Source organism: Mesoplodon bidens (genome assembly GCF_964165515.1).
Source record: "Mesoplodon bidens genome assembly, chromosome: 12".
Taxonomy (NCBI): domain Eukaryota; kingdom Metazoa; phylum Chordata; class Mammalia; order Artiodactyla; family Ziphiidae; genus Mesoplodon; species Mesoplodon bidens.
The window spans coordinates 86292795-86553613 of NC_138168.1; the positions used below are offsets into that span (position 1 = coordinate 86292795).

Here is a 260819-nt window from a genome sequence, read left to right on the forward strand (position 1 = left end):
TGCACACGGCATGGACCTCAGCTGGGGAAGGGCAGAAATCCAGAACTGTCCAGCAACCACTCCCAAGGGGGCCTCAACTAGGGAGATTTAAGTAAACTTCCTAAAGATGTTGGACTATTTATTGTCCATAACATCCGTAGCAGTGATGCCACAGACGTCTCAGGTTGGGGGGTGGGGGGAACCTAGGCTTCCCGTCTCTGCCTGGAAAGAGTCAAGACACAGGAAACCTCATCCAGTGGCAGCTAATTTTAGGGACAAGCACACGAACCGCGTGAGTGGCTGCTGCCGCGTCCTGGAGCTGCTCAGATGGGAATAGGCAATAGCTGAGGGCTGGAGGGAGGGCTTGGGGGCTGGAGGGGGACACCGTGTTGCTGGGGACCCAGGGGCTGCAGTATAGGAGCAAGACAGTAACTGCTGAAGCCCCTCTGTGTCCTGTCCTGGGACAGTTTAGGGCCTTATCCTAATTGGTTACTGTTGTGAGCTGAATTGTGTTGCCCCAAATTCAGGTGTCGAAGCCCTAGCCCCCAGCACTTCAGGATGTGACTGTATTTGGAGACAAGTTCTTTAAAGAGGTGAATAAGTTAGAATGAGGTCCTTGGGGGGGGCCCTAATCCAAGATGACTGGTGTTCTTATAAGAAGAGGAGATTAGGACACAGACGCACACAGAGGGACGTGAGGACACAGAGAGAAGACGGCCATCTACACGCCAAGGAGAGAGGTCTCAGGAGGAACCGACCCTGCCGGCACCTTGACCTCAGACCTCCAGCCTCCAGGACTGTGAGAAATAAATTTCTGTTGTTCCAGCCCCCAGTCTGTAGTATTTTGTTATGGCTGCCCTAGCAAATGAATATACCTGTAAGTAGGGGAGGAGGATGAAAGAGGGCAAGACATCATAATCCACAGAAAAACCAGCTGCCCATTAGGGAGCGTCCTACCCTTGCTTCAGGAAGTAGAGTCAGAGCACCTGCGGGTAGGAGGTAGGGCTAAGAGCACCTCGGCGGGGGGGGGGGGTAGGGGTGCCATGCCATAAGCCATCGTGCACCTTGGCTTATCTGCTGCCACTGGGGAGTCAAGTGGAAGGGCCACAAGCAGCCCCTTGCTGGTCCATTTCTGGAGGCAGAGGCTGGAGATAGAGTCCCAGCTCCTCTCTTGGGGGACCCCTGGGACCCCAGGTTTTCTGATAATCCAACGTCTCACCACTGTGCCCTGAAGGCTCCTCCCCAGCCCCCAGCCCGCATTGCTCAGTACAATCATTGACTGAAGTTACAGGGGGAAAAAAGAGACTGCAGTCTGCCCAAGACAGAAAGATCAGGCGCCTATTTGCAGAGCAATTTTTCCACTGACAGTGACTAGATAGGTGGTAACAGGCTGGGAGGAAGAAGGACCATGTGGACCAGAGAGGTGGGGGCAGGTGCCCCATTACAGCGGGGGAGGGGAGGGCCACCTGGGCAGGACTCAGCCCCGAGCCGTCCCTCTCGGCTTGCTGTCCCCGAGCTCAGCTGTCATCCATGGCACAGCAAGGTGCTCGTCCATCTGTGCCTGGGACACTGCCCTGCTCTGCCAGCCCCTTGCCGAGTGGACAGCCTTCGGCTCTGCAATCCTCCAGAGCAGAGGGGGACACCTGACATCTTTGGACTGATAAAAGCACGCAGGGAAAACCCTGATCCCAGCTTGGGGGGGACAAATAGAGCCTCTCTGTAGCTGGTCAGGTGATACACGGACTACATATTTGCTATTACAAAGCCATCCACCAAAAATGCCCAGTGGGTAATATGCCTGAGTTTCCTACCCTCTCCCTCTTTCTCTTTTCAGGAAAGGCTCTTGAGCCTAGAATGTTCCTGTTCTAGAACTTTCTAGAACTTTCACCTCAGGTTACTCCCTTTACAATTCCAGGGTATCAGAACAGTTTCAGGGATTGGAACGCAACTCAGATTAATGATAAAATTAACCTAGGTTGCACTTGGCTTGACCTGTATCGATAGGTCTCTGCCCACCACCCCGACCTCTCCCCGGGGGTTCCAGGGATTCTCTGAGGGGTGGAAGTGCACATCCCAAGGGTCACTCATTTTTCCCTTGTGCACGGAGGCCTCTGCTTTCTCCATCACCCACTGCTTTCCTCTCATCTCTTAGGGACCACTTCTGTGCCACCCACCTCGGGGCTGGGGGGGGCGTCTAAAAGCCAACCTCTCTGACTCAGGGATGGTGACAAGAGGAGACCTAACACATCCTTGTCAGCAGAGCACAGGAAGAAGTTTCAAAGGAAAATGTTGAAAATCCCTAATCTCATTTTGGCCAATAGCACAACCTCCTCCTCCAGCACATTCTGCTAAGAGCGTCCCCCCCATCTTGTTTCCCTGGCTCACCCTTGCATGGTGATCGGTCTGCGGAAATGAGGAAGGAGCAAACACTGAAAGCACAAGGTCAAGGTCTTGGAGAACCACACACCTAGCGGTCAAGTCGGAAGGAATGGGAGTTGACTGTACTTTCCTCTTTACCCAGAACAGTGATTAAAGTTGGGACAAATTAAGGTTGATTTTAGTTATTTTGCCTAATTTACACTGTTGTAGGCTGGACATTTTCATTTTTGTCTGATAGAATTTTTATAACCAGCATAGGGCCGCTGGGTAGGTCTAAAGGAGCCACGGTTGCCAGAAATATTTAACTATTGTTTTCTCGGCTGTGGACGCTGAGCGTCCTTCATTAGGGCAATGTATGGAGATTGATTTACCAATAATGAGCCTGTCGTACGTGTTATTTTCAGGCAACTGGAGCAAAGCTAGTTGGATGCACTTTCACCTTTGTTACTTGCCACCTAAATCACCTAGCAAGTACACAGTAGGCCACGATAGGGCACTCTGGTTTTTTGTTTGTTTGTTTTTGCGGTACGCGGGCCTCTCACTGTTGTGGCCCCTCCCGCTGTGGAGCACAGGCTCCGGACGTGCAGGCTCAGCGGCCATGGCTCACGGGCCCAGCCGCTCTGCGGCATGTGGGATCTTCCCAGACCGGGGCACGAACCCGCGTCCCCTGCATTGGCAGGCGGACTCTCAACCACTGCGCCACCAGGGAAGCCCGGGCACTCTGGTTTTAAAAAGAGTAGCAAGTCCCTCTAAAACACGTCAGGAGTGATGACCGAGGACCCTCTCATACCCTAAACAAACGGAAGTCAACAGCATGATATCGTGATATATTCAGAAGGGTTTGCTAGGTGCTAGTTGTGATGAACGGAGACAGATTAGTTCAGCAAACTCTCACCCGAGGGCTTAGGAGTTTCACTCTCAGTTACGTGAAGCCGGATATTTGTCAAACCATCTAGCAGTGTTCAGCCCCTGGTGTTCTCAGGAAGTGTACATGTAGTTCCTTCCCCAAATGACGTGCTGTCCAGCTGGGGAAATTAGACTAATACTCAAGAAACAATTAATAAACAACCAATACTTAAAACTGTGGTCCCAGCTTTACACATAATTGATTTATTCAACTAACTCTTTTGCTCAGCAAGTACCAAATGAGACAGGCATGACCTCTGCCTTGAGGAGCTAAGTGTTTGGGGGAAGACAGACACATACACAAGTACTTCTAATAAAATAATTTAGTACATGCTGTCACAGAAGTTAGAGAACTCTTCTGCATGGGTCCAGAGTCACAGCTATTTAGGTTAGCTACTTGTGGTAGTCCCAATATTTAAGTTTCTGTCATTTGAAGGTGACTGATTTTTTCAGTCTCCTCGAGGAAATTGTAGGTAGAAAAACATTGTTCGCCAAACTCCACAGTCATTGGCAGAAAAAAGACAATGAATAAAAGTTTAATGTGCCCAAATTTGACCTTTGACTAAATTCATAATTTCGAACATTCTTCTTTTAAACCATGTGGGGCATTTGCAAAGACAGATCAAAGATGTGTCTTCAGGCTCCCTAGCAGGGACAGAAAACCCCCCAATTACACTCTTTATTGTGTTCTATTGACATAAACAAAGTGGCTGCTGCTCAGAAGAAACTCAGCTATTCCTGACGCAGGAATCTCCAACGGGAGACTCTGGAGGTACGGCGGGAAGGGTGCTGGCCAGTTCCTACACGAACACAGTTTTGATCCTTTTATGTCTCTTTTCTTATAGAGCCTCTAAATGCTGGCTGATGAATATCTCCAAAGGGTAATTTAGAAATTGCAGTTTTATGAGGGGCGGAGACAATGCTGGCCAAGAATGCAGGGCCGAACCCAGGGTAATATTTAGAACATCCAGAGTAATGGACAGATTCCATGTCCCAAGGCAATGCTCCAAAAATACTCTTTCTCACAAGTGGATTTTTTCATGGTGTTTGGACAAGAGAGATCACATGATTACAATCTAGGTAAGGAATCTAGAGGGCAAAGTGTCTGTATTGCCGATTTGGTGCTGACTCAGAGCAGTAGACGGTCCATCTGTTACCGTTAAGGAAACTGCCCAGGGCTGGGTCTACACGGGTCACCACCGCACCAAGAGTGTCCCCACTGCCCCTCAGTGCTGAGAGCCAACTTGATTGAGGACCGTTCGCCCCACTGTGGGTCACTTTACATTCTCCCTGCAAAGGTGCTGGGCAGGAAGAGTCTTCCTGGAACATTCCAAACACCGAGGGCAGGTCCGGGGAGGCTCAGGGCTGGGGACCTAGCCTCCCACAGCCGGGTCCGATCTGGGTTCAGGCTCCTCCCAAGGTCCACCCAGGAGGGCTGCTTCCACAGATTCCTGTGGGGCTGCCTCCCCCCATGCAGCACCTGCTCTGGGCTCCACTCCACGGTGTTCTCACGGGCCCTGCCACGCTGGCCTGTCTAGTTGGAGGAAAACAAAGGGCAGGGAGTAGAAAATGCATTTCTCTTTAAGATTTGATGTTTTAGAAATGCGCCCTGAAAGTGAAGATCCTTACTTGGGAGAGACCCAACCGATGCCGGGCCAGGGTAGGCGAGGAGAAGCAGGGCGAAGAGTCCCCGAGGCTGATGGGATTCACATCAGAGCTCTGTTCTCAGGGTTTTATCTTGGACTTCTATCTGGCCAGTGAGATCTGAAGTCCCTTTTGCAGGACTGGAGGACAGAGGGCGGGGCCAGCCCTGCCCTGAGACCCTGTCAATCAAATGGATGGGATAAAGCTTCACTCTCCACTCCAGTCAAGCTCGCTAGTCCAAATTTCTAGCAGGCGTGAAGCTGTTCTGAGGCCAAATGGTGACCCAGGACAACTGCTGCTGAGTGACTTGCCCGCCATTTGGAGGACCTGCCGTCTCCAGCCCTGACTCTGAGTTCTGTCCTTTTCCTACGGGCATGAGCGCCCGCAACTGCCCCGCCGTTGCCCTTCTCTCAGTCTGACCGCCCTACCCCCTTGCTGTGCTAACTCTCCGTTTTTCTAACACTAAGGGGAGCGCTGGGCTTTGGGGAAGCACTCGATGGCTGTCTCGTCATAACCAAGGACTCAATATCTAGGGTGAAGTAGAGGTCCTTCCAGATGAGGAGAACATTCGAGGATGTGACTGGAATTCACTGGGTGTCCCTGGGGTTAACGCTGAGCAAAGCATACGTGGCCTTGAGAGGGTTTAAAACTTAAGAGTAAACTCTTGATGGAAGAAAGGAATTCTCCCACGTGGGGGTCAACTTATGGGCTCCACCACCTAATGGGTTTACTACTCATGGGTTCTTGCACTCATAGATCCACTCTGCGGCCTCCTCGGTTACCAAGCTTCCTCCTCCCTTGGTCCCATAAGGTCCTTCCCCAGGCCTTCTCCACCATGTTTCCCTGTTGTTTGATGGGAGAAAGAGAGATCTTGTTTCTGTAGGGAACTTGTGGAGGCGGAAGATGGAACCTCTTTCCACCCTGGACGTTGGGGACTCTTCATTTTCCGGGGCTCCGTGGGCTCCGTTACCCCTTCTCTCTACACCTCCCTCAGCCCCGACTTTCCCTACTTCTCAAGAGGAGGATGTTTACTCACAAAGACAAGCCAGGCACAGAAATAGCCAACCTATTTGTGGCTTAAATGCAAGCAGTTTTATTTTTACAGAGTTGCCGTATTTTCTCTAACTATAAATCATTAGCTACCACAGTGAGATTCCGGCTCCATCTGCAAGACTTCCTGCTTTCCTTAGTGGTGCCAATTACTCACAAAACAATCGGTGCCTTCCACTGCCCACTCGATCTGGGGGCAGAGAGCGCCGTCTCTTCCGGGCTCCCCCCGCGCGGCCACCCCCCACCCCGGGTCCTCTCCTCCTGCCTGGACTCCACCCGACCTCTCCAGGCACCATTTCCTGCTGCCTTGCTCCAGCAGGTGTACCTGCTGACGGTTACCAGTTTCCAAATGGGGCGACTTGTTGTTCTCTGCAGGATGGACAGACTCCCCTGTTCTGTTAGGAGCTGGGAGAAGCAGATCGGTGAGACCCTCTCTTCTGTTGACTTAAATCATGACGTTGGAGGCTTCCTTCCCGTTGGTCCCTCAGCTCGGGGTTTCATAGCCCCCGAAGGGACAGGGTGAAACGTTCATGAGATCTGGACGGTCCCTGAGCTTCTGAGAAGCAGCCAGTGTGGAGCCCAGGAGCAGGGCCCTCCACTCCCCTTCCCTCACTCCTCCTTCCCTTGTGGTCTCTTCCTTCCTGCCTGTGACCTTGGCACTTTCTCAGCCAGCCTGTTCCTTCTCTCCCGATCTGTATTTGCTTCCCCGTGTCTGATCCCCTCTCCTCTGGCTGCTCCTTCCTCTGGGCCTGGCCATTTGCCTTAGGCTGTCCTGGATTTCCCCTGCAGTTTCTGATGATCCTCTGGGAAATGTAAAGGTCTTCAGGAGGCCGACCTTGCCTCCCTTGGAACATCAAATCCAGGTAATGAAAACGCACTGAGTTCACCCAATTTTTGATTTGCTGCTCAGCACCTGCCTACCTAGTAAATGCCCTGACCTCACCCTGTTTTGCCTGTGGCTTGAAGGTCTTCGGGGACGTGCCCTGGTCACCCCTCTCCTCTTCCCAACATAGGACAGAGCCCCAGGTCAGTTTTCCCACAAGACCAGTCTGGCTCGCCTTCCGTCTTCCTGCTTATGAAGATAGTCCAAGGAAAGCTTCATCTGTGGGTTCCTAAGTCTGCTTTCCCACAGAACCTGAAATTGCATCCTTGCCCTCTTTTGACTTAGTCCCGGGAGTCCATGACTACTTTGACACAATAACCATGAAGGAATACTTTTGAAAAAAGAAGAAATAAATGCTGCCATGAAGCGGGGGTGGGGGGTCTTCACCACAGGGCTTGGCTATTCAGACCATCCAGAAGCCTCCGGCTTGGCCTTTGCGCCTTCACCTCGGGTCTGTTGACAAAGGGAATGGGGGTGGGGGGGTGGCGGCAGGGAAGTAACTTGACTGCCTGGGTGCGAATCTGCACCTAACAGAAACAGCTGCTCCCAGGAATTGTCTTTGAACCAGGCTGAGAAGCCAGCTGGGCACTGATGCTCGTCCACTACTGGGACATAGCTTCTGGGTTCGCTCTCCCTCCTCCACTGCATCACACGTACACTCTCATGTGGGCCTGAGGCTCCCTGAAAATGGGTTGTAGGAAGGGAACGGATATTTAACTATTTAAGAAAATGTCCCTCACTGTGCAGGTGTCTACCTATGCCTCATTTAACCATTGCAACTTTTTTTTTTTTTAAGATTCTTTTGATGTGGACCATTTTTAAAGTCTTTATTGAATTTGCTACAATATTGCTTCTCTTTTTTTTTTTTTTTTTTTTTTTGTGGTATGCGGGCCTCTCACTGTTGTGGCCTCTCCCGCTGCGGAGCACAGGCTCTGGACGCACCCGCTCAGCGGCCATGGCTCACGGGCCCAGCCGCTCCACGGCACGCGGGATCCTCCCAGACCGGGGCACGAACCCGCGTCCCCCCGCATCGGCAGGTGGACCCCCAACCACTGCGCCACCAGGGAAGCCCTGCTTCTCTTTTATGTTTTGTTTATTTGGCCGCGAGGCATGTGGGACCTTAGCTGTGTGTGGGATCTTATCTCCCCGACCAGGGATCGAACCTGCACCCCCTGCATTGGAAGGCAAAGTCTTAGCCACTGGACCGCCAGGGAAGTCCCTAACCATTGCAACTTTGGGTGGTCATGATTAGCTCCACTTTACAGGGGACAAAACTGAGTCTTCCAGAGCTTGGCAGACATCACTTGGTTAGTTACAGGCTGAGTCAGGAATTCGAGCTGGGTCTGTCTTTCTGCTGCACACGCGATTCGGCCCTTCCATGCAGCGTGTCTCTGGGCCATCTGGCTCCTCAGCCCTGGCCGACACTGGTGGTTCAAGGGGGTCAACCACCTCACGTGGTCACCAGCTTCTTCCCATTGCGGATCAGCGTGAAGATTTTCACTTGAGTGTGTCACCAAACGATGCCGTTTGAAGCACAGCTTCTGCTGATAAGCGTGGGACCATCTGCTTGGCACTTCTCAATATTTGCAGCAGTGGGAGAGCAGCTCTGATTTCCTCAGAGAAGGGAGGCTGCGGCCATCCTGGGAGGACACGCTGGGACCGGAGACCCTGCAGGCTGGTAGGGCAGCAGTGCCCCAGGATGAGAAGGACCAGCCTTCCAGCTGCCACCTGCGACTCTCCCTGAGCAAGTGGACCTAGTGCGTCTGCACCCCAGTTTCTAATGGTGCAGCTACCCTTGACAACCAGAGTAAGATTTTCCCTCTTCAAAAAGCTATTGCCCGGGCCACTCTTTCTGTGCTGGTTGTTTTCATAGTGTGTTAGATGTTTGGTGTTTGTTGGCAAAAACCTCTGACTCCTCCTGCCTTCGTTTTGGAAAATTTGCTTCTTTGCTGCGTTAGCTGTCCCCAGACGTCGTTTTTCAACTTCAGGGTTGAAACTTCTGTGTTAACTTTTTCTTTTTGACCCATGACAGGGGACAAGAATCTTAGGATCCATTCACAAATCTGATGGTGGACTTGGAGGTGCTCAAGGTTGTTTAATGGGATGTGATAAACGATAAAGGTGTTGGGGTGTGAAGGGATTGTTAGTGCGTTTGATTCCTCTGGGGAAATCTCTTGGCTGGAGGCTGGATTGATGTTCCTCTGCCTTTCCTCGGGGGCACCAGCATTAGTGTTGGTTTCTGTGGCTTCTAAAGACAGGTGTATGGCCCACGGGTGGCAAGGTTCTGTTGAAAAGAATCTCCTGCTCTTTGATGTATCTTGGCAATATTTCCCAGGCAGGGTGGGGAGGGGAAACTGGGGAGAGAACGTGCAGGATTTTGTCCGATCGCTATGTAGGCAGCAGTGAGAGGGTGGACACAAGCCTGCCTCTAGCTGCCTCAGCCTTGGCACCGTGACACGTGAGGCCAGAAATTCTTAGCTGTGGGAAGCTCTTCTGTGCACTGTGGCATGTCTAGCAGCATCACTGGCCTCGGCCCACTAGATGCCAGTAGCCTCCTCCTCTCAGTGGGACCATCAAGATGCCAATGTCCCCCAGGAGAGAAAGTTACCCCCAGACCCCCCACTTCTGAGATGAGTGGTCTAAGTTGACTGTGCTGTACACGTGGAAAGGGAGCAAGGAGTTCCTGCTTCTCTGTGCAGATGGCTCAAGGGTTAGGAAGCTGGGAATGAGGTGTTTAATATCAGGACAGATGTTCCTGCCGGCACATTCCCATCAGATCCCGTACCTGCCGTGGAAATTCCATCTCACAGATGGGTTTCTGTTTGTCCAGGTTACTGCACACACACAGAGGGGAGGATTTGCCTTTTCCTCTAGAGGTGCACACCTGGAAGGTCTAGCCTAGGGTCAGGTCTCCTTTTTGTTGCCTAGGAACATACAAGGTTGCAGATGGCCTACCCTGGACACTCATTTGGTTGGCTTTTCTCGCCTTTCCTTTCCTTTCCTTACCTTTCTCCCTCCCTCCCTCTCTCCCTCCTTCCTTCCTTCTTTCCTTCCTTCCTTTTAAGACTGACGTGGTAGACTGAGAATTCAGGATCATGGGAGCACTGTGGGCAACTGAATGAGAATGTGGAAGAGGATGCCTGCTTCTTAGATCTTTAGAGAAAACTTCAGCAAGCGTATACGTAGAGCATTTAAAACTCTGCCTTATACCTCGTTAAAGCTGAAACTCCCCACAACTCTGCCTTCTTTCATTCTTCTTGCTTTTATATCACCTTCGCTGCTCACCTGTTCCTCTCACTTTCGTTGAGAAGTAAATGCAGGTAGCAATTTCGAGTAGACCTGCCAGCCCACATCCTTAAACTTCTATGGAAACCACCATTCTTGTTCTCCCTGCTTGTTGATTTATGATCTCAGTTTGGCATTTCCATGAGACTCGTATTGGCAAAATGCTTTTCAGTCTCTAGCTTTTTTTACAGCCCAGGCTTCCAGAAATACAGTAAACTATGTGCCAACTATGTGAAGGACCTGGGGTTCAGAGGGGCTAAGCTGCTTTGTGTAGGACTCACATCTACGGTCAGTTTGAGTGAAAGCGTGGCTCAGAGGCAAAGCAGGCTAAGTACAGGCAGAATAGACAGTCACCCCTGCAATGTAGTTTGAACAATGTCCAACCTCTTTTTTCAAACATCTCTTTTGCATTCAGATGCCTTACTGCCTACAATTCTTTGGATGTTTGCGGGGAGGGAGGTGGGTGTTAAGTACACCCTCTCTCATAGCCTGGGGCTTGTATGAGGTGGTGGAGTCTGAGCAGCCCAGCTGGGGTGAGAGAGGTAGCAGTGACTTGGCAGGACAAGGAGGTCATCTGCACGGCGGGGGAGGGGACCTGGAGCCAAGTTCAGAGCTTCTGCTGGGTGAGGAGTATGTCCCAGGGCAGGAGAGAGCAGCATGAGGTGAAAGACCCAACAAAATGGGGAGGGCATCTGGGTGGGGGTGGAGGATGGGCAGTGGTGGACAGAGGACATTGTGTCCCTATTCGTGGATTGATCAAACAGGTAAATGCCTTGAGGATAATGGGAGTCAGGTTTCTTACCATCAGAGATGGGAATTACAGATACGGAGAGGAAGAAAACTAAACTGGACTCAGTGATGCTGGATCAAAGTTGGAGCTATTAGTATGAAGTCATTGGTAATCAATACATATGTAGAAAGTTATGGAAATATGGATGTCAGTGCATACATGTATGCCTGTACATATATGTTTATATACGTATACTCCTTAGCTCTGTCCCCTGAGAGGGCCTGGGAGCAGTGACACCTCAATAGCAACAGGTACACCCCACATCCAGATCTTGGCTTCTATATACTCATCTCTACTCAAAGGAACCAGGGCTCCTTGGAGAAATGCTGATTCTAGGGCCTGGGGCAGGGAACATACAAGATGAGTAGTGCCTGGTAAAACATCCAGTTTTTTGGCTTGGCAGACTAAAAATACCAGAGGAAGTATGGAACAGCGGCAAAGGTCTGATTTCTGTTTTGGATCAGCTGAGGTTGGTGTGCTGTTACGAGAGGCCCAGTTAGAGGTATCCAGGGCTATTAGTTATAGGGTCTGATATTCCGGAGAGATGTCTGACTTAGAACTGTAGATTTGGATTTCATTAGTATGTGGTAACAGTTGAAATAAGGGGATTGGATGAAGCCACCCAGGGAGGGGGAGAAGGGAGGAGGACCAGGAATGGAGCCTGGTGGCCCAAAGGGAAGGTGAGAACAGATCCAGGAAAGGAGACAGGGAAGAAATTACAAAGTGACAAGAGAGCCAGAAGGGAGAAAGCGCGTCTAGGCAATGGTGTCGTCTCTGAGACCACAGCGAGGAGATGGAGTAGAATCTCATAGCACACTTTGTATTGTGTGTGGGCAGGGGTGCGAGAATGAGATTACATCTTACCCCCTTTTGGGGGACTTGTCTAAAAGCATGATGCTGCTGTCTGGACCGTCTCACTTTTATTGTTTTCTAATAGAGGTGTTTCTTAATAGTGGTGATGACTGCTATCACCAAAGTGGTCACTCCACTTTGCAGAAGAAAGTCGTATGAGAAGAAACTGAAAACAACTCATCCCTGTCTGTTTTTATTGTTGTTCAGTGTTTGGCATTGGGTAGATGAGATGGTGCTTTAATAAATAAAAATCCATCTTCTAATAAATAATGGCATTCTTTAATAAACAAAGAGTCCTGTCCTTGAGGCTTTTAATAAAAATCTTTACTAACAGTCAAATTGATTGTGGTAATCACTTCTGGTGACATTAAGGCCATTGTTAAATGTCCCCAAAATTCTACTAGCCACATACGTGGGTGAGTGAACTTCACACATAGATGAACTGTTGACAAGAGACTGGAGTGGGGAGGAGAAATAGTGCCCACTTGGACCTGGGCAATCTAGGCTCTGGTTCTGGCTTGGCTGCTAACTAAATATGTAATCTCAAGCTAGTTATGAGCTAGCTTCCTCACATGTAAAATAAAGAGTGGTTTGCAGTATCTACATGATTCCTTCAACTTCTAAACCTCGATTATCGACAGAGGACAGGCAGACTTGTAAGAGTCAGGAAGTGTTTTTATGAAAACTCCAAGCTGTATCCTCTTACATCTTCTATCAAATACCCCAGTTTCTGGGGAAAAGAATTTCCAACATATTTGACGAAGTATTATACTTACGAAGAATTCTTGCAACTCAGTAAAAGAAATGAAAAAAATAACATGAAAAAATAATGTCGAAGAAGAAATTCAAATGACTGTTATCATGAAAAATATTCTAACTCATGAGAGATCAAATAAATGCAAATTAAATCAAAATAACTTTTTAATCACCTATCAAAGTTGGGAATTTTTTAAAATGGAGATGTTATGGGGACAAAAAAGTATATATGCTGTGAAAAAAAAGCATTCTCATACCGTGATGTCAGTATAATTGATACAATTTTTAGAAGACAACTTGTTAAAATGTTTTAAAATCTTGAAAAATATTTATACCCTTTGATCCAGCAATTCCACTTTTAGAAATATGTCCTAGGGAGATGATGAAAGATGTGCACAAAATCTGCATCCAAGAGAGTTCATTACAGTGTTTTGTTATTTTGAAAAAATAATGGTGAAACATCAGAAGCAACTGGTATGTCCAAAGTTAGAGGATTATTAAAAGTAAATTATGGTACATCCAAATAGCAATGATTAAAGTCATGTTTTTTAAAGTAAAGGCTGACAGAGAAAATGCTTACAGTATGATATTGAGCGAAAAAAAAAGCAGGCAACCAAAACAGATGATAAAATGCAATCTCAGTTTTGAAAGAGAGTGTGTGTGAGACGGAGAAAAAAAGACTAAAAAGAAACATCCCAAAATGTTAGATCAGGTTAATTTTGAGTAGTGGTTTTATGTGATTTATTTTTCCTATTGAATTTTTCAAATTTTCTTCAATGAACACAAATATTGTTTTATAATTAGAAAAAAGGCAATGATAAAAGTTAAATCCCTCATTTTGTGTTAAGATTAAACAGACTATAGGACTTCCCTGGTGGTGCAGTGGTTAGGAATCCTCCTGCCAATGCAGGGGACCCGGGTTCGAGCCCTGGTCCGGGAAGATCCTACACGCCGCGGAGCAACTAAGCCCGTGTGCCACAGCTACTGAGCCCGCATGCCACAACTACTGAAACCCGTGTGCCTAGAGCCTGTGCTCCGCAACGGGAGAGGCCACAACAGTGAGAGGCCCGCATACCGCAAAAAAACCCAACCAAACAAACAAACAAACAAAAACCAGAGCGGCTATAAAAGGTAAGGTCTTAAAAAGAGGATTCGGCCCCAGGGCAGAGTGGGAAGAGCTCGGAGTAAGAATCCTCAAATTAGTTGAGGATGTGTGTATCTCACAGTCTCTCTGGGCTCACTGAAATCTTTCCTTTGTACGCACCTCAGCTATCTGAGGCCAGTATCCAGTGCTTTCTCATCCGGAGTCTCCTCAGGGTGCATCATTTTGGGTCTGGCTGCTTGGTGGGGGGGGCGGGGAGCACCCTGCCTCCATCCTGAGTTCCCTCAGGGCTCACCATCAGGGTGGCTGTAATGTGATGACTTGATGGCTGCCACATGCTTTGTTTACTGATAAGGCAGGCGATATTTTTCATTCATACTTCACAGCCTCCCAAGCTGACTGAAGGATCCAAAGCTAACACAGAGGGAAGACGCCTTGAACCCTGAAGTCCCAGGCAATGGCATTCTCACGCTCCACCTTTCTGTTGTCTCCCTAGGACTTGTAGGGAATGAGAGGGAAGAGAGGCTGGGAAGATGCTTCTCTGATGCTGCCAATAGGGCGTCCCAGAATGATGCCATTTCCTACATAGTGGGGTTTCTACTGCTGTGTTGCTGTGTTACCAACCACGTCAGGGACGCAGAGTGCTGTTAGGATACTCTCCTTCCATCCGGGACAGTCACGGTTGGATAAACATGCATCACTGCAAAGATGATTGCTGCCTAGAAAGAGAGCTGCACAAAGAAGACGCTGTGTGTGCCTGGACTAGCCCACGGAACCAGAACTGGGTTGACAGACCTGGTTGACAGGGAGACAGGTTACCCACAGCAGTTAATCCTGCAGTGCAATTGCTTCCCCTCTCTTCACTGCTTTCTGAGCTAGCCGGTCTTTTCAGCTAGCAGCACTCACCGTTCTACTCTCCTTACCCTCCCCGACCTCAAACATCTTAGTCATCCGCCAATGGAGATGAATAGTATGCAAAATGACCCAGGAGCCTGGAGGAAGAAAGGGTCTGGGGGTGGTGAGCAGGTAGGACCAGCTGCGTTCAAGGCACTGCTTGCCATCTGCTATTTCACCTGAGAGACTGAAATTCAGTTTGGTCTGGTAAGACTGGGAATGTAACTTTTAGCAATGTGTTCATTTAAATAAAACCACGCTATAACAAATCAATTTGGAGGGTTATTGTTAGTTTTTTAAAAATATTTATTTATTTATTTGGTTGTGCTGGGTCTTAGTTGCGGCAGGCAGGCTCGTTAGTTGAGGCATGTGAACTCTTAGTTGAGGCACGTGGGATCTAGTTCCCTGACCAGGGCTTAAACCCGGACCCCCTGCATTGGGAGTGTGAGGTCTTAACCCCTGCACCACCAGGGAAGTCCCCAGGGTTATTGTTAGTTTTTAATGAGAATTAGTTTTAATGGGATTTTTATTTGCTTTCCAACCACATCATGATCAAGACACATGTGATGGCCTGGGCTCAAGATGGAGGTTTTCTTTCATGGGTAACCAGGGTGCATTCTCAGGGCCATGGTGATGGCCTTTATCTCTTGGAATAATTCAGTATGTATTTATTGAATGGCTGTGTCAAGTCCTAGAGATTCAGACGTGAATAATAAAGTTTTGCCTTGGAAGAGTTTGCAGTTTAATGCAAAGATATAATTTTAACTCTATAAGGAGGAATGTCATGGCTATAGAGGTGATTAATGAGTAACACCAGAGTGGTGGAGGGAGTATTAGAAAAGGAAGGAATGGCAATGTGAGGGTCTGGCAAGGATAGACTGGAGCAGGGAGCAAGAACAGGAAACGAGGAGACCGATCCCAGGAGTCCAGGCCAGAGACATGGGAATACAAGAGGAACATGTGATCTTAGGTGACTTCTGCCTTTGAAATTTATTTTTTTATTTATATTTTAAAAAATATTTGTTGGAGGGCTTCCCTGGTGGCGCAGTGGTTGAGAGTCCGCCTGCCGATGCAGGGGACGCGGGTTCGTGCCCCGGTCCGGGAAGATCCCACATGCCGCGGAGCGGCTGGGCCCGTGAGCCATGGCCGCTGAGCCTGCACGTCCGGAGCCTGTGCTCCGCAACGGGAGAGGCCACAGCAGTGAGAGACCCGCGTACCCCCCCCAAAAAAAATAATAAAATAAAATTTGTTGGAGTATAGTTGATTTACAATGTTGTGTTAGTTTCAGGTGTACAGCAAAGTGAATCAGCTATGCATATACATACTACATTTGAAATTTATAATCAAGCCAATGCACAGTAATGAATAATGTTCTAAAGATCTCATGTGTCTGTTATTCTTTGTTTTGTGAAGTCCTGCTTATTAAAAGATGTAGGCCCTTGGGCGCAGAGAACACACAGGCTAGTACATCTGTAATCCCCCCTGACGCGTGTCCTCCTGGTGCTTCATTCTCCACACAAAACGAAACGAATTCTTTGTTCTCCCAGCCTCTGACCTTCCCGTTCCTGGTCTCAGTCAACAGGAGTTGTCTACACGGCCTCCTCAGACAGGAAGCTCCGTCCGCTGATTCCTCCATTTCTCTTCCCCTTCATGGTCCCTGGGGCCTCACCGGTCTTCTCTGAAATGTCTCTGGAATCCGTTCTTTCCTTCAGTCATTATCCTAGTTCTAATTTCTCACTGGGACTATTTCAACAACCCCCTACTGGTTTCTTTGATCCATCCACTATTCCCTTCTATTCAGCCTGTAGACTATGACCAGGGTAACCTTTCTAAAGCACAGTTCAGGTCACATCCCAGCCCTGCACTGAAACTTTAATGGCTCCCTAGTACAAAAGGTAGTATTTTTCTTTTTTTTTTAAATTAATTTTTATTGGTGTATAGTTGATTTACAGTGTTGTCTTAGTTTCTGCTGTACAGCAAAGTGAATCAGTTATATATATATATATATATATATATCTCCACTCTTTTTCAGATTCTATTCCCATATAGGTCATTGCAGAGTATTAAGTAGAGTTCCCTGTGCTATACAGTAAGGTAGTGTTTTTCAAACCATGGCCCAGGACCCATCTGCATCAGAATGCCCTGGGTTATGAAAGTTCAGATTCCAGTGTCCCACCCCAGGCTTCCTGAAACAGTGGGGCCCTGGAATTTGCATTTTTAATAAGCAACCCCATATAATTTTTAAGCACTAATGTTGGATAAGCATAACCTATAAAATAAGCCTGATACTTAAAGAAGCATCATAGCCAGGCCTTCATGCTTCAGTCCAATTGTTTATTTCTTGTTAAGTCATACCTCCACCTTGGGTCCACCAGTCTCCTCAAACTCCACAACCAACATTCTGTGCCTTCCTGCCTTCATGCCTTTGTCCATCTGTTCTTTTTCCTTAAAATGCCTTTCTTTTCCTTCCTCAGCTAACGAACTCCTACTGACCCTTCAAGGCCCAGCCCTGTGAAGCCCGCCTTGAAACGCTGAGACAAGGCTTCCTGGTGCGTGTTTGCTCTGATGTGGTCAGTCTCCTTTATCCCATTTCCCATATTGAATTAGATTTAGTTCTGTCTGCCTCCCCTGTAAAACTGTGCAGATGACTGTGTCTTATTTATTTCTGTATCCTTAACTCCTAGTGCAATGACTGAAACCTACATGTTGGTTAAACAACAGAAACAAGATGATCTCTCTTTAGAAAGAGAATTTGGTTACTTAAGTTTGACCGTAATAGAAAAATACAATTTGATCTTATGTGTTGAAACACCTTTCCTAACTGATTTTCTTTTTATATTTAATATGAGTGCATTTTATTTATTTATTTTTTAACATCTTTATTAGAGTATAATTGCTTTACGTTGTGTTAGTTTCTGCTGCATAAGAAAGTGAATCAGTGATATGTATACATATATCCCCATATCCCCTCCTTCCTGTGTCTCCCTCCCACCCTCCCTATCCCACCCCTCTAGGTGGTCACAAAGCACCAACCTGATCTCCCTTTGCTATGCGGCTGCTTCCCACTAGCTACCTCTTTTACATTTGGTAGTGTATATAAGTCCATGCCACTCTCTCACTTCGTCCCAGCTTACCCTTCCCCCTCCCCGTGTACTCAAATCTATTCTCTACATCTGCGTCTTTATTCTTGTCCTGCCCCTAGGTTCACCAGAACCTTCTCTCTCTTTTTTTTTTTTTAGGTTCCATATATATGTGTTAGCATACGGTATTTGTTTTTCTCTTTCTGACTTACTTCACTCTGTATGACAGACTCTAGGTCCATCCACCTCACTACAAATAACTCAATTTCATTTCTTTTTATGGCTGAGTAATATTCCATTGTATATATGTGCCCCATCTTCTTTATCCATTCATCTGTCGATGGACACTTAGGTTGCTTCCATTTCCTGACTATTGTAAATAGTGCTGCAACGAATATTGTGGTACCTGTCTTTTTTTTTTTTTTTTTTTTTTTTGCGGTACGCGGGCCTCTCACTGCTGTGGCCTCTCCCGTTGCGGAGCACAGTCTCTGGACGTGCAGGCTCAGCAGCCATGGCTCACGGGCCCAGCCGCTCCACGGCATGTGGGATCCTCCCGGACCGGGGCACGAACCCGTGTCCCCTGCATCGGCAGGCGGACTCTCGACCACTGTGCCACCAGGGAAGCCCCCGTCTGTTTTTAAATTATGGTTTTCTCAGGGTATATGCCCAGTAGTGAGATTGCTGGGTCATATGGTAGTTCTATGTTTAGTTTTTTAAGGAACCTCCATACTGTTCTCCATAGTGGCTGTATCAATTTACATTCCCACCAACAGTGCAAGAGAGTTCCCTTTTCTCCACATCCTCTCCAGCATTTATTGTTTGTAGATTCTTTGATGATGGCCATTCTGACCAGTGTGAGGTGATACCTCATTGTAGTTTTGATTTGCATTTCTTTAATGATTAGTGATGTTGAGCATTCTTTCATGTGTTTGTTGGCAGTCTGTATATCTTCTTTGAAGAAATGTCTATTTAGGTCTTCTGCCCATTTTTGGATTGGCTTGGTTTTTTTTGATATTGAGCTGCATGAGCTGCTTGTATATTTTGGAGATTAATCCTTTGTCAGTTGCTTCATTTGCAAATATTTCCTCACATTCTAAGGGTTGTCTTTTCGTCTTGTTTATAGTTTCCTTTGCTGTGCAAAAGCTTTTGTTTCATTAGGTCCCAATTGTTTATTTTTGTTTTTATTTCCATTTCTCTAGGAGGTGGGTTAAAAAGGATCTTGCTGTAATTTATGTCATAGAGTGTTCTGCCTATGTTTTCCTCTAAGAGTTTTATAGTGTCTGGCCTTACATTTAGGTCTTTAATCCATTTTTAGTTTATTTTTGTGTATGGTGTTAGGAAGAGTTCTAATTTCATTCTTTTACATGTAGCTGTCCAGTTTTCTCAGCACCACTTGTTGAAGAGGCTGTCTTTTCTCCATTGTATACTCTTGCCTCCTTTATCAAAGATAAGGTGACCATATGTACATGGGTTTATCTCTGGGCTTTCTATCCTGTTCCATTGATCTATATTTCTGTTTTTGTGCGAGTACCATACTGTCTTGATTACTGTAGCTTTGTAGTCTAGTCTGAAGTCCAGGAGCCTGATTCCTTCAGCTCCGTTTTTCTTTCTCAAGATTGCTTTGGCTATTCGGGGTCTTTTGTGTTTCCATACAAATTGTGAAATTTTTTGTTCTAGTTCTGTGAAAAATGCCATTGGTAGTTTGATAGGGATTGCATTGCATCTGTAGATTGCTTTGGGTAGTATAATCATTTTCACAATGTTGATTCTTCCAATCCAAGAACATGGTATATCTCTCCATCTGTTTGTATTGTCTTTGATTTCTTTCATCAGTGTCTTATAGTATTCTGCATACAGGTCTTTTGTCTCCTTAGGTAGGTTTATTCCTAGGTATATTATTATTTTTCTTGCAGTGGTAAATGGGAGTGTTTCCTTAATTTCTCTTTCAGATTTTTTGTCATTAGTGTATAAGAATGCAAGAGATTTCTGTGTATTAATTCCTGACTGATTTTTTTGAGGAGTACACGAGAGCTCTCTTGCATATAATGAGAAACTAAAAGCTGAATGATGCTGTGGTCCGTGAGAGATTCCAGACTGTGAACTGAGTCAGAAAGATGTTCTTGTCCCTTTTCTTAAAAATTCTTATTAGGTCCTGATTTTACATTTCTTGTCTTTGATTTAGGTTTGTTATTAAAAGATGAAAACATTTGACTCCCTCATGTAAGCGATTTGGGTTTTGTGATGGCCCTAGATCTGTGCCATCAAATATGGTAGCCGCTGGCCATGTGTGGCCAGTGCACATGTGAAGTGTTGCTGGTCTGAAGCATGATGCTCTATGAGAGTAAAATGCACACTGCATTTTGAAGACTTACTGTGAAAAAAAGAAGTTAAAGTAGCTCAGTAATATTTTTATATTGATTACACATTGAAATGATATTTTGAACACATTGAATTAAATAAAATATGCTATTAAAATTCATTTCACATATTTCTTTTTACGTTTTTGTGTGTGGCTCCCAGAAAACCTTAAATTACACACATGGCAGGGCTTCCCTGGTGGCGCAGTGGTTGAGAGTCCGCCTGCCAATGCAGGGGACACGGGTTCGTGCCCCGGTCCGGGAAGATCCCACATGCCACGGAGCGGCTGGACCCGTGAGCCATGGCTGCTAATCCTGCACGTCCAGAGCCTGTGCTCCACAACTGGAGAGGCCACAACAGTGAGAGGCCCGCATACCACAAAAAAACAAAACAAAACAAAAAAAACATTTTGATTAGTTGTTAATAAAAAAAAAATTACACACGTGGCTCACATTACATTTCTGTTGGACAATATTGATCTAGACCCTTCATATCCTCTACCATTTTTGTGTTTCAGGTTCTTCTGTTTGCTTCTTCTCTCCCCCTGAAACACCATCACCACCACCACCAACAAAACACCCAGCTCTAAAGTGCATACCATCCAACTATATTATTTACCACCCTCCTTGCTGTGACTGTCTACAGACCTCTGGGCCACACTTCCAAATTCCTTAAGGATTTAACACCTGGCTCACAGCCAGTTTTTTCTAATGATATTCCTGTATTCTAGCCTATTTCCCAGTGATTTCAATGTCCATGTAGACAATTCTTCCAACACCGTGGCTCCAGGTCCTGTTCTCACCTCAAAGGATCTTGTCCTCCACTCTCCCTCAGCCATTCATTCCCATGACCATGCACTACATTTATCAATACCAGTAACCCCCAAACCACACCACTGCGATCTCAGCTTCAAGCATCCGACTGTTCAACCGCCGCCTCCTATTTTCCAGTTCTCTACGTTTAGTACTCGGACTTCAGCAGTTAGTTCTCTGACACTGCTGGGATCTACAGTCGAGGGCTCCTGTTTCCTGTTCACCCTCTGTCACCTCTCTCCTGGCCTCACTTTTCTCCTAACTCTATTGAATTCCGTAGTCTATGTGCTGTAGTGTGTCCCCCCCTTTCTATGTGCTATAACATGTCCCCCACTTTCCATTGCACCAGGCTGGTAGAACCCCAATCCTGGTTAAATCCATCTCTCCTCTTTCTGCACGCTCACACCTGGACAGCTGAGCCAGCTGGAGAAAAGCACACGTCATGCCAATCATCTCTCTTTAAATTCATGAGCACTAATCCAGTCAAGCTCTAAGGTTTGCCTGGAAATCTTGCTCTTTGTATATTTACCCAGTCCTTTCCCTCTTTCACCTAATTACTTCACTTCTTGCCCTCTCTCCTTAAACCCTTAACATCTCCTCACTCTTAGCGGATGACCTTGCTCCTGACTTTGCTGAAAAAAGAGATACTGCACATTCAGAAGAGAACTTCTTTCAACTTGTAACACTCCCTCTTCACTGGACCCACCTGGCTGCATCTTAAACCACACACTCTGCCTTCCCTCCTGTTCCCATGAATAAATTATGCTCCTAGCTTCTCAGTTTCTTTTGCTTCCTTCTCTTCATTCCCCCAAGCTCTAAACCTTGAAACGCTCCAAGGCACAGTCCTTGGACCTCTTCTCCTTTTTAATGACCCGTATTTCATAGGTTATCTCATCTAGCCTCATGACTTAACGTTTCACCTCGTTTTTGTGTGTGTGTGTCTGTGCATGATGATCTTTATTTATTTGTAACATTTTTATTGGAGTATAGTTGCTTTACAGTGTTGTGTTAGTTTCTGCTGTACAGCAAAGTGAATCAGCTATACGTATATGTATATCCCCTCTTTTTTGGATTTCCTTCCCATTTAGGTCACCACAGAGCATCGAGTTCCCTGTGCTATGCAGTAGGTTCTCATTAGTTATCTATTTTATACATAGTAGTGTATATATGTCAATTCCAATCTCCCAGTTCATCCCACCCCCCTCCCCCCTTGGTACCCATACGTTTGTTCTCTACATCTGTGTCTCTGTTTCTCCTTTGCAAATAAGGTCACCTGTACCATTTTTCTAGATTCCACATATAAGCGATATTATACGATATTTGTTTCTCTTTTTCTGACTTACTTCACTCTGTAAGACTGTTTCTAGGTCCATGCACATCTCTGCAAATGGCACCGTTTCGTTCCTTTCTATGGCTGAGGAACATTTCACCTGTTTACACACAGCCTACATCTGCTCCCACACCCCAGCTCCCAACATGCTTTGAGACAGCTCCGTTTGTCTGTTGCATGAGCTTCCCAAGTTCCATATGGCCCCCCCAAAACTGCCCTCCCTGCACATTGCCCATTCAGCAAGTGGCTACAAACTCTTCTCTTTTCCTTCAATAACTCATATCTCACCTGTTAGCAATTCAAATTGCATCCAGAATCCAACCATGTCTCACTGTCTCCAAAACCACGCTCTGGTCTGCGCTGTGGTCTGTGCTTTACTTTTCTCTATGGTGCTTATTACGATCTGACATCTATTTGTTTGTTGTTGTTGTTATTAGTTATTGGTTATTGACTGCCTCCCCACTGGAATATAAACTCCAAGAGGTTGAAGCTTTACCTGTTTCATTCACGGCTGTAGCCCAGTGTCTGAAACGGTGCCTGGCCTGAAGTTGGCACTGAAAAATATTTGGTGGTTGAACTTGGGGATTATGGCTATCTTACCTACAAACTTCAAATAAAGCCTGGTCTGTACAGCAGCTCTTTGGTCAGCCATGCCATGGAATTGTGAATTCCGGTCCTTGTGTTTGGCTCCTAAGGATACTGGGGTCTATATCTTATCTAATTATGAAACAAAAGGAGAATCCGCTCCAGTAAAAATAATTTCCTGGATGTCATCAGAACAGCTGAGGGAAGGGATAGTGGGGAGAGGGGTCTCAGGACCGTGGAGCCAGGGACCTCTGTGGGCTCCTGGATCAAACACCGGAGAGGGAACTAGCCTTTTCACCAGCCCACCTGCTCACACAATATCACGTCTATGAACTATTCTGCCTCAGGTGAGCTCGTTCAGAAAAGGCATCTACCTACAAATTAACTTTCTAGAGGTTAATTATTTTGCACATATAGGACCCTGTTTTGGAAGGACCAAAAGCAAAGAACAATGTTTTACCACCACCAAAAAAAAAAAAAAAAAAAGCCAAAGATGTCATGAGTTGGAACAAAGGAGATGACCTCTGTGGGCACCTCCCTTTTCCATTCCCCAGTGGTGGAAGTGGCTTATGTCTATTTGTTATATAACAGGAAGAGGGTGGGAGCCGTGCATATGTTTATTTAGCAATTCCTAAAGTGTGAGGGAAAGTTGCTGATAATCTTTGCTTTGCAGTCTCAAATATTTAGCATTTTTATTGGTTTTGGGTTAGTGCTTTGTTTAGTATCTGTCAATAGTGTTTTGCCGCATGGTCTGGCCTATGGAGCACGAGGATATGAATACACCTTGTTGAAATGCACCATCTGTTCCCCAGGGATGGTTTGCAGGGCATACCTGGTCTGAGTAGGTGCACAGCTTCGTCACAGATACTGAGACCACATAAAACACATACCTTCTAATTGTTTACACTTCTGAAAATATTGGTACCCGATTGAACATACTTTTCCCATATTGAATATTGGTACCCTACTGAACCACATAAAACACATACCTTCTAATTGTTCACACTTTTTGAAAATATTGGTACCCTCTCAATCACCCATCATTTATGGCACTTTATGCATTAAAAAGTGACAACAACAGCATTGCCCAAAGATGTATTTTGTCATTGCATTTTAATGTGATGAACCTGGTCTCTCAGGCCAGGAGATGAAGGCACAGAAGATGAGATGGTTTTCAAAACACCATTCAGAAAGCTCGGGCCAGACCAGATATGGACACCAGGAATTTGATCCTCTTGCTTTGGCAGATCCCCTTTGGCGCTGAACCACAAGCAAGTAGTAATACAGAATCAAAGGCTATTGGGGGGGATCAAAAAAGATTATTAAATCTGTTCCCTCTCAGGGAAATGTCTAATTTTATCTTCGTTGGAAAGAGAATTGTATAGTCTAGTAAACACTTTTTGTATAACTTGAAGGTTATAATCCGTAGCTGAAGTCTCCCTTTTACTGCAATTCGTCAACCTTGATTTTTTCTTAAACTTATTTACAGAAAAATACCTGAAGAGCCCAGGCTGAGGTCCCCTCATGGATGAGGCAAACGGGACATCATTTGTTGCTGAGGAGTCCTCGAACGCCTCAACCAGCAGGAACACCTCCGTAGCAGAGCCGCGTCAGGAAATTCCCATTGTGCACTGGGTGATCATGAGCATTTCCCCACTGGGCTTTGTTGAGAATGGAATTCTCCTCTGGTTCCTCTGCTTCCGGATGAGAAGAAATCCCTTCACCGTCTACATCACCCACTTGTCTGTTGCGGACATCTCATTACTCTTTTGCATCTTTATTCTGTCTGTCGACTATGCTTTAGATTACGAGCTCTCTTCCGGCTATTACTACACAATTGTCACATTGTCGGTGACATTTCTCTTTGGCTACAACACGGGTCTGTATCTGCTGACAGCCATCAGTGTGGAGAGGTGCCTGTCCGTCCTGTACCCCATCTGGTACCGCTGCCATCGCCCCAAGCACCAGTCAGCATTCGTCTGTGCCCTCCTGTGGGCACTTTCCTGCTTAGTGACCACCATGGAATACGTTATGTGCATTGATAGTGAAGGACAGACTCACTCCCGAAGTGACTGCAGGGCGGTGATCATCTTCATAGCCATTCTGAGCTTCCTGGTCTTCACGCCACTAATGGCGGTGTCCAGCACCATCTTGGTAGTGAAGATTCGGAAGAATGCGTGGGCTTCCCATTCCTCGAAGCTGTATCTTGTCATCACGGTCACCATCATCATATTCTTCATCTTCGCCATGCCCATGAGGCTCCTCTACCTGCTCTATTATGAGTACTGGTCGACGTTCAGGAACTTGCACCACATTTCTCTTCTCTTCTCTACAATCAATAGCAGCGCCAACCCTTTTATTTACTTCTTCGTGGGCAGCAGCAGGAAGAAGCGGTTCAAGGAGTCCTTAAAAGTGGTCCTGACCAGGGCTTTCAAAGATGAGATGCAACCCAAGCGCCCGGAAGACCACACCACCACCACTGAAACTGAGACTGTCGTCTGACAGGTGGAGGAAATTGTGGACAAAAACAGTGGGACGCAGATGAGCCATAGTTTGTGCTTGGGATGCAACTGAATATCTCCTAAATACGGTATAGAAGGACACCTTACCCCATATGCATGAGATGCTAATTAATGCTGAGACTGTACTCTTGCGCTGTACCTTCTGGAAATGCCTAAATACATGTTGGAACTCTATCCTTTCTGTAGCTTTCAAAAATCCCCTTCTGTTCCCTTCAGCTCTCCTGGCAGCATTTTCCCATCAACTATAAAAACTACTCCAGCAGGAACATTTACATATGTTTACAGGAAAGGGTACAAGTATTTGATGGACCTTGAGAAGGTGAAGCCATAGAGCGGGAAGAACATGGGTTTTGGAGTCAGGCTGACTCTGTCCTTTGCTGCTGGTGTGACCTCAGGTTTAACCCCCAGGGACCTCATTTCCTCAGTATAAAATGGTAACAGTAATAGTCCATACCTCCCGGGCTTGTGGTGAGGATGAACCGAGAACATGAGGTATGCAAAGCACATGGCACACCTCAACGTTAAGAAACCTCAGTCTTTCTGATGCCTTTAAGTGGAAGAAGAAATACACATTTCTGTTCTGTAAAGCACAGACACACACAAACACAGACATGCATACACACACACACGTGTACGCACAACTCTATGGTGTACAAACATTGTTACCTGTTTTTATTTTTATTTTATTTTATTTTTTGCGGTACGCGGGCCTCTCACTGTTGTGGCCTCTCCCGTTGCGGAGCACAGGCTCCGGACGCGCAGGCTCAGCGGCCATGGCTCACGGGCCCAGCTGCTCCGCGGCATGTGGGATCTTCCCGGACCGGGGCACGAACCCGTGTCCCCTGCATCGGCAGGCAGACTCTCAACCACTGCGCCACCAGGGAAGCCCTTGTTACCTGTTTTTAAATGTTGAATGTTCTTTCTGTTTGCTACTTGAGAACTTTTCATGGGACAACACTTCTATAGAAAACATCTGCAGATGTTATAACCCCCCAGCCGTCGTGTGTTAGAGCATCATTTCCTGCTGTGTGGGAGAACGTTTAGCTACCAGTAGAGGAATTTCTCACGGCTTCCCTTCCCTCTGTGGGAAGGCTTGATGCAAAGAAAGTCTGTTTTGAAATCTTTTGCTGGATATAAATGTTTATGAATGAAACTTACTTCATGAGTTCATGAGGGTGATTGTGCTTTTGGAACCTCACCACTCCCCCTGCCCCGCCCCGCCCCCATGAAGTGGGTGATGTGTTTATAGCCACAAAGTTCCCGCCTGCAGGCAGGTACAGGGTCCTGAGCATATTCTTCTGTCACTCCTGGAAGGAGACTCCGCAGCAGGGGCTGAGGAGAGTGTGGCCATATCTCGGAGGGAACCCGGACATTTCTCCCAAGACAGATCTTTGCAGGCTTTCATTGGCATCTCAGTGCCCTGCTGCCTGCCCGCTGTGACTTGCGTCCGTACCTCCAGGCACGCTGCCCCAGGTTGTAGCTGGGAAGCCCATCGTGGTTTATGGACCACGTTGCTGTGTTTGGTTCCCTGCGGCCTCTTCTGGACGTCCCATGACGTCCCCTGGCCACGCTTCATGTGACTCTGGGGGAGTAAAGTGTTCACACCCATAAATCAGCTCATTAATATTTATATAACTGTGGGTCTCCAAAGGTTCAGAGAAGCCGTAATGAAATGGTTCCCTGTTCCCACCTGTTTCTGCTCCATCCTCTTCCTTTGCAGGAAACGGTCGCCTGTAACCATGGGGCCAGCCTCGCTGGGAGCGATGCGCAAGGCTTTCCCACCCAGCCAAACTTGGAGGCAGGAGGCTTTTCGGTGGGTGATGACATCTGATTCAGAAACAAAGCAGCTTGCTTTCAGGAGCCCAGATGGGTGTGGAGCAGTGACATTTAGGATGATCTTATTTTTGATTGAAAACAGAGCATCTTCGCTGGGAAAGAACAGAATGTGGAGATCAGAGTCAGTCTCCTTTGTTCTCCATCGTCTGCCCTGAGGCCGCGCTGCCTCTGGGTTAGTGAAAAAGGGATCAACCTCATCTCATCTCAAAGGGATCTTGGTCTCAAAGAGGAACTTAAATACTCTTAGAAACCAGGAAATGTCTACACCGCTGAGACCACTTGTCTCTGGCCATGGCATCTGCCCTGTCTGTGAGCCCCCTGTGTGTCATCTCTCGCCCCGTCTGGGAGACCTCTGGTGGCCCTGGTCCAGTCACTCTCACTGTGTCCCCCTCATTCTCTGTCTCACCCAGGCTGTTGAGCGGGCAGAGAACCCTCCCCATGGTCTGATTAGGGCTCCAGCCGAGGTGCGGTCCTAGCAGGCTGGCCTCTTGTCAGGGCCCCGTGAACTCTTCCTCCATAACCTGGGCAGCTCTTCCAAACCCCCTCTCTCTCTGAAATCTCTCTGTCTGGAACCTTTCCCCTCACTGTCACTCTCTCTTCACTACCTTCAGACATAGGTGACTGGAAAAAAAAAGAGTCAAGCCGTTAGGCAATGACTCTCAGGTCCCCCTCCATCTAGGAGGACCCCAATCCTCACCATTCCTTTCCTCTTCGTCTCCACTATGAAGATTTTTCTTCTCTTCCAAATTTTCCTGTCCGCCAGCCTCCCAGACAATAATCCAACGCTTATATTAGCGACCAAAGTGGTTTTCTTTTCCTTTGGCTGAACAGCGTGACATATGGGGTCTTAGCTCCCCAATCAGGGATTGAACCCACGTCCCCTGCAGTGGAAGCATAGAGTCCAAACCACTGGACCGCCAGGGAAGTCCCAAAGTGGGGTTTTTTTAAAAGTGAAAAACCAAGTCTTTGAAGTGGTCCAGAAGGTTCTCCGTGACCTGCCCCCATGTGACTCTCCGGGGCTCGTGCGGCTCACTTCTCCCGCCCCTCCTACCCTCCTAGAGATCCTTTGGAAATGCCAAGTGCACTCCTATTCCTGGGCTTTCCTCTTCAATGTTCCTTCTGCCTGGGATGCTTCCCCACAGGTCTCTGCTCCCCATCTCCCCTCAGGATCTGGTCAGATGTCACCTCAGCAGGGGGCTCTCTGCCACCGGACAGCAGCCCCTGCCCCCTCGCTTCTCCTCCCTGGTTCTCCTCCGCACTCATGATCATCACTGTGTCACACGTCGATTGGCTCATCTGTGCCTCTAGAAGGTCAGCTCCCTTGTCTGTGTCTCTAGAAGGTCAGCTCCCTTGTCTGTGCCTCTAGAAGGTCAGCTCCCTTGTCTGTGCTTCTAGAAGGTCAGCTCCCTTGTCTGTGCACCTAGAGGGTCAGCTCCCTTGTCTGTGCCTCTAGAAGGTCAGCTCCCTTGTCTGTGCACCTAGAGGGTCAGCTCCCTTGTCTGTGCACCTAGAGGGTCAGCTTCCTTGTCTGAACCTAGAAGGTCAGGTCCCTTGTCTGTGCCTCTAGAAGGTCAGCTCCCTTGTCTGTGCACCTAGAGGGTCAGCTTCCTTGTCTGTGCACCTAGAAGGTCAGGTCCCTTGTTTGTGCACCTAGAGGGTCAGCTCCCTTGTCTGTGCACCTAGAAGGTCAGCTCCCTTGTCTGTGCACCTAGAAGGTCAGCTTCCTTGTCTGTGCCTCTAGAAGGTCAGCTCCCTTCTCTGTGCACCTAAAAGGTCAGGTCCCTGGAAGCACAGCTGGAATCCACTGCTCCCCTCTCTGGGCTCATTTTCTCCCACAAACACGCGGGCTCCATCGCTTGCATCTTCACACAAACCAATAGTTCAAACAGGGAAGCCGTTCTCCACACTCCTGTTCAGCTCCTCCGCCATCTCTCCTTCCCTTCACAGACAACCTTCTGGAAAGGCCCTTGCACGCTCATGCTCTGTCTTTTCTCCTTACCAGCCCCCTCCACCCCCTGCAGGCTGACTCCAGACCTTCCCACCACATTGTAACTGGCCCAGCGAGGAACATGAGTGCCTTCCACGTTGCTCAGCTGATGGCTTCTCTTCTACTCATACCGTTTGAGGCATCTGACACACTGACCATCCTCTTCCTGAGAATGTCTCTTTTCTCGGATTCTAGTTAATCACTCTCCCTTCCAGCTCTCATTTGAATCCAATCCTTCCTATTCGGAGTCATCTCATCTCTGTCATTGCTCTTTCTCTGCTCCTCCTTTATTTAGTTATTTTTTATTGGAGTCTAGTTGATGTACAATGTTGTGTTAGTTTTTGCTGTACAGTTATACACACATACATATATGTATTCTTTTTCATATTCTTTTCCATTATGGTTTATTATAGGACATTGAATATCGTTCCCTGTGCTGTACAGTAGGGCCTTGCTGTCTTTCCTGCTCCTCCCTTAAATGTGTCTGTGTTTCCCGGGATTCAGTACCTGGGCCTGTGCCCTTCCCCCTCTGCACCGTCTCCCTGGGTCCTGATCCACAGTCGCTCACACAGTCATGACCCTCAACTCTGCACTGACTGACAACACTCTGCACTGGGCTCTGGTCCTGTACGTTCAGCCACCTAGAGGACACTTGAACTTGATGCCCTGCAACACCTCAACTGCAGCCTGATCAGTCCCCACCATTCCTCCTGCATTCCTCTCTCAGGGTGACACCCTAGTCACCCTGTCACCCAAGCGATGCTATTCCCTTTGCTGAGATGGCCCTCCCCCACTATTTTTATTTATTTATATATTTTAAATTTTTTGTTATTTTATTTATTTTTATTATTATTATTATTATTATTTTGCACTACACGGGCCTCTCACTGTTGTGGCCTCTCCCGTTGCGGAGCACAGGCTCCAGACTTGCAGGCTCAGTGGCCATGGCTCACGGGCCCAGCCGCTCCGCGGCATGTGGGATCTTCCCAGACCGGGGCACGAACCCGCGTCCCCTGCATCGGCAGGCAGACTCAACCACTGCGCCACCAGGGAAGCCCTCCCTCACTCTTTAATCTGGCAAACTCCACTTATTCATCCACATCCAGCTCCCGTATCAGCCACTTAGCTGCGCCTGCCTGGAACCTGGCTTCCTGGGTGACCATAGCACACCTTCTCTTTCCCGGTCCTTCTTCCTGCATCTTCTTCCTGCCCTCACTCTCAGCTGATGCCTTGCTTCCCTTTACCAAGAATAGAAGCTTTCCACATCTGACCAACATCCCATCTTCCGATCCAGCTGCACCTCTCTGCACACAGCTTTCTCCTCGTCTCCCTCTGGGCCCCCTCCCTTGTTGCCTCCGCCCAGGGACATTTCTCCAGCAATTCTGTCCTCGTTGTCCTGTATCATCAACTTCAGTCCAGGCCAAGAGAAGACAGATGTTCCGGAAGCAGGAAGGGGGCGAGTCGGTGCAGCATCAGCCTGGACTAGCTGGTCCCCAGCCCTGCGTGACGGTTGTTTCTCTGCAGATAACACTCGTGCACTGAGTTAGCAAGCAGAGGGCCCAGTGGTCCCCTGTCCTCTTCCTCTGCCCTGTGCCTGGTGGAGATGGACTCGGGACAGAGCTGTATGGGGAGCACCCGGCAGATGCCTCATGAGATTCCTACAATTGCACTACTAGTGCAATAATTCCCCTGAGATTAAATTTGGACTTTTCACTCAATCCTTTGTAAAATTACAAATCATCTGTGGAAGGGACAACATACCAAGTCGTATATAATTCTTTCTGTGCTTTTTCTCACGGAGAGGAGTATTACAAGACTAGCCACCCTGGGTGTTAAGGCTGCTGAATCAGGAAGTGGAGAGTTGGGGGCAGGGGTACAGGAAGCAGGAGGAGGAGCCATAAGGTACCTGGTCTCCTGATAACACATACAGGGAGCTTCTTTTCTTTTTATTTCACATTTGACTCCCTAACATTACAGAATCGTGTTGAGAGTGAAAATCCTCAAAACAGGAAAACACTAATAACCAAATGTGTCATTTATAAAACTGGTTCCCACCAAGCCTCCCTCTCTGCTTAGAATGCGGCTCTCTCTCCCACTGCCTCATCAACATTTTTGTGAATCAGTCTCACGACAGTTGACAGTCAATGCAAACACCATGCAAACTGACTGCAAAGTTAAATTGGCAATCCTGAAAGATATCTGGGGTTCTGTGCAGCTGGTAAGAGAAGTAGGGGTAATAACACTGCAAACTATTGTCAAGAGAGCAGGGGGCAGAGTTAGACCTGATGGCAGTTGAATCAGAGGAAAATAAATAAGGATAGTGATGAGATGAGAGCTTCCCCAAAGAAGGGTTTTAATGTGAAACATTTAAGGAAGGGTCTTGGGAAAACTGATGAAGCCCTCGGGTATTTTTGCAAAAATTAGCCATTTCTCAACACTCAGCAAAAGTAACCATGAAGTAAAGGACATCATATCATGGTATCGTGTCATTAGCTCTTTTCTGCAGCTGACAACAAGAAGATATTGTCATTTCTCAAGGTTCTGTGGGATCATTGAGCTCAGCTGGGTGCTTCTCATTTGGGGTCTCTTGTAGCTGCCATCAGATGTTGGCTGAGGCCACAGGGGTCTGAAGGCTGGACTGGGAAGGAATCCAAGATGGCACACTCACATGGTTGATGGGTGGGCCGCTGTGGGCTCAACTGGAGAGGCCATCCAGAGCTCCCACACGTGGCCTCTTGATGTGGCTAGAGTTTCTTACAACATGGCAACTGTGTTCTGAGGGAAAAAGCTCCTGAGAATGAGCTTTTCCAAAAGGCCCCAAATCAACATGTGGTTGATATTACAGATATTCTCCCTGTTTTATTGAGATATAATTGACCTAAAACATTGTATTAGTTTTAGATATACAACATTACAATAAGTTTTGATAAAAAGCAAAATAAAAATTTTTTTCATAATTTTAATTTTACTTTTCAAAATAACTCGGCTTTTTCTTTTTTTCAGGATTTTCTGTGAGATTTTGGTCTTCATTTTAACAAGTTTCCTTTTTAAGAAACTTTTTAAAGAATGTTTTTAAAACTAGTCATTCATGGATAAGGGGATCCTCTTCACTAATTATTATTTTAAAATGTATACATATGCATGTAACACAAAGGTTTAAATTGTCAAAGCAGATTCAATGTGAATTATAGATTTTACCCAACAGAAAACTAATGATTCAAGTAATATAGGCAACGGCAGGCACCAATGAAGCATTCTGTCCTGGAGGAGCCCAAAACTGAGATGCAGTTCTCCAAACGTCCCCTTTTCCTACACCAGAACATATTTTAGTTTCCAACTGACTGATGAGTTTTGAGTGATGAAGACAGACATATGGTTCTCGAAGGAAGACATTTAGGTTTGGGCCCCCCTCGGCTATATACTCTGTTACTTACACAGATAGAAAATGTGTATGTGACCACTTCCCCTTCTCTGCCCCATAAACCTGTATATTCCAAATTAAAAAAAAAATTTATTTTATATTGGAGTATAGGTGAATAATAATATTGTGTTAGTTTCAGGTGTACAGCAAAGTGATTCATATTATATATATATATACATGTATCTATTCTTTTTCAAATTATTTTCCCATTTAGTTTATTACAGAATATCAAGCAGAGTTCCCTGTGCTATACAGTAGGTCCTTATTGGTCTATACATTCCAAATTTATTCACAATAATCAGTCTTGACAGATCAGGTATATCCTGCTGAAAATAGGACCATTTCCCTGAGTACAACATGTTTACAAGGCAGTCTGACTGAGGTTAGATTCTCTTCAAGGAGCCCCAGTTGAGGTGATTCGTTCCCCAGGGCACTCCCTGTAAGGAAGAGAGTTCCAAGCAAACACTCCCCTTCTAATCTCTTAGCCAACACCTGACTAAATGCTTGAGGCAGAGACCTTGTCTTACAAGTAGGGGAGCAGCGAGAGGACACTGCACTTGTGGTGAGGAGATGAGGGCTAAAGCCTGACTATTTCCTAACTGTGCAAGAGTCAACACATTAACCTCTCTGACTCCGTTATCTATACTCAATGACTTAGTTGGAATTCCCCCCAAAGCAGAGCCTGAGGCAAGGATTTTGTGCCTATAATCTAAATATGTAGAAGCTCATCCCAGGGAGCAGGAGAGGGAGTGAGGAATTCACATGGAAGCAAGGAGGTCAAAATAGGGTGACTCAGTGAGCACAGGGGTCCAGGACAGTGGGGTAACTCACCTCAGAACTGCCCTCCTTGGGGGTTCAGGTGGTGCCGAGCCACCACCTCCTGTCTCTCATAGGCGAGGGTCACTTTCAGAGTGACAACATCCAGCTCTTCTGGGCCTGCCCTGTGCCAGGTGTAGTGTGGCCTGAGGTGAGCACACTGCTTGTAGGTGACCTCAGGTGGCCCCGTAGCTGCCTGACAGCATCTGCTCTAATGGGATAAAAATAACCTGCCTCACAAAGTAATTGTGCCAAGTAAGTGAGATAATGTGTGTGAAACTCTGTGTAAACTGGGGAGCAGCCACCAAAAGTTACCTGTTCCTTGAAGACATCACGCTAAGTGATGGACCAATCACGGAAGCACAAATACCATACAATCCCGCATATGAGAGGCGCCTAGAGGAATCAAATTCCCAAAGACAGAAAGTGGAGGGGTGGGTGCCAGGGGCTGGGGGAGGGGGGACAGGGAGCTATTGTTTAATGGGGACAGAGCTTTAGTCTAGGAAGACGAAAAAGTTCTGGTGACGGTGGGGATGAGTGCACGACAATGTGAATATATTTCATGCCACTAAAATGTACACTTAAAAATCATTAACGTGGTAAATTTCACGTGATGTATATTTTAGCGAAATAAAAACAATCCGTGCTCACACTTTCAAGGCAGTAGGTGTGATTCTCAGCTCGCTCGATGGTATCTGGCCCTGTGATGAGAACCAAGCCCATGGTGCTGATGGCAAAGAAGGAAGACAGACTTCCTCTGTCACCCTGGGGGGCGTGGCCCTGGCACTGTCTCCAGGGACAGCGCAGAGACAGGAGGCTAATTAACAGTACAGCTCAGAATCAGTTTTTTTTGTTTTGTTTTTTTGTTTTTTGCAGTACGTGGGCCTCTCACTGCTGTGGCCTCTCCCGTTGTGGAGCACAGGCTCCGGACGCGCAGGCTCAGCGGCCACGGCTCACGGGCCCAGCCGCTCCGCGGCATGTGGGATCTTCCCGGACTGGGGCACGAACCCATGTCCCCTGCATCGGCAGGCGGACTCTCAACCACTGCGCCACCAGGGAAGCCCCAGAATCAGTTTTTTGAAACGAGTGGCGTCTCCTCTAAAGCAGCCCCACTCAGCCTCAGTGAAGCCCCTGCAGAGGCCACAGAAGGAGCTTTTAGGGCTTCGTGGGCCTTGCTGTCTGTGTTGCGATGACTCAACTCTGCCATTTCTTGTATGAAAGCAGCTGGAAACAATAGTAAATGAATGAGTACAGTGGTGTGCCAATAAAAGTTTCTTTACAGATACTAAAAATTAAATCTCATGTAATTATATGTGTCATAAAAATTATTTTTTCCTTTAACCATTAAAAAATGTCAAAAATTACTCTTAGTTTGTAGGAAAGCAAGTGGTGGCCAGCTCTGGCGTCAGCTGTACTTTGCCACCCTGGCCTAGAGTGTTCTGGGCATCTCTCTTCTGGAATGGCCTTCAGTGTGGCCGCGGCACTTTCATTTGGACTCCTGACCTCCTTGGTGGCAAATCTTCATTGCTTCCTGGAGACTGGACTTTTCCAAAGGACCAGCAGACATCCTGACCCAAACCTGATGGATGAGACTGGTGTAAAGCTGAGAAATTTCATTTTTGGAAAATCATAAGGTGATACTAGAAAACGAAGGAGAAATTTTCTATGGTGGAAATATTCTTGGTTGTAAATAGAATTCCAATGCTATGCTCAGAGACCATTTTACGCAGTCATGCCAAACTACATTCTCTGGATTCAGAGGGACTTACTGGAGTTTTTCAGAAACCAGGAATGAAATATTTGTGCGTAAGAATTCTTGTTGGGGTTTTAGAAGGACAAAGATCTCGCATATGCCTCTTGGGTACAGCATGAATAAACTCTAATTGCTAACAAATTAAAAAACCAGAACATTTCTAATATTGGGTTGATTAGCACTTGTAAGGTTTGTACCATCACCATCTTAATCTAGGAACATAAGCCTTGTCCCGAGTTGTGGGATAAATATTACAGGATATTATTTATGCAAAGGTCACGATCACACTGATTTGTTGATGTATGCTTTTGATCAAAGTGTACCCTTTAGAATGATTTGCTCTTAGTCAAACACAGAAAGCTAAAAATATTCCTTAAAGCACAAACAAAATTACAGCACAATGAACCATCATTAAAAATCCTTCAGCCTGGGCTTCCTTGGTGGCACAGTGGTTAAGAATCTGCCTGCCAGTGCAGGGGACACGAGTTCAAGCCCTGGTCCAAGAAGATCCCGCATGCTGCGGAGCAACTAAGCCCGTGCGCCACAACTACTGAGCCTGTGCTCTAGAGCCCACATGCCACAACTACTGAAGCCCGCGCACTTAGAGCCCGTGCTGTGCAACAAGAGAAGCCACCGCAATGAGAAGCCTGCGCACCGCAACCAAGAGTAGCCCCCACTCTCTGCAACTAGAGAAAGCCCGCGCACAGCAACGAAGACCCAATGCAGCCAAAAATAAATTAATTAATTTAAAAAAATCCTTCAGCCTCATTACTAGTTGAGTGTGCACGAATGTTTATGGGAAATCGAAGTGGGCTCCCGTGTCGTCCTACCTTCCTTCTTCCAAGGAGAGAGGAAATCGATGGGGCCGGAGGGACCAAGGGGCCCTTTCCCCCTGCATCTGAGTCAGGGACTCACTAACCCAGTGAGGGCACGACAGCTCAGATTGTGTGTTTGGAGGGCTTAGCACTCAACTCTTGCCTTTTATCTCTATAGACCAGAACAAGGGTGTTTTCAGTGTCAGGTTTGAAGGACCTTCCATTAGACACATGAAGTAGGAAGATCAACGTTAGTTTCACATGGATGGAGGGTGTCCAACAGGTGGGTGGCCCAGCTCAGTCCTCCCCATCCAGCCGTGTTCTCTGGGCCCGTCCATGGGGAAGGGGTGCAGCGCCCTCTCCCCAGGGACCTGCAGGTGTTAATCATCACTCTTATATCATTCTTGCTCACTTTGGCTTTTCCTTACACACCTTATTCCCCACTTTCTATCATTTTCCTTGCTCGTCTTAAAGTCTGATGAACTGAGATGAGAGAAGATGATGCCAGTGAGGGCCCAGCATCGTTGAGGTTACAGACGTCGAGAGAACCCCTGGGTCCCCGGGCCCTCCCGGCACAGATGACGGCGCCGAGGAGAACAGAATGAAATGATAACGCTGTGCAAGTGGCCTGGAAGATGGGGTGAACCTGTGCCCTCTCTCTCGGGTTAGAGAGAGGCCCCTGAATGACTGGGGGTGCTCATCAAAGCTGGTCTGAGTTCAGTGAGGGAGCGTCGGGAGGTCGAGGCAGGACACCTTTGTCTTAGGAGTTGAGCGGTATCTGTTGGATGACAGACCAACTCTGCAAGGTAGGGTTTCTCAGGAGGTGTCCCCAGAGAGGTCCCAGCTCCCGCCTCGGTCCACAGCCTGGGATGAGACCAGGGGACTCCTCAGAGAAAGAGTCCTCCCTCCAGGCCCAAGTGGCTCCTGGAAGGGTTCCTGGTCCACAGGGAGACCACACCAAGAGGAAGTGCTGAGATAATTTATAGTCATTGGACAGAAGAGTTTCACGTCTGTTGAATCTAATAATTAAGACATTGGACTTGTATTTTGCATGACTTTGTTTTTCACTTCATTTTTCAAGTCGTTTATTTTTGTTATATTTTGCAAAAGAAAGAGTCTGCAATGGATTGTTAATAAAAACAAAAGGATAATGTCCGTGGCCACGGATTGTTGGCAGACACTGCTCCGAGGCTCTGTGGACTTAGATCATCCCTACTTCCTCTCCTTTCTCCTCCGGGGGAGTTGTTCTTAACTGTAAAGTCATGCTTTTGTGTCCTGTTGTGCTGTGCCATGTTATGCTGGGTACAGGAAAGCAGGCATCAGCAACCTGAAGAACGGAAAGTTCTTGGGTTTCTGTCGAGGAGGCTGAGTGGCGGCCTCAGGGTTGGCTGCCCTGATGAGTTGGCCAGGCTGCTGCCGTTGACACTGGCCACATCCATCACCTGGACACCCCCGCGGAGGCCGGGCTTTGCTGCTTGGCGCCTCTGCCCGCCACACAGTTACACTCTCATCACGTGTGGGCAGAGTCCTGGGCGAGTTTACACACTCAGGACCTGGCCACCACGGGGCAGGTGGAGGGAGTACCTGCCCTCGTGACACCTGGGCCTCTACAGTTCACAGATGCTCCACATCAGGGGACCCTCCGAAACAGCAAATGCCTGCTCCACGCCTTTCCTGCCCACACATGTCCCTCCCCCATTTCTTAGTGCTCCCACCTCCCTCTCCAGCTCAAAGCATCTCCAGTTATTGCATCAGCTCCGACTCTAGGATGTCTTGGAGATGACTTTTCTCTTCTTTTTTCTTGCCCTGGAATCCTTTTCTGGGTTTAGAGAGAAGCAACGAAATAGGAAACCCTAAGAAGAAAATCATGGGGTAGCGAATATTCATCATTTTGGTAATTAGCCTCTGAAAAGTTATTTTTCATTCAATTTACATTCTGTCAAGCTTCAATCTGCACACCTAAATGGTGTGTCCTATGGTACAGCTTTAGCACGACCTACATGTGAGGGAGTGGATGATAGTAAAAAATTATATAATGACCAGCTGTGAGAGCTTTTTTTCGATTCCATGATTTTTCATAAGAAACTAAGGGACAAACTTCCTTATCATTTCAAGAATCTTGGGCAGCTTTAAGTTTGGGTATGTGTGGGACTTGTGTTTTAAACAAAAGGGGGTCAGTTGATTTTGTACAGTGAATTTTTCACATCTTTTAGAGCAATATTATTTTTTAAAAATTCATTTTATTGAAGTATAGTTGATTTACAATGATGTGTTAATTTCTGCTGTACAGCAAAGTGATTCAGTTATACATATATATTCTTTTCCACTACAGTTTATTGCAGGATATTGAATGTAGTTCTCTGTGCTATATGTGTTGTTTACCCATTCTACGTATAATAGTTTGCATCTGCTAATCCCAGACTCCCAATCCAACCCTCCCCATCCCCCATCCCTTAGCAACCACAGGTCTGCTCTCTATGTCTGTGAGTCTGCTTTTTTTTTGGAGATAAGTTCATTTGTGCCATATTTTAGATTCCACATATAAGTGATATTATATGGTATTTGTCTTTCTCTTTCTGACTTACTTCACATGGTATGATCATCTCTAGGTCCATCAATATTGCTGCAAATGGCATTATTTCATTTTTTTATGGCTGAGTAGTATTGCATTGTATGTATGTACCACATCTTCTTTATCCATTCATCTGTTGATGGACATTTAGGTTGTTTCCATGTCTTGGCTATTGTGAACAGTGCTGCTATGAACATAGGGGTGCATGTGTCTTTTTGAATTATAGTTTTATCCAGATGTATGCCCAAGAGTGGGATTTAGAGCAATATTCTTTTCTGGAGTGCACATGAGTTCACAAGTAAGACCAATTGGCCATTGTTATGAGACTTCATTTGCATAAAGAATGATACCTACCTTGTGAGAAGTAGAAACTAATACTACCAACTCACATCGCTATCTACTGTTTGCCAGGCACTTTTCTTAGGGCTCCAGTTGTGTATCTCACTTAATACAACCTTATAAAGACATACTATTATTATCTCTACTTTTCAGACCAACGTCCTCACACTAGTTAACGGTAGATGAAGAATCCAAGCTATGATGGTCTGACTCCGGAACTTCTGCTCTTCGTCTTGCTCCTATATTAGAATCTTTCCCATGTTGACCAAAGATCACTTCCACTGTGGATTCTGAAAAGGAAGCTGAGAAATCTATGTCATGTAGATGACATGAGGAATCACTGGGGAAAGATGAAGATGTTCCTTCAAGCTTAATATCTTTCACAGAGACGAACGGTGCAGAGTTTAGCTGTTAGGAAAACAAAGTCTTGATGTCCTGGCTCCTCCGTCGTTCCTCCCCCAGCCCAGCTGCTGCGGTTTGCTGATATAACTGTTAAACTCTACAGAAAAAACAGAACTGGGGCTGCTCCAAGATTCTCATCTCAGGTTTTAAAGGAAAGTTCTGCAGGACACCGGGCTGCCATTGCCCACCAAGCAGACCAGAATAACCCAGGGGATGGAGAATTAGGGCCGCCTCTAGGGAGTGTCTGCAAATTCCTGCTTCATGAGTCATTTTTACCTTTGGTGTTTCCTCCTGGGAACGGATCCTGTGGACCTGTGCCTTGTAGACATTCCAGTGCAGAACCTGGCAAGTTGAAGGGTACAGAATGAGAATGTAAGACAGACGGGGCTGGAAACACGATGGGCTCGAAAGCACCTTGAGAAGAATTGGAAAGAAATTAGTCAATACAACATAAGGCTAAAGACGTGACGAAACACTTGATAAATGAACTAAGAAGGCTGAAATTGGTTTGAGAAAGATAAGGATAAGCAGTACACAAACGTATGAATAAAGCATGAATTGTGTCATGATTAGCAGGAATCCATACCTTCTTTCATCAAGGAGCTTAAATGTTTTAAAATAAATTTTAAACTCTTTATGTACCGTATTCCCCTCCCCATTTTTGGAGCCCCTTCCTTTTCCAGAATGATCCAGGACAGTAGATCAATGACCCACCCTTTTAGCCTCAAGCCTCCAGAGAGGCCTCATCTCTGACAGCTTTCGTCTCTCTCAACTAACTGTCAAGTGAATGAATGAAAAATGCTTTCATATGAAAAACTAATAATGAATAAATGAATTTCCTCTTTCCCCTTCTGTGTGCCAGGCTCAGATTCTGCTTTGGGAAATTCCTTCAAGGCAGCCGTGATGTCCGTGTTTCATCTACTCACACCTACATCAACGGCTGCCCTACATTTTCTCATTATCACTGTCTTTCAATTAACATTTTGTCACACATACTGCATAACATATCCTTTTTGTGTGTGTGCTTTACAAAAATGGTATCATATTCTATGTAGTTTTCTGAAAAATTCTTTTTCCACCTGACGTTATGTTGAGGAGTTCACCTGTGCTGTTGTGTGTGGTTTAGTTCTCTTACTTTGACTGCTGAAATACCACAGTTTATTTATTCTCCTGTCAGTGAACTGTTTCCAGGTTTTTTTTTTGTTTTTAAGCTGGAAATGGTTCTGTTTGGGAGCTTTTCTATACATGTCTCTTTGTACACTTGTGCAAGAATTCCTCTTGGGCACATACCTGGAAGTAACATTTCTGGGTCAGATATATGATACCATAGCAGAGTGTTTTCTGAAGTGCAGCAGGTCAGATGGTGTGAACCAGTTCACACTCCCCCACAGTACACAAGTCCAGCTGACCCACTCAGTGGGTGCAGAGGGTCCGGCTGATCCTCTGTACATGTCTCAGTGTTTGCCAGTCTGGAGGGTATAAAACAGTATACTGCTGTGGACTTAATTTGCACTTACCAGAGTCCAAAAGAGTTGAGCATCTTTTTATGGTTATTAGCCACTTATGCTGGACTGAAGTGAATAGTGTCCCCTCTGCCCCCAAAATTCATGTCCACTCCAAAAAAAAAAGAAAAAAGAAATTAATTATAAATAAATACATAAATAAATACGAAAGAAAAACAGACAAACAGACCAAAAAATTCATGTCTACCTGGAACCTCAGAATGTTACCTTACTTGGAAATAGAGTCTTTGTATATGGAATTAATTAATTTATGATGGCGTCATTCTGGATGAGGGTAAGCCTTGAATCCAATGACACGTGCGCTAATAAGAGTGCCCTGTTAAGACAGACTCAGAGGGAGGGCAGCCATGTGAAAACAGAAGAGGAAATTGGAGTTGCATCTACAAGCCAAGGAATGCCAAAAATGGCCAGCAACCACCAGATGGAGACAAAGAAAGATTCCTCTCTCGAGCCTTCAGAGGGAGCATGCCCCTGCCGGCACCGTGCATCTTTTCCACTGGTCAAATTTTTAAAAATCTCTCTGGCAAGACCATACTGCCTTAATTGCTATAGCTTTAGTAATTAAGTCTTGATATCCGGTAGGGAAATTTCCTCACCGATTTATTTTTTTAGGAGTAATGTAGCAAATGCTGCCAATGTATCCCTCGGATTCCTTTACAAGGTCCATTTCACTACTAGAGTTTCCCAGGAACACTTCCTAATAAATTACTTTCCTATGTACCCCTGTCTCAGGGTCTCCTGGAGAACGATTTAAAAATTTTGATATTCCACATACATTTTAGAGTATCTTTTCAGGTTACATAAAAATCCTGTTGCGATTTTGTTTGGAACTGTGTAGAGTATATAGATCAGTTTAGGTGGAGAATTATGCCCTTATGTTACGAAATATTTTTTACATGTGTATATAAAATATTTTTCTATTTATAAGTCTTTAGTAACTTTCAACAAATGTTTCATAATTTTCTGAGTAATGATCTTGCTCATATTTTATCAGATTTATTTCTATAGTTTTTACTGCTGTTGTAAATGGTGAGGGTTTTGTTTTAATTTCACTTCCTAACTGTTGCTACTCTATAGAAAGGCGATAGACTTTTACTCTTGGTCCTAATGTTTGGTATGCCTGGTAATTTTTGGTTGAATTCTGGACGTTGTATATGAGAACTATATGTCAGGATCTCTTTGTCAGTCGAGTGAAGCCCACAGACTCCTTCTTAGAAGAATATTTTTAAATGCAGAAAATAAAATGCATGAGATTACAAAGAAACCAGTGATACTGAATTGTAGCCCAAATGATCTGGGGGGTCCATAGATCCTAGTTGAAGAACAGTGTAGAAGTTCTGGGTGATGTTACCTTCCACCAGAGAAGGTTCACGGCAAACTGTGGTGAAGTGGAGAGAGTGGAGTTTGAGGATCTCAATCCAGTCATGAGCTGAGCTGATCTGAGACTGACCTGCAGTTTTGGAAGGCTTTGTCTGTTTCTGGTTTGCACTCCCCTGCTAGGGCGCCACCCCTCCAGGAGTTCCAAATAGGAGCTTATTTTAGTGTTTGATACCTCCCAACAAAGAGAAAATCTCAACCACCCAGTGTTTTAGGGAGTAATATATTTAGCAGAAGCAGGTATATTTCTGCAGATAATAGCCTCTGACAGAGTGTAGATATCAAGACTTGATCACAGCGTTCTGACATTTAAGAACTCAGGGGTTGGGGCTTCCCTGGTGGCACACTGGTTGAGAGTCCGCCTGCCGATGCAGGGGACACACGGGTTCGTGCCCCGGTCCGGGAAGATCCCACATGCCGCGGAGCGGCTGGGCCCGTGAGCCATGGCCACTGAGCCTGCGCGTCCGGAGCCTGTGCTCCGCAACGGGAGAGGCCACGGCGGTGGGAGGCCCGCGTACCGCAAAAAAAAAAAAAAAAAAAAAAAAAAAGAACTCAGGAGTTTGGAGTTTGTTGGCTTTTAAAGATAGGCAGAGCTTAATAAGCCAAATAAATTATCATTTAGTTTTCTGCTTAAAATGCTATAAATAGCATTTTACAAGTTCTGTCTGTCATCTCTTTTTATGAGGAACATTAACTATTCCTCTAGCATAATATTTATGTGAAGGACAGGACATTTCTAAATATATTTATTAATTACCCAATAATAAGACAAATGGAAGGTTAGAGGTCACTTGTCTTCCATCTTTTCTTTCAGTGATCCAAAAAATTGTTTAAGATATTCTTTTTTTCTTTTTTTTTTTTTCGGTATGCGGGCCTCTCACTGTTGTGGCCTCTCCCATTGCAGAGCACAGGCTCCGGACGCGCAGGCTCAGCGGCCATGGCTCACGGGCCCAGCCACTCCTCAGCATGTGGGATCTTCCCGGACCGGGGCATGAACCCGTGTCCCCTGCATCAGCAGGCGGACTCTCAACCACTGCGCCACCAGGGAAGCCCTAAGATATTCTTAATGTACAGTTCTGAACTTATAGTTAATTTACATTGGGTTTTGGCAACAGAAAGGGTTATATAATTAGGCAAACTCCTTCTACCAAATAGAGATCTGAGTTTTAAAAAAATCTCACTATTTAAATTTAGAAAATATTGACTCTGGTTACAAAGGAAAATTTTTCAAGATTTATTTTTTTAGAGTCATTTTAGCTTCACAACAAAATTGACAGGAAGATACAGAGATTTCTTATAAGCCCCGCCCCCACATATGCATAGCCTCCTCCATTATCAACAACCTCCACCAGAGGGTATATTGGGTACCACTGATGGACCTGCATTGACACATTGTAGTCATAGTCCATGGTTTACATTACAGTTCAGTTCTTATGTTGTACATGCTATGGATTTGAATGAAAGCATCATGGTATGCATCCATCATTATAGTATCATACAGAGTAGTTTCACTGCCTTAAACATCCTCTGTGCTCTGCTTATTTATCTCTCCCCCAAACGTCTGGCAACCACTGATTTCTTTTTTTACTGTCTTTATAGTTTTGCCTTTTCCAGAATGTTATATAGTTGAAATCATACAATATATAGCCTATTCAGATTGGCTTCTTACACTTAGTAGTTTGTATTTAAGGTTTCTCCATATCTTTTCATGGCTTGAAAGCTCATTTTTTTTAGCTCAGAATAATATTCTATTGTCTGTATGTACCATAGTTTATTTATCCATTCACCTATTAAACGATACCTTGTTGCTTCCAAGTTTTGACAATTATGAATAAAACCACTGTAAACACACATGTGCAGCTTTTTGTGTGGACATAAATTTTCAACTCTTTTGGGTAAATACCAAGGAGCATGGTTGCTGGATCATATGTTTAGTATGATCAGTTTTGTAAGAAACTGCCAAACTGTCTTCCAAAGTGAGTGTAACTTTTTGCATTCCCATCAACAATGAATGAGAGTTCCTGTAGCTCCACATCCTCACTAGTATTTGGTGTTGTCGGATTTCTGGATTCTGGCAATTCTAATAGATGTGTAGTGGTATTCCACTGTTGTTTTCATTTGTATTTCCCTGATGACATATGACGTGGAGCATCATTTCATATGCTTATATACCATCTGCGTATCTTTTTTGGTGAAGTATCTGTTAAGGTCTTTGGCTATTTTCACATCAGGTTGTTTGTTTTCTTATTGTTGAGTTTTAAATGTTCTTTGTATATTTTAAATAACAGTTCTTGATCATATGTGTCTTTTGCAAATATTTCTTACCTAGTCAGTGCCCTGTCTTCTCATTCTCTTGACATTGTCTTTTACATAGCAGAAGTTTTTAATTTTAATGAAGTTCAGTTTCTCAGTTTATCAAGTATTTTTTCATGGATTGTGCAAGAAGAACTTTTCCCTTTTGATTTTTTACATATTTTTTTCTTGTTAATAAAGATACAACAATAAATATAGTATATATAATACTCTCCATATCACATTATTTCAATGACTTGAGGTCAGCTGGAAGAAAAATACAGTCCTCCATAGTATGTGGCTTTAAAATTGTTATTATAATCCTCCACCTTATCTGTTTAAATCAGTTCAACATTTATTGAGCATCTTCTACATGCCATACACTATGCTAAGCCTCAGTAATGTGGTCCTCCTCAAAGAGTCTATATGTTACACCATGCCTGAGTGTCAGCAGTACAGGATTGCTCCATAGGCTAAGTGTACCAACAAGTCAGGGATCAAAAACAAAGCAAAACAAAATATTTTTTGAATGCAATATTTATTTTCCATGAATTTATTTAGCCTTTTGCATTCAGAAAAATCTAGAAATTATTTTTAATTTCAGCACACATGTAAGTTTGGAGTTTTATAGTTTAGTGTTCTTATTTTGAAGTTCCTTGAGGGCAGGTGGTGGCCATCATACCCTTTTCAGTGCTGGGGAGCACTAAAGGTCTCAGTGTAGTTTGAGTTTAAATTCTGACTTTGCAAACTCAGTTGAGAGAAACTTAGAATATAGAGGCAGGATACTTCATTCACCCTGCCTGCTTCTCCTCCCCAGCACACCCTCTAGAATTCTTTGGGCTAGGGGCAAGAAATTCAAGGAGGGTGGGGAAAAATTTGATGCAGAGAATGTGGGGATTTCAAAGTTACCTCTCACCTCCCAAGAGTTTGAAGCGGGGGCAGGAAGGGTCATACAAACGTTCTTCCATGAGACGCGACTCCTGTGGTCAGTCTAAGTTTCAAGGCTGATCAAGGAAGAGACAGGACCACGAGGTGGCAGTGTTGCACAATAAGAATTATTGGGTTGCCTCTGGGGAAGTCCCTCTCAGCAGGCGACCCTCCAGGGACAGTGGGCACTGGGCCACCACCAAACTGGGGAAAAGGGTGGGAAACTCCCAGGGTGTCCAGGTGATGTCACTCAGCAGCAGGGTGGATTGGAGAGCTCCCAAGGGCAGCAGGGATCTAGGGTGGTTAATTTTATGTATCAACTTGACTGGACCATGGGGTGCTCAGGTTTTTGGTTAAACCTGATTCTGGGTGTTTCTGGATGAGACTGACATTTGAATTGATAGACTGAGTGAAGCAAATTGCCCTCTGCAACATGGGTGGGCCTCATTCAATGCACTGGAGACCCGAATAGAACAAAAAAGCCTTAGTAAGCGAGACTGTGCTCCCTCTGCCTGCCTGTGCCAGGCTGGGACCTTGCCTTTGGACTTGGACTTGTACTTGAGCTGGAATCTACACCATCAGCTCTCCTGGATATCCAGTTGCCAACTGCAAATCTAAGGAAGTCTCAGACTCCAGAACCACATGAGCCAATTCCTTATAACAAATCATTTATATGTATATATATGTGTATGTGTATCTCTATATCTATATCTATATATCTTTTTAGCTATCCATCACTCCTATCAATTCTGTTTCTCTAAAGAATCTAATAAGGGGTCTTTTAGAGCTACAGGGTTTGTCTTATCCATGGCTAGTGGATGTGTTAAGTGAAGTTTCATGTGGTATGTAAAGTAGGCAGTCTCCAAATAGCTAAAAATACATTTATTTGGACTATATGTGAAACAACTGAATGTGTGAGAAATTGAGTTTGGGTGCCAGTGGGCTCTGAGCTAACAGTCCTAGCCTGCTGTGAAGAAGAAAATGACATGGGGACCATTTTAGGCCAGTGTACAGGAGCCCTCTCTGGCCCATTTATATAATAACTCTGGAGGGAAAAGAGGAGGGTCCTTAATTAGTGAAAGTCTTGATAGCTAATTGCGCTTTCCCTAATTCTGGTGTCCTCTCTGTTATGGGATGGCAGTGAGCTGAGGGGATCTTATATTTCATGTGAACTCTCTATCACCCTTGTTTGTCCACTTCACACCAGCCTGGAGAGGGGAGTGAGGACTCAGGTAACCATAGCAACAGTAACAAGAATAGCTGCATCCTCTCAGCCACTATCTATGGCTTTACTTTTCCCTGGCAGAGTTCCAGGCAGTTCTACGTACTTCAGTGCGTCTACTGCAGTCACTGTGTTTGCTTAATAGTGTTAATTTTGTTTTAATAATTTAAAGATATTAAATGCTTATTATAGAGGATCTGGGAAGTAGAAATACATTGAGAATTAAAAGGGACCCATACTAGAGATAACTACTAACATTTTTATATACTTCCTCGTAGTATTTTTTTTTTTTTTTTTTTTTTGTGGTATGCGGGCCTCTCACCGTTGTGGCCTCTCCCGTTGCGGAGCACAGGCTCCGGACGCGCAGGCTCAGCGGCCATGGATCACGGGCCCAGCCACTCCTCAGCATGTGGGATCCTCCCGGACCGGGGCACGAACCCGTGTCCCCTGCATCAGCAGGCAGACTCTCAATCACTGCGCCACCAGGGAAGCCGTCCTCTTAGTATTTTTAAAGGCATATTTGTAAATATTGAACATCATTAATGTTTTGTGTTCAGCTTTTTGCACTTTACATTAAATCATATGCTTTTCCTGTGTCATTAAGTATGCTTTAGAAGGATAATTTTAATGTCAGCATAAAATTACACTCCACAGTTTTAGCATAGTTTGTCCAGTTGTTGGATGTTCAGTTTGGGTCCCCGTTTGCCCATTGATAACCCATGGCCAGTCACTGAAGGGCCCTGGATGCACCCGCTGCTGTTGCTCCAGATGAGGTCGGGAAGGGCTCTCTGCCCTGTCAGTGTTAATGCTTCTAGGCATCAAAGAAGATGAAAGCACTTTCTCAGTCTCTCTCTGCATCTCTGATCTTACAACATTTCTTTAATGTCATCCTATTAAGTGGGTCCAAGCCCTCTTCTGAGAAAGGCTGAAGCTGCCAAAGCCAATAAACCAAACTGCCTGGAAAAGGAGAGAAGGGCTGGCTGACTGGAAGCTTCCTGGGTGATAAATGAGGCATTATCCCAAAAAGAACACTACACAAATGTGGTGTTTTCACATTGAATTCATGTTAAAACCCATAAGAGCCACTTCGTACCCATTAAGATGGCTGTTATTAAAAAAATGGAAACTAGCCAGCGTTGGCAAGGATGTGGAGAATCAGAGCCCTTATGTACTGTTGGTAAGAATGCAAGTGGTGCAGCAGCTATGGAAAACAGCATGATGGGTCCTCAGAAAGTTAACGCAGAACTACCATATCATCCAGCAGTCCCTCTCCTAGGTATGTGCCCAAATGGAATTTGGGCATAATTGAAAGCAGGGACTTGAACAGGTATCGGTCTACTCTGTTCATAGCAGCCTTATGCACAGGAGCCAAAAAGTGGAAACAATCAAAATGCTTACCAAGAGATGAACAGAAAAACCAAATGTGGTATATCCATACAATTGAATATTATTTAGCCTTGAAAAAGAGTGAAATTCAGATACACACTACAACATGGATGAAACCAGAAGACAACATGCTAAATGAAATAAGCCAGACAGAAAAGGATTCCACTTATGTGAGGTACTAGGGTAATGAGATTCATGGGACAGAAAGTAAAGTGGTAGTTGCTTGGGGCTGGGGAGCAGGGCCAATGAGGGATCATTGTTTACTGGATATAGTTTCAGTTTTACAAGACAAAAAAGTTCTGGAGATGGTTGGTGGCAGTGATTGTACAAGACTGTAAATGTACTTAATACCACTGAATTGTACACTTAAACATGATTAAAATGGTAAATTTTTTGTTATGTATATTTTCCACAAAGAATAAACATGCACACGACGGTTGCAGAGCCACAGGGGTAGAGCCTGACGCTAAAACCTAGTAGAAGAGTGAAAGACTATTTTTTTAACCTTTAAATTTTATTAATTTTTTTATATTTAGGAGTTTACAAACTTCTTGATGTTTTCCTTAATTATTCCATTCTTTAAAAAAACTTTTTAGTTTATATTGGAGTATAGTTGATGTACAATGTTGTGTTAGTTTCTGGTGTACAGCAAAGTGATTTAGTTATACATATACATATATATATTCTTTTTCAGATTCTTTTCTCATATAGGTTATTACAGAGTATTGAGTAGAGTTCCCTGTGCTCTACAGTAGGTCCTTTTTGGTTATCTATTTCATATATAGTAGTGTGTATATGTTACTCCCAACCTCCTAATTTATCCCCCCCGCCCCTTTCCCCTTTGGTAACCCTAAATTTGTGTTCTAAGTCTGTGAGTCTGTTTTGTCAATAAATTCATTTGTATAATTTTTTGGATTCCACATATAAGTGATATCATATGATATTTCTCTGTCTGACTTACTTCGCTTAGTATGATCATCTCTAGGTCCATCCATATTACTGCAAATGGCATTATTTCATTCTTTTTTATGGCTGAGCAATATTCAACTGTATATATGTGCCACATCTTCTTTATCCATTCATCTGTCGATGGGCATTTAGGTTGTTTCCATGTCTTGGCTGTGGTTGCACAGCAGCAGAGGTGGAGCCCTACGCTAGAACCTAGTAGAAGAGTGAAAGACCTAAAAAAAAAAAAAAGAGTTCAGGTTGATTGCCAGGTCCACCAGGCAAGGAATGGTATGTCTACCTTGCTGATATTATACTCTCTGCAAATAGAACAGGGGGTGCTCAAGGTTTGTTGAATGGATGCACCTAAGCTGGAAAGGCTCTCAGGGGGCCCTCTGGGCCGGTCATCAAGTTACTGCCTCTCAACAAGCAGCCTCTGCACTCAGCTGTGTGATGCTGGGGCTGGGGCTCTGCAAACAAAGTGCTGCTTGGTAGTGGCTCCTCCAAGTTACTGCCAACTGGGGGCCCAAGAGGGAGGTTGAAGGGGGGGGCGCTCCTTCTTGCTTGCTTCCTATGGGCTCCGTGTCTGCTTGTGTGCTGAGAAGCCAGAGCTGGTGTACTGAATTAAGAATATGCAGATTTTGACCTGTTAAGTGGGGGTGGCAGACAAGACATCCACTCGGGGACGGCAGGGAGCTCCCTCAGCATCCGAGCTCCCACTCTGAGGACGTGAAAACCCTGGGGTCACTTTGATTGAAGGTGCAGTTTCAATAGACCCACACAGAGGAAGTAGAGTCACAAGATTTATTATTACTTACAGATCCCAGAAACGAACGGGGCACAGAGAGCCGAGGGGCGGGCAGTCCCCCATCCCAGGTCACCTGGGAGTAGGAGACAGAGAGCAGGGCAGCGAACAGCCAGTACTTATTAGATGGTTGGGGCGAAGGTCACAGACTTTTCCCAGGCTTCACTCTAAGTGGTTATTGTAAAAGATGTCCCAGGAAAACTAAAACAGGAACTGTGGCGGGTGTCCTAAACTCAAGTCTCCAGACCCTGGGTGTGAGAAGTTATCAGACTATAAAATGCCTAAGCAGCAACTCAGAAAAACAGAGTTGTTTTCCATAAAAGTTGTTTTTCTCAGAAGTTGTTTTTCTCATCACAGCTTGTGATCCTGTGATCCTCAACTCTGCCGGTATCACTGAGCCCACTTCAGAGACCCCAGCATCAGCTGCCAGTAGCCCCTCCTCAGACGCCGGGATTCCAGGGCCACGCCCCACCAAGAGTCGCAGGCTTAGTAATACCAACCCCGTCTCTTTGTTCTCCAGCCCCGGAGTATGTCTCCAGCAGTTCCTTTAGTGTATCCTTAAAGATACCTTAAAGGTACTATAGGAACCTCCATACTGTTCTCCATAGTGGTTGTATCAATTTACATTCCCACCAACAAGGGAGATGCAAGAGGGAAGAGATATGGGAACATATGTATATGTATAACTGATTCACTTTGTTGTAAAGCAGAAACTAACACACCACTGTAAAGCAATTATACTCCAATAAAGATGTTAAAAAAAACAAAGTTATTATAGGGTTTCCTCTTGCCCTTTCAGTTACCTAATTAACAACTTTATATGTAAGTGACAGTCTTTTATATTAAATTCTTTCTGCTCCAATAAATGAGGTGGGCCCTGTCTCCTGCCCAGGAGCTGACTGGGGAGCCTTGCAGGAGGAAGGGTGTACAAGGGTTCCCTGGGGCATGGGGAATTGGACCTGGTGGGGAAAGCCCAGCCATCCTCATTATCTTTAACCTTCATGTGGCTACTCTCACCCTTAGGTGCTTCCTGCAGCTTCTGTCAGGTCCAGCCGCAGGGCCAGTACAGGAAGTTGTACAACTGGCCGTCCCTCCCTCAGGACCAAACTCAAATACCTACAGGGACCGGGCAGCGGATAGAAAAGACAGGTGGCCGGGAGTACAGCAGGGAGCACTGGCAAGGAGCTGAAAGGTCAGCGTAAGGGGGGCAGACACTGTCAGTCCATCACTGCCAGGAGAGAGGCAGGCTCCGCGGCGCCTGATCTTCTCATGTTTTAAAAGCCACAAATGTGGGGCTTCCCTGGTAGTGCAGTGGTTGAGAGTCCGCCTGCTGATGCAGGGGACGTGGGTCCGTGCCCCGGTCCGGGAAGATCCCACATGCCACGGAGCGGCTGGGCCCGTGAGCTATGGCCGCAGGGCCTGCACTTCAGGAGCCTGTGCTCCGTAACGGGGGAGGCCACAGAGGTGAGAGGCCCGCGTATTGCAAACAAAACAAACAAAACAAACAAACAAAAAAGCCACAAATGTGGATTTTCATGTGACGTAACCCCATTTTATTTTTTGTTTATGTATTTTTATAAATTTATTTATTTTATTTTTGACTGTTGGGTCTTCGCTGCTGTGCGCGGGCTTTCTCTAGTTGCGGCGAGCGGGGGCTACTTTTTGTTATGGTGCGCGGGCTTCTCATTGCGGTGGCCTCTCTTGTTGCGGACCACAGGCTGTAGGCGTGCGGGCTTCAGTAGTTGTGGCACACAAGCTCAGTAGTTGTGGCTTGTGGGCTCAGTAGTTCTGGTGCATAGGCTTAGTTGCTCCGCGCCATGTGGGATCTTCCCGGACCAGAGCTCAAACCCCTGCCCCCTGCATTGGCTGGTGGATTCTACCACTGTGCCACCAGGGAAGCCCCATAACTCCATTTTAAAACCTTGGTAACTAATTTTTTAAAAGTCATATGTGAACCAAACATTGAATGACTGTGGGCTATTGATCTGCCAGGTTGTGACATCTGCCCTGGAAAGTCAACCCCCGGAATGCCTTCATCCTGCATGGTCCCAGCAGGCCTGGGATGTGTTTGCCACAGTCTTTCTCTGAGAGCTTTAATGTCGAGTTCTGTGAGTTTCCGCATGTGCCTTTACTTCTTTTCCCAGGAGGCCGACTGACCTGGGAAGAGTCCCAGCTGCATCCCTAACATGCCAGGCTTCTGCTAGCAGATATGCAGATCGGGACCCCACAGGACCCTGGCTCCTTTTGGTGTTTCTGACTTTAAATGGATAAAATGCGAGACCCAGTTTTAACCTGGCCAAAGCTACCTTGCTGGGCTTGGGGAAATCAGAACAGCATCTTCTTGAAGCGAGTGTGGCAGCTTCAGGAAGTGGGGTGACCTTTCACCTGATTAGTACCTAAAGAAGTATTTACTTAAAAACCAAAGAAGACACAAGATTGCCTATTCTTGTCTGCAGGGTTTTGAAGAGAAGATGAGACAAAGATATTTGGGGTTTGGGGGGGCTACCTGACATGCAGTGTTTCCCTGTAAATATGCCAAGTCACTCTGCTCAGGATGGCGCGAGGGGTGAGGCCGCAGGTGGGGTGGAGCGGGGAGGCGGGCGCAGGTGGAACCAGAGGAAGAGGAACAGGGGTGTGATAGTGAGGTGCACGGAGGCCAGTCGCCCCCATCTTTTGCTCTGATGTCGCTCAATTTCCCAGTGACCTGTTCACTGGCGCCCCAAGTCCACACACACTTGTCCTTTGTTATCAGACAGCAACTGTTTCCAAGTTTTTTGCTTCTACACAAAAACTCACAAGCAGTCCCTAATTTTTCTCATGATAAAGGAGAACATGAGGTGGTCTCTATGGATGAAAGAGTCAGCACGGGCGTTAACCTGGTACCAGTGATAACTGGGTACCCCACCTTCCCCAGACGCACTGGAGAATACGGACGGCACACTCACCGATGACTGTGAACTGTGGTCCAAGCTCGTGTAAACGTCCCTCAGCCTCGGGGATTTGATGGTACTTCGACCACAGGGCTCATTGTCGTCCCAGCAGTTCACCGATGAGGTGCGGGTCCCCGCAAGCTGAGGGGATGACTTCTAATGCACCTGGGGTCTCTTTTTATTTTGCACAAAATAAAGATAATAAGCAACATGGGGTATGAGGGCCACACAGCAGAGCTTGGTGTTAAAGGGACACTGAGAGCAAAGTAAGGGTGCCCTGCGCCTCCCAGAGGCTCTATCGCCGCGGCCTCAGCTCGGAGCTCACTCACGAGCCCCAGCGAGGCCAAGTTCACCGCCTGCCACACTTGGAGGAGAGCGGTCCTCAGCGCAGGGCTGTACCGGGTCCTCGGTCTGGCACCCAGTCGTGAATGCCGCTCTCCCTGTTTCTGCGCAGGCGGCTGGCCGGGGAGATCTGGCTCTCCAGCCTGAAAGTTGGACAAAAGGCTGTGTAAGGTCGTGAGCTTGGTGACGGCCCCGCACGACTTCCCTCCCTTCTGAAGACTCAGTGTCCAACCACTCAAAGTATTGTTCAGTCTGAACTGCCCCCGGGGGACCAGTCCCTCCGCAGGCACAGAGTTAATCACAGCAGTGGACTCTAACATTTAAACTTTTTTTTTTTTTGCAGTGAGCATTTTTTTTTTTCAAGGGCTTCAAATGCTTGGCTTTTTAAAAATTTATTTATTTATTTATTTATTTATTTATGGCTGTGTTGGGTCTTCATTTCTGTGTGAGCTTTTCTCTAGTTGTGGCGAGCGGGGGCCACTCTTCATCGCAGTGCGCGGGCCTCTCACTATCGTGGCCTCTCTTGTTGCAGAGCGCAGGCTCCAGACGCGCAGGCTCAGTAGTTGTGGCTCACGGGCCTAGTTGCTCCGCGGCATGTGGGATCTTCCCAGACCAGGGCTCGAACCCGTGTCCCCTGCATTAGCAGGCAGATTCTCAACCACTGTGCCACCAGGGAAGCCCTGCAGTGAGCATTTTTTCAAACAATAAGCAGATAAAAATCGAGCTGTTCGCTTGGACGCGGGGCAGACCTGAGACCTGCTTGCCCACCTGCCCCTTGACGGCAGTTCCAGCCCTGCGGTTGGCCCGAGTCCTCTGTGACCCCTGGTTCTCTCGGGTCGCACGTCCAACGTGGCAGCAAATCCTCTTCCCTCTACCTCCAAGATGTATCCAGGGTTCTCCTCCTTCTCACGTCCCCGTTCTGCCACCAGCTCCAAGCCACTTTCATCTCTGACTTGGATCAGTGCAGGGGACTTAAGTGGTCTCTCTGCGTCTTCGCTTGTCTTCTTGCAGGAGCCCAAGTGCCCTTTTCAGGTAACAGCCACATCATGTCATTTTTCTGCTCAAAGTCTGCAGTGGCTCCCATCCTGCTCAGCGTAAAACCGAAGACCCCACAGCAGCTTACAGGACCCGACCTCCCCCAGCCCTGTTAGTTCTCTGGCTCACCTCCTACCCCTCTGCCTCTCATTCTGCTCCAGGCACACTGACCTCCTAGGTATTAACCCCAGCACACCAGGCAGGCTTCCACCTCAGGGCCTTTGCACCTGCTCTGCCCTGGCCATGAATGCTCTGCACGGCTCTCTGACTCCTTTCACTGCTCTGGAGCACAGGTCACTGCTGCCCTCTAGGTGAGGCCTTCCCAGGCCACCACGTGCAGAATATAACCTTTTCCCTCTGTGAACCCATCCCCCTCCCTGCTTTGTTTCCTCCACATCACCATGAACATAGGTATCTATTTTGTCTCTTTCCCACCCCTCCCCCAGCATAGACTCCACGAGGACAAGGATTTGTGTGTTTCCTTCTGAAGCATCTCCTCACAGAGCAAGGGTTGAAAAAACACCAGGTCGGAGGGCCGTGTATGGCCCATTTCTGTACTATATGACCATATCAGACTATGAACACGATTGCTTATTTCAAACAACTGACCTATTCAGGTAAAAATAAATCATCATGCCCCACGGTGTGAGAGTAACACTCATCCCAATATTCCCCTCATGTCAGAAAACCACTGGCGGGCTTCCCTGGTGGCTCAGTGGTTAAGAATCCTCCTGCCAATGCAGGGGACACGGGTTGGAGCCCTGGTCCGGGAAGATCCCACATGTCGCCAAGCAACTAAGCCCGCGTGCCACAACTACTGAGCTCGTGTGCCACAACTACTGAAGCCAGCGAGCCTAAATCCTGTGCTCCGCAACAAGAGAAGCCACCTCAATGAGAAGCCCGCACACCGCAATGAAGAGTAGCCCCCGCTCACTGCAACTAGAGAAAGCCCGTGTGCAGCAACGAAGACCCAACGCAGCCAAAAATAAATAAATAAAATAAATAAATTTATTTAAAAAAAAAGAAAAGAAAACTACTGGCTCCCCCTCTCTTGGAGGTGTTTATGTCCTTCTACACCAAGTTGAGAACATGACACCTATTCCTTTAAAAAAAATGCTTTCTTACAGTAAATTTCAAATATAGACAAACATTGAGAAAACACTGGTTTCCCATGAACTCATGGCTCAGCTTCAACAGTTGTCAACATTCTGCAGCCTGTTTTCCTTTACCCCACCCTGTTTGGTGGTGGTGTTTGTAGTGATTGCTGCTGACGTATTTTAAAGCAAATCCAGATAGTGTGTCTCCCATAAATAATTCCAGATGTATCTTTGGAGGTTATTCTTGATCTAAGAAGGGCTCCTATCTGTCTGAGAAGGTCATGTCCTTCAATCGAAGGAATATCTTTGCAGAGAGGCACATGGGCCTGGAGGAGAAAGGGAGACCCAGGCCAGCCAGGCTGGAAGCCAGTCGGTAGTCCACGGTGCAATGGTGGCTCCTCCAGCCGGTGTCCCAGGCAGCTAAGTCTGGGGTTCAAGGACCCCAGGCCCCCCATCATCTGGGAAGAGGTAGCTGCCCTACTTGCTAAGGCAGATCACACAGATCTTCTCTTGCCTCTTCTGGCCGCATGTCATCAGACACAACCCAAACTCAACACACCCACGGCATCTCAGCGGCTAATTGGTTAGAAATGACAAAGAGTCTGCATGGCCAGCCCATGAGGACTCATCCTGGTCAACATCTCCAGGTGGGACAACACTGAAAGCTACTACTACTGTATCATCAGATGTGGTTTTCCGAGCATCACTACAAGGAATAGAGTTTTCCATTTGTGAAATGTATTGGACAGCAATCAGAAATGCACCAGCTCTTTATCAGATTGAAAATTATGGGGGGAAAAAGAGATTGTCATGAACTTGAAAGACCTTTTTGACAAAATGAAAAAAACGTTAGCCTGACTTGGAGGGTGTACATTACGGCTCTATGACACGTCCCACAGCTTGGCCTGATGCTAAAGACTCTGGTTCCACAGATGCTGGAGAGGGGATGCTCAGCCCCCCTCAGCTCCTTCTCCCCAAGGGCTCGTTGGAACATTTACAAAATCTGTGTCGAAGCACATCAGAACCCAGGTGTGATCTCCTTCTGGAGCCATGTCTCTTTCCTCCTGGGGCTTACCTGAAAGGAAACTCACCACCAGGGTGTCAGATCTGTTGATGACTGGCTGGCATCATTGCTACATTAGCATGGCCAGGCGCGTTATGTCTGATCATTCTATATTGGTTTCAGTGGGCCACCAAGAAGCCTTTGCCAAATGACCAGCAGTGGCAGTCTTCCTACTTCCTCACTTTTGGGCCCTGGGCCAGGTGGGCCATCCCCAGGCTGCAGAGAAAGCCACAGGTCTCAGTGGATACCAAAGGGGCAGGTGACCCAGTGGAGGCTGTAATGTGGAGGGGTCCAGAGAGGGTGAAAAGCTAGGGATCTTGGAGTGAGACAGAGGAATCCCAGACCCACAGAGGGTTGAAGGAGAGGGTGGTGGAGAAGGGGAGGACATAAGGGTGAGGAGGATGGGCCCCTGGGCTGCTTGGCCCCTTCTGGAGGGGTATTGCATGTATCTAAGAGGTGAGAGAACGTGGTAATGAGGGAGCTGATGGTGGGGCCCCTTTGCCTGGGTCTGTGTTCTGGCTGTGGCAGTGCCCTAGCTGGTTGCTCCAAACCTCACCCTCCCTGTGACCCAGTTTCCTTATCTGTACAACGGGGATGAGTATAACAGTATTCATCTCACCTGTGGTTGTGAGAGTAAACGCCATTCTACGAACAGCACTTAGAATGTGGGGTGCAGTAAGCTGCAGAGTGTCAATCATGATGACTTCCTAGCCCTCGGGCCTCAGCTGTGGCTGAGATGTGGTTATGGATGCGGAATCGGCTCCGACTGGCTGGGTATTTACTAAACACCTTGGGCACGGCTCTCACCCATGCCAGCTCACGTGCTCCCCATGGAGAGGTTGTCGGGCAAGAGACATTACCTTTATTCTATACGGGAGAAGCTGAGGCTCAGAGAGGGTGCCTTGCTCTGAGTCACACAGCAGGATGTGGCTTCACGCTTACCTCCTCTCCTCCCCTGCCCCCAGGCCTTGGGGGAACTGTGGCCATCCCTAAGAGCATGCCTACCGAAATAAAAGTAGGAAGCAATGCAGGAGGCAAGCGCCAGAAGCTATTTTCCGAGGGCCTGACCAGGAACATGCTGCTCATAAGGGCTCCGGTCCACGATGCAGCAGCTCTGGGGACACCAGGGCCACTGCGGGGCAGTGAGCAGCTGTGTTCCGGTCTCAGGAAGCCTCTTTCACATCTACTGCTGCCTTTGGAAGCTCCCGGTGCTCTTGCATCTCAGGTGGGCTTGATGGAAATCACGTGGTGAAGGAAGGAAGCCCGCAGGGGACCTCAGCCACCGAGCCCACAGGATGCTCAGCACCAAACTGGCCCTGCAGCTACTCGTTCAGTTATGTAGACTGGAGGGCATTTGACTCTGTGAGCTCAAAGCTTTCTTCCAGTGAGAGAGCCTACATTTCCATCTCTTTCTATGAAAAGACCCCCAAGAGTTTTGCGTGTAAGGAGAGAGAGAGAGAAATAGAAGCCAAAGCTTAGTTCTCTCTTCTCTCTTTCTTTAACAGGTTCATGTTTGCTCTTCCACTGTTCTTGATTGTGGGAGTAATTCAAAGTCCCAAGCATGCAAAAACCAGTTGGAAATGTTTTAAAAGTGCAGCCAAATAGGCATTTCTCTTCCAAATAACAAGTCTGATTCCACTGTTGGATTTTTTCAACTTTTCACGAATTATTTAACTTTGATTTTAATGCTTTCTCACTGAATAAATATGCCTAAATAGGTTAAAGGAACAGAGAAATAAGATCATCCAAAAACATGAGTCATACAATGTGCTCTAGTGATAAGAGTCCTGGACTGCGGATGAGAAAACGTGGTTTTGCTTCTGACCCTGTCATGGGGTGTGGACTCTGGAAGCCATTTACCTCTTGGGGCCTATTTCTTCCTCCGTCAAATTAAGTGGGTTGGACTCTCAGGGGGGCAATTGTTATTTTGGGGATATTCACTTCCTGTTTCCTTTTTCTTCTGGTCATGGGACCCTGGCTTTCCTTTGGAGCATCACCCTTCTTCCACTGTCATGTTTTCCAGATGGGGCTCCAACAGAAGCCTGGATTTGGGGATCCCTTCTGTGGTAGGAAGGAATCAGAAAGGATGCTTCTCATAGCATGAAGGGACCTCCTAGGAATGAAATTTTTATGTTAAAGTGAAAATGGCTAAGGCACAAAAGTATATCTCATCCCCTGTATCAGTCAGCAATGCTGCATAACAAACTGCCACAAATTTAGCAACTTAAAACAACATACATTCATCATCACAGAGTTTCTGTGGGTGAGGAGTCTGGGCATGGCTTAGCTGGGTCCTTAGCCTGGGCTGTGGTCAAGGTGTCGGCCGGGACTGAGTAAGACTTGTTCCCACACTCCTTCAGGTGGTTGGCAGAATTCATTTGCTTCTTGTCACAGGGCTAAGCCTTTGGCTTCTTGCTGGAAGCTGCTCTCTGAAAATAGAGGCACCCATGACTCTCTGTCTCCTGGGCTGCTCACTGTGGCCCTTGACTTCACAGCAACTTCTTCAAGGCCAGTGATGAAGTGTCCAGCATGTTTGTTAGCAAGATGGATCTTATCAATATGTGGTAAACTGATCAAGGAGCGACATCCCATCACCTCTGCCATGTTCTCTTGGTTACAAGCAAGTCACAGGTCTTGCCCACACTCAGGGGGAAGGGATCACACAAAGGTATGAACCCCAGGAGGTGGGCTTCCTTGGGGGTCACCTAAGGGCCGCTCACACATTCTTACACAGGGCTCACACAGGGAAGGATTGACTTGACCTGTGAATGAGTATCTAACACCTTCCCTGTTCTGTTGGTAAGTACCTAAAAGTCTCAGATTGATGCTGCCCTTGTACATACTATGCAGTGGTCAGTATGAACCTGAACTCCTCCTTGTGACTTTTTTTTTTTTTTAAGTAATAACTGTGTTGAGGTCCAAGATAGACCTGCCTTTCATGGAATTCCACTCAATAGTGTGTATTGTCAGGGTCAGATTCCAGGCACTCTATTTTCATTTAGACACTTGTGTTTACTCGATAGGCTTCCTCCCAGGCAAAGCCGTAACCAGGAGACAGGTTGGTGTTAGTGGGTGATAGACCCTGTGTTTTTGTCTTTATCCATTTGTGGGATTATCCCATTAGTGGGATACTCTTCAGTATCAGCCTTGTCAACCCTGCTTCCCAGCACAGAGAATGGATGTTTTTAAGTCCTCCATCTTTATTACATAAGAACAGTGGTGACCATGACAACAGCCTGAAGTTCTCATGTTTAAATTCCATGCTTTCATACCTTCTGTGAGCACTGAACATCTCCAGACTCTCCTTTGAGGAGGCTTTCAATATCTGTTCTACTTATCTCTGATTAAACCAGGAAAAATGACACAATCAGCACTGGGGAGAGGGAGTAACAGATGGACGGGTGTCTTCATCCAGAAGGGTGGGGGAGAAACAAAAACACACCCAGGTTTCTGCTTCCTGGAGCATCTAAGGACCATCTTACAGCTTGAAGAAATAAATACCCAATCAGAGAGGAGTATCTGGAAGATGGAAGGTTAATGGTCAATTTTCAGTTGGGAAGATGAAAAGAAAGAGGATGGTTACTTTTTAGAACTGTAGTGTTATTTTTCAGCAATTTTAGTAAATCTTCCCTTTCCCTAACTTCCCTTTCAAATGGCTATGTTGACTTTTTAAAAACAATGTTTTAATTTTAAAATAGTTTTATACTTACAGACAGTTTGTGAAGATAGTATGGAGAGATTCCAGAGACACTACTTCCCTTTTGGCTCAAAGCTTTGCAGCGTGCAGTCGTGAAGCTGACACAGAGAGTCAGTACCGTGCCCGGAGGGTGTGGGGAGACGAAAGACAGCCTCTTTTTTCTATTTCCTTTTTAGTACATAACAGGCTCACAATTTTCAAAGCAGAGGGATTGGGAGTGATGTTGGAAGAGGGACAGGGAAGGAAAGGAGATAGGGCCATGGATTCTATAACATTCTCAAATTGTGTTTTAATGGCTAATTTCAGTCTCCTACCATCTGCACATCTCTAGAGAAACTGCTAGCAAGTGTCCAGTTGGGTGACCCCGTGCTGGGAACACCAGCAGGGCTCGTTCCTGAAGGAGGATGCTCCTCCCTGCCTGGGGGAGGGGCTGCACCAGGTCACTGGGTTTGCTCTTAGTTTGGCTCAGGTGCTGGTTTAGGGAGCAAGGAGCAAATGATGGGGCAATTTTCTGCAGTTTCCCACACTGATATTCTCCACAGAAGCCCAGAATATTCTCTGCTGCAACCTGTGTGGCAACTGCTCTAAGACCATTTAAGCAAAAGGTGGACCCTGCTGCCCTCTGGGAGGAGAACACAGGCTTTTCATTGTCCTGGGAAAGAAAGAGGAAACTGCAGACTCTCCTGCATGGAATGGACCTCAGGGACATTTTTAAAGCATTTTCTCATCCCACCTTAAATTCTACTACTGTAATCAAAACAGTGTGGCATTGATAGAAAGATAGATGAATAGATCAATGGAACAGAATAGAGAGACCAGGTGAATGGATAAACAAACGGTGGTATAATAGAATATTACTCAGCCAGAAAAAGGAATGAACCATTGATACATGTAACAGTGTGGATGAATCCCAAAATAATTATTTTGAGTGAAAACATCCAGTCTAAAGGAGTCCATATTATACGAATCCATTTATGTAAAGTCGAGAAAATGCAAACTAATCTGGGGTGCCAGAAAGCAGATCAGCGGTTGCTTGAGGGGAGCAGTAAGGGAGGGAGGGTTTACAGAGAAGAGACACAAGGAAGCTTTTGGAGGGGGGTGGATATTTTCACCATCCCGACTGTGCTGACGGTTTCACAGGCGTGTACATATATCAGAACTTACCAAGTTGTCTGCTTCAAATGGACAGTTTATTGTCTGTCAATGTACAAATTATTGCATGCCAATGATACCTCAATAAAGCTATTGAAGTTTTCAAAATTCCTCTACTGAACAACTGCCAAGAGCTTTTCAGCAGAGTTCCCTTTATCAGAATCAGAGATAAGCCAGTGCCAAAAGCTGCAAACCAGGAATCACTCATACGGAATGAGAAGAGAATTTTCTGTGTTCAGTCAGAACGATGGAGTGAGGGGATGGAGAAGAACCAGCTGGTTGGCGTGTCCAAGAGCCTTCCCTTCATCCTTCACCTGGAAGACAGCTGCTTCGGATGTGCTGACCTCTAATAGCAAGGCTTCCTGGCACGGTGCAAATGCCCTGCAATTTTCCGCTGGACAGATCTGAACTTGAATCCTGGCTCCACTGGCTCGCACTGGTCTCAGCCTTGTAAACTTGCTCTCTTAGATCCTGGCTCAGTCAACGTGGAGAGGTCATCAGCCCCTCGAGGGCTGTGGGGAGGATTAAGGTATTGATGATGAAGAGTGCCTGGCTTGAGCAGGTATTCAGCATGGGCTTGAATTCTTCCCTTCCCTTATTCTACTGGACATGAATCTCAGTCTACCAAGCCAGATGTGCAAGAAATTGGATAATTGGAAATTTTCTTTACTTTTCTGATAACTGAATTTTTTTTCTTTAGCTATTTTCTAATTGAAGTATAGTTAATTTACAATGTATGTTAGCTTCAGGCGTACAGCCACGTGATTCAGTGATACATATATATCTATTCTTTTTCAGATTCTTTTCCCTTATAGGTTATTACAAGACATTGAATATAATTCCCTGTGCTGTACAGTAGGTCCTTGTTGTTTATTTTATACACAGTAGTGTATACATGTTAATTCCAAACTCCTAACTTATCTCTCCACCCCCGGCCCGCCATCCCTTCTGGTAACCGTAAGTTTGCTTCCTATGTCTGTGAGTCTGTTTCTGTTTTATAAATACTTTTTTTTTAAATTAATTCTTTTTTTTTAAATTGGAGTTTGACACTGAATTTAATTTCTGTGTGGAGCCATCAATCCACTGGAGAGTAGAAATCAACTTGGTCAGTGCCTTTCCCCAGACTAACTTCCAAATTTTGGAGGGTTAAGTGGGGGCCGTGGTGGAGGTGGAGGTCTCATCAGATGTCTTGACTGGCCTTTGAGGGACAACTGGTGCGGCTCATGGTTGAGTCATAGCTCGTGCGACCTCAGCCCCCTGCAGGCTCTGTTCCTTTGCTTCCTCATGCCCCATTCAGGGAAGCAATTGGCACAGAAGTTAGAGGCATGGGCCTAGAGACTGCTTGGATGTAAAGATCTGCCCCACCATTTCCTAGCAAGGCAAAAACTTCATTTTCACATCCCCAAACAATAGGGATTAAAATCATTTAACTCATAGGGTGGTTGTGAAAATCAAATGAGTCAGAACTAAAACAGTGCCCAGAACTTGGCGAGTCTTTGATAAATGACATTTATTTTGTCGTGCTGGAGTGTGAAGGGCCCTGTCTGCCCTTCTGCCTGGGCTCTTGGCCCCTCTAGGCTCTAACAGGAAAGGTGGCACTTTGCCCTTTTGGTCTTATCTTCCCCCAGATGATCTGGGGGTTCTCTGGGATGGAGAGGTCAGAGCCCAGGTTTCCAGCATAATCGACTCACTTAAGGCTCTTCTCTCCAGAGAGGCCCTATCTGGGAATCTTTATCCAGTTTGGGGGAGAAAGGGGAAGACCAGAGCACCTTGTTGCATTCTTCCCCAAAATACATTCAAAACGTACCTACAACCAGGCTCTCAGAACTCAAAGCCAAGTACTGACTCTTTTGCTTCTGCATTCTGTGTGATGCAGGACACCAATGATGAGCCATGTGGGTGGGCACCCTGTGACTGAATGTGGACACAGGGACATGCAGGGGCACCCTGTGTTAGCATCTCCAAAGGTTATCCTTTGCCTGGCTCGCTGGGGTCTGAGAGGAGGTGCATGGTACAGAGGGAAAATTGCCAGCAGAAGCCCCCTGGTGCCCTGACCCCACAGGTACTGCAGCCGAGATGACTGCATTAGACTTCTCCATGCAGAGACCAGACCTGCCGGGTCAGAACCTCCCACAGCATGGGCTCAGGAGAGCGGCGTTACCTGTGACCTGATGCCCTTTGCAAAGGTCAGGGCTCAACAGAAAGGAGTGAGGATGACCCAGGAGTAGAATGAACTCCAACTCCACTTTCTTCTGGGGACACATGATGTGTTCTAAGGTAGCTTAACGGGGAGGCTAATAATGTTTTGGATGAGAACTCAAGTTGAAAAATACAAATTGAAGAGCAATGTCATCCTGCCACCTGGTGGTAATAACATTCTGTGAATTCGTTTCTGTGGCCAGTAACCTAACGGCTGGCAGGGAGCACTAACTTTTCCTGAAAAGGATGACTGTTTAATCCTACACAGTGTCTTATTAACTACCACTATGCTTTCTATGAAAGATAGGTTATTTAAGTGTAAAATATATCATTAAGATCAGTCTTTGTCGTAAGGTAGATAGCTAGTGGGAAGCAGCCACATACCACAGGGAGATCAGCTCGGTGCTTTGTGACCACCTGGAGGGGTGGGATAGGGAGGGTGGGAGGGAGGGAGATGCAAGACGGAATGGATAGGGGAACAGATGTATATGTATAACTGATTCACTTTGTTATAAAGCAGAAACTAATAAAAAAAAAAGATCAGTCTTTGAGGTGTATGATCCTTAAAATATTCATTCAACAAACATCGATCTTCCTATATGCAAGGCTCTGGGGGAAAATATACAGTCTCTGTCCTCAACGAGGTCAAAATATACCAGAGAATAACAATATTTTATGTAAATTTCTATATTACAAGGCAAACCCCCAAAATGTATGTGTCATGTGAGGATCTCTGGATAAATGAGGAAGGAAGTTGATGACATGGGAAACTGGGGGAGGTCTAATGAGGGAGGTGACATTCTGAGTCCAGGGAGTCACCAAATACAGGAGGGACATAAGAGGATCTGTGAGGTAGAAAGGTCACTGGATTAGTGGCGAGCAGTGACCTGCAAACTTTTTTGATCATGTACCACTAAAAATCAAACAAACAAAAAAAGTGAGCATGTATTCCATTAAAAGTATTTTATTTATAAAAGAGAAAAGCTTATGGATTTATGGATATAACATGTAAATTATAAGGCATATATTAAGAGGAAAAGACTAAAATAATAGAGTAGCCCTTGCACTTCTTTCTTCCTACTGGACTGTTAGACCTAGCTACTTTGGATGTTGCTGGTGTGGACCAGTATGGGCAGGAAGATGGAGAGAAAAGAATCAGAGAGACTCTTGGAGGCATTAAGACAGTGCAGGCAAAAGCTATTACGGACCTAAGTAAGGTGGAGACAGAATGTGAGAAAAGGGACGGACTTTGAGAGAGAGAACTAGAGGATCGCCAAGAGTTAGGGAGAAAGAACTGTTAAAGATACTTCTGAGTTTTTTGGTTTATTTTGTTTTGAAAGTATATGCCTTTGAGAAGATGTTGAATCCTTTGCTGAAAGAGGATGCAGAAGAAAAGGCAGATTTCGGGAGAAGATAATGAGCTTGTACGTGTCGAGTTCTAAGTAGCAGCGAAATCTGTTTGACTTCCATAGGGATCTGGAAACTTCTTTCCTGGAGTCCAGAGTGGTGTAGTGTCTCCTGATTCAGAGGTGATGGCTAGCTGTAGGAGGGTACGGAGTTGCCCAGGGAAAGATTACAGAGTGAGGAGAAAATAAGCCAAGGACAGACTCCCAAGGACACAGAGTCCCAGGGGCAGTTACGGTGCAGGTTCCCCAGGAATAGACTCTGCGATGGAGGATTGTGAGCTTGTGAGAGGCTCAGGACCATCACCTGTAAGGAGTGAGGAAGCAGAGCTGAGTGGAGGAGACGTCGAGATGTGATGTGGTTTCAGCAGGTCTCAGCCGATGCCACAGGAGCTCTGAGTCTGGGATGGCCCTTCACGAGGTATGCGGAGGTGTGGCTGGCAGGTTCCTACCGGCTCGTGGAGGGTGACTGTGTGCATCTCCCTGCAGCTCCTCATTCAGTGATGAGCTTGATCTGGAAATCGGCCACAGTGGGTGGGAGTATTTACACCATGGAAATCGCCCAACTTTACAAACCAGGGCTTTTCTTCCCAGAGAACTGGTTGCTAAATATATACCAGGATACACAGCGATGTCTCTAATGAGGTAAGGGGATGGAATCTTCTTAACTTTGCATTAACTAGTCGTTGGCTGGGGGCTGCCCCTGGAGAGGGGATGTCACTCAGGTGGGGCATCTCCCTTCAGTTGAGGACCACACCCGGAAAAGAACACAGCTGTGAGCCTTCAGCAGTAAACATCCCCTGCATCTGGGGAAACTAGTGTCCTAGAATGTGAAGGGGGAAAGTGGGCAGGGCACCATCATCCACTACAGCCCACTTTTTGCACAACTGCTTCATATATTAAGTTCACCTCATCTGGAAACAGCTACTCCAGGATTCTGGTCAGTCTCTTTCCCTGGGAAACGTACAGGAGGAAGATTGGTCTGCTCAAGGTCACATGCTATTCATCGTCCCCCCCTCCTTTTCCATCCATTCTAGATTCCCCTGCCACTCAGCCAGTACCTCTGCTGGTCTAGGCAGCCTTCCTGGTAGGATGACCCAAGTATTCATCTCCAGGGGTTGAAAATCCTGGTCATCATGCCCTTCTCAGGCTGTGGCTGTCACATGATGACTATTTACCATCAGAATTGAGCAGGGAAACATCAAGACCACCAGTGTGTAAATGTGTTCTTCGACACCCCCATGTGGAAGGACAGACTCTCCTGATGACCAGGGCCAATTCCCCCCCGCTGGCATGAAGAATCCTTTTTTTTTTTGCCAGCTTATCTCTTGGCACATGGAGATCTGGTGGCCACTGTGGCCCCAAGGGAAGCATTCCTTCTCTGGAAACCAGGGCCTCTCACCCTCCCCCCCACCCCAGATCCAGGATCCTTCTAGAGATTCATCCGTCCAACTTTTACCAAGTATGTTCCACGTGCAATGTTCTTCAGAATGAGTCCGGTTTCCTGTCTGGGAGGAGTTGAACCATTATTAGCCTGTGGTTTGGACTCAGAACAGGGATACAGCTGTGCTCCCTTTTAAGTGTCCCCTGAGCGCTCCCTGTGGGGAGTGCAGGCTCCTCTCTAAGGAACAAGAAGAGGCACAAGAAGAAACGTGATTCCTCCTGCCCAGACAAGCCTGGTAGGGAGTAGCTGGGGCAGTCCTAGAACAAACACTGCGTGCTTGTCAACATTTGGGATTTTATCCTGTATGTTGTATGATACTTCCTTTTCCATTAGCATGTAAAGCATGTTCTCTTAAGCAAAGTGTATCACAAATAATATGGCATTTTCATCATGGACCTTTCCTGTTCATCAAACACCTCCACTCTGTTTTAGAGTTTCTTGCCCTGATTTTTAGATAATTCAAGGTGTCTCTGTCTCAGGGTTGTGGAATTCCTGAAGTGAAATTAATTTTCATTTACCTAAAATACCAAACCACACAATTATTAAGGGTGGAGAAGAGTAGAGAGGGAAGAGAAAGATTATTTGAACAAACAAGAGAGGGATGTCCTCATTCCCCAAATATAGGGAATGATAATAATAGGCTAGGTCTTACTCTTTAATTGCTCAGGCAGTGTTATTTTTGCCTCTCCCACTAGGTTGTTGATTCTTTGATGCTTCTGGCTTTCCATGCTGTTTACCACAGCTGAGGAAAAGTCAAGGGCTGGTAACAGCAAACCGGGGGATTGAATCATTTAATTCTTGCCAGAGAAAAGTTCACTGAGCCCTTCCTGGACTGAACTGATTTTCAACTTTATAATGAATAGGCCACAACAGATTCTTCTACTATATGGTCCAAGCCTTCACGTTAGGCAATTTTTGCCAAACGCCTCACCTAAAGCTTCCTCCTGGCATTTATCCCTCTTACTCAGTCTTCTTAGGAAAAGCAGAAAATACTCACTCAAAGTATATTACTTTTCTGCTCATTTATTTGTCAACTATTTTACTGAATTCTTCTTATGTGCACAGCATTGCATTGGTCACTTAGAGGCCACAGTGTTGAATGTGTTCCTGGTTTGAAAAGGTGATGAATAAACCCACGTACATACGGTCACCTTATGTTTGGTAAAGGAGGCAAGAGTATACAATGGAGAAAAGACAGCCTCTTCACTTAGTGGTGCTGGGGAAACTGGACAGCTACATGTAGAAGAATGAAATTAGAACACTCCCTAACACCATAAAAAACATAAACTCAAAATGGATTAAAGACCTACATGTAATGCCAGACACTATAAAACTCTTAGAGGAAAACATAGGCAGAACATTCTATGACATAAACCACAGCAAGATCCTTTTTGACCCACCTCCTAGAGTGATGGAAATAAAAACAAAAATAAACAAATGGGACCTAATGAAACTTAAAAGCTTTTGCACAGCAAAGGAAACCATAAACAAGACGAAAAGACAACCCTCAGAATGGGAGAAAATATTTGCAAACGAAGCAACCGACCAAGGATTAATCTCCAAAATTTATAAGCAGCTCATGCAGCTCAATATCAAAAAAACAAACAACCCAACCCAGAAATGGTCAGAAGACCTAAACAGACATTTCTCCAAAGAAGATATACAGATTGCCAACAAACACATGAAAGGATGCTCAACATCACTAATCATTAGAGAAACGCAGATCAAAACTACAATGAGGTATCACCTCACACTGGTCAGAATGGCCATCATCAAAAAGTCTACAAACAATAAATGCTGGAGAGGGTGTGGAGGAAAGGGAACCCTCCTGCCCTGTTGGTGGGAATGTAAATTGATACAGCCACTATGGAGAACAGTATGGAAGTTCCTTAAAAAACTAAAAATAGAACTACCATATGACCCAGCAATCCCACTACTGGGCATATACCTGAGTAAACCATAATTCAAAAAGAGTCATGTATCACAGTGTTCATTGCAGCACTATTTACAATACCCAGGACATGGAAGCAACCTAAGTGTCCATCAACAGATGAATGGATAAAGAAGATGTGGCACATATATACAATGGAATATTACTCAGCCATAAAAAGAAACGAAATTGAGTTATTTGTAGTGAGGTGGATGGACCTAGAGTCTGTCATACAGAGTGAAGTAAGTCAGAAAGAGAAAAACAAATACTGTATGCTAACACATATACATGGAATCTAAAAAAAGGTCGTGTAGAACCTAGGTGCAGGACGGGAATAAAGGCTCAGACCTACTAGAGAATGGACTTGAGGACACGGGGAGGGGGAAGGGTAAACTGGGACAAAGTGAGAGAGTGGCATGGACATATATACACTACCAAATGTAAAACCTATAGCTAGTGGGAAGCAGTTCCATAGCACAGGGAGATCAGCTCGGTGCTTTGTGGCCACCTAGAGGGGTGGGATAGGGAGGGTGGGAGCGAGGGAGACACAAGAGGGAAGAGATATGGGGACATATGTATATGTATAGCTGATTCACTTTGTTATAAAGCAGAAACTAACACACCATTGTAAAGCAATTATACTCCAATAAAGACATTAAAAAAAAAAAAGAAACAAAATTGAGTTACTTGTGAGGTGGATGGACCGAGAGTGTGTCATACAGGGTGAAGTAAGTCAGAAAGAGAAAAACAAATACCATATGCTAACACATATATATGGAATATAAAAGAAAAAAAGGTTCTGAAGAACCTAGGAGCAGGACAGGAATAAAGATGCAGGCGTAGAGAATGGACTTGAGGACACAGGGAGGGGGAAGGGTAAGCTGGAACGAAGTACGAGAGTGGCATGGACATATATACACTACCAAATGTAAAATCAGTAGCTAGTGGGAAGCAGCTTCATAGCACAGGGAGATCAGCTCGGTGCTTTGTGACCACCTAGAGGGGTGGGATAGGGAGGGTGAGAGGGAGGGAGACACAAGAGGGAAGAGATATGGGGACATATGTATATGTATAACTGATTCACTTTGTTATACAGCAGAAACTAACACACCATTGTAAAGCAATTATACTCCAATAAAGATGTTTAAAAAAAATAAAGAAAGAACAGATATGGCAAAAAAAAAAAAAAAGGTGATTTATCCGGAATATGTGTGTTGGAAAACCTCTCTAACTCCATTCCATAGCCTGCCTGGTCTTTTAAAAAATTATTATTTAAACAGGTTTGTTGAGATATAATTCACATACCATACAATTTTGCCTATTTAAAGTCTATAATTCATGAACCTATTTGTAGGACAGGAATAGAGACATAGACATAGACAACAGACATGTGCACATAGAGGGGGAAGGGGAGAGTGGGACGAATTGGGAGATTAGGTTTGACATAAATACACTACCATGTGTAGAATAGATAGCTAGTGGGAACCTGCTGTATAGCATAGGGAGATCAGCTCAGTGCTCTGTGATGACCTAAATGGGTGGGGTGGGAGGGGGGGGAGGTCCAAGAGAGAGGAGATATAGGTGTACATATAGCTGATTCACTTCATTGTACAGCAGAAGCTAACACAACCTTGTATAGCAAGTTTACTCCAGTAAAAATGAAAATAAAATAATTCAAAAAATGTAAAGTATATAATTGAATGGTATTTAAGTACATTCACAGATATGTGCAGTCATCACCACAGTCAATTTTAGAACATTTTCATCACCTCAAAAAGAAACCCCATACTCTCTAGCTACTTGTCCCCCTGCCATCCCTCTCCCCATCCCTAAGCTACCCCTCATCTACTTTCTCTATAGATTTCCCTTTCCTGGACATTTCATATAAATGGAATTACATAATTTGTGCTATTTTGTGTCCTTGTCAACTCTTGTTATCTCACCTTTTTGATTTTAGCCATCCCAGTGAATGTGAAGTGGTATCTTGTAGTTTTGATTTGCATTTCCCTAATAACTAATGTCATTGAGCATCTTTTCATGTGCTTATTGGCCATTTGTATATCTTTCTTGGAGAAATGCCTATTTCATTCCTTTGTCTATTTTAAAATTAGGTTATTTGTCTTTTTATAATTGAGTTGTAAGAAGGTGCCTGGTCTTTAAGGAGGTGGGGGTGGCGGGTTAATATTTGAAGCAGCATATCCCAGTCTGGGGACACATGGTCCTTAGGAGTTTCATATATGTATTATAATTTTGAAAAACATTTCCAAAAAGTATACATATACCAGTCACGAGTTCTCACAGAATAATTACACTCTCAGATTTCTTTCCTTGAGTCAAGAATTACAACAACCCAGAATGGTCACACGAGTTATGTCAGGCTTGTCAGGAGTTGATGACACAGAGTTCTCTGGAAGGAGATTGACACGTTGGACAGAGCTCCAACACATTGTACAGAGCCATGTCTCAGGCAGCCACAGTTCCTGACACATCCAGCATGCACTCAGCCTCAGATAAGAATGAATATAAAGTGACACACCAAATCTTAGCAGTGTTTAAGATCATTTCTTCATTCAGCAAACAGTAGACATTTTGTTGGTGGTGAAACTAAAAGAATAATTTGTAAGGAAATAATTGACTTCATTTATCTCTTCTGTAGATACGAAATTTCTTCTTTAAAAAGACACCACTTGTATTACCATTATTTTTCAGCATTCTTCTGGCTAAAGATAATCCACTCCATTTTCTCACACCTTGTTATCATTTATCATGCTCTCTCCAGGGTCTTCATTAGCAAATCAGCAATGTGTATGGAGTATGACGTTATAATTTGGATACATTGTTCTATTTAGAACCTCACCAATGGGGGAGCTGAAGGCTGGGTATGCTGTATTCCTATTGATACACTCCAGCATCCCCTGACCTGGTTGATAACACTCTAGCATCCCCTCTTCCTACTGATGATACAATCTGGCATCCCTCTTATACTAGAACCCCCTCCCTCCTCCAAATCATAGGCAACACTTTCTTTTCTAATATGGAAGAATTTTTTTAAAAAATTTATTTATTTTAGGCTGCGTTGGGTCTTCATTGCTGCGTGTGGGGGCTTCTCACTGTGGTAGCCTCTCCCACTGCAGAGCACGGGCTTCAGCAGCTGTAGCTCAAGGGCTGTAGGGCACAGGCTCAGCAGCCGTGGCCCGCTTGCTTAGTTGCTCCGCGGCATGTGGGATCCTCCCGGACCAGGGCCCAAACCCCTGTCCCCTGCACTGGCAGGCGGACTCCCAACCCCTGCGCCACCAGGGAAGCCCCTCTAATATGGAAGAATTTTAAAGCTGCGGTAAGTGTTGTTGTCCTCTCTGGATCTTTTCTTCTAGCGTATTTGTGCCTTTCGCACTCTCGTCTCTTGACCACAGCCTTGGTTTTCTCTCCCGTGCTGTCACGGTGTGCTCCTTCTGTGAAACCTTCTCTAAAATCCGCTAAGCAGAGTTAGTCATTTCCGACCTTGAACTTCCAGTGCACTTTCCGGAGTCCTTAATGATGCTGGTTAATTTGTTTGCTTATTTATCCATTTGTTCAACAAATTTGGTAGGTGCCTACTATATGTAGGCGCAGTGCTAGGACTACAGGTTCCACTGCGGCAAAATCCCTACCCTCACCAAGCTGACAGTCTAGTAGGGGAACCTACCATAACTAAATAAGTGACAATAAAGTATGAAATGCTATGTATGGAGCAAAAAAGAAAAGAAAAGAGGCTGAGATAGAGAAGAAGGTATGGCGAGAACAACTGTTTGGCACGGTTGCAGCTGGCCTCTCTGAATTTGAGAAGGCGCCAGTTTCCTCTGCTGATGTGGGAAAGAGAGTTCCTGGAAGAACAAACTGTAGAAACATACGCCTGAGTCAGGAAAGAAGGAGCGATCACGCTGTTCACAAAGGGGGCCAGTGGGACAAAAGGTTAGTGCGGGGGAGAGGTGGAGCCAGAGGACGAGGAACAGGTTCATGGTCTTGGAGGCCAGAAGCCAGGGCTTGGAGTAATTTACAAGTGCAATGGGAAACGATACTCTTTTAGCAGGATATGGCTGTGACCTCATAACAGGCATAAATTTCTCTATCCACAAACTGAGGTGCGCAGAAATGTGACTTCTCTAAAATGGAATTCAGCTTAGCTGACAACCTGTCATTTCTTCTGAAGGAGGAGAACTTCCCCTTGCCATGATCCAGTTGCCTCTGGTTTACAACAGATCCTTTTGGGAAACTGCTTGGTTAATTGGTGATCCTCTCCAACCTCTCTCCCTTGTCCTTTCTCCCTGGGAGGTGTCGGGGTTCGGGGGAGGGTCCCCTACTGTTCTGGGGCGGGGAGGTGCTCGATGGTCCTTGGTCATCTTGTTCTCGCTACCTTCCAAGGAGGTACACTGTCCTGCAAGGCCACCCTCACCGGGCCATCTTAGTTGGTCTCTGTCCCAATCGGGAGAGCCCAGGACCCCTGGCCACTCTGGCCATTTCCTTGCTGCCTTGCCCCCTGTGAAGCTTCTCAAAGGCTCACCTGCCTGAGCACCTCAGCACTGCTGCCCAACCACTCAGGGGCCCCGTGGGCGCAGAAATTGTCTCGGGGGTTTGCAGCCTCTAGGATGAGTTCCTGGGGGCCAGGCAGCCTTCAATTTACCTGAGATTTCTACCACGCTTGCTGTACTCTCCCATTCCAGCAGTCAGCCCAGGAGATGGGATGCTGGACCCCTTCCCAGGGACCCCTCCCAGCATCTAAATTATGGGTGACTCACAATTGCCTTTTTCTCACTTGCAGGCTGAGCTTAGCCTTTTGGGTGGGAAATGGCTCTTGTGTTTCCACGTGCTTCCACTCTGAAGGCAGAGTTACCCGAGTCCTGGGAAGTGTAAGAGGGTCACGATATTCCACCTGGTTGGGGAGAGTAAAAACTGGTTCCACTTAGGCCCTTGGTCAAAAGTCAGATTTCCCTTCATCCCGCCAACCCCACTTTCAGGATGCTCACATCCACGAGCACCTCTGTCCTCCACATTAGGGGACTCGGGAGTGACCTGGGCCCTCGGACAATAGACTGGGAAGTCTTGAGGCACAGGCATGACTCAACCAGAACCAGCGGACTGGGGGGCAACAGGGTGCTGATCATCAACAAAGGTACCAGGGGCTGGTCTCTCCGACTCTTTCAGACTCAAGGCTGCCAGAGGCCCACATCCGGCGTTCTTGGAGGGACCCCGGCTTCCTCTCTGCTTCCTCAGCTCCTGTCATATTTTATCTCAGCTCTGGGAGCTTAAGCCAGCTCTGTAACTCTGCATCTGACTCTTCACATCCTCAGGGCCCCCAGGCAACGGCTCCTGAGCCCAAGAGATAAGTATTTGCAAACGTTGCTGTTCCTGGTCTGGGTCAAGTGGGTGACTCAGGCCCACCGGTAGGGAGGAGGGGCCATGTTACCAGAGGACAGCTTTCAGGTGGAGTGGGGTTGGATTGCTGAGAGAGAACTTCACCAGCAAGTGTGTTGAAATCTGATTCTAGAACATTCTAAACATCTAAAACTTCCCAGTGGCTGCCGCCTAGCAGCAGAAGATGGGGCTGCAGTAGGCTAGCACAGATGGTGGCTGGGCCTGGGGTGGCCCTAGGGATGGGGACACACAGAACTGTGGTTTGTCTTGTATTTTGTATTTGTAGACCTACTATATTGTGTGTGCCTCTAAGTAAGGGACCTTCTTTCAATATATGAAGGACACTTGGAGACTAGTTCTGCATATGAGTGGAATTTATGAATTCTATTTCAGTCTATTAACCTTTCTCAACCTTTCAGGGTCATCTTGATTACATTCTTGTTCTGGCAAAGACTAGCCATTCCATATAAATTTTGATTAATGGCAACAGCTAGCCAAAGAAAGCAGCTGTCTTTTGTAAACATACTCAAGATCTACTTTGTCTACTGAATAGTCATCTCCAGAGGGGCTATACTCAGGAAGGATCCTGTTTTGTAGGCGATTAGACAGTGTAATTAAAAGGGAATGTGCATTTGCTGTTTGTTCTTGAAAGGTGTCTAATTTCTCTTTTTAGCCTAAAGCCGGCAGGTTCCAAAGTTCGGGCAAATTAGAGCTCAATTAGCCTTGGTGGAGCCCATACAAGCGGTCTCTCTCATTGTCCAAAAAGGAAAGTTTTGCTGGCGGGATGCCCAGGTCAATGAGCGACACACCCCTGGTACTTGGGTGCCTCCCGCTGAGATTTCCTGTCCCTTTGGTGGCAAATCTGTCCCTGCTGTGTGAACAATCACACCATCTGCCTTGAGTCTGCAGGACAGGATAGCGTGAAGCAACAGTCCCTATGTATAATTAGCCCACCCCGCTGGCCTATTCTAACTTCTGTAACCACAATGCCTATAGCATACTCTTGGGAAACAGAAAATCATTATAAGAACTGCTCAGTGGAGCTATGTGACAAACTCTAGAGCAGAATTGCTTAAAGCAAAGCACAGCGTTCAAGGTGGAAAATCAAATGCAGAACAAAGGGACACTTAGAACAGCTGGTTTGCCGGGACCATTTTCTGGAGTAGCAGCCTGTAATGGTGTGCGTTTTTCTTAAGCTACAAGGAGGATTGATTTATTCCATGAGAACATCTGTAGGCTTGGAACTGGAGAGGGTGTTGCTTTTTTTGCAACTGTAATTGTAAACAAGAATGCTGGCAGGGCCTCTTTCAACAGACCAGAAATATGTATTCTAAAATCAAAGGGAATCTTCACCCCTGCTCCCGTGGCTTTATAACAGAGGCAATGAAGACTGTAAGGTGGCTGATGTAGGAATGTGGGTGAGGTGACGTCACACACTGCACTTGGAAACTAGTGCAAAAGCATCTAATTCTGGGGTTCCTGAGCCTTTCGCTCTCAGGATTCCTTGGCACTCTTAAAAATTATTGAGGAACTCAAAGTACTTTTTTTAAAATGTGGGTTATATCTACTGATATTTACCGTATTCAATATTAAAACCGAGAAAAATTTAAAACACAGGAATAGTGAAACCCTTAAGCCATTAGCTGAGCAATCTGACATCATCACACCTCAGGGAGCCTCTGGAAAATGCCACTGTACATGTGTGAAAGACTGAAAAAAGCAAAATACATCCTAGTATTATTATAAAAGTAGCTTTAACCTCATGGACACCTTAAAAAGGGCTCAGGTCCCTGGACCACACTTTGAGGACCGCTGATGTAGAGAAATGTAAATAATTCCTGGGTCCCTGATGAATACCACTGAAGAACTAAATTCTGGGGGCACTCCATTAGTACTGTTTAGTTTACAATCTACGGTCCAAAGAAAGAGTCACAGCACAGTGTGGAACAGAAGAGGGTTCTCATTTTATAGAAATTAAAAATACATCTCCAGAGCAGGTGTCCAGCAAGAGAGCAGCACAGCTGAATGTCAAGTTTCTTTCTATTAATTCTTAGTCTAACTTTTCATGTGCATTCAACACATGATTTTGTCACTGATATTTAAAAACCGTCACCACACCTATACTATTTATCAAGCAATGAATGTATACGGAGCACATGGAAGTTCTCTGTCAGGACAGTGGTGGGCACTTTCTAGCCACTAATTACTATTTGTATTTTGCAGATTCGGAAATTAAAGTGGAGAGAGGTTAAGTTAGTCATCCAGATGGCCCAGCTAGAAGGTAAGAGGAGAACAAGTTTTCAGACCCAGGATGCCTTTTGAAAGCCCAGATGCTTAACCACAAAACCATAGTACATCCCATAAACACCCTTGTGCCTTCAAGGGCCTATGGAAAAAGGCCCAGACATGTAGACCTATGTCACCAGTCAGTCTCTCTCACCAGGTCGATTCAACATCAAATAAGAGGATGTTATTACGTGCTTCTTGTTGTCGGGAAGAAAAACTTTTCCCTTCCTCCTTTCGAGGTTCTTTGATTAAATTGATCTAAAAATTAATATGTAAATTGACTGGTCTAATAACTAAATTGATAGAAGACAGATTAACAGGAGAAAATTTTAATTACGTACATATGGGAGCTCAATGACGTGAGACACAGGACAAGTTGGGCAGTTGGGGCTTATATGCCATCCTGAGCTAAGGAATGGGATGGGGTCTGGGGCTTCCAAGGGGAGGAGGGGGATTCACAGGCCAAGAGAAGAGCAGGTGTTTGGTAATTAGATGTTTGTCCTGCCACAGGTAGGTCCTTAGGATAAAAAATCATCTCTGATCATAGATCTCTTTTTGGCCAGGCCCCCAACTAAATTTTTTCAGGTAGTTAAGGGAAAAGTAAACGGTTTTCTTGAATCTGCTGGGTTTTGATTGCCTTCGGCTCAAAACAATCCACATTTTGGGGCGGCCTATTCTGCTCCCTTTCAGCGTTGTATTAGATCCTGTGGAGGACACAAAAAATATGTGGGCACAAAAAATCAATAAAATACAGCCCCTGCCTTTGAGTTTACCGAAATAAATGCCTCCACATGGGAAGCTAACTAATGACATGAGTGAGTCAGTACATGGCAAATGCCAAGGAAGAGGAGTGTCCTTGGCATTGAGAGTGGAGGCGCCACTGGGCTGGAGGCAACCACCACGCCATCATAGAGAAGGAGGGTTTGTGCTGGGCTGCAAGGCAAGATGGAAGGATTCCAGGAAGAAAGACTGGAATTGGGATCAGAAACTAGACTTCAGCTGAGCCCCAGTTCCATCATCACTCAGAGCCCGGTCCAGGCGTCCTGGGGGTGAGGGCAGCCGGGCAGCCATGTAGCCGTGATGTGTCCAGGGGCTGGCGCGGGTCTCACTACCTCTGGGCAGCTTGTTGTCCCCTTTCCTTGCTTGTGTGCAATGGGCACGTCCCGAGCCCTGCCACCCCAATGTGGCTTGTCCACTCTGGAGCTGACCCTCAGCCAGCAGCGCCCCAGAAACATGAGCTCTGCTCATACTTCTCATGGTTTCCCCACCGGCCTCTTCTCCCTGAGCCTCCTCTGAGATCTCACAGACCCGTATCCCACTCCAGGCCCCTCCGCTCCCTTGTTCTACAACCTTAGGCAGTCGCTTTATTCTCTTAGGAGCTGCCATTTGCTCATGTGTAAAATGAAGAAAATGATGCCTTACAGAGTTGTCGTGAAGGTGAATGATTGTCAACCCCGTACGTGTGTAACACTCGGTATACTGTAAGTTCTTGATCAATGAGAACAGCTATTTATTATCCATCTCTCATATACCGTACCAAGGACAGAGTTGCCAGCAATATAAGTTATGAAATGTTGTACTGGATTACTTCATTACTTCGTTTCAAATTTCAAATTGTCATGGAACTGGGTCATCATAGATAGATAAAAAAAGAAATAGAAAAAAAAATACTGCTAGTTGAGAGAACCGTCTCCAGGGGGAGTGGAGAGAGAGGGAGGGAAAATGAGACAGGGAGCATTTTAACTTTATAATGTTCTCAGCACTTTTTGATCTTCATAAATAACCACAAGTCCCCATTAATACCCTTTTGATACTAGAGAATATTACTTATGAGGGCTAGTCAGATCTAGTATGTAATTATTTACTCAGGGGCAGAAGTTGGATAGTGAAAGAAGATGATTTTTTTTTTTTTTTCGGTACGCGGGTCTCTCACTGCTGTGGCCTCTCCCGTTGGGAAGCACAGGCTCCGGATGCGCAGGCTCAGCGGCCATGGCTCACGGGCCCAGCCGCTCCACGGCATGTGGGATCCTCCCGGACCAGGGCACGAACCCGTGTCCCCTGCATCGGCAGGTGGACTCTCAACAACTGCGCCACCAGGGAAGCCCAAGAAGATGATTTTTGATGCTAGTCCCACATTCCTCAAACTTAACTTTCCCCATTGCTGTTTTCCAGAAAAGGAAGGAAGAAAGAAAGAAAGGAAGGAAGGAAGGAAGGAAGGAAGGAAGGAAGGAAGGAAGGAAGGAAGGAAGAATGAAAGAAAGAAAGAAAGGAAGGAAGGAAGGAAGGAAGGAAGAATGAAAGAAAGAAAGAAAGAAAGGAAGGAAGGAAGGAGGAAGGAAGAAAAAGAAACTGCTTTATAAGAACCTTGGCCCACTCTTGCAGATGCCACTACTTCATCACTTTGACAGGCTAGTAATCGCTGTTGGTTTCTTTCCACCAAGTCTTTCTTATGTTGGTTGGGTATCTCAAGCTAGGAGAAGTGAGAGTTTGCAATTAAAAAAAATTATTCAAGAGAGATGATGATTTTCATTTTTAATGAAATAAGGGTGTCAAAGGCATGTGTAGACAATCAATGTGACTGAGACCCAGTGATGATCTGTAGGAGGATTTGGATGATTATTTCAATCTTACCAATACCCATATTGACAGAGATTTATATTGAAAAATTTGCATGCCATGTCACACACACTGCGATCACATTTAGATCTCATAACTACTCTTTGAATGGGGTTTTCACTTAGGATGCCTTTAGCTGAAATAACAGATGACCCAATTTAGAGCTAATAAAGAGAAGTTGGACATTTTTTTTTTTTTTTTAGCTCACATGCAAAGAAGTGTAGAGAAAGGCTTCTCTCGGCCATCTGCATTGTCAAATATTCTCTAAGGCTGGTAGGATGGCTGATGGTGGTGATTAGACCTATAAGATTCCCTGTTCATGCCTTGGGGAGAGAGAGAGAGACTAATTTGTGCAGCAGCATTTTCTTAAGAGCAAGGATGCTGATTTCCCAGAAGCCTTCAATAACCCTCTCCTTGTGTATCACTGGCATGCAATGGCTTAGGCACAACCATTTTTGAACTAATACGGCCCAGGAGATAGACATCTTTGACTGGCTCAGACTAATCAGCTGGGATGTAATAGATATCAAGCAGTCAACCACAACATCCTCTGCATGTGTCCATTTTCTAGATAGGGGATGGCAGACTATATAACACTTGGACCAAATCTGGCTGATGGCCGGTCCTTGTAAATAAAGTTTTATTGAAATGTAGCCATGCTCATTTGCTTACGTAGATTTATAGCTGCTTTCATGCTACAATAGTAGAGCTGAATAGTTGTGACAGAGACCACAAAACCTAAAATATTTACCATCTGGTCTTAAGAGAGTGTTTTTGACCTTGGTTCTAGATGAAGAAAGTGTGGTTGAGGTTAAATGACCTCCAAAGTCAAAGAGGCAGAGACTGGATTATAACTCAGATGCCCAAGGCTCTCTCTGCTACCAGTTCCACTGGGAGAGTTTCTTGGGATAGGCTTGCATTTTTTGTGAGGTGTGACAATGCAGCCTTTTGTACACAGCATCACTGACATAGGCCTGCTGAAATAAATATGTCCATAATGACAAATTCAATTCTTAGGAACAACAAGTTCACACGCTACTATAAGTAGAGAAATAGGTTGGGGTATGAGAACACTGAATTCTATAATTCATCATGATAAGTTTGACACGCCATTAAAAAAACACAAACAACTGGGACAGGAATAAAATTTGTCATTAACCATTGGGAATAAAATTAAAGATTTTCAGAAAATAACTTCACATAGATGAAAGGTTGATTCATGTTACCTTGATGAATTTTATTCACAAAAAAATTAGTTTTAAAAATGAAGGAGGGCTTCCCTGGTGGCGCAGTGGTTGAGAGTCCGCCTGCCGATGCAGGGGACACGGGTTCGTGCCCCGGTCTGGGAAGATCCCACATGCCGTGGAGCGGCTGGGCCCGTGAGCCATGGCCGCTGAGCCTGCGCGTCCGGAGCCTGTGCTCCGTCCGCAGCGGGAGAGGCCACAGCAGTGAGAGGCCCGTGTACCGCAAAAAAAAAAAAAAAAAAAAAAAAGAAGGAGAGTGGAATCTAGAAAAATGGTACAGATGAACTGGTTTGCAAGGCAGAAATAGAGACACAGATGTAGAGAACAAACATATGGACACCAAGGGGAGAAAGGGGGATGGGATGAATTTGGAGATTGGGACTGACATATATACACTAATATGTATAAAACAGATAACTAATGAGAACCTGCTGTATAGCACAGGGAACTCCACTTCGCTGTACAGTAGAAATTAACACAACATTGTGAAACAACTATATCCCAATTAAAAAAATTTTTTTAAATGAAGGAGAAAACAGTGGAATGAATGAATACAGTATTCACAAAAAAGACTTGCCTCTGATATCTGCTTTTCCTTGATTATGCATTCACTAACCCTTCCACCTTTTCTTCTTCAGCCCCTCACCTTCCCTTCTGCCTTTCTGTAGCAGCCAGTCTCCAAGATGACTTTCAGTTACCCTCAGCTTTTGGCATTCATGCTTTTGTGTAGTTCCTCCCACATTATATAAGTGTTGGTCTACGTGGCCAATAGAATATGGGCAAACTGATGGTATGTAACTCTAAGGCTTTGCCTTATAAGGCATTGCAACTCCTATCTTGGTTTCCTGGATTGCTTGCTCTGAGGGAAATCCAGTCACCGTGCTGTGAGGATGCTCAAGCAGCCCTGTGGAGAGGCCCCATGGAGAGGAACTGAAGCCTTCCACCAACAGCAACACCAACTTGCTAGCCACATGAGTGAGCACAATGGAAGCAGATCCAGCCCATCAAAACTTCAGGTGATGGCAACCTTGGTTAACGTTCAACTGAAACCTTAAGAGAGACACTGAGCCAGAACTTCTCTGCCAACCCACAGAAAGTGGGAGATAATATTTAAATCATCAAGTTTGGGGATAATTTGTTAAGCGGCAATAGATAACATATACATTTCTTTCATATTAGGTCAAAAGACTCATGATAGAGTAGCAGGCAGGTCAGAATGAAGGGTTAGCAATGAAACAAAGGACAAAGAAGGAGACTAAGTAAGAAGTCAAATGACGTGAGGAGGAGGGAAGTAAAAGGGGGAATGTATGATAGCTACATGGCCCAGATTTTTCAGAGCAGTACAAGCTCACTATTCTGATAACAATAACAATAGTAGCTTTTATTGAGCACTTACTATGTGTGGTGGTATCTCTAAGTGTACTTTCTTTAAGGGACCACGGTTCTGATTTCTTGGATTAGAAAATATGCACCTTAGAATAAGGGAAGAGGAAAAGGGAGGGAACAGTAAGTATGCGGGAGAAAATCTGGACAGTAGGGAACTTTGAAAATAAGACTAAACAAAAATATATATATTTATATGGAATTTTTTTTTTTTTTTTTTTTTTTTTTTGCGGTACGCGGGCCTCTCACTGTTGTGGCCTCTCCCATTGCGGAGCACAGGCTCCGGACGCATAGGCCCAGCGGCCATGGCTCACAGGCCCAGCCGCTCTGTGGCATGTGGGATCTTCTCGGACCGGGGCATGAACCTGTGTCGCCTGCATCGGCAGGCGGACTCTCAACCACTGCGCCACCAGGGAAGCCCTATATGGAACTTTTAAAACTTGCTGAGGGGCTTCCCTGGTGGCACAGTGGTTAAGAATCCACCTGCCAGTGCAGGGGACACAGGTTCGAGCCCTGGTCCGGGAAGATCCCACATGCTGCGGAGCAACTAAGCCCATGGGCCACAACTACTGAGCCTGTGCTCTAGAGCCTGCGAGCCACAACTACTGAAGCCTGCACACCTAGAGCCTGTGCTCCGCAGCAAGAGAAGCCCCCGCAATGAGAAGCCCACGCACCACAAAGGAGAGTAGCCCCCGCTCGCCGCAACTAGAGAAAGCCCGCGTGCAGCAACGAAGACCCAACTCAGCCAAAACAAATAAATAAATAAAAAACAAAAACAAACAAACAAAAACTTGATGAGGTAAGGGGAAATGTTGAAAATATCTATGTGTGTATTATAGATATAGGACACTCTTCCTCTTTTCCCTATTTCATTTCGTTTTTCCATTCATTCAATAAATATCTAGGTACTGAGCAATCACTGTTCTGGCCCTGGGATCCAGCACGAGCAAACACAGTCACAGAGCTTGCATTTTAGGGGGACTTTCTCTTTCTCAGTGGATGGCATCACCAAATACCCAGTCATCCTACCAGAAACTTGGGAATCATCCTAATTCCTCTCTCTCTCTCTCTCTCTCTCTCTCTCTCTTCCAACCTCCACAGCTGGTCCCCGGCATGCTGATGAGTTTGCACTTCTTTCTGTTCTCTGTTCCCACTGCTGCTGCCTTCACGTGAACATTCATCATTCTACCCTGGTGGATCAGTTTCCTGGGGCTGCTCTAACCAGTGCCACAAACTAGGTGGCTTAGAGCAACTGAAATTTATCGTCTCATAGTTCTGGAGTCCGGAAGTCCGAGATCAAAGTATTGGCAGGGCCGTGCTCCGTCTGAAGGCTCTAGGGAAGGGACTGTTGCAGGCGTCTCTGCTAACTTCCGGTAGTTCCATGGCTCATGGTGGCATAACTCCAACCTTCACTTGGTGTTCTCCTGGCGTGTGTGTCCGCCTCTTCACATGATGTTCTTTTTATATGGACACCTGTCATATTGGATCATGGGCCCACCCTACTCCGGAATGACCTCATCTTAACTAATTGCATCTGCAAGAACTCTGCTTCCCAGTAAGGTCACATCTGGGTTACTGAGGATTGGGACTTTAGCATCTTTCTGAGGGGTACAATTCAACCCATAACACTGGGTTAAGTTACAGTCTTTTCAACCAGCCTCCCTGCCTCTAGTAAGTCCCCCTCACATGACCTCTACACCTGTCCTTCACAGGGTGGTCAGTGTGATCTGGCTAAAATAAAAATCTGATTATGTGGCTACTCAGCTAAAAATCCTCCCGAGTTTCCCTTCTCTTTATTATTATTATCATTATTTTTTTTGAAGTATAGTAGATTTACAATGTTGTGTTAATTCTGCTGTACAGCAGGGACTCAGTTATACATATGTATATATTCTTTTTCACATTCTTTTCCATTATGGCTTATTACAGGATATTGAATATAATTCCCTGTGCTCTATGATAGGACTTCATTGTTTATCCATTTTATATATAATAGTTTGCATCTGCTAACCCCAAACTCCCAATCCTCCCCTCTGCTACCCCTCTCCCCGTTGGGAACCACAAGTCTGTTCTCTACGTCTGTGAATCTGTTTCTGTTTCATAGATATGTTCATTTGTGTCATATTTTAGATTCCATATATAAGTGATATCATATGGTATTTGTCTTTCTCTTTCCGACTTACCTCTCTTTAGCAAAGCACAAAGTTCCTCAAAATCTGGCTTGAGCTTCCCTCACTAGCACCTCCCCTCCCCAATTCCCCACCCCATCCCCAATCCTTTACTCTGACTTGTGTTCTGGCTAAATCAGCTCAAATTGTCTCCTTCGGGAATCCCTCTTAGAGGAAATTCTCTCCCTTAGCTCCCTGTAAGTCATTGCCTACCTCCTTATGACACTAAGTAGTAAATCGTTGGTTTCTCATCTTTCTTCTTAAATCTCTGAGTCCCTTGAGGCAGGGACTGTGCCTTCCTTGCACTCCTAGTGCTGAGTACAGTATTAATTAAAAAATAAATACTCAATATGTGTTTGTTGAATTAACTTTACTGTCTTCTCATGGAATTATGCATTTTGTGGAGAGTGAGTAGAGAAGAGAAAGATGATGGTCCAATCGTCCTATTATAGTTTTTTTGTTGTTGTTTTTTTTGTGTTCACGGGCCTCTCACTGTTGTGGCCTCTCCCGTTGCGGAGCACAGGCTCCGGACGCACAGGCTCAGCAGCCATGGCTCACGGGCCCAGCCGGTCCGCGGCATGTGGGATTCTCCTGGAACGGGGCACGAACCCGTGTCCCCTGCATCGGCAGGCGGACTCTCAACCACTGCGCCACCAGGGAAGCCCTAAAGTGAGATTCTTGCTGGAGTTGCCACAATGCAGCTGCCACCATTCATTCTCACATGTGTGTCTCATAATGAGCTCCACACAGTTTTCAAGGGGAACTTCACAGGAACTTTCTCTTCCTCGGCTCCTATGAATCCCCTCAGTTTTCTTTCCATGTCTCTGCTTCTTTTCTGGCCTGTTCTCTCTTCTCCATAAACATGGTGCTCCCCAAAGGGGCACTTTGCATTTTCCAAACATGGCCACACCTTAATACCTGTCTCCTTCCACTTGCTCATTGAGAGCTGGGGTCCAGGGCTCCTCCCCCTGGATCTGGGCAGGGCCTAGTGACTGCCCTGACCAAGAGCGCACACCCAAACCAGTGTTCTGGGACTTTCAAGCTGAGTCCCCCTCTCTCCCCCTTCTCTCTCTCTCTCTCTCTCTCTCTCTCTCTCTCTCTCTCTCTCTCTCTGCTTGACTTGGAGCCCAGCCACCATGCTTGAAGGAGCTCAGGCCATGTGTCGAGGCCACATGCAAGGCATTCCAGCTGAGGTCTCAGCCGACAGCCAGCACCAACCATCAGACATTGGAGAGAATGAACCTTCAGATGATTCCAGCTCTGAGCCATCGAATCTTCCAGCTGAGGGCCAGAAGTCATGGAGCAGAAAGGAGACCTCCCTACTGGGCCCTGTCTGAATTCCTGACCCACAGAAACTTGTGAGAATTAATAACTGATGATTGTCACTTTAAGGTACTTTATCATATTCCAGTAGATCACGAATACACCAAGCATCCATCTTGTTCTCTCCCTGGGCTCTTTCATCCACTCTGCTGATGTCCAGTCACCCCTCCCATCGCCAATGCTCCTGTCTTTGCAACTATCTCCCCTGTAATTACTCCCAGCTCTGTTTAGTGTCCTATTACCAGTGACTGCAGGGCACCTTCCCCTGGGTATTCCTGACTAGTTATTGCACAGAAAGACACAGCATCTTTCTTTTCAAATCCATTTTTCTTCTTCTGTTCCCTTTTTCTGTTCTTGGTATCACTTTCCAATCTAGAAACCTTAATCTTCACTGCCGCCTTCAGTCTGTCCTGTCCAACCAGTTGCTAAGCGTTGCACTGTGTTGTCAGTTGGTATGTTTTGGGCTGCAAGGAATACAAAAGCCAGAAAAACATGGTGTAGCAGTCTGGATCCAATCAGAGGATAGAAACAGGGGATATTCAATATGGAAAATGATTAACTATGACAAAAGAGAAACTATAAGATATAAAGGAACTCTATGTGGTACCCTAGGGCTGGTACCAAGGGAGGACCAGCTTGGAAGGGGTTTAGATCTCATTGGAGAAGGTGTGGTTCAGCTCAATGAATAGCAGAGAAGTTCCCTAGTATAGCCAGGCTGGTCTGTAGTTGCATTAGGTCACTCTCTGGCATGCAGGTAGGGGGGCAGGCAGTCAGCAACCAGTGGTGTGGATGTCCTGGAAACAGCAGGAAACTCTCTTCTCTTGAGATTTCCCTCCAGAGCGTGTTCTACGCTCAGAAAGCTTAACATCATGCTCATTGTAAAGAGAACTACTTACAAGAATCCCTTTGTTCATAAAAGAGCATATATTGAAGGGTGCACTTGGAGCTGAGAGGCAATAAATTATTAACTAACACACATGGCTTAAGCAAATTTATTTATCATGTCATAAAGTGAATGATCAGATACTGGCCAGTTCTATGGTTTTGGTGAAGTGGTCAGCAACGTCACCAATGATCCTGATGTTTTCCATCTTTCTCCCACTGTGTTGGCCATATCTTCCCTTGGAGTTACAAGGGGCTGTAGCAGCTACAAGTGCCTTATACAGACAGTACTGCTTCCAGGAAAAAAAAAATAAGTGGGGTTGGGGGGAGAGGATTCCTTTGCATCACTTATTGGAGAGAAAAACATTTTGCAGAAAAATCTCAGGAGACTTCCCATCAATTTCCACGGTCAGGATTGGGGCATATGCTCTCTCTCCATTGTAAGAAAGGCTGTGTTGCAAGGGTCTCACATCTTTAGCTCTTTAGTGGGAGGTGGGCTTTGCCAGCAAACGAGGGCATGGGCAATGCCTGCGGGAAGGCAGCCAACTACATCCATCTCTATTCCCATGCCCCCTCTCTTCCCACCGCCGCTATTCCAGGTGGTCACTGGGCACCTAAGTGCCCTGCAGAGTCACAAGACCTGAGTTCTACTTTTGGCTGGGTGTTAACCAAGTGGGAACTAGGTGTTCCTGGGGAAGGGCAAAAGCCTTTCCACTGTCTCTTTTGTCACCTTAGTTCTGGTGCTTTTATTAAAGTGGCTTTCAGTCCATCCTGCAGCTAGATGGATTTTCCTGAAGAATAACTGTGAACTAACTCTCCCTCTCTCTCTCTCATGGTCCATATCTTTCAATGAGAAGGAAGTTTATGAGTTAAAATCTTGGACTTTCATACTAGATCATATCATTCACAATGAAGCTCTTACTAATTGCATGACCTCAGGGAAGGTATTTAATTTCTTTATACCTGAATTTCTCATGTTTTACGCGTGGATAGGATTACTATGCTCAGAGGATTCTATAAAGAGTAAACCATGAAATACAGGAATGGTTTTTGACACAGTGACTTTTTAATAGGTAGTATTTTATCAGCCATTATTGTTCCTCACTTTATATCCAATTAAATCTAAATTTCTTAGGTCCCCATTTAAGATCCTGTAGGAGCTCACCCCAATACAATTTTTCCAAACTTATATTAAAATTGACTATCTCCCCTACTAAATCATAAACTACTTGAGGGAAGGAGCACATTCCATAAGCCCAGGATTTAGTGCAATCTTTGGCCAGAGTTGTTTCTCTGTGTTCCCATGTGGTTTTCATTCAAGCATTCCTTGGCCGGCAGATACCTCACTCCTCCATCCTCATAAGGCCGTCTTCTCTGTGTGTGTCTCAGTGTCTCTACACCATTTCTTACAAGGGCACCAGTCATATTGGACTGAGCCCACCCTCCTGTAGCTAACAAAAATTACCCTGCAATGACCGTATTTTCAAATAAGGTCACATTCCAAGGTAGTGGGGATTAGGACTTCAACGTATCTTTTTAGGGGACATAATACAACCCATAACATGGGGTCTTGAGCTACATCTCCAAGTCTCTGTTTTCTCAAAGGTTTGCTGCAAAATTTAAATGAAATACAGGAGAGTTATGCCCTCTACCATTTGACTTTAGAGTATCTAATATGCAATTTACATTCAAGTTTTCCCAGTTATCCCCAAGTGTCCCTTACACCTTCCTTTTTAGGGATCTGGGCTCCAGTTAAGGGTCATGCATCACATTTTGTTGTCTTGCCTCTTTATTTTCCTTTAATTTAAGACAGTGGTGAGACAAGAGGGAAGGCGACAGGGCACAACCATTAAAATAATGACACAGCCGCTTGAGGATACAACAAGAACTGGTTAGAACCAATTATGTCCAAGATGGCAGAAGATCTGACTTCCAGTAGACCTTGAGCCTCATTATACACTCACTGTAATACACTAGCATATGCTAAAGGACACAGCCACAGGCGCCATGACAATTCCTAGGCTGACTGTAATAGGCCAAAAAGTGGGTGGTAGTCTAATTCCTGGAAATCCCCACCCCTTCCCCCAAAATAGTTGGATTAATCCTCCCACTTGTTAGCCTATGAAATTACCCAGCCCATAAAAACTAACCACCTCCACACCCCCGGGGCCACTCTCACCTTCTGAGACGACTGCATTCTGTCTACGGGATGTGTATCTCTCTAAATAAACTCGCTTTCACTTTACTATGGCTCCCTCTTGAATTCTTTCCTGAGTGGAGCCAAGGACCCTCACTTGGCAGCCCATCCCAGGAACTCTCCAGAGACCTGGGAATTCTCTCACTCACCTTTTGCAACAGTGGTTCTCATACCATCATGTGTATGAGAATCTCCTACAAAGCTTATTGAAACAATTTTCTGGGGCCCATCTCCAAAGATTTTGAGTCAACAGGTTGGAGTGAGGCCCATGAATTGGCATTTCTAACAAGCTGGCAGGTGATGCCAAAGCTGCTGGTCCAAGCACCACACTTTTGATAACTACTGATCTAGAACAAGGGTTGGCAAACTTTTTCTGTAGAGGCCAGTTGGTAAAATACTTTAGACTCTGTTGCAACCAGTCAATTCTGCCATTGTAGGCAAAAGCAGCCATAGGAATACATAAGTGGATGCTGCTACATTCCAGTACAACTTTATTTATAAAGCAGCTACCTGGTCAGATCTGACCTCAGTCTGTTGTTTACTCTTGCTTTTTTTTGGGGGGGGGGTGGAGGAGGGAAGGGGGGAAGTCTTTCAGAGCACTGCCATTTTGGAATTGTCCAGTTCAGTTTTCCTGTAGAATGTTTCACAATCTGGATTTGATAGTTTTATTTTTTATTAGATTTAGGTTAAACATCTTGGCAATAACACCACATAAGTGATATTGTGTACTACAGGGGGAAATTGTGAAAGACTTTGAAATGGACCAAAAAAATTATTGGGTAACTTCAGTGGAAAGCTAGATGCTGTCTAATGCAACTTTGTGCCTTAGCTGATTCTATGGGGTTTTGAGCCTTTCATTATCTTTGAGCTATTTTACAACTCTCTAAATTGTGGAATACTGATGGTAATGTCTAGGATTCTTGTCTTTAGAAATGCAAATTTTGTTCCTTTGACATCCATTGGACCTATGAGCATTGACTAATCTTCCATCTATTAGGCAATTTAACTTCAGCATTCCTGACTACACGTGTATGTGTTGGATTGTCTTTGGATTCTCTTTTGAACCAGTTGGAACGTGTTAGTGGTCTGACATTAATGAGTTAAGTATTATCTTTGACACATGTTCATTTTACACCTGCATCTGAGTCATGATTATACTCTCTTTTAAATATTATCCTTTAGCAGTATTTTTCATTGCATCATTTTAGGAAGCAGAAAATGTTAGTTTTACCAAATCTTGGTGATATGAACTTTAATTTCATGATAAAGGTGGTTCTACCAGACCTTTCCATTGTAAAGATATATTTTTCTTTATTAGGGAAATATCCTTTGCGACAAAGTGAATATTCCGGTTTGCAATTATTTTTCACCTGATGGTTTTAGTTTCCACTGAAGATCTTTGCCTGTATCAATTATAACTCTGGAGTTGCAAAATATGAACCCTTTCATGATGCCCACAGTTGGACATCTGAGCATGCCCTTTGAGCCATCACACCAACTTTCCTTTCTTGGGCCATATTCCTCTTTGGCAATATAGCTTCATGGCCAAGCCACACGCTCTGGGACTGTCTAGCTTGAGCTTAAACCCTGGCTTCTCCGCTTACTAGCCGTGTGACTTGCAAGCTTTTTAATCTCTCTGTGCCTCAGTTTCCTTATCTGTAAAATGGGTGCTATAAAGATACATCTCTTATAGGATTGTGTTAAGATTAACTGAGCTAAATCAAAGCACCAAAACCGTACTTGGCACATAATTACCTGCTCAATAAATGTAAGCTATACTTGTATGTGTTTGAATTCCTGCTTTGCCACATCAAAGTGGCTTTGGGTAAGTTACTTAACATCTTTGTGCCTTCCTTTCTCATTTATAACACAGTTCCTGGATTCACGCATGTTAAGTGCTAACACAGTGTCTGGTATGGAGTAAGCATTAAAAAGGATGAGCGGTTACCATCATGATTATTCTGTATAATAATCAGATTATTCTCTGTAAGGTAAACTTTTTGAGTTCATGTCTTTTCGGATTTACCTTCTTATTTTCATTGTGCCTAGCTCAGTCAGTCACATAGTATGGGTTTAATAAAATATTTGAATAGAGGGATTAATAAAGCTTTGCTGAGTGGCACTCGCTTTATAGTTACATTTTTGCCTCCTTTATATTTCAAGTTCCTATATTGGTGCCGCCCTCCCTTATTGTAGGAAGCCCACGCTTGGGAAATAACATTGTTACACAAGGTTGTGAGAAGCTCTTCTGGGCAATGGTTGGAAAGCCCCGTGTAGGGCTCCGCGATCTACCTCCGTAGGGCAAGAAAAGTGGGTTCCCATTCATCAAAGATCCGAAATAACAGGGCTGTGCGGTGGCATTTACGGCACCTTAAGTCTAAGCCTTATTTTCCCCTCCCTAACGGTAGAGGGTGGGAAACGGAGACTACAAGTTGGGAAGCACCCACATCGCGACCCAGAGTGCGCGCTGGGAGAAACTGAGGCGGTGGCCGGGTCCCCGCCGTGGCAACAGCCGAGACGCAGGCCTCGAGCCCACACCTGCGCCCGCGAGGCCACCGCGCCGCTTCCGGCCCAGCGCGTGCAACGCTCACGTGACCGGGCCTGGGCGGAGCCCGGCGGGCGGGGATCACCTGAACAAGCGAGTCATGTGAGCTGGGCGGGGGAGGGGGCGGTGCCGCCCGGCGGTCACGTGACCTGTTCCGGGGCCGCAGCTGAGCCCAGACAAGCCGCGCGCCTCTCGGGCTCCTGCTCTGCTCTAGCTCCTCGCGCTCCTCTCCGCCTCCGCCCCCGCCTCCGCCCTGGCGGCGCAGCCATGTCCCGAACGCGGCCCCCGGCAGCCGCGCGCCGCTAGCTCCGCTCCAGCCGCGCAGCCGGGGCCCGGTGCGATGGGGGCCGCTGCCGGCCGGAGCGCCCACCTGGGGCCCGCGCCCGCCGGCCGTCCGCCGCGCTCTCTGCTCCTGCTGCAGCTGCTGCTACTGGTCTGGGCCCCGGGGGCCGCGGGGACCCAGGGCGCCGAGTTCCCCGAGCTGTGCAGGTGGGTGGCCCGCCTGGGTGCAGGCTTCTGTCGCGGTGCCCCAGCGCACGGCGGGCGGGGTGGGGGGCAGGGGCGCTCGGGAGAGGGGCCGGGGTACCCGAGTCGCCTCTGGTCCGGGCTTGCTCAGCCCGTCCCCGAGGGAAAGTTGCCCGCGTGGTGGCGGAGGATAAGAGACTGGGGGTCATGGGCGCGGGCGGGGGGCGCGGGGGCTCCGGCGGCCCGGCGCTGGCTGGGGTCCGTCGTCGGACCACTTGTGGCTGTCACTAAGTCCAGGGCGGCTTTGTGTGCGAGCGGGCGGCCGCCGCCACCCGCCCGGGTGACACACTGCGGCCACCTCACGCCCAGCGCTTGCCCTCTCAGCGGTGTGCCTGCGAAAGTTGGAGGACGCAGGAACTACCGCTCTGCTTTGTTCCCACTCCACGTTTTCCTCAAAGTTCCACCAGCGGGGCTTTGGAGGGGGCCCTTAGTGTGGAAAGACTCACCCGCACCAATGGCCGTGGAGTTGGGGGGGTTTTGGTTTCATTTGCTGATTGCTTTCCTCCATGTGGGTTTTCCATTTTTTCTTTAAAGTAGCCTTTCTGCAGAAGGTGACTTTTTGGGGTTTTTTTTGGATCGGGGGAATGGAGGGTGGTCATCCAGTATTGGCTTTCAAGACTTCACCCTTCACTTCTCCGAGCCTAACTTCCTGTCTAGTTGTTCACATGATGTCATTGTCTCCGGGTGGATTATTCTAGTGGAGTCTTTTGCTCTGGGAACCATGATTGTATAATCGCACGTCCCAATGAGGGCTGTTAGTGTCCTGCCATGGCCGGGAGTCCTGGGGCTGGGGAACTGCCAATTCCGAGAATTTTCTAACCAACTTTCTCTGGACTGTTTAGGATGATGGAAAATACAACTTTTATTTATGTTTTAAACTTTGGTTTAAAAAAAAGGATGAAAAGTTCTGAAAGATTAGTGAACAGTCAACAGTTATCCCTGGTGTTAGCAAGTTACTTCGCAGAATGAAGTGAGGTTTAGCCCACTTTGAGCTGAATTTTGAGTTTGTGGTAGCGTTTATGGGGTTCATATTCTTCCCTGGCATCAGAGATGGTCCCATTACCCCTGAATTCAGAACTTGGAGAAATTATTACTCTGAGGAGAGTAAGGCTGAGCTCGCAATCGAAACGGAAAGGCCCGTATTCTTTCTTTTCCCTTTTTTGGAAAGGGGTAGCGGGGCGGGAGGGAGAGTTTACAGCACATAAGTTCGTGGGCCAGTTAGCCGCCATAAGATGGTTACTCACGGAAGCCCCCGTTACAGAGAAAAGGGCCCTAGCTGACACAAGGTCAAGCTGCAACTGACCTTTAAAGGAGGAAGTTTTGGAATAATGGCTGCTGTGACCAAACGCATCTGTGAGAAGTTAGCTCAGCTGGGCTAGTGGTGTTGAAGTCTTGGTGTTGTTAGCAAATTGGAATTGATTTCTTAATAGTTAAGGTTAAAGTTGGCCTCAAGGGCAGACCCCTACTCCGTGGCTGCGGCAGGGGCCCTCACTTTTGCTTTAGGGTGGTAGTCGTCCCAGCGCCTGGAACCTGGTTTATGAACCTCATCTCCAGGTGGACTTCGGCCTCTTGGTCCAGTAGGAAATGGCCGTTGTATCTTGAAATGCTTCGCCTCATGGTCACACATGGGCATAACTTAGGAAATGCTCCACGGTGTTCTGAGGGGATACGCATTTAGCATGTGCCCTCTGCGGTCATAGGAGAGCTTTCACGTTGGTTTAGGTCCTTTCTGCCAGCCTTCCTCAGGACCGCAGCCCCATGCAGGTCACAGCTGGGCTTGTGCACGTTTCTTTCCCGTTACTGCTCTGTGGTTTCACCTTGAGACTTCCCCAGAGCTGCGTTTAAAAATCTACACTTCAAACCCACTACCTGCAAAGTGAATTCTTTTTATTTGTTCCTGTTTCAAATGGATTTCTTGGCTTAAATACTTATTAAGACTTGTTTCTTTCTTTCTTTCTTTTTTTTTTTTTACCCTTGGGGAAGGGGTTTAAAAAAATTGGTTTTCTTGAATGAGGTAACACTGGCTAAAAAATCCCTTAGCTCTAGCACATATTTGAATGGGAACATGGGCTGAACATCTTTTTAAATGCAGTTTGAAAAATTCTACCAAGTAGCACCAAAGCCGGATGTTTTCAGCTGCCTTTTATTCCACCTCTGGGCGTCCACTTGTAAATAACTCCCCAGGTCTCACTGTGAGTGTGAAAAGCAGACTTCTGCTGTTACTGTTTGTGCAGCTTGTTGGTGGTAGCAATCCCCATAGACAACGGGTCACGTTCCAAATGTTTGTAAATTGGTAGCTTGTAATGAGAAACATGTTTTTCCGTGGAAGATTCTCCTGTTCCTGGTGGTTTGGTGCCTGGCGCGGTTTCCAGATCCCCTCAGGCGCAGGTTTGGGGTGCCCAGATGCCACCCAGCATCAGCTAGAGCCCTGGCAGGCAGTTCTCGTGTCACTGGAAAAGGGAGTTGGATTTTCGGGAAAACCCCTCTCCTCCCAAGCCCAGCTCTGTAGAACCTGAGAGGGTACTTTTCACCTGCAGTCCCTCAGGACCAACACGAGGGAGGTCTGGGCCTGCTTCAGGGTTGCCTGCAGGGCACCCGTGTGGCTCTCACACCTCCTGGGGTGAGGGTGGTGGGCAGGGGGCTGTCCCCTTGCAGTTAGTTAATGGCGGGGATGAAGGCAACAGCGAAGCAACTGACTCAGCAGCAGCTTTAATATCTTTGTTACTGTGGAGAGAGCTGGACAGTGAAAAGCGGGGACGACAAAGGCAAGTTTCCCAAAGTGTATCTGCTCTCTCGGCACTTTTAGTGCTTGTTCTTTGGAGAGCCTCAGTTGTGTGTTTTTTAAGCTTCACAAGGATTGACGCACCAGGTGAGTCCTATGCTGTGGAAAAAGTCGGTGATTCTTATCACTCACCTATTTTTTGGGACGTGGTGTGTAGTAGAAAGAAAGCACTTGAATCCAGAGGTCGGTGTGACTGCCCGTGGGACTGGCACGCATGGAGGGCCTGGGGCCCGAAGGAGTGCTGTGCTGGTGAGGGGTGTCCAAAGGTCGCTGGGGCAGGACCCACGAGAGCAAGAGGTGAGGGGGGCAGAGGGCAGCCATTCAGCGTCACGAAAGTGACCAGAAGGCCCTCCACTTGTCCGTAGCTTTACTCTTTACTGTGTGAGATACATTTTGTAAAAGGCCATCTTACGTATGTCATCGGTTAGTTTCCACCCTTTATTTTGGTGTTAAGAACGTTCTTAAGGAGTGCGGTTCTAACAGTTTGTACGAGTTATAAAGCAACGCTTTGGGCTGGCTTGATTTAGGTAGTTAAGTACCTTAAAATTTATTCAGAACAAGTTTTCCCCCAACTGTTTGGGTATAAATACTGGAAAGTTTTTGTTACATTGAGGACAAGAGAATAATGAAGCCAGCTGGGAGTTGAGGTTGGTTTAGTTGATGTTTCTAAGGAGATATTTTTTTTCCCTGTGATTTTTCTGAAGGAATAGTGCTTATATGCCTAATTTAGGCCACATGTTGAACCTGGACCACATCCATTTGTGTATGTTTCTTGCAACAATAAGTGTGTGTAGCCCAAGATTGTTAATTAGGGGTATGTTAGACCACATGCTTTAATTCTTAGAACAGCATCCTGACAGATTCCCAGGAAATGAATTCCTGATTGGGCTTCATGTCTTTTATCAGTGTTTCACGGAGGGATTTTTAAAAGATGGGGTCGAGTAAAATAATTTAGATGTCTCATCTTTATTTTGATCTTGGCATATAAAACTGTATTGTGCGGGGCAGAGAAAATTCATAAGGGTCAAAGAACTGGGACTGATGGTGGAAAGGAGCTTGTTCCTTTGCAGACACTGTTCTTTTTCTCCTTTTTCTTTTCTCTTTCCTTTTTATTGTCCCAGCCACGAGCCCTCTTGGTAGTGCCCCCACTGGTCATGGAGGTGGAGGTAGCTGAGATCTGGTATACTTGTGGGTCCTTTGTATCTTCCTCATAGCTGGCTCATGACCAGTGAGGGACAGAGGCCTGAATTTATGCCAATGGTGTCTCCTCCCCTTTAATCCTGGCAAGGTGACACAGGATTCATTTATTCTCCAAGTATTCCTTAGGCATTTCTTAAGCAGAGGGGAAAACTGGGAAGGGCCAGCGCTGGAGTGGAGACACCACCAACGGAACAGATCCAGAAGACCGCTGGCTACCGCTGCTCCCCCCAGGGAGGCAGCAACAAACGTCCTTCTCCCTTTACTTTTGCTAATTTTATTTTATTTATTAAAAAATTTTTTTTGCAGTTTTAGTTATTTATTTATTTTTGGCTGCGTTGGGTTTCTGTTGCTGTGCACTGGCTTTCTCTAGATTCGGGGAGCGGGGGCTGCTCTTTGTTGCGGTGCGCGGGCTTCTCATTGTGGTGGCTTCTCTTGTTGTGGAGCACGGGCTCTACGTGCAGGCTTCAGTAGTTGTGGCACACGGGCTCCGTAGTTGTGGCTCGCAGGCTCTAGAGCACAGACTCAGTAGTTGTGGCGCAGGGGCTTAGTTGCTCCACGGCATGTGGGATCTTCCCGGACCAGGGCTCGAACCCACGTCCCCTGCATTGGCAGGTGGATTATTAACCACTGCGCCACCAGGGAAGTCCTGCAATTTTAAATAATGTGTAGTCTTAGTTTTGATTTTCTTTTTGACCCAAGACTAATCTAAATGTTACTAGTTTTTGCCTATTATGAACAAAGCTGTTGTGCATATTTGTGTATAAGATTTTGTGTGGACATACGCTTTCTTTTGATACCTAGGAGTGGGATTGTTCAGTGAATGGGGAGTGAGTGAGTTGTCATACTGACATTTTGTATTCCCATCAGCAGTGTGAAGGTTCCAGTGTTTCTACATCCTTAACAACACTTGATCTTATCGGTCTTTTTAATTTTAGTCATCCTAGTGCGTGTCTCATGGTATCTCAGTGTGGTTTTAATTTTCATATCTCTGCTGACTCATGATGTTGAACATCGTTTTTTTGTATTTATTGAGATGCCTAATGATGAACATCTTTCATGTGCTTATCAACCATTTGGATATCTTTTGTATTGATTCTTTAAAAAATTTTTTTTTTGTTTTTCCTTGTCATCCCTTAACACACTTTTTTGGAGGTCATCTTACTGTGTTTTAAGAGTTCTTTATATATTATGGGTCAAGTCCTTTCTCAGGTATGTATCATGTGTATTTTCTCCCAGTCTTTGGCTTGCTTTTTTTTTTTCTTAATATATCCTTTGAAGAAAGGATATTTCTTAATTTTGATGGACTTCAATTTATCTTTTTTTTTTTTAATTGTTTGTGCTTTTTGTAGCCTAAGAAATCTTTGCCTGTACCGAGGTTTCTCACCCTCAGCACATTTGACATTTGGCCTGGATAAATCTTTGTTGTTGGGCCTGTCCTTAGCATTGCTAAGAGCACCCCTGGTCTCACCCATTAGATGCCAGGAACAACCCTTCCCCCCATTTGTGACAAACAATAATGTCCTCAGACATTTTTAAATGACCCCAGGGGGTGGGGAGGAGGCAAAATTACCTCCAGTTGAGAACCACTGGTCTACTCTAAGGTCAAAAATATTCTTTCCTATGTTTGTTTCTGGAAGTTTTATAGTTTTAACTTTATGTTTAGCCCTGTGATGAATTTTGCAAGTTAATTTTTACGTATGATGTGAGGAAAAGGTGAAATAGAAATAGATCTGTTTCTATTTCCTGATATTTTATATAGGAGGCTTGCAACTGTGTTTTTTTTTTTTTGCGGTACGCGGGCCTCTCACTGTTGTGGCCTCTCCCGTTGCGGAGCACAGGCTCTGGACGCGCAGGCTCAGCGGCCATGGCTCACGGGCCTAGCCGCTCCGCGGCATGTGGGATCTTCCCGGATCGGGGCACGAACCCGTGTTCCCTGCATCGGCAGACGGACCCTCAACCACTGCGCCACCAGGGAAGCCCTGCAACTGTGTTTTTAAGTGAGCTTGGGCTATAATTTTCTTTGCTGTACTATTCTTGGCTGAATTTAGTATAAAGAATGTTTGCTTTGTGGAGAGAGCCAGTTAGCTTTTAGTATTTTATATGCTGTGGAACAGTTTTTGTATAGGATGGACAATTTCTCTTCCTTAAATTTTGGTAGAACTCACTAGTAAAACTATCTGGGCCTGGTGCCTTTGTGGATGTAGAATGTAGTGGAAGAGGAGTTTTGATTATGGTTTCCATTTCATCTACTTCGTTTATTAAGATTCTGTACTTTTTTTTGAGCCAGTTTTGATTATATTTTCTGAGGAAATTGTCATTTTAATTATGTATTCACATATAAATATGTAGCATGCTACATATTTGCTTTTGGAAATACTTTCTGAACCTGTAGGTACATTTTTTTAATTCCTGATTTTTTTCCCTTAACATATTTACTAAAGACTTTTCTACCCTTTTTAGTCTTTTCAAAAGAACTAGCATTTTAATTAGTTAATTAATTTATAGTTGACTGCATTGGGTCTTCGTTGCTGTGCGCATGGGCTTTCTCTAGTTGCGGCGAGTGGGGGCCACTCGGTTGTGGTGTGCGGGCTTCTCATTGCGGTGACTTCTCTTGTTGGGGAGCACGGACTCTAGGCGCACCGGCTCAGTAGTTGTGGCTTGTGAGCTCTGTAGTTGTGGCTTGCGGGCTCTAGAGTGCAGGCTCAGTAGTTATGGCGCACGGGCTTAGTTGCTCCGTGTTGCTAGTTAGGTTTTTTTTTTTTTTTTTTTTTGCGGTACGCGGGCCTCTCACTGTTGTGGCCTCTCCTGTTGCGGAGCATAGGTTCCGGACGCACAGGCTCAGCGGCCATGGCTCACGTGCCCAGCCGCTCCGCTGCATGTGGAATCTTCCCAGACCAGGGCACGAACCCGTGTCCCCTGCATCGGCAGGTGGACTCTCAACCACTGCGCCACCAGGGAAGCCCTACTTAGGTTTTGATACATAGTTTTTTCATCCTTCAGTTCTAAATATTTCCTTCTTGTACCCAAAAGTTCTAACTATTTAAACTTCCTGGACCCACTAATTTTTAAAAATCTTTTCTTTCCCCAGGTAAATGGAATCCCCCCCGCACTGTGGGCAGTAAATGTGGTGAAACTGTGGCCTAGCACCTAGTCAAGTTAATAGTGTTCTGTGTGTTTGGAAAAAATGTTCTCTGCTTGGGTCAAAGTTTCATTAATTGTGCTGTTCAGCCGTTCTTTATCATAACGTATATTTTGCCCTGCTGGGTTTCTCTTTTATACTTTGTGTCTGACTACCACTTTGGTCAGGGCTCCAGAAGAATGTCTTGTGTTCTGTCTCCCAGGCTAGCAATTCTCCTGTTGTTCATAAGCTCTTCAACTTTCCTGTTTTTTTTAAAAATTCCAACAAGGTTTAGAGTTGATATATATTCACAGCTGCCTGTTCTTCATGGATGCCACAGCTTTCCTCATCCCCTGGAAGATGTATTGTGAAGTTCTGCTCTGATTGCTCTATTAATTCTCTTTCCTTGGGCCCAGTTTCTTTGTTGGCATTTGTCATCTCATTTTCATGGTGTTGGTGCCCTTGTGACGACTGGTGCTTCTTGATCGTGCTCTTTGCAGTAAGCCTTCTCTGGGACATTTGTGGCCTCTTTTTGTGCAGCTGTGCAGGATCGAGCTGGGAGCAGTTGTTGGAGCTTGGCTGCAAGTTGCTGGGGGGAGACCGGGGGATGGGCAGGGCGTTCCTCTGGCTGGTGTGTCTGTGTGGCTGGTCTGAGGTGCTTTTCTGTCCTAAGTATCACACCCAGCCCTGTTCCTGCTTGGAGACAGCTGCTGGGTCTCTGTTGATTGCGGTTGGCAGGGTACAGTGAGGGCTGCCTGCAGGTGGAGTTGGGAGAGCTGGGTTACTGTGCTGGTGTGGCAAATAACTTCTTTTCTCTGGATCTCCGTTTCCTCCTCAAGAGGGCTGGGAGTGAAGTTTTGGAAGTCAACTGTCCTGCTTTTCAATGTGGACAGTTACTGATCTGCTGAGTTTTGGTTTCCTTCTGTGTCAAATCAGGGTGCTAATCATGTTTTTAGTGTGGTATGAGAACCAGAGTGCGTTCAAGTGCCTGGCCATCCTCAGTGTTCACAAATGGTGGTGACGGCAGTGATTGCTTTCTTTCTATATGTTGAGTCTCTGCATTAGGTCAGTGATATTTTTAGCTGGTTACTCTGAACCCCCGGCTTCTCCGTTAGTGCCTAGGGCTTTCTGCCTCAACCAGAGGGCGTTCCGTCTTTATCCATTCTAGCCATTGGCACTCCATGTAAGAGTCCTTTTGAGAAAGAAACATCTCCATCATTTAAAAAAGCTTTAAAACCACTGGGCTGTGTGATTCTCAGGGTCCATTTTGCATCCAGAATTCTGTGGTTGCGAGGTATGTATCCTTCAGGATTCCTTTAGCTCTGAGTAGCAGAAAGCCCAACTCGAGTTCGCTTGCACAAGGAGGTGTAGGGTTGGGCGGGCGCCAGGTGCCATATGTCAGGCGGCCCCAGGCCCTTTCCTGCCGTTTTCTTGGCATCGCCCTCCTTCCTGTGGTGGCTGCGTTAGTCCACCATCCAGGGGAGAAGAGAGAGCCTCCTTGTTTGTCTTTCGTAGGGGCCCTCAAGGCCCAGAGGACTTCGGCACGGTGTCCGTGGTCAGAAGGGGCTCCCATCCCGGCTTCCCTGGAGCGGGTGGGTGCTGGGTTCCGGGGCGTTTGTTGTAGGTGGGGAGCGGGTGCAAGAATGCGGGCCGGCGGGATGGATGTGAAAATCCTTCGTCAGCTCCACTTTGCTGTACCAGTTAAGAACCAGCTGCTGCTGCTGGGGTTTTGAGGTGCCCAGAGCAGTGTGTCACGCGCCTATTTCTGTCCTTATGGTAACCAGCGCGGGGGAGGGGGCGGCCTGTGTGCAGGGTGGGGGGAGATCCCAGTCCCTCTAGTTTCTGGGAGCATGAAACTTGCCTCTCAGATCGACCAGAGACCTTCAGTGGGATTTTGCTGTTGCTTTTAGATCCTTTGGTGAACCTGTGGAGGGCAGCTTCCCCAGGGCGAGGGAGCAGTGTCCTGCACGTGTCACTGTTCACTGGGGGCCAGGAGAGTTGCAGGAAATCAGAGGTCGTGAAAGTACCAATTCTAGTTTTGTTTCAGGATATGGAGGGACCAGGGAAAGACGAAGGAATGTGGCAAGAGTGAAACGTGGCCTTTGCCGGCGGCAGCCTGGGAGGAGCCGTCGTTTAAACCAGAGCCTTTGTGCTTTAATGCTGTGAATATTCCTCGCACATACGTGTGTGTGGTGATGAAACACGCGGAGCGCACACGGAGAGCTCATCCAGGGGTCGACGGCCCATTGGGTCTCGATCGTGTGTGACATTAATTTGTTGCCATCTGTGTGATTCTTTCTAGTTGAAAACCAGTTAGACATTTAGAAAACACTGTTCTGTACTGAAAGCCACTCCCCAGCACTCCTGGCCCCTCACCCCTGGCCTGCAAACAGAAACCCAAACCACCAGCATGGACGTGCTGAAGGGGTGGCTTCCTAGAAGTGACAAGGGCGCGCCTCCACTGAGCCACCTTCTGTGTCCTCTGAGGCCCATCCACCTGCTGTCTGCCGGAGGAGTGTTACCACAAAACAAAGCGAGAAGCCCACAAGACTCTCTCTCTTCTGCCTTTTGACAGTGGATCCTTTACAGGGGGCCGTGTGAGTTAGACACTTGGGTGGACGGGCTGACTGAGGCAGGGGAGAGGGTCTGTGGGTGGAGCTGTTTCATGGAGGGTGCACTGTCCCGAGGTCTTGCTGTAGGCGGAGACCTGCGCGTCTAACAGGGGAAGGGTGTTCTAGGCAGAGGGACCCACGTATCAGTGCTCCGGGGGGGATGCTGGCTGACGTGGCTGGAACACCATGAGCAAGGGAGAGGGTGGAAGGCAGGAATGTTTAGCAGAGGATTAGCTGGGGGCCAAGTCCCACAGGCTATCAAGATGACTCTGAAAAAGAACGTATGTGTGCGTATAACTGAAATCACTTTGCTGTACAGCGGAAATTAACATTGTAAATCAACTAGACTTCAAGAAAAAAAAATGAAAAAGAAAAAGTACAGCTTTGGCTTTTATTCTGAGGGAGGCAGGAGCCTGGGAGGATTTCGAGCACAGGAGTGACCTAGAGGGGAAGCTGGTATTTTTGATGGACCAGGTAAGAAGTTATAACAGATTGGACCAGGGTTGTGGTGACAAGTGGTCAGATTGTGTATACTTTGAAGGTGGAGCTGATAGGATTTGCCCATGATTGGATATGGGATGTAAGGAAAGAAGGAGAAAGGTGGACTCTTAGGTTTTTGGTCTGAGCACTTGGAAGGATGGAGTTCCATTTTCAGAGATGGGCAGGGTTGTGGGGGAAGCAGGTTTAGGGACCGCCTGGAGGGATTGGGTGGAGGTTGTGACAGTGTTCGCAGGTCATTCAGGGAAAGTGCTTGGGGAGGGGTGGGGGGATATAGTTGTTCTTTTAGATGAACGCAGGAAGGTGACAGCTGACGTGGCACTGTGCTTCCGGTCCCCAGCTGGGTGTTAGGGTTTCTGAGTTGTATGACCCCAGCATCTTGAAAGCAGAGACTTTTCTCCTGTGACCACATCACTGGCCTTTGGGAAGAACTCCCCCCAGAGAGCGGCCTCATCAGTATCGCGAGCTAACCAGCTGAGCTGACTGCCCGGAAATTAGGAAGGCAGACTTTCTCTTGTACTGAGGGCTCCGAAGGAAGGGTACCAGGTCTGGGAGGGTTTGGGGGACATTGGTGATGGCCTGTGAGGGGACCGAGCCTTAAGGTTTGATTTCTCTGCCATGGGCTGGGTTGACGTTAAAGGCAGTTGAATTCCGACCTCCATATAATTAAGGAGGAGGTTTAGCCTGTAATTCAACCCTTCTTTCTGCATTTGAGGAACAAAGTATGAGAGCATCCAGATTTTAAAAAGGTCCTCAGTGAGCAGGGTTTCGGGTTGAAATCCTGGCCTGCATCCTGGTATCATAGAGTTGATGGGAACAAAAATGCAGCAGGTGTAGCAGAGGGAGGACAGGCCGGTCCTTCGTGGTAGATTTCTGTTGTGGAGGGCACTTGCCGATTTACTAAGAAGCCCAGCCTTGCAGTGCAGTGAAACCTCTTGAGGGAGAGTATGACCTATCCTTTTCCACAAGCTTCCGATTCATCGGACCTCTGTTCTGGTGGCAGCTGGTGGCTGCATGGTGCAGGCTTGGGTGCTCCCAAGTGCCTGTTCTTCTGTCTTCTGAGACGTCCCAGGAGGTGGCTGGTGTGTGCGCGTATCTGTGTGTGTGTGTGCGTGAGCGCGTGTGTGTCCAGAGCCCCCGGTCTCTGTCTTGAGCTGCTCCTGGAGATGGCCCCCAAACAAGGGCCTGCCCCCCGTCCCTTTCCCTCTCCTCTCCAGGGCCTGGCAGTGTCATGTGACAGTCCTTTAGGATGGACTCGCCAAGGTAAGTTGGTGAACTCAGTTTTTAGGCAGTCTGAGTCCTGCTGTTGATCCAGGTGAGAACTTAGATCGTAATAGTCTCAAAAGCTCCGTGTTCCCAGTCTTGGTTTTCCTCGCTGTGGCTGTGAGGTAGACAACTTTGTAGACTGGAAAGGCGGGGCTCAGAGAGCTTAAGTGTGTCCCACAGGGCTGGTCAGGGTGGGGCAGGATTCAGGCCCAGGTGTGTGGGCTCCTTCCCCCGTCGTCCTGGCACCTTTCTGGGGGAGCTTGCCTCTAGTTCACGTGACCTCTCCTGGTCACTCACTGATGATGCGGGTTTTAAAAGCATCCCCGCCAACCCCCTGGTGCCTCGGGCCCTAACGCTGACTTAGAGCCTCGCCTCCAGCGGATCCCTCTCCAGACACTGGCTTCCTGCTCCCAGACCCTGCGTAACTACCAGGGAAAACCAGAGACTAAAAGTCTGACATTCCCTTGCTTTTTTTTTTTTTTTTTTTTTTTTGCTGGCTCCATATCTTTATCCACAGCTTTGTGGGTTTCTTAGAATAGGAAGTGAAGTACTTCCTATATAAGCTTTGGCCATGATGCTGTGTCAAACTCATGTGTCCCCCGGCCTTCAGATCAGGGTGCATATTTATTGGGCCAGATCAGATTTTTCTCTCTTAGTGTCGGCAGCAAAAAGTTATCGACAACAGTGGTTACATTATGCTCTTGACATTTCTGCTGCAAATGTCCATTTTGGAAACCCTGCCTCTTTCCATGACCTTTCCCTCTGCCATTTCCCACCACTCCCTCCCCTCTTCCTATTTTAGGAGACTGTTGCAGATTTTGAAGGTTGGTGGTCTGGAGGTATGAGCTGAGAAACTATCTGATGATGATAAGGGGCAGTACTGAGCCAGATGTTTCCTGAATATTCTGTTAGAGGACTTGGATGCAGGCCAGAAGCAGAGAAATCTTTTTTGATATTCAGGTTGCAAAGACTTTGCATTCCCCTCGTCCCCCAAATTTGGTATTTGCTGCTCACTCTAGATTCAGAAAAACATTCCTCTAGCCAGTGACCATGCTATGTGAGTTTAGCTTGTATATCACCAACTTTTTTTTTTTTTAAAAGGAAACCAAATTATAGATTCATACATGCTTACTGATTTTGTTACTGATCACATCGTACCTCTATCCTGCTTTATGTACCAATGATTGTAGGCCAGTAATCAAGTGTTTAATAGCCACATGGCCATTACCATAACCCCAAGACTCATGGTGCGTGGGGGAACTAAGATTTCAAAAGAGTGTGGCCGTGTGGCAACATGTGAGTAAAGGACAGGATGAAGGTTCATGGAGCTGTTCTGGAGGGAAGGGACTCAGTTTTCTTTTTAAAAATATTTTATCAATTTAAAAAATTATTATTTTTGGCCACACCACGTGGCTTGTGGGATCTTAGTTCCCTGACCAGGGATCGAACCCGCACCCCCTGCAGTGGAGGCTTGGAGTCTTAACCACTGGACCGCTGGGGAAGTCCCAGGGACTCGGTTTTCTAAGATTTTTTTTTTTTCCTTTTCTTTGAGGGGTTGGGCATACCGTACATTTTATAGTGGGACTTTATATATACTTCATTTTAGATGTTTGCTCTTTTAAAAATTTAGAAAGAACCCCAAATTATATTTGCAAGGTGTTGCAGTTTTGCAGGTATTCAGTGATGATAATATATGAAAACTTGAGAGGTGTCACATTAACACACCAGTGTCACATGGTTGAGAATAATTGTCCAGTTGTAGCCTTCTGGCTTTTTATTTATTTATTTTTTCTGTGGTACACGGGCCTCTCACTGCTGTGGCCTCTCCCGTTGTGGAGCACAGGCTCCGGACGCACAGGCTCAGAGGCCATGGCTCACAGGCCCAGCCGCTCCGCGGCATGTGGGATCTTTCTGGACGGGGGCACGAACCCGTGTCCCCTGCATCGGCAGGCGGACTCTCAACCACTCCACCACCAGGGAAGCCCGGCTTTTTCTTTTGACTGCTCTCTTTTGGACAGACGTTTGCACCGCATTCAGCGGAGATGGCTTTGTGTTTCTCTTCATGAAGCTTTCTGATCTCTGGGCACTTGTCATGGTCGGTTAGACTTGCTTCTTCCTTGCTGCCTCTAGCGTGGTCCCGTTTTGACCAGGTTGCGTTCTCAATGTGGCATTTGCTGAACAGGACTGGGGAAGTAGAAGTGCCTTCCTGTCTCGGGGGTGGTTGACACAAGCGTGCTACTTGTGTACTTCCTTCTAATTGGTGACCTGCCAACACCTTTCAGGATATTATGAACTGTAAACCAAAGGAGGTTAAAATGGATAGACGCAGACTGACTGCCATCGCCCAGGGTGGTTTCGGCAGAGGCGGTGGGATTACAGTCAGGGGCAGATGGTCTCAAGTTTTCTTTAACCAAGGGAACGACAGCCTGCGTGCTCACCTTATACAGTGAGATGAATTGTCCACCTCCAGGGCATATCTCAGCCACAGAATTCATTTTATTTTTGTATTTTTTAATATAATTAATGAATTAATTCATTTTGGCTGAGCTGAGTCTTTAGTTGCGGCATGTGGGCTTCTTAGTTGTGGAGTGCATGAGGGATCCAGTTCCCCGACCAGGGATCGAACCCGGGCCCCCTGCCTTGGGAGCGCGGAGTCTTACCCGCTGGACCACCAGGGAAGTCTCCAGAACTCACTTTAAAATCAGACATCTCTTAAAGTGGTTTGCCTTGTATGTGACCTCTGTCCTCTGCCCTGTTCCCTGCTGGCTCGATGGTTTGATTGCAGGATGTTTCCCAGTTAACTGATGACGCTATTGGACTCTCGGCTGAGGTTTTCGGAGGGCAGTGTTCTGCTGAGCTCAGGAGTCTTTTTAAAGGAGGGTGTGAATCTGAGGCGGGGAAAACAATATAGATGTGTTCCTTCTTGGTGGAATTCTCAACCGGCCTGGATACAAAAGTGAGGTGAGGGCGGCCCGTGGGGAGGAGGGGGCTGAGGGAATTGATATTCTTTCCGTGGAAACGAGTTGGATGAGGGAAGACAGGTTGCTGAAGGCAGTGCCTCTGGTGTGTGGCAATTCAAAGTGTGAGAAAGAGAAAGCAGAACTGGACGGGATGGGGGGAAATAGTAGCAGAAGTTGAAAAGGTAGGCAAGAACTTGAGCTCAGAAAAGTGTCTCATCTGTTGATCAGTTTGACTTAGGGTAGCCTGGATCTTCACAAAGGTCACAGCCTCTCCTTAGGGGCCGTGCTCAGATGCATTCACTCACTTTGGAAATCGACAGGCCACACAGGATCTGCCATTTTATTTTATTTTATTTAAACTTACTTTTTAAATTTTATTTTAGTTTTGGCTGCGTTGGGTCTTTGGTGCAGCACGCGGGCTTTCTCTAGTTACGGCGAGCGGGGGCTACTCTTTGTTACCGTGCGTGGGCTTCTCATTGCGGCAGCTTCTCTTGTTGTGGAGCACGGACTGTAGGCACACAGGCGTCAGTAGTTGCAGCCCGTGGGCTCAGTAGTTGCGGCTCACGGGCTCTAGCGTAGGCTCAGTAATTGTGGCTCGTGGGCTCTAGAGCGCAGGCTCAGTAGTTGTGGTGCACGGGCTTAGTTGCTCCACGTCATGTGGGATCTTCCTGGACCAGGGCTCGAACCCTTGTCCCCTGCATTGACAGGCGGATTCTTAACCATTGCGCCACCAGGGAAGCCCTGGATCTGCCATTTTAGGGGCATCTATTGTGACAAGATTTAAACTGTAAAGTTTCCTGGAATGGTTTGCCAGCTTCAGTGTTGTAATTGAAAGTAAATATTTTCTGAAAAGTTAAAAAAAAAAAAACGTAAACAAATTGCAAGTAAATGAGGCAGTTTACCTTAGTGTAAGCGCTGGCCTGTGGGGCTGAGACAGCCCTGGCTTATGCCTGGCCTTGTCATTTCATACTTGTGTGATGTTGGGCAAGGGGCTTCAATTCTCTGAGCCTTGGAGTCTTTGGCTCTGAAGCAGAGGAATTCGGGAGAGTTGATTAATGGCGTGAGGTGCTTGGGTGGCTTGCTGAGTGGCCGTCAGCGCCTGTGGTTGAGAGTTTGCTGTGACGCGTTCTTAGTTCACTGACCGGCTTCCTTCCCAACCTGCCAGCATATATTGATTCTGTCCATATATATGTCCATATGTCATTCTGGGGCAGGGGACACTCCTGTCCAGAACCACGGGGCAGTTGGGGATGCCAGACACCTAAGAAGATCTAGCGATGGGTGGTGGGAAATGCCAGGAGGGCTGGCATCAGAGCTAAGGACGCAGCAGGGACCAGCCCACGTGGTCCGGGGGGCGTTGCATGCGTATCCATGTGTCTAATCGTCAGGTTTGCTTTGAAATGAATTTGGAGTCTTTAAGAGGGCGTGGGCGACATTGGCTAGTGGCATTTTATACTCTGGAAAATGAGGTAAGAATGGCAAGGATCTTGCTTGCTTTTGCTAATTTTCAAAGCCAGGGTTCTAACATAGGTGGTTTTGTGTCCAGAAGAACATTTCTAACCGGGATTAGGCTGCCTTCTCAGAGGATATGAACTGAATTTTGCAAGACTTGGAAGTGGGCGGGGCTTCTGGGTGATGCCCCTGTGGACCACCCGCTTCCTCCGGCCGTTGTGGTTCTTCTGCGCCACCTCTTTGCATCCTGTTTCTCACAGATGAGATGGAGGACAGCATAGAACCACAGTGTCTTTTAGAAGAAGACTTGACCTGATACGAGTGTCAGAGTTTTGGTGAAAATGCCCACTGGGCTTTCATACCTATCCTGCTGCAGGAGATGCTTGTAACGCAGATGTATTTAAAACGTGTGTGTGTGTGTGTGTGTGTGTGTGTGTGTGTCTCTCTCTCTCTCTCTCTCTCTCTCTCTCTCTCTGAATGAAGACTACATTTCCACAGAACTTGCAGGTATTTTATTCCACGGTTTGTTTCCTGCTAAAAGTTTAAAATTTTAACATCTTTGGTCTAATATGTTGGTCTCATTTTTTCCTGTTAGTTTTTTTTTTCCTCTTTATTTGTGTAGGTCCAAAAAGCGTACTTTAGAATATAGACTTCTCTGGGAATCTCAGCTGAACGGTCTCAGTTGCTTGGCTCTTAGATAAATCATAATGTTGGGTTTCCTCATTTTGGCTGTACAGGTTCACTTTTTTTTTTTTTTTTGCGGTATGTGGGCCTCTCACTGTTGTGGCCTCTCCCGTTGCGGAGCACAGGCTCCGGAGGCACAGGCTTAGCAGCCATGGCTCACGGGCCCAGCCGCTCCGCGGCATGTGGGATCCTCTCGGACTGGGGCACAAACCCGTGTCCCCTGCATCGGCAGGCGGACTCTCAACCACTGCGCCACCAGGGAAGCCCTACAGGTTCATTTTATCGCAGAGAATTTTCTAGTGGAAAACTTTTGGAGAAAAGATTATTATTCATTAAATGTATCATTAAATGTTATTTAGTCTGTACTTTTATTGTTTCTGTATCCATTCTCTGGTTCTAGAATATGATCATGGTGCTTTAAAACTTTAGCATAAATTTAAAGAATGGTTTCAGCCTAGGCCATTCTGGTAATGTGGCCTTCAATCTGGCAAGGAGTGTAGAATCATCTAGTTCCAAACATGTAATTTTCTTAAAAAGTGATATCAGATATTTCTGTGATTTTCAAGTTTAATGAAGTCATCTTTAAAAAATATTTCCTACTAGTGAAAGCTTACCTAGATGATACCTGAATCTAACTGGGGGCGTACCAGGATACACCGTAGTTTTTGGAGTGTGCTCCATGAGTTTTCAGATCGATGATTTCAACGGAATGATTATCCCTGAGCTCCTATTGATACAAGGCACTGGGCATGTGTATCTGTTTTAAAGCAAACACTTGTCCATTGGAATCCAAGCGTTTCAAGCCCTGACAGCCTGCAGATGCCCTTTCTCCATTTTTAAGGGAGATGACTAAGGACTCTTTGCCCAGGTGCTGCAGTTTGGATTTGTGAGTTGCTGCCCTGTGGTGTGTGGTTAAATGAAAGTCCTGAAGAAACCCAGCACTCACGTACTTTCACAGGGTCCTCACCCCTTAATCTGATAACCGCTTATCTTTTTTTTTTTTGCGCGGTAAGCGGGCCTCTCACTGCTGTGGCCTCTCCTGTTGCGCGCGCAGGCTCAGCGGCCATGGCTCACGGGCCCAGCCTCTCCGTGGCATGTGGGATCCAACCGGACCGGGGCACGAACCCGCGTCCCCTTCATCGGCAGGCAGACTCTCAACCACTGCACCACCAGGAAAGCCCACTGCCTATCATTTTGATAAATCTTGACAGAAAGAAAATGATGAGATACAAATAGAGAAAAGAAATATAGTTGACTAGAGCAACGTTTTTCTAGGAACGCTGCTTTCCAGATAATCAGGACAACCTCCCGCGTTTTACTCTTTTCCATCTCTTTGCTGCTCCACAAACACAGGCACTTTCCTTCTAGCTTATTTAAGTATCACCTCTGCAAAAAACAGCAGGGGGTTTCTGTTTTAAGAAAAGCGTAGCATTTTCAGTAACCACGTGGATGTCTTTGGAGTTGTTTCCTCCTCATTCACTCATTCTAAAATACCTTCACACACCTCTCATGTTCTTAGGATTCTGGAACACTTTAATGGTGCCATTGCTTTAAATTTGGCTTTAAATCTGATGTCTGCTATCCTGGAAAAGCTTAGGGGTCCTGAGTAAGAGATTCACGATTTTCCTTAATTAACTGTAATTAATAGAAAAGTTTACTAATCCTCTGCACATGAAGACCCTGGCTTAAATCTTTAAGGAAAGATCCACAGAGTGGGTCTTTGAGTGGCCTTTCTTTGCTTCAAGTACAAAATCAAAACTGCTTCCTTTAATCTGTGTGACCAGGTGTCCCCATCTCCTGGACGTCATCTTCTCCCGGTCTCTTTATCCACCTCGCTCCTTTCTTTTCCATCCACGTGCTAAGTTTCTTCCTGCCTCAGGACCTCAAAATGGCTAGTAAGTCTGCTGGATATTCTGCCCTCCGCATCTCCCCCTGGGTTGCTCTTCTTGTCATTCAAGCCCCAGGGTGAGTAGGATCACAAAAGACTTCCCCAACGACAATAAGTAAAGTTAAGTAACTACTGGGTCATTTCCTATCACATTCCGCTCTTTTGTTTTTGTGAAAGCATGCTCGTGTTAGGAGATGGAATTTTCCTGTGTATCTCTTTACCTGTTTGTTGTCTGTCCTCCCCTGGAATATACACTCCAGGAGGGCAGGGGTTTTTTGGTCTGATTGTTGTTTGATCATCGCTGTACTCCTCACTAAGTACTTAAAATATTTTGTGAAGCGAATGAATGAAGGTTAGTGAAGGTCAAAAGAAACAGGCCTTGATGGATGATTTTCTTGTGCCTGGTGTTATTTGGGTCATTTTCTAGGGCCGTGTAACTCTCCTGACTCTGGGCGATATCTCTAAGGTGTTACCGATGAAGAAGCTGAGTTCAGTGGTAACTACTTTTGAGCCCAGCTGGGCCCTCACCAAAGCACCCCAGCCTGTTTTTCAGGTTTCTCGCACTTCCGAGGCTGTCAGAACTCCCAGGGGAGCAGTCCTGCCTGCATGCTGACTGTGCCCAGGTCCTTGGCTTCCTGGCAGGTGGAATGGATGGGTCCTGAGACCTGGGTTCAGGAGAGTGCTTGGCTCCTTGCCTGCCAGTAACCCTGTGTTAGGGCTCCTCCATTGCTGGGCGGGGCTCTGGGGAGGCGGGCTCTGGTCAGGGAGGGGTGTGTTGCCCGGTGTTTTGTCACCGCTGTGGTAAGTGGACTCCTGGGGGAGTGCATTCTCTCATCCAGCTGGTACTGCTTTGGGTACTCCTGACACATACACAAGCACTTAGGGTTTAGCAACCTCAGGGCCTCACACCCAGGCCCTCCACAATTCCAGGATAGGCCTAGCCGAAGCAAGTCTGATTTGATTTATCTTTCTTTCAACAATACTGTTGCATGAATGTATCCTTGTGTTTTGCGAGGAACTTTTTATTTTCTTTCCTCATTTCCTGTCTACACTTGCTGAGGAAGTTTTACAAAATGGACACAACATTTTCCCTGGGAAGAGTGGAGAATTGAGAATAATTTTTATGACAGGACTGACAGAGCATTATCGTTGACCCTTGAACAGTGTGGGTGTTAGGAGTGCCACCCCCCTACCCTGCCCACCCCCGTTGAAAATTCGCATAGAACTTTACAGTTCGCCCTCTGTATCCGCAGTTTGCTTCTGTGGAGTCAGCCAACCGTGGATCATGTAGTTCGGTATATGGCAGTACAGTACTTAGGGGAAAAAATACACATAGAAGTGGACCCGTGCAGTTCAAACCCATGTTGTTTAAGGGTCAACTGTGTTTTGTCCCAAGTGTGCATTTTGGTTCATGGGCAGTTGCTCAATATCTACTTTGCCAGAGGTTTGAACAGACAGCAAGTTTTAATGCATGTAGAATGCTTGATACATTGAATCAACCTAAAGTAAATTTTGTCTGATTTTGGATCAGTTGCCTCATGGCACAGCTTCACCTTGTCAGTTCAGATCTGAACTGTAGCTGTAAAAGGTAAAACCAGAACTAGAACTGTCTTTCATGCCATAACTAGTTTTTAATTAAGATGAAGTTAAAAACAATCATCTGGCTTTTCAGCATTCCAGTGTGATTGGAAAGGTCACTATCTTAAAATTCAACATGATTCTTGAGCAATGACTTAGACTTCTGAGCTGATATTCTTAAATTAATGGTAGAATTTTAAGTATTTCAATGTTCATGGAGTCTTGAGGCTGCTTCAGGGTGGATTGAACCAGAGTGAGGTGGTATTTAGTGGTTTCTGCCCTGGCTTCTATTCAACTTAACATAGTTTGACTTTAGTATTTTTGGCTAATGAAAGTGTATCTTCTAGGTTATGGTAATCTTAAGCAACTGTGGCTTGAATATGAAACTAGAGAGAAGTTTAATTATTGGCAGATCAGTGACAGTGACAAATTGCTTTTCTTCTTTTCTAGTTATACATGGGAAGCTGTTGATACCAAAAATAACATGCTTTATAAAATCAACATCTGTGGAAATGTGAATATTGCCCAGTGTGGACTATCAAGTGCTGTTTGTGTGCACGACTCGAAGACAAACAGCTTTCGTTCCGTGGGTAAGTAAAACTACCCTTAAATTACTGGATGTGCAGGATCCCAATTTTGCAAAAATGACTCTATGTGTATACAGCTGTCTATACAATTATATATGCTTATGATACATAATATGCATTTTATGCTTTATAGGAGTTAAAAGTGGTAACAATTTAAACGTCCAATTTGAGACCAGATTAGGTTACTCCCATCTAGCGGATACTGTGCAGTCATTATGAAGAATTATGCATGTTTGTGTTTATTGATATAGAAGGACGTTTTCTACATGGATCTGCCTTCTCATGTTTTTCTTAAACCCTGTCTTTACTTTTCTCCCTCTTTTCACCTCATTTCCTCTAGTACCTAGCTCCCTTCCCCCTTATACCTTTCTGCCTTCTGTGGTGGTTTGAGTCTCAGGCAGTCTGTATTCACATCGGGTCAAAGACGGTCACTGGTTTTGGGCTTACACTAAAAATTAAATAGTCCTAAGGACCGCCCATCCCAGAGGAAAAAGCACAAACCTTTCTTTCCTAGGTAGGGCTCATTTCATTTCCCCAAAAGCCCTCTTTTTTTTTTTGTCAGTATCCCTTTCCTTTGGCAGGGTAATCCCGGTGGTTGACGGCCCTACCAAGTTACGTGGAGTGGGAAAGGGGCAGATGCCTAAAGAGACGTAGGGCAGACATAAAAGCGGCCAGTGTCGTCCTTGGATGTGATGTCATGGATGTCGGTGGGTGGTGACCTTTTGACCAAGGCATTTTCAATGGTGAGGTCTGATGGTGAGGGTCAGTCATGAAGTGGAGACAGCGCGTGACCGGGGACAGTGTAGCAGTGAGAAGAGGGAACTCTGTAGGTTTTTGGAGTTGGGAGGGGCAGCTTACTTTGGTAGCTCCATCTCTCATCTTGAATGGAAATTCCTAAGCATAGTTAAAAGGGGCTTTTTAGAAAGTAATGGTTTAGAGTAAGAAGAGTGAGGTCTGGGAGGTCTCCTGTTCAGGTCCAGCGTGTGTTTGGTTTCCCTCTCTTCCAACACGGAGACGGTAAGAGGGATTTGAGGCCCTGGGTAGAGATCTGAGAAAGCACCAGGTTGTTCTGAACTCTTGGACCAAATTTTATTACTTTGTGATATACTTAAAAAACTTAGAAATGAGATCCCCGGTTTCCTGGTTGGGATCTTTTGACCATTCAGAGAGAGAGGCCACAAGTGGGCCTGTTGGCCAGTGTTACTTAGGTTTTCAGAAAGAGGAAAAGTAGTTTTCCTCTTGACTTTATTATAATACTTGGCTATAGTATTTTTGGCTAATGAAAGTGTGTCTTCTAGTTTGTGGTAGTACAGTATAGTGTAATGTAACATAGATGTATACCAGATGCACACAAGTCACTAGGAGGGTGATTTGTGAGGTTGACACAAAATTTGAGAATGACCAAGTCAGGTCAGCTTTGAAAGCCAGGCAGGAGAGTTGATATTTTCTGGGGTAGGTAGTGGATCTGTTATAGGTTCTTTGTGATGGTAATGGGGGAGGTAATCTGATAGAATGTGTTTTTAGAAAGCTGAGCCTGATGGACTAGGAAAGGGTTGGTTAAAAGGGAGAGTTAAAAAGATGAGTTGTTACTAGTTGATGGTGATATAAACCAGCTGTTTCTAATCTCATTTTACCCCCAGACACACATGACATACTTTTCCTGGGGCCTCAGACTCCCTGAGGGAGAGAATGGTATGCTAGCTGATGTGTACTTTCTGCACTAGGGGTTATTACCCTGTCCTTCAGCTCAGGAAAGTACACGACTAGGAGCGAGTGAGCCTGACATTAACATCATCACAGATAATCTTGAACCTGATCTAATTTTGCTAATTCGTGTTGTATGGTAGAAATAACTAAATTTGTTATTGTAAATTTAGTTTTATAACTAAAAACTAAATTTGGTGTGCACTTACATGCCAGGTGTTACGCTTTTAAGTAGACTTATCTCATTTAATTCATTCAACAACTTTTGCAGTAGATGATCTCATTTCCCTCATTTTATAAATGAAGAAACTGAAGCATTGAATGGATAAGCAGCTTGCCAGAGGTTGCATGGTTACGGATTTGAATGCTGTCAGGCCAGCTGCAGAGCCTGTCGATTTATTCAGGGTTCTTGCTCTGCTAGCCACAGGGTCACATCAGACAGTTGTAGAGCTAATATGGGAACTACGGTGGGTGACCTGAACTCCTGACCCTTAGAGGACAGCTGGAAACTAACATGAACTTCCCAAAAAGGAAAAAAAAAGTGTGAATTTTTAAAATAGCCACAAAAACTGGAGCAGATCAGAGGAACAGAAGAGTTAGTATAACAGTAGATCCAAATACATACGAGAACTTAACGTATAACCTAAAATTTGTATGTAATTAAGCTGTTTATCTGTTAGGAAACAACATTAGACCTCTCCTTCATATTGTGTAACAGAAATTATGGATTAGTTAAAAGTAAAAAGACAGTAGAACATTGGGAAAAACCTAGTAACATAGAAACTTAACCTGGAGGAGGTAGGACTTTCTCTTAACAAATGGTAAGAAAAACAACCCAGTAGAAAAATGGCAAAGTCTAAGAACAGGCAATTCACAAAAGAAGAAATCCAGATGGTCCATTCGTTAGTAAGCCAGGCATAAATGCAAATCAAAGCAATAATGAAGTCTAGTTTTCCTTCAGTCACATTGGCAGAAGTTTGAATGGTTGAATCATGGGCTACTGGCAAGGAGCCTAGAAGCGGGCACATTCATACATTGCTATAGGAAGATGGTTGTCTGTAACCCTTCTGGGAAGATCATTGTTGATGTGAGTTTTATAGTGCCCGCAAGGGCAGTTTTTGTACTTCGGAACAAATATTAAGACCTCAACTTTGGTTTAAATAATATTACATTATTTTTGATAAAAAATCCTGTGTTCTTCCTTAGGCCAAGGATATTATATTGTTACATATATAAACCTAACAGAGTTTAGCAGTCGTTTATATGGGGTCTGTGAACAACCATTTGGTTCCATTTACAACTGAATTGAATCATCTTCACATTTTAAAGTGATTTATACATTTTATGTATTTGATTTCTCTTTAAAGTACTTCGATGTCCGATCTGACAGTGAAAACTTAAGGACTAATAATAATTCTTAAAAGTTTAATAGTTTAAATGTAGAAATATGATAAACCTGAAGTTCTCTTAGTTGTTCAAATACTGTCACAATTCTAAATCAATTGCTTAGTTATAACCTTTGAATTAGTTATAAAATTAGACATTGCAAGTATGTAAAAATACTGAATATTTTCACATTCCTCCTAAAATCCTAAATATTAATACCATGGTTTTCATTTAATTAATCTTTCTGGGGGTTAAAAACTAGGTGTCCACTTCATGAAGGCTGTTACCAGCCCATTTAACCGAGGTAGCAGACCCACTAAGGAAGGATGTTACGTGAGGTTACTCACCACCAAAGCCTGGGATTCTGACTGGCTTTTTTATAGGTGACCTGGGTGTAGGATAGAGTGAATTCAGTTGTAGTTGCCGGTCATGTGACTTCATTTACTCTTAAGGAGCCTGACCCTTGACTTCAGATGATACTTACTGTCTGATTCTTGTGTGCACTCACTCACAGAAATCTACAACAGCTATCCAGGTCGATCACTAGATTGAATTTTGTGTCTCTATTAACATGTGAAAATACCTTTTCCTCTTGTAGCTTTCATTTTCTAAAATTACATAATCCTGTTGGATATTTAAGATGATATCTGGTGGATTTTTAGGTATAACTCATGTTTTCATCTCATTTATAGTCTCTCCTGGTTGTCTGGCATTGTCCGTCAAATTTTAAAACTTCGATTCCCGTAATGTACTTTTGTAATCTTACCAACAATGGAGGAATTAATACTGTACATAGATTTTTGTACAAAAACATTACTTGTAGCATTGGTAATTGTGGCAAATATGCTGAAACAGCCTAACTATGGGGATAGTTCAATAAATTTTAGTATACTTTATTGATTTACTTGGTTAAATCACACCGTGACAGATATATGTATATATAAATATTTTTAAAACAGCCAACACTTAATATTCATTTATTTATTTGTAACAAATATTTGAATCAGTCACCCAAACAGACAAAAATCCCTTTTCTCATGGAGCTTACGTTCTAGTGCCGTGGGAGACAGACAAGAACAAACAATGGCTCAGTGGTATATCACACTGTGAGGAATGCTGTAAAAAAGAAAAGGAGTGTCAGGAGTGCTGGGGGTCTCAGGAGTGTGTGTTCAGGAATATTCACTGGGGTAAGTGTCGCTGAGAAAGTGACATTTGAGCAAAGACTTGAAGCCGAAAAGCCAGTGGGTCACGTGGCTCTGGGGGAACAGCCCGTGCAGGGGACAAGGGGAGGGGAGTGTCTGGTAGAAGCGAGAGTAGAAATCTCAGCGTGTTCGTGTAAAGAGGAGCGGAAAAGTGCGGCAGTAGCTGTAGGGGAAAGTTGGACAGAGGGGACTCTTAATTTGGTGAAATAACACGTGAACAGCACACGTCGAAAGACGATACAATAGAGGAGGGAGGGTGGACAGCGAGGGAGAGGCCTTCCTTGCTGGAGCACGTCGGAGACTAGCACGGAGAGGGCTGGCGGCCTGGCTGGCAGGCTCTGAGCGAGGTGCTGAGGAGGCCCGGCGGCCGCGAGCTGGGCCCCGAGGCAGCAGGTGGAGGCGCGATTGCCAGGCCCGGCAGCCTCAGCGAGGCCGGGTTGCGAGCTCGGCTGGGCTCGGCCGCGGACGGCGAGGGTGGCAGGCGAGGCCTGGCAGGCCCGGAGCGCGGCCTGGTCGGGCGGGCTCTGGTGAGCGCGGCCTGGCGCGCAGGGTCTGCAGGACCCGGCGCGGCCTGGCTGGCAGCGCGTGGCCGGGGCTGGCGGGCGCGGGCGAGCGCGGCCGGGCGGGCCTGGCGCGCAGGGTCGGGAGGACCCGGCGCGGCCTGGGCTGCGGAGCGTGGCCGGGTCTGGCGGGTGCGGGCGAGCGTGGCCTGCCGGGCGCCCTGGCGCGCAGGGTCGGGAGGACCTCCCGGGGCCTGGCCGGTAGCGCGTGGCCGGGTCTGGCGGGTCCGGGTGAGCGCGGCCTGGTCTGGCGGGCCCGGGCGAGCGCGGCCTGGAGGGCCCGGCCTGGAGAGCGCTGTCTGGAGGGCCCAGCGCGTGGTCTGGCGGACCCGGCGCGGTCTGGCGGACCCGGCCTGGAGACCGCGGTCGGGCGGACCCGCCACGGCCTGGCGGGCTCGGCAAGTGCGGTTTGGTCGGGCGGGCCCAGGTGAGCGCGGCCCGGTCTGGGGGGCCCGGCCTGGAGGCCGCGGTCGGGCGGGTCTGGCGGGCCCGGGGTGCGTGGCCTGGTCTGGAGGACCCGGCCTGGAGAGCGCGGCCTGGAGGACCCGGCGCGGTCTAGTCTGGTGGGGCCTCGCCAGTGCGGTCTGGTCTGGTGGGCCCGGGCGAGCTCGGCCTGGTCGGGCGGACCCGGCCTGGAGAGCGCGGTCTGGATGACCCGGCGCGGCCTGGCGGGCCCTGGTGAGCGTGGCCTGGCGGGCCCGGGGCGCAGGGTCTGAAGGACCCGGCGCGGCCTGGCCTGGAGAGCTCGGCCTGGTCTGGCGGACCCGGCCTGGAGAGCGCCGTCTGGTGGGCCCGGCGCGCGTGGCCTCGTTTGCAGGACCCGGCCTGGAGACCGTGGTCTGGAGGACCGGGCGCGCACGGCCTGGCGCGGTCCGGAGGACCCGGCGCGATCTGGCGGGCCCGGCGAGCTCGGGCTGGTCTGGCGGGCCCAGCGAGCGCGGCCTGGTCTGGCGGACCCGGCCTGGAGAGCGTGGTCTGGAGGACCTGGCGCGCGCGGTCTGGTGGGCCTGGCGCGGTCCGGCGGGCCCAGCGCGCGGTCTGGAGGACCCAGCGCGCGGTCCGGCGGGCCCAGCGCGCGGTCTGGAGGACCCAGCGCGGTCTGGCGGACCCGGCCTGGAGAGCGCGGTCTGGAGGACCCGGCGCGGCCTGGCGGGCCTGGGCGAGCGCGGCCTGGTCTGGCGGGCCCGGCCTGGAGACCGCGGTCTGGCGGGCCTGGGGCGCGCAGCCTGGTCTGGAGGACCCGGCCTGGAGAGCGCGGCCTGGAGGACCCGGCGCGGTCTGGTCTGGTGGGGCCCCGCCAGTGCGGTCTGGTCTGGCGGACCCGGCCTGGAGAGCGTGGTCTGGCGGGCCCGGCGCGCGGTCTGGAGGACCCGGCGCGGTCTGGCGGGCCCGGCGAGCGCGGCCCAGCCCATTTGGCGCCGTCCTCGGGAGCTGGCCGTGGGCCTGGCGTGCTGGCCGCCGCCCCGCAGTCCTCGCCCGGCTCTCGTCCGGGGAGGACGGCCAGGCTGGCCGGTTGCCGCGGTTGTCTGCCGCGGTTCACTGCCGCGGTGCACTGCGGCCTCTCTCCGAGTGCCGGGGTCGGCAGTCGGTCCTGGCCGCCAGGTGGAGCGGGCAGAGGAAGAAGGCAAGGTGGACAGGCGGGCGCGATGCCGATGGGGCCTGACGTTGAGGGATGCCGGTGCCCCGCGCCGCGGTGGCAGAGGTCTGCCGGATCCCTCCCGGCCTGAGGCCAGGGCCCTCCTCGTTTTCTTTTCAGGGCGAACCCAGCAGTTATGAGGAGCCCCCAGGAGCTCTGGGCACAGGGCCGGATGGGGCCGCCGTGTGGGGGGACAGGAGGCGTGGGGGGAGGGTCTTTAAGGTGGGGGACCCGCAGCCCGGGAGCGCCCCCTCCTGGCCGCTGCGCGCCGCTTCCCACCGGCCTAGCCCGCCCTCCGTGTATCCCGGAGCGCAGCGCTGCAGGGCGCGTCGAAGCCCCACCCTCTCTCCCGGTCCCAGGCACGCCCACTGTGGGCGGGGCTACGGGCGCTGTCCTCGGTCCCGCCGCCGCCTCAGGGCATCTGCGCCTATGCGGTCGAGAAAAGATTTTCAAACAGAACCCTGGAGTTTCTGGCAGAGAAGGACGATTCTGGCAGGCAGAATCACGTAGGCAGGCAGGAGAAAGAACCGCTGTACTGTTGTTGGTATGGTGCTGTGGGTCTGAAAGCCATTATCCGCTCTCCATTGGCGTCTTAAGTTTTACCCTTTCTGCTCTCTGTCTCTCTCTCTTAAAGATCTCTGCCGTATTTATCAAATTGGACCAGTTGTAATCCTGAGGTCATGACACGCACTCATCATCAATCTGTAAAGTAACCTCTTTCTGTTTTTTAATTAGTTGTTTTGGATAATGCAACGAACCCCTTCTCTAACAAAATCTAGGACCTTGACTGTAACCACTGTCTGTGTGGTCTTCCATCCTCCTGTCTCTCTTCACTGGAGGTAATCATTCGCTCACATCCTGTATTTGAACATTTTCTTTCTTCTTTCCTCTCTTTCCCAGAGTCTGTCTGTCTCTCTTTCTCAAATGTCTGGCTGTATGTGGTGTTTTTAACTTAATAGAAAGTCTGTATCACGCTGTGTGTAATTTTTTGGGACTTAAGTGGTAACAATATTATATTGTTGAAAAACAACTATATTATCTTTCACTGTGATTTATTCCTCTGATTCCTACGTAATATTGTAGATCTACCAAAGTTAATTTGTCCACTCTTCTGATGGGCATTTGAGTTGTTTCCAGGCTTTTAAGAAATTAATTAATTAGGTTGCGCTGGGTCTTAGTTCCCTGACCAGGGATCGGACCTGGGCCTCCTGCGTTGGGAGCGCAGGGTCTTAACCACTGGACCACCAGGGGAGTCCCTGTTTCCAGGTTTTTGCTAGTGTGAAGAACACGAGATGGTCTTTCACATGTTTCTTGTCATGTGTACGTCTATGGCTTTCGCTTATGTATTTACCTAAGAGTTGAAAAGCTAGGCCTTAGGGTACATGAATGTTCAATGATAGGACACAATGCCATGCCCACTTATGCAGTGATTGTACCAGTTCACACTTCCACCAGCAACACAGGAGAGCTCTGGACCTTCTCTTCTCCCACATTTGGTATTTAATTTTTGTCGATAGAATGGCTGGAATTGGTAAGCCGCATGGTCTTGATCACCAGTGATGTTGAACACCTCTTTATTTATGAAGGTGTTTTTCTCCTGTCTGATCATGTCTTGTCCATTTTATATTGAGTTATCTATTGCATGTGATCAAGTCTTTCCCTCCAGAAGCTTTAGAATTTTATCTTTGCCTTTGATATTAGAATCACCATACGGTGACTAGGTGTGGGTTTCCTTCTCTCCTCTCAGCGTGTTCTCTCTGTCAGACGTCGTTCGTTTTATTTTCTAGAATTATAAAAAAAACTTCTTGTTTTTGTGTGTGAGTATATATCTTCTTGATGCTAGTTCTTTGCCAGCTCTTCGTATCTCCTAGTTTATAACTTGTTCTAAACTTTTTAAAGCTATTTTTTTAAAATAGCTTAAATAGTTTTCCTTAAGCTATTTTTTCATGAATATAAACTTTTAAATTTAATAAGCCACATTTATTATTTTTTTTTGTAGTTAATGCTTTTGAGTCTTCAGTATTTTCCTACATTAAGATCTAAAAGGTAACTCTAGCTTTTACTGAGTTAAAATTTGGTTTCTGATGTTTACATCTTTTAATTCACTTAGACTTGATTTTTGTATACAGTGGTAGGTAGGAATTCCGTTTTTATCCTTTTTCCTGTATGGATTGCCATTTTGTTTCCAGTTTCATTTATTGAACAGTCTCTTTGCTCACTGACCTGATACGTTACTTCTATTGTATATCACAGTTTGACTCATAGATATGTCTGTGTGCTCTCTGTTCTGGTGTCTTGATCTCTGTTCCAGTCTGTCAGTTTATTCGTTCCTATGCCAACTACCATCATATTGATATTATAGAGACTTTTTATTGCAGTACTATCCCAGGCGAACTGAGAAGTGATCACCGTACTTATGGACCATTCTAAAGAATTTTGATTTTATAGCATGTATGATGGGAAGTTATTGAAGAATTTCAGCAGCCGAGCTATATATTTCTGATTTATGTTTTTGGTGCGAGACGGATGGGGCAGGGAGGATGGTGAGGGACGAGCCAGGAGTTGGAGGCAAGGGGCCCAGTTAGGAGGCTGTTGCCAGAATACAGGTGAGAGGTGCCAGTGGTTTCAGTAGTTGTAGAGGAGAGAGGCGGATGCATCTGAGGCGCAGGTAGAAGCAGTACAACTTTCTGATATGATAGGTGAGAGGAAGATAGGACTGAGTGCAATGTGTTGGGGCCTTCAACAGCTGGCTGTGTGGGGGTGCCATGCCTGAGATGGAGAATTCTGGGGAAGGGGCAGTTTGGAAGTTGGTAAGCTTTCAAATGAATTACAGTGCCATGTTTAACCTGCCCATGCTTGGAATTAGCTTTATGGTTATGAATGTTTTGTGGCTTGTTCGTGCTCTTTGCTTTCCGAATAGGTGACTCTCATTTTAAGAATACAACCAGATCTCTCCTGGAATTCAGCACACCAGTGACCTGCGGGCAGAATCACAGAATCCAGAGTAGCATCACCTTCTTATGCGGGAAAACCTTGGTGAGTCCACACAGAGGCACTTTATAATCTTTCTTTTAAAAATGTTTGTCCTTGGGGCCTTCTCGCTGTAGCGGGTACTCTAGGACAGCTAAGTGAGCAAAGCAAACAGATGAACAGACACCCCAGCCTTATTACCGGCACCATTAAGAACCAATAAGTAAACAAAGCCTAAGCCTATAGTTACAAGGTTTAAGTGAAACTTGACCCACATCCTGTGTAAAACTACAGTGTAAAGATTAGGGTGTTTAAACTCAAAGCACTGTTTAATGTTTATGTTGCAGGCATACATTTTTTTTTTTCTTTCTGAAACTTCTTCTCCCAGCCTTTTATTTTGATAGTTTTCAAGGCAGTGTGTTTATTGTTTTAAACATTTGTCCTCATTTACATTAAATGGAACATATTAACATCTATCTAGAAGAAGCCTTGGCCAGTGGGTAATGGGGTTCCCAACTTTTGGGGTCTTACTAGTGTTGAAATGGGACCTAATTGTTTAAAGCATGATGTTTGTGTTCTCGCTATCTGCATATTGTATGTGATTTTTTGATTTTAATCTTTGGTGTTTAGAAAGGGGCTCTCAGCAAATGATTGCTAGCTTTTAGCAAAAGCAATTTGTGTACAAACCCTGTGAATGTTCTCTAATCAGAGTAAGAATCCGTGTTCAGAAAAATCAGGTTGAGTGAAACTTACGCAGTTACCAGATTGCTTGGAAATATCATTTTTAGAATTTGGTACTGTGACTGTTGCATTTTCAGGGCCATACTGTCTTGTCTGAAGAACTTTAAAAATAGAACTTATATTGTTAACTTTGGACCAGCCTATCAGTTGCACTATTGCCCATGTTGAAACCTTGGGAAAAAATCTGTTTGCAGTGGTATGAAATCTGGAGGTCTGAGTTACAGAATAAGCTAGCTTGTTGTTTGAATTTTAAGTAAATTGTCTTCAAGAATTCTGTGTTCACCCTGTGAGAACCAGAATTCACAGAACTCTTTAGATTTGCACATGGGCGCACAGAGGTAAGTCCCCGCCATGTCTTATCAACCAGCCACACTGTGGCTGACCAGTTCAGAGTCCTCGCTGGTCCCCTTCTGCTGGGAGGGGCCGCCCTCAAGTGCAGGGGCGTCTGAGCAAGGCTGGTGTACGAGCTCGGTCAGGTCCAGATGGGCCTCCTCCCTCGGCTTCCAGGAAGCATGAGGTCACATTTTCTGGCTTTGGTTTTGTTGGCATTTGGTTCAGAGAACATTTGGAGTTTGAGAGTGGGAGGTCAGTGAAGATTACTTCCCATGAGCTTACTGTACTTGCATAGTTGGGGCAGTAGAACAGTTTTGGATCATTTATAGCCAAATTCCAACATGATTTTATGAAGCTTTTGTCTCAGAAGTTTTGGGTTTGGGAACTTCTTGATGACCTTGTTTAACTAAAACAGTTGTGTGTCGTTCCCCACCTCCCGCTGCTGGTTTAAAATTTTTCGTTAGCCTTCACTGTTTCTGACTTTAAAAAAAAAAAAGAAAAAAGAAAAAGAACACTTTACAATATGCAGTATGCTAACTTATTTTTCCTTTTTTTTTTTAAATAGGGAACTCCCGAATTTGTAACTGCAACAGACTGTGTGCATTACTTCGAGTGGAGGACAACTGCAGCCTGCAAGAAAGACATATTTAAAGCAAATAAAGAGGTAACAAGGGCCCTTCAAGGTTACATGCTTGTGAAATACATTCTGGGAGCTTTAGGATTTGAAGTACTGATGCCAACCTTTTGGGGTAGAAATCTTTTTGTGGTTTTCAAACTCCATTTGAGCAGAGATACCATGTGATTTAATTGTTAAGTTGTCCCGGATGGTTCTTATTTCTACGACAGGGCATCTTAAATACACAGGATGGACTGGAAATGGAATGGCTCACTTGTGTAGAGCAGGTTAGTTCTTGATTTCTGATGCCATGCAACTCAAGAGCTAAGTCACAAGTCGAGCTTGGGTTTAGGTATCATGCCACCTACAGATGGCACCTCCTCAGCCTTGGGGTGGCTTCTGGACGCCTTGTGGATCCAGGTCAGGTGTGCCTGGCCCTTCAGTTCTTTGCCAGCTCACCTCGGAGACTAGACGACTGTCATCATTACTTCCGTTCTTTCTCTGGTATCTGGTCACGTGTTCCTGGTGATCGATGAAGCACCCTCTTCCCTAGCCTAGAGCCTCTGACTCTCCCTGGTGCCGGAGGGCAGTTTCCTCTGCCGCCTCCCCACCCCCACCGGCCCGGGTCTTAAAGGTGACTTCCTGTGTCCACCCAGACAAGAGTCTTCCTGGGTTGAGTTTTCTCACTTTTCTCTGTTAGTTTTGTGTTCTGAAGGGTTGAGTTCGAAGACTCTCAGGAACCAGGACCTGACAGATGAGAGTCGTCAGTCACTTCTGCTGAGGACCTGAAGTGTTGTCATTCCTGAAGGGCAAAAAGAGATGTTTGTTCTTAAACATGAAACCGAATTCAGGGAGGAGGAGGAGGAGGGGGAGGAGGAGGAGGAGGGAGCGGGAGATTAAAGAACAAAAACAAAAACGAATCGAGTTACGACCGACTCTTCAGGTGTGGCAGTCTACAAAAGAAAAGGCAGTCGGAATGCTGCCTCCGTGAGTGTAAGGAATGTTCAATGGGAAGAAAGTTCAAAGTGTGGAAAGAAATGAGGCCTAATGAAATGACACCGATATTTAGTAGGAGATGGCGTCCAGTTTAAACTCTGCTTTTTGAAACTGAGCTTAAACTGTTTGCCAGTGTACAGTTAACGGCAGGAAAAGCATCTCTGAACCACAGTGCCAGACACCTTCTGCTCTCCTGTGAGACCCCAGGCCTTCCAGGCCCCATGGAGCTTCCTTCCCTTGGGCCCTGATTCTCCAACTGACAGTTATTACACCCACTTTTCCTGTTTTAACCGAGCGTTCTTTTTACCTTGCTTTGCTGAACTCACAGTTGTTTCCCACCACCTAGGGAATAATTGCTTCCCCAAAGAAATAAAGAAATAGTGACTTGTTTTTGATTTTCTTTGTGCTGTAGGTCAGAAGTCACAAACTACATCCTGTGTTTGTACACCCTCAGAACTAAGAATGCTTTTTACATTTTTATAGGATTGTAAAAAAAGAAAGCAGAGAAGAATACACAGCAGAGACCTACGTCACTCACAAAGCCTAACATGTTTACAGAACAAGTGTGCTGACCCCTGTTCTAAGTCTTTTTGGGGGGTGGGAACGGGGAGGTACAGTCCGTGTTTGTCTCAGAAGTGACGTTTAACTTCTCTTAGAAGCTAAGCTGATCCAAAGATGCAGGAGGAATGTTGGTATGTTCCCAGTGATCATTTCTTTGGGCCTGGTTGGCAGCTGGGCTTTATTCATGGAGTTTTCATTTACTGAGGGCATGTTGTGGGCTAAGCATTAGGAATTTCATTACATTTTGAAAGGGTTGTTGCATTCGTGGAGCTCATAGACCAAAGGTATGGAGGGCATCACTCTGCCTTAGGTGTAGCTAAATTAGACAGGAAGAACCAGAGAGCATGAAGCCTGCTGCAAAAGCAGCGCTGTCACCGCTAGCAGATGACTATAAAGCACAGTCCCTTTTCTCTGTCTTCAGTAGGATTTGATTAAACCTTACAGGCTATGATATAACTTCAAAAATTATATGAAATGTAGAAACACTCATCATTCCTTTAAAAAAAACCCTAGGTTTGGTTTAGTGGCAGTGTGGCCTTGATTTCCACACCTTATTTATATCTCCTCATTTCTTCTGTTGGTTTGGCTTTGTCAGATTTAGAATGGTGTGAGGGGCAAAGAACACGGTGGTTCCAGAAAGTGCCTTTTAAACCCACCGGTGTGGTGCTTGTTCAGTGGATTCTGGTGGGGTCGTTTTAGATCATAATTTCTGTAAAAGCTCGTGGACGTACATCCCTTGCCATTCCTACTCTTGGGAACACAGAGAATGCAGAACTGGCAAGCTAGTGGTCTTACCGGAGTTACATAAATACGGTTAATGTACAGCCGTACACCGTTAACAAGGGTGACTCAGTGTGCAGTGTGGGGAGCTGGCACCAGCCTCCTTCCCCGGCCGCTGCATTCCTGTGCTGATGAATGTCTCCATTGCTCTGCTCGGGGGAGCAGGAAGTGGGAGGACTTTCCCCAGGAGCCTTGCTTGTTTTTCCGATGCTCCCTCCAGCTCTGGGGGGCGCTGCACTGGGCGTGTCTCCTGTTCCTTCCTGGAGTCGGGAGACAGCCAGAAGTTGCTCACGGCCTTGAGCTGGGTGTCCGCAGGCGTGGCTCACTGGAAGCCCTCAAGCCTTTCGGTGACATGGAGCTAGTTTCAGGAGCGTGGCCCCCTCTTCCCTCCTGCTGTGTGCCGTCCCGCTCCCTCTTCTTTATTTTGTAGCTGGAGAGTTGCTTCTTTGTCTCCTTCCTTGAATTGCTGCCCCGCTGAGTTGAGTTCATGCTTTCTGTATTATCCTGCTAGGGGTTGACAAGCTTTAGGTTTGCAGGATTATGGACGTGGGTTACTTTTACTAGAACCTCCTCCGGGTCTGCAGTCCTCCCTTTCTTGCACTTCCATTGCCTTTCTGCAGGACGTAGTGCCAGGCGTGGTTCTGGCCTCCTGACCTCACCTGCTCTGTGCCCATGCTCGCCCTCCTTGGTTGGCATCAGGATCTCTGGTCAGCGTTGTAGGCAACGGGAGACTTTGCTTTAAGGGTTTGGTTGAAGTGAGTTCAGGTGCCCCCCTGGGGCTCCGAGGGGGCGAATGTCCTTGGGTTCCATCCGTTTGCGCTCCACGAAGTCTCTGCACACAGGACAGGGGAAGAGGGTTAGTGGGTCAGCGCATTCCTGCGGGTTTGATAGCATCTTTCCGAGAAACATTTAAAAGCTAAACATTAACGTTAAGCAGTTAACTTTTGTAAATGGACCTGCCTGTGAATAGCTTCAGTTTTCTAAAGGACAGTTTAAGGAAAATTATCCATAGGAAGTGATGAAACAAACTGTGTTGAAATGATGGCAGAGAACATGAGTTTTTAGATTATTCCTTGGCTGAGGTGATGAGAATGATATGGGGATGTTTCACATAAAGACTGGGTGACCTGGGCCTTTACGCGGGGGCACATCTCTGGGCTTGAATGCTTTGCCTTCCGAATTTGGTGGAACTTTGAGAGCACAGGGTCTTGCCACCTGTAATGGGTTCCTTGACATTCCTCCTACACCCCTTTTTTTTCCTGCCAGCTTTATTGAGGTATAATTGACAAATAAAACTGCATATACTTAAAGTGTATAATGTGATTTGATATACTCCTTGACTTTAAAAAAAATAAGAGACCATTCATTCATAGAGATGAGAGAGTGCTCATAAATTAGAATCCAGCTAGAGGCCCAGAGGAGGAGCTTCTCTTCATGTTAGTGAACAGGTGTTTAACGGACCCTTGTTAGGTTCTGGGTACTGTCCTAAGCCTTGCTTAGGGCTACAGCAGTGACAAAGCCCCTGTCCTGCGGGAGCTTACGCTCAGGTTAGCAGGTGGGGGTGCCTGGTGATAGACACCAGTGCTGTGAAGAAGAAGAGAGCTGGCGATGTCAGAAATGGCCCCACTAAGCAGGTGACACTTCACCTGAGGCCTGAACGCAGTGAGAGAGCCGTGGGGCTATCAGGGAATCATTCCAGGTAGAGGTAGCATCGCTTCCATGGGGCTGAACTGCACCCAGAAGCCAGCGTGGCTGCGTGGAGGGTCCCCGAGGTCGGAGACCGTGGAGGAGCTGAGATTTCACCCTCAGTGTGATGGGAGGCCACCGGTGGATTTTGAGCTGGGAGTGATGTGACCCAGTGGAATTTTAGAAGGATTGATCTGGTGCTTGTGGAGACACTGGCTGGGGGTAGGGGACATGGAAGCTGGAACCAGGGGTCCTGTTAAAAGAGACTGTTGCAGGCGAGAGGTGATATCAGTTTGGACACGGGTGGTAACGGAGGAGCCGATCCAGGGTTGGGTTTAAAGTGCTGAGAAGACTTGCCGATGGTTTGGATGTGGAACGTGCGGGTTCTCCATGGCCTTCATAGTTTGGCCCTGAGCAATGGGCTGAATGATTGTGTGTTACTGAGGTGGGGAATGCTGGGATGAGAGCAGGTTTTGAGGGGAAAAAAGGCCTATTTTAAATATGCTAAAGTTGAGATGCTTTTGTGTATCGAAGTGACAACGGTAAATAACAACAAATGACACTGACATTGACTCACCAGCACCCGCACCAAGATCTTTACGTGTATTAACTCGTTCAGTCTTTACAGCAACCCTATGAAGTATCGATAGTTACTGTAATTATTCCCACTTGACATATGGGGAAACCGAGGCACAGAGGCTCGATTGGCTTGTGGTCATACTAAGTGTCAGCCCCGGAGTTTGGACCCGGGCATTCTGTCTGCAGAGTCTGCCCGTGAGCACAGCTTTTCTGCTGGCGTTGGCTGTGAAGTCGGGGCTTGCGGGGAGAGGTCACGGCCAGAAACATACACTTGGGAGCCAGTGGCGGGTATCTAATGCATCGTGCACAAGGTCACCAGGGGAATGAGCATAGACAGGGACGCGGCTGAGAAGTCAGCCGTGGGATACCTCTGCATTTAGGGTCCGTTCAAAGGAAGTTGAGGCACATTCCCAGGAGGCTGAGAAAGCAGGCTGTGGGCAGAGGGACCCCAGGAGCCCCTGGAGGCCAGGCAGCCAAGTGAAGAAAGAGTTTTGGGCAGGGGAAGGCCATTGGCCTGAGGCCGGGGGGAAGGCCGAGCTTGGTAGTGGGGTCAGAGTGGGTAGTGGCTGCGTCCAGCAGAGGGTGACGGAGAGGGAGAGAGGACAGTGACGGTGGGCAGGCGGGAACGTCTGCGCGGGTTGCAGGGCTGCGGCGTGGTGGCCGCGGGGGTGTGGGGACAAGGGAGGACGTGTGTGAGGGGCGGCGGCAGGGCAGCACGCCGGGGGGGACAGGGATGGCGCGGCTGGGAGGGAACAGGTGGGCGGAAGCAGCCGGAGCCCTGTCGGCCTCGGCTTTGCGGTCATCAGGGGACCTCGCGGCCCGGAGACCCTAAGGCGTGGAGACTGGTGTCCCATGATGTGGGGCATAGGCTTTGCTGAGCCTGCGGCCCCCAGGAAGGTGTGTGTCGAAGACTTGTGTTCTCTCCTGTCTCTCCTAGGTGCCGTGCTACGTGTTTGACAGGGAGCTCAAGAAGCATGATTTAAACCCACTGATCAAGATCAGCGGTGCTTACTTGGTGGACGACTCTGACCTGGACACTTCTCTGTTCATCAACGTTTGCAGAGACATAGGTCTGAGTCTGGGGGCGTTGTGGGTGGGGATGGTGAAGGATTTCTCTGGAGGCTTCAGTATCTTTGCCCTTGCACCGTATTCCTTTGTGGATAACCCTGTCACCTATTGGGCCCCTAAGAAAGCTTGTCCCCAAAGATGCTCTCTGCACAACCCCTCCCCTTTGCCCCCAGGAAATTCTGATGCCATCGCAAAGTCCATTCTGACCCTTGGCCATGCCAGCGTGTTCTGTCTGCCAGATGCTTTGGGTTTCAGGATTCTTAAGTAAACCTTCCTTCTCCCGATGAGGGGAGAATTGGCTGATTTGGGTACTGGGGGTGCTGAGAGCTGCCGGGGCAGAGGAGACATGGAAACCCCCAAACTGGTGAGGTAGCGCCCTGGCAATTGGATCCGTCTGTAGTTTGACCAAAGTTATAGAGACAGAAAGGGGTGAATCTAAGATTCGAACCCAGAGCTGTCCGTAGGTTGTTTCCGTGAATCTACTCATCTTTCCACCAATCCACTCCATGGAGACCCTGCATTTTCTTGTCTGTACGTGATTCTAAGGTACCTGTAGCTCTAGGAGAAGGGCTGTGTCCCTTAACTACCAGTAGCGTCTTAGTCCCTCTTTATAGGCACCTCTTATGTACCAGGGACAGGGTGAGCATCTTACATTGTTTCGCCCTCACTTCCCAGCTGCCCTGCAGAGCAGGAAATCTGTTCCCATTTTCCACTTTCAGATCGGCCATTGGCTTGCCCCGGGTCTCAGGATGGGATGTGATCCTACTCTTCTTGGTTTCCAAACCTCTGCTACCTTATATCAGTTATGGAGACTTAAAAGAATTTGATAATTTTTACAAGGGACCCTGGACCTAAGGTTAAGTGTGATTGCTACACTTGACGCATTCTCTGATTCAGTGTCACACGTTTTACAGAGGCGCTACGGGCCACGAGTCCGGAGGTGCGTTCCTGTCCCACCGGCACTGCCGCCTGCCTGGTGAGAGGGGGCCGGGCATTCGACGTCGGCCGGCCCAAGGAGGGACTGAAGCTCGTGAGCAATGACAGGTCGGTCTGCTGGTGGCACGTGTAATCTTCAGCAAGAGCCTGGCTTTTCAGGGAGTTGCAAGAATATCCCTTTTCAGCAGGGCTTGCGGAGTTGCTACTTCGCATGTGCTTGTAAAGTGATTGGTCATTGTTTGAGTCATGTAGGCTTGGTGACTTAGGCAGGAAAATGTATGTCATGATCCAGCCCATATCCATACGGGTGTCCACTTCATGAAGTCACACCTACCTTAAGGTGCGTTTGGGTAACTTCCCTCTTTGTCACCTGTGACGTTGGTTTTATGTCCGTGGTTTTATCTGTTCTTTAAAAACACCGTCCTGGAGGCGAGTGACAGGAGGGCCGCTTTGCCACCGCCCTTCTGGGTGCAGAGTTTGCTTCCCGACTGGGACAAGGGGGCGCTCCTTAGTTCCCGGTGGGGATGTTTCATTTCTCCTAGTAAGCTGTGTTGCTTACACACATTCTTCTCATGCGTTTGTACCTCTCTTGGCGGGGAGAGGTTTTTCTCCAGTGTGTCACACGTGACCACATCCTGAACTTGGATCAAGGATTTTGATTTTCTCCCTGTTCCAGGAGTCTTTGGTAAACGCCTCGCTGCACCTGTTCTAGTCTGGAACTAGTGGTGTGTCACCGTGTGCAGTAGATCACACTTCTGTCCCCAGAAAGAGCTGGAGCCTAAGCTAAATTTAAAAACATCTGAGAGGTTTCTATATGTGCGTCTGTATTCGTTTGCCAGAGCTGCCACAGCAAGTACCACAGACTGCGCAGCTTCAACAGCAGAAATTTGCTTCCTCTCAGTTCTGGAGGCCGAGCTGTCAGCGGGTTCTTCTGAGACCTTTCCTCTCGGCTCGTAGACAGCCACCTCCCCGTGTCCCCTCACGGCCTCTCCTCTGTGTGTCTGTGTCCCGATCTCCTCTCCTTATAAGGACACCTATACTGTCTGATTAGGGCCCACAGCAGTGAGCTCAACTTACTCACCTCTTCCAAGGCCCTCTTTCCAAATACGGTCACATCCTGAGGTCCTGGGGGTTAGGGCTTCAACATACGAAGTTTGCGGGGACACAGTTCAGCCTCTCGCACCGTCCTAAGTGATAGATGGGTGTCCTTCCCTACTGGGAGGGCTAGAGACGACTTCGGAAAGTGTGGGCGTCGAGCGAAAGCCTAAGCGTGTATTCAGAGGAAAGGAAGGTCATCTGTTTTCAGTGGTCCTGTGGCCGGTGCACCGGGAGCCGCGGCCACAACCCACAGCGAGGCCAGCACCCCCGTGGGCGGTTCCAGGCTCTGCCTGGCCGCGGGAGGCCGTGTCGCCAGCGCGCTGGGCTGTCTCCAGGCTTAAAAAAGAAAATGAAAAGATCTTCGACTTGCCCTGAGAAGTGGTCGTTTAGAGAATAAGTGGTCGTGTAGCCTTGTGGGCTGAAATGCAATTGGCTGGCTGGGCTGTGTTTGTTTTGTTTTGTTCGATTGTTTATAATCTTTTTTGTTGTACTCAAACAGCTTTTCTTAGTATTTAAGTTTATATGTTGGTTGTTCTACTTATTTTTTTTAAGCACTCATTGAAGTTTACTTAGAAAAAAATTTTTTTTTTCCCAAATGGAAATAAATTTAAGTTACTTCGTACTATGGCTTCTTTCATATTGTAAGCTTCTGTTCTCCCTTTCCGCACACCCGGGGAAAAGGAGAACAGAAGCTTGAGCTGAAGGCTCAGGCAGCAGACTAATTGGAATGTAATTTGTACTTTTGTAACCCTAACCCTCTTTTTCTCGACGTGTATCCTCCAGGCTTGTCCTGAGTTATGTGAAAGAAGGGCCAGTTCATCCAGACTTCTGTGAGGGTCACAGCCCGGCAGTGACTATCACGTTTGTCTGCCCGTCGGAGCGCAGAGAGGTGAGTGGCTTGTCTGAGAGGACGCCCCAGTGGCGTGAGCACACGTCAGGGTGGGGCTGGTGCAGGACAGATGCCTCCGTGGAGGTGGCAGCCATGCTTCCCGGGATGGACTCGGACGCACGTGCTTGGCTTGCTGTTTGCTGTTTCTCAACGACCCGGAGGGGTGTCTATGCTAAGAGAATGGTGTTCGGTTCAAGGGTCAAGTGAGATATTAAGTGGTTCATAGACAGATTTTAAAAAATTGTAGAGCGATGCTGGTTGGAATGAATATTTGAAAAGACTGTATGTATCATCCTAAACCTGTGATTTCACATCTGTTACTGCTTCAGATGAGGCAAGGTAAAAATAGCTAATTGGTTTATAGAAACATAGTAAGACAGGAGTAGTACAGATGGTATGTAGACCTGGCAGAAATGGCTCGGGCCAGCGGCTGAGGTTCCGGGGATGGGTACCAGTGTAGGAGAATTAGGGCCAGAAGGGAGGTTCCTGCCAACTCAGAGTGGAGCGTGTCACCCCGTCGCCTGCCTGCCTCCCTCCCCCCCGCCCCCTCCCCCCTCGCACTCTCCCAGGCAGATTGACTACCCTGTCCTCTGGCTGTTTACTCAATTCTAGTGCGGTTGTAAACTCCTTGAGGGTAGGGCCTGCGTCTGGGGTGTCCTTGGGCCCCGTGCCCAGTGGTGTCTCACCGGTCCACTGCTGCTTAAGTGTCTTCGCAGATGCCATGCTGATGAGGGGAGACATCCCCAGGGAGGAAGGGTAGGGCTTTCCTCCAATTTATTTCTGCCTTCTCCTTGTAGAATGAAGTAGGAGGAGCTGAATTCTTTTGCCAAAGAATGTCCTCCCCTCCCCCCAAACAAACGTGGAATTTGCTCTGGTTTCTGGCTGGCAACTGGCCTGTTTTGTGTGTGTGGGGGGGGTGGGGGTGGGGGTGGGGGTGGTGGTGTATGGAGACAGAAGTGCAGTCCAGCCAGCTTTCCATTTGTTGTCCCCAGACTTCTAGGGTCGCCTGATGTCAGCTCAGCAGAGACCCGACTGACCAGTAATCAGCGTTAGTCCTGAACGTGATACTGAGGACTGTTTATTTATACTATCCATCCTACAGATGTGAATCAAAATCTTTTGAGCCTGATGAGATGTTCTAAGCCGGCAGTGGTTTTAGTGTTTCCCTTTCTTACTTGTGCTGCATTCAGTGAGAAATCATTTCACACTCTCACGAGGGAGAGAATGGAGAGTTCCCCTCTGTTCTCCATGGGATGTGAGGCCTTTGGGCTGGTGGCTGTCAGTGGAGCTAAGGGTTCTGTTTCCAGCCTGACTGTTCCCTGGGAAGAACTTGGGTGACGTGGGCTTGGACCCCTTAATACTTGAAGGTTTACTGAAGAATTTCCACTGGCTCGTTGAATGCTTTTAGGAGCTGGAACTTGAGGAAACATTCACCTTGCCACACAGATCTTTTTAAAAGGGTTTTATTGAATTTACGTACTATAAAAATACACCTGTTTTAAGTACAATTTAATGGTTATTAGTGTACTAACAGAATTGCACAGTCATCGCCACGGTCCGTGTTAGAACTTTTCCGTCACCCCAGAGAAGCCTGGTGCCCAGTTGCCATCACCCCCTTGCTCCCCCAGCCCTGGCAGAGCTGTGGACCACCTTTCTGTCTCGCCTTTCCTGGCATCCCACACAAGTGGAGTCACACAGCGTGTGGTGTCCAGCTTCTCTCACTCAGCACTTGGTCCACATCACTGTATGCACGTCTGACTGCTCTGAGCCAAGGGGTTAAAGCATGGATTTTGAGTCAGTAGTCGGGGCTGGACTGCAGCTCTACACCTTACTAATCATGTGACGGTAAACCCGGCACTTAGTCCCGTGCCTGGCACGTAGCAGGTGCTTAGTAGACGTTTGCAGAGTGAGGGGCCTGGAATCAGCACAGCTACTCCTGATGCTAAGGCCAGTGAGCCGTTTTCTCCCAGGGAAGGTTAGAAGATGGCACTGCACCCCAGTGAACAGTGACTTCATGGCATCCTTCCCAGAATCCGGGTTTGCGGTGGGTGATATGCCCTGGCTTCACCCAGGGGCAGGAACAGATTTGAATACGGGCGAAGTGTGCCCGAGAGCCATGGACGTTCCCGTGGAAAGGGGTTAGGGACCATCTCCCCAGATGCATGCAGGCTCAGTGATGTCCACCCAGCGGGCAGGGGCGGAGGGTGGGTGGGTGATACCGTGATTCACCTGTGATTGAAAGGAGTACATGGACCACAGGCCCTTCACACATCATGACTGCTTGCCAGGGGCGTGGTGGGCGGGTGATACCGTGTTCAGGGCGGGCTCACAGGCGGACGCTTGCGTATGACTCTGGAAGGGACTGGAAGGGTTTCAAGGAAATGCAGTCGGAGGAAACAGAAAAATGTCAAACCCCAATAACATACCTTTGGCTTTTCAGAAGCATAGAAACATCTGCATTTAAGCTTCATGAAAAGAAGTAATTCTGTTCCTTTCACCCTGTTCATGATAGGGCACCCTTCCCAAGCTCACGGCGAAATCCAACTGCCGCTTTGAAATCGAGTGGATCACCGAGTACGCCTGCCACAGGGATTACCTGGAAAGCCGGAGCTGCTCTCTGAGCACCGAGCAGCACGACATTGCCATTGACCTCCAGCCGCTCAGCCAGCTCGGAGGTGAGTGGGTGGCTGGGGGCCGGGAGGTGGGAGAGGGAATGAGAGCCCAGGGGCCGAGCTCCCCCTGCCCGGGGGTGGGCGTTTCAAGTTTGATGCGTAACAGAGCCTCTTCTTGTTTATCCCCCTTTCCTTAGCTTCAAACTCCTCGTACTATACTGCAGAGGGAGAGGAATATGTTTTTCATTTGCATGTCTGTGGAGGAACTGAAACACACATCTGTAGTGGGAAAGATGCTGCGGTTTGCCAAGTGAAGAAGTCAGATTACACTCAAGTCAAAGTGGCAGGGAAGCTCCAGAATCAAACCCTTCGGTGCGTACGGCCTTCACGTTAACTTTAAGCGCATCGTGCGTGTTTCTGTGAAACATAACATACTCCCCTGCCTTCCTTCTCCTTCCATTTTCCGCAAAGCACAGGGAAATCAGTTAAGCTGGCATGATTTTCCTGCATGAGTCAGGCAAGTGCCGTTTGTCCCTGACCAGGTGGATGTTTTTCCTGGCTTTACAGTAAGAATGCTTCTTTAATATGGTTCGCTTTATAATCTGTTGTTTGTAGGGAACCGTACTGTAGGAAAGCTGTGTCATTAGTTGATTTGGCTTTTGTAGTTTACAATTTACGTTTCCGAGGAGTTTTGATTTTTCTCTGGCGGTTTGAGAATCTGAAACACCATTGGCATCACACACAAGTGTTGAACAACTAGGAAAACACATTGATCACAATTCTCGTGACCCTTACCTCGGTAGTTACCTTCACAAAAGCTTTATCAAAATGTAGTGTCTCAAAAAAAAAAAAAAAAAAAAAAAAAAAATGTAGTGTCTCTGACCTGAGGGACCAGGATCCCTCAGGTCAGACTTTTTATGGCAGTTGCTGGAAAAGCTGTGTCTTCTTGGGCATGACTTATTTTGTACAAAATCCAAAAATGAGAGCGGAAGAGTCCTCACGGTCCTAGCACAACCGTCAGTGCCTTTCCCCAGCCAGTTCTTACTTTGAAGTAAGAGGACGAGAAGCCCGTCCATTCGGAATTCATTTCCTGTAGACGGTTCTTCCCCAGCCGATGAGAGGGCTCGCTGTTCTGTGTTGGTGCTGATCTGTGCACGGTATGCGAAGGCTTACTGTAGAAATGTTTAAAGATTCAAGTTTCTTTCTTGGTTCTACCAAACGTCTGCGTGTGTGTATTACAAAAACCTAGGTACTCAGACGGAGACCTCACCTTGGTATATTTCGGGGGCGATGCATGCAGCTCCGGCTTCCAGCGGATGAGCATCATCAACTTCGAGTGCAATCAGACTGCGGGTGAGTGCGCCCTGGGTCAGCCGTGTATCTGCATGGGTGGGCGGGGTCCGTGGAAACGTGGAGCGCTGAGTGGGGTGGTCACACGTCCTCCTGCAGACGTGGCCCCTTTGAGGCCCCCTCTGTCGTAGCGGGTAGGAGTACCCCACCCCGCCGTGCCAACGGCTGACACACACGTCTTGTTTCCGTCTTCTGTTTGTTTGGGGACTGGGCCCAACATCAGGCTCGCTGGGAAAGCCTCTCTGTCCTGAATTTTTGCTATCATGGAGTGCGTTCATAGCCGGCAGTCTGGGTTTACTCACCACCTTCTGATGGGTTGTCACTAAACAACTCTTCTTTTAGGAAATGAGTTTCTAGGTGACCCTTTTTGCAAATGGTGGCCCTGCTGTAGAGGTGGGATTTGGGGATCTCGAGAGACCCCAGGGCAACTTTAAGTAGAATGTTTGGTTTTTCTGAGTGACTCGGAGAGGCTACCTTGAAGTCACAGTGGCACTGGCATTTCACAGAGCCGCGCTGCCGTCCATATCTCAGAGATTCTGAGCACGGTTTGCGTCCCTTGAGAGGTGATGGGATCCCACCATCGTGAGAGAGCCGCCCCATCAGTGGATCCCCAAGCTGTGACCCCAGGTGCCCCGCAAGCCGGCCGAGCCCCTGCACAGAGCTCTGGTCTGGGAGCCGCCTGGGTCTGGCCCCGTCCGCACAGCCGGCACAGCCTCGCACGGCCGCCCCACCCCTGAGGGTCTCCTGGCCCCTCACTGTTTGTTTTGTGCGTTTCTATGGTAGAGCTCTTAACCATCTGGTCACGGGGCAGGTTCCTGCGTGACTCACTGCGGGGCCTGGGGGAGGCAGCTGTGCGTGACGGGAGCTGTGCTCCAGAAGCAAGCGGGTCTGGTGGTGGAGGCAGGTAGGAGGGGTGGCGACCACCGCCGAGCGCTGGTCACCCGCCCGGAGAGCCGGCAGAGGATCACCTGGGCTGAAGCAGGAGGGACACCTCACAGCAGGACGCCCCTTGACTCCTGGCTCCTCCGGCCGTCGTCACCGTTGTTCTCAGCCCCCTTCCCCCGCCACGTGCGCTCCGAGCCCACGTTGGAGGCATGTTCTCAGTTGATGCGTTGAACACATTTTATTAGTACCTGTTTGCTCAGACCCTGCGAAGCCTAGGGATGCTGTGATGGCGGAGAGCTCCCCGGGCATTTACACACCAGAAGCAGAGAGAGAGGTGAGGGCGGTGATGACCGTAGTGCAGGCGGACACGGGCAGGTTGCGGGTGCCTGGCCAGGTCTGTCACCTGGGCCTTTATCAGGAGGGAGGCACTGAGGTCAGGGGTCTGGGGTCTGGGTGCCCCCGAGGACCGAGGCACTTGAGAGGAGGTGCTGGGTGAGGGAGCCCTGCAGGGCAGTAGGGGCAAGCCGGGCGCAGAAGCCGTGTGGCCATGGGGGCTGGTCTCTGTGGCAGGAGGAACAAACAGCTTACGCAGAGGCGGGAATTTGGGTAGCTGTGAGCAGGTCAGAGCTGGGTGTCCAAGCCATGGCTAAAGAAGAGGTGGAGCGACATTGTGCAAAGCTCGTGTGTCCTGCGGAGGAGCTGGACTTTATCTAGAGATCAGCGTGAAGGGACTAAGCCGGGGTGGCCGTGCATCTGGCTTGGGCGTGGCCTTTGGATCCATCTCCCTTTGGTTTGAATGCCCGCCCTGCCTTCCCCAGATTCTCCATCTTTCTTCCGTCATCCTCACCTCTTCCAGGCTCGTAGGAGACCCTCTCCGAAGTCCACCCCTTCTACTCTGTGTCCAGGCCCCTGGGAAATGCAGCCTCCGTCTCATCCCAAGTCCCCAGACCCTCGGGCGCTCGGGCTGCCCGGGTCTCCCGACTCCCCTGCTGCTGGGCTGCTCTGCGGTGGGCGACTTGTGTGGGCCGAGGCTCCCTCTGTCCTGTCGCCACCTCCTTTGGCCCTGGTCTGTCTGCACTTCTTATAAATGACTTGGCCGCGATCTCTGGGAATGCGCTGATCTCATTTGGGCATGTTGGGAGGATGGAACAGTGATCCAGAAAGATCCCAGCAGACGAGGAGGATGTTGAGAAGGGCCCGTGGTCAGGGGCTCCCAGGGAAGAGGGATGGACATCCAGGAGTCGTGCCAGGAAGCTAGAGCCCAAGGGGGCTGAGGCGGGAAAAAATAGGAGAGGCCATTTGTTTTTCCTTTATTCCTTTTTGTCATACAAGTGTTCAAATATATAAGTAGAAAGAACGTTAGAGTGAAAACCTACACACCCACCACTCAGGCTTAACGGCCGTTAATGTTTCACCAAACTTGCCTCATATTTATATGCTCTGTCACGTTACCAGTGGATCGGAACACTCCACCCAAACGGCAGGAAAGGACATTCCTTCACGTAACCTCAGGGCCATTATCAGGCCTGGCAAAACTAATAGCCAGGGCCTTAATCCTGAGGACTCATGTCATTGTGATTGGGACACGGAGACCAGATCCAGAGACTTGAGATGTTTTTGAGCCTACTCTCAGGCTGGAGCTGGATTATGAAATATTTAAGACTCCTCTAGCTCTGTGATCTGGAGCCAACTGTAGGTACTATACTCTATGTACGCTAAAGTTATTTCATTATTACCTTGTTTGAATTTAAATTTAGAGTTTTTAGAGAAAACCCCTTGGTGGAGTCTGTGTTTATTGGCTCAATGTAATAATGTATTTTTGCATGTTGAATTGGGTGTTGATTGGCTATGGAATATTATGAAATGTGGTTTATAGTTCAACTTGGATCTCCAGGAATTATTTATGCTTCTGAATCTAGGGTTTCATGCCTTTCAAGACACAGAGGTGCATAAGTTTATTTTTTTGTCCATAATATATATATATTTTACCATTTGTTTCAATAACTTACATCTAGTTTGATGTAATGTGATACCTGATTATTGGTGATCCTGTCACATAAGGACATTAGACCGTTTTGCGGGGAGGAGAGGGATGTTAGCATAGGCCAGTAAAAAACTGTCCACAGATTCAGGTGACTCATGATCACGCTGAAGACTTATTTTCTTTAATTCCGTGCAGGCGTTAGGGGGCTGTGCTCCACGTGGTCATCTGGGGACCTTTGCATTTTCCACCTCGTGTTGCTGCTGTCTGTGGACGTGGCTTCCAAGGACTCTGCAGAATGGGAACAGCAGTTTTTTTAATGGACCAGAACTAAGAGGCATGGCCCAACCTCAAAGGCAGTGAGGCGGGAAGTGCAGTTTAGCCGTGGGCCTAGAGGGAAAGATAAACCGGTTTGGTGAGCAGGCAGCATGGGTTTCTGTCCCAGAGCGGTGGGGGGATGGGGCAGCCGGTGGGGGGATGGGGCAGCCGCCTGCTGCTCAGGCAGGAGCTTGGTTTCACTGGGAGGGTCCACTTTTTGCCTTCAGCTGGCGCAGAATCCACGTACCCCCAGGACTCGTAAAGGGTGTGCTGGGGAACGTGCTGGAGCCTGGAGAGCCAGGAAGCTTTCAGGATTGAGACTGATGGAGAGATTACAGAAAATCATCCTCATCCTGCTGGTGGGTGGAAACCGTAGGGCATAGCGGTCCTGAAGGCAAGGCCATTGTGTTTAAATAAACAGCGTGGTTTGGTAGTGAGGAGACTTCCTTTACTATTCTCTGAAAATTCTTCGAGGAATTAAATAAGAATGCAGGTAGGGTGCATGCCAGTGGTTATTTAAATTTTATTTAAAATGGGCTCTCCTTTTATTTAAAATGGGCTCTCCCAGCAGATCATTAGTAAGTTTCAGATGCAAATGTAGCTCCTGTGTAGGAATGGACCCTGGAACCATTCATAGTATTATTTAATCATCTGTAAACTTATCTGGTAAAAGAAAAACACTGAATGCATCAAGTTTTCAGGAAACACAGATCTTTTCTGAACAGTGAAATACCAATCCTATGGGACTAAACTGTATGTAAAGCTTGAAGGAGCAGGGGTGGGGAGCATGTTGAAAAGAGGCGAAGCAGCTTCACTGCTCCCTCGGTGGAGGGCACGGCGGACCCCCAGCTAGAGCGGGTGCCGTCGGAAGGGAAGTTGGGAGCACTGGTTCTTAAAAGAGAATGGCTTAGAGGACTTACTAAAAAAAAAAAAAAAGAAAACAAACCAAAGACACACAGTAGCGCAGGAAAGTCTTGCCTTGTGGTTATGAGTCTGGCTTCGGGGCCAGACCGTCTGGGTTTGATTTCTGGCTCCTCTGCCCTCTAGCTGTGAAGCCATAGGCAAATTATTTAGCCCCCCTAAATCTGCAAAATGGGACTAAGAGCGTCCCTGTGTCGTAGGATCTCACGGTTTAAATACGCGAATGTATGTGAAGTACCTAACACAGAGCCTGTTCTCTGCATCCAACCCCTGTGGAGGGCTCAGTGCTTAGCATGGTGCCTGCCTCAGCTTGTGCTCCGTGTGCCTTAGCCGCTGTCGCTGGTGTTATAATTATGATGTTTATAATATTAAAGATTCACTAGAAGTTGCAATTGAAACAGCATTCGCCCTTGGTACAGAATCTTATTTCCCTTTCCGTTAGAACAATGTGCACTTCAGGGCCCTAAACCTCAAGGAAGGTAAATCATGTAGGAGGTCCAGAGGAGGATCATTAAACCATCAAGGGGCGGAAAACGGACCTAAGCGCCAGCAGTGCACTAGCTCGGAAAGGCGAGGGGATAGAATTTCTGGTACGGGAAAAGTCAACAGAGTTTGCTGAATCCCAGGCTACGTGGACGCGGAAGCGGCACATGAAGGCCTGGCTTGCAGAGCGGAGCTGAGCCGGGAGGGCTCACGGTTGAGAACCCCGTGGGGCTCCCTCAAGCTGATTGGAGTGGGGTGTTAGAGACCCACGCGTGCCAGAGTCCCCAGGATCCGGGATGCTGGCCCCTCTCGGGGCGAGGTTACTAAACCTCAGCGCCCTTCAGCTGGGAGCGGCTGCAGACCGTATCCCTCTTCCGTGCTCATTTTAGGGGCGAGTCCTGGGGAACTTCTCCTGCTCACACTCACATCATTAAGCCAGTGGCACTCCTCTGGAACTGGAGCCCTGATCTCTGCCCCCCTTAGGGTGACTCCCTGTTCTGGCTTGGTGTTTATGAGCCTCTCGGAGACCGACCGCAGCCCTTGAGCAGCCAGGCGCTGCCTGGGGCTCCCACCCCGCTGCAAACAGGCTTCTGTCCTCTTGAGACCATCCCACCGAGACGAAAGGGACACAGGCCTGCCCTGCAGGGTTTAGGTTGTGTGAAACGCAGTAATAAAGCCACTCTGATCTCTGGGTTTGAGCCCGGAACTTGTTTGCCTGCACAGCTGCTATGGGTGTCCTGTTTGCTGTCTCTGCTCCTGGGGCGTTCCTGGGTTTTGGTCACATCATGGGTGCTTTCTTCCTTTTGATGCGGCACAGGTAACAACGGGAGAGGGGCCCCCGTGTTCACCGGGGAGGTGGACTGCTCCTACTTCTTCACGTGGGACACGAAGTATGCCTGCGTGGACGAGAAGGAGGCTCTGCTCTGCGGCGTCTCCGACGGGAAGCAACACTTCGACCTGTCGGCCCTGGCCCGGCACTCAGGTAGGCCCACCGCCCGCTCGAGCACGTTCTCTCGCCTCTTTCCCACGAGTACGTTTGGAGATGCTGTTCCTGTTTTCCTTGTCAACTAACTGTATCGTGGCCTTTCCCCGCTTCTCACGGAGCAGTGTGAATGATCAGAAAGGACACTGAATCAGGAGGCGAGATATCTGAATTTGAGGTCGGCGTTACTGTTTTCTACTTGGAATACCTTGGGCTCATCTTATCGTAGTTCAGTAAAAACGGCCAAGTGCCTTCTGTGTGCCAGGCCTTGTGCTTTGTGATTAGGAAAAAAAAAATTTTTTTAAAACTTTTGTTGCTAAGAGGGTAGATCTTAAAAGTTGTCAAAATCCCCACGAAGATTGGCGCCTCTGTGTGGTAATGGTCGTTAAGTGCACTTGCTGAGGCAGTCTTTGCGCAGTATATCCATACATCAAATCATACTGTACACCTACAACCGCTGCGTGTCATGTGTCAGTCACAGCTCAGTTAAAAAGAGTTTAAGCTCTTAGAACAGCCTTCAAGCAGGCAGTGTTCCCACTTAGCACAGAGACTGTGAGGCCCAGAGGGTTGCACACCTGGGCTGACAGGTGTATGTCGTCCCCCCCGCCCCCCGCCCCGTCTCACTGCCTCTTTCCTGTCTCTAAATCAGGATTTGCATTCCCTGACCAACCTCAGATTCTTTTGTGAGGCTGAAAGGAGGCGGGATGTGGGACCTGTCACAGGGGCTGGCTCACGGTGAAGACCCGTGGAGGTTAATTTATTTGTCCTGTGAACCAAGGCTTGCGGAGTGTTTGTTGCTGGCGGGGGCTGGATGAGGTGTCGGGGATACGGCAGCAAAACCCGGCGAGCACGACCCCTACCCCCCGGGCCTTGGAATTTAGCAGGGGGCACAGAAGACTGAACAAAAAGCGTGGGGCCACCCAACAGGGATAACCAGATCTAGGTGGGGATTTCTAGTTTCACCCTTTTAGCAGCCCTGGAATTGGGCATAGATAGAAGCAAGTTGCCTCTGTAAAGTGGAATAATACACAAGACGGAGAATGGCCTGAAGTCACATAGTCACCAGCTACTATTGGAACGATTACTCACGTGTTCAGAGTCCCAGCTGCTTGGGAAAGCATCACATTAGAAGGAGAATTCCTCCTTCGTGGGGTGCTGGAACGCTCTCCTTTGAACACGAGCCCCACTATAGATGCTGTCGGGCAGCGAATTGCCCGGGGAATAACCGTCTCGGTGCTTTCCTGGTTCAGCACCTTTGAGCCCTGGGGCAGGTGCCGTGGTTACAGTCTGTGCCCTGGCCAAGAGGCTGCATTTCTGTCTGCCGAGCGGGAAGAGCTCTCACCTCCGCTCAGACCCGGGTTTGAGGCCCGGTTCTGCCGCATCCAGCTGTGTTTACTTGAGCAAGTTACACCCCCGCCCCCCAATTTTCTTACAGTAAACTGAGTGGTGGTTTCAGATCCTAGGATCTGCGAGGATGCAGAGATGCGTTCGTACTCGGCCGGCTTGGGCCACCTCTCCGGTTCTCTGGGACCCAGGTTATTTGTGTAGTGTTTGCACCCAGATATCTAAGGAAGCTGTGAGGTGAGATCTCACATCCTTCCCTGATGGTTTAAAGAAGTCCTCCTGCCTGAACGCTCTTCAGCCCTCCCCAGCCCAGCCACAGCTTTCAGGACAGTGTTTGTCCTTGTTCACTGCGTGGTCGGCCGTGAGTCCTTCCCGGTTATTGACACCGGTGTGTAGTCGCTGTGTTACCAGCGATGCGGGATCTTCCTTTTAAACCCCAGTGTCCAGTCCGCACAAGACACATCCTCACTATCTGTGTGTCCACCTTCCCACGCGGTTCCAGTGATGCCTTTGGGGGCTGTTTGGGGCTGGTCCGCCTTTGACTTGCTGTCTGCTCTCAGCCTGTGTTCCTTCTGCCTTCCACGGATTTTCTTCTGTTCGTGCACGACTGAGTCATGAACGCTTTGAGTTAAGGGACCACACGTATCTTGTTTATCTTCCGGGGGCACTGAGCACTAAGCCCTGGGCCAGGTCTGCCTTATCTGTGGTCTGGAGGCAGATGCGTCACCAGTGGCATCTCAAGTCCGGCCTGGCGTCTGGCTTTGCTTTTCAGTTTCTGATTTCAGACTTTGGGGCTTGGGAGAATTTTGCTGCTTAATCCTCTGGCAGCCCCCCCACCCCCACTTAAGCCTCCTCTTCGGAGGAGCTGTTCGGGGCTGGCTCGTTTCTGTCACATTCAAGACAGGCTTGAGATTTTCACTGAGTTCGTGTGCCCTCAGCCTGCTGGGTCCAGAAACGTGAGTGCCTGGTGTCTAGCAACCACAGGCCTGGTGAGCTTCAGGCCTTTACCTTCCGCTTAATCACCATTTATGGTGTGACTCACAGAGAAATAATCACTGTCTTTGGCTGGAAGACTCTTTTTTTTTTTTTTTTTTTGGTTACAGAACTGGAACAGAATTGGGAAGCCGTGGATGGCAGCCAGAGGGAACCAGAAAAGAAGCATTTCTTCATTAACATCTGCCACAGGGTCCTGCAGAAGGGCCGGGCGAGGGGCTGCCCCGAGGACGCGGCCGTGTGCGCCGTGGGTGAGTGATGCCCTGTGCCTGTAGGTAACGCGGAGCCCGGCTGCATCCAGGTTGGAGTGAATTAGAAGTTCTTCCTGTGGTTTATCTCAGCCTCCTTTCTGTGGGTTCAGCGTATAAAGGATGGTGAAGAAAAGAGTTTAATGACTCAAATGTAGGGAACTGGTGCGCTCGGGTGTCTTGAAGTTGGCTGAAGCCTTCTGATGTGGCCTCACTGGAAACGGGAGGCAGCGGGTGGGGGGAACTGGTTACCTTTCCGCTCCGTCACCTGTGGAGGAGCATTGCCAGTGCTCGTGTAGAACTGATTTTGATTTTTAACAACCTTTCTGCCTGGAATTGTTCAAGCATTACGGCTTCAGGCCAGTGGTGTCTTGTAGCCTCGTGTGAGAGCACTGGACCCCTTGGGTTCCTTTTGCTGTAACTGTGTTGGTTGCGACTTCTCAGTTGGATGTAAGTGTTTATAGCATATTAGTTGTTTGTCACTTAAGACTCCCCTGGAAAACGACAGGCGGTGACAGTAATTGGAATCTGTTACAAGCATTAGCTGAGGGATTGTGAACCCAGGTTGGATTTTAGGAATTCTCCCAGGATTCAGACTGGGTGGTGTGTCTTTTAAAAGCAGGTCCAGCCATGTCCCTGCCTTTATTTAAGAAGGACTCGAGACAGACCTTCAGTAAAAGTTCACTGAACCAAGAAATAAGTGGTCACGTTTTTGGCTGGCTGAACAGGTTTAATTAGTTTCTGCTTTGGTCATGGGACAAATAAATGCTGCCCCCTCGGTTTCGACAGGCCTCGTGTCTCAGGAGAGCTGAGGGCCCCGCAAATGGGGGAACAGTGTTGTTTTCCGGGTGGTGTGACATGCGTTCTTGCCTTTCTGCCTCTTGTGCCCTCAGAGGATGTTGTTTATTCACTCTCGGGCTTTCCTCCTAAGCCTGAAGGTGCCCTTGGGGTCCTCAGTGTGGCTGCCACTGACTGCCCTGCCAAACTTGTCACTCTAGAGAAACCCACTGACCCTCCGAACACCTGCGGGGTCTCGGCTCATTTCTGGTCCCTCTTCGTCTGTGTCATTATCATTTTTAATCACGTCTCCTGTTTTTTTCCCTTTTCTTTTCTCTTTTCCAGATAAGGACGGAAGTAAAAATCTGGGCAAATTTCTTTCTTCTCCCACAAGAGAGAAAGGACACATTCAGCTCTCTTACTCAGATGGTGATGAGTGTGGCGGCACGAAAATACACACAAATATAACACTCGTGTGCAAGCCAGGTACACGTTACAAACGCGCGGCGCCTTCGTGGGCTTCCCCAGCGGCAGCCGCATTCTTTAGTTTTCGGTCTGCTGCTGGCCCCTGCCTGGGTGACAAGGCAGCGTGGGCTCGGGCCGAGCGCGGAGGCTCCAGAAGCATTAGTGTTGGTCCATCGGACTCGACCCCCCTCCCCAGCCCCAGCGCAGCGACGGAGAAACCATATGGTGTCCAGGGGGGTCGTGCTGCAGTTTTCCAGATGAGTTATGCTCCTGGCACGGCTTCCTCTTCCTGAGGCCTGGTGCAGGCTGATGTGGAGGCCGCTCCACTTCCTCCGAGGGGGGAGCATCACAAGTGCTTGAAAACACTGTCCGTGATCTCAGCGTCGATACACACAATGCACCTTGTTTTTCAGGGTCAAGGTCTATACAGATCCACACATTTTTATGGTCCTCAAAACATAGTATTTTGTGAAGACTCTTTTATGTTTCACTGCTGTGTTTATAATTTTTAGGGGCTTCCTTGTTGCTAATGGCTTGGTTTTACTATTTTTAAGCATTTTCCCTATTGTTGGGTTAATAGCATGTTTCCAGTGTTGGTGATTGTGCTGTGACATATCCTCTCTACCTCTTGTTGGGAAATTTCCTTTGGATAAATTCCCAGCTGTGGGATAAGTTCAAGGACCAGGACAGTTTTTTGTTTTGTTTTGTTTTTTTAATTTTTTAAAATGGTAAAATATACATAATATAAGATTTATCGTTTTAAAGGAATTGCGATAAAATAGATGTAACATGCAATTCACCATTTTAATCATTTTTGAGTGCACAGTTCAGTGGCAATTAAGCACCTTACATTTACATTGTACCTTAAATACGTTTACACCACCATCCATCTCCAGAACGTTCTCGTCCTCCCAAACTGAAGCTCCGTCCCCATTAAACACAGACTGCCCCCCAGCCCTGGCCCCCAGCCTTATCCTTTCTGTCTCCGAAGGTTTGACTACTCTAGGGGCGTCAGATCGGCATTTGTAGGAGTGTATTTAGAACAAGGGAAGCTTTTTGAGACCGGATCAGTGATGGGTCTTTCTTCCCCATTGGCAGGTGATTTAGAAAGTGCCCCAGTGCTGAGAACTTCTGGGGTGGACGGTTGCTTCTACGAGTTTGAGTGGTACACGGCGGCGGCCTGCGTGCTGTCCAGGACCGAGGGGGACAACTGCACCGTCTTTGACTCCCAGGCAGGTGTGTGTCCGAGCGCCTCGTGGGGCAGGCGAGCCTGCACCTGCTTAGCTTGTTTTTGTTTTGTTCTTAACATTTTCTGTGAGTGTTTCAGAGATAATCTGTGTTCGAATTATATTAATACTGTTTGACCAAAACTCTGAAAATCTGGTGTTTCAGGCTTATCTGAGATAATGAAAAACCTGTCATATTCAAAGTCGAGGTAGGTTTGCTGATCGCAAAACCTGAGGAGCACAGGAAGTAAATCATGTTTGAAAAGGCTTTTCACATGAATTTCTGGCCAGGAAACCCAGCACCGTTGACTTTTCACGGCCGTTGTATTGTGGTCGTCCCACTTTGAACACACTGGTTGTTTATTCACCCAGAGTTCTGGGCTCTGACGTGGGTCTTCGGTGAATGCAGCAGAAGGGGCGTGGTGATGGGGGACCCGTCTCCAAGGGGAAAGTGTTGGTGATGGCGGTCCTGGTAGCTCCCGTCCCAGCCGTTGGGCAGGCCTGGCCGCGAGCTTCTCCTGGAGGCCAGGAGCTGAGGGGGCTCTTCTTCGCTGTGGTCTCACTGACCTGGGATGGTCTTGATTCTTTTTTAGGGTTCTCTTTTGACTTGTCGCCTCTCACAAAGAAGAATGGTGCCTACAAAGTTGAGACGGAGAAGTACGAGTTTTATATCAACGTGTGTGGTACAGTGTCCGTGGGCTTCTGCCAGCCGGACTCGGGAGCCTGTCAGGTGTCAAAAAGGCAAGTGACTGTTCCCAGTTCCCGGTCTTCCGTTAGGTATCTCGTGCTCACAGGTATTTTATTCTGGAGTAGGTGTGTTGTCTGCTGACATCTTTGCTTTATGACGAGTGTGTAAACTCTGGGAAGACCTGGACTGAAAACCAGAGGATGCTGCTGGGGGTTTTCGTTTCCCAGAGAAGGAGCAGGACAGGAAGTGGAATCGTGCAGCGCCTCACTTCTGTGTAGTCGGCACTTCTCAGTTGTTAGATGGACTTATGTACACGCTTCTCCTTTCAGTGTTGTGTTAGTCCAGGGAGCTGTGCCTTAAACCAGCCGCGCTGAGCGTGGATTTGGGTCTGGTGTGGGGTGGGATTGCCCTCGCCCCACCGCTGCGCTGCGATCCTAACCACGGTCCCGGCGCTGCCACCCCCTACACTGTCCCCGGCGCTTCCTTCAGCATCGCAGCATCACAGAGCTTCTGGTCTTGGTATCTTTCCTGAGAGACATTTGTTTATTTGTTTTAGTGGTGAGAAGTCTTGGAACTTGGGACGCAGTAACGCTAAGCTTTCATATTATGACGGGATGATCCAGCTGAACTACAAAGATGGCACGCCCTATAATAATGAAAGGCACACGCCAAGATCCACGCTGCTCACCTTTCTCTGTGATCGAGATGCCGGAGTGGGTTTCCCTGAATATCAGGTACGGGTTGTGCTGTGTGTGTGCCCGTGTGTGCACACGTGTGTGCCCGTGTGTGTGTCTGCAGAGCGACGGGGGCAAGGAGGGAGAGAACGTCAGTCTTGTAAAGGCAGGGGAAGAGAAAAAAGTGGTCAGGACAGGGCTTGTGACTTTTCTGGAGCGAGACAAGATTCTGTTGTAGGTGACGTAGGAGCTGGGATGGTCCCTGGGGATAAACCGTGAAGTTATCTGGCTCCCCAGGACTTACACAGGAGCCTGTCCTGGGACCTTTTATTTAGAAGGAGAGCTATTATTAGTCTGGTTTCCTGGGCAAATCATCATCTCCTATGATTTGCCAGAGGACATGGGCAGCATTCATTTTCTGAGCTGTTGCTTCAGTGGGCTGTACACCTCAGTCACAGCCCATGACACTGTTGGCTTTGGGTACAAAACACACAAAAGCATCAAAACCATCCCATATTCCCGTTTAACAGAGGATAGCTTTGCATCTTAATTTACTGCTGGGCAATCTTCCTTTTAATAAAATGAGAGGGGATGGGCAAAGTTAAGTGAACTTTCCTGTGGTTTTTATTTAGAAAACAATGCCCCGTCTTTTTAGAAAGGCTGGCTTTGTGCCCCGTCTGTTTAGAAATGCCGGCTTTGTGTAACAATCACTCTTCTCTGCCACCCCTCCCACGTCTGCCCTCGTCCTGAGATTAGGAAGAAGATAACTCTACCTACAACTTCCGGTGGTACAGCAGTTACGCCTGCCCGGAGGAGCCCCTGGAGTGTGTGGTGACTGACCCCTCCACGATGGAGCAGTACGATCTCTCGAGGTGAGGCGTGTCAGCCAGCCCTTGGCCTGGCCCCAGTCCAGATAGGGCTGACTGAGGTCGATTAGACCCTGCTGGTGAGCACGCAACTCAGCCGATGATAGGGAATCACGTTAGTTCTCGGTACAGGACCGAGGTGGGGAGCTTTAAGCAGAACGAGTTCTGCGAAATGGTCCTGTAGCCTGTGCGAGATTAACCAGTCTTCGCCCAGCAAAGCCTCAGTCTTCACCGCATCATTTAAAGCAATGCCTGTCGGTGCAGAGGTGCGGGGCCAGTTCCAGGTGTGCCGGGGGCTGCATTTAGTGAGGTCGAGAACAGAGGTGTGCCGGCTTTGGTAGTTTGGTGGGCGGGGCATGTTTCCTTCAGTATTTCTCTAACTGCTTAGAAATGAATCGTAGGACCGAAATCTGTCAGCTTGAAAAGCATGCATTTCCCTTTGAAATTTCAGTCTAGCAAAATCCGAGGGTGGTCGTGGAGGAAACTGGTATGCCCTGGACAATGCCGGGGCACACAACACGTGGAGGAAGTACTACATAAATGTGTGTCGACCTCTGAACCCAGTGCCGGGCTGCGATCGGTACGCGTCCGCTTGCCAGATGAAGTACCAAAACGACCAAGTGAGTCTGCCGTCCCCTCCTGAGCCCAGGACTTGGTGGTGGAGGGGGCTGTTTCGGGACTATCAGGTCTAAGCAGGCCTGGCTGCTGACGAGAAGCCCTCTGAGTGGGAGAGGGGCCTCGGGGTGAATTCTCCTTCCCCCCACAGATGTCGTATTTGAGTCATTGTTCAGATTTAAAATTTTAAAAAGCCTGGGTGTCGGGGACCTGTGCCCACAGTACTCAGCAGAGGAAGTGTCTCTGGGTGAGCAGCAGACATCTGTAAAGAATAGTTTTTGCTTCCAAAAGCTCTTACTTCTGGACTCATTAGGGGGCCACCTGCTCGGTAGAGTTGCTGTGGATGAACTAGATCCAAGCGTTAGCTCTCGCCAGGGTGCAGACTGCGCTTTGTCATCCGATGGAATGCAGTTACTGCCGGAGCTCTGGTATGTTTCCCTGGGCTCCGTGTACACGGTGCGTCTTAAAATAAAGAGGTATGTGTGCTTCTTTAAAAATAGCATGTCGGGAATGTACTTTTCCTGGCTTCTGTTGCACGGTGGCTTGGAGGTGTTTTAAAGGAAGCTGGCGAGCGCTCTCTGGTGGTTCAGGGTGAGCGCCCCGCGGTGTGTGCACGTGTACGTATGCGCGCGTGCTCTTTGTCGGAGCAACGGCCTCAAAGGACAGTCAGTCCTCATTATTCACAGATTCTGTATCTGCGAAGTTGTCTACTTGCTCATGTTGATTTGGAACTCCAAATCGGTACCGGGTGCTTTCACGGTCTTCTGTGGACGTGCTCAGAGTGGCCTGACGTGGCTCTGCGTTCTCGTCTCAGCTCTCCTACCCAGATGGCCAGAGGGTGGAGACACAAGGGGCGGGCGGTGCGGTGCCAGAAGCTCCTGGCTCCTGGCCCGGTGGGCGGGGTTTGAGTCCTTCCTCTGATGCCCGTTAGTGGGGTGGCCTTGGATAAGTCACTTAGCATGTCTGAACCTCGTTTTCTCTTTTGTAAAATAAAGAAAGTAGAATCTACCAGGATCTTGAGGATGCAAGATCACAGTCTGTGTGACATAAGTGTACATTTAGGTACCTCCAGTCGTCCCTTTTGGTGTGCGGGGAGAGGACTGGTTCCAGGACCTCGGCAGATACCAACATCTAAGGATGCTCACGACCTTTATATACAGTGTCGCAGTGTCTGCACGTCACCTACACACATCCTCGCTCTTAAGTTCCCTCTAGGTTACTTATAATACTTAACACAGTGTAAATGCTATGTTAATAGATGCTGGTGGCAAATTTAAGTTTTGTTTTTTCTGGAATTTCTTTCCCCTGAATGTTTTCGATCTGAAGTTGGTTGTACCTGCAGAGGTGGAACCTGTGGACATGGAGGGCTGACTGTGTTTCCCCTCTGTGTACGAACGGTGGTTCTGTATTCACTAATTCAGCATTTGTGGCGAGTTTCTAGAACACAAGTACTGTGAATAATGAGAATCCACTGTGTTAGTAATGAGGAAATCAGTTGTTTTCTCTTCAGAGGGAAACATAACGGACATGCATGGTTTGCAGGGTTCATTTTCTGAAACCGTCTCCATCAGCAACTTGGGGGTGGCGAAGACGGGCCCCACGGTGGAGGACAGCGGCAGCCTCCTCCTGGAGTATGTGAATGGCTCAGCCTGTACCACCAGCGATGGGAGACGGACCACCTACACCACCAGGATCCACCTCGTCTGTTCCAGGGGCAGCCTGGTAAGGAAGGCGCCGCTCGTCACCTGTGACCTTGGTTGCTTTGGGTTCCTCTGTGTCTCTTCACAGGGACAAAGGTTGATCTTAATTCTGCTTCAGGTCAGCATGTGATACAAACTCAAGGAGGCCAGGAGCACGGTAATGGTGTTTTCGTGGCTGTCCTTTCTCAACTTTAAGCCTGATCTCTTACTGCTGGTTTGTGACGTACACTGTGTGGTCTTCTGTAGACTTGAGTTCTGTCTCTGAGTGGTACAGACGCCGCCCTGCCTGATAGTTCCTGTGAGTTGGTGATCTGAGGATCACGGCTGCAGAATAGGTCTTAGAGACGGTTCAGTCCAAACAGCAGACTTCATAGATGAGGAGACTGAGGCTGGGTGCAGCTCAGGCCAATGGGTGAACACGGAGGGAGGTGTGTGTAATATGTCAGAGAAGCAGGAATGAAAAATCAAGGCTGGGAAATGGAGAAGGTGATGGAGATTGCATTTGGGCCCGAGTTCCTCAGCCAGTGCAGAACAGAAGAGAAAACTCCAAATAAAAATGCTCCGGGGTCATTGGGAATAGTCCCCATTGGTTTTTAAAAAACAATGTGGTGGAAGATGTATAACGTAAGATTTACCATTTTAGCCATGTTTAGATGTACAGTTTAGTGGCATTAAGTACGTTTACAGTGCTGGGCACGCATCACTGGTGTCCATTTCCAGAACTTTGTTATTCTAAACTTAATTTGATTTTTTTTTTTAACCTGGAGCTTTACATTTATACCTGGGTCACATGTTTTTTTGGATAATTGCCAAACTCTTAGATGAACACTGAGTGGGAATAATAAAGAGCTCATGTTTATTATCAAACAGATTATTTTCAAGGGCTGCTTATACTTTTTAAGGGTCTGCTACAGTGTCCTCTCACTTCGTAGACAAGAACCCGGCCCGGTGTGTCCACTCCTCTCCGCAGGCAGGGGGCCTCAGTCACTTAGATACTAGGCGTCCTGCAGACGCCAAGTTTTCTCTGTCCTTTGCCAGCACACGAGTTTTTCCCAAGAGATAATGTCATTAGAGCTTAAGGTCACTCTGATAAGGGAAGGAACATGTTAGCTGGCTGAGCACAGCCTGAGTTGTGCAAGGAAAGTGTCGCATAACTGAGCTGTAAACACACACTCTGATAAGCCGGAGTCGGCTTCCCGATTTCTGCTGTCCGTCCCAGGAAGGAATGCTGGCTGCCCAGCCCGGCCCTCAGCCCTCGGCCCTTGCCTCCTGCTGGGCAGGTCCGGGTGTCCCCTCCCTGGGCCTCATCCCACTCCGCTTCCCCTCTGTGGTGTCTCGTCGCCACGGAGATAGTGGACAGTTCCAGGAAGTTCTCTCGGACCCTTATTTTTTCAGCTTTCCTGTGACATCCTATTTGGACAGGGTTGTTCAGTTTCCAGAGCGAATGCACGTTGTTACTGTATCCCTCAGCGGTGCTGCAGGGGGTGGCGCGTTTCATGGGCCCAGGAAACACTGAGTGAGGGTCATGTCCCGGGGGGTTCCGCAGTCCCAGGACTTTGCACAGCCGCGTGGTGAGGCAGAGGGCTGGGTGTGTGTTCAGTTCACTGTTGGTGATACTGCGGCTGAGAGGGTGGGGACTTCAGATCAGAGGGCGCTTGGTGGGTGAGGCGTGCGGGACAGCCTAGCATCTCCTTCAGCCGTGCGTCTGGGCGGGCGTCTCACCTCCTCCGTGCCTCCATTTGCTCATCTGTACACAGAGGGCGGCTAGAGGTTGTCCTGAGGCTCAGTTGAGGAATGCTCATCACACTTGTTATTGAAAACACACCCAGGAAAGTGCCCAGATGGTCAGTGACTCACAGCGGGATGAGCCTACCCGTGTGACTAGACCCACGGCTGCAGATAGAGCCCGGGAGCCTCCCGGAGCCCCTTCCCGGTCCATTTCGCCCGCCCCGTGCCGGTCCCTCACCCCATAGGTCAATCTCGCCTGTGTCTGTGCTTGCGTGGCTGTGATCCTGTGCACGGGGACCTTTGGCTCTGGCTCTTGTCCTGCATCTGGGTGTAGAACTGTTTTCAAAAGCGTGGACTGGACTCAGACCTAGGTTTGGATCCCAGTTCTACCATTGACTCCTGGCGTGACCTCAGGTGAATTTCCCAGCATCCGAGTGTAAGAGAGAACAAGAACATGTCCTTGGTAGGAACGCTGAGGACATTAAGTTATAATCAGATAAGGCACGTGAAGCACCTAGCCTAGCACTGTCCCATGGTAATCCATAGATTTTAGCTCTTTTTATTTATCAGGCAAGTATTCTTTTGGTTAGAGCCAGTTCCATTTTCTCATATTGACGTTTATCCCGGATTTGTCCTTTCAGAGCACCCATCCCATATTTTCTCTCAGCTGGGAGTGTGTGGTCAGCTTCCTGTGGAACACGGAGGCTGCCTGTCCTATCCGAGTAACGACAGACACAGACCAGGTACGGGTGCGGTCCCGGGCCTCTGGCCATGCCCACCCGGGCATCCCGGCCCTGCACCCCTCCCCCTGTGCTGCTTAATCCCTTACAGCGTCTGCATTTCCTCCGCCTCGACAGCAGGCATCTGGAAGTCATCCCGCGTACCTCTCCCTCAGCCCCGGCTCCCAGTCCCGGGACGAGACCCAGGACCTTCAGTTTTCCTCTGGTTTCCTTCCTTTCTCTCCACATCACTGTCCCTTCAGCGTGGCAGTGGCTCTGGGCTCTCCGTCACCGCAGAGAAGGGTGCTTCAATAGCACGACCATGCCTAAAACGTGCCCCGTCGTCTGTCGGACACAGCCCGTGTGGTTTAACGTGATGTTTAAGGCTTTAGTGCTCCGCCTCCAGCCACATCCCTGCTTCAGCCCCGCGCCCGCTGCAGTGCTGGCCTCGTGCCGCTCTTCGGCCTTGGCACGCGCTCCTGCCCTCGGGTGAACCCCTGCCTGCAGAACGTGGCAGCCAGCTGCTCTGAGATGTGTTCTCTGCCCTCCCAGGGGTGCACCTTGTGTTCACAGCACGGGGTGTTTTTCTTTATGATGGGACGGATTTCCCTCCCTCCTTCCCTCCCTTTTCAGGGCTCCATCAGGCAGCAGAGCCCAGGCTCACCCAGATGGATGTTCCCGGCGCGGGGTCCCGGGCTTGTGGGACCCAGGGAGGGTGGGAGTCGGGGCATGCCGCCCTGGCCCGCTGGCAGTGCTTTCTGAGGTTGTGGCCACTGCTCCATTCTCTGCATATGGCGGGTGGGGTGGAAAAAAGACACGAGGCAGTGGGGGAAGAGGGGGGGCTCGTTATCCCTCCTAGAAGAGGGGAAGAGACAGGTAATTATTTCTGGGTCTCTTACGGTTCCGCACTTTTCTTTGGGGGTCAGCAGTGGTCTTGTTCAGGTAAATGAAGCAGCCTTAGGAGCTCAGATGAGGTCAGCATCTCTGAGCTGGTGTCCCACTTGGAGTGCTTCAGATGCGGTGTTGGAAGGGGCCGTGAGCTCTCCCAGGGCTGCCTCTCGGGCGGGGTTTAGCGTCAGTGCAGTCCACACGGGGCAGGCTTTGGAGCTGCTCTGTCTTTGCCATGTTCTCATGGACCAGGTTTGAATGTGCCTCTTTGCCTCTTTTGTTCCTGCAGGCCTGCGCCATCAGGGACCCCAACAGTGGGTATGTGTTTGATCTGAACCCACTAAACAGTTCCCAAGGATATGTGGTCTCCGGCATCGGGAAGACTTTTGTGGTAAGGCTTGTGTGATGATTTCCAATTTGCCTTGAAAGGACGGGAGGATGCGTGAAAGTCACCTGCAGCTGGTTGCAGGGGAGGCAGGTGCCCTCAGGAATTGCCCAGGGCCCTGTGATGGCAGCTTTTACCCAGGAGGAGATGAGAAAATCCAGATTGAAGGGGAAATGAGGTGAAACCGTCGCCCCATCCTGTTATGGTGCAGATGTGAGGGTGTCATTCTTTAGAAAATAGGCTATTCCTAACCCGTGACCATGCGTCTGGAGTGGTGGTCCCAGGCCAGCAGCGTGGGCATCGCCTGGGAGCTTGCAGGAGGTGCAGTGTCTTGTGGGTGGGGCCCAGCAGCCTGGATTGTTGGTTTGTTTAAAATTTATTTATTAAAAAAAAATAGGGGGCTTCCCTGAAGTGGTTGAGAGTTCGCCTGCCGATGCAGGGGACGCGGGTTCGTGCCCCGGTCCGGGAAGATCCCACATGCCGCAGAGCGGCTGGGGCCATGAGCCATGGCCGCTGAGCCTGCGCGTCCGGAGCCTGTGCTCCGCAACGGGAGAGGCCACAGCAGTGAGAGGCCCGCGTACCGCAAAAAAAAAAGAAAAATTATTTCCTGATTTATTTCTGGCCGCGTTGGGTCTTCGTTGCTGCGCGCGGGCTTTCTCTAGTTGTTACTGTTCGTTGCGGTGCCCGGGCTTCTCATCGCGGTGGCTTCTCTTGTTGCACAGCACGGGGTCTAGAGCGCAGGCTTAGTAGTTCTGCCGCACAGGCTCTAGAACACAGGCTCAGTAGTTGTGGTGCAAGGACTTATTTGCTCCATGCCATGTGGGATCTCCCCGGGCCAGGGCTCGAACCCGTGTCCCCTGCATTGGCAGGCAGATTCTTAACCACTGCGCCAACAGCAAAGCCCCAGCAGCCTGTTCTGACAAGGTACCACGTGGCTCTGATGCCCACTGGGGTTTCAGAGCCACTGGCCAAGTGGAAATTATATTCGCCTATAAGAGGGAGACGACCGATGGCAGTGCTCCGGGATCTTCTGACAGCACTTCCGTCATGGGCGGCCCTGACAGGGTGTCTGGAGCGGTGAGGAGGAAAATCTCCACTCAACGCTGTTCTGTCATAAACTAAGCGCTGCTAGACAGGGAGAAAGCTTTTTAAAAATCTTTATTGAGGTTTAACTTCTTCTAGCAAAATGCACAGTGGAAGAAGAGAATACCCTCTGAAAGCAGGAAGTTGGGGTGAGAATGTCATAGCACTTTGCGAAGGGGACTTTGCAGGCACAGCGCATGCGGGAGGGCCTGCGGATTGTTCCAGAGCCAGAAGGCACCTGACGGGGTTCGTCACTCAGCAGCACGGTGGCTTGCAGCCCTCCCTCTCCCCACCCCCTCTCAGAAGTTGCTGCTCTGGAGTTTGGCTTGTAACAGGTTATCATAGGTGACATATATTTGGCTGTCTGTGTGAGTGTGAGAAGCAGACAGGAACTTTGTTGAGCCCCACAGGGAGCATGCCAGAAGAGGAGAGTCCCATAGAGCACATGCCAGAGGCGGCGAACCCAGGGAGAACATGCCAGCAAAGAGGAACTCTGTAGGGGACATACTGGAAGAGGTGACCCCGTAGACAGTATGCTCGAAGCAGGCCAGAAAGGCTGTGCCCGTGCAGTAGCAGGGGCGGGAGGCGGCAGGTGCACAGTTGCGGACAGCAGGGACGGACTGTGGACGATGCAAGTGGAAGCGGAGTTGATTAGTGGGTGTGTAGGCTCCTCGGAGTCAGGACACAGCCCTTGTGCTGCCAGAAGGGCTCAGGCCACCACCGCCCACCAGCTGGCTGCTTGGCACTGTTCCCTCATCACCTGGCCCTGCTGGGCTCAGCTGCCCCTACATACTACGTACTTCTGTGACCACGCAGCCCACGTGGCTGCAGAGCACCTGCCTGGGTGTAGTCTTAAGTGGCCATTTCTTAAGTAGTAAACTTTGGTCTGAAGGAAAAATACTTTGTATAGGTAGTTCTTAACTTTTTATATGTCGTCCACGGACGCATACCAGTTGTAGAGAAGTCTTTCCTTTCTGTGTCTCATACCGAAGAGCGTATCCTACTTCATTATATCAACCACTGGATTTAAATCGAATGGTATCAACAGCTTTAAGAAATACAGGGGTGTCCCATTATATTTACTTTTTTTTTTTTTTTTTTTTTTTACGGTATGCGGGCCTCTCACTGTTGTGGCCTCTCCCGTTGCGGAGCACAGGCTCCGGACGCGCAGGCTCAGCGGCCATGGCTCACGGGCCCAGCCGCTCCGCGGCATGTGGGATCCTCCCAGACCGGGGCACGAACCCATATCCCCTGCATCGGCAGGCGGACTCTCAACCACTGCGCCACCAGGGAGGCCCCCCCATTATATTTACTTTTAATTAATGTGACTTCAACCATATATGCTTTTCCTCATATAATCAAAAATACTGTAAAATTCTGGCTACGTATAGTCTCTCTCTTATACATGCTGCATTGTTATATGCAATGTGTCTCATGCATTTAGAGATACAGGGCTGTATAAATAAAGCCTTACAGGCAATTTATGGGCATTGCCGTTTGGACTTTGCTTTTGGCTTTATGTGCTAGTTTCAGGGTTTGATTGCCCAGGCATGGAAAGTTGGTCATTTGCCTAATAAGGAACAAATTATGCAGTTGTTTGGATAACAAGCAGGCAACGCTGTTTGGCCGGGCAGGGTTTGGGTTGCTCGGGGTTATGTTCGCGGTGAGTCACGTGGCCTGAGTTGGTGTGTGGTTCTCGCTGTCTGGCCTGCAGTTTAACGTGTGCGGCGCGATGCCCGTCTGTGGCACCTTGGATGGAAAGCCAGCATCCGGCTGTGAGGCAGAGACCCAGACGGAAGAGCTGAAGAATCTGAAGCCAGGAAGGCTGGTGGGACTGGAGAAGAGCCTCCAGCTGTCCACCGAGGGCTTTATAACTCTGACCTACACGGGGCTTCCTTCCCACCCCAGAGGTGAGCTCACGTCCCTGTGCTTGCAGCTAACCGGTGTCCTGGGGGTTCTGTGACTGTAAACCTTTCAGAATGTGACGGGAGTGCCTGTAGACTCTGAGTCCTGGCCACCCTCCCCGCCTCTGAGCCCCACGTGCCCAGCCTCTGGTGTGTTCTCCCAGCGGCCCGCGGCCGGAGGGGGCCTGGCCACTAGGTTCTGCTGCGCCCGCCCCCAGGCGTCCTCCACCAGCACCTCCAGCGTCTCCTCTGATAGGAGTGTGTTCGCTCGGCCTTTTGTGCTGTGTTTTTCAGGTATTAAAGAAGCGGTGGGTGAAGATCACAGCAGTTAACTTTGTTTTTTCCTAAATTTCTTTCTTTTTGCCAATTCCTCTACTCAGTCTTTATTGTACCTTTAAATACAGTTTTGCATCTCCAGTGGGTTCACATTTCTCCTCCTTCCTGCAGCTGTGACTGTAAACTGAAAGTTGCCATTTTTGGTGTCATAAGGTGCAAGGCCGAGTCTGAGGGCCTCGGGAGGACAGTGGTGGTGGAGTCACAGCTACCGTCGTGAATGCTCGCCGTGTGTGCTGGTCCCGTGTGGAGTGCTGTGTGCGCTTAGTGGGTTGGTTCTCCGCCAACCCCGTGCACCTCATTTGCGCTCACACCCTCTGCTTAGCCACCTTCTTGCTTCACAGGTGACGAAGGCCCCGGAAGGCCCTGAGCCCTGGACAGAGCCACTGGCTCAGCGCTGGGCGGAGCCAGGGCTGGCAGCCAGGTCTCTCGATCCTCATCCTGGCTCCGCGGGCTAACACGTTTCTGTTGTGCGTTGAGGATCGGAGGCCCACAGAGGTGCAGTCAAACCCACAGCCAGTGAGCAGCAGGGCTGAAGTTGGAACCCACGCCTTCTGACTTGTAAACCTGTGCTCTTTGCACCACACCGGGATGGACTCAGGAGGGGGCAGTCGTGTGATGTGTGGGGCGGAAAATATGTGGGATGTCTGAGTCGATGTCAGAGGGGCTTAGTATCCAGAAGGGAGCGGGAATGACCCCGTCCTCCTGCACCCGTGACAGCCTGCGGTCATCGGCTCCTTTTGTGCGTCACGCTCAAGCTGGCGGATCCGTTAACACGCTGGGAAGGGAGCTCTAGGGCTCGGAGGGATGAGTTCAGGATTCCTGGGAAGGGGTTTCAGGAACTGGGGTCTCCTCACTTCAGGGACAGGAAACATGGGGCCTGGCGGCTGCTCTCAGGTCCTGGAAGGGTTGCCCTAGAGACGGAATTGATCTTGTTCTGTATCATTTGTCGGGCAGCGTTTGGACCACAGACTGAGATAATTGTAGCTGGTTGGAGGAGAACTTAGTAGAGCCGGGGGAGTGGTAATCCTTCGCTTTACAGATGGAAAGTTCTTCACCTCTTGGTCACAACAGTCAGGTGCTCACTCACTCCAGTATCCAGAAAGCAGCGTGCTTCATTCTTGTTTATCATTCTTCTGCTCTCCAGTTCCAGAGCGCGGTTTAAAAATGAAATAGATTAGGCATTTATATATAGCTTTTTGGGGGGCCCTAATCGTGTGGCTGACAGCCGCTGACATTTATTGTGCTGGGTTTGAATCCAGGCGCCGGCAACCCCAGGGGCGCAGCACGTGGATAACCAGCCCTTAGAGCCGTGCTGCCCCGGACGTGCTCCTTACCCTCTTTTTTGCCTCAGTTTCCTCCTGTATTAGCCGGGCATTTCTGGTCCCCTGTGAGGGTTAACGTGTTGCTGACCCTAGGGTTCTTCCCCTAGTGCAGCCTCCGGCGCTCACCACCCACCCGTGGTCCCCTCCCTGCGGGAGCCTCCGCGTTGCCCGTCCTGCTTTGCGTCCTCCCCACCCCACCCCAGTGGCCTGTGTCTGGGCAGTCGGAGCGACGTTGTAAGTGTTGGGCGACGTCTCTCCCCGCTCAGACCCCCCAGGGCTCCACGTGCGTCCAGAGGAGCAGCCAGCCCTGTGCAGTGGCCGAGGGAGGCTGGCTGCTCCTCTGACGGGGTCACCCGCCCCTGTGCAGTGGCCGAGGGAGGCTGGCTGCTCCTCTGACGGGGTCACCCGCCCCTGTGCAGTGGCCGAGGGAGGCTGGCTGCTCCTCTGACGGGGCCACCCGCCCCTGTGCTAGCTCACTCCTGCTGACCTCCTGCTTCTGGAGCTGTGGAGGCCCGCTCTCACCAGTCCTCCCCACCTGAGCCTTCGCCCTTGCCGTTCCCTCTGTCCGCAGTGCTCTCCCCTCAAGACTGCCAGGCAGTTCATTTCTTCTCTTCACTTCTTTGGGGTGGGCTCAGATGGCACCTTCTCAGGGAGCCCGGCCACTGCGTTGGAAACTGCCGTGCCTCTTCCCCACCACCCTTGGGGTTTCTTAGGCCCCGTCCCTGCTGCGTTTTCCTTTGTTTCCAACTGGTCTGTGAGGGGTTGCCTTTAATTTGCTTACTACTTGGGCGTTGGACTGGTGTGTCAGCTCCCAGTAGGGCGGGTTTTCTTGTTTCTTTCACTCCTGTGTGTAGTAGGAACTTAGTAAATATTGTCGAATAAGCCCATAAAGGAGAGTGACATTTTTCTAATTTTCGGATGGATAAACGGATATAGCATTTGCACACTTCCTGGAATAGAAGAATGCCAAGACACCAGGTTCACGGTTTACATGGGTCGCTATCACAGTGAACATGGCCACTTTGTACTTCAGATTGGGCTCCTGAACCAGACCTGGCGCTTCGCCGTGATTGTCTTAGAGGGTGGCTTGGAGGCTCGTTCCCGGGCAAACTGTGCTGGTGCCACACGCGTGTACGGCTGCACTGTGATCGCTGTGGTTTCCTACAGTCTGGTCTTCTTGTTCCCAGGGAGGGCTGATGCTTTCATCATCCGCTTCACCTGCAATGACGACGTTTACCCAGGGACCCCCAGATTCCTGCATCAAGACATTGACTCTGACCTGGGGATCCGGGACACTTTCTTTGAGTTTGAAACTGCATTGGCCTGTGTACCTTCTCCAGTGGATTGCCAAGTCACGGGTGAGGCCGGGGGACCAGGAATTAAGAGGCCGGTCAAAAGCGTGTGTCTTTGCCTGCGTGTGTGTCTGTGTGTGTGCGCACGTGTGTCTCTGTGTACTGTATGTTTTACTTTACAGGCAGCATGATATATGTGTTACATATTTTCTTTGAATGATACTAGAATTGTAAAGCTTCTCTTGAAGAGAATCTCAATACATAATTAATGGTTTTGAGCTATAGTTTGGGATCAGAAGCTGGTTAAGAACGGAGAAGAAAACTAGGGGAAAAAAATCAAGTACACGGTCAGAGCTTCTTACAGTGTAAGAGAAGAAAAGAACGAGAGGATAAAGCTCCGTAAGGTGCACCTGGGTGCTGAGCCAGGTCTCCAGCAGCCCTCATTCTCTGTGGTGGCCCCCAGCCTCACCTCCACACCTGTTGTAATGGAGGTTTTGAGGGTCAGGGCAGGTGTATGTTTCTGTAGGAGAAGCCTCTCGGCTTCCTATGGATCTCGTCATTTCTCTGTTACGAATGTTTTTATTTTTTAAAAAATATTTATTTATTTATTTATTTATTTGGCTGTGCTGGCTCCTAGTTGTGCCAGGCGGGCTCCTTAGTTATGGCATGCATGTGGGATCTAGTTCCCTGACCAGGGATCGAACCAGGGCCCCCTGCATTGGGAGCGCCAGAGTCTTAACCACTGCACCACCAGGGGAGTCCCTGTTATGAATGTTAAGTTCGTGTATCCTTGGTCTTTGGGGTTGAAAGGCGGTGCCCAAAGCTGCCAGGAAGGCAGGGATTTCCAGCGTTTTCATGTGTTTCAGACCTCGCTGGGAACGAGTATGATCTGAGTGGCCTAAGCAAAGCCAGGAAGCCTTGGACTGCAGTTGACACCTCGGCTGATGGAAAAAGGAGAACCTTCTACTTGAGTGTCTGCAATCCTCTCCCGTACATTCCCGGCTGCTACGGTGAGTTCCGAGCATTGGACTCAAGTTCGTCCTGCCTTTCCCCCCACCCCCAAGTTCATCGGCTTTCCTGGCCCTTCCAGGCAGCGCAGTGGGGTCCTGCCTAGTGTCGGAAGACAACAGCTGGAACTTGGGCGTCGTGCAGGTCAGTCCTCAAGTTGCCGCCAACGGGTCCCTGAGCATTGTCTACGTCAACGGCGACAAGTGCGGGAACCAGCGCTTCTCCACCAGGATAACGCTCGAGTGCGCCCACACCACGGTGCGTGTCTGTCGTGCCTCATTCTCACGCCCCTCCAGTTTCCAGATCTTCTGTCTGATGTAGAACTTGCCATGGAGTTTGACTAGAATGTGCTGTTTCCCCCCAGATCTGATGTGTTTCATAAGTGCCATGTACTTTTCTCGTGGAGGTTAAAAGCTGGGTATTAGTTCTAGCTACCACTTGACTCATTTTTTAAATAAATGAGAACACAGCGAGCTGTTGGTTTCTGTTGTAGGGATCCCCGACCTTTCAGCTCCTGGACGACTGTGAGTATGTGTTTGTCTGGAGAACCGTGGAAGCCTGTCCCGTCGTCCGCGTGGAAGGTAAGACCCGGCCCTGCTCACTGATGCTGGTGAATGTGTGAAGTAGGGGCTGTTCTAACAGCATCTTAGATGGGAAACCCCGTGTGTGATCATGAAATGTCCATTAGTGGGCGGACAGCTGCTTATCCTTGATTTTTTTTTACTCCACTCCATTGCTCACTTTGCTAGCTACGTTTTCCTCACCAACCCAGACTGATGGACTCTCAGCATCTCACGCTTGAGAATATGAATGTGGGGTTTGGTTTTGCTTAAGTGGATCTTCATCCTGTGACCTAAGCTTTTCGAGAAAGCTGTTTGCCAGGCAGTTTGTCTTATGTATACAGACAAAAGGAGAGAACGTGGAAGTGATGTTTAATGCCTCTTTGAAGACAGTACTTAGCTGATTAAAAGTGCAGAACTTTTGCCTCAAGGTGTAAGTGTGTGTAATTGCCCTTCCCTTCTCGTGTTCTTGAAGGGGACAACTGTGAGGTGAGAGACCCAAGGCATGGCAACATGTATGACCTGAAGCCTCTTGGCCTAAATGACACCGTTGTGAGCGCTGGCGAATACACCTATTACTTCCGGGTCTGTGGAAAGCTGTCTTCAGGTGTCTGCTCGACCGATGACAAGTCCAAAGTCATCTCATCCTGTCAGGCAAAGCGGGGACCCCACGGATTTCAGAGAGTGGCAGGTACCATGGTTGTTTCTTCTCTTTTTGCAAAAGAATGGAATTCCACATTTAAGATGTTATGATTATATCTTACGATTTAAGATCTAAAGATTATAACTTTCCTGAGTAGGAGGAATGTCTGCTGTGTTCCTGTAAAACAGTGTGTGAGTGATTTTTAAAAAATCTTTGTTGGAGTATAATTGTATCACAATACTGTGTTAGTTTCTGTTGTACAACAAAGTGAATCAGCGTATGCATACATATGTCCCCATATCCCCTCCCTCTTGAGCCTCCCTCCCACCCTCCCTATGCCATGTCTCCAGGTTATCGCAAAGCTGATCTCCCTGTGCTACGCTGCTGCTTCCCACAGCCAACTATTTTACGTTCGATAGTGTATACATGTCGATGCTACTCTCACGTTGCCCCAGCTTCTCCCTCCCCCACCACCCCATGTCCTCAAGTCATTTCCCTATGTCTACGTCTTTATTCCTGTCCTGCCACTAGGTTCATCAATGCCATTTTTTTTTTAAGATTCCATATATATGTGGTAGCATATGCTATTTGTTTTTCTCTTTCTGACTTACTTCACTCTGTATGACAGACTCTAGGTCCATCCACCTCGCTACAAATAACTCAATTTCGTTTTTTTATGGCTGACTAATATTCCTTTGTATATATGTGCCCCATCTTCTTTATCCATTCATCTGTTGATGGACACTTAGGTTGCTTCCATGTCCTGGCTATTGTAAACAGTGCTGCAGTGAACATTGTGGTACTTGACTGTTTTTGAATTATGGTTTTCTCAGGGTATATGCCCAATAGTGGAATTGCTGGATCATATGGTAGTTCTGTTTTTAGTTTTTTAAGAAACCTCTATACTATTCTCCATAGTGGTTGTATCAGTTTACATTCTCACCAGCGGTGCAGCAGGGTTCCTTTTTCACCACACCCTTTCCAGCATTTATTGTTTCTAGATTTTTGATAATGGCCATTCTGACCAATGTGAGGTGATACCTCATTGTAGTTTTGATTTGCATTTCTTTAATAATTAGTGATGTTGAACATCTTTTCTTGTGCCTCTTGGCCATCTTTATGTCTTCTTTGGTGAAATGTCTATTTAGGTCTTCCACCCATTTTTTAATTGAATTGTTTGGGGTTTTTTGACATTGAGCTCCATGAGCTGTTTGTATGTTTTGGAGATTAATCCTTTGACTTGTTGTTTCATTTGCAAATATTTTCTCCCATTCTGAGGGTTGTCTTTTGGTCTTGTTTATGGTTTCCTTTGCTGTGCAAAAGCTTTTAAATTTCATTAGGTCCCATTGTTTATTTCTGTTTTTATTTCCATTACTCTAGGAGGTGGGTCAAAAAAGATCTTGCTGTGGTTTATGTCAAAGAGTATTCTTCCTGTGTTTTCCTCTAAGAGTTTTATAGTCTTACATTTAAGTCTTTAATCTGTTTGGAGTTTATTTTTGTGTATGGTGTTAGGGAGTGTTCTAATTTCATTCTTTCACATGTAGCGGTCCAGTTTTCCCAGCACCACTTATTGAAGAGGCTGTCTTTCCTCCATTGTATGTTCTTGCCTCCTTTTTTGTAAATTAGGTGACCATATTGCATGGGTTTATCTCTGGTGTTTCTATCCTGTACCACTGATCTATATTTATGGTTTTGTGCCAGTACCATACTGTCTTGATTACTGTAGCTTTGTAGTATAGTTTGAAGTCAGGGCGCCTGATTCCTCCAGCTCTGTTTTTCTTTCTCAAGATTGCTTTGGCTATTTGGGGTCTTCTGTGTTTCCATATAAATTGTAAAATTTTTTGTTCTAATTCTGTGAAGAATGCCATTGGTATTTTGATAGGGATTGCATTGAATCTGTAGATTGCTTTGGGGAGTATAGTCATTTTCACAATATTGATTCTTCTAATCCAAGAACATAGTATATTTCTCCATTTGTTTATGTCATCTTTGATTTCTTTCATCAGTGTTTTACAGTTTTCTGAGTACAAGTCTTTCGCCTCCTTAGGTAGGTTTATTCCTAGGTATTTCATTCTTTTTGTTGCGATGGTAAATGGGATTGTTTCCTTAATTTCTCTTTCTGATTTTTCGTTGTTAGCGTGTAGGAATGCAAGAGATTTCTGTGCGTTAATTTTGTATCTTGCAACCTTACCAAATTCATTGATTAATTCTAGTAGTTTTCTGGTGGCATCTTTAGGATTTTCTATATATAGTATCATGTCGTCTGCAAACAGTGACAGTTTTACTTCTTCTTTTCCAATTTGTATTCCTTTTATTTCTTTTTCTTCTCTAATTGCCATGGCTAGGACTTCCAAAACTATGTTGAATAAGAGTGCCAAGAGTGGACATCCTTGTTTTGTTCCTGATCTCAGTGGAAATGCTTTGTTTTTCACCATTGACAGTGATGTTTGCTGTGGGTTTGTCATATATGGCCTTTATTATGTTGAGGTAGTTTCCCTCTATGCCCATTTTGTGGAGAGTTTTTAATCATAAATGGGTGTTGAATTTTGTCAAAAGTTCTTCCTGCGTCTATTGAGATCATATGGTTTTTATTCCTTAGTTAATACGGTGTATCACATTGATTGATTTGCATATATTGAGGAATCCTTGCATCCCTGGGATAAATCCCACTTGATCATGGTGTATGATCCTTTTAATATGTTGTTGGGCTCTGTTTGCAAGTATTTTGTTCAGGATTTTTGCATCTATGTTCATCAGTGATATTGTTCTATAATTTTCTTTTTTTTGTGATATCTTTTTCTGGTTTTGGTATCAGAGCGATGGTGGCTTCATAGAATGAATTTGAGAGTGTTCCTTCCTCTGCAATTTTTTGGAAGAGTTTGGGAAGAATGGGTGTTAGCTCTTCTCTAAATGTTTGATAGAATTCGCCTGTGAAGCCATCTGGTCCTGGACTTTTGTTTGTTGGAAGATTTTTAATTGCAGTTTCAATTTCATTTCTTGTGATGGGTCTGTTTATATTTTCTAATTCTTCCTGGTTCAGTCTTGGAAAATTGTACCTTTCCAAGAATTTGTCCATTTCTTCATAGTTGTCCATTTTATTGGCATATAGTTGTTTGTAGTAGCCTCTTATAATCCTTTGCATTTCTGCAGTGTCAGTTGTGACTTCTCCTTTTTCATTTCTAATTTTATTGATTTACGTCCTCTCCCTTTTTTTCTTGATGAGTCTGGCTAAGGGTTTATCAATTTTGTTTATCTTCTTAAAGAACCAGCTTTTAGTTTTATTGATCTTTGCTGTTTTCTTTGTTTCTATTTCATTTATTTATGCTCTGATCTTTGTGATTTCTTTCCTTTACTGACTTTGGGTTTTCTTTGTTCTTTCTCTAGTTGCTTTAGGTGTAGGGTTAGATTGTTTATTTGAGATATTTCTTGTTTCTTGAGGTGAGATTGAATTGCTATAAACTTCCCTCTTAGAACTGCTTTTGCTGCATCCCATAGGGTCACTGTGTTTTTGTTGTCAATTGTTTCTGTGTATTTTTTAATTTCTTCTTTGATTTCTTCAGTGATCTGTTGGTTATTTAGTAGCACACTGTTCAGCCTCCATGTATTTGTGGTTTTTACAACTTTTTTCCTGTAATTGATTTCCAATCTCATAGCATTGTGGTCAGAAAAGATACTTGATACAATTTCAATTTTCTTAAATTTTCTGAAGCTTGATATGTGACCCAAGGTGTGATCTATCCTAGAGAATGTTCTGTGTGCACTTGAGAAGAAAGTGTATTCTACCACTTTTGGGTGGAAAGGTCTATAAATATCAATTAAATCTATCTGGTCTGTTATGTCACTTAAAGCTTGTGTTTCCTTATTTATTTTCTGTTTGGATGATCTGTCCATTGGTGTAAGTGGGGTGTTAAAGTCCCCTGCTATTATTTTGTTACTTTTGATTTCTCCTTTCATGGTTGTTAGCATTTGCCTTATGTGTTGAGGCGCTCCTATGTTGGGTGCATAAACATTTATAATTGTTATTATCCTCTTCTTGGATTGATCCCTTGATCATTATGTAGTGCCCTTCCTTATCTCTTGTAATAGTCTTAAAGTCTATTTTATCTGATATGCGTATTGCTACTCCAGCTTTCTTTTGATTTCCATTTGCATGGAATATCTTTTTCCATCCCTTCACTTCTAGTCTGTATGTGTCCCTAGGTCTGAAGTGGGTCTCTTGTAGACAGCATATATATGGGTCTTGTTTTTGTATCCATTCAGCCAGTCTATGTCTTTTGGTTGGGACATTTAGTCCATTTACATTCAAGGTTATTATCGATATGTATGTTCCTATTACCATTTTCTTAATTGTTTTGGGTTTGTTTTTGTGGGTCTTTTTCTTGTGTTTCCTGCCTAGAGAAGTTTCTTTCGCATTTGTTGTAAAGCTAATTTGGTGGTGCTGGATTCTCTTAGCTTTTGCTTGTCTGAAAAGCTTTTGATTTCTCCATCGAATCTGAATGAAATCCTTGCTTGGTAGAGTAATCTTGGTTGTAGGTTCTTCCCTTTTATCGCTTTAAGTATATCCTGCCACTCCCTTCTGCCCTGCAGAGTTTCTGCTGAAAAATCAGCTGATAACCTTATGGGGATTCCTTTGTATGTTATTTTTTGTTTTTCCCTTGCTGCTTTTAATATTCTTTCTTTGAATTTAATTTTTGTTAGTTTTATTAATATGTGTTTTAGTGTGTTTCTCCTAGGGTTTATCCTGTGTGGGACTCTGTGTGCTTCCTGGACTTGGGTGACTATTTCCTTTCCCATGTTTGTGAAGTTTTCCACTATAATCTCTTCAGATACTTTCTCAGAGTCTTTCTTTTTCTCTTCTTCTTCTGGGACCCCTATAATTCTAATGTTGTTGCTTTTAGTGTTGTCCCAGAGGTCTCTGAGATTGTCTTCAATTGTTTTCATTCTTTTTTCTTTATTCTCCTCCTCAGCAGTTATTTCCACCACTTTGTCTTCCAGCTCACTTATCTGTTCTTCTGCCTCAGTTATTCTGTTATTGATTCCTTCTAGTGTATTTTTCATTTCATTTATTGTGTTCTTCATCTCTGTTTGTTCTTTAGTTCTTCTAGATCTTTCTTAAACATTTCTTGTATTTTCTCAATCCGTGCCTCCATTCTATTTCCGAGATTCTGGATCATCTTTACTGTCATTACTCTAAATTCTTTTTCAGGTAGATTGCCTATTTCCTCCGCATTTATTTGATGCTGTAGGTTTTTACCTTGCTCCTTCATCTGTGACATACTTTTTTGCTGTCTCATTTTTTTTTTTTTTTCTTTTTTTTAAACGAGTGGAATTGTGTTCCTGTCTTACTGGTTGTTTGGCTTGAGGCTTCCAACACTGGAGTTTGTAGGCTGTCGGGTAGCGCTGGGTCTTGGTGCTGAGATGAGGACCTCTGGGAGACCTCACTCCGATGAATATTCCCTGGGGTCTGAAGTTCTTTGTTAGTCCAGTGGTTGAGACTCAGAGCTCCCACCGCCGGAGCTTTGGCCTGACCTCCGGCTTGTGAACCAAGATCTTGCAAGCTGTGAGGGGTGGCAAAAAAAAAAAGAACAATAACAAAGTAAAAAATACAGTTAGACTAGGAAACTAACAGATATGTTAGAAAAAAAATAAAAATAAAAATATAGATGAAACAACTGGAAGGTAAAAAGGAACCACAATAGTAAAAAAAAAAAAAAGAGGAGGAGAAAAAAAAGGTGGAAAAGGCCTTGGCTGTGAAGGGCGGGGCCTTAGCAGGGGTGAGGTTTGGGTGGTGGGTGGGGCCTATGCTCGGTACCCACAGGGCTGGAAAAGGCCCTGGGGGGTGTAGGGGGTGCGGCTCAGGCTCAGGGAGCAAAAGGGGCCCAGGCGTGCCTCCCGCTCCTGGTCTCATAGGGCGGGGGACCCCACCTGGGAGCCCAGCAGCCTTCCTGGGTTCGAGTGGGCAGGGCAAACGCCCTTGCTCCTTTCCGGCTCCTCTGGTCCTGGAGAGCCACCTCCCTCCTGCCTCTTCTGTTCTCTCCTGGCCTCCCTCCTATGTCCCTAGGATCAATCCGGCCTGGAGGGGACCTCTGAGGGTGTAGGACCCGGTCTGGGAGCTGGGCAGACTTCCCCGGCCGATTGGGCAGGGGAAACGCTGGGCCTGCTCCCCGCTGATCGGAGCCCCTCCCCACCTCAGCCACCCCTCAGGGGCACTGGTCCTGTCAGGTCTCCACTTCTCCAATCCCCGTAGCCCCCCCACATCCTACCAGTTTGCTTGGGGGTTCTTCCCATCTCCTTAGGTGTTAGGGTCCCCCACCAGCGTCCAGCAGGTGCCTTAGTTGTGGGGACATGCGAACTCTGTGTCTTCCCACCCTGCTATCGTGACTCCGCCCTCCCCCCCGCCCCCGCGCGTCCAATGATGTTTCTGATTTCACTTGATTTTTGTCACCGTGACATGTACTGATAAGTGTTGTTAGTGTTTATTTCATTTTTATTTAGCAGTACCAGTTACCAATTCTGAGATCATATGTCTTCTTTTTATTCCAACTTTGGGACCCACTGGACTATTAATGGGTGTTCTGAGGTAGTACTTTCTAGAACTGAGACAAAGGGGACACATTTCATGTAGGGTTGGGCTGTAAAATGTATAAGACAGGCTGTTGGTCCTTACGCTGTCTCAGCAGCTGGGCAAATGATGATAAGTTTAAGAATCTTTAAGAAAGAAGTTGAAGTAGGTGATGGGGTGAGTACATGGGCCTCCCTGAGGGGCTATGAAGAGGAAGTGACATCCTCTGAGCTCGTCAGGCCAGGGGTCTCTGTACGTCATTGATCCCGTGGTTAGTCTATAAGGTCGCAGCCTTGGGCGAGAGGAGGACTGATTCTGGTCTCTACGGTGTCATGTGACGGAGCCGGTGGTCCAGTGCCGGTAGGCCAGGCACACTTGGTCTTGTGTTTGTTCAGCGTGTGTGAATCACCATGTCTGTGTTGACCAGCCTGGGGCTTCCTGAACTGATCCTTGTTGAACTGGCTGCTTCTTGAGCAGGTCTCCTTACCCAGAAGCTGACCTATGAGAATGGGGTGTTGAAGATGAACTACACCGGTGGGGACACCTGCCATAAGGTGTACCAGCGCTCCACGACCATCATCTTCTACTGTGACCGCAGCACCCAGGCGGTGAGTGTGCTCAACGCAACAGGGGGCCGCTTTGCCCTCACCCCTTTGCCTTTGTCTTTACAAAGTGAATCTGCTCTTAAGTCTCATAAAACTTCCTGGTTAGCTTAGTTTAAGTACGTTATTTACAGAAACTGTGTTCACACCTTGATCAGTCTGTGTAGAGTGTAACGAGCAGGCCCATCCCTTACTATTTGCATCCTTAAAGCACCGACTATCTGACATGTCCCATTTCACGGACGCGTCTCTCCACTTCCGCAGCCGGTGTTTCTCCAGGAGACTTCTGACTGTTCCTACTTGTTCGAGTGGCACACGCAGTATGCCTGCCCACCCTTCGACCTGACCGAGTGCTCATTCAAGTAAGTCGATGCGGGTGTTGACCCTGGGGCAGTCAGGTGTACTTGATAATATTTTGCTTTAACAGTTAGTGGCCGGGGGACTTCCCTGGTGGCGCAGGGGGCCCGGGTTCGATCCCTGGCCGGGGAACTATATCCCACATGCATGCTGTGACTAAGAGTTCACATGCCACAACTAAGGAGCCCACATGCAGCAACTAAGACCCGGCACAACCAAATAAATAAATAAACATTAAAAAAAAAAAAGTTAGTGGCTGGGCGGGGGACAGGATTAGATTAGTCAGGTGATTTTTCTAAGCCTTAGTTCCTGCATGTTAAACTGAGGAGTTGAATTAGGGTAACTGCTAAATCCTTCACGACTTTCATAATTCTTTGATTACCTTGTGTTAAGGTACAGGGAAGTGACTGGAGTTGAAACAGGAAACCTTGTATGATTCATGGGTGTGAGTGGATTGGAGTGACCGGGGTGTCCCCTGGCCTCTGCTCCGCCCTGGATGCTGCCTGTGTCTGGTGAAAAAGATGTGGAGAGGGAGATGGTGGAGCTGCATGGTGGGGGGGAGGGGTTGGAGAGAGCGCCAGGGGGTGACACCCACCCTGCAGGTTCTCAGCTGCCATCACCGGTTCCTTTGTTCTGTTACCTGTGGCTCAAGTAGGCTCCTGAAATGAGGTGGTTGGCAGCTCCTGAGATACGGTGGAGGTCTTCAATGTGTGTGAATTTCATCAGCGTCACCCTCAGAACTGTTACAAAATACACATCTTGGGTTCCATCCCTGGAGATTTTGGTTTCACGGGTCTACACATTTCTGGATATTTAAGGGACATGCTGACATTTCTGTTTCATGAGGACCCAGCCTGAAAAGAATCACTGAGTTACAGCATTCCATCCTGGGGAAAAATTAATCATTTCCCTGTTTCCTTCCAGTTTTTATCCTTAACTGAAGAATCAGTTAAAATGAAAGCTTACGTGTGTATATTTTATGAATTCCTAAGTGTAGAAAACTGTGTCAGATGAAGTAAGCTTCCCCCACCTCAGCCTCATCCCACTTTTTACCATGTCTTGTAGTTCTGTCTGGAGCCTTGCATGACTCTGAATGATCAATATACCCGTGCTTGTCAACCTCAGATGGTATCGGTTGACTCTGTCTTCAGACACCAGAAATGTACTTCTGGTCTCCTCTCCCCTCTCCCCTGCCCCACTTTCATTAGTTCCATTTTTATTTCCTCTTCTGGCCGCCTTTAGAATATGGGATGATCTACTCTAAGCTCTGTTTCTTGTTTCATCACCTTTCGACATCTCTTGACTTCCCACTACGTACGATGAGGGCCTCAGATGGCCTCTCCCTCTGCTGATCCTCCCCACTGCTTCAATGCCAGCAAGCTGTCGCTGGTGCATTGCCAAGGTTTAGAACATGTGTATCCTGCCGGGGAACTCTAATGGTCTTACCTACTTTATTCAGAGGGTGGTTCTAAAGAATTAAAAACTAATAAGCGGCGTTTACAGTATTGCATCAACATCATTTGCTGCAAAATCACATGGTCTGATTGGATCTGCAGAGAAATGACATAATCTTGTGTCTCTTAGCTTCCTCTTACTGAAGGAAGATAGGCTTAGTGTTTAGGTCAGAAGATTCCCATTTGTTCTATTTCATAAGTTGCTCCAAAAATCATTCCATGTTTAGTTTGCTTAATATTTGGAACATAGCTACCTTGAATAGGTTTTAAATCTTGGCATTTTACGTTGTCTTTCTCTTTTATTGTTGGCAGAATAATATGCCTTCCCATTGTACCTCAGACTGTCAGGGCTCTTCACGATGCTGTGTCTATGAATAATCACCGTTCTCCTTCAGGAACGTCTCAGTTCGGATTTGGGCCGTGTGTTTTCTGCTACTTGATCAGAGCTCATTTTGGGATCACTCCTGGCTTGGATCCACTGCTTCTTGGATTTCATGTCCTTTGTTTTGGCTTCCTTTTTTGTTTTGTTAGAGTGCATCCTCCTATACTTTAGAGAGGTTGGATGGGAGAGAACCCATGCATTGTCTGAAAATGCCAATAACTTGCTCTTAAATCTGACTGGCTGTAGTAGGATTACAGATTCAAATTAATTTCCCCTCAGTTTTGAAGGCATTGTCCCATTTCCTACAAGAATTGTGTATGTTTGGTGGAAAAGTTAATTGCTCATATTCTGTTTTCGTGTTTTTACTCCATTCTGGAATATTTTCTGAACTTTAGAAAATCAGCTATCCTTTGGAGATATTTATTTTGAATTTCAAATAAGTCCTTCTAATCATCTCTGAGGATACTAATTATAATTTTTTGTTTCTTTTTAAAAAATCTCATCATGCATTCCCTGAATTATAATTCATTTTCTTTTAATGATTGCCTTAAACATGTATTTTTGATTTAATGGAAGGCTAAAGTTAGTAACTATACCCATCTCTCCAACAATAAAATAACGTAGAATGTTGTGGCACCAACACTCTCTCCCCACCTCCATGGTATTGTGGTCGAGTGCTTTTGTTCTGACTTGTTTTCTTACCTCTTGAATAAGTCATTATTGTGATTTTAAGAAATATTCATTGGTTGCTTGACTATATAAAGTTCTTCTTTTGAAGAGGAAAAGAAATGTCTCTACTTCTTTGGCTTACTCTTCCTCTTTGCATTTTACCCCTTGCTTTTGACTTAATTCTCTTTCTTTAAGTACTCTGTTTAGTATAATGCTATGCATAGTGCTGGTTTGCAAACTGTTTGCTTCTGGTCTCTGATGGGGTGAAGAGCTGTGTCACCTTGCACTAGGGACAGCGAAGGAACCAGTGTCCATTACTGGTTCATCCTGTGGCGCTGGCTCCTTCCACGGTTGCTGACTGGTCCTGGGTACACATCGCACTGTGAGTCACACTGCTTGGTGGTTCGAACAGAGACTCTGTCGAGTTAAATATTGGTCTTTACTTGAAAAGGCTTAGTTTTATGGTCACTAGCTTGGTACAGAATTCCAGGTGAATACTTTTTGTGTGTGTGTCAGCACTTTGAAGGTAATCTACCATCTTCCGGTGCTTAGTATTGCTGTTACAGAATCTGCCCCCGTCCGTCCTGTTTTCATTCCTTTGTAGATAACCTACCTTTTCTGTATATTTTCTCTTGGTTTGTTCTGCAGTCTCAGTCTGATTTGTTAGGTATGGCTTTGTTATTTATGTTGCTTGGAAGTTGATGCCTTCTAAGCTAAAGATGAATGTCTGTTATTCACTTAGGAATATTTGCAGTGATTGTATATTTGAAGGTTGCCTCTAACCTATTCCGTCTCTTTTCTTCTGGGACTTGTATTAATCATATCTTAGGCTTTCCTATTCTATCCACCTTGTCTTTTATTTATTATTTTTTTTAATTAAAAACTATTTTTTTCATTTATTTATTTTTGGCTGTGTTGTGTCTTTGTTGCTGCACGCGAGCTTTCTCTAGTTGTGGCGAGCGGGGGCTACTCTTCGTTGCGGTGCATGGGCTTCTCATTGCAGTGGCTTCTCTTGTTGCGGAGCATGGGCTCTAGGCATGTGGACTCAGTAGTTGTGGTGCATGGGCTGAGTTGCTCCGTGGCATGTGGGATCTTCCTGGACCAGGGCTCGAACCCCTGTCCCCTTCATTGGCAGGCGGATTCTTAACCACTGTGCCACCAGGGAAGCCCTCACCATGTCTTTTAATATCTTATTTATCTGTTTCTGGACTGTATTCTGTTTCCTTAGACCTATTTCCAACTTAGTGATTCTCTTATCAGCTGATTTAATTTGCTGTTTTGACTGTTCCCTTTTTAATTTTCATGACTGTCCTTTTCATGCTAGGAGTTCTGTTTGGTACTCTTTCTGTTTTAAAACTTATTTTAGAAACAGTTTATTATTTTTTTTAATTAAAAAAAAAATTTAATTTATTTTGGCTGTGTCGGGTCTTAGCTGCAGCACGCGGGATCTTCGTTGCGGCATGCGGGCTTCTCTCCAGTTGTGGTGCTCGGGCTCAGTAGTTGCGGCGCGCAGGCTTAGTTGCCCCACAGGACATGTGGGATCTTAGTTCCCCAACCAGGGATCGAACCCACGTCCCCTGCATTGGAACGTGGATTCTTAACCACTGGACCACCAGGGAAGTCCCTGTTGGTACTCTAATTCATCATTTCTTCCCTCCATTCTACCCCCCTTCTTTTATTATACTTTCAAGTTTCTTCTTTTAGGTCTTTAACCATTTACAATAAGTCTCTATCAGATGGTCCATTATATGAAGTTCTTGAGGACCTGCTTTTGCAAATAAATACCTGTGTCTCCCACATAGGCCGGTATCAATGCCAGCTCCATCCTTTCGCTCTCATCCCATTTATGGTCCATCAACTTCCAAAATACCTAGAGTTCTCTCTTCCGGAAGCACCTCCCTGCCCTGGTTCAGGCCGTCTTCATCTCGCCCCTGCATCACTGCAGTGGCCCCTCGGGTCCCCTGACCCACGCTGGGCTAGTCCCGCACAGTGATTACAGTGGCCCCGTGAGACTGCACGTCGGCCAGGCTGTTGCTGTGACCCCTCCATGCGATGAAGCCCCCGTCTCTCCTGGCTGGAGCGCTCCACGTGATGCCGCCCTCGGCCCCTGCTGTGTCACTCCTCACGTCAGGTCTGCTCCAGCCACATGGGGCTCCTTGCTCTCCCGCGAGCGCGCCAGGCTCCCTGCACCGCAGGCCCTTTGCTCCCACTGCTGCCTCTGCCTGTGCTACGCTTCGCCGGGTCCCCGCGTGGCTGGCTCTTCCGCGTCTTTCTGAGTTGATTCAGAGGTGGCCTCCTCAGGAAGGCCTTCTCTGGCCATTGTCTAAAATCTCACCTCCTCTTTCCCCTCCCAAACGTCATACCCACTTCCCTGCCTTTTTTTCCCTCTTTGCTCTAATTGCCATCTGACATACTGTACGTTTTATAATATTACCTTGTGACTTCTGCAGACTTCATAAAATGGGCGATTTTTATCTCTTTCCTTCAACATAATAGCCCCAGTTGGCATGTAGTTTTTAAATGAATGGGTGATTCTCAGTCCCCTCTGATGTGCTGAGGATACCGCCTGGTGAAGTGGCATCTGTGGCTGTCCTCTGTCTCCACCTGGATCTGGCGCCCTGCAGAGGGAGTGTTTGTCTTTCTTACCATTAACTCTGCACCTGGCGTAGGGCTGGCTCTCAGTGTCTGTCCCTACTTGGGGTTCATGTAGTAAGTAAACCTTTACTTGAGCAGGTCAACATCAGCCTGTTTTATTTCAGTGACTGCTGGTGTCCTCCAGCTTGGACAGCTGGTGGCCTGCCCGGGCTGCCCTGGGCGCTGCGTGTCTTAGCTGTCTGTGTACCCTTGTCTTCTCACTGGCCTGAGCAGGACAGGCGCTTACTCTTGGCTTTTTTTGGTTAATACATAATTTTGTTGAGCTAAGGCTTGACATTTCCTGAACTCAAGCTGTGTTGTTGCTGATTCCGCCTGGATTTGGGGGAGTCCAGTGTCGAGTTCTGTCCCTGGTAGGGTCTGATTCCCAGGGTGTCAGGAGTAGACTCTGCCTTTATACTGATCCTTTGCAGACGGAGCACTAGACTCTGTTAGAATCCAGCCGAACCTCACCGTGGTGCTTTCTTTCCTTCAGAGACGGGGCTGGGAACACCTTCGATCTCTCATCCCTGTCGAGGTACAGTGACAACTGGGAAGCCGTCACGAGGACGGGAGCCACTGAGCACTACCTCATCAACGTGTGCAAGTCGCTGGCTCCGCAGGCCGGCTCGGGTGAGTGAGGTCTCTGGCGGAGGTGCTCATGGCTTGTAGTGAATTTATGGGTGAAGAGGAAGTAAGAACGGATTCTTCGATGGCGCATTGCTCTCTGACACATGAGTGGTTTTGCCAAGAAGCAGCAGGAGGAATTATCTGAGGGTCTTGATGACCCATCCCTGGCGTGGTCCAGGGTAAATCAGTGCTGAAGGCTCTGTTGGGAGCATTATAACCATTGTTTGAACGTGGGGAGCTGGAGGGTAGGTAGAAACAATCACCGTGGCAGGTAATTCTTAGCCAGGGCAGGAGATAGGAGGGTGGGAAATGGAGCTCTGGGTATGTGCCCTCTGTATTCATTGAGTGCAGAGTGGGTGGGGTCTCGTTAAGATGCACCCAGACCCTTGGTGCCAGTGATGAGGCTAGAACTCAGTTGTGCCCGTGCAGCTGGGAGCAGCAACCCATGGAGACCTTGGTGCCATCCATGGCCCCCTGGGATCCTGGGGACGAGACTTGTCCCGTTTTCTTAGAGTTTTACGCAGCCTCACCGAGGCAGCCTCTCGTCTGGCTCAACTCAGAGCGGGTGCTGTTCCTGTCTTTTTTTTGTTGTTGTTGTTAAACCCAGAAAGTTAGTTTTCTCCTCTGCGTGGTTTGAGGCCATGGCCCACTTGCCCTTGCCTTGTATGCGGGCTAGATTGGTGACACCGAGGCTCTTACTAATCCAGGAAGTGGGACTCGTTCTTTACCCAGGGCAGATGACTCGGACATTCCGGGGACTGGGAAATTGGCACAGTTCTTGGTGACTTCTTAAAGTAAGATAGCACGTGAATATAGGCCATTTAAAATGTCCCACGGGCGTAATCTGGGTGTTTCAGCTTCATCTTGTTTGGGGATCAGAAATAAATGAGGCTGTTCTGCCTTGAATTCTCCCCACACCCCATGCTCACCCCCAACCCATCTGTGGTCAAACAGCGTCTCACGGAGTGAGAACTCATGGTGTCACTGGCATCTGACTTAGTGAAAGAAATCGCTGATATTTTTGCAGTGATTGTTAGAATCAACTCTGTCGCGTGCCGGACATTATGTCCCTTGTTAAGTCCTAGACTGGCCAGGGGCTGATGGTCACTCCTAATTGTCTCTGCTTGTGCTGCAGAGCCATGCCCTCCGGAGGCGGCCGTGTGTCTGCTGGGTGGCTCCAAGCCCGTGAACCTGGGCAGAGTGAGGGATGGCCCTCAGGGCAGCGAGGGCATGACTCTGCTGAGGTACGTCGATGGTGACCTGTGTCCGGACCGGATCCGGAAGAAGTCAACCACCATCCGCTTCTCGTGCAGCGAGAACCAAGTCGTAAGTGACACAGCTGTCTCGGCCCCAGTGCGAGTCCAGGGCCAGCGAGACTGATGTCTCGCTTCCTGGGATGTGAGCTGAAGAGCTCGGGGTGACCCAGCCTAACAAAGGGCATGCGCGGTGCGGCCTCGGGCCCGTGGCCCCGGGGTGTCCACCCTGGCAGTTCTTGCTCCAGAATTCGGTGGTTCTCTTTGGAGTTTGACAGATCCCTGAAGGCCGGAGAGGGAACTGATATTTGGTAACCTGCCCTGGTCTTCACGGAGGCACTTGGGTAAAGCAGAAGGTCGGGCAGACCCGGTTCCAAGGTCGCTCTTGCACTTCCTGGCCGTGTACCTCGGTCACTTAGCCTCCCTAAACGGGGCATCTGTTACCAACGAGCTCAGCCTAATCACCACGAGGTTAGAGAGAGGAGGCGGGAAGCGCCGGGCACCGTTTCTGGCATGCGGTTGGTGCCTGGTAACTGGGGTCTCGTCTCATCTCTGCATGATTCCTGCCCTGACGGGTTGGTACGTGTAGTGCAGCAGGTGGGGGCTGAATCAATGGTTTCTCTGGACTGTTTTTTCACCGCGGGAGCATCTCTGCCGCGGAGATTAAGGTGCAGCCTGTGTGCTGTCTGGTGAAATTCGGGAGTGAGGTCAGGCTGGCCCAGGGCACCCCATCCTCGGTGTCAGGACAGAGGACCACCGTCCAGCTGCGTGCGGCTGGCCGTGGCGAGGGGGCCTGAGGTCCGCCCCCTTGACGGGGTGGCAGCTGAGGTTTCCCCCTCAGGAGGCTGTGCAGAGGCTGAGCCTGGACCCCTGCGCTGCTGGGGTCGGGACTCCTGGGCCCCCATAGACTCGCTCAGCTGTGTATCTGAGGAGAGAGGCTCACGGCAGAGCTGCTTGGTCTGTGGAGGGCTCTGCACGCGGGTGCCGGGGGCTGGTTTGTCTGGGAAGGAGGGCGCTGCTGCACGAATCTTACCCTTTTACCCTCGCCGTGTGGACGAGACACGTCTGAGAGGCAGGGAGCCTTAGCCCAGGTGGTGGAGGGATGGGTTAGGTCATGACTAGCTCTCCCTGAGGGTCTTCCTGTTTGTCCATCGTCACGGATGTCGGTTCCGTTTTTCAGGACATTGTCATTTATTTCCTCATTCGCGCCTCACAGTAGCCCTTTGAGCGTCCTTCGCCACCCTGTCCCCGACCCCACCTTAAAAGCCTCAGCTGTAGGAAAACGTCCCTGTCCCCCGAGTGGATTTCCGGCCCTGGCTCCCCCTGTGTGTGTCAAGCCCTCAGGGGTATCTCAGGAGCAAACCCTGACCCTTTGCTTCTCCCGAGTCTGCCCTCGTCCCGTGAAGACACCGAGACGGGTGTGTCACGGGCTTGTGGTGCATCACCGGGGAGCTCCTGCTTGGCACCCGTGGGCGCTGTTCCCTGCGTCAGGCGCGCACCCTGGCAGCAGCTGTGTGCCCTTCGCTTGTTTCTAGAACTCCAGGCCCATGTTCCTCAGCGCCGTGGAGGACTGCGAGTACACCTTCTCCTGGCCTACGGCCGCTGCCTGCCCTGTGAAGAGCAACGTGCATGACGACTGCCAGGTCACCAACCCCTCCACGGGTGAGGGACCCTGCCGGCCACCCATCCCCACACCCTCAACACACGCACACGTGCACACACAGGCACACATGCACGTGCACACACATGTGTGCGCGCGCGCAAGCGGTGAGAGACCCAGTGTGAGGCTGGGGGGTAGGCACCCCGGGCAGCAGCATCCTGTCCTGTGGGTGCGCGTCTGGCCTTTTCTGCTGGATCTGCCCGGTCCTGTTGACTTGTGGTTCTTCAGTGGAGAAGAGACTGAGCACCTCCCTGAAAGCCGTGCTCCCCGTAACTCCTGTTTCTGGGGTGCTGGTCACAAGCTCTAGGCTGGCGGAGCTGGAGTCAGCCTCCTGTTCCTTTCAGAGTTGACGTGGGGCAACGAGGAAACCACAGGATCTCAGCTCTGGGCCCGGAAAGGTTCGGGGGTGGGTGACTGGCAGCGGGAGGGAGGCCGGCAGGCCCTCCCAACCCCACTGGAATCGCCGTGGACGCTGTGGCCCAGGCGCAGGACGCCCTGAGCCGCTGTCTCCTGGGTACTTTCTAGCTGTCAGGAAGGTTTTGGGGGCTACGTCAGTGAAGGGGGGCAGTGGCACGTGACGAGGGATCAGGAGGCCTGACGGCTGGCGGGAGCTGTGTGTGAGCGCCGGTGATGGGTCACCGTGTCCCCATCCCTTCCCCCGAGCAGGACACCTGTTTGACCTGAGCTCTCTAAGCGGCAGGGCCGGGTACACTGCCGCCTACAGTGAGAAGGGGCTGGTCTACCTCAGCGTGTGCGGGGACAACGAGAACTGTGCCCCTGGCGTAGGTGAGTGCGGCCTGCCCTCCCGGCCCCGAGGTCAGCCTCGGCCTCTGCGTCCCTCTGGCGAAGAGGTCAGATGCCTTCCTTCGTGGGCAGCAGTGGGCTGGTAGGGGTCTACCAGCTAAAACCACACGGGACCCTCCAGAGGGTTAGCTGTGAGTCTCAAAGTCTGGTTCTGCAGAAGATTCTCATCGGAAAGCAAGTGGTTTGAATCCATAATTGTGTGTTTTCCACTCTCCCTTCTGCGTTTGGGACAGGGGCCTGCTTCGGACAGACCAGGATCAGCGTGGGCAAGGCGAGCAAGAGGCTGAAGTACGTGGACCAGGTCTTGCAGCTGGTGTACGAGGACGGCTCCCCCTGTCCTTCCAAGACCGGCCTGAGCTACAAGAGCGTGATCAGCTTCGTGTGCAGGCCCGAGGCCGGGCCCACTAACAGGCCCGTGCTCATCTCCCTGGACAAGCAGACGTGCACGCTCTTCTTATACTGGCACACGCCCCTGGCCTGCGAGCAGGTGGTGAGTCGGGCTGGGCACGTGTGGCACGGCCCACCCAGGGGCCCTGCTCCACTTCTCCTGCGACTCCCTCGGGCCCCCAGCCTGTCTCATCCACTCCTGGGGCCCCAGTCGTACCTGGTTCAAAGTGCCCGATGTTAGGTAACCAAGCATTTGGGGACACTGGTCCACCCTTCGTGCTTTTTTGGTTCAGCTTATATTGTCGTGAGTGACTTGGTGGTCAGGACACGTATTGCAGACACCAACGAGGCATGTTTCCTGCTTGACAGACGGAATGTTCTGTGAGGAACGGCAGCTCCATCATCGACTTGTCCCCCCTCATCCACCGCACCGGGGGGTACGAAGCGTACGATGAGAGCGAGGACGACGCCTCTGACACCAGCCCTGACTTCTACATCAACATCTGCCAGCCGCTGAACCCCATGCACGGGGTGCCTTGTCCCGCCGGCGCCGCTGTGTGCAAAGTTCCCATCGACGGCGCCCCTGTAGTGAGTAGGGAACCAAGGGCGGAGACCATCCTGCAAGATTTTTAACAATCTCCTTCGTGCCGTGTTTCTGGCTTTCACTGGAGAGTTTTCAGGCAGAAAGAATGGGGAAATGAGCCAGGACTACGTGAGTCTGAGTCCACCAGGGGAGGCGGGCTGTAAGGAATTGTGCGTCGAGCTGCCGGCGGATGAGGGTTGTCAGCAGTTATGGGAGAAAACGTGGACACACACGTGTAGACACACTGTTTTGTATCAAGTCAGGAGGCTCAAGGACGTCGATGGAACTTGGTTTCTTGGCTGACACGCGGGTCTTGTGTCATTGAAACGCTTGTGAAGTGCAGGCAGGTTCTTTGGTAAATGAGTTGTAATTAAGGGTATAAGCTGGTTTGCTAATAACTAAGTATTCTGCCTTCCAGTATAGATTTGGAACTCTAAACATTGTCTCCATGAGTTATAGTCATGTTTTGTCAGATTCTTAGTATGTTTTATTTGAAATGCATCTCAAAAGTGGTGTGTTTGTCTGCATTCTTTACACAGTGAGCCCTGTCATAAGGTATCTGGACGTCCTTTTAAAAAATGGATGTTGTCTGTGGCGTTGGTGGGGAGAGACGTTGGGAGGGCTGGGGAAGTTGGCCATGATGTGAACTTGACAGAGGCGTAGCTACGTGACAGGTGCAGGGCCTGGAGCAACCAGATGTTGGCAGGAAGTGCTGTGGTGTCAGCCTTTCTAGTGGTGCAGGGGGGAGCCTTGGTGTGAACCACTTGCTGACAGATCCAGTCTGCTTTTCCCATCTGGCTACCTTTCTCAGATTTAAAAAAATGCAGGAAGTTCTCTAATTAGAGAACTAATTAGAGAGGGTGTTGTGTCATTGTGGACCTAACATGCCCCACAGTGGTGAACAAAGCACATTGTGGCTTCATTCACATACACACACTCATCACACGCACTCATCACACACACTCGTCACCCACACTCATCACACTCACATGATCATCACACGCACGCTCGTCACACACAGTCACACTCATCTCAGTCATCTCACACACACATCACACGCGCACATCATGCACACTCATCACACACATCTCACACTCGTCGCATGCATTCATCACACACTCATCACACTTGTCACACATCAGACACTCATCACTCATCACAAACTCATCTCACACGCACACTCATCACACATGCATCTCACACCACATACTCATCCACGCACACTCATCACACACGCACTCATCACATGCGCTCATCACACATCTCACTCGTCACATGCATTCATCACACCCTCATCTCACACTCATCACAAACTCATCTCGCACACTCATCACACACAATCACACTCATCACATGCACTCATAACACACTCATCTCACACACACGCATACTCATCACACACATGTACGTACACACCGTTCCTGGCCGGTCACTTTCCTTTCACTTGCATGTTTATTTGCTCGAAAACACTTGCTGAGCAGCCAGTGTGTGCCAGGGGCTGTGCGAAGCTGCGGAAGATGGCGGGGAGTGAGTACGCGTGTGCTCAGTGCCCTCTGAGGCCACGCTGTGGGCACCACCGAGGAAGCAGCTGTCCCAGCGCAGTGCTGGGCAGGAGACGGGGCATTGTCGGGGCAGCCACGTGGGCTCCTGCTTCTCACCAGCCAGAGCCAGAGACCGTGCAGCCGCCCTGGTGTAACTGGGGAGAGAAATGCCTGTTGCCTGGAATCGTCAGAAATTGACCCTGAGTAGAAGTAGAACCATTGTTATTAATGTAGGACTGAAACTGCTAACCACTGGCAAACTAGGTTTCTTTGTGGCGCCTCATTGTCAGGACTTGTCAGGTGAAGCTGCTGTTAACCCAGCGTCTTTAGGTGCTACTCGTCTTTGAAACAGATGGCATGTAATTTTTGCAGTTCTCTGCTAGCCGTTACTCCACTAACTTGAGTAAAAAATTACTTTTCTGAAACATTGCTTCTTTCTTCGTTTAGGATATTGGCCGAGTCACAGGACCTCCGATACTCAATCCGATGGCTAACGAGGTTTACTTGAACTTTGAAAGTAGTACTCCGTGCCTGGTGAACAAGCATTTCAACTACACCTCGCTGATCGCCTTTCATTGTAAGAGGGGTGTGAGCATGGTAAGTGAGCGCCTGTTTACAAGGTAGGAGCCAAGGTGTGGGTCGACGAACCAGAGCTGGAAACCCATAAAGCCTGTTTCGGACCAAGGATGCCTGTATTCACAACGCCTGCCTTGCGTCATGTGGTATGCCAGTGGTGCATAGAATAACTTAAAGCCATTAATTTAACAATAAGTAAGCCCACCCTGAGTTGCCAGGGCAGATTTTGCTCACAGAGGCCTGTTGTAATTTAAAAATGTGAAACACTTGAGCATAGAAGTGGCCTTCACCTTTGCCTACCAACATACAAAAGTGTCAACTTTGGTTTTCTTTTTAGAAATGATAACATTAGTGATCTTATTCGGAAGTCAGGTGTTTTGGCAGCTGTAATCACTCAGGACAGAATCCAAATTTTGGAAGTTAGCAAACGAAAGAAGACCTCTGGAATCAAAATAGCTACAACAAATTTGTACAATCTACTTTTAAGGAGGCTATTGATTTTTGTTTTACATGCATTTAAAAAACAGAACTGGTTTCCATTAAAAAAAAAAGGTGCTATCTTATAAAGAGTTTTGCGTTAGTTTTCTCCCGACCTCCCTCTGAGAATGGGAGATAAATTGGTAGATTGTGGCCCCTGTTTTGCACTGACTCCGAAGGGCCACTTGATGTCACATGACTCTGCAGGGGCAGCTGGGTGTCCACCCACTGCTCCAGTGGAGAGCTCTTTGCTCCAGGCAGCCTGGCTTTCAGCCCCTTACCTGTGCTTCTGAAATCTCTAAAACTCCAAAAACTTAAAATCCTTTGACGTGAGTGGACTGGGGCTACTTATGGTCTGTATTTGTCACAACTAGTGTGAATATGTAGAAGTGTTAATGTACTTGATTACAGGACCGTGTGTGTGTGTGTGTGTGTGTGAAGATAAACGCATATCCTGAACTGCCTCTGAAAACCCTGAAGGTGATGAATTCTAAGGCTCTTGTGGCTGAAGGAGTGCAAGTAAAGGTCGTGGTTCTGTAACATGAAATCTCAGTAAGATGGCATTCTGATTCCCTGGCCTATAGCAGGTTTGTGAGGGAGAGGGGGCTGTGGCTGCCTCAGATGGGTGACTGGACAGTGGCCTGGCAGCAGCCTGCCAAGGAGGGACAGACAGAACAGTCATTGAGAGAAGGGGGAGAAACAAACCATTGCTTTCTGGGGCCTCTGCATATAGAGCCCCAAAGCTCCCAGACCTTTCCCTGTTCAGAGACTGTTGGGTGTGAGGATAATCCTGAGTGATCAAGGCGAGGGAAGCACGTCCGCAGGCACCCCTGGACTTGCGCTGGTCTCGGAGCAGCGGTGCGCTAAGGGTGATCAGTAATTTGGGGTTTTAGAAACGGTATCTGACGCTGCATGTGCAGTCAAGTTTGGAAAGATTTTCGAGGAGATTTTGTTTCCCTGTGTTTTTTATCTTTAGTGGAGATATTTTATTCACTTACATTTATAGAAAAACAGATTCTTAGCTACAGCTAAAAATGAAATTCCTCATCTGTTTTTGTGGCTGTTGCTGAATGAGGGAGGGAGAAAGCACCTTGATTTATATTTATCTACGATACTTGGCCTGTGGAATGTCTTGCCCGGTCACTTCTCTACCTGACTGTAAACATCCTCAGTTTCCGGAGATGGTGGATCAGAGATGCATACAGAATCACCTGCGTCCGTCCTTTGCAGTGGGAGGGTCTTGGTTTCACACACTTCTCTGTCATGACGTTTAAAGATCCCTCCCTTTCTGCCTTTGAGCTGGGAGCGTGGAGCATTGAGATGCTGTCCCTCTCTAGGTGCAGGGCCACGGCCTCGGGGCAGCGAGGAGCTGGGGCATGGGCAGGCCTGCCTCGCAGTGCTTGGAGGGCAGCGCTGCTTCCTTGCCTCTGGCAACGACGATGGCTCCCTCCTCTTGGAGAGGGCCCACCGTGGGTCGCCCCGTGCCGCTGGCGGTCTGGAGGCGGTGCAGGAGCCCACAGCCCCCGGTCAGGTGTCTCTGGCACTTGCGGGGGAACAGGGAGGACGCTGTGCTTGTTTACTTGCGTGGGTTCAAGCCCGAGCCCTTCCTTAAAACAGGGGACTCCGAAGCTGCTGAGGACCAGCGACTGCGACTTTGTGTTCGAGTGGGAGACCCCGCTGGTGTGTCCTGACGAGGTGAAGGCAGAGGGCTGCTCCCTGACGGACGAGCAGCTGCACTACAGCTTCAACCTGTCCAGCCTCTCCAAGAGCACCTTCAAGGTAGCGCTGCTCCCCCGGCGCCCGCCATCGCGGGGCCACCGCCTGGGTTCTTTCTGATGCTCGCTTGCATCTCGCAGCGTGGCACGTGCGATCATTGGAGGACGTGTGGCCGCGAGGCAGTGCGTGGCCGGGGGCGGCCTTACTCCGTCCCGGGCGGGGCTCGGACGGTGTGCAAGCCAGTCGCGGCTCACACCTGAGACGAGCCTCGCGGTCGGAGCGATTCTTTGTTTTGGAGGGTTCCGCGGCCCAGTGAGGGGGCAGGGGGGCTCTTCATGTCGCAGATGGAGAGCAGGTGGCTGCTCGTGTGTGACCGCACGTGGACACGTGTGTGACCACGTGCCCGTAAGGGGCGGGGCCGGCAGAGGCCACGTGGACCCCCCTCCGTCTCCGGCGTGACCACAGAGGTGCCGGGGGGAGGGAGCTGTGGGCCCCCCAACTCGAACACGTTTGGGTGTGTAGGGGGCTGGTCCGGCCCCGGCCTGAGCACTGTGGACTGTTCGTTACGTGGCTGGGGCCGTGGCCTACGTCCGTGTGACATAGGTGTTGCTGAGTCGTACGGCCGTGGACCGAGCCCGCGAGATCCCCTGCCTCCCAGGGGATCGCAGCTGGTGAGCAGTGAGCTCCGAGTTGTGTGCCCAGGTGCCAGCGGCCTGGCTGCTGTAACAGAGACCGTGCCTGGGTGCAGGCCCTCCTGATGGGTGCGCAGCAGGTGCGGCCTGCAGAGGCTGGGCGGCAAGGGAGGCCCCTTCGGTCAGGCTGCGGCCACTCTGCGCTCAGCTCTGAGTCCTCGGCACTCCCAGGTTACAGGCAGGAGACGCGGGCTTCGGGAAGGGGGGCGAGCCGCCTGGGGTCTCGCAGCTGCCGCCCCCCACGGGCCCGCAGGAGCATGGCCAGCAGGGCTGCCACCGGAGGGCAGGGCCTCGGTGCGGAAGGCGCCCAGAGAGTGGGCAGGGCGTCGCCCTCTGGAGGGGGTCAGGGCCCCAGAGGAGGAGGTGAGCACCAAGGCGCCCAGGCACAGCCCGCGGACCCAGCCGCCGCTTGCCCACACGCGCCTGCTTCCCGCAGCGCCGGCCCCCTGCACCTGGAGACCCCTCACGGCTGCGGGGTGATGTCTCTCCAGGTGACCCGAGACTCACGCACCTACAGCGTCGGGGTGTGCACCGCGGCTGCGGGCCTGGACCAAGGAGGCTGCAAGGACGGAAGCGTCTGTCTGCTCTCCGGGAGCAAGGGGGTGTCTTTCGGGAGGCTGGCGTCGATGAGACTGGATTACAGACACCAGGACGAAGCTGTCATTTTAAGTTACGCCAACGGAGATAATTGTCCTCCAGGTAAATCTTCGCAGGGAGTGAATTTTACGTTCCCAGGAAACATGAAACTAGACCTGGTAGCAGGAGAGAACTGAGGAATGATGCTGTAGATGCTGCAAGCACCGGGACCTTGGCTCGGACCATGGGACGACCCATCCTAACAGCCCTGGGTGTGAGCTCTCAGGCCCTCGAACTGCTTGTCACGTTGTGGCCGGGAGGCCTGGCAGTCCCCATGTTGGCGGAGGGTGACCATTACCATTTCTATGGGGAATCCTTGTTTGAGGTGACGGCGCCTGGTAAGGCACAGCCAACGTGGTGCTGATAATCAGGGTCACGCAGACTTCTTCTCTTTCCAGAAACTGAGGAAGGTGACCCGTGTGTGTTCCCGTTCGTGTTCAACGGGAAGAGCTATGAGGAGTGTGTTCTGGAGGGCAGGGCCAGGCTCTGGTGTGCGACCACCGCAAACTACGACAGAGACCACGAGTGGGGCTTTTGCAGACACTGTAAGTGGGAGAGCGCCAGGTCCCAGCCAGGCCCGTGAGGTAGCCTTGTACCCGCTGGAGGCCTGCTTCGTGCTCAGGTCTTTCTGGACGTCCAAGTAAACGGCAGTGATTCTGTTGCATATAATCTTCTAGCCAGGGCTCTTTTCCATAAAGAAAAGTCATCTTTAATTGTTCCGTGGGGTGTGTTGCGTAACCATGAACGTACACCGCGGCGGGGCCAGGTGAGGGGCAGGTTCGAGGTAGTCAGCTTATGCACGAGAAGTTGTTTAGCATTTGTAAGTCATCAGGGAGCAAAATGATACAAATTAAGGAGTTAGAAACATTAAGTTTACCAGGGACTACTGTAGCTTTTGTGTGGAGGCTTGTTAGGGCAGGACCTTTCTCCTGGTCTGTCAGATGACACGTTTTTAGGTAATGAATTATAGGTATCTTATTGTTACTGTTTTCATTTTTCATTGTCATTCACACATTAATCAAACACTGAATACCTGTCTGCAAGGCACTGCGCTATTATTGTGAGCTTGATAAGTGCAGAAGGAGATACTGTGCCCCGAGGGAACTTGGTCTATCTAGGGTTGAGATACATGAATGGAGCACAACAAGACCTGGCCGGGGCTGCGTGGGGAGCGGCCAGGGATGGACAGGGTCCCTAAGGGCCAGCGCAGCGGAGGCGGGGAGGAGCCTCAGGACGAGCGAGGGACAGGCTGGGTCTGACTGGTCCCGTGTGCTGTCCCAGCCAACAGCCACCGGACGTCTGCGATTATCTTCAAGTGCGACGAGGATGCCGACGTGGGGCGGCCACAGGTCTTCAGTGAAATCCGTGGCTGCGAGGTGACGTTTGAGTGGAAAACCAAAGTCACCTGCCCCCCGAAGAAGATGGAGTGCAAGTTCATCCAGAAGCACAAGACCTACGACCTGCGGCTGCTGTCCTCCCTCACCGGCTCCTGGTTCTTTGTCCACGACGGGACCTCGTGAGTAACCCCCACCTCGGCCGCGTGCTGGCGGGCTGGGTGCTTGGTGCTTTAGCTCAGACTCTGAAGGCGGGATGGCCTCATTCCTCTGACGCACGGCGGGTGGTTTGGAAGCAGAGGTGACAGAAACCTTCAGAACCCAGAGAAGCCGCCGCTGGTCAGCTGTGGGCCTGGTGGAACTGGTCTCGGTTTGGTTCCTGTTTGTGAGGGTCAGCCGTCCGTGGCTGCGTGTGCCGGGGCGCGTGAACCGTCCCAGCTCTGCTGCCCGAAGTCCCTAGGCCGTGATGGCCCGCGGTGGGTTAGCTGGGCTGACTGCTCCCTGCATAGAGCCTTCCCCCAGGTGCTCCGGGATCCTTCCGTCCACACGGCAGTGGGGAGCGTGGACCTGGAGGGCCTAAGTAGCCGTAAGCGAGGGAACGACTCGCTGGGGTTTGAGCCACTGCTTGTCCTGACTCTAAACCACCCGAGTCTCGGGGCTCACCCCGTGTGCCTGGTTGACACACTCGCTTCTTCAGCATCCAGCCACTCTTTGGCCTTTCTTTACCCAGAGACCTGTTTCAGTGCTGCGTCCAGAGGTGCTGTGAAATCCTTGGCTATCAGGACAATTACCTTTTCTGAAAGGAATGGAAGGAGCTGCCCCCGAGTGTGCAGGACAGACACTGACCTTGCCTCTCTCTGTGTCGTTTTACAGGTACTACATCAATCTGTGTCAGAAAATATACAAAGGGCCCCTGGACTGCTCTGAACGAGCCAGCGTTTGCAAAAAGAGCCCCTCCGGCGACGTGCAGGTCCTGGGGCTTGTTCACACGCAGAAGCTGGACGTCATAGGTAAGGCCTGGGCCCTCGTCGCCTGGTCACAGGTGTCGTGTCAGATTCGGGAAGGTGGAGGTGTCTTCCTGTGACCAGAGGGTCAGCACAGGCTTTGGTTGAAGCCTCCAGGTGTTATTCTCAGTGACTGTTTCTCAGACACTTGGCGCCTCCCGGAGCATCAGAATAAGTACTGCTCTGTGTCCTCCGAGACGGCAGGCCCTAGTCTGTGTGTCTAGAGTGTGGGCGACCTTGGGAAGGTATGTGTCCTCAGGAGGAGGGGAGAACGTTCAGGGTTCCTCCGAGTCCCGGCTCCAGCCTCCGTGTATACATGCAGGTGTTCACCCGGGGAAGCCGAACCATGACATGAGAACCTGGTAAAGACGATTCAGGGTACATTTTCGTAATGTTTTCATTCGGAAACGCAAAATGAAGCTCGTCTCAATAGTTTTCATAGAAAATTCATCTTGCAGTTGGTTGTTGAAAGATTCTTTCATCATGTAAAAGGAAAGGCAGGGTTTTTTCTTAGTTTAGGAACAGGTGCGTTGGGAGGACGAGGAAGAAACAACGTTCGCTGGGCCTGTTTGGCTGGAGGGGGTCCCCGAGCTGTCCTGATTAGAACACGGGGAGCCTATGTCCACTCCAGCTGTTGACAGGGAGAAGGGGAATTCTGGGGAACCACTGTCACCCTTGAGAAAAACCCCGACTCTGCAGGTTGGAAGTGGGGCGGGTCACCCCCTCCCCCCGCCCCCGGCAGGAGTGGCCAGACCTCCTGGCCCACGGCTCGCCCTCCGTTGGAGATCTTGGTCGTAGCCGCCATGAAGGGCACAGGGGCTGCGGGTGGGTCTGTCCTTGCTGTCTCGTCCTCACGTGTGGATATTTGACCCGTCTCTCCCTCGGTTTCCCGCAGCCAGGTGAGAAAAACTAGAACGTGGAAGCCTCGGGAAAAGATGAGCTAGTAAAACCTGTTCCCTGACACACCAGACGGGGTCTTACCCTTAGGCCCCAACAGGACGACCATCTAAGGCCAGTCACCGTGACCCCCACGAGCATTTAGGGGGTGTGACCTTGTGGGGTGAAGAGATGGACTCTTGTCCCAGGAATTAACAGTCCCCGGCAAGCAGGCTTTCTACGTGTGTGTATGTGTGTGATTCATGTGTATGTACACGCGTAGTCCTCAGTGGCCCAGGTAGGTGTTAGAGTCCATTTCACAGGTTGGGTAACTGGAGGTGTGGAAGGTTGAGTGTGTTGTCCATCTAGTATGGGACTGGGGGCACTTCATTAAGACCTATACCTGTTGGTTCCACGTTCCAGAAGTTTAAGAATTTTTCTTGAAAGCTGTGAAACCCTTTCTTAAAAAATTTTCACCAAAGCCCAATATTTAAAACAAACTCACCCAGAGCAGCCTTGAGCCTCGGTGGGTCCGGGAGAGTGGGCCTCACCTCCTGTCGAGGGGTCCCCGTGCCTTGGCCACGCCCCGGAGAACACCTGGGCAGCGGGTGCCGTCCCCTCCGCGTCCCCTGCCTCGAAGGACGTGGGTCGGGTGTGAGGGTCAGGCCGGAGGACTGAGAGCCACCGTCTGTGCACTGAGCCGGGCTGGCCTCGGGCACCCCCAGGACAGCTCTCGGCTGCCGGTCGGGGTTGCTGGCCCCTGTGAGACGTGCCCCTGGAAGCGTGGCCTTCTTATCGCGGCCCCTGCAGGCTGGGCTTCCCCTGGTTCTTTGACCACGTCATCTTCAGAAGCAGAAAGAGCTCCACGTGGAGCCAGAGGGCCTGAGGAAACCAGAGCCGTTGTGTGTGTGGAGTGTCACGCTGGAGGGTGGACGTCTGGCGCCTGCCCTGTCCTGCCCGGGAGGCTCAGGGTGGGGAAGCGCCTAAAATGGCACAGAAGTTGCGCACGGTGGGGGGCCCCGGCCGCCCGCTGCACCTGGGCACTCCCCACTCGGCCCCGGACCGCACGCTGCGGGGGTCTCCCGGCCACACAGGTGAGGAGACAGTGAGCGGGGGTCGGCTGGGGTCTGAACCCCATTCTCCTCTTGCTGTGTGGGCAGCGACACGGGCTGGGCACGGTCACCAGGCTTGGTGGTGCTGATGACCCGCGTAATGAGTCTCTAGAGGCACAGACGTTTGTTTGTTCGTGATACAGGTTTCACTTCTGATACTGGGGCTCCTGCGATGCCCTAGAAATAGCATCAGTTGAGTCGTTTGTGTTTCAGATGACAGAGTCATCGTGACTTATTCAAAAGGCCATCAGTGTGGTGACAATAAGACGGCATCCGCTGTCATCGAGCTGACCTGTGCGAAGACAGTGGGCCGGCCTTCGTTCACAAGGTGAGGGGATGGCGTCCCCCAGGGGAGCTGTGCACAGGGTGTGCCAGGACCCCATCGGAATTCCCCCCCATGGTTTCCCCTTGGGGGCGGCAAGGGGCACCGGCTGCTGAGACCCGTGGCCTGGTGGAGCTGGGGTTGCCCCTCACGGGGAGGGGTCCCTGGATGGGGGCTGTGACAGGTGTAAAAGCAGGATTTCACCGGCTTCCGGCTTTGAATGTCACAGTGTAACCAAAAGGGCATTGATTGGTGCCACCCAAGGCCAGCTGTTCAAGCAGCCTGTCTGGGACCCGTGGCCGGCACGGTGGCACCTGGGATGCTTGCTCTTGGATTATCCTGGAAATCTCTGGGCAGCTCTGTGTCTGGGGCTGGGGGGGACCGTTTGGCCAGCAGAGGGAGCGTGTGAGCTGCTGTGTTTGTGAACCGACTGATTCCTTCCAGAAGCTGGGCTTGGGAAAGGGGAGACCCAGGCGTTGTCAAAGGATTCAATCAGGTGGAGAGTCTGAGGTGCTTGTAAAGCAAATATTCAAAAATCTAGGAGCAAATCTTTCCAGCTTCTAGACGTTGCACAGTTTCTAAATTTTAAGAATACATGTAAGCGCTTGCCTGCTTTTTCACGTGGCAGATATGCTGGATGGGCATCTTCCTGATCGTAAGTCGCCCTCCTGGCCCGGCGGCGTCCTCTAGTTTGGGAGGGTGGCCGTGACCGTGGTCTGTGTGCCGCCTGCAGGTTCGACGTGGACAGCTGTGCCTACCACTTCAGCTGGGACTCGCGCGCAGCCTGCGCAGTGAAGCCACAGGAGGTGCAGATGGTCAACGGGACCATCACCAACCCGGCCAACGGCAGGAGCTTCAGCCTCGGGGACATTTATTTCAAGTCAGTGGAGCATTTTCCTTCTGGGCGCTGCCACGTATTCAGATCTCTCCCCGGCCGAGGGCTGAGACATAAAGAAGCCCAAGTGTTTGTGGGTTTTAGTTACTGTTTCCAGGTAGTCGTCATATTTCACTCAAACAGAGGGCAAGCACTACTCAGCTACTGAGTGTAACACCAAAGATGCCGAGTTCTCTTGAGCATAAAAATAAAGTCGCCCCTCCTCCCTCGCCCAGGGGTTGGAGCTGGAACCTTCTGAAACAAGTTTTGATGAGGAACTTCTGGGCTTACTAGTTTGTGAATTTAAAAGTCAGTTGCTCAGCGGTGTCTCTGGGTGGGTCTCAGGGTCCGGGGCTGTGCCTGGGCAGGGGGAAGCGGGCATGGTGCGGGGCACAGCACCTGAGAACAGCGCAGTCAAGCTCAGAGCGCGGAGGGGTGGGCAGTCGGACGGAGAGACGGCAGGTGGTGCCCTCGGCGATATCCTGCAGCCCTGCCCCGTACCCTGGGCTTTGGGTCCAGGTGACAAGGGCTCTCCTGAAGGACCGTTGGAGTCACCCGACCTTCTCTGTCTCTTTAGGCGATTCAGCGCCTCTGGGGACATGAGAACGAATGGGGACAAGTACCTGTACGAGATCCAGCTGTCCTCCATCACCAGCTCCACGAACCCCGCGTGCTCCGGGGCCAACATCTGTCAGGTGAAGCCCAACGACCAGCACTTCAGTAGGAAAGTCGGGACTTCGGACAAAACCAAATACTACGTTCAAGGTAACTCTCTCCATCAAGGTGCCACGTTTAACTTCCTTGGAGGAACTGTAACATATTTTCATGAACAAATGCCCTGTGGTTGAAACGTCAGATCAGTTTTAGCACAAAAGCCCTGGGTCCGATCCTGTGTCTTGACACGCGCTTGTCATAGCGGACTGAGCAGCGTGTGTCAGACCCGAGCGGTTCACCGTAGGGAAGATTTACCTCCTAAACAAACAAGCAAAACGTGGTCTAAACCAGAGGTGGTGAGGTGGGCGTGCGTGGCCACGTCCGGAATTTCCTTTGGTTTGGTTTTTGTCACAAGACATCTTTATTTTGAGACTTCAGATGTTACTGTAGAAGGCTAAGTAAGAGGTTTTGTGTTTGTCAGAAGGATGAGAAGAAAAGAGAGACCTGACCCAGGTATTCGGGTGGGTGTGGAGGGGAGGGCCTTCCGCTGCGCTGACGGAGCTTTTCCTTTGTTCCCTTCCAGTCGTATTGAAATATAATTGACATACAGCAGTGTATAAGTTTAAGGGGCACAGCATAATGATCTGACTTACATACATCATGAAATGATGACCGCAGCAAGTTTAGTGAACACCTGTCAGTCATCTCATATGGATACAAAATTAAAGAAAAAGAAAAAAAAATTTTTTTTTCTTGTGATGAGAACTCTTAGGATTCACGCCCCTAATGACTTCCAAATATAACGTACAGCAGGGTTAATTATGTGTAGCATGTGGCATATGATATCCCTGTTATTAATTTATAATTAGAAGTTTGTACCTTTTGACCACCTTCATCCAGTTCCCTCTCCCCCCAGCCTCCTCCCCTGGTAACCACAAATCTAATCTTTTTTTTCTGTGAGTTTGTTTGTTTTTGAAGTACAGTTGACCTACAACGCTATTTCAAAATGATCACCACGAAAAGTCTGGTTACCATGTGTCACCACACAAAGATATTACATGATTATTGACTATATTCCCCACACTCTACACTTCATACCCGTGACTCATTTATTTTGCACCTGGAAGTTTGTACCTCTTAATTGCCCTCACTTATTTCTTTCCTAATTCCTTCTTGACCTTGAAAGAATATTTCCAGGAGGCAGCCTCATGTGCTTTTGTTTTAAACAGCTAGTCTTTCACTATATACCATTTCATGATTTGATTTTTTTTTAATTAATTAATTTATTTATTTATGGCTATGTTGGGTCTTCGTTTCTGTGTGAGGGCTTTCTCTAGTTGCGGTGAGCGGGGGCCACTCTTCATCACGGTGCGCGGGCCTCTCACTATCGCGGCCTCTCTTGTTGTGGAGCACAGGCTCCAGATGCACAGGCTCAGTAGTTGTGGCTCACGGGCCCAGTTGCTCTGCGGCATGTGGGATCTTCCCAGACCAGGGCTCGAACCTGTGTCCCCTGCAGTAGCAGGCAGATTCTCAACCACTGCGCCACCAGGGAAGCCCTATGATTTGATTTTTGAACCAGGTGAATGAACTTGCTTTTTAAACAATTAAATGTGTTTACAAAACCAGCTAACTTTGACCTCAAAGGGCTGCTGAGAGAGAGATTCCTGGTGAGGAGGGGGGGAGCAGCTGCTCCCTGAGTAGGTGCAGCCTAGAAGAGGGCGTTTACATCCTCAGGTACCGAGCTGGTCACTGCACTTGACAGCGCCTACTGGGGGCCGGGCAGAGACCTGCCAGGTCAGTCTGGCTCGCTTCCATGATTCCCTGTCATGGGGTCAGCCCACTGGTCCCCTGTTCTCTTCCGATGATTCTGGGTCAGATACTGGAGTCGTGCAGTGGCTGGTTGGGCCCTCTCTTGAGGTGCTGTCCTCAGGGCCTGGCCCTGTAGTGCTTGGTAAATGTTTGTTGACTGACTGAAGGGCTGCTTTAAACACCTCCAAGGCCACTGCTCTGCAGAGAAGGAAAGTCCAAGCTCTTTTGAACACAGCCTGGAAGATTTTGACAGACTCCCGTTTTGTTAGCGGCTGGTTCTGCAAACGCACCCAGACCCAGCCATCAGGTTACTCACGAGCCCCTGCAGGCCCCATGCCGCCCATGCACAGGCCTTTCCGCTGGACTGCCTCCGCCCGCCCCATCCTCCTCCTCCTGCCTGTCCCAGCTCCCTGCTCCCTCCTTCTCACACCCAGGGGCGCTGCTCCAGGTGTGCCTGCAGCAGTGGTCAGGCTCCATGCCACAGCCCAGGTCAGGGTCCCAGCCACTAGAGTGAGAACCTTTGCATCCATAAGGCCTGCGTCTAGTCTAGTTGGCCTCCTGCGGCCCCCCAGCTTCAGGGTGTGCGTATGTACACGCACACTTGTGTGCGCGCGTTTATTTATTCTTGGTTAACGAAATCATTTTCAGACATCTTCACTGCCTTCATTCACCAGCGCTAGGAAGTAGGTTTACTTTGAAGCCTTCGTCCACATTTCAGGAAGAAGGCAGTTTAACGCCCTTCACGAGTCTGCATGCATCCGAGTGGGCAAGAGCGGGAAGCCACAGAGCCCGTCTCCGGCTGAGATCCAGAGCTGCCACCTCGGCCCCTCGCTGGCTCACCAGTGTGTGCCCTCGTTCCAGCCTGGGCGACAGCCCACTCGGGTGATGGCTCAGCCAGTTATGAGTGAGGACGTGCGGGGCATGCCCGAGCCCAGCCCGCGGGGCCGGGTCTCGGCTGCCCTCCAAGCGTGTCGCTGCACACACTGCACTCCCTGGTGCTCCAGTGGTGGCCGCTCGTGAGGGTTTTGAGTCTCCAGCCACCAAGTTGTCCACACTAGGCAGAGTCCACACAAGCTCCTCTCACTTCTGACACCAGCTGCAAGTTCAGAGGGCTCCATCTCTGCCTCGGATTTGATAATTCCCTAGATGGATGCTCAGAACCGAGAGCTGTTTAAGTGTGTGTACAGTTTATTACAATGAAAGGACACAAAGTAAAATCAGCCGGTGGGAGAAGTGTGTAGGGTGCGGTCTGGGAGGGAGCCAGACGCTTCTGTTGTCTTCTCCCTGTGGAATCAGGACGTGTTATGTTCCCAGCATAAACGTGACGGTGCACACACAAGAGCTCAGGAACTGACCAGGGAAGCCCACCCATCCCTCAGTGTCCAGAGGTTTTATTGGGGCTTCATTGCGTAGGCTTGACTGATTGATCACTCGGTTGGTAGGTTACATGGCTGGTTGGTTGGTTGGCTGATTGCTTGGTTGACTGACTGCCTGGTTGGTTGGTTAACTGATTCGTTGGTTGACTGGTGGGTTGGTTGACTGGCTGGTGGGTTGGTTAACTGATTCATTGGATGACTGGTGGGTTGGCTGACTGGCTGGTTGGTAGGTTAACTGATTCGTTGGTTGACTGGTGGGTTGGTTGACTGGCTGGCTGGCTGGCTGGCTGGTTGGTTGATTGGTTGGTCAACCCCTCTCTCCAGGTGGACTGATACCGTGTAGACAGCGCCCCCCTCCATATTGCTAGCCGAGGACAAAGGCCATACCTCTTTTTGGGCAAGGTTCAAGTCTTTCCCACATTCTGACTTAGGGCAGGGCCCCCATAATGTGTGTTGAGCAGTCTGTGAGAGCTCACCTGGGACATTTGATGAAGGACCCTTACGTCTGATTTTAAGTCTCTGCAAACTTTTTACAGGCTATGAAAAGGTGAAGTTGGCCCACTACTGAAACACCAGTGGTAATGGTGCTGTGCTTGTGTGTGCGCCTGCCTTGTTGACAGATGGCGATCTGGATGTGGTGTTTGCCTCTTCCTCCAAGTGTGGAAAAGACAAGACGAAATCTGTCTCCTCCACCATCTTCTTCCACTGTGACCCCTTGGTGAAGGACGGGATCCCCGAGTTCAGCCACGAGACTGCCGACTGCCAGTACCTCTTCTCCTGGTACACCTCTGCCGTGTGTCCTCTGGGGTAAGTGGGGTCCTGCCCCACGGTGTTCCCTTAACTCCAGGAGCATTGAGGCTGTGTCCCAAGGTGAGTTGTTGAGGGAGAAGCTATCTCCTGGGCTGTGATCACTGTTTCTTCCCAGAGAAGAGAGCCATGTTCCCGGGAGATGAGGGCGGTCAGCGTGTCCCTGAGTCTTTGTTCCAGAAGTGCCTCTGTGCTCTCGGGGCCCTGCAGAGGGATCAGAGAGGCCTGGGGGAGGCGTGTTGCCCAGAGCTTGGCTTTTCTCGTTCTCTTAGTGATGAAGGGTCGTGTGCTGGAGGATTGCCTTTCCTAGTCCTCCTGCCTTAGTCTCATCATCAGAGGGGTTTGTCCGCTGTTGTCCTCCACCTCTGGTGGATCTCGTCTCACTGTGCGGGGCAGCAAAGGCAGGGCCACCGCCTGAGCTGGGCCTTGCCAGGCACCGGCGGTGGCGGTGGCTGAGTGTTGTGGCCTCCCCGCAGGGTGGGCTTCGATGGTGAGAGTGCCGGGGACGACGCGCAGGAACACCAGGGGCTGTCAGAGCGGAGCCAGGCCGTCGGGGCCGTCCTCAGCCTGCTGCTGGTGGCGCTCACTGGCTGCCTGCTCGCCCTGCTGCTCCATAAGAAGGAGCGACGGTAAGCAGAGGGGAGTGGGCCGGGGGGACAGGCCGGTGGTTCAGAGTCGGTATCTGGGCTCCTTTTTTTGAGCCCATCAGCAGCCAAAGTGTGGAAGCGGTCCCCAAAGCTGTGTTTTGTAAACGTCTGCATCCTTGTGATGATGTGTCCTGTCTGACGAGGGCTGTGGACCCTGTCAGGTCATGTGGCAGATGCTCTGCAGGCCTTGGCCTGGCCCACCTGTTCCCAGGATGTGGCTCTCTGCACGTGTCCACAGATGGACAGAGAGTTAAAACACCTGTCACGAGCTGACTTCCTTCTGATCAGCTGACTAGTCTGCCCTTCAAAGGGGGAGCATTTGTCAGGTACCGGGTGTGCCACCTCCTCCATTGGCTCCCCTTTGCTGGTGAAAGGTCTTGTCACTCACAGGCAGCATGACCGTCCAGCAGATTTCATGTCACACATGCATGAGGCCCAGGGCTCTGTGTGTAGTCAGCCCTGTCCAGAGCGCAGGGGTGGTCCAGCTCTGGGGCTCCCTGTTGCCTCTCTCACCTGCCCGAGGAGCCAGAGGCAAACGAGAGAGGGTCGGGGAGTGCTGACCGCAGCCATCCCGACCCTGGGAGGCTGTCAGTGGGACGCAGCACTGGGGTAGGAGGTCTGGGTGTGGGCCAGCCCTGCGTTCGTCCGTTGGCCCAGTAATCTCAGCGCAGCCCCGGGGTGGCGGGAAGGTGTGGGTCATCATATTGACGTGGAAAAGCAGAAGGACAAATGCTGGGCCACTCACTCTGGCCTTTCTTACACCGTGACAACGGGGAGCAGGATTTGGAGCCGCGTCCGTCTGGCTGTAAAGCGTTCTTCCTGCTGAACTGGTTTACAGCCCGGCTGTCGTGGGTTGAGGGAGCGCGCACTCTTGGGGGTGCGGCCTCCCGGTAGCGGGCGCACGGGAGCCGGAGGGGGGCGCGGCTGCAGCCTGGAGTAACTTGGGTCTCCTTCCAGCGAGACCGTGATGAGCAAGCTCACCAGCTGCTGTCGAAGAAGCGCAAACGTGTCCTACAAATACTCAAAGGTAATTCCCTGCTGAGGTCTTTGGGTGACTCAGCACGCACGCACGCACGCGCTCGAACTGTTGTCATGATGTTGGTCAGTGACTACAAGGAAACTGTCATCGCGGGAAGTTTGAAATGGACAAAGGGAAAATGTCCCTCTGCTCTTAACCCGAACACACTTGTTGTTCTTTTTCCTTCAAGTTTTTCTCATTGTGGTTGCAGCTAATTTCTTACAGTGTTTACTATTTAGCTTACTTCTACTTTTTTGGCTATTCTACAAAAAAAGATGGTAATGAAAGTTTCTGTGCCTCTGGCATTTGGATGACTTTCTTAGGATAAATGTCTAGAAACTTAGGCCAGGGTGCCTAGATGCCCTCGTGGCTCTTGAGCGTACTGCCAGCTGCTTTCTGAAAGGCTTCCCTCAACTACACTCATCCGCGCGGCCCCCGCACGGCCCCTCTCCCTGCTGCCCGAGGGCACCTGGAGCACAGGGCCCCGTCCCCCAGCACTGTCGCCTTGTCGCTGGCCGCCTTCCTGCCTCCTGACACAGTCTGCATTGGTTGGGTCTCAGCAGGAGCCGGCAGTCGCCAGCCGTCCGCTTCTCCCTGAGGGGGAACACGGGACCGTGATGGCTGCGGTGGGCTGGGAAGAGGGCCCCGACTCTGGGTGGGTCATGGAGGGAGGGGGGCAGAGGAGGCCGACGAGGTCTCAGGCGGACCCACGGTCTCTGCTGTGTCCCGGCAGGTGAACAAGGAGGAAGAGGCGGACGAGAACGAAACTGAGTGGCTGATGGAAGAGATCCAGCTGCCGTCGCCGAGGCCCGGGAAGGAGGGGCAGGAGAATGGCCACATCACTACCAAGTCCGTGAAAGCCGAAGCCCTCACCTCCCTGCACGGGGACGACCAAGACAGCGAGGATGAGGTGCTGACCATCCCGGAGGTGAAAGTGCACCTGGGCAGAGGGACCGGGGCTGAAGGCGTGCACCCTCTGCGGCCCCCGCCGAGGAAGGCACTTCGGGAGCGAGCAGACGACCGGGTGGGGCTGATGAGTGGGGAGCAGGCCAGGAGGGGGAGGCCGCGGGCCGCGCAGAAGCCCGTGAGCTCCTTCCACGACGACAGCGACGAGGACCTCCTGCACATCTAGACCGCGGGGTGCGCTCGGCGACCCCGCCGGCATCTCCAACCAAATAAGACTTGGACTCCGTGATGCTTCTGTCATTTTTGCCTTTAACAAAAACTGTTTCAAAAGGGAAGAGTTTTGGTGATGGGGGAGAGGGTGAGGAGGTGGGTGCCGCTCTCTGTGGTCAGCGGGATGGGGCATCGCTCCAGCTGCCGGAGGGCGGCGCCGGGGCCCCGTGTTTAGTCCCAAGTCCTCGCATAGAACGTGGCCGCCGGGCGCTTCCTACCGCGCCCGGGCCAGACGCGTCTCGGAACAGAGGGCTGCATTTGCGGAAAACCCTTGCTGCTTTAGGCCCTGTAGGGTATTTGATCATTATATTTTAGCATTTAATTCTCTCCTCCTATTTATTGACTTTGACAATTACTCAGGTTTGCGAAAAGGAAAACAACAACAACAACAGTTTTTTCCTGCCGGCAGGGGGTAATCTATCTGTCCATCCCTTAGCGGGGAGGCTGTCGGGGTGCTCGGGTGGTTTCATACGAGGCTTTGAACTGTTCCACGACACGTCCTCTAAGTTAGACTCTGCCGTTCTGTCTCTTTTCCCTTTTGCTTCTGTCTCGTAAGGGCGCGTGCGTGCGCACACACACACGTTTGGGTCCCTAGTGCCTGGGCTCTGGAGGGTCTGCCTGCTGTCTGCCTCTGGTCAGTAATGGCTGCAGCTTTTTGCATGACGTCTTCAATCCTAGGTGCACAGAGCACAGTTATCAGTATTTCTTTCGCCAGCTGGTGAAGTCAGACAACCCACCCAAAGATTGATTTGTGCGTGTGTGTGTGTGTGTGTGTGTGTGTGAGAGAGAGAGAGAGAGAGAGAGAGAATGGAGTTGAGATGTCAGACTTTTTTCCGGACTTGGGGGTGTAGGTCTCACCTCTTCAGGTTCACATGATACCACCTTTACTGTGCTTTTTTTTTTTTTAAGAAGAAAGTGTTTATCAACTATTCGACCTATAAGAAGCCTTAATTTGCACAGTGCGTGACTCACGGAAATTGCATGAAAGCCAGTGGGCCAGATTCTCGCTCCTAGCGTTGCACCTGGATTCCTGCTCGGGGTGGGGTGGGGAGGGGGGCGGCCAAGGCCGGCCTCTCAGTCTGCAGGACGGGAGGGCGAGACCACTGTCCTTCCCGGCTGTTGGCTCCTTTCTTGAAGTGTTTAATGAATGACTTTTCTTGCATTATAGAACTGTATATAGACTCAGTGGTATTCATATCCTGGAAAGCAAACCAACCTACAGGGTTCCTTGGTTTGTACTCCGTTTGGCTGGCTTATTTGATTTCAACATGAGTGTATTTTTAAAAATTGATTTCTTTCCTCATTTTTTTTTCAATCAAATTTACTGTAATATGAAGTATTCAACAGTTTGAATAAAAGATAAATTATTAACCGGGTGTTCCTGCTTTTTCCCCACGAGAGTGAAAAGCTGCCTGGTTAGTCGCCAAGCCCGGTGCCCTCTCTGTGCCTCCTGGTACATGTCCGGATGGCAGCCGACCCTTCACGAGCAGCACATCAGCTTTCCCTCTGGAGTCTCCCTGCGTGTAGGTGCTCACCCGAGGCCCCTGGGGCTTCTGTCAGCTTCATCCACACCTGATTCTTCCTCCTTCCGAGAAAGGGTATTGTTACCAAAACAACCACCGTACGTGCAGATCCCACACGACCAGAAAGCATCCTGGTGCGCAGCCCAAGCTAACATGGGGGCAGGAGGGGTTCTCTTGCACAAATTTGGTTTCCATCTGAAATTACTGACTAGTGATGAGAACTTCTTAGGTATTAATGTGAAAGCAGACCAAACGGAGTTACTACAATGTCAGACTAGACTTTGGAGTTAGCATCCTTCCCTCCTCAGTTTCTGATTATTTCTAATTGGGGTGACTTTTTTTTTTTTTTTTTTTTTTTTTAAGGATTTTACAATGTCTCTCCTGAGACGGACACTCTGGGGTCTTAAAAAGGTTTACATTGTGACCCCAGAGTTGCTGGTCCTCGGACACTGTGTTCAGGGGAATATTCTCCAAGCCACTCCCTTCCTGCTAAGACGCAGGAGGCCCTCTCTGTCCGGAGGGGCACTTGCAGGTGCTCACTGGCCCTGTTGGTAAACTTGATGGTGGGGAAGTTCTCTGCACCTCGGGCCACCTGCCCTGGTGCCCAGCTCGTGCCTGCCACAGAGGGATGGGGAAGTGACCATGTGCGTGAAGCTTTTGCTCAGGCTCTTGAGCCCCTGCAAACAGACTAACAGCCCGTGCCAGCTGTGGTCATAGGTAGTTTAGGAAAACGCTCCCTGATAGCAAATAGGGATTAGAATCTTTTAAGATTCTAGTTAGTTTCCTTTTAACCAAATTTTTTAAGCCCCCCCGCTTTTTTGAGACTGTCCATTGAATGGCGGAGGAATGGGGATAAGTGGAGGGTCAGGACGGTGTAGGCAAGCCCTGGGCCCAGGAAATCCACGGGGGAGTGGAAACGCGACTTCCGCCAAGAACATTCTAAATGCAGCTGAATCCATTTCTCCACCAACCTCTGACATAGGCTGACCACCCGACGATTCCTTTAGGGAGGCCAACTGCCACCCGGGCATTCAGAAGGAATTCTTTGGTCCCTCTGTACCAGTTCAAGAAGTGGGCATGGAGGTCTTAGCTCCCTTCCAGGGGATCAGGTCACAAGGGGACGGTGTGCCTCTGGAGCAGAAGGTACTGGCCAGCTTAGATTGACAAAACCCCCTTCACCAGCTTTGGAGAATCCCCGCGACTCTGATGTCGCGACACGACTTCTTATTTCCCCAAATGAACGTGGCTGACATGGGGCCGGCGTCTCTCAAGGGAAGCTGAGCGTGCTGTGCCTCCTGGAAGGACGGGGACCCGGGGTGGCCCACTGCACAAAGCCTGGACGTGGCCCACCCGTCCCCGCCCCACTGCAGCACAGCCCGGGAGGAGGACGCCCAGTGGCGGCAGGGGCGGGAGCTCTGGGGACCGGGATCGCAGGGTGGCAGGCAGGTCCGTCCTCCCACAGCCCTTCTGGAAAGTCAGCCCGCTCGTGGTGAAGTCACGCCACTGTGTGAGGGTCACCTGAACCTCGGGAGCCCTGGTGGCCGGGTTTTTACCTGCAGATCTGGGCTTGCCCCTAACGCCTCTTCCTTCTCTGTTTTCCCGGAGGGGAGCCCAGCCTCTCTTCTTACCTCTGAGGCCTCAGGAGGTCCCAAGGCCTGGGGTGAACTGTCCTGGAACAAAAGAAGCATATTTGCGTGAAATCTGTGTTTCATTGGCCCTTGGGCAAGTTGAGTGGCAGCACAAGAGTCCTGGAAACTTGGTCCCTGGTCACTGGCCCTGGGGCTTTCGGTGACTCGATTGCTTGAGAATTGGCCGAGAGCCGGCAGCATGACAGTGGACAAGGGACTGACTTCCTGGGCCTTGGTTTCTTGTCTCTAACACGTGGGTAACTCGAGGGTTCTCACAAGATCATGTAAATATCCAGATCAGTGAGGACCCTGGCCCATCACCCGAGAGGCCAGTGAGGATGGTGGCACCGGCCTTTCCCAGCTGGCACTTACCCACGGGCGGGCCTTGGTCGCTTCTGCCCTCTGCAATCAGAGCCCAGGAGGACCCGGCCACCCCGATGTGTGCCTGGACCAGGGGCTGGGAGACGGGGGGGGGGGGGGGGGAGGGAGGGATGCAGGGCAAGGGGAGGGCCTCCCTGCTCTCCGGTCCAAGAGGAAAACAGAGCTCCCAGGCCACGGAGAGCCAGAGGGCGCTGTCTCCCCGGAACAAAGTGGGCGGTGGTGTCGGCCTGGCCGGGGGAGGCGGGGGCAGGGAGGGTCCTGCTTCCTCCCCAGGTTGTGTTGGGGGCAGGATCGCACCCTGGCTGCTTCCCAAGCCAAGGACTCGTGTCAGGGGAGCCCATGCATTTGGGGCTGGCTGTGTTAGAAAAACCCAGTAGCTTCCTCCAGGGCAGGGAGAACCCAGCTCTCCATTCTCCCGGGAGTCCCTTCACTCCTCAAACGGGACACTTTACTTTTGGTCACCAAATGTGGGGTGTTTGCCCCACGCCAAGCACTTCTCTCCAATACCAGCTGAGTGTCCCGCAGTGTAGCCCAATTCTGCCGCCATCTACCTGGAGAGAGCGTCAGAGCCCGCAGGTTAAGGGCTCTCGGGCCCACGACACTGCCCCCGCCCCTCAGAGGCCAATCACCGTTAGGTCCCCAGGTTACCCTCAGTTGTGTCCGGCTTAACTGTAAATCAGGGTCCCATGACCTCTTCCCCCTTTGGATTCAAGTGATTTGCTAGAGGGGCTCAGAGAAGACAGGGAAACATTGATTTGTTCACCAGTTTATGAGAGGATGTGGTGGAGGATCAGAGAACAGCCTGAAGAGGAGATACACGGGCGAGGTCGGGGAGGGTCCCAGGGCAGGAGCTGCTGTCCCCATGGGGCTGGGCTGTGTGGGTGTGTTCGCTCCGAACCCCGGCTACAGGGATTCTAATGGACACTTCACCACGTCGTCAGCACGAACCCCCGTTTCAGCCCTTCTCCCTGCTCAAGAGAATGGGGGCAGGGCTGAAAGCTCCAAGTCTCTAATCACGGCTTGGTCTTTCCTGTGGCCAGGAGCCATCCAGGAGCACACCTGGGGCCACCTCGCTGAACGGAAGACACTCCTATGGCTAGGAAATGTCAAGGCTTTCAGGGGCCCCGTGCCAGGAACAGGGCGGGTCGGGGGAGACCAAGATACAGTTTCTATTATCTCACTCAGCGCCTGGCCTGGGCGTGCCCCCAGCCCTCTTCCCTCCCTCCCCAGCAGTGAGCGCTCAGTCCAGGTGGGGGCGGTTTGCAGAGCTGCAGCCCCCTGAGGCGGGCTGTATTACCAGGCCAGCCAGTGGCCAGCTCCCATTGTCCACGGAGGGAAGAGGCGAGAGTCCCAGGAACGAGCCGGTGCACTGGCAGCCCCCGCATCTGTTATCTGGCCCTCCTGTGTGCACAGGGAGGGACCTGGCCTGAATGTCCGGGCTGAGGTGGGGGGAGCGGGCGGTGTTTTCTGCCTGTGGGTGTCTGAGGTCTTCTATCAGCATCTCTGGCCGGGGCCCACGGAGGTCTGTGCCCAGACGGCCCCCATGGCCTGCTTTCCTGGGGATTCAGGGTGCCTCACAGTCCAGCATCCGGGAGTCTGCCTGGGGACTCAGTGAAGCTGGGTGAAGTCCCACGTGGGTCCCAGAGAACGTGGTCGTCCTACGTTGGGACAAGGAGGTAGGGAGGCGGGTCTGTTTGGAGGGCTTGGCTCTCCCATCACCCCAGCCAGACCCTCACTCCACCCTGCACCAGACACCAATCACAAGTAGTAGGTCCTGTAGCTGTGCCTGGTGGCCAGCATACTGTCTTTGGTTTATCTGGATGCTAAAGAGTTTTCAAGTAGGGAATCCCTTTGGAAGAGAGTGCGGGGAGGCTCACGGCGCCCTTGCTCATTGCTTTTGCGCCGTGAACTCCAACTCGGCAGAATTAGGCCCTCAGCCCGGGGGACTCCCTGGCCCAGCAAACAATTTGGCCAGTCATCCTCCTGCCCTTGTCTGAAACCCGTACCACAGGGTGAAAGATTATTTCCAGTTGGTTGGCTTCCAAGGGTGTTACGCTTAGACAGCAAGTTGATTTCAGACCAGCGCATTGCACAGAAACCCACATGAGACACTGACCCTGGGCCCTGTGGCCGAAGAGGTCTGGTCAGAGCTATGAGGGTGGTGGATCAGTCATGCTCACCGTGGACGACGCTCTGGAGCAGGTCGGGGAGTTTGGTTGGTTCCAGAAGCAAGCCTTCCTGACCCTATGCCTGCTCTCTGCCGCCTTTGCCCCCATCTACGTGGGCATCGTCTTCCTGGCCTTCACCCCGGACCACCGCTGCCGGAGCCCCGGGGTGCCCGAGCTGAGCCGGCGATGCGGCTGGAGCCTGGCCGAGGAGCTCAACTACACGGTGCCGGGCCCCGGGCCCGAGGGCCAGGCCTTCCCCCGCCAGTGCCGCCGCTATGAGGTGGACTGGAACCAGAGCGCCCTCGGCTGCGTGGACCCGCTGGCCGGCCTGGCCGCCAACAGCAGCCTCCTGCCTCTGGGCCCCTGTCGGCACGGCTGGGTGTACGACACGCCCGGCTCCTCCATCGTGACCGAGGTACGAGCAGGCCCTGCACTGGGCCGAGCCTGTGGGTTTCAGGGCCAGGGAGGAAATATATGACAAAGGCTACAAGTTTCAGCTTCACGCCAGGGAAGAGGGAGCGGGGCTGTGTTCCCTGAACTCTAGCGTCAGCAGGCTCCAGGCTGGGCACCCAGGATTCTTCCCTTGTTTAATCCTGCACAGACTCTGGGTGTTAAAGGAAGAAACTGAGGAGAGACCATTGGGAGCCGGGCTGAGCTGGGTTGTTTGGACGCGGGGCTCTGGGGAGACCGGGGCTCCTCCTCTCTCTGCCCCGCTGGCCCCTTGGCAGGCCTGCAGAATTCACCTGGGGTCTAGCTTCCCCACTATGAGAAGTGTGAAGCGCCCCCCGTCCCTCCCCGCCCCCACCCCACCCCCACTGCATTCAAGAGCCATGGACACGTGACAGCTAAACACTGGCCTCTGAGCTGGGTGGAAGCTGCCCTGGAGTCAGACAGAATCCCAGCCATGCCCCGGATCGGCTGAGCGAAACTGAGTCAGTTACTCAACCTCTCTGATCTGAGCCTTAGTTTCCTCATCAATAAACCAGCAATGATAATGCCCCGCCTTCACAGGGGTCAGCGTGAAGGTGTGGACCAGACAAGCCGAGCTACGCTGGGTGTCCCACTGACAGCCCACAGGAGAGGGGGATGCTGGCAAAGCCTTTGCCTGCACAGTTTAATGAGTTATCTGAGTGTTTTCTTTGCGAATATTCTAGTAAAAAGGCACCAGGTTTTTTTTCCTTCACGGACCCTTGGGAAAGTGTTGTACCGTGACAGGCATGGGCACTTGGAAACTGGCCTCAAGGTCACGTGGTGAAGCCGCAGACCTAAACTACGCAGAGTCTGTCTGTTAGCAAAGCTCGGTTTCGGTGAGGGTGCTACTCACCTGAAACAAGGGAACTGAGTAGTCTCAGCATCAACACATCTGGGCTGTTGCCGGAAAAAAGCGCCGTGTCCGCTCCTCTGGCCTCACCAGCTCACTGTCTCGAGGAGGGCGGGGGCCAGAGCAGGGAGTTTCCCCCAAGGGGGGAGCAGGTGCAGGTGCTGGTGCACAAACATCTGATCTCTAAGGCATCCTCCAACGATAGATGTCCAATTGGAAGACTCATCTCCCAGGGATACTGAACTGTCCACTATTCTCGCTGGGAATCTAGAAACAGACTAGGACGGGGAGGTATTGTTCTCTGTGCCTGCAGTATACTCTGCTGGGAAAGGATCAGATGCAAGAATTCATCCACTCACTCCTCCATCTGTTCATTCAGTAAACGTGTTCCGAGGTTTTCCTCTGTTCGGGTACTGGGTGTGATGCCAGGAGGGAGACAGAGAAGAAACCTATGAGGTTTAAGGAGTTTGCAGTCTCCAGGGAGTGAGGGACAGATGGCAGTGGTGAGAAAAAGACCGGCCTCCCAGACCATGTGTGGGCAATGCGGAGGGGCCAGTGGGCTCTAAGGAGGGGGATCTTAGCCACTGAGGTGATCACGGGGGTCTTCCAGAAGGAGGTGGCATTTTTTAGAAAATTGAAGTATAGTTAATGTACAATGTTGTGTTCTATTTTTTTTCAGATTCTTTTTCCTTTAAGGTTATTACAAAATATTGAGTATAGTTCCCTGTGCTAGACAGTGGGTCCTTAGGAGGTGGCATTTGAATGGAGCCTCAGGTGGTATTTTGAGCAGCAAGGAGGGGGAACAGAGTGGGCGGGGAAGCGTGAGCCAAAGCTCAGGGGAGAGGGAGCCGGTGCTACATTCGGACAGCAACGAGCTGTTAAATTGATTGGAACCCAGGGTCCAGTGGAGGAGTCCCAGGGGAGAAAGGTGGTGCCAGCTCACCTTCAGGCCAGAGCACTGAGTCCTTACGCAGGTCACCAGATAAAATACAGGATGCCCGTTAAATTTGAATTTTAGGTAAACAACGAACGCTTTTTTAGGATAATTAAGTCCCAGGCATTGCACAACATTTGATACAAAAGTTGTGCAATACCTGGGAATACAACCGAGGCTGGGAATGCAAATACTGCAGGGGGCATACTTATACTAAAACAGGAGTTGTTTATCTGAAATTCCAATTCAGCGGGGCACCATGTACTATTTTTTTCTCTAAATCTGGCCACCCTGCCTTCGTGCCAAACAAGGGAGCTTGCTGGTCAGGCAGAGGAGGAAGCCCATCCTCGCTGGGCCTTGGGGATGGTCCAGGCGCTGGTGGGCGTGGGGCTGGGGGCTTCGTCAGGCGGGGAGAGCTTGAGGAGGCCCAGACATGAGTCCCGGCGGGACTCAACCAACATGGTTGTCACAGGAATGAAAAGACGAACCGATTTAAGAGACACAGGCCCGGCAGGGGCTGGGGGGCCAATTTGCCAGAGGGTTCTGGCTGTGGAGGAAGGGGAACCGAGCTCCTGAAAACTGAGGCTGGAACACAGGGCAGTAGCAGTTTGTGCAGGTGTGGGAGCCTGGCCAGGTGGTGGCCTGAGCGGGGCAGTGGACTTGGAGAGGAGGGGACACAGAAGCGATTGGCCAACTGTGGGCTTCCAGTTGCCCTACGATCCAGCGTTGGGGAGGCCTGGGAGGGCGAGGTGAGGGGCTGTAGGGTAGAGCTCATCTGGGGACCCGCGGAGTGTGAGGGCCGGTGGGGCCCGGCTGCAGGCGGTGAAGGGCCATGAGAGTGCGGGCCTTCAGGTCAGCAGAGGGAGAACAATTTCCCCCGGAAGGAGCGGGCTTCCCTCTAGCTCTCCCTTCCCACCGCCTCAACAGCCCTTTTGACCCCTCTCCTCATCCAAAGCTGAAGCTTAATTTGGGGGGCATTCACCTTTGTTGTTCATTTCTGCAGAAATAATCTTTAACTCAGCCTTGCCTTGGACATTGGAACTGGCTTAAGGGAGGACGATGAGGTGACCTGTTTGAATACCCGGCTCCGCTCCCCGCCTCGTCCTGGGGGCGGAGGTCAGGGTCCACCTGGGGCAGGAATGTGCCATTTCCAATCTCGCCTGATCCCAGGGATCACCTGGATTCCGATCCGTATCTGCTGAGACAGGATCCATGGGAACCTGTATTCTAATGAGGACGCTGGGTGATTCTGTGCTCGGGCGAGCTTGGTGAATAGCATGCTGCTCTATAGGTTGTATTCCCACCACGCGGCCTGGTCCCAGTGAAATTCCAGCAGGGACGGTGACCCCGCCTAGGACACCCCATGCTGCACTCCCCCTGTGCAGCCCCAGGCTTTCCCCAGGGGCCAGGCTTGTCTTCCTGGTGGCACAAAAGTGTCTGGGGGCAGTGGCAGAGTTTGGGATCACAGGGCCAGGCAGGCTTACAAGACTTGCAGTTGCCTCCAGACGGAGACCCTCAGCGCAGCTGGGGGCAGAGTCCTCGGGGAAGGCCAGGTGCCCCTTCCTTGAGCTCCGTGAGCACTCTGGCTTCTGCACGTCCCCGGGGAAGGATGGCACCCAGGGCATTTCAGGAAGGGTGGCAGGGACACCTTACAAAGATGCTGACTGCAAAGAGTAGAACAAACCCAGGGCAAAAAACCGGTGCCCTGCGGCTTTGGTGAAATCTAGAATGCACAGAAAGTCGTCTTGGGCGAAGTGGGCGGAGGCTGCAAAGAGGCAGCTGCAGCTGCAGACGTGGGACAGCTAGATAACACCCAGGGGTGGCCTCCCCCGCACGCTGCTGACAGGGACCAGGCAGCAGGAAAGCCAAAGATCTGCAGGAGAAGCGTCCTGGCAAGGGCGTGTTTTCAGCTGAATTTTAAAGGGAGTAAACACCTGGACCGGCAGAGAATGGGAGTGACTGGTATCTCATCCTGTCTCTCAGATCTGAGCTACTCTTGCGAGCAGACAGCGGGCTCTGGGCATGAGACAGATGGTAGCGCGAGCTCAGTATTAGTTTCTGAAAGTCCAGTGGTAGCAAGGAGTTTTACCTATATTTTATTGTTTTGTTTTGTTTTTTTGCGGTACACGGACCTCTCACTGTTGTGGCCTCTCCCGCTGCGGAGCACAGGCTCCGGATGCGCAGGCTCAGCGGCCATGGCTCACGGGCCCAGCCACTCCGTGGCATGTGGGATCTTCCCGGACCGGGGCACGAACCCACGTCCCCTGCATCAGCAGGCAGACTCTCAACCACTGCACCACCAGGGAAGCCCCCTATATTTTATTTTTAACAGTGCTCATGATGGATCCCCGGGACCAGGAAAAGGGCATGGCTCATGTAGGCAACTTTAGATTTTTAAAGGTGGTGGGTAACAAAGCCTCCACTGAAAAAGTTAAATGGTTTATTATCTACCAAACCATTTGCACATGATTTGCCCCTGCAGTGCCTGCACTAGCTCTGTGACGGTGACAGGACGGGCACCACACACCTATCAGACTGGGAGACTGGGAGACTTAGGCCCAAAGTTGCTAAGTGACCTCCCTGCATCCCACCCCACAGTGTCACCTGGTGGGGCGGAACCATGAACCCAAAGTGTCCCTGGACACCACCCAGCTGGTGCTGTGCCAGGAATGGGGAGGCGAGAGCCCCGGCTGCCGCCCCCCAGCCCCTCTCGCGTCCCTGGGGCGCCATCCTGCTTTCTGCACCTCTGAGCTCTAAGCGGTGATGCTCCCGCACTCGGGCCTCCCAACTTGCGCAGGCGTGTGGGCATCACCAGGCGTGTGCCAGGCATGGAGGGAACCCCACGAACACCAGTGTCCTTCCCCAGGGGACCCGCTCCTGCCTTTGCCTAGGTCTTTCCCCCTCAATCCCTCCCTCCGAGTCTCCTGCCACCCCTGGGTGGCCCCCTACCCCCTGCACACCGGGCAGCACACAGGCTGCTCCCTAGAAGCTCCCAGCGCCGGGCCTCTGTGTCTTTGCTCAGCGATTCTCGTGTTGGCACTCACAGCTCCATCAGTCATGACCAATTTACATAATTACTGGTAGAATTTACATAACTAAACATATAATTAATATGTACTTAATTAAGGGCCTTGACCAATTCTGGAAAACATTTATTTTACCACATTTCTGTCTTTGGATAATTACTTTGCTGTATTTCCTTTAGAAACCTTCCCTTTGGGCCATGCAGTCGTTTGATAACTGTCAGTGACACTTGACAACAGCCTCTTTAGTGTATATTGAGGGTAAAGCCAAGATAAAGGTATTAGGCGTATAATGACATTGACTGAGATTCACCAGAAACCTTGAATTTGTCTTATGAAAACGTGGTAAAGAGAAAAACACGTGAAGCACCTGGGGGATCCCACATTTTGTGTTGTACGTTTACATTGTCCGGAGAGAGGATGGAAGGTGGAGTGTGACTCACAAATGGTCTTGTGTTTTCGGCCCCTCCGACCGCGGTGTGACCCGCAGTTTAACCTGGTGTGCGATGACTCTTGGAAGGTGGACCTCTTTCAGTCCTGTGTGAATGTGGGCTTCTTCCTGGGCTCTCTGGGCGTCGGCTACATTGCAGACAGGTACGTAAAGGCCGATCCGACTAAACAGCATCAACACCATGGAGAGAACGGACTTTAGGGGCCAATGGCGGGAGAATGTGGCCAGTGGGAATCTTTGCAGAAGTTGAGGGAGACAAGACATGGCAGCGAGTGCTTTGGACTTCGTGGGGCAGGATGGATTTCAGAGGTTGAAACTGCATGCAGAGCGTACAGCTGGGGTGCGGGACTGAGAGCAAGGGGAACAAAGCCACTGTTCATGCTTCTAGCGGATGGGTGGAGGCGGGCAGGGCCATTGTTTGAGACGGGACAGAATGGGTTAGGAACAGCCTTGGTTACTGCTCTTTGGGGTGAAGGGGGTGGGAGCAAGCAAGAGTTCTGTCTTGGAAGTGGTAACATTGGAGATGTGTTCAGAGTAGCCTGTGAGACAAAGAAGAGATGCCAAGTAGGCAGCTGGATTATGAGGTTTGGGCTAGAGTTAAATATTTGGGATTTGTCACCGGCAATTGGTATTTAAAGCTATAAACCATGTCTGAGATAAGCTAGGAGAGGGTATATGGAGAGAAGATCCACATGTAGAAGTCGGTGGTCAATGGCAGTGTCAGTGGAAGGTTGAAGGTAAGTGAGAGATGAGAGAGTGGATTTTTGTGTGTGGACGACTCTTCCCCACACCACCCCCCACCCTGCATTTCCTTAAAGCATGTTAATTTCATTTTTACATGTGGGAAGAAGTTGGAGTGAATTTTTCAGTCACAATAGATTAGAATATTTTTAGCATTTATTTATTTATTTATTTTCAGGAGTAGATAATTTTCATGTATGAGTTTAAAAATATATATATTTGTTTTGTTTCTTAAATTCCACATATGAGTGAGATCACATGGTATATGTCTTTCTCTGTCTGACTACTTTCACTTAACATAATACCCTCTACGTCCATCTATGTTGTCACAAATTTATTCTTTTCTATGGCTGAGTAATATTGCATTATTATATATATATATGTACACACACACACACACACACACACTAAATCTTTATTCATTCATCAATTGATGGACATTTAGGTTGCTTCCATACACTGGCTATTGTAAATAATGCTGCAATAAACATAGGGGTGCAGATATCTTTTTGAATTAGTGTTTTTATTTTCTTTGGAAAAATACCCAGATGGGGAACTGTTGGATTGTATGGTAGTTCCATTTTAAATTTTTGGAAGAAACTCCACACTGTTTTCCATAGTGGCTGCATCAATTTACATTCCCACCAACAGTGTACTAAGGTTCCCTTTTCTCCACATCCTTGTCAACACTTGTTATTTATTGTCTTTTTGATAATAGCCATTCTGACAGGTGTGAGGTGATATCTTGTAGTTTTGATTTGCATTTCCCTGATAATTAGTGATGTTGAGCATCTTTTCATGTGTTTGTTGGCCATCTGTATGTCTTCATTGGAACAATGTCTATTCAGATCCTCTGACCATTTTAAAATCTGGTTGCTTGGTTTTTTTGATATTGAGTTGTATGAGCTCTTTATATATTTTGGATATTAACCTCTTATCAGATATATTGTTTGCAAATATCTTCTTCCATTCTGTAGACAGCCTTTTCATTTTGTTGATAGTTTCTTTTGCTGTGCAAAAGCTTTTTAGTTTGATGGAGTACCATTTGTTGGTTTTTGCTTTTGTTTTCCTTGCCTGAGGAGACATATCCAAAAAATATTGCTAAGACTGATGTCAAAGAGCATACTGCCTATGTTTGCTTCCAGGAGTTTTGTAGTTTCAGGTCTTACGTTTAAGTCTTTAATTCATTTTGAGTTTTTTTTTTTGTATATAGTGTGAGAAAGTAGTCTAGTTTGATTCTTTTGCAAGTAGCTGTCCAGTTTTCTCACCATCATATATTGAGGAAGCTGTCTTTTTCTTATTGTATATTCTTGCCCCCTTTTTCATAGATTAATTGACATATAAGTGTGGGGTTACTTCTGGGCTCTCTATTCTGTTCCATTCATCTATGTGCCTGTTTTTGTGCCAGTACCATAGTGTTTTGATTACAGTGGCTTTGTAGTATATTTTGAAAACAGGGAGCCTGATACCTCCAGCTTTGTTCTTCTTTCCCAAGATTGTTTTGGCTATTTGGAGTCTTCTGTGTTTCCATACAAATTTTAGAATTATTTGTTCTACTTACATGAAAAATGTCATTGGTATTCTATGGTATTGTATGGTATTGAATTCAACACATTGTTTTGAATCTGTAGATTGCCTTGAATGAAGTATGGTCATTTTAACAATATTAATTCTTCCAATCCATGAGCACAGTATATCTTTCCATTTTTTTGTATTGTCTTCAATGTTTTCATCAATGTCTTATAGTTTTCTGAGTACAAATCTTTTACTTCCTTGGTTAGATTTATTCCTAGGTATTTTTTTTGATGCAATTGTAGATGGGATTATTTCCTTAATTTCTCTTTCTGATAGTTTTTCAGTACTCTATAAAAATGCAACAGATTTCTGTACATTAATTTTGTAGCCTGTAACTGCTGAATTCATTGATTAGTTCTAATAGTTTTTTTGGTGGCATCTTTAGGATTTTCTACATATAGTATGTCTTCTGCAGTGACTGTTTTACTTCTTCTGTTGGATTCCTTTCTTCTTTCTTTCTTTTCTTTCTCTCTCTCTCTCTCTCTCTTTTTTCTCTTCTTTCTTTCTTTTTTTTGTCTGATTGCTGTGGCTAGGACTTCCAATATCATGTTGAGTGATAATGGTGAGAGTAGATATCCTTGTCTTGTTCCTGATCTTAGAGGAATTTCTTTCAGCTTTTCACCACTGAGTATGATGTTGGCTGTGTGTTTGTCATATATGGCCTTTATTATGTTGAGGTATGTTCCCTCTATGCTTACTTTCTGGAGAGTTCTCCATTATAAATAGAGGTTGAATTTTGTCCAAAGTCTTTTCTGTATCTATTGAGATTATCATATGGTTTTTATTCTTCAATTTGTTAACATGGTATATCACATTGATTGATTTGCAGATATGGAACCATCCTTGTGTCCCTGAGATAAATCCTGCTTGATCATGGTGTATGATTTTTTTAAATGTACTGTTGTATTTGGTTTACTAATGTTTTGTTGAAAACTTTTGCATCTATGTTCATCAGTGATATTGGCCTGTAATTTTCTCTTTTTGTGGTGTCTTTGTCTGATTTCAGTATCAGGGCGATGCTGGCCTCTTAGAATGAGCTTGGAAGCATTCCTTCCTCTTCAATTTTCTGGAATAATTTGAACAGGGTAGGTGTTAACTCTTCTTTAAATGTTTGGTAGAATTCACCAGTGAAGCTGTCTGGTCCTGAGTTTTTGTTTGTTGGGAAATTTTTTAAAAAATTACTGAGTCCATTTCATTACTGGTAATTGGCCTGTTCATATTTTCTATTTCTTCCTGATTCAGCCTTGAGAGATTGTATATTTCTAGAAGTCTATCCATTTCTTCTAGGTTGTTCATTTTATTGGTGTATAATGATTCATAGTAATCTCTTATGTAATGTCTTATGATCCTTTGTATTTCTGTGTCAGTTGTAACTTCTCTTTTTTCATTTCTGATTTTATTAATTTGAGCCCTCTGTCTTTTTTTCTTGATGAGTCTGGCTAAAGATTTATCAATTTTGTTTATCTTCTCAAAGAAACTGCTCTTAGTTTCATTGACTTTTTCTATTGTTTTCTTAGTCTCTATTACACTGATATCTGCTCTGTTCTTTATAATTTCTTTCCTTCTACTAACTTTGGGTTTTATCTGTTCTTCTTTTTCTAGTTCCTTTAGGTGTAAGTTTATTTGAGATTTATTTGAGATTTTTCTTGTTTCCTGAGGAAGGCTTGTATCACTATAAACTTCCCTCTTAAAACTGTTTTTGCTGCATCCCATAGGTTTTGGATCATTGCGTAGATGACTCTTTAAAACAAGATGGCTGTGAAGGAAATGGGGAAGTGGAGAGGTGAAGGGTCCAGGAAGATGAGAACAATATCATGGAGAGAGCAAGGAACCAAAGGGGCTCAGTCAAGGGCTGGACCCAAGTGCAGTGGGTGAGGCTGCCTTTGGGAGGAGACACAGGAGAAAATGGATGCTGGTACTATTATGTCTGAACATTCTTGGGTAAGAAGATGTGGGCTTCAGACAAGAAGTGTCTCTATATAGAAGTTTGAGGCAAGAATACATGGAGTAGATAAATGAAGTAGACATGCTGGAATCCAGGAAGGAGGATGACAGAGAAAGGCAGAGGGCTTGCTGGGCCTGGTGGGGAGGGATCCTGGGTGTGGGCAAGTTCAATGTAACCACATAAGACGTTGGTCCCTTCCTTCCTTGCCTTACTGCCAGAGAATGTGGGATAAGATTTAAAAGATCGAATCAATAAAGCACAATTATGGGATGAAGTTTTAGCAAATAATTTGCCCATTGTATTCATGAAAAAGGAAGGGAAAAATGCTTTTCAATAGTTACACTATTAGGGGCTTCCCTGGTGGTGCAGTGATTAAGAATCCGCTTGCCAATACAGGGGACATGGGTTTGACCCCTGGTCTGGGAAGATCCCACATGCCGCGGAGCAACTAAGCCTGTGCACCACAACTACTGAGCCTGTGCTGTAGAGCCCGTGCTCCACAACAAGAGAAGCCACCGCAATGCGAGGCCCACACACCACAACGAAGAGTAGCCCTCACTCACAGCACCTAGAGAAAGCCCACACGCAGCAACGAAGACCCAACACAGCCAAAAATAAATAAAATAAAATAAATAAATTTATTAAAAAATATTTATACTATTAGAACTGAAGGTTTTCCCAGAAAAACTTGTATGGCCATCGATAAGACTATGTGGGGGGAAAAGCCTGGTTTCTGGTGCACCCTGTTAATAATAACACAGTCTGTTAAATACAAAGGTAATGAGAGGAGATGAGTCTGAGAACTAGGAGAGTCAGTGAGGGAGGCCACTCATCCTTGGCTGAGACGCCATATTGCTGAGAGCGATCAGGATTCCTCTTCAGAGTGGCTTAATTAACCTCGCAAGAGCCGCTGGTCGCTCTTCACTGAGGATGGACCGGGTCAGGCTTTGAGGAGGGGCAGTGATCAACGGACTGCACGGTCCCTCAGAAAAACTGTCTTGTCTCTAGACACTTGCTGTCCCATCGTCCCTGTGAATACTCAGTACTCACCTCACCTCGCTGTCTCCTTGCCTCTGAAGGTTTGGCCGTAAAGTATGCCTCTTGGCCACCACCCTCATCAGCGCCATCTTGGGCGTCCTGACGGCGGTTGCTCCAGACTACACGTCCCTGCTGCTCTTCCGCCTGGGGCAGGGGCTGGTCAGCAAGGGCAGCTGGACGGCTGGCTACACCTTGAGTAAGCATCCACTGGCCTGAGGTTTGCACACACTTTAAGGAGCCACGGAAGTCAGGTCGTGGGGTAGAATGGGATGAAGCCGAATGTGGAGCTGGGTTTTTTGGCGGAAGAAGATGTTTGCAGGGTCTAGAGAAAGTGTGGTCATTCTAGCTGGATTTGTTGTCTGCGTGACTAGGGCTGGGCATGCTGTCAGGATGGCCTTCTCTCTCTCTCTTGCTCGCGCTCTCTCTTTTTGTTTGACAGACACTTAAATAAATCAGTGCTTCCATATCAGCTAATCCGTTTGGGAAAAGAAGATCACATGTGATGTGGTTACAGCGATTGGGGTGTGCAGGAAGCGGAGGCAGGTGGGAGAGTATCCTAACGTTTTAAATATGAAAGAACCAGCATCTTTCAAAGTAAATACAACAAACTCAACTGGTTTGAAGGACACGAAACAGTTAGGAGAGAAGACATAGAGGAAATAAGAGATAAACATAATGATTTTAAAAAATGAAGTGTAAAGCAATGTAATTCTATATACTTTTTTTTTTCAAATTTTCTCTGAAGGGTAAGAATAGAAAATGAAAACTACTTCCTTAGAAGAAGGTAGTATGAGAACCATCTGTGCTTCCCTCAGCTGGTTTTGGGGCACATCAGACAGCAGTGAGGATAATCCACATCTCTGCCATGTCTTGCCATCTCTGAAAACGACATCCTATGGCTTGGCATCCTGAGAAATAGTTCACTAGAGCCAAGAAAAATCATATTCCTCCCTTGAGAAACCATGCACACCCTGGTTTAGTGAGCTCAGCACATATTTAGTGACAGCCCAGCCACCTATATGCTGACCGTGCACTACTTGGCACATGGTGAAGAGGATTAATTTTGAGGTCAAATCTACACCCAACACTGACCGGCTGTGTGGTCTTACAGACACGTTCCATAACCTCTCCGTGCCTCAGGATCCTCCGCATGGGAATGACAAGGCTGTGAGGTAGATGAAGTGCCCCAGGTGTAGCCTAGAGGGATGCCCGCCCCATACTCCTCCCTGCAGCGCATGCACCTGCTGCCATTTGGCTGGCAGGGGGCGAGATGGGGTGCCAAGAGAGATAAGGCCCCTGTCCTCTCTCAAGGAGCTCAAAGGCTAGAGAGAAAGGGAGGCCCACCGGGAACCCCCTTTACCTGTGGTGGAGGGACAGCTACCCCTGGCCCCGTGCTTCCTGCGGCTGTCCCCGCTTGCTGTGGGCCACACGCTCCCTGGTCCTGCGCACGCGGCTCCTGCGCAGTCCCCTGTATTGACTCCTCCTCTGCCCCCTGACGCCTCAACGTGGCAGGATCCAGGAGACTGTCCTCCCCCCTCCCCAGCCCGTTCTACCTGTGCCCCCCTCCCCAGCCCTGCTGTGCCCTTTACTTTCAAAATCCCTCCGGAACACCGTTCATCTCACTCCCCTGCTGCTTCCACGGCTCCCAGACACCAGCGTCACCTCACCTCCACGGTGGTCTCCCTGGGGCACCTACAGGCAGCAGCACAGCGAGCCTTTCATAGACGTGGGATCGCGTCACCCCTGTGCCGGCGGCTCTGCGTTTCCCGCAGTGGAAGCCCATGTCCTCGGCAAGCCTATGAGGCCCCCCAGGAGGGCGCATTGCCCCACTGACGGGGGTCCTCGTCCACAGGGCCACCGTGCTGCTGTTTCCTCTGGCTGGAACTCGCTTCGCCCTTCTGTGTTCGGCTAAACTCCCTCACCTCTCGCAGGTCTTGGCTCAAATGTCATGCACGAGCTCCACCCCACCGCTCTCTGAAAATCTGCAACCCCTCCACCCTGGACTCTCCCGAATCCCCTCGGGCCATCTACCTGTTCTCTCTGCACAGCGCGCAGCGCCTTAGGACCCGGCTGTGACCTACTCACTTGTGTGTGTCGTCCACCATCTCTCACGAGAATGCGGGCTTAGGAGGGCAGGACTCTGCCGGCTGAGCTCACGATACATCCAAACACCCACAACAGGGCCAGGTCCTCAAAGACGGTCGTGAAATCAACGAGCGCTCCTGGGGGTCGTGGAAAATAGTCCAGCGCGGCCCGGAGCCCATGGGAGGAAGGAAGGCTCCGGGGAAGAGAGCCCGGCAGACTGAAAAGAAGAATTCCAGACGGCAGATGCGGGGGGGTTCAGAAAGGGGCGGCTGCAGGAGAGCCGGGACAAAAGGGCTGGGCCTCGTGCGGGGGGGAGGCGGAAGGGCGTTTGGGGAACGAGCCGCGGGGGCGCACGGAGGGGGCGGGGGCGCGCCGCCCTGGCTTCTCTCCTCGGGGGAGCCCACCAGTGACGTTTCTCCTGTTTCAGTCACAGAATTCGTGGGCTTGGGCTACAGAAGAACGGTGGCGATCCTCTACCAGGTGGCGTTCACGGTGGGGCTCGTGCTGCTCTCCGGGCTGGCCTACGCTGTCCCTCACTGGCGCTGGCTCCAGCTGGCCGTCTCTCTGCCCACCTTCGTCCTCCCGCTGTGCTACTGGTACTGTGTCCTCGCGGGGACCCCGTCTTCCCGGCGGCCAGGGCGGCCCTACCCGCAGGCCTGCGGCTTACAGCCTTCTGTGCCGTTTGGGGAGTTCTGTCACATTCCCCCGGGGCGCTGCCCTCAAACAGAGCTTCCTTCAGCTCGCGTCCCCAAGATAGAGGCTGGGATGCTACGAGTCAGACAGAGGGCACCGAGTCCCAAAGGAGGCATCCGCTGTCTGTCGAGTGCATGAAGGGATGAAGTGATCTTTGGGGAGTGTGCACATTGAACCGTTATGAACAAAACCCGTTCAAGTGAGCTGTTAATCTTAGTAGCTGTCAGCCCTTGGCAGGGTGAAGGGAGGGGCACCTAGACAGCTGAGTTTTTATTGTGGGAGAGGGAAGCGGGGGTCGGTGGGGGGGGGAGGTGCGTGGTAGCAGAGAGGCTTGTGGAGAGAACAGTCGCGTCCATGCAGCTTTTGTCACTGTTTTGCTGAGGGCAGATCTTATCCGTGGGAGGCATCGAGTCCGCCCAGTTTCTCAAGACTGCGGCTCTAAGTACACTCCCGTTCAGGAAGAGCCTGCGCCCTCCTTGTCATGTGAAACAAGGGGCCCTCCGGTGACGGGACCCCCTGGCTGAGTCCCGATGGCCGGGCTGGGTGAGACTATACCTGTGTGTTTTCAGATGACCAGAGATTCCCAGTCTTTGACTTTATATCATCCTTGTCCCATTTGAAATAGACACCATGGTGTACCTGATGCTAAAGAAAAGTGACTATAGTTTATTTTGTTTTGGAAATATTTTGAGACATGTTCCACAGGCCCTGTCTTACAAGGAGGCATCTGCTGTATCGCAAGGGGTGGGGCATGTGGAGCATCTATTACGTGTGAGAGAGTTCCTGGGGTGGGGAGAAGGGCTGCTGGCTTCCAGGAGAGAATGGGACCCCCGCCCCACCGGATGAAGGCTACATAGGAAGCGATGGTTCTCTTTTGGTCCGTAAATCTTAGCAGGTGGCAGTAAGAGCACGAGTGACTCACAGAGCTCCCGTGTGGGGTCTCTGGGCCAGCACACAGTGGCCCCAGATCCTCGTCCACCAGACGCTTGAGGAATTACAGTCCCAGCGTGAGGAGGGCAGGCTGGTCTGAGCAGCATCTTCGCTCTGATCGGGGCTTAACATCAGATGAGCTCTGCAGAAAATGAGACGTAATGATGATCTGTGTCCACAGGTTTGTGCCCGAGTCTCCTCGATGGCTGTTATCGCAAAAGAGAAGCGCTCAAGCAGTAAAGATAATGGACCACATAGCCCAAAAGAATGGGAAATTGCCTCCAGCTGATCTAAAGGTGACAAACTAGCAGAGGGTTTCTCCCGTCAGTGAACTTTGGGTTGCATTTATGACTTAGAGCATGCCTGTGGGGCTGCCTTGGGAGGCAAGAGGGCACTGGTGACATTTGGGGTGATGGGTGTGGGGGCCAGCCATGTGAGGACCGACCTCGGGGCGGGGGCCAGGAAAGGGGGCCCTGATGGTGTTTCCTGCTCACGGCAGCTTGGATGCAGCTGATGCCCTGACTCCTTCCTAGATGCTGACTCTCAAAGAGGATGTCACTGAAAAGCTGAGCCCCTCGTTTGTAGACCTGTTCCGCACGCCATGCCTGAGGAAGCACACCTTCATCCTGATGTACCTGTGGTAAGGGGCCTTTCTGACGCCTGTCCCCAGATGGAACTGGTGGGCTTACCTACATACCCAGGTACAAGTTAAAGACAGTGGAACAACTCAGGTGGAAAAAGAGAAGCATGAAAAGGAATTTCCAGATGGTTTTCCAGTGGTCAGAGAGCCCTTAAAAAGACACCTGATTTCTCCCTTGAGGATTGCATAGTAGAGGAAGGGCCTCATTTTAGTAAGAAGAAATTCTTCCATAAGAAAGGTCAACAGTAAGCTGCACGGAGGGTTCTCAAGGTTGCCTCAAATCCCACACGTCTCGTCTTTGGGGAGTAGCCAAGTCTTGACATAGCGTCAGAAGGTGGATGAGATGTCAGTGGCTCCTGGTGCTTTCAAGGAGGAAGAGCCCTTTCTCTCATCTAAGACCTCTATAGACCCCGATGAGAGTATCAGTGCTTTTTTTCACCCCCGCATTAGGAAACTCACATCCACATCCAGATTCACCCATGTACGCCCGGCACACCCCCAGGGCTGCGTCCACCTCCCAGGTAGCTACCTGGAGATGGGGCCCCCACCCTCTTTCCTCAAGGGGTGCTGGGTCAGCTCCCGACATCAGGGCTTTCTCCTCAGCACGAGGGAGGTTATTCAGTTACTCCCCGAATACCTGGGCTGAGTAGCTGGACCCTGGGCTTCCCTTCCACTGGAGTCGCTCTGCTGCCCTGCACTTGTTTGCCCTTCCGTGAAATAAGGGTTCCAACTAAGAGGGCAGCCCCTGGCACCCTCAGTAAATATTTGCTGAAGGTTGAATGAATGACCACTGTTCCACAGAATCCACCCCAAGTTCTTTAGATGCCAGGCTAACCTGACCCTGTCCTGGCAGCCCCGGTCACTGTGTCTCAGGGCAGGCCCAGGAGTCCTGTGCCCGCTACGTGATGGGCCTCTGCAAACACCCCAGGTGCCTGGTGCGTTTCTCAGGATGCTCAGTATTCGACTCAGCAATGTCTCTTCGGTGTGGAGGCCCGGGACTCTGCAGATAGGAAGGCTTACTCCCCTCCTATATGACTGCACGGCCCATTCCCACTCCTGTCAACGTGGCGGTTTTGTCCCCTCTGCTGTCTTACACCCCTCCACGCAATCCTTGGGCAGATTCTGCTCTGTCTTGAAAATATACTGAGACTCTGCCATTCCTCGTCACCTGCACTCTCGGGTCCCCGTTGGAGTGTCGTGATCTCTCATCCGTGTTGTTGCAGCAGCCTCCTCACTGGTGGTCTGACCCCACTCCTGTCCCCCCAGGAACTGCTCACAAAGCAGGCAAAGGGCATGGACCGGGTCACCCCCTCGTCCACGTCCTCACTGGCTTCCTAGTCCACCGAGAAGGAAATCAGATTCCTTCCTACAAGGCCTCACGCGCTCTGGCCCCTGGACTCCTTCTCCTGCTGTCCACCGCTCCCCCCCCCCCATCCAGTCCATTCATCACAGCATCTCGGGAGGCGTGCCCATCACTTCCTGGCTGTGTGAGTGTCAGGAAGCTTCGTGATCTCTGTGACTCAGTTTCCTCATCAGCCAGTGGATGTCATGATAGGACCTACTCACAGGCCTGTTGGAAGAGTTAATGAGATAATATGTATAAAGGGCTTACACCTGACAACTACAAATTGCTGTTTGTGTTTTAATATGTGCATGCAATTCATGGGTCCTGCCAAAAGATGGCAGCCCTGCACATTTGTTAACTCTTGCTAGTTTTTTGTTTGTTTTTTGGGGGTCTTTTTGGACAGAAAACTCAGGGTTCTCCATTCCTTTCTCTTGGATCAGTCTCTTTATGGGTTAAAGGTGACTGTTCCCATTTAACCGGCTAAGCTAACCAGCATGGAGGACCCTACCGGGCTCACCTTAACTCATTGAGTTCCTGCCAGTGCCTTCCTTCTTGTATTTTTTTTTAATTTACATTTAAAAAAATATTTATTTATTCAGCTGCGTCGGGTCTTAGTTGTGGCACACAGGATCTTTGTTACAGCATGCAGGATGAGTGAGCTCAGTAGCTGTGGTGCGTGGGCTTAGCTGCCCCGCAACATGTGGGATCTCAGTTCCCCGATCAGGGATCGAACCTGTGTCCCCTGCATTGGAAGCCGGATTCTTAACCACTGGACCACCAGGGAAGTCCTCTTCTTGTATTCTTGACCCTTTGGTTCAACCAGGAATAATTTAGGACTAGAAACAAAAGCATCCCATGCTACTCTGGGTGCAGCTTTATAAAACCATGGGGTATAGTAATGAGAAACATATGCTGTGATCTCAGTTTTGGAGCTGATGGGCAATTGGCATTTCTATAAGAAAATAATTTCTTATCCACCTAAATCTCTTCTCACAGTGTAAATACAGTCGGCCCTCCATATCTGCAGGTTCTGCATCTGGGGATTCAACCAACTGCAGATCAAAAATATCTGAAAAAAATTCCAGAAAGTCCCCAAAAGCAAAACTTGAATTTGCTGCATGCTAGCAACTATTTACATAGCATTTACATTATATTAGGTATAATAAATTATTTAGAGATGATTTCAAGTATACGGGAGGATGTGCATAAGTTCTATGCAAATACTATGCCAATTTATACAAGGGTCTTGAGCATCCTTGGATTTTGGTATCCTGGGGGCTCCTGGAACCAATCCTCAAAGGATAGTGAGGAACAACTGTACCAATAGAATCATTCAATGTTCCAAAATTATGTAGTCTGACCAAAAGTGACACATGGGACTCTCTAAATTTTCCCCTGAGTGGGAGTGACTGTGCTGGTCCCCATCGGTCTGTGTGCCATTTTCTGTAACACTGCTATTCTTTCCTCGAATATGGATGAAGGGGTCATGCAGCGGGATATGAGGTAAAAGGAGTAAGGGGCTTCCCTGGTGGCGCAGTGGTTGAGAGTCCGCCTGCTGATGCAGGGGACGTGGGTTCGTGCCCCAGTCCGGGAGGATCTCACATGCCGCGGAGCGGCTGGGCCCGTGAGCCATGGCCGCTGAGCCTGTGTGTCCAGAGCCTGTGCTCCACGACAGGAGAGGCCACAACAGTGAGAAGCCCACGTGCCGCAAAAAAAAAAAAAAAAAAAAAAAAAAGAGTAAGGGAATAATGCCTGTTAAAGATGGTGTGATGTGTGGGGGGAGGCCCACTGTGGAGGTGGAAAGACTCGGCCGGCTTCTCCACCCGGTTGTGCTCGGGATCCTTGCCCTTGGAAAGACAACAATGACAGCGGTAAAATCTCATCTTCACTGAGTGCCCACTATGTGCCCGGAACTATACTGAGCACTTTTTGTCCATTACCTCAATGAATTCTCAAGACAACCCAAATTCACAGCTGAAGGAATTGAGGCACAGAGAGGTTAGTTCACTTACTTAAGACCACACAGCTCATACAACAGTCTGATTCCTGAAACGGCTCACTCACCACTGCTTCTCCTGCCCTTCCCCTTGGAGGCCGTTGGAGCATCTGATGAGGTAGGGCACATGCAGTGCTCAGAGCAGGGCCAGCACCCAGGTGCGCAGTAAACAGTAGCTACCATTGTTTGCCATTTCTCGAAAACGTGAACCTATCCTGTAAGTCACACCCTCACATAAATTGTGAAAGGAGGGTCTCATCGAGGGCCCCTTTCTTGATTTTGATCCCCCTCTTCTCATATTGCTCTAGAACATTCTACACCCAGCTCGCAGTGTCCTTTATCCTCCCAGCCAGAATCCTAAATCTCCCCTCCTCTGAGGAGCTTGCCTTTGACCCGGCCTCTCCTCCCTGCTCAGGTTCACCAGCTCCGTACTCTACCAGGGCCTCATCATGCACATGGGCGTCACCGGCGGGAACCTCTATCTGGATTTCTTCTACTCGGCTCTGGTCGAATTCCCGGCGGCCTTCATCATCCTCGTCACCATCGAGCGCTTTGGCCGCCTCTACCCGCTGGCTGGGTCCAATCTGGTGGTGGGGGCAGCCTGCTTCCTCATGATCTTTATCTCACACGGTGAGTGGTCCACTTTCATCATCTTCCGGGTCATTGAATTGTGGGAATAATGTGTTAATTCTTTCATAAGCCTCTGGAACAGACACAAAGACAAGGCATTACCTGAGTCTAGAATCATTTTTTAAAACATTTACATTGAGGTATAACATTCGTACAATGAGCCCATTATAAGTGTTCAAGCCAGTGAATTTTTACATGTGTGTAACCCTGGGCACCACGACCTACAAAAAGATAAAGAACATTGCCAACATCTCGGAAGGTTTCCTCACCCTCCTTGACCATCAGTATTCACCACCCCTGCATGGGTCACCACTACTCTGGTCTCTGCCACTGCAGATTAATGTTGACTGTTCATGAACTTCATACAAACGGAACCATACCACATGTACTCTGTATGGCCTCACTTCATTTGCTCATCCTTATGTCCACGAGGTTCGTCCACGTTGTCACGAGAGTGAAGTTTGTACTTTTTCCTTATCGTGAAGCATCCCAGTGTATGAATACCCCACTATATATCCACGCCACTGTTGATTGACAGCTGTGTGGTCTCCAGTGTCTGCCTATTGGGATTAAGGCTGCAGTGAACATTCGGGCACATCTTTTCGTGGACAGTCATTTCCCTTGCTGCGAGGGGGACGTATGTTAGTTTTAGTAGATATAGCCAGACAGCTTTCCATATGGTTGGACCAATTCACACTCCCACCGTGATGCATGAGCATTCCCATGGTTGCACATCCTCACCAATGCTTGGTGTTGCTAGTCTTTCTAACACCAGTCATTTTGGTACCTGTGTGCTTTACTCCATAATTCTTAGCAATCCAAGATAAGCCAAAGCAGAATCATTTGGTTGGTTTTAATTTAAGTACATAAATTGCCTTTCTCATCTGTTACTTTTGGAAATGTTAAAAAAAATACGAAGGCAGATTTGCTATTCTCTCAGTTTTTATTGCTTGTGCTCTGAGCTCATTGGTTTGAGTCGTTTTGGCAGGATTTTGGATAGGATATTATGGGAAACATCCTGTAAAATCTGTATTCTCAAGAAGCAGGTTCTATAGATCAGGCTGGAAATTTAAAGAGATGGAAAAACGTAACTCAAGTTTCTTTCTCCCTCCTTTGGTGAAGAGAGAACGAAGAAGACACGAAAAGAGGTAGAGTGCATCTGAAATCGATTTCACCCATTTTCTCTCCATCTCCCTTTTTCTGGAATCCTGGTAAAATGGAATGAATGGGAAGATTTTTATTTGTATTTTTATTTTTTAGTAACAGCATGGAGTGCTGAGAGGGAGCCTGAGGTCTGAGACTGTTTATCACCTCAGGGATAAACCTTAGGTGATGCCTAAGTGGAGAGGGAGCTCAGGCATCACCCCCTCTGTCCTGCACCCCCCAGGACCCTCCTCCCAGTGCCCACCCTCTCCACTTGCCCCCATTTAGTCCCCATCACATTAGATGATAAGCCTTCACTGCCACCACCACCTCCCAACAAGGAAATATTTCAGTTACCTTCTATGCACTTGATGTAGCAGGCATCTCGGCCCTAGGATCTCAGATGTGAGCAAAGCAGAGAAAGTTTCTGTTTTGTGGAGCTTATGTTCTAGATGAAAAAGAGAAGGAGGAAGAGGGACGGGGCGATAATTCTTTGTCTGGTGGTCACAGGTGGCCTTAGGAAACCTGAATGAAGTGGGGACGAGCCATGTAAACATCCTCGGAAGGAGCTTTCCAGTCAGGGGAACAGCAAGAGCGAGGACCCCATGGATGGGGAGAGCTGGGCATTGGAGGAGGAACAGCTGGACCCTTGTGACTAGGGCTGGGCAGGCAGGGGCGAGGACAGCCAGAGTGAGGTCAGGGGTTAGCAGGAGATGCCAGCGTGGATCTTATCCCGATCATGGAAGGAAACCACCTGGCTCTGCATAGGGCAGCCACGTGGCAGGACTGTGGTTCTAACTGGGCCCTCTGGCTGCTGAGGAGAGTGGCCCGGGCCCTGGCAAAGGCAGGGCAGTTCTCTGAGGGCAGGGATGCTGTGCATGTCCAGTAGAGCATCTTGCCAAATCGATCGAAGGCCACATAATTTGTGACAAGGGCCCCCCTCTAGATATCTGAGTGAATTCCTTTATCTTCTCTCTTTTGGGAGCTGGGAGGTGTGGTCCCTAACTAAAGGCTTGGCTTGGGTTCTCCACCAGGTGGAGGGCAGCCAAGACCTGGAGAGACTATGCTGGCCCTGGGCCATCTCGGTCCTAGGGCCACCGGGTCCGCTGTCCTGGGAGCCTCATGCTGCCGGAGTAAAGGAAGCATGCCTTCCATGAGTAGCCAGCTCATGGGGACAAGGGTCAAGATGACACGCTGTCTGTGACCCCAGAGGCTTTGTTGGTGAACTGGCCTGTCTCAGGAGTCACTGGTGGTTTAGGGTTCGGGTAAACACCTACCAACCAGGTGAAGTGGATGACGGTGCCGAATGCTCTGATGGCTCCCCAGGAAGGAGAGGGCTTCCTGTACCTTCAGCTAATCAAGAACCGAGAGCAGTCTGCTGGGAGGAGATGAGGGTTCACTTTCCTCATATTCTCAGACTGTTCTGAAAGGTGTTTGGGTTAAAAAATGTGTTGGGAAATGAGCGCTAGGCTGAGGATGAGAAATCTGCTCTACCAGCTCCAGGACTTCTGCCCGAGAGAACCATGCTGTTGAGGACCTATTACGTCTCAGGCACCGTGCCAGCAACCACGCTATCCACGGTAATTAAAAAGCCAACACTTATGGAGTGGGCATGGTGCACATCTGACACGCATTATCTCTAAATCTCACAACAACGTATAAGCTGGGTAAAATTATTCCCATTTTACAACTGAGGAGACTGAAGCATGAAGAAGTAAATCGTGAACTTCCAGGGTGGCGCAGTGGTTAAGAATCCGCCTGCCAGTGCAGGGGACATGGGTTCAAGCCCTGGTCCAGGAAGATCCCACATGCCGCGGAGCAACTAAGCCCGTGTGCCACAACTGCTGAACCTGCGCTCTAGAGCCCGTGAGCGACAACTACTGAGCCCGTGTGCCGCAACTACCCAACACAGCCAAAATATAAATAAATTAATTAATTTTTTTAAAAAAAGAAGAAGAAGTAAAGCTTTTGCCAGGTCCCACCGCTGACGGGAGGCCGAGCTGAGATTCGAAAAGCACATTCGTCCCTCTGCCCAGCGGGGCCTCCCCTCATGCGTCATCATCAAGTCCCGAAACCTTTCAGGACTCAGTTTACATATCCACAGTGGAGGGGTCAGATAAGACAATCTTTCCGGCCCTTCCAGCTCTGAAGTCCAAGGTTCCAATCATGGCTTCTCCCAGCAACTCCATGGTCACAGTCCTCACTTGCTCTCCACGCCCTCTGTGTGTTTCATCTCCAGATTTGCACTGGTTGAATATCGTGGTAGCTTGTATTGGCCGAATGGGAATCACCCTCGCGTTCCAGATGGTGTGCCTGGTGAATGCTGAGTTGTACCCTACGTTCCTCAGGTGAGTGCACGGTGGTGTGGGCTGGGTGGCCGCTGGCACAGCTGTGGGCCAGCCAGGCTCGGTGAGGACCATCCGCCAAGATGCCCCAAGGGTGGATTGTTTGACATTGAGATGGGGGCTGGGCATCAAAGACAGGGACCTCGCCTAATCTGGTAGAGAAGGTGAAATGCACAGGTTCAGTGGACTAAGGGTCGCATCGTGCCCTGTACGGAGGGCAAGCGCAAGAGGAAAAGCGTCTGGCACAGAGGAGAGAGCCCTGGGCGGCGTGTGGGAGGCTGAGGTGCAGCCCTGTCCTTAGCGCCGACCAGCTGTCTAAACTTCTGCAGCTCCACTGACACCTCTGGACATAACTTGCTTAAGAGTAGTTCATATTTGTGCAGTGACATACAGAGCATTGCCAGACATGGGCTGCAGGTCATCCTATAATATCACTGTGATCCCCATTTTACATGTGAGAAAGCTGAGGTTTACAAAGAGAAAGAGACCTTCCAAGAGTCACACAGCTAGAAAGTGGCAGGGCCCAGACAAGAACCCACTTCCTTTCTTTCTCTCCCTCTCCCTCCCTTCCTTCCTTCCCCCCTTTCTTCCCTCCTTTCTCTCTCTCTCTTTCTTTCATTGAAGGATAGTTGATTTACAACGTTGTGTTAATTTCTGCTGTACAACAAAGTGATTCAGTTATGCATAATATATGTATATATTCTTTTTCATATTCTTTTCCATTATAGTTTATCCCAGGATATTGAATAGAGTTCCCTGTGCTCTACAGTAGGACCTTGTTGTTTATCCATTCTATATATAATAGTTTGCATCTGCTAATCCCAAACTCCCAGTCTATCCTTCCCCCACCCCCTCACCCTCTTGGCAACCAAGAGCCGGCTTCTTTCTGACCTTGAAGCTGATGCTTTTCCCATGATGACTCTGTAAACATAGCAACAGGCCTAGATGACTCATTGTTTAAGGTCAGGTTTGTTGAGGTAGAATTTACTTAGAGCAAAATTCCCCCTAAAAGGTACAGTTTGATTAGTGTTGATTATATTCGTTTCATCACCATCACAGTCAATGTAATATAGAGGCATTTCCATCACCTCCAAATGCTTCCTCATATCCCTTTGTGGTCCATCTTCTCCCCTCCCACCCCCAGTACCTGGCAACCACTGGTCTGGTTTCTCTCCCTGTGGTTTTGCCTCTTCCGGAATGTTACGTAAATGAAATAACATAGCGTGTAGCTTATTGTGTTTGGCTTCTTTCACTTGGCATCACGGGACCCATCCATGCTGTGACGTGTATCGGTGCTTCGTTCCTTCTTATTGCTGAGTAGTGTCCCGTGTGTGGAAAACGTGCCACAATGTGTTTGTCCATTTCCCAGCTCATGGAGCTTTGGGCTCTTTCCAGATTGGGGTAATTATGATACAGCTGCCAATAAGAATTCACATACAGGTCTTTGAGTGGACATATGTCTTCATTTCTCTTAGGTAAAAACTTAGGAGTGATTAATTACATGGGACTGAGTGAACGGATGAGGATGATTATAATTTTTGTGACTTTCTGTTTGAATAAAAAAAAAATCCCACAAGGACTCAGAGGCAAAAAATAAACCAATCAATTTTCACTGCAAAGTAAAGGAGCGGTTACAGTGGAGGATTCCTGGACTGAACGTCAATATTATGACATAGTGTGAGTGTGTTTCGTGTTTGGTAATTGCAATCATTGCTGCTTTTGTTGTGGTCATCCATTTACAATGCTTGGTGTCAGTCTATTTATCTCTTGTAAAAATAAAATGCAGTGTGTGTGTGTGAAAAAAAATAAGTAGAATAGCAAAAAAAAAAAAAATTTAGGAGTGGGTCACGTGGTGGATGTGAGTTTAAATTCACGAGAAACTGTCCGAATGTTTTTCAAGGTGGCCGCAGCATTTTCTGTTCCACCAGCCGCGCGTGAGAGAGCGAGTCGTTCTGCATCCCCATCAGTCCTGGGTATCGCCAGCTTTAAAAAAAATAAGTAATTCTTGGAAATGGTGGTATTATTGTGACTTTTTTTTTCCCCAAGGAGAATTTTATGGATGGCACTTGTTTATTTCCCTTCCAAAATAAATAAACAATTGAAACTAAACGAAGTAAACAATCTCAAATTTTTATTGTCTTCATAACAAAACAGAATATGAAGCTCAGAACTGGATCACTTGGCCCTTTCTCTTCTTATCGCCTCCCAGCTCAGAATGCTTGCGTCTCTTAATAGCCAGCATTCTCTTAGATCTGCAGTTCAGCTCAACACATTCAAGCCTCAGCACAATCTTCTTTGTAGTTTTAGCCTTTTTCTGGAAAATCGGCTTAGTCTGCCCACCATAGCCACTCTGCTTCCTGTCGTACCGCCACTTTCCCTGGGCATACGGAGAATCCTTGCCCTTCTTGTACTGTGTCACTTTGTGGGGTTGGTGCTTGCCACACTTCTTACAGAAAGTCCGGCGCGTTTTAGGAACATTCATCATGTTTGCGAGAGCGCTATCGGCATGGAAACAGCTATTATTGTGACTTTGAATTACATTGTCCTAATTACTAATAATGTTGAGCGTCTTTGCATGGACTTGTTGTCATCTGTATCTTAGAAGACTTGGTTTAAATGAAGAGCATTTTTTGTGTGTGTGTGGTACGCGGGCCTCTCACTGTTGTGGCCTCTCCCGTTGAGGAGCACAGGCTCCGGACGTGCGGGCTCAGCGGCCATGGCCACGGCCACGGGCCCAGCCGCTCCGTGGCATGTGGGATCTTCCCGGACCGGGGCACGAACCCGTGTCCCCTGCATCGGCAGGCGGACTCTCAACCACTGCGCCACCAGGGAATCCCCAAATGAAGAGCATTTTTATTGTAAAAGTAATTAACCACTTTATCTAAAGCTTTAATTCTGATCTTTGTTAGCATTTGGCAGATTTCCTTAAACTCGTTTTTCCTCCGTGTAAATTGTTTCTTCTCCCCATGTCATCAGACCAGTGAAGTCTAAGAAATATTCCAGCTACTCCTCCCCCTCTTACAGTGGGACAGCTCTCAGAACCCCTCCCTAAGCCAGAAGACACAAGCGTGACGCTGATTCACTTTTTCCTCTCTCCTGCCCGTCCCTTCGTGAAAAGGCCCTCTCTCATATTCTCATCTGGAAAAGGTTGCTTGGAATGAGTACAAAGAGACGAAGACAAATGAAAGAGAAAAACCTACATCTGGCAGTTCTGAGCCGAGTCTAAAATGGCCGGGCCAAAGAATTCCATTGTCATGGCCACCGGACCCAGGGGACTGACTCAGAATGTAAGCTGCCAAGGGTACTGAATGCCTGGCCCTGGGTGGAGGAAGGCCAAGTGACGTGTCCTCAAGGAGCCCTTGACTGTTCAGAGAGTCAGTTTGATGAGGATTCTCAGTAATTAGGAAGGGAGGCCAGATGTTCAGAAAAAACTTACACTTGATCCACACACACCACACACAAAAGTAAGACAGTCATGAAAGTTTCGATATTTTCAATCAATTGAATCAAATTGAAATTGGAAAAAAGGGATTATTACTTTACAGACACTTCAAGTGCAAACAGGTTCTAGATAAACCATTTTGACCCTGCTTCTTATTCACAGGAGGCTTTAGAGTTGAACAGCATCCTCCTTCTGACTGTCTGCAACATATATTGTCAAGAACATTCTTTTGGCATCAATATGCTCTGCCTTGTATTGAAAATCATCCTCCTATTTTTACCTCATCACTATATTATGAGCTCCTTGAAAGCAGGAACTACATATCATACCTCTCTGTACCGCCTGAAACTGTTCTATAGCTGTACTAACCAGTCACCTGGTGCTTGTAGAATGAACGAATGAAGTATCAGAGATATATGAATTTTATTTTTTATTTATTTATTTTTGCAGTACGCAGGCCTTTCACTGTTGTGGCCTCTCCTGTTGCGGAGCACAGGCTCCGGACATGCAGGCTCAGCGGCCATGGCTCACAGGCCCAGCGGCTCCGCGGCATGTGGGATCTTCCCAGACCGGGGCACGAACCTGTGTCCTCTGCATTGGCAGGCGGACTCTCAACCACTGCGCCACCAGGGAAGCCCACAGATATATGAATTTTAAAGAAGGGGATAGTTCTTCACTTCCTCTAGCTTCTGTGTGCTTATCAAATTTTTCTCTCTTTTTAAGACTTATTTTCTTAAAATTGTAAAAAAGTAATGGTGTCTTTTTTCCCTCCTCTTGGAAATCACACTAACGCTATTAGAAGAATGAGAAACAGAAGAAAAAAAAATGCAAGTGTCATTTTTGAAACTAGGATGACCCTGAAAGACAATAGTGAAGATGAAGGGCTGCCTAATGCAGTGCGTCTAAGAGGGTCTGGAAGACTCCAGGGAAGCTCACTGTGACAACAAACTTGAGACAAGGCCAGTGGTTTTCCAAAGTAGGAAGTGTACATTGAAGGGTCTAACCCACAAGCCCTTGTTGCAATAAGAGGGAGGATGCAGGGCTGGGGGCATGTGCTTCCTCCCCCGGATGTTGTGTGGCTGGAGATGAGGCAGGGAGGGCAAGGCTGTGGGATAACATTCAGGAACCTTTGAGGGAGCAGTGTGCTGTGAGGTGGGGTGGAAGAGAAGACCCTGCAGGGTGAGAAGTCCTGTACCTTCAGCCCCTGTAGACTAGGGATAAGAGAGGCCAAACCATCTCATCACAGACCACCCTGGTCAGAAAGAAAATTTCTAGTAGCCTAGAACATGCCCCTCCCCGCAAATCCTTCTAAAATAGCTGATACAGAAAGAAATCATAGTACTGAAAGAAGAAGAATAAATTAAAAAGTAACTTGCCCAGGAGCTATACAAATACATCATGAGATGAAAGGGGGAAAGGAAGAGGAAAAGCAAATGGCAAATGAAGAAAATGCACAGGGAAAAATATTGTCAGAAAGCAAATGAAAAGTGTGGCCAAATATACTACAACTAAATGCAAAATATTAATGAATCAATCATCTCTATAAAATAAGAGTGTAAGGCTTCCCTGGTGGCGCAGTGGTTGAGAGTCTGCCTGCCGATGCAGGGGACCTGGGTTCGCGCCCCGGTCTGGGAAGATCCCACATGCTGCGGAGCGGCTGGGCCCATGAGCCATGGCCGCTGAGCCTGAGCGTCCGGAGCCTGTGCTCCGCAATGGGAGAGGCCACAGCAGTGAGAGGCCCGCGTACCGCAAAAAAATAGAAAAAAAAAGAGTGTAAAGCAGAGATGCAAGTTCTTGGGAGACTATGTGATAAGATAATAGATGAAGTCAGCTCAGGCTAAAAAAAAACAAAAAGAAAAATTACAATATTTGACAAATGAAAACTACTTTGAAAGCAGTACAAAGGAGAACTGATATAGTAAAGGAAAGGCAAGACAGGTCTAAGAATTGCAAAATAAGATTGAAATAAGCAGAGTTTAAAAGGCTTAGAGATCATGTTTAAACATATGTTCCCAAGAAGATAATTGAAATAATGAAACAAAAGAACTTCAAGAAAAAAATAAAACTTGAAGAAAATGTCTGAAAATAAAAGAATGCTTGGATTTATAATTTGAAGTGGCATGCCGTGTAACAGAACAAACTGACCCAGAACACACACACACAACATCAAGAAAGGCACATCACAAAAATCTTAAAAAGCAGTCAGAGAAAAAAGACTTCAGAAAAAGGAACAAAGATAATAAGGACAGTAGGTTTCTCATTGGAAACAACGCAAACCAGAAGATGGTAGAATGACATCTGTGATGCACTGAAAGAAAAACTGTCAACCTAGAGTTCTTGGCTCATCCAAAAATAAACTTTCAAAAAATGGATGGAAAATAAAACCTTTTTCAGATATATAAAAGCTGAACAAATTCATCACAAGCAGACCTGTACTACAAGAAATGTAGAAGTCTTTCAGAGATAAGGAAAATGATATCAGACTGGCAAAAAAAAAGACCCAACTGTATGCCGGCTACAAGAAACTAACTTTAAATTTAAGGGCAGAGATAGTTTAAAAGTAGAAGTACGGGGCTTCCCTGGTGGCGCAGTGGTTGAGAGTCCGCCTGCCGATGCAGGGGACACGGGTTCGTGCCCCGGTCCGGGAAGATCCCACATACCGCGGAGCGGCTGGGCCCGTGAGCCATGGCCGCTGAGCCTGCGCATCTGGAGCCTGTGCTCCGCAACGGGAGAGGCCACAACAGTGAGAGGCCCGTGTAACACACACACACACACACAAAAGTAGAAGTATGGAAAAAGATATTCCATGTGAACACTAATAACAAAAAGAGCCAGAGTGGTGGCTATATTCATAAAAGACAGAGTAGATTTCAGAGCAAAGACTATTGTCAGGGATGAAGAGGGAGGTCATTTCAAGTAGACAGTTTCCTTACATTTCCCCTCTGGCTTTCTTTGTCCATTTCTTAATATCCTCTCTTTATCTTTCCCTGTCCCTCTATGTGAAAGGAAGAACTCTAATGACACCAACCAATTCTCCAATCTCTAAACAATTCTTACAATCCAACTCTGACATCAACTACCTGGAATTAGTGCAGACTTCACAGGTTAAGGCTTAGTCCCACATGACTGCCCTTACTTTAGATGCTAGTTGCAAGCCCTGTATTGTCCACCTACACTTCTGACCACTGGCTATAAATCAGATTCCCATGACTCCCTCCTTGAGTTCAGTAATTTACTGTAATGGCTCACAGAACTCAGGGAAGCACTTACGTTTACTGGTTTATTATAAAGGATATAAACAGCCAGATGAAGCGGTACACAGGGCAAGGTCTGGAAGGGTCCTGAACACAGGTGCTTCTATCCCTGTGGAGTTGGGGTGTGCCACCCTCTCGGCACATTATGTAGGTGTGATTGCTTAAATCATCAGTGATTAACTCCATCACCAGCCCCTCTTCCCTCCCTGGAGGTTCGGGAATGGTGTGTTTGCTTTTAAAACAAGTTTACCATTTGGAAAATTGATGCACAGAGATGTCATCTTTTTTGTTCTCTGTATTTTATCAGGAACCTTGGAGTGATGGTGTGTTCCTCCCTGTGTGACTTGGGTGGGGTCATCACCCCCTTCCTGGTCTTCAGGCTGATGGAGATTTGGCACGGCTTACCACTCATTTTGTTTGGTAAGACTTCATGAAACACTTATCATTCCTTCTTTCCAGCTTAGTGTGAATACTCGGGAACTATTTGATGAGCAAATGGTATCCCCCAGCGAGCGTACAGAAGGGAAGGATGGTGCCTGCTCTTTCATTGGCTCCTGGTTCACTCTGTCTTGCTTCACGGGGAAGATAAGATGCTGTTCCTAGAAGGTGGGCCAGAGGTTTATGTCCGATGGCTGAGGTCCAATAATTCATTCCATGGAATAGAATCGGAGAGAACGTTTGACATAGCCTCCTGGTTTCTTACGAATTTGACTCCCAATTTTTGTGCATTTAACATGTAATTGCTAGAGGTTTGAAGATGCTAGATTATCATCCCTGTTCTGCTTCCAGATCTTAACAATTGACAGTAGACACAAGGGGGCAAATGGGAATCAAAGTTTAGTATCAGCTTTGTTACTGATTATATTGGGTTAGAGAAGGAGGAGGGGACTCTCCCACCTCTTCCCAAACCTACCACTGGGTGGAGGGCAAAACGGCTGCCCATGTAGAGAGTTGCCATGCCTGGGCCCAGGCAAACCCACGAGGAGTGACGGGGAGTGATGAGTAACAAGAGAGGCCCACACTGCCCACACACATATCACCTAGGCTCCATATCAAATGTATATATGGTAACATAATATTTATATATAGTAACTGTAATATAATGTTATAGTTTATATATAATGTATGTTATAAAGTATTATATTATTATATATTATTATATATTACAACACATTATTGTATATAATATATATTATAGTTACTGAATATAAATGATAATATATAAATTATGGTTAGTATATACAAATACTATATTATATTATGTTAAATTAATATAGTATTTTGTATATACAGTAACTAGTCAAAATTGAGTCCCATATTGTTGTTGAAGTACCTGAATCAATAAATCCCCCTAATACTTAAACATCAGTTACTGTAGAACTATATACTTATGTGGAAGTAAAACAAAGACAATATTCCCTTTTCTTACTCTGCTATTTCCCCAGTTATCCTATTGCTTTAATTTTCTAGATGTTCCCAACTTTTTAAAAGTGACCCTCACATGCGTGTTACCTAGGCATCTCTTTAGTTAGCTGTCATCATATGTAAATGGTATTGACCATGCTCTAATGGCTCCATGTGAAATCTGTCTCATCTGAAGCGGCTTTGGGGCTACTTGCCGGGGGAGTGACGCTGCTTCTTCCAGAGACCAAGGGGGTTGCTTTGCCAGAGACCATCAAGGACGCGGAGAACCTGCGGAGGTGAGCCCTGGGCGCTGGGGCAGACAGTCATCTGGCCTAAACTGTGAGATAGAATGATTTGTCTGTGATGCTGGCCACGTGGAGCACCAAGGTCCCCAGGTCACCCCCCCCCCCCGAGTTAACAGCTCACAGTTGGAGGCTATTTTTAAATCAATCTTCTGTCTTTTTAGCGACTGTTGGTTCAGATTCCTTAGTGAGTTTCTTCACAAAGAAGAATGACTTAAAATTTTCATTCCTATGATGGGGACACGTGCTCAGTGGAGTCCCAGGTCCTACCCTTAAAGCCATAAAAAGGAAAGGAAGAAAGACAAAGCATTTGATGATGTGGTCGTTACAGGCTCGGTTCTCTGGATCCCACAGTAAGGACACAGGTGTTCCTGGGAAGTAGAGAATAGACTCCGTGGACTCAGTCCTTAAGGTCTGGGTTCAGTCCAGGGGTGGTCGCCTACTTGGCCAAGTGACTTTGGGAACGTCATGGAGCCCTATAACCTTCCTTTCCACAATAATACTTGAGAGGGTTGCTATGAAAGTTCAATCAGATAACGCAGGTGATAGCGACTAATCCGTTGCCTGGCACATAGTAGGTATTCAATAAAACTTAGATTCTCTCCATTCTTCTTGCATATGGTCTGATTTCCTCAGTGACTCTCAAACTTAGTATGCAGAAGAATGCAGACGCCTGGGCCTTCTAGGTTTCTGACTTGGTAAATGAATGGGGGAACCCGGAAACCTGAACTTTTAATGACAGTCGATACCCGTTCAGGCCCTCTGTGCTTCTCGCTTTGAGGAAATCTGCATTTCTCAGAAGGGACAAACACTCTATCTTAACTGTAAACACATTTTGTAATTTCTGGCAATAAGCTTCTTTTTGGTCCCAAGTTGTAGACATATATAGCTAAGGTTGACTACCTGATTTTAAAATATTTCATTATAGGGCTTCCCTGGTGCGCAGTGGTTGAGACTCCGCCTGCCGATGCAGGGGACACGGGTTCGTGCCCCGGTCTGGGAGGATCCCACATGCCGCGGAGTGGCTGGGCATGTGAGCCATGGCCACTGAGCCTGCGAGTCCGGAGCCTGTGCTCCGCAATGGGAGAGGCCACAACAGTGAGAAGCCCGTGTACCGCAAAAAAAAAAAAAAAAAAAAAAATGTTTCATTACAATTTGTTAATAGGCACTTTGTCATCTTTTAAGATGTTGTGTTTATCCCTTCACTCCATCGTCATAGCCATTCCTGGCCTGCCAGGTGAGGCCAGGGACTTCTGCTCTGAGCCCAGCACCTCCCTGTTCACCCTGTGTTCTTGATGATGCCCTGCACAAAGTATAATCATCACTTATTTCATTATCTGTTTTCTCTGCTATCCTAATTCCATAAATAGTGGCCACAGTCTATTGCCGGAGAGATCATTTCAATGACACCTTCTTCCCTACTTTCCAGGAAACAAGGTCAGGGAATGGGAGTAGTGGTAGCTCTAGCTAACAGGGGGCTCACGTTGTGTCAGCTTCACTGAGTTTCAGATGCCTTCTCACTCCATCCTCTCAAAACATTGCGAGGCAGCTCCTGTCATTAGCATACCCATCCTACAGATGAAAGAAATAATGACAGATACCCTCAAAGTCCCCAGCTTCAAAATGGTATGTTGACTGTCAGGTGATGGAGTGAAGCAGCAACACAACAGGTGCTCTATGTGAAGGGTTGGCAAACTCCTTCTGTTAAAGGGCCAGGGAGTAAATATTTCTGGCTTCGGGGACATTGTCTCTGTTGCTAAGTTCTGCCCTTTCGGCACGGAAGCAGCCACAGACCGTACACAAACGACTGGGTTTGTGAGTTTCAGCACAACTTTATTTATGGATGTTGAAATTTAGATTTCATCTAATTTCCAAGTGTCAAGAAATAATATTTTTGATTTTCAAAAACTATTTAAAAATGTAAGAAACCGTTCTTAGCACACAGGCCATAGCAAAACAGGCAGAGAACCAGAACTGGTCACTGGCGGTCTCTGCTGACCCTTCTCTTCTTTGTCACCTGCTGTCCTTGTTCTCACCTCTTCTTTTGAGACTTATTCCTGGGTACAACTTTGCAACAGTTTCTTAATCAAGCCACTATGTATTTTATTGAATTAATTAATTTATTTTAATGAATTAATTAATTTTTAATTAATTTATTTATTTTTGGCTGCACTAGGTCTTTGTTGCTGGGCACAGGCTTTCTCTAGTCGCGGTGAGCGGGGGCTACTCTTTGTTGCGGTGCGCGGGCTTCTCATTGCGGTGGCTTCTCTTGTTGTGGAGCACGGGCTCTAGGCGCACGGGCTTCGGTAGTTGTGGCACGTGGGCTCAATAGTTGTGGCGCTCGGGCTTTGTTGCTCCGCGGCATGTGGAATCTTCCCGGACCAGGGCTCGAACCCGTGTCCCCTGCACTGGCAGGCAAATTCTTAACCACTGCGTCACCAAGAAAGTCCCCCATTATGTGTTTTAACTTAGATTTTAAATTTTTGATTGCTACAGGAAAACAAAGCCCAAAGAAAACAAGATTTACCTTCAGATCCAAACATCAGAATTCAACTCGCAGGCACCCGAGAGTGATGCTTCACTGGGGACCGCGTGCCAGAGCTGAGGACAGAGTCATCCTCTGAAGAAACGCCCGGAAGCCCTAAGCTTGTCCTCCTGCATGCCTGCCCCTAAGTCAATATCAGCTCTAAAGAACACTACATGTGCTTTGTTTTGTTTTATTTTCTTTGTTTTAAGTCTCTCAGAGCCCTGGCTGTCTTTTATCTACTTATCCTTTCCAGTGAGAGCTGTTGGTGGTTACCAGGTACTTAATTATCTAAATTATTTGGAAGGTCCAATAGAATTTAAATACTGTTATAAAAGAGGCCTCCGGAGCTTCCCTGGTGGCACAGTGGTTGAGAGTCCGCCTGCCGATGCAGGGGACACGGGTTCGTGCCCCGGTCCGGGAAGATCCCACATGCCGTGGAGCGGCTGGGCCCGTGAGCCATGGCCACTGAGCCTGCGCGTCTGGAGCCTGTGCTCCGCAACGGGAGAGGCCACAACAGTCAGAGGCCCGCGTACCGCAAAAGAAAAAAAAAAAAAAAGCCCTCCGGAACTCGTTTCCTAGAATAAGTATTGTTTTATTCACTCTCTGAAAGAAAATGTCTTCGTATTTGTAGGTGCCTGTGTTGGCAAAAGTATTTCAACATGTAGATTTCTTGGAGGGCACTTGGTTTTTAAACATGGTGATTCCTCCAGCAAACTCTACCCCAGTCCTGCTTACACATAATGGCATAAAACACACTCCTCATCCAAAGACCAGGAGGACTGTGAGCTTTTTTAGGGAAGACGTTTCTGCCACTTACATTCTAAGAATACTTTATTCTATTTCACTCTTGCTTTTAGTTCTTGTTGGAGATACTAGAAGGTGAACTCATGCCAACTATGGAATATCACAGTAAACATAGCAAAAAGAGGAGTTCAGTTTACTGTGAGTTAGTAGTAACTGGTTCAAGGTCTGGTTCAAGAAGTGATTTCATTCCTGGAGTACACAAAATCTTTACTTAAATTTCTTTAAGTGTGAGACAAACCACAAAGACAACACACTGGGCACCCTTCAGAGTACATTGGGGGAAAAGAGATTCTAATGTGAATTGGAGGCACGATCAAAGACCTGTGGTCATTTTATAAACACTTACGGCCAGATTGGCTAAGCCAGGGGATGGCCTCAGGGACATGAGATCTCTGGATTCTGTCCTGGATGGCATCTGACCTTCCCTTGAGAAGGGGCGTGGGCTACTTGGAAACCTGAAACCGTGCCCTTGGCAAAAAAAAACCCACAAAAACTAAAAATCAACTATACTTCGATTAAAAAATTATAAATAAATAAATAACCAAAACAAAAACACATCTGGACCCATGGAGGAAACCTAGTGCTTCATTTCAGCTTCTCCCAATCAAAGCCCTGACTCTATCTTACCTTTTTGACCATTGCAATTATACTCTTTACTGGTAACAAATATGTAAATTGCAGGCTTTGAATCAGTTTTTCAAATGTGTATTAAAAATGCCCTCTCTAATCTTTCTTAGAATCCTTGGGCAAAATTCCTGAGGAAGGCTTTAGACAGAGAGGGCTCATCGTTAAAACAACAGAGAAACCTCTGTCTTTCTGCTCAGAAGACATGTCTGGACAAATTAGATGGCCCTGTTTCTGGAAGAGAAGCGGGTCAGGCTTTACTTGAACAACACAAGGGTTTGGATCACAGTGTGGTCTAAACAGTGAAGGATTGCGTGTCTGCAGACCCAGGAGCAGCTCCTATGTGTCAAGAGATGACGCTGGGCCTCTTCCCTTCCTGCCTTCCTTGCTGTGGCTACAACGAGCCAATGTGAATCCCATTAGAGGAGGGTGGAGGGCACAGATGGCTTGTGAATACTTGCAGAGCCCGGGAGGTGTGACTCAGCCCTCAGAAAACAGAAGAAGCTCCTGGAAAGGGCGTGGCAGCCAGGGGCCCCCTCCTTCCCGGCGGCTGTGAAGACCTGTTCCTTCAGCACGCATGTGCTGAGCGCCCGCTCTATGCCTCTGTCATCTTGGGCTCTCAGAAAGGCCAAAGGCAGCTGCAGGGTGTGCTGGGAATAGCGCCCACATGGGGATTCACAGTAGGAATGAAGCCTTTGTGAGGCCATTTTGGTCGTATTGTTAGATGAGCAGGATCAGCAGGGCCAACCTTTTAAGTAGGTAGAGGGATTTGAGGGTCTCGAAAATCACCTCCCCAGTCCTGCCCCAACGTTTCCTTCAGTGCCTGGAACCCAACCTTTAGAGATTTCTCTCTGTGGGTCTTGAAAGCCAACCACTGAGATGGAAGAAAATGAGCAATGGGGACGGGGTGGCCTGTCAGGTAGGAGCCGAGCGGAGTGGGGACAGGAGGGGTGGGGACGGTACCTGAAGAGGGCAGGTGACCGCAGGGCAGGAAGTGCTCCCTCTCGGCCTCACTCCCTGGGGCACTGCGTGGCCATAAAGCAGCAGCCTTATGTCACAGAGGAGACCCGACCCTGGAATGAGCTGGATGTGACTCCTAAGCCTCCTCTACCATCTACTGATTTTATGATTTGTCCCGGCCTCCATGCCACCTGGTCCCCACATCTGCATCCTGCAGGGGACCCGCCGAGCTTCCGCTGGAGAAAGAACCGAGCCGTCCCACCAGCTCCCCACCGTGCCTGGTTGCTAAGGGCAGTGTGTCCTGTTGCCCACCCCACTTCCGCCTCCTCCCTGCAGGTGAGGGTTCAATGTCTGATGCTTCAGGATGTTGGTGCAGCTCCCAGGGGGTACATTAGTCTAGGTTAAGTTTGCCTGTAACTGAAATCCCCCAACTATCAAAGGCTTCAACTGGATAAAAGTTCTTCCTTTCTTATATTCAAGAAGTTCGAGGCTGCCTGCCCAGGGCTAGTTGGTGGCTTGGGGACAGCCCAAGTGCTGCCGTCTCATTGCTCTGCTGAGCAGGGCTTCCCAGGTCCCAGGTGGCTGCCGGGATGCGCCCATCCTATGCACACATATTGCAGGGGATGGACCACAGCATGGAGGACAGGCTTCCCTCGAGGACACTTCCTGGAAGAGTGGGGAATTGAGATAAAAACTAAGTTTGAGAAAAACAAGATTACATTTCTAACGCGTTTGAATTTTGTGGCCTGAGAACTCATGGAGTCATGCCCCACACATTGGTCTGCAAGTTAATATTCTTCCATTTCAGGCCACATGGGTCTGAGTCTTTTTAATGACTGCACAGTGATGCACTGAGCGAGAGAAGTTATTCAACCATTTCTGTTCCTAGAATTTGGTCCCCTTCACTGGAAATTAAATGACGGGGATTTTGTTGGTTTTCCTGCCCCATCTCGTTTGCCAAACCCCCTCTGCCTGGCCTGCCTCTCCTTGAGGTGGCCAGGGAGCCATCAGGACAGCAGCCTGACACTGACTTCTGGCCAGGCTTTCCCTCCCAGGTGGGGCAAATGGGCTCCAGGACTCACTGCGTTCGGTCACCCTCCACAAACCCTTCACAAGCTCCATTTTTTTTTTTTTTTTTTTTTTGCGGTACGCGGGCCTCTCCCGTTGCGGAGCACAGGCTCCGGACATGCGGGCTCAGCGGCCATGGCCACGGGCTCAGCCGCTCCGCGGCATGTGGGATCTTCCCGGACCGGGGCACGAACCCGTGTCCCCTGCATCGGCAGGTGGATTCTCAACCACTGCGCCACCAGGGAAGCCCCACACAAGCTCCATTTTAACATCTTCTCTTTCCAGTGTTTGTCAGAAGGTCCAAACAGTATACAATCGATCTCTGCTCTTCTAAGCATTTTGTGTGCTTACATGTATTTTTCTTGCTGAACCAAATCTGGTTTGATTCATCTTACGAAATCATTCTGTTCCCTCTCTCTATTACATTTCACATTGCCTATTACATTACATATAAAATCATCCCAAACGTACATGACTGCATATGAAGTTTCTCAATAGGTACACTTGCCAAACATCTCAGTTAAAAATCTTGCTGTGTCTTAAGTAAATAACTCCCTACCCACTAGGTACGATACTTACCCCCCAAATGCAAGCGAACGTGTTCTCACCTTCGTCCCCTTGAGGAGTATGGAGGGAGGGGGACTCACTGTCCCCAAGGTTGCTGTCCCCAAGGCTGCTGTCCCCTTGGAGAGGGACATAGTAGATCCCAGGGACCAAATGGCCTTTTCTTTAGCAAATCTGCCTCCCTTGACCCTCTTGGGAATGAAAGCTGGGTTGGGAAGGAGGTAAGAAAACAAAGAGCTGGCTCATCTGTAATTTATAAAACTGGAAGCTCAAAGCTGCCTTCTAGATCAAAAATGGAGGGACAAAGGGGATCTTTAGAAGAAGGGAAGGAAGCTAGAATGAAGATGTGGGAATGAGGTGCACATCTGAGCAGGCCAACCCCTCAGAGGTCAGGAGGTCTCTCAAAGGCATCCTCTCATCCCAACCATGACACCTGTCCACTGTGCTTCCCCCAGTGGCCTGAGAACAGGAGACCTGATCACAGTTGCTAAGTGCTCCAAAAGGGATGTACTGCCTGCTTTTCACACGCACCCTGGCTGGTGATGTCAGGATTCTCTGGTGGTTCCAAGAAGGTACAATGCGGGTATTTCAAGAGCTTGAGAACAGAGCTTGGTGATGCATGGGCCCATCTTCTAACCTCTTCAAGTCAGATGCTAGTTTTGTTTCCATCTAGTCCTGGAGGGAGGGTCTGGACTATTTAGAGGATCACACTTGGTCATTCAGTTTCCCTAGTTTAGAGAAACCTTCTCAGTGTCCATCTATGCCTCAGTGACCCTCTAACTGTATTAAAATGTTCCTCCCGGGCTTCCCTGGTGGCGCAGTGGTTGAGAGTCCACCTGCCAATGCAGGGGACACGGGTTCGTGCCCCGGTCCGGGAAGATCCCACATGCCATGGAGCGGCTGGGCCCGTGAGCCATGGCCGCTAAGCCTGCGCGTCCGGAGCCTGTGCTCTGCAACGGGAGAGGCCACAACAGTGAGAGGCCTGCGTACCGCAAAAAAAAAAAAAAAAAAAAAATGTTCCTCCCCTTTCCAGGCCTAGATTTCAGGCCCTTCGTCCTCCAGCTCTCTGACTTCTTCTCCATGTGCTGACATCCCCTCCGACTCCAAACGCTGGTGCTCATAATCTACCCTCAGCAATTTACCGTCCAGTCCGAAGGTCCATATGTCTCTAACTGTCCAAAGAATGTTTGGTTTTTAATCTGCACTGCTATCGTAGTCCCAGACATTAATATTAGTAATAAAATCTAGAATAGTTCTTCATTAAAAGAAGTGCTCTTTAAACATTTGGTAGTTGACCTGTGTATGACAAGCTTTTGTGGCCTAATTTTATTTATTTATTTTATTTTTATTTTTTATTTTTCTTTTTCTTTTTTCTAATTTTTTAATTAGTTTCTGCTTTATAACAAAGTGAATCAGTCATACATATACATCTGTTCCCACTGGCCTAATTTTAGTCTCAGTCCAAATTTGTTTTTTTGTGTTTTTTTTTCTATATTTTCAAAGATTTTTTATTTTGTTTTGTTTTTTTTACATCTTTATTGGAGTATAATTGCTTTACAATGGTGTGTTAGTTTCTGCTTTATAACAAAGTGAATCAGTTATACATATACATATGTTCCCATATCTCCTCCTTCTTGTGTCTCCCGCCCTCCCACCCTCACTATCCCACCCCTCTAGGTGGTCACAAAGCACCCGAGCTGATCTCCCTGTGCTATGCGGCTGTTTCCCACTAGTTATCTGTTTTCCATTTGGTAGTGTATATATGTCCATGCCACTCTCTGACTTTGTCACACCTTCCCCTTCCCCCTCTCCATATCCTCAAGTCCATTCTCTAGTAGGTCTGTGTCTTTATTCCTGTCTTACCCCTAGGTTCTTCATGACATTTTTTTTTCTTAGATTCCATTTATATGTGTTAGCATGCGGTATTTGTTTTTCTCTTTCTGACTTACTTCACTCTGTATGACAGACTCTAGGTCCATCGACCTCACTACAAATAACTCAATTTCATTTCTTTTTATGGCTGAGTAATGTTCCATTGTATATATGTGCCACATCTTCTTTATCTATTCATCCGATGATGGACACTTAGGTTGTTTCCATGTCCTGGCTAGTGTAAATAGAGCTGCAATGAACATTTTGGTACATGACTCTTTTTGAATTATGGTTTTCTCAGGGTATACGCCCAGTAGTGGGATTGCTGGGTCGTATGGTAGTTCTATTTGTAGTTTTTTAAGGAACCTCCATACTGTTCTCCATAGTGGCTGTATCAATTTACATTCCCACCAACCGTGCAAGAGGGTTCCCTTTTCTCCACACCCTCTCCAGCATTTATTGTTTGTAGATTTTTCAATGATGGCCATTCTGACCAGTGTGAGATGATATCTCATTGTAGTTTTGATTTGCATTTCTCTAATGTTAATGATGTTGAGCATTCTTTCATGTGTTTGTTGGCAATCTGTATGTCTTCTTTGGAGAAATGTCTATTTAGGTCTTCTGCCCATTTTTGGATTGGGTTGTTTGTTTTTTGGTATTGAGCTGCATGAGCTGCTTGTAAATTTTGGAAATTAATCCTTTGTCAGTTGCTTCATTTGCAAATATTTTCTCCCATTCTGAGGGTTGTCTTTTGGTCTTGTTTATGGTTTCGTTTGCTGTGCAAAAGCTTTGAAGTTTCATTAGGTCCCATTTGTTTATTTTTGTTTTTCTTTCCATTTCTCTAGGAGGTGGGTCAAAAAGGATCTTGCTGTGATTTATGTCATAGAGTGTTCTGCCTATGTTTTCCTCTAAGAGTTTGATAGTTTCTGGCCTTACATTTAGGTCTTTAATCCATTTTGAGCTTATTTTGAACTTGTGGCTAAGTGTCTTGGAAATACTTGTAATTTCACTCGTGGTTGAGGCTGCCTCTGCCCTGTCTGCTGACAGAGTCAGTGGGACCATCTCGTATGCACTCCAGCACCCGTACTTTAGTCTCCCATACACAACTTGCTTGAAAGAAATTAAGATCCCAGGAAGAGTTGCTGTGGCTAGGCCTATCGGGACAAGAAAAATTCAAAATTCAAAAGTGGGGGGAACGTTTTTGCCAAAGAGCAAAGACTGTCAGGGATGACTAAGGTCACGCTAAAAAGACAAAGATGCCTACATATGGAGGGCTCGTAATGGCCAAGCAGGGACAATTTCAACATCATGAAAACAGTAATTAGAGTCTATTGGAACAAGCTGAGACTATAAAAAGAGTCACAATCCATGATAATACTTAAAAGGAGCAAATAATAGGAAATGAGCCAAGGAAAAGCACACATGAGTTTCCAATAAAGTTTATAAGGCATTCTATTAATTGTTCAACACAACTAGTATGAATTTGCTACTCAGGGTTAGATTAATGCCAAGGTGAACAATCATAAATCAGAAACAGATGTAGAAGGAAAGAAAACATGCTTAAAATATATAATGTCTATGCTTTGATCATTTTAAATTAAAATATGTGGGCCATCCAGAATTAAACTGACCTGGAAACCAAGGTCAAATCTTTCAGGGACTCATTCCAAGTTGAGAATGATAGGTTAGGAATAGAGCATGTAGACTTGCTTCGTTCACATGGGAGAAGATGACCCGAGCAGGGATGGAGGGCTGGCAGATGGAGAGGGACTACAGAGGTCCATGGGCATTGCCCCAACCATGACTCATGATGCCAACATGTAGCTGCTGTTGTGGGCCTGGCTGCCCAACAAGCCAGATGTGTGTTGGGCAGAAACAGTCATGGAATTATCACCTTCAAAGATTAAAAAAATAATAATAATATTTCAAAATGATACAATTTCTTAACTCATCTTGAAAAAATGGAAATTACGAGACTGTTCCTTCCTACCTTATCTATCACACTCTAATAGTAATAGAGTCAAACCTTCAAGGGGCACTATAAATCCCAGGCCAGCACCCTGAAAAATTCTGAAATGTTTGCAGACACGGGCTCTCCCCACTTCCTCCTGCTCTTGTGGACATGACCAGGGAGGGTGAAGACAGTGAAGGGGCCATGGCCCAGAGAGACGTGGGGAAGCCCACCTTCACGGGATGGCATGGCACCCCACGGAGGAGCAAGTCCAAACTGTTGCCTTGATGATTGAATTGGAAGATAACAATCAGACATATGCACTTAAAACAATATGTATTCTTCTTTTTTTCAGAAAATGTGAGGGACTCACTTGATGACAATCCACTAACAATTAGTCAGAAGGCTAATAGGGGAGAGGCAGAATAAGGTGAAAAACCCATGACTAAAATAGATAATAATAAGGACCTACTGTAGAGCACAGGGAACTCTACTCAGTCCTCTGTAATGACCTATATGGGAAAAGAATCTAAAAAAGAGTGGATATATGTACATGTATAACTGATTCACGTTGCTGTACACCTGAAACGAATACAATATGGTCAATCAACTATACTCCAATAAAAATTAAACACAGAAAAAAAGAAAAACCTATGACCCAATTCAAGGGCATGGAAAAATATTGTCCAGGGATTTGGGAAATAAAACTGATGACACACTGTCATTTGAAATGGGGAGAGTCATGAAGATTTTTCTTTTTCCAAAACGGTCCCTGTGGACCCGCTGCCCCTGACATGGTTGTGATTGTTCAAAGCTGGAGACACAACCCACTGCATCTGACCACTGGAGTTCCAGGCCACAAAGCAAAGGCTGCCCTCTAACAAGAAAGATGGATATCCATCTCATCCCAAAGGCTCATGGAAGACATACAAGTGGCCCTTGAAATCTTGTTCTGTGCTGGCTTTGCTCTAAAGGACAGTTGTGCAGTGTTGGACCACCACGATCTGTGGGAAAAGGCTGGGTAATTCTAACATTTAGTGCAGGAATCCTGGTTAATTCAGTCAAAGTAGCATAGTTTCTGGAAATGCATGTGTGAGAGCCACTGCATAGAAGGATGCAGAGATGCTAATTAATTGTAAGTTAAAGAAAAATGACATACTTGGTAATGACAAAAAAAAATCAACACCAAAGAAATACAGTGAATGAATTAATGACCCTAGGTAAAAATGCTCTTACCTAGGAATTGGATCATTACCTGATAATCATTGTTGTTAGGCTGCACAAATGGACCTCTCTCACCTTTATCCCCAGACTTTTATTTTGTCTTGGATAAATAAAGGCCAAGATCAAGGCATACTATGCCTCAAGAAGTGTCTTAACTGCTTCCATCAATTGATCAATCCATCAATCCAACCATCCACCATTAATTCACTTAGCAGTCATTAACAAACCATCTATTATGTGCCAGACAGTTCAGGTACTGGGGATCCAGTTAGAGAAGAAGAAAGACAAAATCTCTTGCTCTTACAGAGCTTAAATTCTAGTTGGGGGAGACAAACTAAACCAATAAACAAATGATTTAAGTAATTTCCAAAGGAAGTGAAGTCACACAGGACAACTGGATGCAGAAAGACTTGAATGTAACCTCCCCACCCCCTGGGCTTAGTTTAAGTAATTCTGTAAAAAATATTTTCCTCTTTTCTCAGATAGAGAATATGTATACATTTATACCTTGGTTCCTGAAAAGTGTATATCCCTTCTCTCTTCTGAGGAAGGATTAAAAATACATGTAAATCCTTTTATTTATTATTTATTTATTTATTATTTTATTCTTTTCTGCCCCCTGGTTGTAACACCCCTTCCTAAATCTATTTAGACAGAGAATTGTGTCTTAGTCTACTGTTCTTGTCCAGTAAGATTTGTTGACATTAAAACTCTGGGAGGCTGTGAGTGAATTTCTTTATGAAGCTACATATTCTGCCTTCTTAACTTTCAATTGCTGGAGTGGAATGGTCCCCCAATTCCCAAATTTCAACTCTAGGCAGTGGGCACACTATTTTGTTTGTCTGCTTCTAGTGGGAACAACAGTTCCCACTGTTGTTGTAATTTTCTTGATGTAATTTTGGGAGCAGGGCCTTCCATCTGCTCTTGTAATTTTCCAATCCCCATGCAGAAGGCTGAAAGCAACTCAAGTAATATTGAGATACTGTTTAGGTGTCACATTTAATCAGAAAAAATGGGTGGAATCCTTTAACCAATATCAGACTTCTTTAAAAAGTAAATTTATTTATTTACTTACTTTTGGCTGTGTTGGGTCTTCGTTGCTGCATGTGGGCTTTCTCCAGTTGCAGCGAGTGGGGGCTGCTCTTTGTTGTGGTGCATGGGCTTCTCACTGCGGTGGCTTCTCTTGCTGTGGAGCACGGGCTCTAGGCCCAGGGGCTCAGTAGTTCTGGCGCACGGGCTTGGTTGCTCTGTGACATGTGGGATCTTCCCGGACCAGGGCTCTAACCCATGTCCCCTGCATTGGCAGGCAGATTCTCAACCACTGCGCCACCAGGGAAGCTCCAACATCAGACTCTTGATGCCAGGACATTTCCATCTCATTGTGAGCCAAAGAATCAAAGTGCAGTCTGGCTGGAGATGGGGGGCAAACCCATTTTGCAGCGAATTTAAACTGTTCTAATATCCACTTGTCTGTACCTCCAAACTTTGAAGAGTGACCCACACATTCTGCTGTGTGACTATGGTGGTGACATTTCCATTTAATAGCAAGAAACACACTCCAGGAAACTACCTTCGTTATTAATTCTAGGGGAAAAAATGTAGATTTCATATTCAAAAAAGAAATGAGCAGAGAAAAAGTAACCAAACATTAGAAAGATTTAGGAGTTCAAGCCAAAGTGACAAACACAAAAAGTGAGCTATCAGCGAATGTTTCCTTTTAAAAGAGTTCCCCCCACAAAAAGGAGAAAATTCAAGAAAATCTCTAATTCATGTCCTCTCCCAGTTTCTAGAAGATAATGAAGTCATGAAGAGGGAAAAGAAATTTTTAATAGATATACAGTAAGTCCCCTAAGTATGAACCTTCAAGTTGCGAACTTTCAAAGATGTGAACGTCCCTTCCATCAAAGTCAGGCGAGCGTGAAATTGCAGCTGGCCCTCCGTCTCCTGTTGCTGACAATCCTTCAGCTCTACCATCTCCCACCTTCTCTCCCTCCTCCATTCAGTAACTCTTGCCTGTTCACTCGATGCCAGCCCCTGGATACCAGCTGTTGTACTGTACTACTGTACCTTTCAAGGTACAGTACTGTAAGATTAAAAATGTTTTCTTTATTTTTTGCATTTGTTTTTTATGTATTGTTTGTGTAAAAAGTATTATATACCCATTATAGCACAGTACTATGTAGCCGATTGTGTTAGTTGGGTACCTAGGCTAACTTTGTTGGACTTATGAACAAATTGGACTTCGAACGCGCTCTTGGAACAGAACTTGTTTGTATGTAGGGGACTTACTGTATTACTTTTAGAGGAAAAAAATCTGGAACACCAACAGAGGCAACAAAGAGCACACTGAATACTACAGAAAACCAAATTAGTGAATTAGGAGATGAGCTTGAGAAATTCTGCTAGAACGAGGAGAAGTGTGGCAACGGTGAGCAAGCAACTCATGCAGCTCAATATCAAAAAACAAACAATCCAATCCAAAAATGGGCAGAAGACCTAAATAGACATTTCTCCATAGAAGATATACAGATTGCCAACAAACGCATGAAAGAATGCTCAACATCATTAACATTAGAGAAATGCAAATCAAAACTACAATGAGAAATCATCTCACACTGGTCAGAATGGCCATCATTGAAAAATCTACAAACAATAAATGCTGGAGAGGGTGTGGAGAAAAGGGAACCCTCTTGCACGGTTGGTGGGAATGTAAATTGATACAGCCACTATGGAGAACAGTATGGAGGTTCCTTAAAAAACTACAAATAGAACTACCATACGACCCAGCAATCCCACTACTGGGCGTATACCCTGAGAAAACCATAATTCAAAAAGAGTCATGTACCAAAATGTTCATTGCAGCTCTATTTACAATAGCCAAGACATGGAAGCAACCTAAGTGTCCATCAACAGATGAATGGATAAAGAAGATGTGGCACATATATACAATGGAATATTACTCAGCCATAAAAAGGAATGAAACTGAGTTATTTGTAGTGAGGTGGGTGGACCCAGAGACTGTCATACGGAGTGAAGTAAGTCAGAAAGAGAAAAACAAATACCACATGGTAACACATATATATGGAATCTAAAAAAAAAAGAAAAAGAAAAAGAAAATGGTCAGAAGAACCTAGGGGCAAGACAGGAGTAAAGATGCAGACCTACTAGAGAATGAACTTGAGGATACAGGGAGGGGGAAGGGTAAGCTGGGACAAAGTGAGAGAGTGGCATGGACATATATACACTACCAAATGTAATATAGTTAGCTAGTGGGAAGCAGCCGCATAGCACAGGGAGATCAGCTCGGGTGCTTTGTGACCACCTAGAGGGGTGGGATAGGGAGGGTGGGAGGGAGGGAGACGCAAGAGGGAAGAGATATGGGGACATATGTATATGTATAACTGATTCACTTTGTTATAAAGCAAAAACTGACACCCCATTGTAAAGCAATTATACTCCAATAAAGATGTTAAAAAAAAAAGTCAAGGAAAGCAGAAACCCTCGATGCAATACACATATGTAGAATATTCGTTATGAAATCTCCTTTTGTTTTACCCCTAAGCTTGGGGCTTCATCTGAGTTCCACAGAAAGCAGAGGAGTGCTTTGCTCGGGAATGGAATCTGGGCGAAGCTGGCAGTGTGGGAAGAGGAAGTGGAGCAGGGAGCCCCCTCCACAGGGCAGAGTTATGGTGATATCCAGAACTACTGGATCGAGACAAAGACCTTCCAATCGAATCACACCAAAGTTACCCCACAAGCACGGAGACAATCCTGAACACCCCTAGAAGGTGGGGAATTCCAACAATGCCCTCCAATTTCCATCAAATACATTCCGGTTGAATTATCTAAAAGTGGAAAATAAAACCATTTAAAATACTAGAAGATGATATAGGCCAACATTTATATAATTTTGGTTTAGGCAAGACCTTCTAAATATAATACCAATCAAGAAACCATAAAGGAAACCACACATAGATTTGTCCACTGAAATTTTAAAAACATTTCTAGCTGTGAAAAATCCCAAATAAGAAACTAAAAGGCCAATGATCAACTCCAAGACACAAATTGAGGATTCCATGCCCATCGAAGTGTTAATATTCTTAATATATAAAAGGCTCTTGCCTATTAATGAGGAAAAGTGGAAGATCCCAAAGGGAAAATGGGCAAAGGACAAAAATAGTCACGTTACAGTAAAAAGAAAATTGCCAAGAAATATGAAAACATGCTGAACCTCACTGCTCAAGGAAACGCAGGGAAAACAGCCATGAGGTGTGATCTTTTGCTGATCAGCTTGACAAAACTGTGTGGGTCAGTGGTGCATGTGTGTGTGTGTATGGGGTGGGGGTGGGTGAGAGAGAAAGAGTGAGTGAGCAGGAGAGAAACTGTGTGTGGGGATGCGGACATGGCAAAGCACACTCTCCTGGGCAGTGTTGGTGGAATTAATTTGTTACACATTCTGAAGGACAATTTGATACATGCAGCAAAAGTCTTTAAATGTCCATCACGCAGCTGGTCAATGGAAACCTCTCATCTCTACACTATCCCAGCTCTTAAGCACTCCTCTCTACTGCGTCAGCGTTACTGCAGTTGCAGACACAAAGTCACGGCAGTAAAGACAAGTCAAGCCTCTCTCTCTCTCTCTGGCCTTCCTCACTTCTCTCTGACACTGTCTTCCCTCTTTATCTTCTACTGTCTATTCACCCATCTCAATGACTTACCTAGTTTGATCTGTTGGAGAACCCTGTTTAATCAGTTTAATGGGACTTCCTTTCCTTAGGGACACTTGACGAATCCCCCCTTCTCTGGGCTGCTTTAGAAAGAATCACTCACTAGTTGAACTTGGCCGCGCTCTCTGGAGCCAAATTTAAAAGGAGGGCGGGGCAGTCTCTTTTGTAGAGTTTCCCTTTGTCCTCTCATTAAATTAATTACTATCCCCGCTGCACTTCACATTGAATAGCGTTCTCTTGCCCCTAGAAGAGAGAAAACCGTTACGTGTTTGAGCTGAGATAATGATGTGTCAGTGTCTCACCCGGGGCGGTCAGTTCCCACATAGGAAAATTAGACAGCAGGGCTTGGCTTTGGAGGAGTCCCCAGAAAGCACCAGTGGCTGTTCTCCTTTGAAGACCCGGGAACAGATGTTTTCCTGGCCTCCCAACTCAGCACGGCTCAAAGAAAAAAGCAACCCACATTGTCGGCTGTGGGAAAATATTTTTGTGTATTTTGTACCAACCCATGTTGATAAGGGGCTTAACAGAGCCTGTGAGAGGGGATGGAGCTTTGGGACTGTCTCCCAGTTATGTTCTGAGTGTGAGGGCCCCAGCCAGGGAACGTGGGACAGGGGCACAGGACATGGGGACGTGGGGAACGCTTCCCAGGTGGGAGCAGCCTCCCAGACAAGAATCAGCCAATAGCCTAGTTATTTATGATGGTTGAGGCTCAGAGTCTAAGTGGTTATTCAGAATAGGGAATGAGAAAAAGAACCACAGAATAAACTCAAAGTAAGAAAAATGAAGATAAAGATAAAAGCAGAAAGTAATGAAATACAGAACAGAGATGAAAAGAAAGAGATTGAAATCAACTATGCTTCAATACAGTTAAAAAATATATTAAAAAAAATAAAGTAGAGATTGATAAAAGAAGACCACAGACCCAAAATGGAGTCACTGATGCTAGGTCAGGCCACCAAACCAGAGCTTAATACCTAACTTAACCGAAGCTTCAAACTCCCCCAGAAATACAGCCTTAACCTGTCAATCAGGGATTTTCCGGTCAGTACCAGTGAGGGGATCTGTCCCATGGGCCCTCTCCATCCCCCAAAGGAAGGTGAGGTAGCTCACCTAATAAGACCCCTCTTTCACCAAAGGAAGTTGACCTAATCTGAAATAATCCTATTTTCTGTTTATGACTTCCTTGTCCTGCCTTTAGAAACTTTCCCTTTCTGTCACCCTTTGGAGCACCTCTCTACCCGATGGATGGGACACAGCCTGATGCACGAATTGTTCAATAAAGCCAATTAGATCTTTAAAATTTACTCAGGGGAATTTTGTTTTCTAACAGGATGCATACATATGTGAGTGTGTGTGTGTGTGTGTATGCATGTGTGTGTGTGATAAACATTAAAAGCAAGGAAATGAGAGAGACAAAATCTGGAATAGTTGTTACCTTTGGTGTGATGGGGGCTGGACCAGGAATGGATTCGGGAAGGAAACTTTTATCAGTGACCCATCTGTCACATATGTACTTTTGTAGACACCAAATACTGACTAACAAATATATATATTTTTAACTTTATTTATTTATTTGTTTATTTAGGCTGTGTTGGGTCTTTGTTGCTGCGCGTGTGCTTTTTCTAGTTGCAGCGAGTGGGGTTTGCTCTTCGTTGCAGTGTGCAGGCTTCTCATTGCGGTGGCTTCTCTTGTCGCAGAGCACAGACTCTAGGGGCACAGGCTTCAGTAGTTGTGTCTCGTGGGCTCAGTAGCTGTGGCTCGCGGGCTCTAGAGCACAGGCTCAGTAGTTGTGGCACATGGTCCTAGTTGCTCCATGGCATGTGGGATCTTCCCAGAACAGGGCTCGAACCTGTGTCCCCTGCATTGGCAGGCGGATTCTTAACCACTGCGCCACCAGGGAAGTCCCTAACAAATATTTTTTAAAAAATACATGCATTACAGAAAATCAAGGAAATGCCAAAATTATGAAGAAAAAATTTATTATTATCCCTACTCTCAATCTTTTTTTTTTTTTTTTTTTTTTTGCGGTACGTGGGCCTCTCACCGCCGCGGCCTCTCCTATTGCAGAGCACAGGCTCCGGACGCGCAGGCTCAGCGGCCATGGCTCACGGGCCCAGCCGCTCTGCGGCATGGGGGATCTTCGTGGACCGGGGCACGAACCCGCGTCCCCTGCAACGGCAGGTGGACTCTCAACCACTGCGCCACCAGGGAAGCCCCCTACTCTCAGTCTTAATGCTATTTCTCTTTGAACCATTTTTGGATAGAAGCGTTTCTAAAATGTTTTCTGTTTTTTCTTGCTTTCTGAAAGAGTACTTGAAAATACTTGAAACTGTTTTTACAATTTCTGGTTGTTTTGTGGACAAAAATTACTGTGTGGTGCTCTGAGCTACCGACAGTCTCAGGACCTCTAGACCAGTTCCTGGCCGTTTGCTCCTTTGTGAAGCGTCCCCAGGCTGCCGAGCATGTGCAGTTAGTTTCTAGTGTGTTTGTTTTCTTAGATTGTTACGGGATAAGTCACACTGCTAGCCTCTTCTGAAATGCCTCCTTAGCCTCTGGCCCCATATCTAATAGCCATCCTTTTGCTTTTCTCCCTAAATCTCTCTCTCATCGGCCTCCCTCTCTCAGCCCCTGCTGGGCCAGCACTTGGTGGCTCCATATGCCTCCTGCTGCCCACCCCAACTCTCCCTGCTCGACTCTCTGCCCACAAGGTCAAGGTCAACACCCCTGGCCACTCTGCTGCCTGCCCACTTCCTGCACACACTGAACCTCAACCACCCAGGGTATTTTCCCCAAACCTGCTGCCATCTCCGCATGGAACGCACTTTCTCCTTCGTCTGCAGATTCCTAGAACTGTAGCTAAGTGTCACCTCCCCAGGGAGACCTGTCCCCATTCAGGAAGCAGGCCCAGCTCTGACTTTGGGAGCGCAGGCATTTCCTTCCCGTCTGTCCCCAGGCACACTCTCCACGCTGTGCCGTCATTACCGGGTCACTTCCTCCATCGCCCATGAAGTCAAAGCCCACATCCCTTTTGTTCATCTCATCCCGACGCCTGGGGTCACGCTGGCGCCATTGTTCAGTAGCCCGTAACTCCCAAGTAGAGAAGACCTGCCCACTTGGACTGCACTGTGGTTAGTAGTCCATGGTTAGCCCTCTAGTGATGAGGGACATTCCAGGCATGGTCTGACTTACAGCACCTGTTTGCTGTGTTTGAACTGGGCCCCTGCTGGGCTATGACCTCCAGGGCTCAGCGTCTGGGCAGGCTCACCCCTCCTGTGGTTTCTGACCCTTGTAGCTCTGCCTGACATGAAAATCATCACTGGACATCTGTTCAGGGGTAAACACCTGTAACATTCCACAAGTTTCCCTGGGGATGAGGGTTGGCTTAGAAAATATGAAATATTTTCTAAGCCAATATATTGTGCAAGCGAAATATGAATATGGACCTTTTCAGAATTCTTCTTCTTATCAAAACCTAAAGATGATAAACATTTTTTGTCATTGGCAGTAAAATCTCAAAAAGAAATGCTGGCTACAAGGAACCCTCAGGACATCTGGAGCTGGGAAGGGAGTTCTGGGCTGAGGCCAATGACTTGGAAATCCCAGCCAGCACCTGGTGTTCGGAGTCATTGCTTTTTACGAGTTTCTGGGCACAGGAGAACTGAAGTGATTGAAGGACCAATGGCCCTGGGATGGAGACCACTAGTTTCTACAACACAGCCAGGCTGGTTTCCAGGATTAATGCCCTCTGCCCCCACGGGTTGCTCCCCAGGAGAGCCTTAAGATTCTGGGTCATAGAGTGCCTCTCTTTCGATGAGGCACCAGAGGGGAGATTGCTTGGTGTCAAAGGGCCTTGGATGGGCCAGGAAGAGTGGGTGTGGGGAGGGAAGAGAGGCAGCCCAGGGACAAGGGAACCCGGAACATGGATGCCTCAGTTTTGCCAGAACCAGTCGTGAGAGAGGTGGTATGTTTGTGAGATTTATGCTTGAAGAAAAGCACTCCTGGTGCAAGATGTGTTGGGCTCCAGGCAGGGAAGACACAGGGTGAAGGCACATTGATATCACACAAACCTGAAAATGACAGCAGCTGGAGAGTGATGGGTGTGCACACCTCTCGCTCCACATCTTCCTGCCTTCAAGAAATTGTTGCCAAAGACATCTGAACGTGAACTTGAGCCCAAGACCCATTTGTCTGATGACATAACGTAGAGTCAGACTCTTCTGGAAAAGAAGTCTTTGCCAAGTCACCTTTGATTCCAGAACTTAATGGGGGTCAGTCCAGCTCACGGCTTCAGAGTCCTTGTTAATCGTGGCTCTTGTACTAAAAGCTGCCAAAAGGGAAAAGGGAAGAGAGTTTTATTATTTGGGTGCAGTTCGGGTAGTAGTGTTTTATATACATTGTCCTATTCGTCGAGTCTTGCATGAGAGAAACAAAGAAAATTCTATGTTTTGTTTAAACTACCAGCATTGGGCTTAGGAGAAGCTCATGAAACCAGCCTCTACTAAACCGGTTTACAGGATTAGCCCTCTGTGACGATTTTGTGTCCAGATTAAACATGATAACTGGGTGAGTCAGTGAGGGTGTTTCCAGACGAGATTAGTGTTGGAAGCGGTGGACTCAGTAAAGTGGACGGCTCTCCCCAGCGTGGGTGGGTATCATCCAATCCACGGAGGGACTGAGCAAAAAAAGAAGCAGCGGAAGGGAGGGTTGTCACCTGCCTGCCATCCTCCCTTCCTGCCTGCTGTTGAGCTGGGACATCTGTCTTCTGCACTGGGACTGGGTGTTACAGCATCGGCTCCCCTGGTTCTCAGGCCTTCAGACTGGGACTGAATGGCACCACTGGCTTTCCTGGGTCTCTGGCTTGCTGACAGTAGATCGTGGGATTTCTCAACCTTCACAAGCGTGTTAAGCCAGTTTCCTTTCGTGTATGTGTATATGTATATAACTTCCATTGGTTCTGTTTTCTCTGGGGAACCCTGACCGGCACACCACCTCTCTGTGAAACTGTAACTGAGCAGGACCCTATGGGGCCTTTCTGGGACAGACACCCTCTCCCATATCCTCTGCTGTAGCTTCTCTCTGAAGTACCCAGATAATAGTATCTCATGCATATTTCCTGAGTTTTTCAGATGCTAAAAACCACCACCACATGGAAGAAATTAACTACTTGATGATCACGTAGCCCCCAGACCTACTGGCACCTAAGGACTGACAATGCTAACCCCTATGACACTGCCCTGTTACCGCAGCATCAACCAGTCAGAGAATTGTGCATGAGCTGATCACCAAACCTGCCACTGCCCCCCACCCCCAACCTTGTCTTTAAAAATGCTTTGCTGAAATCCTTCAGGGAGCTGCGGGTGTTTTGGGGGGCATGGGCCACTCATTCTCCTTACTTGGCCCTGCAATAAAACCTTTCTCTGCTCCAGACTCTGATGTTTCGGTTTGTTTGGCCTCACTGTGCGTTGGGCACACCGACTTGTGCTGGGTAGCAAAACCAGCTGATGACCCCTCAGCTCGGCTAGGTGGCCACATTCTAATGTGCCCACCCATCTGCATCTCCTAGTTGAGTTACAGGGTGATGAAGGATCAATTAGATTTGTTCCTAAATCTGTTTTTTCTCATTGAACTTGGTATTGTAATTACCTAATTTGATGACATCATGTAACCTGATGAAATAGGAAGGTGAAAATGCATTTTTATTATAATTTGATTAAAGTAAATTAAATGTCTTCTTGATATTCAGTGAAATGAGTGCCTAAAAACGTTGGCAAGTCAAAAGTTAGAAAAAGTTTCTGGTAAGAATCTGGGATTTTGGATTCAGGTTGTTTCCAAGTGTTTTGAGTTCTGACTCTACTTTAAAGAGACCCAAATTGCAAATCTTAAACAATGCATTAAGTTTATGCAAGAAAGAGCACGTAGAACTCCTATCAGGAGGCCTACACTTAAAGAAAAGATCTTCAGGGCTTCCCTGGTGGCGCAGTGGTTGAGAATCCGCCTGCCAATGCAGGGGACACGGGTTCAAACCCTGGTCTGGGAAGATCCCACATGCCACAGAGCAACTAGGTCCGTGAGCCACAACCACTGAGCCTGCGCGTCTGGAGCCTGTGCTCCGCAACAAGAGAGGCCGCGATAGTGAGAGGCCCGCACACCGCGATGAAGAGTGGCCCCCGCTCGCCACAACTAGAGAAAGCCCTCGCACAGAAACGAAGACCCAACACAGCAAAAATAAATAAAATAAATTAATAAACTCCTACCCCCAACACCTAAAAAAACAACAACAAAAAAAGAAAAGATCTTCATCTGTCGTTGAAGAAATGGAAATATGTTCTTTTTGTTTTAGGTTAAATTAAAATAATAGTCTTTGATGACTGGGATGTTAGGTAATGGGGATTCGCTGAGCACATCTTACTACACAGATAGAGTGGTCCCCTGCCCTTCCATTCACAAGCTGCCTCTCCCAGTTTACACAGCCAACCCATTTCTTTTCCTCAAGGGTGTTGGGGCTTTGGGGGATCACCACCCCCAGAACACACCCCGAGGCCGCTGGGTCCAGCCTGGAGGTCGCAGCCCAACCCACCTCAGGGCATAGGGAGGGATCCAGAGGGGGCCGTGTCCACGAGCGTGCTGACATAATGTGAGCTCTTCTTCTTCTTTCCAAACTGCCACCTTTTCATCTGACTTCTTGCCTGTTTGCCTGCCTACAAAAAAATGGTGTTGCATTCCAGGCACACAGAAAAGGGAATGCGGATTTCAGAGTGTTAATTGTATTGCCCTCTCTGTGCTCTTATTGTGTTTTTATTCCAATGTTTCTTTCCGTTTACAAGAGGTGGAATTCTACCTAGGGGTCAGCAGACTTTCTCCATAAAGGGCCAGAGAGTAAATCTTTTAAGGTTTGTGGGTCAGAGAATCTTTGTAGCAACTGCTCACTCTGCTGCTGTCAGTGTAAAGCCGCCATAGAGGGTACAGAAGTGAATGGGTGTGGCTGTGTGCCAATAAAACTTTATTTAAAAAACAGGCAGTGGGCTGGATTTGGCTTATGGACTGAACCCTGTGTCTACAGTAGGAGTTCTTAACTGAGTGACGGATTGGTAAAACCTGTGAAAGTGTATGCAAATTTGGGGTATGTCGTTTTCTGGACAGAGGAACTGTAGTTTTCTTTGGATTTCAAAGGCATTTTGATCACTAACTTTCAGAAACATTGCTATAGAGAAATGACCTCTTCTGGGTCCCCATAGGATTTAATTTTTTAAAATATTGTACTTTTGATCATTTATTTTCAAAATTTTTATTTTGAAATAACTATAGATTTATAGGAAGTTGCAAAGATAGTACAGAGAGGTCCTGGGTCCCTTTCACCTAATTTGCCCCAATGGTTACATCTTACATAATGAAGGTATAATATCAAAACCAGGAAACTGACATTGATGCAGTATGTGAATATGGATCTATGTCATTTTATCACTCATGTAGGTTTAGGTAACCACTACCGTAATTAACCATAAATCTGTTTTCCATCTCAACAGTTTTTCTTTGAGATTGGCTTTTATCACTCAGCATAATGCCCTTGATATCCATTCAAGTTGTCTGTGTATTGTTGCTTTGTTGCTTTTCTTGTTGAGGAGTATTCCTTGGTATGAGGGGCATTTTGGTCATTTCCAGATTTTGTCTATTATAGATAAAAACTGCCATGAGCAATTGTGTATGGAATTTTGTGTGGATATATGTTTTCCTTTCTCTGGGATAAATGCCCAGGAGTCTAATTGCTGGGTGATATTGTGAATGCATGTTTAGCTTTTCTAAGAAACTGCCGAACTATTTTCCAGAGTTAATCATTTATTTTTAAAAACAGCATGAACATGCCATGGACATGCACATGAAAACATACAAATGCAAGAATTACAGAAAAATCTACAATCTTTCCTTGTGCACTGCCCAGTCCCATTCCTCCTCCCTCTAGATCATTAGTTAGATGTACATCCTATCATTCCTACATTATTATTCCAAAACTCACCTTTGCCCTTCATCATGGAGGTCTTCCTATGGAGTAGATATACATCTTTTTCATTCCTTTTTAACCGTTAAGTCGATATACCATATTTATTTAAGCATTCCTCATATGTAAGGACTTTGGTTATTTCCAGCTTTTGCTGTCATCAACAAATGATGCAATGAATACCTCTGAGATGTACCTGTGTACACATTTGTGTTTCTCAAAGATAGATACCTAGGGGTGAAATTGTTGGGTCACAGACATGCGCATTTCTACTATTGACGGACACTGGAAAATTGCTTCCCTAAAGAAGGTGCCAATCAATACTCCTGCCAGCAATGCATGAAAGTTTCTTCATAACCTCATCCATACTTGATATTTCCAATTTTATTAAGTTTTATTAATTTTATTAATTAATCTGATGAGTGAAAAATATTTCACTGTTATTTGTATTTCCCTAACAGTGAGGATGCACATCTTTTTTGATATAACTTAACCATTTTTCTGAAGTTTTATTTTATTTTTATCCATTCATTTATTTATTTTTGGTTGCATTGGGTCTTCCTCTGCACATGGGCTTTCTCTAGTTGTGTCGAGCAAGGGCTGCTCTTTGTTGTGAAGCACGGGTTCTAGGTGCATGGGCTTCAGTAGTTATGGCACATGGGCTCAGTAGTTGTGGCTTGAGGGCTCTAGAGGGCAGGCTCAGTACTTGTGGCACATGGGCTTAGTTGCTCCGCGACATGTGGGATCTTCCCAGACCAGGGATCAAACTCTTGTCCCCTGCATTGACAGGCGGATTCTTAACCAGTGCACCACCAGGGAAGTCCCTAACTTAACCATTTTTTAATGCTATTTCTATAAATAACTTTGTATTCTTGGACAATTATTTTTTTCTAATGGTCTGTCTAAAGGATTGTCTTTTCTTTATTGATTTTTAGTAGCTCTTTATTTCTTTTGGATATTAGCCCTTTGAATATTTTATATATGTGGCAAATATGTTCCCAAACCTGTCATTCATCCATTAAATTTATTTTTGGGGTGTGTGTTATACAGCTAGCCTCATTGAATTTAGCCTTGTTTTGTGTAGTCACATTGATCAATCAATCATTCACTT

At 48.1% G+C, this 260819-nt stretch overlaps 4 protein-coding genes across 5 annotated transcripts; 3 read left to right on the forward strand and 1 right to left on the reverse strand.

The window, feature by feature from the left end:
- Positions 1-24209: 24209 nt before the first annotated feature.
- On the forward strand, positions 24210-25334 carry MAS1 (MAS1 proto-oncogene, G protein-coupled receptor; the record flags this gene model as incomplete). Its single annotated transcript, XM_081250966.1, has 1 exon — positions 24210-25334. One exon carries the CDS (start codon positions 24210-24212, stop codon positions 25185-25187), a length of 978 nt encoding a protein of 325 aa, XP_081107092.1. The 3' UTR covers positions 25188-25334.
- A 64756-nt stretch (positions 25335-90090) lies between these two features.
- IGF2R (insulin like growth factor 2 receptor) lies at positions 90091-199828 on the forward strand. Its single transcript, XM_081251059.1, has 48 exons — positions 90091-90438; positions 110963-111102; positions 120508-120623; positions 122197-122295; positions 127787-127919; positions 128832-128961; positions 130735-130840; positions 133353-133515; positions 133650-133824; positions 134702-134805; positions 140208-140372; positions 142820-142960; positions 144080-144220; positions 145298-145435; positions 146019-146166; positions 146670-146847; positions 147544-147659; positions 148105-148273; positions 149811-149990; positions 152338-152439; positions 153593-153694; positions 156486-156681; positions 159521-159691; positions 160492-160635; positions 160716-160891; positions 161127-161214; positions 161669-161884; positions 168876-169006; positions 169265-169362; positions 174990-175126; positions 176259-176449; positions 177912-178038; positions 178703-178822; positions 179074-179330; positions 179597-179815; positions 181799-181948; positions 184022-184183; positions 185304-185511; positions 185847-185993; positions 186730-186964; positions 187656-187792; positions 189988-190102; positions 190830-190976; positions 191548-191735; positions 195430-195616; positions 196093-196245; positions 197221-197290; positions 198015-199828. Exons 1-48 carry the CDS (start codon positions 90290-90292, stop codon positions 198411-198413), a joined length of 7464 nt encoding a protein of 2487 aa, XP_081107185.1. The 5' UTR covers positions 90091-90289; the 3' UTR covers positions 198414-199828.
- A 4272-nt stretch (positions 199829-204100) lies between these two features.
- LOC308625857 (solute carrier family 22 member 1) lies at positions 204101-238083 on the forward strand. 2 transcript variants are annotated; one of them, XM_081250465.1, is made up of 11 exons: positions 204101-204572; positions 209926-210029; positions 215227-215381; positions 217698-217866; positions 219075-219189; positions 219427-219533; positions 223290-223504; positions 226887-226995; positions 233996-234108; positions 235289-235388; positions 237891-238083. In XM_081250465.1, exons 1-11 carry the CDS (start codon positions 204162-204164, stop codon positions 237997-237999), a joined length of 1707 nt encoding a protein of 568 aa, XP_081106591.1. In that variant the 5' UTR covers positions 204101-204161; the 3' UTR covers positions 238000-238083. The 2 variants fall into 2 exon arrangements, with proteins under 2 accessions (XP_081106591.1, XP_081106592.1); XM_081250466.1 differs by lacking the exons at positions 233996-234108; positions 235289-235388; positions 237891-238083 and adding an exon at positions 228468-229024.
- Positions 229109-229502, reverse strand: LOC308625863 (large ribosomal subunit protein eL42-like). Its single transcript, XM_081250478.1, has one exon. The coding sequence runs from the start codon at positions 229475-229477 to the stop codon at positions 229157-229159; it is 321 nt and encodes a 106-aa protein (XP_081106604.1). The 5' UTR covers positions 229478-229502; the 3' UTR covers positions 229109-229156.
- Positions 238084-260819: the final 22736 nt, after the last annotated feature.

What these genes read in the sequence shown, in the direction of transcription:
- IGF2R (XM_081251059.1), top strand. Translation starts at nt 90,290, where the DNA reads ATGGGGGCCGCTGCCGGCCGGAGCGCCCACCTGGGGCCCGCGCCCGCC. An exon ending in AAGCTCGTGAGCAATGACAG is followed by an intron (nt 128,962 to 130,734) that starts GTCGGTCTGCTG and finishes TGTATCCTCCAG; the next exon opens with GCTTGTCCTGAGTTATGTGA. An exon ending in GTAAGAGGGGTGTGAGCATG is followed by an intron (nt 181,949 to 184,021) that starts GTAAGTGAGCGC and finishes TCCTTAAAACAG; the next exon opens with GGGACTCCGAAGCTGCTGAG.
- LOC308625863 (XM_081250478.1), bottom strand. Translation starts at nt 229,477, where the DNA reads ATGATGAATGTTCCTAAAACGCGCCGGACTTTCTGTAAGAAGTGTGGC.
- LOC308625857 (XM_081250465.1), top strand. Translation starts at nt 204,162, where the DNA reads ATGCTCACCGTGGACGACGCTCTGGAGCAGGTCGGGGAGTTTGGTTGG. An exon ending in TGCCTCCAGCTGATCTAAAG is followed by an intron (nt 219,190 to 219,426) that starts GTGACAAACTAG and finishes ACTCCTTCCTAG; the next exon opens with ATGCTGACTCTCAAAGAGGA. An exon ending in TTCATCCTGATGTACCTGTG is followed by an intron (nt 219,534 to 223,289) that starts GTAAGGGGCCTT and finishes CTCCCTGCTCAG; the next exon opens with GTTCACCAGCTCCGTACTCT.